This window comes from Schistocerca serialis, chromosome 1, assembly GCF_023864345.2.
Source record: "Schistocerca serialis cubense isolate TAMUIC-IGC-003099 chromosome 1, iqSchSeri2.2, whole genome shotgun sequence".
In the NCBI taxonomy this organism is placed as follows: Eukaryota; Metazoa; Arthropoda; class Insecta; order Orthoptera; family Acrididae; genus Schistocerca; species Schistocerca serialis.
The window spans coordinates 210,221,211-210,458,743 of NC_064638.1; the positions used below are offsets into that span (position 1 = coordinate 210,221,211).

A 237,533-nucleotide genomic window follows, 5' to 3' on the forward strand; every position below is an offset into this window, starting at 1 on the left:
AATCAGTTTGTTTTCCCCTTTTGTCAATAGATGTCATGCAAATGCATCGTGTCAGCAATAATCACTGACAATGAGCATCTTTATGCACCTTCATTGTTAAAGTTAGTGAACACGTGTATTCAGCGAGTGAAATATATCACAACCAGCGAGCATAACAAGAAGGCCAGAAGAAACCAGAGAGAGAATCTCTTCGGATCCATAGTGACACAGTCATTAGTGCCGAGATTAGCCCTAGTGCCGAGATGAGCCGAGAGGCTGCCCTTACTGGCTCAGAAGTACTTTCAGCAGTGGGCAGTACCTCAAACATGTTACGGAGGCGTAAGGGTACAGCCTTGCGGCCAACTCCAACCTCTCAGGAAGACCGGCCACTGCCACAACAGGCGAGGCTGCCCTCCTTGCTGGCTCAGAGGTACTTTCAGCAGCGGGCAGTACCTCAAACCTGTTACGGAGGCTTAAGGGTACAGCTCTATGGGCAACTCCAACCTTTGCCTTCCGTCCAGGAATTCGTGACACCGCCACAGTTCGCCGATCACCGTCAGGCAAGTGACGACCAGCAGGGACGTCTGAATCCGTGGGCGCAGTGGCATCAGAGATCCCAGGCCATGCTACACGTTCCAGAGGCGCCAAAGCGCTCTGCTTGGGTGTCCCAATGTCGCCGTGGCCCAGGGCAACAGCCTGTCGACCACGGCCAACACAGCTTCCAGCTGTTTACAGACGGTGGCCAATTCCCCCTGAATCCGTACACAACAGGCGCAGCCCCTATCCATCCCTAACAATGTTTTTTCCTCTCTTTTATCTCAAAAGCCGTTCAAAACAAACATATGACTGACGACTACGCGAATTTGCACTATACGGGTACTTAAACGCGATGCTACAACTCTCAAATACTTTAATAATACGCCCGAAATTTGTGAATTAAACTGAAGCACGCAAATAAATTTAGAATTAAACTATAATACAAATAAGTGTGACTTGCTGCTGGCTGCTGCTTATCCAAGGGCGGACGGAAAGCATAAAATGCTCTAGTTCCCACCTGCCACAGTATTCTAATTACAAACAAGAGTGATGAAAATTCGTAACTTAAACACAGGATAATTTTTCTGAGTGAGCTGTGTGTGATCCAAAAGTATACTGCAGGGATTTCACCGTACTGTTAATACTGAAGTCACTACAGGTATGAAATACAGTCATCTGGTAATCTCTTAGCTCCTTCCTTATCCGAAACCGAGAAAATACATTTCAGTTCTGGAACTGTATCAGCTATGTTGATAACGAGTTGATCAACAACAAAATCCACAAAGCCAACCAGGTGCCGCATTTTCTTCTTTTCTGTTACGACGTGCCGTTCTATATCCCGGCAGCGTTCGGCAGTGACATATGAAAAAGCTGCGTGTGTCAGTTCCAGTATGTCTGGCAGCTAAACAGTCGTGTTATTTTTCCGGCCAAATCCTTTAAATTGGCTCCAGATCAGTTCTTTTGGGTTCATATTGTAATGGTGCAGTGGAAAATGGAAAAAATTGTATGGTGTACTCGATGCTGTGAAAATGATAAAGGGTATTTGGTTTTTCATTTTTGCCTTAAAAATTAAATTATCATGTTTTCTTAATTTACGATTATCGATATTTCATAAAATTAAAAATATCGATAATTAAGAATTTATATTTGAAATAAAAACAGTAATTTCGCGTGCAATATGTAATTACAAACAAGACGTTTATTATTCATAAAAATGATGATGCATTTTACAATTACGAGATGTTGGTATTTCAAACTGAACGAGAAAAAAAATACAGATGAGAGACTTGAAGCAGTACCGATTCGGCTACGCATTCTGTCTGCTTATTTCTTAACCATATCTAATACATTCCCTCGGAAAACTTCTAAGCCGATTATCTCTGTAGATTTATGAGAAATTTTAAGAAATACCTATTTCTAGGCACTTATTAACCGCGTTCCACACGCGCGTTTGATAACTTAACAGGATCAGCCTCGGCCATTTTCATACTGCGTAGTGCAAAATAGCAGCGCGACAATCAGATTACATCAGCACAACAGTGCAGAGGCTGTGACTGTACGCGATTTTTGAAATAAAAACTACTTAGCTAAAGCGTGATTAAGAGAAACGTTGATGACTGTTAACAGATTTGAAGAACCTAAAGTTTCATTTAAGGTAACTTAGTAATAATATATCTAATACATAAGTAGGACCTACTTCCAAGAGCGTATCAACACAGTGTACGCGTGCTATGGCGTCTGACCAATCATCGCGTTTGTGTTTGTTTACATCAGGTTTGCTGAACGGAGTAGTAATGTTCAAATGTTGGTTACAAACAGTAGCAAACATGCAATGAGTTAGAATTTGGACACCACAGCTTTGAACGTTTAATAGTGCAATGCGTCGTACTGTGGAAACTGTATGAACAGAAGTAGTGTTTAATTAAGAGCGTAATATGGAGCTAAGCGAGGAAGGCATCAATGTAGAAACGCTGAGAAAACATATTCAGTTACACCTGTATGAAGTATGTTACTTAGTATACAAATTATATAGCATCATAGTGAGTCACCGAAGACAGATCGATTTCTCTAAAATACGCCACTAAACACTGTAACAATTCTGCACAAAGAAATAATTACACCCGGGTTTGAAAATGAACACCAAAAGTTAGCATTCACTAAATTATTCATTTAAAGCATTCTTTTCTTAATTCCGCATTTTAGTAGCCGAAATTAGGAAGAATTCATTTTCGTAAACGTTGGAACAGGCAAATATCGAATCATTTATTCCACACGATGTTAAGGGAGCGAAAAAAAAACTGAGAGATTAAGAGCAATATATTTATACACCTGTATACGCTGAGTCATGAGTCGGTCACTGAAGTCTGGTTGACAATTCTTGCAATGTTTAAGAGCAACAGCTTTTATTTGCCAATTCCGAGAGTACAGGAGTTATCACGTTTACAGGTCGGAATCATACTCAGCGGCACTGAGACTTGTGTAAATATGAGCGCATCGTGCAGTCGTTTCATGGCTCTTATGCCTACGTTTTGCCCAGTATTGCTCAGTAGGCAGTACTGAATGGCAAGCTTGGGAATTACAGCAGTCTGTAACAAGCAAATGAGCTTTTGGGCTCGTGATAACCAGTTAATCACAAATAACCAAGACTATCGAATTTAATTTTCCTGCAAAATAAAATACTAATCCACAAAACATGTTTCATTTGAAATGTAGCAATGCTAAGTAGGCGAGAAACAAAATTATTAGGTCTATGGCTCCAAGACGAACCAAAGTGGATTAAGTAGGCCTATATGGTACTGAGTTTAATCATTGGTTATTTCCTAAGAGCTCTGAAGCCTTGCACTAATAAGGAAACCATAATGTGTGCCTACATTTAATCCCATCTCTATTATGATGTAATACTCTGGGGAAACTCACCAGTATCACTCGGTACTTCTAGAGTGGTAAAGCTAACCATTATGTTTATGAATGGAAGAAAAAAAGGAGAACATTTTGCGAACACGATTTCACAGTACAAAATACTTTCTCCCAGTCGTGTATTTCTGTCAGATAATTCATTGATGTGAATTTAGTTTAAAATGGCAAAGAAACTGTCAAGTTCACAAACATAATCCTTGACTGAAGAAAAACCTCGTTGTAAATTACACCAGCACTGTAACAGTGCCTGAAGGGTACACTTCATATGGGTTTGATTTTAACTGATAGATTAATCTGATTTTTATTTGGTACCATTTGATTAAATTATGTACAGATTGTGTACTTGTAATATAGAGGAGGTCAACTTACTTAATATCTTAAAATATTTACTCTACATTTTACAACATAGAACAACATACTAGGAGTTAGTTACATATATCATGCTACAGTATTTTAAAATGATTACAATAAATATGTACAAGTAATAACAGCATTAACCTCATTCTCATCCTATATTGTTTCTACAAACTATGTACTAAATCATGATTTATGGTATGAATAAAGATATACGAATACATACTCCTCTACACTATAAAATTCTTTTTCCATTAGCTAAGTAATACTTTAGAAGTGTCTCACATCTCCTTTCACATGTACTGCCCTGTGCAGTTGGGCATATGTTTTATCAATTTTACACTTGAATATCAAGGTTGTTTTTCAGCAGCTTTCAGTCTGTGAAGTGTGCTTCTCAGCTAGCCTTTATTTCTTGTATCATATGAATGACCATCTACATTTATTCTAGTAATGTGTTGCTTTTCATTAATGAGATTATTATTTTGTACACAAGTTTTTGGTACCTGGATGCAAAAGACAATATTTTTAGATTATGGAAGGCAGTTATGCATGAGTCTGTTTTATTTATTTATTTTTTAAATGGCCCTAAAAGCCTTTTTTCTGCAGTACAAAAATCCATTTTGTTCTATTGCTGTTGAAGTTTTCCCAAATGGAAATTCTTTACAGTAAGTTTGAAACTTTTTCACATACTCTCAAAGAACATAGTTACCAGAAAGGATATAAAGCTCCTTAAAACACTTGTTAGTTATATTTGGGTCATTCCATGGTCACGTGTGTGACTAGACAACAAATACACTTGCAAAAGCATCACAGATAGCACAACTTACTTGCTAAAAATTTGAAGTTCTTATGTTACAGTAGTCTGCATCTTGAGTGTCGGATGAGAAGGCTTTTTCTATATAAGTAGAGATTTTATTAAAAATGTGTTCTCTGGCTGTATAAATTTCTTTGAAATAATTTTTTGTTATAAATTAAATATTCAGTTTTAAAACAACAGAATAGAAATATCACTGGAATGCATAGATCACATTTAAATTTTAGTTTACATGTGTGACTGTTGTGTGTGTTTAACACACGGAGACACAGTACGTTGGTGTGAAATGGGAGAAACTAAAGGGAGTTTACTATTGAAATGAGTGTTAAAACGAATCATACATTTCAAAATATGCAGTACAATATATGGGAAAAAATGGATTGCAAATGTGCACAACTCGCCTGTGTTATAAAAACAAATTAGGAGTTTATGCTTTCTTTGCGATTACTGATATATTTCCCCAAGACTTGTTTCATTTAGTGGCCAAATCCAACACTCCACTGAGATCCTTGTAGTTGGGTAAAACTTGATTAGTTTCTTCCTCATAGTCCTTCACTTGTACAGAATAGTCCTCCTTTCTGCAGGTTCATGCTGCAGTTAGAGAAACAAGTACAAAATTCTCTGGCTTGATGTTACTGTTTTCTTTGCTGAATGAGGCTGCTGCTTCTTATACTTACTAATAAATTGGACCTGTCACTCTTTCCTCTTGTTTAGAGTTTACAGATACTATAAACATCCTTTCCTCAGTAGATGTAATTACATATTTAACCTTAGGAAAGGGTGAAATTGGTTGCATATTTTTCCAGTAGCCATCCATAAATGATGATGAAGATTTAACTTCTGAAGTTTGCAAAAAGCAGCGTTACATCTTTTAAATTCTGTTTTGCACATTTACAGAATTCATATGGTGAGTTTGCAATCTCTTGACATGATTTCATCATGCACCAAACATCTCAATTTTTTTCCAACACCATCAACTTTCCATTTGCTATGAGAAGTGACAGAAAAATTCTGTCAGGAGAAATATTTAGAGTCAAACTTAAAATATGAAAAATCAGAGTGTGGAGTGATTTTTAACTGAATCTTCTGTTGGTTCTTGGTAGAACAACATTAAATGAAAAGCACTAGTTTGCTTTTGTTCTACAATATTACTTTTATTGTGTTAACCGGTTTTTGGCTTACAAGGCCATCCTCAGACATTTACTGAGTATTGTCACCAAAGAAGTTACAGTGTTTGCAAACCACATTGGAAGAGAAGTAACATGTCTAGACTGAAGCAGAAACATATGGCAATTAACATCTTAGACAGTGTGGTGGTAATGCAATGGAAAAAGTAAATAAAATGAACAGTAAATAATTAACAGTGGAGTAGGCAGGAAAAACTTTACCACAAAATAGGAACAGCATGCCTAAATAACAGTTTCCATTAATAAACAAAACTAATAAAATAAAATAAAATTAGTTATTGACAAGGCTACATCAGGAGGTATAAAACATGGAGAGTGATACACAAATCAATTAAAAGAAGAAACAGGTATTAATGTAACTGCAGAATATATAAGGAACTTAAGCATAAGATAAAAAGAAATAAATAAATGCAGGAAAATGGAGTCGTTTGAGGGAACATACAGTAAATGTAATCTTTAAAATGCAGTACCATCGCACTCTCAAAGATTGCATTTACTGTATGTTCCTTCAAATGCCTCCATTTTCCCGCATTTATTTTTTTCTGTTTATCTGATTGTTATTGCTTAAGTTCCTTATGTATTCTGTAGTTTCACTGATAGCTGTGTCTTCTTTTAATTGGTTTGTGTATCACTCTCCATGTTTTATACCTCCTGATGTAGCCTTGTCAAGTATTAATTTTATTTTATTTTATTAGTTTTGTTTATTAATGGAAACTGTTACATAGGCATGCTGTTCCTATTTTGTGTTAAAGTTTTTCCCGTCTACTCCATTGTTATTTATTTACTGTTCAATTTTTTACTTTTTCGTTGCATTACCACTACACTGTCTAAAATGTTACTTACTGTATGTTTCTGCTTCAGTCTAGATGTGTTACTTCTCTTCCAATGTTGTTTGCTAACATTGTAACTTCTTTGGTGACTATACTCAGTAAATGTCTGAGGATGGCCTTGTAAACTGAAAACCGGTTATCATTGTGAAATGATTCTTGAACTGTGCAGAAAAGCCAGTTCCTTCATGTCTTGAGGAATGATTTTATGGAGTGTCCTGAGTGAATATTTGCTATGCAACAAACTTCACTTATAAAGGCATAATTGTGGATAATACCACAACTAACCAAACAACAGCATTGAAAATAGTAGTCTATTACTGATGCCAGTGAGCACTTTGAATTTCATCTTTGCCCACAGTGATGTAGTTTTCCACAAAATCCACCTGAACAACTGCATCATGATTTACAGATGTCTTCTTTGTATCTTCAAAGTGTTGAGACTGTTTTCTTTTCGCATAACAATGAAGTTTGAATGCTGACAACGGCGCCTGTATTTTTACACAGTCAGATAGAAATCCAGTTTCTATTACAGTTGGGGGATGTCCATCAGTGTCTTTCCATTGAGGCCATTGCATTTGATTATGAATTGTTTCTTCCTCACTGATTTTGTACAAAGTTACATTTGCATCTTTCACCCCTTTCTCATATGTACTCCAAGTTAACAGGGTCACATACAAGGAGTCTCATATTCTGCATGGGAATACTCCTGTTTCTTTTCCTATATTTTCCACCAAAAGCTGGATATTAGCATGGTATCTACATACACATGTGTTATGGATCATGGAGGAAACAGGAAATACAAATGGTGGATGAACTCATAATGCTTGAATTTTTTGATCACAGGGTCAGGATATTCCTTCACAAACATTGCACGGGCTTCAGCTGAAGCCATCATCATTGTGCATTTCTGCACCACTTCTTTCTTCCACTTTGACTAGCCTTTGTCCATTTTACCTGATTCTGCTCTGTTAATGTCATTAAGAAGATAAATCTGTATGACATTAGCTTTTATTTCTTCATTCTGAATTTTACCTCCCTTTTTGAATTAATGAGCTAGATTCAGCTTTGTTGCAAGTTCTGGCACCTCACCAACAAACAGTTTGCCTATGACTGTTTTACGTTTCCTGGTGCTCTTTGGGAAACCTCACTTCACCTTAGCAACTGCTTTCCCTACTGATTTGCTACTGCTATGATGGCACTTTTGTGAAGATGAAGATGCTTTGCTGTCTTGTTGAATGATTTTATCTTTTCTCTGGGCCACTTCTGTTTAACTTTATCCTGTTCAAGCTTGAGTTTTAATTTGTTTCTATCAGTTAGAAGTGCTTGTTTTTCTTTTGTCTTTAGTAATTTAAACCTTTCACATTCTTTTGATCAATGTTCTGCATGCTTCACAGGGATCCTAAGTTTTTGTATAAACTCATACTTCACAAGATCCTGTTGAAGTTTTTCTGTAAACATGTGATCTCTCAGCAGAGGACATTTTTAAACCGAGGAATACTTTAGACATGTAGGAAGCAATGTGAGGCATTTTGGAAAACCCTGACACTTCTGTGGGGCTAAGCTGTTTGGAGGAAAGGTTCGTGACTGTATTTCAAATCTGTCTAGATTCTGGACTCTGTATGGAGGTGGGGGGGGGGGGGGGGGGGAGATTTGAGCTAAATGCAGTAGTTCCATGAGGCATGGTTTGTCAGCTATGGGGGGGGGGGGCAGGTTTGGATGTTGTTATAGAGATGGTGGATAATGGTACTCCATGGTGGGAGTAGGATGCGAACAGGGTGGAGAGTCGTCTGAGGTGCTCCTCCCATGTTCAATTCCTACTCCCGACTCGGACTACCACCTTTTGCCCCATTCCCCAATTCAGTCATGCAGGACTTGTTCAAAACCTTCTCTCCTTCTCCCAGTCCATACAGTGGAAAAACTTTATCACTACTGACCGTACCAATTAGACTCAACCAAAGACCAATGTTGAACCCTGCCTGACTTAATTCACACCTCCATCCAACTGTGATCCACCCCCATTGTCCCCACATCACCCTTGCTAATTTTCCAGAATTTCTTAACCTCAAACCTTGCCTCACTATCATTCCCTAAATCCCTCCACATGCAAACTAACCATACATCTATGGAAAGAATGACAATCCACCACTGAAAAACTGATGCCAACCTTATAACTCTACTTGCTGACAAACATTCCACCACTATTGTTTTGAACCACAATGATTATCTGGTGGAAGGACTCCGCCAACTGTCAGATTGATCCACCTACAAATCCTGCCACAGCGACCCCATGCCAGAAATCCAACAGGATCTTCAGTTGCTCCTAAAATCCTTAGGCCCATCCCAGAACCACTCCCCATAGTCTATGTCTCTCCTTACCTCAACCTCTCCCCACACTCCTTCATCCAACATGCTTCCAAAAGTTCATAACCTGACCACCCAGGACACCCCATTGTGGCTGGTTGCTGTGCCCCCACTGAGAGAATATCCTCTGTTGTAGTCCCAACACCTTCAACCTATTACCCGCAACCTTTTTTTTGAGCAATGTTTTCTGTGTGGTTTGTTGCGTGGCCCACCACAAATTCCTCTCCAGTGCCAACCTCTTCATCTCAGAGTAGCACTTGCAGCCTATGTTCTCAATTATTTGCTGGATGTATTCCAATCTCTGTCTTCCTCTATAGTTTTTGCCCTCTTCAGACCCCACTAGTAGCATGGAAGTCATTCTCTGATGTAATAACAGATATCTCATCATCCTGTCCCTTCTTCTTGTCAGTGTTTTCTACGTATTACTTTCCTTCCTGATTCTGCGTAGAATCTCCTCATTGCTAACCCTATCAGTCCACCTAATTTTCAACATTCGTCTGTAGCACCACATCTCAAATGCTTTGATTCTCTTCTGTTTCTGTTTTCCCACAGTCCATGTTTCATTACTGTACAATGCTGTGCTCCAAATGTACATTCTCAGAAATATCGTCCTCAAATCAAGGCCTATGTTTGATACTAGTAGACTTCTCTTGGCCAGGAAAGCCCTTTTCGTCAGTGCTGGTTGGCTTTTGATGTCCTCCTTGCTCCATCGTCATTTGTTATTTTGCTGTCTAGGTTGTAGAATTCCTTAACTTCATCTACTTCATCATTATCAATCCCGGTGTCAAGTTTCTCTCTGTTCTCATTTCTGCTGCTTCTCATTGCTTTTGTCTTTCTTCAATTTACTGTCAGTCCATATTATGTACTCATTAGACTGTTCATTCTGTTCAGCAGATTGTGTAATTCTTCTTCACTTTCACTCAGGATAGCGATGTCATCAGCGAATCGTATCATTGTTATTCTTTCACTGTGAATTTTAATTCCACTCTCGAATCCTTAATTATTTCCATCAATGCTTCTTCGGTGTACAGAATGAACAATGGGGCGTAAGACTACATCCATGTCATACACCATTTTTAATCCAAGCACTTTGTTCTTGGTCATCCACTCTTATTATTATTCCCTCTTGGCTGTTTTACATATTGTATATTACCCATCTCTCTCTGTAGCTTATCCCTATTTTTCTCACAATTTCCAACATCTTTCACCATTTTACATTGTCGAACACTTTTTCCAGTTTGGGAAATCCTATGAATTTGTCTTGATTTTACTTTAGTCTTGCTTCCATTATCAACTGCAATATCAGAATTACCTCTATGGTACCTTTACCTTTTCTAAAGCCAAACTGATCGTCATCTAAAACATCCTCAATTTTCTTTTCCATTCTTCTGTATATTATTCTTGTCAGCAACTTGGATTCATGAGCTGTTATGCTGATTGTGTGATTTGTCACACTTGTCAGCTCTTGTAGTCCTCAGAATTGTGTGGATGATATTTTTCTGGAAGTCAGATGGTATTTCCCCCGACACACAAATTCTGCACACCAACGTGAATAGTCATTTTGTTGCTACTTCCCTCAATGATTTTAGAAATTATGATGGAATGTTACCTATTCCTTCTGCCTTATTTTATTTCATGTCCTCTGAAGCTCTCTTAAATTCTGATTCCTGTCTCTTCTAAATCAACACCTCTTTCTTCTTCTTCTATCATATCAGTCAAACCTGCCTCATAGAGGTCTTCAATGCATTCATTCCACCTCTCCGTCCTCGTCTCTGCATTTAACAGGTAGAATTCCTGTTACACTCTTAATGTTACCACCCTGGCTTTTAATTTCACCGAACATTATTTTGACTTTCCTATATGTTGAGTTGGCAAACTGAGGAGTTACTTGATTGAGACTTGGAAGCTGACATATGGCTGGAAGAGCAGTATGTTGGCCACGTGCCCCTCCTTATCCACATCCAGTGATGCCTATGGGCTGTGGATGACACAGAAGCTGGTTGGTACCATTGGGCCTTCATGACCTGTTCCAGAGGAGTTTAGTTTAGTATATGCTGAGTCAGTCTTTCTGACAATCTCTTCCTTTTTGATTTCTTCACATTTTTCATGTAGCCATTTCATCTTAGCTTCCGTGCACTTCCTGTTATTTCATTTCTCAGCGACTTGTACTTCTGTATTCCTGAATTTCCCTGACCATTTTTGTATTTCCTTCTTCCATCGATCGACTTAAGTATTTCTTCTATTACCCATGGTTTCTTTGCAGTTACATTCTTTGTACCTATGTTTTTCTTTCCAGCTTCTATGATTGTACTTTTCAGAGATTTCCATTCCTCTTCAACTGTACTGCCTACTGAACTATTTCTCATTGCTGTATCTATAGCCTTAGAGAATTTCAAAAGTATCTCGTCATTCCTTAGCACTTCCGTATCTCACATCTTTGCATATTGATTCTTCCTGACTAATCTCTTATACTTCAGCCTACTCTTCATCACTATTGCATTGTGATCAGAGTCTATATCTGCTCCTGGGTACGCCTTACAATCTAGTATCTGATTTCGGAAGTAATGTCTGACGATGATGTAATATAACTGAAATCTGTCCATATTATGTGGCCTTTTCTAAATATGTGTTCTCCTCTTGTAATTCTTGAACAGAGGATTCACTATCACTAACTGAAATTTATTACTGAACTCAATTAGACCTTCTCTCTCATTACTTGTTCCAAGCCCATCTTGTCCTGTAACCTTTTCTTCTATTCCTTCCCCTACAATTGAATCCCAGTCCTCCATGACTATTAGATTTTCATCTCCGTTTATGTACTGTTTTACCCTTTCAGTATCCTCATATACTTCATCTTCGACTTGCGAAGTCGACATGTATACCCCAACTATCATTGTCAATTTTGGTTTGGTGTTGATTCTGATAAGAACAACTCTACCATGGAACTGTTCACATAACACACTCTGCACTACTTTCCTACTGATAATGAATCCTCCTCCAGTTATACCATTTTCTGCTGCTGTTGGTGTTACCCTGTACTCATCTGACCAGAAATACTTCTTCTTTCCTTTCCTTTCCTTTTCACTTCACTGACCTCTACTATCTCTAGACTGAGCCTTCGTATTCCCCTTTTCAGATTTTTTTAGCTTCCCTACAACATTCAAGCTTCTGACATTCCATGCCCCAATTCATAGATCATTATCCTTTTGTTGGGTATTCAGTCTTTTTTTTTTTTTTTTTTTTTTTTTTTTTCAGTCACCTTCTCTTTCGCAGTCTCCTCCCGGCGATCTGAATGGGGGATTATTTCAGCATTTCAGCATCTTTTGCCAATGGAGAGTTCATCATGATTTTTTTCCAATTATAGGTGACATGTCCCCCCCCATGAACCAAGGACCTTGCCGTTGGTGTGGAGGCTTGCGTGCCTCAGCGATACAGATAGCCGTACTGTAGGTGCAACCACAACAGAGGGGTATCTGTTGAGAGGCCAAACAAATGTGTGGTTCCTGAAGAGGGGCAGCAGCCCTTTCAGTAGTTGCAGGGGCAACAGTCTGGATGATTGACTGATCTGACCATGTAACACTAACCAAAACGGCCTTGCTGTTGTGGTACTGCGAACGGCTGAAAGCAAGGGGAAACTACAGCCATAATTTTTCCCGAGGGCATGCAGTTTGCTGTATGATTAAATGATGATGGCACCATCTTGGGTAATATATTCCGGAGGTAAAATAGTCCCCCATTCGGATCTCCGGGCTGGGACTACTCAAGAGGACGTCGTTTTCAGGAGAAAGAAAACTGCCATTCTACGGATCGGAGTGTGGAATGTCAGATCCCTTAATCAGGCAGGTAGGTTAGAAAATTTAAAAAGGGATATGGATAGGTTAAAGTTGGATATAGTGGGAATTAGTGAAGTTCGGTGGCAGGAGGAACGAGACTTCTGGTCAGGTGAATACAGGGTTATAAATACAAAATCAAATAGGGGTAATGCAGGAGTAGGTTTAATAATGAATAAAAAAAATAGGAGTGTGGGCAAACTACTACAAACAGCATTGTGAACACATTATTGTGGCCAAGATAGACACGAAGCCCACACCTACTATATGCCAACTAGCTCTGCAGATGACTAAGAAATTGATGAAATATATGATGAGATAAAAGAAATTATTCAGATAGTGAAGGGAGACGAAAATTTAATAGTCATGGGTGACTGGAATTCGATAGTAGGAAAAGGGATAGAAGGAAACATAGTAGGTGAATATGGATTGGTGGTAAGAAATTAAAGAGGAAGCCGCCTTGTAGAATTTTGCACAGAGCATAACTTAATCATAGCTAACACTTGGTTTAAGAATCATGAAAGAAGGTTGTATACATGGAAAGAAGCCTGGAGACACTAGAAGGTATCAGATATAGTGTATAATGGTAAGACAGAGATTTAGGGAGCAGGTTTTAAATTGTAAGACATTTCCAGGGTCAGATGCGGACTCTGACCACAATCTATTGGTTATAAACTGTAGATTAAAACTGAAGAAACTGCAAAAAGGTGGGAATTTAAGGAGATGGGACCTGGATAAACTGATTAAAGCAGAGGTTGTACAGGGTTTCAGGGATAGCATAAGGGAACAATTGACAGGAGTGGGGGAAAGAAATACAGTAGAAGAAGAATGGGTAGCTTTGAGGGATGAAGTTGTGAAGGCAGCAGAGGATCAAATGGGTAAAAAGACGAGGGCTAGTAGAAATCCTTGGGTAACAGAAGAAATATTGAATTTAATTGATGAAAGGGGAAAATGTAAAAATGTAGTAAATGAAGCAGGCAAAAAGGAATACAAACGTCTCAAAAATGAGATCGACAGGAAGTGCAAAATGACTAAGCAGGGATGGATAGAGGACAAATGTAAGGATGTAGAGGCTTATTTCACTTGGGGTAAGATAGATACTGCCTACAGGAAAATTAAAGAGACCTTTAGAGAAAAGAGAACCACTTGTATGAATATCAAGAGCTCAGATGGAAACCCAGTCCTACGCAAAGAAGGGAAAGCAGAAAGTTGGAAGGAGTATATAGAGGGTCTATACAAGGGCAATGTACTTGAGAACAATATTATGGAAATGGAAGAGGATGTAGATGAAGATGAAATGGGAGATATGATACTGCGTGAAGAGTTTGACAGAGCACTGAAAGACCTGAGTCGAAACAAGGCCCCCGGAGTAGACAACATTTCATTAGAACTACTGACAGCCTTGGGAGAGCCAGTCCTGACAAAACTCTACCATCTGGTGAGCAAGATGTATGAGACAGGCGAAATACCCTCAGACTTCAAGAAGAATGTAATAATTCCAATCCCAAAGAGAGCAGTTGTTGACAGATGTGAAAATTACTGAACTATCAGTTTAATAAGTCACAGCTGCAAAATACTAACACGAATTCTTTACAGACGAATGGAAAACTGGTAGAAGCTGACCTCGAGGAAGAGCAGTTTGGATTCCGTAGAAATATTGGAACACATGAGGCAATACTGGCCCAACGACTTATCTTAGAAGAAAGATTAAGGAAAGACAAACTTATATTTCTAGCGTTTGTAGACTTAGAGAAAGCTTTTGACAATGTTGACTGGAATATTCTCAAATTCTAAAGGTGGCAGGGGTAAAATACAGGGAGCGAAAGGCTATTTACAATTTGTACAGAAACCAGATGGCACTAATAAAGAGTTGAGGGGCATGGAAGCATGGAAGGGAAGCAGTGGTTGGGAAGGAAGTGAGACAGTGTTGTAGCCTCTCCCCGATGTTATTCAATCTGAATATTGAGCAAGCATTAAAGGAAACAAAAGAAAAATTCGGAGTAGGTATTAAAATCCATGGAGAAGAAATAAAAACTTTGAGGTTCGCCGATGACATCGTAATCCTGTCACAGACAGCAAAGGACTTGGAAGAGCAGTTGAACAGAATGGACAGTGTCTTGAAAGGAGGATATAAGATGAACATCAACAAAAACAAAACGAGGATAATGGAATGTAGTCGAATTAAGTCAGGTGATGCTGAGGGAGTTAGATTAGGAAATGAGACACTTAAAGTAGTAAAGGAGTTTTGCTATTTGGGAAGCAAAATAAATGATGATGGTCCAAGTAGAGAGGATATAAAATGTAGACTGTCAATGGCAAGGAAAGCATTTCTGAAGAAGAGAAATTTGTTAACATTGAGTATAGATTTAAGTGTCAGGAAGTCGTTTCTGAAAGTATTTGTATGGAGTGTAGCCATGTATGTAAGTGAAACATGGCCGATAAATAGTTCGGACAAGAAGAGAATAGAAGCTTTTGAAATGTGGTGCTACAGAAGAATGCTGAAAATTAGATGGGTAGATCACATAACTAATGAGGAGGTACTGAATAGAATTGGGGAGAAGAGGAGTTTGTGGCACAATGTGACTAGAAGGAGGGATTGGTTGGTAGGACATGTTCTGAGGCATCAAGGGATCACTAATTTAGTATTGGAGGACAGTGTGGAGGGTAAAAATCATAGAGGGAGACCGAGAGATGAATACACTAAGCAGATTCAGAAGGATGTAGATTGCACTAGGTACTGGGAGATCAAGAATCTTGCACAGGATAGAGTAGCATGGAGAGCTGCATCAAACCAGTCTCAGGACTGAAGACCACAACAACAACAATAATAACAGGTGACATGTCCTGTGGATACACATTATGTCTCATTAATGTAGTGGTTTCCATTGCTTCTTCATCCTCTTGCTGGTGACCATTGCTGATTATTACACAATCTACCATCCTATATAAAAGGTACCATCCATTTCCTCCATTGACTCTCCACAGGTGCTGTTCCTTTAATACGTGATACCCTGTTTGTTACTGCTGATGCAACCTCCCTTTGCACTCACATCCCTAATGGCCATGGCCTTATAGCTATTGAACACTACCTGTCCCAACACCTGACAGATTCCAAACCTACAACCTTCTTCCTAATCATCACCTACAATTATTTCTCCTTTGAAGGCATTACCTACAAACAAATCCAGGGCACAGCTATGGGCACTTGCGTGCCACCATCCTGTGCCAACCTAATGTTGAGCCATCTAGAGGAATCCTTCCTAAATGCTCAGAATCCAAACCCCTCACCTGGTTCAGATTCATTGATGCCCATCTTCGTGGTCTGTATTGAGTGTGTGGACACCCTATCCACATTCCTCCAGAACTTCAACACCTCCCCCATTCGCTTCACCTGGCCCTACTCAACCTAGCAAGCCACCTCCCTCGATCTTGACCTCCACCCCAAAGATGGGTGCATCAGTATGTCCATCCATATCAAACCTACCATCCACCAGCAGTACCTCCACTTCAACAGCTGCCACTCACTCCATACCAAGAAGTCCCTTCCATACTGCCTAGCCACCCATGGCCGTCACATCTGTAGTGATGAGTGTTCCCTCTCGAAATATGCCGAGGGCCTCACTGATGCCTCCACAGACCATAATTAAACTCCCAACCTTGAACAAATACAGACCTCCTGTTTCTTATTTCTCCAGTCAATCACCACCTCCATAAGTCCCACCGTCTGACTACAGAAGAGCATTCCCCTCATGACTCTGTACCATCCAGGACTGGAGCAACTGAATAATGTTCTCTGCCAGGGTATTGATTCCTCTCATCGTGCCCTGAAATGAGGAATGTCCTTCCCAGTATCATTCCCACCTCTCCCGCAGTGGTATTCCACCACCCACTGAACCTGCACAATACCCTCATCCATTCCTACACAACTCCTGCTCCCGACCCCTTGCCTCGTGGATCACACCCCTGTAACAGTCCTAGATGCAAGACCTGTCCCATACATCCTCTAACTGCCACCTACCCCAGTCCGGTCACAGGCATCACCTATCCCATCAAAGGCAGGGCTACCTGCGAAACCAGCAGTGTGATCTACAAGCTAAGCTACAATGACTCTGCTGTATTCTACATGGGCATGACAACCAACAAGCTTTCTATCTGCATGAATGACAAACGACAACTGTGGCCAAGAAACAGCTGGAGCACCCCATTGCTTAGCATGCTGCCAAACACTACATTCTTCCTTTCAGTGACTGCTTCACAGCCTGTGCCACATGGGTCCTTCCCACCAACACCAGATTTTCTGAATTGTGTAGGTGGGAACTCTCCCTACAGTATATCCTATATTCCCGTAAACCACCTGGTGTCAGCCTTTGTTCGTCTTTGTCCCTGCTCTCTAACCCTTTCCTTGTTCACATTACACCAACACACCCACAGTCTTTTTATGCCTCTCCTTTTCCACTAATCCTCCCCCGCCCTCTTTCTGACCTCCCGACTGCACCTAGCTGCCCTATCCTCTCTCCACCTCATCCCTGTATCTCCCACAAGCAGCACTTTACCGTCCCCCATCCGTACCCTGCAGTCCCTCCCCCTCCCTGCCCCAGTCTCCTCCTTACTCCCACCACCCGATTGTATCTCCCATCAAGCGCTGCTGCTTGCAGTGTGGCCTCAGCAGCCAGAGACTGCATTCATGTGTGCGTGAGTTGCATATGTGTGAACATGTATGTGTGTATGTTCTATCTCTGAAGAAGGCCTTGTTGACTGAAAGCTCATTTTCTGACAGTTTTTTTGTTGTACCTATCTGCAAGTCAGCATCTCTGCCATATTGAGTACCAAATATCTTTTCAAAATATTGTTCACTCTGTCCTAGGTTTTCCATTGCTGTGACTTTTAGTTATAATAGATGTTTAGTTCATGTGGCAATAGAAGGAATTATTTATGCAAATGATGGGAACCCTAAATTTTACATGTTCAGTATCTATAGCAATTAGTGCTACTGTAGGTAAAGAGGACTAACAAATAAATATAAAAATACTGTAACTTCGAAATTGCACCACTCTGTGAAGGTAGTCATAGCTAATTGACCATTATGAGAGGCCTCATTACTGTTTGCTTCCTCTTCCAGTCCTTTCCAGCAATGTAATTTATAACTGTTACTGCATAGTATATTGCAGAGGGTACCTGGTACCACTATGTTAATTTTCTTTCCTGTTCCACTTCCAAATATAATGAGGGGAAAAATGACTGTCTAATGCCTCTGTTCAAGCCCTAATTTCTCGTATTATATCTTCATGGCCCGTAAGCGAAATGTACATTGGCAGGAGTAGACTTGTTCTGCAGTCAGCTTAAAATGTCGGTTCTCTTAAATTTTCCCAATAGTGTTTCATGAAAAGAATGTTGTCTTTCTTCCACAGATTCCCATTTGAGTTCGCAAAACACCTCCGTAGTATTTGCGTGTTGACTGAACCTACTGTTAACAAATCTAGCAGGCTGCCTGTGAATTGCTTCAATGTCTTCCTTTAACCCAATCTGCTAGGGATCCCAAACACACAAGCAATACTCAAGAATGGGCCAGGCCGGTATTCTATACACAGTCTTCTTTACAAATGCACTGCACTTCCCAAAAATTCTCCCCGTATAGTGAAGTAGACCATTTGCCTTCCATATTACTGTATTTATGAGAGTGAATTTTATGACTTTGATCACACCTCGTGGTCTAAACCAAATAGACCTTCTGTGTAGAATTAGAAAAATTCACACTGAACATTAGGTCTACATGACTCAAGAGTTTTGTGTTCATTGTCTTTTATATTACTAAACGTTTTCCCAAATATTTGTACCAAGTTGTATATTCCTACGTTTCATGCTGAGAAGTTGTGGTGTCTACTAATTTGAATATGAAACAAGCACTCTCATTAAATAGTAAAGAACATATCAAAATGTGAATTGTGTAAAATTGTGCACAAGGAGGTATGTGAATTTGCTGCATCATTTTCATAAACTGGAATAAATTTTTTAATACTTTATATTGTAAGCTAAGGTCCCATGTTACAACAAAACACACTGGGATACACTGAGAAAACAGGAATGAATACTCCTTCTGCCAACAGAAAGAGTAAAATTCGGATACTGTATTGTTAATCCAAAGCTACCTTCAAAACAAATAAAAAAAGTAAATTGTCGTTAACTGTTGACCGAATGGTTTGAAAAAGAGCAAAGTATTATTCTATGGAAATGTCAAGTTTTATTTAATTTTGCTCTAAGCTCAATGTGCATTTCCGCTAACATTTATTTAGCATATTAGTTAGTAAATTGCCAGCTCAGGAGACCAGCAGTTTGTTTCCAGTAATCGTCACTTTACAACACATTGGGTGTTGTCCAAAGATCCATTCTTAGTTGCTGTTGATATTGTTTCCTGGTAATAGACTAAAGTAAATATTTGGCATAATAAGGGAATTTAATCTCAATCTTAGGTGAAGTTCACTTCTGTCTTCAGTAAGCCATTGTTGTACTTGAGATTTTTATATCTTCTCAAAGAAAAAAGATAGACCATTGTAATGCCTCACAGTTTCATGGATGAATGTGTTGCTAAATTGTGCTGTGCGAATAGCGCCACTTGAGCAGTCTCAGCTGTGGCTGGCTTCACTTGTTGATTTAGTCTGTATTGTTGTCTATGTTCTGAGAGCCTGGTTTTTGGTCTTTTCATCAATAATGTTTCCACAGATCCAATGGAAGTAATATTATATTCAATGTCTGCTACATTTTGTGATACATATCCCATGTGCTACCCTGGCCTGCATGATTGTATGTATTGTTTTTAAATTTTCTGTGGGTTAACTACATCACTTTCTTAAATTTTCTATGGGTTAACTACATCACTTTTGCTTTTATGCCAGGCTGTAATGGTTGTGTGAGTTCCCAGCTTCTGTTTGGCAGCTGTTTCATGTACGAGGGCGGTTCAGAAAGTAACCTCCGATTGGTCACAATGCGGGTTGTGGGGGGAGTAGCGACGCCATCTGTGCGTTCACGCACTCAACAGGTCAGTCGGCATCAAGCCGTGGTCGAGTGAACGTCGTACCTGCGTTAGTTTAGTTTTTGTGGCAGTTTGAAATGTGTGCTGCAATAGAAAACCCCGCCAAATGTGAAGTGCGTGCTGTCATAAGGTTTTTTTACAGCCAAAGGATATTCTGCAGCAGCTATTCATCGTGAGCTTTGTGCCGTGTACGGACCAAGAGTTATGAGTGAAGGAGTTATCCGTGAATGGGTACGTTTATTTAAAAGTGGACGAGAAAACGTTCATGATGAAGAGAGGAGTGGTAGACCATCATTGGTGACTGACGAACTCGTTCAGACAGTTGATGCAAAAGTTCGTGAAAATCGACGTTTCTCAATGTCGGAGTTGTCTACTGGTTTTCCACAGATTTCTAAGACTCTCTTGTACGAGATAGTGACAGCAAGATTGGGTTACCGTAAGTTCTGTGCACGATGGGTGCCCAAAATTCTTACCGACCACCACAAAACTCAAAGAATGGCCTCTGCATTAGACTTTCTGTCACGTTATGAGGACGAAGGAGAACCATTGTTAAACAGAATCGTGACCGGTGACGAAACCTGGATTAAGTACGTGAACCCTGAGACAAAAGAACAATCAAAGATGTGGGCACATTCAAATTCGCCTACCAAACCAAGAAAAGCCTCGCAATATTTTTCTGCCGGGAAACTGATGGCAACGGTGTTTTGGGATGCCAAAGGGGTGTTGTGGTACGACCATTAATCAAGACGTGTACTGTGAAACAATAAAAAAGTTACGACGGGCTATACAGAACAAACGCCGTGGTATGCTGACTTCCGGTATCGTTTTTTTGCATGATAACGCCCGTCCTCACTCTGCTCGCAGAACAACGGCCCTTCTTGAGTCCTTCAAGTGGGACGTTATCAACCATCCACCTTACAGCCCAGACCTGGCGCCATGTGATTATCACCTCTTCATGCATTTGAAGAAATGGCTCGGGTCACAGCGGTTTGATGACGACGAAGAGCTCAAAGATGCGGTCACAGGCTGGCTCCAGGCACAAGCGGGTGATTTTTATGCAGAAGGAATTTCAAAGCTTGTGAAGAGATACGATAAGTGCCTCAATCGCTATGGAGACTATGTAGAAAAATAGTGCAAAGATGTAGTTGTAAGATGTATATATTAAAATATTTTTATTTAACTTGGTGTATTTTTTTAAATCAACCGGAGGTTACTTTCTGAACGGCCCTCGTATATTGTGACCACTAGAGCACACCATATCTCTTCAAACTTCAGCAAGAAGACAAAGCTGTGTGTCCCCAAGATAAATACGATATGTTTTTCTACATTTCATTAGTTTAAGGCACCTCCTGCATTATTTTAAACTGGGACTGTTTTATTTAACATATATAAGATGTCCAAATAAATACACAAAGTGCCAGTTTGATTTTATACATGTTTGTATTTTGAGTAGCATTATCATGTTAGGGACTTTTTCAGTAAACAGTTTCCTTGAGAACTTTTTCAGTATATTTACCTGATTCCACAAGTCGTAATGTATGGAAATTGGTACATTTCAGATAAACAGTTAAGAAATTTTCTCTTATGCTCATGCTTCTAAACCTGATGGAAAATTTTAAAACCATTCTATTTTTGGATGACTAAAGCAGTTATTTGAAAAATATGGAATGAAATAAAATGTAAATGATGCAGCAAATATGTTCGTGAGGCTTATTGCTCAACTGCAGCAAAACATAGCACTTACAGTTTCTGATACAGAATTCTCAGAAAAGCAAATTTCAGTATCACAGTATAATTAAGTAATGAGTGCATTCTAACAATTTGAATTTTTTGGGCTGAAAACAAATTAAAATTTTCTTGGTTACATCACACTCTGATTTGCAGGAAGTGAGTGCTACTGGCTTTACTGTGAGCATATTCTTCTTAGATGTGAGAACATAACGGCTATCAGGTGTGTCTAACATTACTTGAATTTTTCAGACAGAGGTGAGAATATGGCATTCTCAAAGTGCCATCTTTCACACTTCACGGAAGATCAAATTATTGTCATGAGAAATGTGAAAGTATCATACACACAGATCACACATCCAGTTGCCTAAAATGCAGTGACTGCAGTATGAATGCTGATATGATTGACTAAGGTCAACAACACCCAAAAAAGAGTAGGCCTGGGTCCTTCCGGAAGCGCTACATCAAAAGAAGATTGTAAGATGATTTGACTGGCTTTGACAAATAGACAGATATCAATGGTGGGAATCCATTTTTATGGGCCTTTGTGTGGGGAGCTATTGGGTATGACAACAAGACTGGTTTCTTAATTGTTGAAGGGAAACTGAATGCTTACCATTTTGTAGCAAAAATGGTAAACCCTGTTATATCCTTTGTGACTACAGTACCAAATGTCATATTCCAACAGATTAGTGCCAACTCACACTACACTTTACACCTCAAACTCCTTAACCCCCCAGCAGGCGCGTCTAACTTTCATGACGCCACTAGACGTGCTGTATCTCGTGGATACATGCGACGATTTTTGTGTTTTTTTGTTTGTTTACAGGTTCTTTTTCTTTTGTTTTTGTTTTAAATTGCAGTTACCTTTATTGTTACAGATTTTACAAATACGGAAGTGAACATCAGGCTCATTACACTTTCGAATTAACAGAAATATTTGACATTTTGTAATGGAGAAGTACATGAAATTCTTTTAAAAATTGGTTTTATTATAGATACAAATAAATTATTGAACTAATCAAAGCATGTCTCTTTTTACTGATTGCCCTCTACAGAAAGACATTGTTCACAAATTATTTTTGCGTGCTTTTGCAAACAAAGATGTGTACCGCATTTTTCACATGTATACTTGGCTGAGACAAGTCTTTTTTGTCTCCCTGTAGCATGACTGGCACCTTTTTCTTTTCTTGTTTTCTGATTCCAAGGATTGTTCAGCATTTCCTTGCTCTTTTCCTTTAGGTTTGTACTTTACTAGCATTTACTTTATGTCATCAGGTAGAGTCATAATAAGAGCTCTTCTTTTGAGATGATCTTGCAGTAGAGTCAGAGCCAAAGTAGTGAGGTACTCGCACCGATTTGAGTATTTGTTGTTGTTGCCCAAGAAAATTACTCTTGAGTTGATGCCTGCAATGTTCAACAGGTGGAAAAAAATCACCATAGGCCATCTTCTTGTTGACCTAGCTACAGTGTAGGTTGCACAGAGTTTGTCAACTACATCAACTGCAGATTTGGTGTCATTATAGTGTAGAATAATTGCTGGTTTCTTTTCTCTAAACCTTCCGAAACCTTATTTGACGATACATGCATACTCGAAAGGAGGACTAGAGTTTTCCCTTTTTTCGGGACATACGACACGAGGGTTTCATTCTTGCTGTAGCCAAATACACTATCATATTGCTGTCTACTTTTTGGTGCTACGAAATTCGATGGCAGTTCCTTCTTGTTTTTTCTAATTGTGCCAACAAACGACAGTCTCCTTTTATGCAGTTCTCTTACTAACTCCAAACTAGTAAACCAGTTATCTGCTGTAATGTTTCTACGCGTCCCATATATTGGTTCGGCAAGGCTCAGAACTACTTCTTTGGCAGAGTTGTTATTCTGAAAGGGTCCTTCTGGTTGTAATCCACAATATATTTCCATGTTGTAAGTATAATAAAGCTTGGCATCACATAGGCAGAAAATTTTGATGCCATATTTAGATGGTTTGGATGGTATGAACTGGTGAAATCCACACCGGCCTCGAAATGCTGGTAGCTGCTCATCAACTGTGACGTTCTGACCGAGGGAATAATGTGTCTTGCAGTTATTCAAACACATGGTGAACATTTCCCTCACGGCTGCTAATTTGTCTGTCTTGCGCCGTTCTTGTCTTGTGGCTCTGTCATCAAAACGATCACATCTTATTAGGAACAGGAAACGTTTTTCGGACATGGTCATTCTAAAAATATTCAGACCAAGGTCATCTGCTGTCCAGAAGTCGTGAACATTCTGTTGCCCATCACGGAACACACCAGCAAGGTATAACAAGCCAAGAAAGGCTTTTATGTCGATTGCGTCTGTGTCCTTGCAGTCACTCTCGCGAGCAAAGTTTCCTTTTAGATCAGCTATATGCCTGTTGGTGTTGACCACAATTAGATCTGGGATATCATTACTGATGAATAGGCTCCAGCAGTCAATTTCAGTTATCATTTTCTTTGCGTCTCCAACTGCCCCAGGCAGTTTGGTTAGTATATTATGAGGCCATGTCTGTGTTGCTTTCCAAGCCACTTTCCTCCATTTAGTTCCATCCTTACCTAAATTAAAAAAAAATAAGTACATTACACCATTATTAGCTATTGTTATTATTACATCTGAAAGCATATTTATTGTCTTTTCTACTCACCAAAACAGTAATGTTCATGAGTTTCCTGCACTTCATTATTTTCCTCTTCATCAAATTCATGATCTGTGTCTGAGTCTACAGATCGTGTTTCGAGTATATCTTCGGTTTCTGAATCAGTTTCTGCAAGATCATCTTCATCTTCAATGGAAACCTCTTCGTCGCGAAGAAGGCGATGTATTCTTCCAAATCCTTAGGATTTTCTAGATCATATCGTTTACTCATTTTGAAAGAGAGTACACGTAGCTATAATGAAACGTTGCTTCATTTAAAAGACAACAACACAACTGCCGACTTGCGTACGCTGCAAACAATGCAACAGCTGCAGTCATTAGTGACGACAAAGCGTTACCCGAGTAGGCGTGCTGTATCTGAGAGATACAGGCAGTACACGTTCCCACACCTGACTCATTTATGACCTTGTCAGGATCGGGATAAGACTGAAATTCCTGTGAAGCAATAAGAAAGGTATGACACAAGATGTCGTGGGCCAGCAAACCATTACCACTGTTCATTGCGGTAATATTAGAGAAAAAGTAGGTCATGTATCTCACAGATATATGCGCGACTGTCAGAGGGTTAAGGAATGTTCTGTTCATGACTGGCCTGTCTGGATCTCTGATTTGTCACACATAGATGATACCTGGGATGTGATGGGGAGCTGTGTACTTCCATACCAACCTTCAGCCAACAGTCTTCATTGACTGACACTGCATGTGTTTCAGACAGTGCACGAGATTTCTGAAGATGTCATTTGGAGGATGTTTACTTCCATGCCATAACAAATACAAGTGTGTTTTCATGTCCATTGGGTTACAGCTCATACTGATTGTTTGGACGGACTTCTGTTGCAAAAATAGAATGAATTCTTATTAATTTAATACCTCTTATGTAATGAACATCTTCATGTAGTATGATAAATATTGGACTGGTACTTCATGGTGTAATACTTTTCATTTCATCTACATACATGTACACATACATGCACACACACATACATACATACTTCACAAGCCACCATACAGTGCTTGTATCACTACTAGTAATTTCTTTTCCTGTTACGTTCACAAATAGTGTGAGGGAAAAACAATCATCTGTAGGCCTTTGTACAAGCCCTAATTTCTCGTATCTTTACAATCCTTATGTGGAATGTATGTTGGCATCACTGGATCATTCTGCAATCATCTTCAAATGCTAGTTCTCTAAATTTTCTCAGTAGTGTTTTGCGAAAAGAACGCCACCTTCCTGCCAGGGATTCCCATTTGAGTTCACAAACATCTTTGTAATACTTGCATGTTAATCAAACCTACCAGTAACAAATTTAGTAGCATGCACCTTAATTGCTTTGATGTCTTCCTTTAATCCGACCTGATAGGGATCCCAAAGACTTGAGCAGTACTCAAAAATGGGTTGTACTAGTGTTTATGTGTGTTCTCCTGTACAGATGGGCTACATCTCCTGTACAGATGAGCTACACACTCCTAAAATTCTCCCAATAAACTGAAATTTTCCAGTGTTCTTCTATACAACTGACCATACATACTTACAGCTGTTTGCAAACTGCAGCTAAATCCTTCTGCATCCACTTACAGCACACACAAATTCTATCCGTATCAGTACTACTAATTTAGGAATTAAGCTATAAAAACACACAAAGGAAGCCAGATACGTAACTTACTACTAGTCTGATATGTCACCAAAGGAGACTGACACCTTACTGAGCTGTGAAGTTAGCCATTCAAAAGAAATGACAGCTATGTTACAGACTGTGCAGATCCACATTTTTCAGCAACTAAAACGCAAGACGACTACTCTTAAATACAAAAACATGTAAGGAATATAAAAATTAAACTAAGAAAGCTCACCAGAAAAGCTAAATATTAAACTTGCTACTCTCCTGGTGTGTCACCAATGGAGGCTGGATCCTCCTGCCATGTATGTTGATAAACAACAGATTATTCGAATCTGGACTGAAAGGCTTCCTTGTGAAACATTCCTTTTCCTACTTCAGGAGTTCCACGCAGTAGGTAGTGTCTCACTATATAGTGTTGTATGTTAAATATCTTGTTGTAGATCTTATTTTTGTTTTTTGTGAGTCCGTAATCAGTGGATGTTGGAATGTTCAGTTACTCAATTATTATCGTGGTCTTCAGTTCTGCTCTGGTTGATTCTGCGCAGTACAATTTTTATGCCCCCCTCCCCCTAACATTGGGATGTCATTGGTCATGAAATCAAAAGATTACTTCCTCATAGCTACAGCAAACATTGCGTCTACTAAAAGCCAAATCCTTATGCATTAGATTAACTTTGGCAGACACTGCAGGGCTCCCAACAGACATTGGTCTCAAAAATACAATCCTTAAAGAAAACTTTCCTGACAGAATAAAAATGTTTACCAGACCGGGACCTGAACATGGGACTTTTGTCTTCACTGCCAAGTGCTCTACTGGCTGAGTACACAGGGATGACGCAGACAACCTCTGCAATTTTGTGTTCATGACTGAAGGGTCATAATACTCAACTTTGTATGTGATGTCCAATGAGTGAAGAATGTGCCATGGCCCAAAGTGGTGGTATAGTAACTTTTCCAATACTCTTACTTCTGCACAGGTGCAAAAATCCACACCAAGTCTTCCAGAATGTATCTCACTGACTGGTGCTTTTATTAGAGTGTTCTCGGTCCTTTTCATTGTCATCCAGCCAGTTGTCTTGCTTCTTCGGTCTTGGTGATGAGGTGTTTTATGTAATTATTTTGAGTATCATCCAGTTGATACAGGGAACGGTGTATCTGTTTTTATTTCACCCTTGTGATCATGAAATAGAAACGACAGTGTGAAGCCTGTAGTGTCTTACTTTGCAGTGTTATATGTGAGTGTCACAGTGGGTCGTATTGCATCCCCATCTCTTGTTTGACCTCAACATACATCTAAAGCATGCCTGCCAACATCTTATTAAAGCATTCTGTGACACCGTTGTACTGTGGGTGATATAGTAATTGGAAGTTACCTCTGAGACTCTTCTTGGCTGGAAAACATTTTCAAAATCAGATATCATCACATTGTGTGCCCTGAGCTTCAGGAATGATGCATTCTACAAGGAAGTGGCAATTTCTGGAGCTTCAGCAGTTGGCACAACTTAAGTGCAGCGTAGCAGGTAAGGTAGTTAGTGCAGACTGTTATCCATCAATTTCTGTTTGTCAACATTGGGAACCTCTCCAAGAAGTTGATTCTGATCTGGTGGAATGGCGCTTCTACAAGCTGAATTGGTATGAGATATCTTGGAGGTAATTACGACTGGTGCTTCAGTCACTGGCATTCTGTACAGTGGCTTGTATGGTGTGTAACAGGTTGGTGGATACCTGACCAGTGACACCTGAGTTGGAATCTGATTCTGTGAAGTCTTCACAAACCCCAGATGATCAGATGATGCATCATTCTGGAAATACTTCAAGATAGCTGGCCGTAGGTGAGCTGGGATGATGAACAACTGTTTTGGCTCCAGTGGATTGTAGTTACTCTTATACAATGTTCAATTTATTAATTCAGACTCTCCTATGGTCAGTTACTCCTCTTTCAAGGCTTATGTGGTTTTCAGCAGTGACGAATTTTGCCTCTGTTCAGCCACAAATTTATTTAATGCACCAATGATTGAGAGTTCATCCATGCTACTGTATTCCACCAGAGGATTCCTTGAAAGGCATTCGGTGTCCTTGTGTTCGCATCCCCTTTTAAAAAAACTGTGATGTCGAACTCCTTGAGCCTCAGTGTCCATCTCGCCAGCTGACTTGATAGTTAGCCAGCATGGAGAATGGTGGTCCATCACAATTGTGCATGGTTTGCTAAATAAATAGATCCAGAACTTCTTAATGGCCCAAACAATTGCAAGCCACTCTGTCGTGGTTGTTGAGTATTTCATCTTGGACTTGGAGAGTACATTAGAAGCATAAACCAACACCTTTTCAGCAACTTCTCAGTCTGCTCCAGAATTGCACCTATCCCATTTTAGCCTTGATGTGATGTTCTGTATCAGCACTTTTGTAATACAGTGTACAACTGGAGATGAATATAGTGCACCTTAAGGACAAGGGAAGATATTTCTTGCATGTCATTCAAGAAAAATTTGGCATCTTCCTACAGTAGTTCCTGCAAAGGAGTTGTGTTGGTACAGAAGTCCTTTATAAATTGCCAGTAATGTGAGCACACTTCAAGAAAATTCATAACATCATGAATGCGTCAAGAAGTCAGAAACTCTATGACTGCTCTCATTTTCTGTGGATTGTAATAGATTCCAGTGCCATTAATTGGGTGCCCAAAGAATTTTATTTCTTGGGTTACAAAGAGGCACTTCTTAAGATTAAGGTAGAAGCCTGAGGTCTAAACATGCTTTATCAATGTTGTCAGGTTGCTTGGATGTACTTCAAATGCCTTCCAAAAATGATAGTGTCATCCAGATAGCAAAAACACATTGTCCATTTAGTGTCCAAGCAGGTTGTTTGTCGTATGCCCAAAAGTGTTTGGAGAATTAAACACTCAAAATTACATAACTTTGAATTCATAGAGGCCATTAGGTGCTACGAAGGCAGTCTTTACCAGTCAACAATGATTTGCCAGTTAAGAAATAGTTTGCCCTTTAGTCTAGAGTGTCATCAATGCATGATACTGGTTGGACATATTTTTTGTGGTTTTTTCCCTGTCATTGTAAGTCTACCCAGAAATGCTATTTGCCATTCTCTTCCTTTACATGGTCCACAGGAAAAAACCAAGGACTCTCTGAAGGTTCAGTGATGTCATCTTGCAGCATCATCTCCTCTTCCTGCCAAATTATGCATCATTCAGTTGGTGACACTCTGGCTTAATTGGTGGATGGTCCCTATTGCTGATACAAAGTTTTACTGTGGGTCAGTTGGTCAGTCATTTCTTCACTGTGAATTTGAAAGCATTTGAAAATTGTCACAGAATGACTAACTCTCACCAATGTTGTTCTCAGTCAGGCCAGATTCTATTGGCCTTGTCCAATCCAAGCTTGTACTTCTTCTCAAATGACCCCATCGTTGTTGAGAAGTTCAAACTTAATCTTCCTTCCTTCAGAAGCTATGTCTGTTTGTGTTTGCTTTGTGTTGTGCAGCTCTTCAGCATCCTATTTCTGACTGTCCACCATTTCTTCGTGGCCTCCTTAGTGCCAGTTACTATTCTGCTTATATTTCTTTTCTTGCTTTCAGTCACTCTGTGTCTAGGTTTCTTTGGCATAAATTTGTACTTTCCATGTTTTTATAGTTTCTCTATTCCTTATCATAATTCCCATCCACTTTCTTTTTCTTTTGTCTCTTTCCCTCCTAAGTTTATTGTGTTGCCTCTTTCCTTGATGTCAGATATTCACCAGAGATAAGGGTATCATCAGGATTGCCCCGGGATGTGTGATAGGACTGCTCTTATTATCTGTATACATAAATGATCTGACAGACGGGGTGTGCAGAAATCTACAGCTGTTTGCTGATGATGTTGTGATGTATAAGAAGGTGTCATTATTGAGTGACTGTAGTGGACACAAGAGGACTTCGACAAAATTTCTCTTTGGAATGATAAGTGTCAGCTTGCTCTAAATGTAGAAAAATGTAAGTTAATGCAGTTGTGTAGGAAAAACAATCCCATAATGTTTGAACACAGCATAAGTAGTGTGCTGCTTGACAAAGTTGCATCAGTTATAAACCCAGGTGTAATGTTGCAAAGCAGTAGGAAATGGAACAAGGACATAAGGGTGGTGATAGGGAAGGCGAATAGTCAATTTCAGTTTATTGAGAGAATTTTGGGAAAGTTGCTCATTTATAAAGTGAACAATGTATAAAACACTAGTGTGACCTACTCTTGAGTACTGCTCAAGTGTTTTGGATCCACACCAGGTCAAACTGAAGGAAGACATCAAAGTAGTTCAAAGGTATGCTGCTAGATTTATTACTGGTAGGTTCAATCAGCATGCAAGTATTCTGGAGATGCTTTGTTTACTCGAATGGGAATCCATGGAGGGAAGATGGCAGTCTTATTGAGTAAGTTAAGAGAACTGCCATTTGAGGCTGATGGCGGAACAATTCTACTGCTACCAGCGTTTATTTTGCACAAGGACCATAAGGATAAGATAAGGAAAATTAGGGTGTGTACAGAGGCACATAGAGAGTCGTTTTTAGTTCACTCCATTTGTGAGTGGAAAGGGTAAGAAAATCGCAGGTAGTGGTACAAGGTACTCTTCACCGTGCACCATATGGTGGCTTGAGAAATGTAGATGTATATGTTCTTCTTGCTATTCCATTTCTCTCACTATCATATTATGATCTTGAATAAATGATTTTTGAATTCTGTAGCCAACTTGAAGTGCGACATTAGTTTGTGACAACTTTTATTCAATAATTGTATTTCTTATAACTATGGAAGTGTTTTTGCAAAAGTTAATTAAACACCGTAGTTTCTCCCCTATTCTCCCATTATTGATTCATACATTTTGAATAACTCCCTACTACTTTTTGAACAACACAGGAAAAGAGAGATTGCTATTTGCCGTAAAGAAGACACGTTAAGCTGCAGACAAGCACACTTTAAAAGATACATAAACCTTTTGACCACACCAAAAGAGAAACTCACACAAGCAAGCACACCTCGTGTGCACATGACTGCCAACTCCAGCATCTTGGGCTAGAATGGTGGTGGTGGTGGTGGTGGTGGTGGAGGTGGTGGTGGTGATGTTTGGTTTCTGGGGTGCTCAACTGCGTGGTTATCAGTGCCCATACAAAGTCCAAATCCTTACACAGTCCAGTCTACCCACTTTCATGAATGATAATGAAATGGTGAGAACAACACAAACACCCAGTCCCCAGGCAGCCGGTAGTTGAATCCGGTACACCATATCCAAAGGCAACAATGCTAGCCACTGGACCATGAACTGCAGACTCATGCCTGAATGCCAAACTACTTTTTGGATTTTCTAATTTTTCCTACTTGTAGCAATGTTAAGTCATTTCATGTTATAAGTCTTATTTTGTTGTCCTACCTCTTTTCTTAAAGTTTTCTTTCTTGCTTGATGAGAATTGTGGTTTGTATATTGTGTTTCTGGAGAGCCAACAGAGGAGATGGTCAAGATTGTTTTACAAGCAATTCTATCATTATATAGGGGATAATAGTGTGGTATCTTTCTGTTGCTTTGCCCATAGGCAGAAGGTGACCAACTTCTATTAGTTATCTAGCATCTGTTGGAGTACAGATGAAGGAGTGAGTAAAAGGGGTGGGGGTACAGGGGGGGGGGGGGTGGGTGGAAATTCTCTTCCTCCTTTCCCTTTAGAGCCATTGATCATCTATGCATCCAGGCTATCAGGTGGGTCAACTGAAACTTTTCTCTGTCTCATAAAATTGAGGTTGCTACTTTTCCCTTTTCTCATCTAGGCCTTGGCGTGTAGGTTGGAATTATGAATTTTGTGATAAGGTTTCCTAATTAGTCATGATTCAAGGTAGAGTGGAAGTGGATATTACTGTATCATTTTATGAAGTCTGGATCATATTATTTGTGTTGTATGTGGAGTGAAGCCCTGATGGTACTGGTTAACTGCAGGTAACATTTCTCTGCAGTTATATATTAATAATGATGCTCACATTGAATCTGTCTTGGTTCAGGTTGTGGCAATTGAGTATTTGTGAAACTGAAAGTTGTGGTGTATCTAAAAAAAAGAAAAAGTTGTACTGCCAGTCTCTAGTGCAGAATATCTTCTGTAGACAGCAATTGTGAAATTGTAGAACAGTTCAGATTCAACATTCAACTGTGCCTGTCCATAGTAGCTTGACTAACCCAATCCAATGGTCGGCAGAAGGCAACCAAATGAAACATTCTTTGTAAACTGCTGCCATGTCCAAACCTACATTTGGATTAAAAATTTTAAGGAGTGAGAATAATAATATGAATATTTAGAGAGCAGAAGGTTGGTCAATATCAAACAGAATATATTAACAGTCTGGTGCATGCCTGCAGTGTATACAGGGTGGTCAGAAAATGTGTGAAATACTTGTAGAGATGTTACAGGGCAGATTGTATTGATAAATAAATGTTAAGAAAGAAATTCAATATGTTGCGCCGTTTCCGAGTTATTTAGCATTGAAGTTAGCCAATCAGATCGTCGCACGCGTAAATTCAAGTTTCAGCTAACAAGACAAAGCACTCGTTGGGCAACACCGCCCCTGGCAGGCCGCTTGAATGCGAGCATGCAATGCCCCAATTGGCTAAATTCTATGCTAAATAACTCGGAAATGGAGCAACGTATCGAATTTCTTTCTTAACATTTATGTCTCAGTACAACCTGCCCTATAACATCCCTACAAGCATTTCACACATTTTCTGATCACCCTGTATAAGGGGATGCAAGACTAGTAGATCTTCTCTTGTTTTTGCACCAGGGACATTTATTCCCACAGCCAAGCAGTTTTGCTGCTTAGCATGGACATTTTAAGTGCATCTTACATTGCCGTGAGTTGAGGAAGGAACAGCCTCCTGCTGGACAGTTATCAAAAAATGTCATAGTGAACACTGTGTTAAAAGAGAGTGTGTAAGGTCTGAAACTGTGTTTGTATGATCAACATAGTGTGAAAAACTGTAGCATGACTTGCTTTGAATATGTCTCTTATAGACAAAATCACTGTTTGAGAACACACAATCCAGCTGCTTGTTGAGAATAATTGCAAATCATTTGGTGATACGAATGTTGACAGTTATTGCTGAGCATGCTGCTTCTCCATAAACAATATCTCATCAGGCAAATCTTGATAGATGTTAAATAGTTTGCTGTTATTTTTCATGAAATCTGTTGAATAGTGTCACAAATCACCTGCTTCTGTTATGTAAACTACAATTTCTGAAGAGATGAAACACTTTAATAATTTGGCCAGAGACGTGGCAGTGTTTATGGACCATCCAGTGGAAACTAGAAGAAAATAGTATTTGTAATTTTCCTTTTACTGGTGCGATGTGATATCATAATTTTTTTTTAACCTTTTTACATAAAAGCTTTCAGTGTAAAAATTCTTTCTTCCTGCCTCACAAAAAGTCTTTCATTTTCATTTATACTCTTTATATTCTTCTGAATGTTGTCTACTTTCCTGCTATTTGAGAACAAACAAATAATTTTAAATGATCTAACTGTAGAATTTATCTTTTTTGCGTAGGCTGGCATAAAAACTCATGTTCGAGAACTTATCAATAAATTAGGTGAGCAGAGTGTGGACTCAAACAGAGAATTAGTTGCTCAAAAAATTTTGAATGCTTTACAAGGGAAAGGTATTCTGGATGATGTCATCAAAACATTCAGTAGTAAGAAACCTGAAAATTTTGCAGGTGGATCAAGGAAGAAGGAAACCAGAGAACATGATGTTAACGGTAAAATAACACCACAAGACAATAGAAATCTAAGTTAAAAAAGGGAAAATACAAACTTACATATATTTGTCCATTTCTAGGCACATTCGTCCTGGGTGTGAAACAGTATGCACTGCCAACAACAAAATTTCATGAATCATCATCAAACAGGGAAGTCACAAGCAGCCCTGCAGACAATCCATCTGACAGACTGGGTCAGTTCAGAACACAGTTAGAAATTGAAGTTAGAAGTGGAAAAGCATTCATTGACTTCTTGTTGGAGGAACAGCTGTCTTTAAATAGCAGTGATTCTTGGCTCAACATTTTCTTTTATTTCCGGGGTCAGAGACGTTGGGTTAAGCCCACAATATGTGCTTGTGAACCCCAGTTCAGTGGAAATTTCACATTTGAACTTAATGTGCCACACATAGGACAACTCTTGGCAATTTCCGATCCAATCCATATGGTTCTTCTGAAGGTATCATCATCTGGTGAGAGACGTCTTCTGTCTTCTCACTTCATGGATTGGAGAGAGATCCTTGTTTGTTCTCAGTCACAGAAATGTTTCATGGTGGAGTTTCTGGGAGTTGGTGAGTTTTAAAAATTAATTTGTCATTCTATTTTATATAATTGTAGTTTTGAAAATGCTATTGGTGTGATACTTTGGTTTAGTTGTTTTTCTGTGTTGCACATAGACTTCACACAGTATGAAATTGTTAGCTTGCTTGTAGTTATTACTGATGTTCATTATTAAAGGTTACTGTGATTTCCATAGATATTTTTCAAGAATGAGTGTCCATTTGAGGAGTTCCTGTTGTTTTCTTGTTAGTTAGAAACAATAGCAGAAAAAATTAACCTATTGGATTGTAATCAATAATATCTTAATTTATTAGTAGTGAAACTAAACAGTATTGCAAATCCTCCTAGCTAGTTAATTGTTTATTGTTAATTATTTATTCTTACTATAATCTTCTGTGATGTTGTTAGACATGTCAGATTCATCTAAAACGAATTAAACATTAATTAATTCATGCATACAGGCATGTTTACTTACAGGCCTAATTTTACTTGGATTTGTATATTGTGTACAATACTCATTTTTAAAACAAGTAAACTGATTATCCTGAAAGTAATACTATGCCATATATTCTTACTTATTTATTAGCCATTACTAAAACTACACATTTTGCATACATTCATTTGGCTGACATCAGGAATATGGTAAAACTTCTGCCTTTCTATTACACCATTGGTTTTTTTTTTTTTTTGGAAAACTGAACCAGCATCCTTCATAATTAGGAAAATATTGAGGTCAGGAAGCTGGAAAGCAGGTATTTTTAAAGAATATAGTTGGATAACAGAGGTGTTTTGCTACAAGAGTTATTCAGTAAAAAAACAAATTTTTTAAAAGTATTTATTATGAGAATGTAATACAACCGTATTTATTTTTCAATATAATACCCCTCATTTTGTAAGCAATTATGTCAGTGCTGGACAAGCTTCTCAGTTCCACATGCAAAGAACAACTGGGACATGAGCGTAACTAGTTACGCACTGCTGCCTACGCTTCCTCATTAGTAGCATCTCTTGAGCCCCTGAGAGCTTCTTTCTTTTGATTGAAAATGCACCCAACTGTCATCTACCACTACAATATGATAAAGAAATGTTGTCCCTTCAGCCTCATGCTGTTGCAGAAACTCCCTGCATACATACAGGCAACTTTCTTTAATTTCTGGTGTCAAATGTTTTGGAGTCCACCTCACACACCCACTTTCTTGACCATCAGTAGTTCATGAACCACATAATGAGCTGATCTGACACTAATGTTCATTGTTTCTGCAATGTCACTCACCATAATACGCCTGTTTATATGTATCAGCTCGTCAACTCTCACAATGTCATTCACTGTGACTACACAGACAGAGTGTCTTGATTGTGGTGAATCTTCAACAATTGTTGCACCCAGTTTGAAGTTATCTGTCAATCCATACACTTGTGATTGTCTGAAACAACTTTCACCGTATTGCACTACCATCCGATAGGAAATTTTGATTGGTTTTAACCCTTCAGCTAACAGAAACCTAATGATGCTCTGCTGTTCCACATTCCTGCAAACCTGCATATGTGCCACCATCTTGTTTCATTGATTCCCAGCATCCAGTTCTTGAGGCAGGTGTGCCGAGCCCATAGTTCTAGGACACCACTGAAAAATAACAAAGGAAAACAAACTTTATTAAAGTTTTGTATTTTTTATACAACTTTTCCAGTTATTTATTGAATGGGCCTTGTATAAGTTGCATTTTTATTAACCCCTGTTATGTGTAAGCAAGTAATCCTTAACTATATACTATGTTTTATTTAATACACATGTTTTAATGACCTTTTCAAATATGTTAATTTCAGATTGTTTTTCTAATATTTAATTTATTGTAAAATTTTATATTTTGGAATTCATTATCTTCTTGTAATACAGGTTCACAGGCCCAATAAATTGTTAAAATTATGTGATATTCACTTTTAGCTCAAACCGTTTTGTTATGCTGTTACAGTTATTTCTTTAGTACCACTTCCAAGTATAAGGTTTGACATCATATTGAGGATTAGAAATAGATAAAAAATATGTTATTTTCAGGTTGGGGTTTCACTTCCATCAAGAATGACACAACCCTTAAATATTTTTAACATATTTGTATGCCATAATATGACCTTAAATCTTATTCTAAAAATGACACGAAAACCAAAATTGTAATAGTGCAATAAAATGGCTGCAGCTAATTTTCAGGAACTGGTGCCCCACAGCTCATGTTGTTGTGGTCTTCAGTCCAAAGAATGGTATGTTGGATCTCTCCGTGCTACTCTATCCTGTGCAAGCCTCTTCCTTTCTGAGTAACTACTGCAATCTAATTCATTTTGAACCTGCTTAGTGTATTCATCTCTCGGTCTCCCTCTATGATTTTTACCCTCCATGCTTCCCTCCAATACTAAATTTGTGATCCCTTGATGCCTCAGAATGTGTCTTACCAACTGATCTCTTCTTCTAGTCAAGTTGTGACACAAATTCCTTTTCTCCCCAATTCTATCCAGTACCTCCTCATTAGATACATGATCTACCCCTCTAATCTTCAGCATTCTTCTGTAGCACCAAATTTCAAAAAGCTTTTGTTCTCTTCTTGTCTAAACCATTTAGCATCCATGTTTCACTTCCATACATGGCTACACTCCATACAAATACTTTCAGAAAAGATTACCTGACACTTAAATCTACACTCGATGTTAACAAATTTCTCTCCTTCAGAAATGCTTTCCTTGCCATAGCTGGACTGCATTTTATATTCTCTCTATTTTGGCCATCATCAGTTATTTTACTGCCCAAATACCAGAAATCGTCTACCACTTTAAGAATCTCATTTCCTAATCAAATTCCCTCAGCATCACCCGATTTAGTTTGACTACATTTTTTAATCTAATTTCCTGAGCATCACCTAATTTAAGTTGATTACATTCCAGTATCCTCATTTTGCTTTTGTTGATGTGCATTTTATATCCTTCCTTCAAGACACTGTCCATTCTGTTCAACTGCTCTTCCAAGTCCTTTGCTGTCTCTGACAGAATTACATTGTCATCGGCAAACCTCAAGGTTTTTATTTCTTCTCCACAGATTTTAATTCCTACCCCAAATTTTTCTTTTGGTTCCTTTACTGCTTGCCGAATATACAGTTTGAATAACATCAGGGATAGGCTACAACCCTGTCTCTCTCCCTTCTCAATCGCTGTTTCTGGTTCATACCCCTTGCCTCTTATAACTGCCATTTTGGAACTGGAATTATTATATTCTTCTTGAAGCCTTGAGGGTATTTAGCTTGTCACCTACATCTTGCTCACCATATGGAGGAGTTTTATCGTGGCTGGCTCTCCCAACGCTATCAGTAGCTCTAACGACATGTTGCCTACTCCTGGGGCATTGTTTCAACTTAGGTCTTTCAGTGCTCTGTCAAATTGTTCACGCAGTATCATATCTCCCATCTCATATTCATCTACATCATCTTCCATTTACATAATATTGCTCTCAAGTACATCGCCCATGTATAGACCCTCTGTATACTCATTCCAACTTTCTGCTTTCCCTTCTTGGCTTAGAACTGGTTTCTCAGCTGAGCAATTGATATTCATACAGGCAATTCTCTTTTCTTCAAAGATCTCTGTAATTTTCCTGTAGTCTTACCCCTAGTGATATACACTTCTACATCCTAACATTTGTTGTCAAGCCATTCCTGCTTAGCCATTTTGCACATCCTGTCGGTCTCATTTTTGAGACATTTGTATTTCTTTTTGCCTGCTTAATTTACTGCATTTTATGTTTTCTCCTTTCGTCAATTAAATTCAATTTCTCTTGCGTTACCCAAGGATTCCTTGTCTTTTTACCTGCTTGATCCTCTGCTTCCTTCACTATTTCATCTCTCTGACCTACCCATTCTTCTTCTACTGTGTTCCTTTCCCCTGTTCTTGTTAGTCATTCTGTAATGCTCCCACTGAAACTCTACAGCCAGCTGGTGTGGCCAAGCGGTTCTAGGTGCTTCAGTCTGGAACCACGCGACCACTATGGTTGCAGGTTCGAATCCTGCCTCAGGCAAGGATGTGTGTGATGTCCTTAGGTTTAACTAGTTTTAAGTTCTAGGGGACTGATGACCTGAGATGTTAAGTCCCATAGTGCTCAGAGCCATTTGAACCATTGGAACTCTCTACAACCTCTGGTTCTTTCACTTTATCCAGGTCCCATTTCCTTAAATTTCTATCTTTCTGCAGTTTCTTCATGCAATAGATTGTGGTCAGAGTTCACATCTGTCCCTGGAAATGCCTTACAATTTAAAATTGTTTCCTAAATCTCTGTCTCACCATTATATAATCTATCTGAAACATTCTGGTGCCCTCAGGACTCTTCCATCTATACTACCTTTTATGATTCTTAAATCAAGTGTTAGCTATGATTAAGTTATGCTCTTTGCAAAATTCTCCCAGGCAGATTGCTCTTTCATTTCTTACCGCCATTCCACTTTCACCTACTACTTTTCTCTCTTCCTTTGCCTAGGGTTAAATTCCAGTCCCCCATGACTATTACATTTTCGTTTCCCTTCACTATCTGAATAAGTTATTTTATCGCATCATACATTTCTTCAATCTCTTCATCATCTGTGGAGCTAGTTGGTATATAAACTTGTACTATTGTGGTGGGCCTGGGCTACAATATTGCATTCACTATGCTGTTCATAGTAGCTTATTTGCATTTCTATTTTTTATTCATTGTTAAACCTACTCCTGCATTACCCATATTTGATTTTGTATTTATAATCTTCTATTCACCTGACCTCCTGCCTGTTCCTCCTGCCTCCAAACTTCACTAATGCCAACTACATCTAACTTAAACCTATCCATTTCCCTTTTTAAATTTTCTAACCTACCTGGCCAATTAAGGGATCTGATATTCCATGCTCTGATCCGTAGAATGCCAGTTTTGTTTCTCCTGATAACAATGTCCTCCTGAGGAGTCCCTGCCTGGGGATCCAAATGGGGGCTATTTTACATCTTGAATATTTTACCCAAGAGGACACCATGATCATTTAACCATGCAGTAAAGCTGCATGCCCTCAGGAAAAATTACAGCTGTAGTTCCCTCTTGCTCTCAGCCATTCACAGTATCAGTTCAGCAATGCTGTTTTGGTTGATGTGTTCCAAGGCCACTTCAGTCAGTCATCCAGATTGTTGCCCTTTCAACTACTAGATTGTTGCCCTTGCAACTACTGAAAAGGCTGCTGATCCTCTTCAGAAACTACATGTTTGTCTGGTCTCTCAACAGATACCGATCCATTGTGGTTGCATGTACGGTACGGCTCTCTGTATAGCTGAGGCATGCAAGCCTCCCCACCAGTGACAAGGTCCAAGGTTAATAAAATCTTATTCTAAAAAATGTCACAAAAACCAAAATTATAACAGTGCAATAAAACAGCTACAGTTAATTTTCAGGATGTGGTGCCCTACAGCTCATATATATTTGAAAAATGTCATATTACTGTACTCAGTTGCTCATAAAATTCTTTATTGTCACAACCAAGATCACAGAAGTACTCACAGTTTGATTTGAGGTGAAATATAAAATCATTGTTGTCATACGACAAAACCGTGAATTAGACACTGTTATCATATCATAACATAAACTACATCGTCAGTCTGTAAAAAATGTACTAGATAGTGTAGTCATTCATGTTATAACTGTAATCGGTGTTAACATTATGAACAGATCCGCACCATATCTGAATGTGATCACATCATTAATGCCGATTATAGGTATAACATGAATGAGTACGCTGCCTAGCACAGTTTTTTACAGATTGATGATGTAATTTATATTACATTATAATAACAGAGTTTAATTCATGATTTTATCATTTGACAATAATGTTTTTCTATTTCTCCTAACATGAGGCTATGAATACTTTTATGAACCTGATGGTGCTCAGTTGACCTAAATTGGTTGTGTAAATGAAGTATTTTACCAGCAGCTCAAGGTGGTAATATGACATTTTTCAGGCTATAACTTGTGTGAAAATGATGTGATTTATAAAGTATTTTTGAATTGCTATGCATAAGTACCATGACAAGATTTTCATAATTCTGTGCTTATGAAATGAGATTAGTTCTTTTATTTGTGAGGCATCTTTTAAATAAAAATTCTTATGAATGTTGTGCGTAAGCTGACGGAAGGCTTTATATAGATTTTACTTTATTTAAGATGAATGATGATTATTTAACTGCCAGAAGATGAAAATAATAATAATAATTTTATTTAGTGGATGACTATGTTATTACTGTGTTATAACTATCATTACAATGAGAGCTTATAGCAAAATTTAATAAATGTTCAGTATATCATGAAATGATCATATTTCAACAAACAAACATACTAATCTTATAGTAGTAGATGACCATAGTGCAAAGTAAAACAATGACAGTACATTTAAATAAACCTGCTTGTTAGTCTTAATATGCATAGGCATTGTACTGTACCAGGAGTTGCTAGTATGGAATCATATTATGGTCCAACAGACACTCATGAACAAATTTTTACTCAGGTGCTGCTCATTCACATTATGTCATTGTCATTCACTTATGACACAGATATCTGCTGCTTTCAGGGTCTGGTTTAATTTTATTAAACTGGTTTCAAAATTTTCTGTGAAGATCCATTCCTTGAAAAATCCAGTAGAATTGGTCTTGGGTGCTGATATATCCTGCAACTACCGGTAATGTGTGTGCGCTGAGCGTGGTGCCTCTGCACCCCGGTGTGTTTGAGTCTGCAGTTCATGGTTTAGTGGCTAGCATTGCTGCCTTTGGATACGGGGTCCCGGGTCCAGTTCATGGCTGGGTTGGGAATTTTCTCTGCTCTGATATTGTCCTCATCATTATCATCATTCATGACACTGGATGGATTGGATTGTGTAAAAAATCGGAATGTGTAATAAATTGAGACTTTGTACGGGTGCTGATGACCATGCCATTCAGCTCCTCACAAACCAACATCATCATCATATATATGTGTTTGAATCAGCTGCCAGTCTTATCAGTGCAGGCCAGCTGCTGAAGGCTGCCTGTGAGAAATGTATGTGTGGCAAGGTCTCCGCCATGCTATCTACTGACGACTCACACATACATATGGGCAGAACAACACTAACGGGCTCTTCTTGTGTGTCTTTCCAGTTTGCCTTTCACATCAGTGTACTGTGTCTTGTTACGTGGGTATTCACAGGAGTTTGTTTTCTGTTGTAGTTGAGTGCTTCATGAATAAAGCCATATATGAGTTACTTTGAACCAGTCTCATGTACTGTATAGTTACAACACAATTGGTGACGAGGATTGAATGGTTTCTGCATGTGCAATCTTTATTTGTGGTTTCATCAGATTTATTCATTATGGATGCTGTGACCACATTGTCGGCTTCTATTAACAGAGGTGATACTGTTCCCTTGGTCCATCCATCCATGTTCCCCCCATGTGATGATTCAGCTGAGAACTGGGATGCTTATGAAAAAGACTCAGATAGCAGTTTTTGGCTTTCAGTGTGACAGACTCGAATTTGTGCAAAGCCTTTTTTCTCTCATGGTTTCCACCTAAGCTGTATTACTTTTGCGTCAACTTTCCCCTTTACAAAAATTGGCAGCTCTTAGTTTTGATCACATGTGCAGTTTATTGCCCAACTACTATCGCAAATGGAAGCATGTCATAGCAGTGTGAGTTGAATTCTACAATGCCACATGAAACCAACCCAGTCATTAAAGGCCTGGGCAGCCAAATTTCACACCTTTAGCCATAAGTTTCCATTCATTAATGATGCCCATAATGACTCTCATGCAGACTATATAGTGCACTATGCAATTATCTACTTGGCTCCAGACAAAGAAGTGCACCAGAAGGCTTTACTCAGTGAAAACCCCCCACTGACTGTAGATTTGCAAATAGCACAATCTGTGGAAGTTTCTTGGGCAGTGGGTGACCAAATTAAAGCATGGGGTAATGGGTCAGTAGCGTCACAAAATATGCCCACTAGGATGACAGATAGCTTGCACGAGGAAACAGCAGTGGTGGAGGTATATACGCAGGCCCAGTGCCGAGGTGAGCAAGGCAGGGCAAAGCAGCCACAATCCCAGTCGCCACAGCACCAGCATCAGTGTTCTCTGTTTCTGTCTTGTCCTTTCTGTTTTGTCCAGCACGAATATTTGGCATGCCCTAAATGCTGGGCCAGAAGAAAGACCACTTCGCCTCCATGTGTCATACACTGACAGATGCTCAGGATATGGAGTGACTCCAATGCTTGTGACTTCTCCCAAGTTGTGTATTGAGTTAAGTGTTTTTTGCCAAGTGATCTGGCTACAGGTCAACACAGGTATGCAGTGATGTTATTGACTTCTCAAACGTGGTGAATTTAGGCTCTCCGCCATTGGCACCGGTCATGCGCAAGCTGGTCAGTTATAACGAACAGAATACTGCACTGCTGGGATTTACAGCATCTGCCTCTTACAAGTCAATTGTTTGCTTGATTACACTTTTGGTGGTTGCTGATGCTGGTGGTGAGAACTTGTTTGGGATGGATGCATTTCAGGTATTTGGATTTTCTATTCTGAAGCAGTTCATTTTTTGTCCAATCATATAGCGTATTCTTGGTTGGATACACTGTGCAAGGAATTTTTGGACCTGTTTTTGGAAGGTATAGTGTGTGTGGTGTGCGTACTGTAAGACCTTCGGTACACACACCATCAGATTATTTGACTTGTCGCTCTAACGAAGTAGGCAAGTGTCAGCAATATGTCTCGTGGTCTTATTGTGGCATGTTTATCTTCTGCCGTTAGGTCAGACGATAGAAATGCCACTTGCACGCTTAGAGTAGCAGATTGACGATGACCAACGTTAAACAGAACTTGATTAATTTTCACACACATTTATTAAAATGGTAACAAGCATAAACATTATGTAACTTGATTCTGGATGCTATTTACAATTGACAATCTGAAGTTCCTTTGGTCTTGGTACGTTAATCTTATTCTCACTTATCTCTAATACTTGACAAAGTGTCTATACATTTATCTTCATGGCTATGTACAGGAATATGATAATCTTCTTGGGTGCAGACTGAAACTTGACTATAGACTGGTACAGACTAATGTAGACTGGTGCAGACAAATGCAGACTGACTAATCGGAGGTCTGTATACTCTTTATAATACCTCACGCGTTCAGGTATCACTGTGCGAGTGTGATCCGGGAGGAGAAAAGGTTCTACGTTAGCAGCAATCTCATTGGCTGCGTTACATATTAATACGCGGATTGGCAGAAGCAGAATTTGGTCCATCTCTAAGGCAGCGCCATCTCGTAGTGCAGAGATGGACGAGCGCTGCGCCTGCGCTGTTGTGCATAGCGGGGCACGCTCTAGTGGGAAAGTTGTGTACGCACTGACTACGCGGAACTATGTACACAACAGTGTGTGATATGAATTTTACTACTCATATTTCTTTGAAATCCACAGCTCGGTCTCATTTTTGTCATGCATCTCCTATTCCTGTCACCTCGAAAGATCAAGTGAATGCAGAATTGTACAGACTTCTATCTCTAGGGGTGGTGCAACCTGTTATGCCTTGTGAATGGTCATCACTGCTGGATGTAATTTGGAAACCACTGCAGAAACTTCACCTTTGTGGTGACTTCAGTACTACTGTCAACATGCAGTCGATTGTGGATATGTATCTCTCCTACACCAGGAGGAACTGTTGGCAAAATTATGTGGTGGCCAGTACTTTTTAAAAATTGATTTGTCTGAAGCATATCTGCAGGTTCCTGTGGACAAAGTGTCTCAGTGTGTTCTGGTTTTGAATACTCGTTTTGGTCTCTATCAATATTTGCACCTTCCTTTTGGTGTGGCTACTGCCCCTGTTATTTTCCAATGATTTTTAGAGTAATTGACAATGCCTGTCCCAGGTTGCATTAATTATCTGCATGATATTGTTGTCATAGGCTCCTCCACAGCTGACCACTTGCAAAATTTGTGCACTTTGTTTTCTGTCTTACAGTCTGACAGCTTACGGTGTAACTCCGCAAAATCTCAGTTTCTTTGGCCTTCTGTTGTTTATTTGGTGTTTGAGGTCTCGCAGGATGGGGTTCACCTCCTGCTAGACCACATCTCTGCTGTGATGTCTCTGCCTCACTCCTTGTCCATGAAGGAGCTTCAGGCCTTCCTAGGGAAGATAGCCTACTAGCATAAATTCATTGGCCCACCCATCGCATGCCTTGTTATGCAAGACTGCACCTTTTTGCTGGAGCCTGGATTGTGAATGTGCTTTTCAAACATTAAAACCCAACTACTCTTGGCCCCTTGTTTAGCTACATTCTCCCTGGACCAGCACATAGTTTTGCCAACTGACGCCTCACAGTATGGCCTCAGTGTGGTCCTCGCACACTGGTATCCCAATGACTCTGTATGACCTCTTACTTTCATCTCTCTCAGATGGAAAAAGAGGCTTGTGCCATTGTTCATGCTCTCAAGGAATTTCACATTTTTTTTTGTATGGCTCCAAGTTTCACCTTGTTACTGACATTAAATCCTTGCTTTCCTTGTTTAATCCTCGCACTTCCTTACCTGACAAGGCAGCACATTGCGTCCAGTGCTAGGCCCTATTCTTGTCTTGCTACAGTTATGAAATTCATTTTTGACCCATGTCTAAACATGTTAATGTGGACACCTTGTCCCTTCTTTGATCATGAAGAATTGCTTTGCTTCCATCTCGATAGTGAAATGTAGACTACAGTCACAGGTTTCCAAATTACGAGCTCACACATAACTGCTGCCACTGCCGCCAACCCAGTTCTCAACCAGGTGATTCAATTTGTTCAATGGGGCTGGCTAGATAAACTTTTGGGTTGGGCTTTCTTTTTTTGACGGTGTTTTGCTGTTGTCCATGGAAGACGTCTCTCTCAGAGTAGTTATACCTGGCATGGTATGGTGCTAGGCTCTGTGCCTTCTCCACCAGGGCCATTGGGGCATTTCATACACTCATCTGTTAGCTAGTAGACATGGTATTTGGCCAGGGATTGATGGCGATATCATCTGTTTTGTCATAGTTTCTGAACAGTGTGTCTGACAGCAAGCAGCTCCGAGGGCATCTCTGTCACCCTGGCCCGCTCTACACCAGTCATGGGAACACATTCATGCCGACTTTGTGGGTTCTTCTTAGAGGTGTGAAGTGATAGAAGCTTAAAAAATGGAGAAGGAGTCATCCATGAAGAATCTAGAGCAAACTTTTTATTTGGGACTTGAATGTATGCGCTATTTGTTAAAAAGTGTACAATTTGTGACTTCAGTCGACATTGATACACATCAAAAAATGTAAGGAAACCAGGAAAATGTATACACAACGAAGAGTCGAGAGGAGCCCACCTGGATGAGTTGCTGCATGTCGGCAGCTGTGCATGCTCCTTCACCTTCTGCAACATGCACCCCACCTGCTGCAAGTCGGGTTGGTCCGGCTGCTTCGTGCTGGGATTGCTGGTGTGGGCATGAGGGTTTCAGTCACTATCTGAAATGGTTACTGGCTTTTGTTGTCCTCTGCCAGGGGTGCCATCTCGCCGGAAGCTACTAGTTTCTGAAAGCCTTCCCCATCGTCGCAGCCCACCCCATTGCCCTCTATCTTGAGCCCATCATTCCTTGCTGTGGAGGTGCCCCTGTCCCATTGGCTGCCTCCTCCACATGGGGCATTCTGTGGTTCCAGCTCAGAAAGTGAGTGCTGGTCCATTTCCAGTCTCAAGCACATTGCTGCAGCCTTCTGTTCCAGTTGAGCCCCTCCACTGGCCCCTCAACATTATCACAGCTATCATCGCTGGTGGGTCCAGCCCTGCGCCCCTGTACTGGGACCTGTCTGCTGATGACGATATCGAGATGGCAATGGCTTCATCCTCTCTAATGTAAGTGCTGAGTGCTGCGTGGGCCCACCACACTCAAGCAACCCCGTGCATCTGTGCATTCCTCCCTTATGCCCCAGTGGCCTATCCAGCACATCATTCTGCTCCCTCCATTGACATCAGCTGGTGCCACTCCCACTCCAATTGTTGTATCTCTTGTCAGGCTGCCAGCATCTCCTCCATTGCTTAGGCACCCATTTTGCATAATATGAGGGAGAGGTGTATTATTCCTGTGACTAGTGCATGAGTGGCAAGTGTAGTATCACCAAGCATGCATGTTTGAATCGGTCCCCAACTGTATCAGCATGGGCTGCCCACTGGAAGTCACCTGCAGGAGGTGTACACACAGCGATGTCTCCAACAAGCTGTCTACCAGCGACTCACACGCGCACACACACACACACACATGAATAAAACCATCTTTGGATTACTTTGGAGTGGTCAGTTACAACAGCTGCTAATTGATTTTTTTGGCAGATCTCTCTAATTTTTCTCTCTTCCTGCATGTAGAAACGTAACTGAATCGAACATGTACTTTCGTACCCAGTATATTGTCGTTGATTCTCAGTAGCATATTTTTTCAATAACTGTGGTATCTTATTGTCTATTTAGAGTGCTGTTTAGTATTTAAGGACTTCCTACTGTACTACAGGTGGCCATTGGATCAATGGATGCATAGAATTGTGCAGCCCTTCTTAGACATCTTTTTTGGTAAATGAAGTAAGTGTCAACACATCACTTGCTGTATCTTTTTTTTCTTTGAAAGCTTGCTTTTGTGGCATTGCAAATCTACTGAGAGGGGAAGGTTAACGAGAGGGGCTCAGACCCCAGAGTAAGGGGGGATCCGCCTGCAGCAAGGGTGATGGTAGGCAAAGGTCACTGTGTCACTTTTATTCTTCACAAATACCTGAACTCGTCTATTACTTTTAGTGTCTGATTTCCTCGTCTAATTCCTGTAGCATCACCTTATTTAATTCATCTGCATTCCATTACCCTTGTTTTACTTTCATCATTGTTCATTTTGTAACCCATTTTCAAGAGAGTATCCATTATGTTCAGCTGCTCTTCCATACCCTTTGCTGTCTTTGACAGAATTATGGTGGCATCAGCAAACCTCAAAGCTTTTATTTCTTCTCTCTCAACTTTAATTTCCTTTTCAGATTTCTCCTTGCTTTCCTTTACTGCTTGCTCAATGTACAGTTTGAGTAGCATTGAGGTTAGGCTACAACCCTGTCTCACTCCCTTCCCTTTTGTGTCTTTTGAATTTTATAACTGCAGTCTGATTTTGCACAAGAGGTAAATAACTTTTTGTAGTGAGCCACGAGTTACTACACCTATTGCCGACAGTGGACGTAAGACGAGCCACTACAGCAAGCTTAGTGTTCACTGACATCCATTGTGTCCGCAGCTACCCAAAGTGGTAGCCAGGGGCAGCCCTGTGACAGACTGCCATCAGCAGGTTCTCCGTGCACACACAACACAACACCAGTGACACCTGATGTGAATGCCCCAATTTGTAGGGGCATGGACAGGCCTCCGGACCCTCAATTGTTAAATGTGTTCAAGATATGTAAACTACTTTTATTGTTTTCCTGTTGATGACACTCCATGACCCAATAAATTTGTGTCTCTTGTATGGCAATGTGTTTACTTGTGTTCGCAGTTAGAACACAAGTCGCGATATCACTGGTGGAATTTTCATGTGTTCTGGATCCTGTTGTTTTTCTGCCATTTGGCTCTTCCATGGAGCCTTTACTCCGGTGACTTTTGCAACAACAGCAGTCATGTATGGCTGTGTTGGAACAGTTGTTGGTTACACTGAACAGGCTCAGCTGCTGGTTGTTCACCTGCCACCATTCCCTCCCTATGGTGAATTGTGGAAGACTGGGACACATATACAAGAAATGGATTTGTGAACATTTTACGGCATTCTGGGTGGTTGGTATGGAAATCAGTAAGGCTTTTTCTTATCAGGGATACCCTCCTATATGTATCACTTAGTGTATCTATCAGCTCGTCTACGAGAACAGTGTTGGTCTTTTTGATGATATGTGTTGTTTTCTCTCCTATCAACACAAGCATACACACGTGGTCACCATGCACGTTGAATTCTTTCAGTGTTGCAAAACAGCCGCAGCAGTCATATTGGGATAGGGTAGCTGAACTTCATGGCCTCAGTTGTAAGTGTCAGTTCATTGTGGCTAAGTCTCAGGAATCTTATGCAGACACCATGGTCAGAGATGCAATCTTTCATTCGGTCCCAGATAAGGGCATGTATTAATTTGTTTTTTAGTTTCAGGACTCTACATTAGAAGAAGTTTTGAATATTGCACAATTGTTCGAGGTTTCCCACAGCAAAGGCCTCAATTAGAGGCTTGGAGGGATGTCACCTTTGTTGAGGGGAAGCAATCCCAGCACATGGAGTCTAGCACAGTTGGGGAAGAGGATGTAGCCACATTACAAACAAGCTAATTGAACTGATGTGCACAAACACGTCATTGGCAGCAGGAACAGTGAAGGCCACTTCCTTCATGCATCTTTTGTTTTTTACCGAGCGAGGTGGCGCAGTGGCTAGACACTGGACTCACATTCGGGAGGACGATGGTTCAATCCCGCGTCTGGCCATCCTGATTTAGGTTTTCCGTGATTTCCCTAAATCGCTCCAGCCAAATGCCGGGATGGTTCCTTTCAAAGGGCACGGCCGACTTCCTTCCCTAATCCGATGAGACCAATGACCTCTCTGTCTGGTCTCCTTCCCCCAACAAACCAACCAACCATATTTTGTTTTGTACAGCACAATCGGACAACCTGCTCCAAGTGTTGGGCCTTTTGCCATGTATGTAATAATAAAATAAAAATTAAAAAAAATAGTCACATAGCAGTGATAAGTTGATATCTACAATCCCCTCCTCCACTAGTCATTGCAAGACTCAATGGTTGTCAATACTTGTACTGTTCCATTGTTGTGTTTCCTGTTGTCTGCATGCCAGAACAAACTTTTCATTGAAGTGCAAGTAATGGGTAAGCCATTAATCCTACAGGTCAACACGTGGGCTGCCGTGTCCCAACTCAACTCACAGACTTGTGCCAGGCTAGGGTCCCCCCATTGGCATGCATTAAGCATCAGTTGGAAGTTGTAACAAGCTGCAGAGTCCTGTTCTTGGCCACTTAGTATCTAACATAAAAAAGGTCACTGTTAATGCACAGGCGATCATAGACACTTGCTCCCTTCCTCACCTGGAGGATTTCAAAAATTGAATTGTCTGAAGCCTACCTACAGATTCAATTGGATGAGGCATCAAAACAATTGCTTTTGGTTAAAATGCCTTTTGGCCTCTATTAGTAGCAGCAGCTAATGTTTGTGGTTGCTAGTCCGCCTGCAATCTTCCAACATCTTTTAGAACATGTTATGATGGTTGTCCCTCATTGCCTGAACTATGTGATATTTTCATGATAGGTGCTACTGCAGAGGATCACCTACGTGACCTCTTACTGTTCTATAGGCTGCGGGTCTCTAATGATGTCTCACTAAGTTTCACTTTCTCCAGCCTTTCATGATTTATTTGGGTCATGAAATTTTCTGGCAGGACATGTACCCCTGGAACAACATGTGCCACCATTATGACTTTGCCCTGTACATCTAATCTATGAGAACTTTAGGCATTCCTTGTTACGTGGCATACTATCCCAAGTTTATTCCCAGAGTAGCTACTATTGCCCACCCCTTTCATCTGTTGCTTTGGAAAAGTGCTCCTTTTGTTTCATATGCAGCCTGTCAACATGTTCCTGTGCAGCTTAAGGATAGTCTTCAATCCACGCTGTGTCTTTCAACATTTCAACCTGGTAAGCATCTAGTCCTGGCTGGTCCTGCCCACAGATGCATCCTAGTACAAGTAGGGCGTGGTCCGGGCCCATCGCCATTCAGATGGCTCCAAACAGCCTGTCACCTTTGCATCAAAAACACTCAACTCTGCTCAACAGCATTATTCTCAGGTGGAAGAAGAAGCTGTTGGTATTGCTCATGCCTAAAAGAAAATTCATGTGTTCTTGTGTGATGCAAAATTTTTTTTAATTACTGACCATACGCTCCTGTTTTCCCTGTTTAGCCTGTTGGCATCATTACCAGACAAAGCCCCTCATCACTTTCAGTACTGGGCTCTGTTCTTGTCCTGGTACAATTACAAGATCTATTTTCATCCCACTTTGTAACATGCAAATGGAGGTACTCTGTCCTGGCTCCCCATGGGCCCTGACTCCTCATTCAGCCAGGAGGAACTGCTTTGCTTTCAACTATATATGGTGGCAAAGCACACAGCGGATGTCTTCCTCATCACCAGTTCATGTATTGCCACTGCTGTGGTAGTGGATCTGGTGCTCTGGCAAGTCGTACACTTAGTACAATGTGGATAGCCCCTCTGACCATTGGGCCGGTCATGGGACCCATTTTGGAATTCTTCTGCATTGTGCCATCACCTCTTCTGCTTGAATGCCATTATTCCCTTGTGAATGGAAGAGATTACTCTCCATGTTGTGGTTGTAGTGGCTCTGTGGTGGGAGGTCCTCTGGTTATTACATCAGGGTCACAGGGAGTCTTTCACATAAAACTGTTGGTGTGCCACCATGTGTTTCTGACAATGATTCTCAGTTTGTTGATGTTCATGCCTGGCACCCCAGTCTGGACCAGGAAGGCACCCTCATGGGATTCTGGCCATCATTCACTACCAGCATGGTTGTCATGTCTAAATGATATACATCAAAAATCACCTTGGGGCACACCACCAGAATCAGTTGTGTCCCAAGATGGGAGCAATGTCCCCACCTCGGGAGTTGGGCCTGACACTTCATTCTTTATCAGTTCCGGCTGCTCTGGGGGTAGAGCAGGCCTTGTCATGCCTGCATTCCCTGGCAGTCGGCACTTTGTCAGCACTGACAGCTGGTTTGGTTTTTGTGACCAGTGCCAGACTCTCCAATTATGCTGAGCTGGTGCCACCATCTGTTGCAAAGCCTCTCCTTTCCAGTCAGCCATCGCCACTGCCTGTGCTGGCACCACTCATCATGGACTTTTCCATCCAGATTGCTCTCACCTCCCTGTCACTGGTCCTGTTGTCACTGCCTCTGGATCATAGGGTCCCCAGGTTCGATTCCTGGTCAGGTTGGGGATTTTCTCTGCCTGAGGAATGGGCGTTTGCATTGTCATCATCATTTCGTCATCATCACCATTGGTGACAGTGGCTAGATTGGACTGTGTAAAAATTGGACTGTGTAAAATTGGGACTTTGTATGGGTGCTGATGACAGTGCAGTTGAGCACTCTCCACAAACCAAACATCACAAACCTAACATCACTGGTCCTGTTCAATGGGAACCTCAGGGTCCTCGGGTGCCATCACCGCCATTGGTCTGTACGTGCCAGTCTGGGCGGATTGGGCAACTTGGTTGCTGTCACCAACACTGACACAGTTGCTGTGGATATCTCTTTTAGTCACACCATCATGGACATCAGGACCTGGTCTTTCACCCTGCAAGGATGGAGCAGTATAGTAACCTTCAGGTCACTATGCATGTTGCCCACAGCAGACATAAGTTGTGCTACTATAGCACTGACATTCAGATGGCATGCCCACTAGTGGAGTCTGTGCAAAATACCATGGCCGGTAGATGTGCTGTTGGCAGGGCATGCGTGGGGAGAGCAGTAGCAGTGAGTGTTATGGGCAGCTGCTGTAGCAGAAATGCTGAGTGCTGGAGGGGAAGTACCATTCTAAACTGATGCTATTGTTTTTTGTAAATATTAATTGGAGTCTCTTCACACTCACACTTGTATAGTGACCATTCAAAAAGATCTGTCACCTCTGCTTTGGTCAGTATCCGAAAAGAATTCCGCTGAAAATGCAGCAATTTATTTTCGCTTGCTTTGTTAATCATTTGTAACTTTCACAGAGGTGCCTTGAGTCACGAATTTTGAGTAAAGCCTACATATTTCTCTTGCTACCATGTTAAAATTTGCTTCTTTTGCCAAAATGTCACATCATTAATATGTTGTGCAGACACAATTGTGAGAGAATTATGGAACAGGAAAAGTATGGCCGGTAGCTTATGGAAAAGCTCATCCTCAGAACAAAGTAAATGTGTAATGTCTTCAGTTATGTTGTCCCCAAAGCCATAGTATTTCTCATTTCACCTGTTATTGATGCCCTTAAAAATTAAATTCTTTCATTAAAATAACACAGTAGATAATGAAGTTTTGCATAATAAACATATGGAAAAATACTGTCCTCTTTAGTGTGCTATCATTTCCCAAAATCTCTTTGTGATTACTCAAATCATTTATGAAATATGAGGAATATTGTAAATATTTTGCTCTGGTTTTATTGCTAGTGTGGTGCAATCACAAGTGAATGTGGTACATTAGATCAATTTTCTCGAGATTAGTGACAGACTGAGACCTCCACCCACATCTAAAGAAAAACTGAATGTTAGTTAAATTTCATAAGCAGCAACGTATCATGTAATATACACCAAACACAAAATCATAGTGACCACTACTTTTCATTGCAAACTTTTTGATTTTTTTGCATGGATAGTGCCATTATAAGGGTGGCTCCTTAGTTGTTAAAAGCGTATGAAAAGTATAAACTACTTTTATTGTATTCTTGTTGATGTCACTCCATTACCCAATAAATTGTATCTGTTTTACAGCCGTGTGTGTCCCTGTGGTCCTGTTTAGAACACCTTTCACTCTCTATTTTTTATTCTGCTACCTTCAATATTTCAAAGAATGTGTTCCAGGTAATACTGTCAAAAGCTATCTTTAAATCTATAAATGCTAAAAACATATGTTTGCCTATCCTTAGTCTATCTTCTAAGATAATACATAGCGTCAGTTTGGCCCCATAGGTTCAAACAATTTTCTGGAACATAAACTGATCTTCCCCAAGGTCAGTTTCTACCAGTTTCTCCACTTTTATGTAAATAATTAGTGTCAATATTTTGCAAACATTACTCTTGAAACTGATAGTTTGGTAATGCATGTACCAGAATCTGCTTTATTTGAGATTTAAATTATTGGATTCTTCTTGTAGTCTGAGTGTATTTCATCTCTCATATATCTGCCACACCAGGAGGAATCTGAGGGAATGTTGTATACTCAAGTGGCCTTATTTCAACTTTGGTCTTTCAGTGTTCTGTCAAATTCTCCTCATAGTATTGTATCTCCAATCTCATGCTCATCCTCATCCTCATCCACTTTGCCTTCCCCTTCCCTTTCCCTTACCCTTTCTGTAACATTGTCTTCAATAAAATTCATCTGGGCTGTTGACCACACTGTCAGTATATAAAATTGCCTGATGTTTCGGCCACTATTGCAAGTGGCCTTCCTCATGGCTTTGTGCTGATCTGACTGCTAAATGAAAGAGACATCAGATCTTATATAATAGTGGAGGAAGCTGTTTCTGTAACTTGATAAGGTACTTGAGGATAGGAGGAGGGGTATTAGGTGTTCTCTATTGGTCTTAATATTATTTCTTGTCATTGATGGATACAGACATGCTTAATTGATATTTACATTATATCTTGCTGTTGGTGGAAACAGGCGAATTAGAAATGGGTAGTAGCTGTGATGTAGTGCTGTTTACGTGTTGTCGGGTGTGGGCTGTGGCATGCCTGCATTGTGTGTATGAATGCCTGTGTGAGTTGCATTGTGCGTGCTGTCCACCCTTAGCATTGTCACTTCTGGCAGCCAGGACACCAGAAGTCTATACTGTTCTCTCTATTCATGTTGGTGAGTCACTTGTCTATTTCTATCACCCCTCTAATCTTCCTCCTCAATGCAAATGAGTATTTTGCCAGTATGTGGCTATGCAGAATATTCTCTCTTTATTGCACTCATCCTGGTGTTCCACTACCACTGACCTGATGCATTGACCCAAACATATATATCTTTTATGCTCTACAATTTGTGTGTTGATTGGCCGCCACATCTCGTCTACATACGCCAGTCCACATTTGCAACCAGTTTCGTAGACTCCTGTTGTGTTTAGCTTGTCGACTACATCTTTCATTGAATCTAGAATATATTTTACTTTGTTATTCCTCTGAAAGATTGGCTTGAGGCCAGCTTAGTGGAGAATTTTGCCCACACATTCAGTGACCCATTGTACATAAGGTATTAGAGCAGTGTTCTGTGTGTTCTGCTGCTCTCCCCTATTGCCTCCATCCTTTGTCATCATAGTTTTACCTGTCATATTCTTGCCATAACCACTGGCTCCAAAAATGGATCTAAGATTTCATAGTTGTCATCACTATTCTGTGGGCACTTCTGGTTAAGGTGTGAAAGACAGACTACTTCTGCTAAGGATGATGGTGGGAGAAGGCGTGGAGGTACCTGCAATGCTGGTGGCCTTTCTGTATACTCTCTGTCCCAGTTTACCGTCAGGCTTTTGGTTAATGTCCACGTTAAGGAAAGGCAACAACCCATTCTTTTCAATATCCATAGTAATTTCTATCTTACTATGCTGTTGATTGAGATGTTGGTGGAACATCTGTAGTTATTCCTTTTTATGTGACCAGATGATGAAGGTATCACCGGAGCCAGCAGTCAGGGCATAATGGATTGGACTGGAGAGCTGTTTCTTGGAAAGCCTCCATAAGATGTTTGCTGCAATAGGGGAGAGAGGGGAAATCGTAGCTGCACTGTCCATCTATTCATAAAATTCCCCTATTCAACTAAAACAGGTGGTCATTGAACAGTGACGCACTAGTTTGCAGATGTCTGGTGCCATGTCTGACACTGGTACAATTGTGAACAGAGACTTCACATCAAAACTACCCATCAGATCTGTAGCTAGGACATATTTTCCTTTTAAAAGTGTCACAAAATGGGTGGAGTCCTTGACATACGAATCAATGTAGCTCACTAGATGATGAAGCTTCAGTGCCAGTTCTTTTGTTGGTTTGTAGGTTCATGAATTATTACTATCCACTATGGATCTTAAAGGAAAATGCTCTTTGTGGACCTTTGGTACCCCATACTTCCTTGGTGCCTGTAGAGCTTGCAAGATGAGTATTTTGGCCATGTTGAAGTTCATTTGAGTTTGCTTCAACAGTGCTTGTGTTGATTTGATTATCTTGGCTGTCAGATCATCCTTAAGTTTCCTATAAATCAGTTCTCTAAGAAGATCTTCCATTTGTTTGTTGTAGTGTATTGTGTCCAGTACCACAGTGATGTTGCCCTTGTCTGCGTGTATCACTACTAAGTGCGGGTTCTTCTTCACATACATGACACCATGGCATTCCTCCCTGCTGATGTTTTGTTTGGGTGGCTTTGCATGAGTCAGTACTTGTACCTTTTCTTGTTGGATGTTCTCCACTTCATCTTGTGATGGTTGATGTACCTAAGTCTCAATAGATTCTATGATATCCTCTTTTGGAACTCATTATGGTGTGATTGCAAAATTCATCTCCTTAGCTGGAATTTGTGTGGCTGCGTCAATTAAGGTGTGGCTGGAGATGTTGACCACTGTCCTTTGCGTGTCCGACATTGATTCTTCTTCTGTCAGTGTTGACTGCAGTTTGGTGAACTTCCTCTTCTGACGGTCAGAGATATTGTCGCTTGATGTTGTGGGCTGTTGAAAGGTTATCCTGTTGACCTTCTCCCAGTCTTCCATCTGCAGCTTCCTTGTCAGGAAGAGATGCTGTTCACACAATTTCCTGTTGGTGTTGTCAAGGCTGATATGAATGTATCGGATCTTTTCCCACACTCACTTGTAAACAGTTATTCTTAGCCTTGTTTGGTTTTATACTTGGCATCAGCTGTAAGAATTTTGGCACTATGCTGGTGTTTCTACATCTCTTCAAGAAGGCAAGATCATTCAGCAATTTACCTCTTTTTAGCTGCAGCAGTTCAATCTGCCTAATGTTTATGTATAATTCCTTCCCATACAGGTTGATTAAATGTAAGCAAAGGCTTGCGCAGCCTTTGTCACTGTCAATAAAATTCATCTGGGCTGTTGACCACATTATCAGTATGTGAAATTGTCCAACATTTTGGCAACTATTACAAGTGGCATTTCACAGGGCTTTGTACTGAGCTGACTGCTGAAAGAGAGAGAGATTTTAAATCTTATATAATAGTGGAGAAGCTGTTTACATAATTTGATAGGGTACTTGAGAGTAGGAGGAGGAGTGTCATGTGTTCTCTATTGGTCTTTATATTATTTGTTAGTATTGATGGGTAAAGATTTGCTTCATTGGTATTTACATTATTTCTTGCAGTTGGTGGAAACAGGCAAATTAGAAACAGCACTGCATCACAGCTAACACCCATTTCTAATTCACCTTTTCCACCAGTGGCAAGAAATAATGTAAACACGAGTCAAGCACATATTTACCATTAGAAAACAGCATTACATCACTGCTAACATCTGTTTCTAATTTGTCTGTTTCTACCAATGGCAATAAATAATGTAAACATCAATCAAGCACATCTTTATCCACCAATGAGAAGGAATAATGTGAAGTCCAATAGAGAACTCCTAACACCCCTCCTCCTGTCCTCAAGTACCCTATCAAATTATGTAAACAGCTTCCTCCAATACTATATATGATCTAAAGTCTCTCTCATTCTGCAGTCAGCTCAACACAAAGCACTGAGAAAAACCACTTGCAGTAGTGACGAAATCATTCGACAATTTTATTTATTGACAATGACGATGGCTGCGCAAGCCAGTGCTTACATTTAATTAACCTATGAAATTGAATTGCTGTGGCTGAAAAGAGGTAAAGTGCTGAACGATCTTGCCTTCTTGAAGAGATGTAGGAACACTAACAGAGTGCCAAAATTCTTACAGCTGATGCCCCATATATACAAGACTAAGAAATTCTGTTTACAAAGGAGTAAGGCTTTGCTGAGGGAAAGGATCTTGCACATTCGTATTAGTCTTGACAACAAAAACAGCAAATTGCATGAATTGAACTTCTTCCTGACAGGGAAGCTGGAAATAGGAGACTGGGAGAAGGTCAACAGGTTAATCTTTCAACAACCCACATCATTAAGCAACAATATCACTGACCATCAGATGAGGAGTTTTCCAGCCACTCCTTAATTGACGCAGCCACACAAATTCTGGCCAAGGGGATGAATTTTGCAGTCACACCATAATGAGTTCCAAAAGAGGATATCATAGAATCTGTTAAGACTTAGGTATATTACCTATCATAAGATGAAGCAGAGAAGATCCAACAAGAAAGGGTGTGAGACCTGACTCATGCAAAGCCACCCAAACGAAACATCAGTGGGGAGGAATGCCATGCTGTCATGGATCTGAGGAAGAACCCTCACTTAGCAGTGATACATGCAGACAAGGGTAATGCTACCGTGGTACTGGACACAATACATGACAACGAACAAAGTGAAGATCTTCTTAGAAAACCTATTTATAGAAAACTTAAGAGTGGTCTGATGGCCAAGGTAATTAAATCGACAGAAGCACTGCTGAAGCAAACTCGAATGAACTGTGACATAGCCAAAAGACTCATCCCACAAGTTCTACAGGCACCAAGGAAGTATGGGGTACCAAAGGTCCACAAAGAGCATTTTCCTTTAAGATCCATAGTGGGCAGTAATAATTCACGGACCTACTAACTAGCAAAAGAACTGGCACTGAACCTTCGACATGTAGTGAGCTACACAGATTCATATGTCAAAGACTCAACCCATTTTGTGACACTTTTAAAAGTAAAGTGTGTCCTAGCTACAGATCTGATGGGTAGTTTTGATGTGAAGTCTCTATTCGCAAATGTACCAGTGTCAGACATGATGATCATCTTACAGGAAAACATGGCACCAGGCATCTGCGAACTAGTGCATCGCTGTTCAACGACCACCTGTTTTAGTTGAATAGGGGAATTTTATGAATAGATGGACAGTGCAGCTACGATTTCCCCTCTCTCCCCTGTTGCAGCAGACATCTTCATGGAGGCATTGCAAGAGACAGCTCTCCAGACCAATCAATCATACCCTGGTTGGTGGCTCTGATATGTTGATGATACCTTCATCATCTGGTCACATGGAAAGGAATAACTACAGAAGATGCGCCAATATCTCAAACGACAGCATAGTAAGATAGAAATTACTATGGATATTGAAAAGAATGGGTTGCTGCCTTTCGTCGTTGTGGACATTTACCAAAAGCCCAATGGTAAACTAGGGCAGAGAGTAAACAGAAAAGCCACCAGCAGGGAGCAGGGAGGTACCTCCATGCCTCCTCCTCCATCATCCTATGCTGAAGAAGTCTGTCCTTCATGCTTTAACCAGGAGGGCCCACAGAATCAGCGATGACAAACATCTGGAGTTGGAACTACAAAACCTCAGATCCATATTTGAAGCTAATGTTTATGGCAAGAATATGGTAGATTACTCAGTGATGACAAATACTTAAGGTAACAGAGAAGAGCAGGAGGAAGCATTCAACATAGCTGTATTATGATACAATGGCCCACTGAATGTCTGGGCAAAATTCTCCGCCAAGCCTGCATCAAGCCAATCTTCCAGAGCAATAACAAAATTAAAGATGTTCTAGGCTCAAGAAAAGATGTGGTCGACAAGTAGACAGGCATCTATGAAATCCGATGCGAATGAGGGTTGATGTATGTTGGCAAGACATTGTGGCCCATCAGCACATAAATTGCAGAGCACAAAAGATGTATCTGTCTGGGACAATGCACCAGGTAAGTGGTGGCAGAACACCGGGATGGGTGTAATAATGAGTTAACATTCTGTAAAGTCCGCTTACCGGCAAACAGCCATTTACATTGAGGAGGAACATTGCAGGGGTGATAGATATAGCCAAGCGACCCGCCAACATGAATAGAATGGAAGAGTATAGGTTTCTGGTATCCTGGCTGCCAGAAGTGACAACACTAAGGGATGACAGAGTGCACAAAAAAAGTCACGGGAGACCACATTGGACATATGTACACATAGTGTAGGCATGCCACAGCTCGCACCTGGCAACAAGTAAACACTGCTGTGTAACAGCTACCACCCATTTCTATTTTGCCTGTTTCCACCAATGACAAGAAATAATGTAAACTCCAATGAAGCACATCTTTATCCACTAATGACAAGGAGTAATTTAAAAACCAATAGAGAATGCCTAGCACTAATCCCCTATCCTTTAGTACCCTATCAAATTATGTAAACAGTTTCCTCCACTATTACAGAGTCCACCACAAAAATGTATACACACTTTGTCAGGATCTATCGAGATTTCGATATTGTTATTCGATTCAAGTTATGAGTGTGTTGTTGTATGGTCTTTGGCTCAACAGATGTTAGTACTTTCATCTCGGTATTGAGAAAACAAGATGGCTGGAGCACACTTGACATTCGAACAACGAAAAGCTATTTTTCACTTTGGTAATGCCGTTGAAGTGCAATGTCAGTGGAGGTGGTACTTTGAAACAGAACCACTAACCTGCCTGACAATTAAATGCATCGTTGACAAGTTTGAGTTGCATGGAATGATTTGTGATATTCACAAAGAAAGATCAAGAAGACAGTGTACAGTTAAAAGTCCTGCTTGCTGTTGTGTTGGAAACGTTTGTTAATTCTCCACAGAAATCTGCTACACAATGTGCACGTGAAGTGGGGGTTAGCAGTACAAGTAAACAAAGAATTCTGAAAGCTGAAAAGTGGAAAGTTTACATTCTGAAATTACTGCACGCGATTAATGATGATGGTGAAACTTCCTGGCAGATTAAAACTGTGTGCCCGACCGAGACTCGAACTCGAGGCCTTTGCCTTTCGTGGGCAAGTGCTCTACCATCTGAGATACCGAAGCACGACTCACGCCCGGTACTCACAGCTTTACTTCTGCCAGTATCCGTCTCCTACCTTCCAAACTTTACAGAAGCTCTCCTGCAAACCTTGCAGAACCAGCACTCCTGAAAGAAAGGATACTGCGGAGACATAGCTTAGCCACAGCCTGGGGGATGTTTCCAGAATGAGATTTTCACTCTGCAGTGGAGTGTGCGCTGATATGAAACTTCCTGGCAGATTAAAACTGTGTGCCCGACCGAGACTCGAACTCGGGACCTTTGCCTTTCGCTGAATGCAATTTTGTGAATGGCATCAGCAAATGGTAACTGATGACAAACAATTTGTGATGAAGGTAGTGTGGAGTGACAAGGCACAATTTAAACTTAATGGAACCATGAATCGGCATAACAGTGCGTACTGGGCGCTGGAATAGCCACATGTTTATATGGATAAAGTGGTCAGTCTGCGAGGGATTCATGTGTGGTGTGGACTATCATCTAGGGGCTTAGTAGGACCCTTTTTCTTTGAAGCTACTGTCACTGGAGAAGTGTACCTGAAATGTTACGCACATCAATTTTTCCAGGTATACGTGCACTTTATGGAGCTGATGATGAGGTCTTCTACCAACAGGATGGGGCGCCAGCACACTGCCACCTAGCTGTACGAGCCTTCCTGGATGACAATTTTCTGCAGCATTGGATTGGACGAAGAGGGACAATTGAGTTCCCTCCGTGGTTGCCAGGTCTAACACCTACGGACTTTTATTTGTGGGGAATTGTGAAAGATAACGTCTATCGACGTAAGCCACGCACGCTGGAGGGGCTTTACCAAGAGATTACAGCGACATATGCAGTGGTCTCCACTGTAACATTGACTGACATAGTTGTGGCAACCCCTCATTGTTTTTTATGTGTATAGTCATCAGGGGTGAACATTTTGAACATTTAAAGTAACCGTGTGTAAGCTAAATGTAAAATAAACACATAAGTAATACTTTTTGTTCCTTAAAGTGTGTATACATTTTTCTGGCAGACTCAGTATATAAGGTCTAACGTCTCTCTCATCCAAAGTCTCTCTCATTCAGTATTCAGTTCAGTGCAATGCACTGAGGAAGGCTGCTTCCAATAGCGGCCAAAACTTCAGAGTATTTTATATATTGACAGTGCAGTCAACAGCCCAGAAGAATTTTATTGACATTGACATTGACAATGGCTGCAGAAGCCTAAGTTTACATTGTCTTCAAGTTCATTTGCTTTTTATAATATTTCTTTATGTTCTGTCCATATTTTAACTTTCTCTTCTTTGCTAGGGGTACTGGCTTTCCATGTGAGTTTCTGATATTCACAGAGCTGCTTCCCATTTTATCCAAAGGTCTGTTTCATTTTCATATTGGCAGCATATATCTTTCTACATGTGCATGTTTCTACAGCCTCCCACTTGTTTGCTAGCAATTCATGTGTAGCAATTTCATACTTTCTGTTAATCACCTATTGATACATCTGTATTTCCTTTTGTCTGCTCCATTTGGTGCCCTTTTCATATCATCATCTATGTTAAATTCAAAATCTCAAAGCTACCTGTTTGTCTTCTTTTGTGTTCATTTCTCATGGTTCCATCAGTTGTTGCTGAATATTCCCTCTGAAACTCCTAACACAACCTCAAGTTCTTTCAGTTTATCTAAGTCCCATCGTCTTAAATTCCTACCTTTTTGCAGTTTTAATCTGAAATCATAACCAATAAATTATGAGCAGAGTGCGTGTATCAGCCCTTGAACATGTTTGACAGTTTAAAATATGGTTTCAAAATCTCTGTCTTAACATTATATAGCCAATCTGAAACGTTCCAGATTCTCCAAGTCTTTTCTATGTATACAGCCAAGTGTTGACACTGATTAAATTATGCTCTGTGCAAAATTCTACCATGCAGCTTCTGATTCCTTCCTTTCTTCCAGTCCATATTCTCCTACTGTTTTTCACTCTCTCCCTATTCCTACTATTGACTTCTAGTTCCCCATAACAATTAAATTTTTGTCTCACTTAACTTGCTCAATAATTTTATTTCTCGCATTATAAATCCCTTTCATCTCTTTGTCATCTGTGGAACTAGTTGGCATATAAACTTGTACTACTGTGGTGAGTGTTGGCTTTGTCTCTATCTTGGCTACAATTATGCACTCACTATGCTGTTCATACTTTGACCATACAGTAGAGCTACAAGCCCTCACAAAAAATAATGGATGTAGTTTCCTCTTGCTTTCAGCTGTTCACAGTAACAGCACAGCAAGGCCATGTTGGCTAATGTTAGAATCATCCAGGCTGTTTCTGCTGCAACTATTGAAAAGCCTGCTGCCTCACTTCCAGAACCATATCTTTTACTGGTATCTCCACAGATATCAATGCATTGTGATTGGCCTTATGGTACGTCCATCACCGTCGTTGATGCATGCAAGCCTCCGTCTTGGTAAGATTCATAAGAATTGCAGGTAACCAAGAGATACCGAATCGAATTACATTGAAAAGGGAGTTATGACACAATTTGACTAAAAGAAGGAATCACTTGATAAGACACATCTTGAGGTTTCAAGGAACTGCCAGATTGGTAATGGAAGGGGAAGTGTGTGGCACAAAAATTGTAGAGGAGGACAAAGGCTTTACTACGGTAAGCAGGTTCAAATGGATTTAGTTTTCTCTAGTTATGGAGAAATGAAGAAGATTGAACATGATAGACTATCATGAAGAGCTGTATCAGACCATTCTTCAGACTGGAAACTACAACAATAACAGTAGGCTGAAGAAAGAGTGAATCAAATATATTAAAGTTTTGCATGCACAGTAATTTTTGTACTTCACCTATTTTACTTATTTGCAGTTACTATCTAATTATAACAACCAAGATAGTGCAGTTGACGGAGAACATTTTGATTTAATTTGAGATTCTATACTGTCCAATCACATTAATGTCACCATCTGTCAAAAGCCTGAATAACCACCTTTTTCAGCAAGGACTGCTGTGAGATGTGTGGGAAGAGTGTCAGTGAGGTTGTGGAAGGCACTGACTCCAGAGCCATGCACAAGCTTCCTCAGTTGAGGATCCATGGCGTGGGCAGCCTGACCAAGATGGTCTTGCTGGTGGAAGCCATCTAGCCAAAGAAAAAACAAACCACATGTAGGAGTGGACATCATTGGCTTGTGCTGATTGATTGTGCCTTCCATAATGACAAATTCACCCAGGGAATGCATAAAATCATTCCCCAGACCATAACACTCCCTCCTAAGGCCTGGACCCTTCCCATAAGTGTTGCAGGGTGTTTTCAGACATTTCATGTTGTACACAACAACAGCCGTCTGTTGATGGAGCACAAAGTGTGATTCATCTGAAAAGGCCACTTGTCACTCAGTGGATGTCCAGTTGTGGTACTCACTTGCAAATTTCAGCCTCCATCACAAATGACAAGCAGTCAGCATGGCTGCATGAACAAGGGGCCTACTGCAGAGGCCCATACACAGCAACATTTGGTGAGCAGTCATTGGGGAGACACTGTTGGTAGCCCCTTGGTTTATCTGGGCAGTCAATTGCTCAACAGTTGTACATTCGTACACATTTCCACAATTCATTCCTGTCATCTATGACCTGTTGTGCACCACATTTGCCTTGGCACCAATTATGGAAAGCGCCATTTAGAGATGCATAGTACACTTAGCCACAGCAGCATGCAAATGGCTTACAAACATAGCAATTTTGGAAATGCTTCCACTGTTGGCCCAAAAGCCAATGTCTGATAAATTGCTCTGTTTCTGCGTTATGATGACTGCATTGTTTTTTGCATCCCCTCAACAAGATTCATATACCCTCCACTACTAGTGCTGTGACTTACTGTCTGTGAGATGTTACTGCACGTTGAACATTGGTGGTGAATACATTAATTTGAATGGACCATGTATTTTGATACATACTTGATATTGTTCTAGATCTCGTGCAGAGCAAAATTACAAACTTAATTTTCCTTTTAGGAGCTGAAAATACTATACCAGTTGGAACAGTGGAAGTTAAAGTGTCACTGGTGCCTGCTTTAAGCCAGCCACTATCACAGAATGTAATTACTGCCCAAAAGAATTTGGAGAAGTCAGTGAGAACAGAAAGGTGCAAAATATTTTTGCTGTATGCTAAAACGTGGTGGAAGGATTATTTATCAGTTAGGTCAGAGCATTCCACAAGAACTGTCAAAATATATGCTCAAGATGAAAATTTGGAAACAAAGTAAGAATGGATATGTACTATATTTTGAAGATATTACTGTTAATTAATATATCCTCATTGTTCCTAATTTCTTTTGTTGTGCTAGAACTTTATACTATTTAGTTTTGAACAGTCCCCCAGCACCATACAAGAATACCCCTTTATGAAATGATTCATCAAATGAAGTGTTCAGCAGTGAAAGTGCTAACACATGATAGTGTATTTTGAATTATAACATTCTAATACATAGCATGCTAGCTAATACATATGGTTAAATTAAAAAACAAGATCATAAATACAATAAGACAAAACTGTTTATATTGTAAACAGTACATCCTAGCAGCACATATGGAACTACTTGTTACAAGCAAGCAGTGCATTTGCAAACTCAACAGATAACATGATCTAACTAATCCATTATGAATTGAGCGTTAGCACTTTCTTCTTTCATTTGTATGTTGATATTTTTCTTTGAGTTTGAGACTTCTTAGTAATATAACAGAACAGCAGCCTTACTCATGTCAGCTGGCAAGTTATAGTTTGACTTAATACTAATTGATGCCTTTTTTGATTTGGGCTTGGGGTGAGAATGCTCTACACAGTTCCTTCCAGTACCTCAGTACTTTCTCCCATGTTCATTTCATTTGACCCAGCAAGGCACTGTCCTGAACATCAACCTCCATTTAACTGGTGACTTAGTAAAAGCTTGGTTCACACCAAGCATACTACTAATCAACAAAGACTGCCCTCAGCCGGTGCCACCTGTTCACATAAAAAGATGTCTCCCCCATTCAGTCTGCTCACCTGTGGACACATCATTTGCAGAGAGAAGCAGTTTCTCTACCAGTATGCTGTGCCATATCTCCACATACACACAACTCTGGTATCTGACTGTGCAGAAGTCGAAAGCCTGCTGGAAGAAATGGACCTAGTTAGCCATTAGAGGGCATAGTATTGCCACAGTTCTGCATTTGCAGTGTGAGCTCACCACTTGCCATCCCATGTGAATATGCATGCCAATACAAATGCAACCACCCAGTGAACCATCAGTCAGTTCTATAATCACATCTGATATTTTCAGTTGTCATCATTGCTGTACTATGGACCATTCAATAACAACTGCAGTTGGCACTTGATCTTTCTCTCTGGTCACAATTCACATTGTATTTCTCTTTGCTGTTGATCAGTTGACACCATTGTGGTGAGGATTTCAGCTTTGCATTTCATTTGTTACGTATCTTGCTTTAATTTGTCCTTGTCTGTGTCCTGATTGCTGTCAGTCTCCTGTGTTTAGCTTGGCTACTGCTTGGTGTCATGTTCTCTTCTGCAGTTAGCACTTTCATGTTGAAGCTTCAGATGTTTCTCTTCTGGCTTCTGATGCATGTGCTGATATGTGGTTACTTGCGGATATAGCACTGGGAAAAAGGAAGTTATTCGATAGCATGGACATTAAATTGGTTTGTCTGTTGGAGCAACAGCAGCTAATGCAACAGCAGCAACTTCAGATGTAGGGTTCCTACAAAAGTTGCTACAGCTTCAGACGGAAAAACTCCGAGTGCACGAGGTCACTTTGCTCCAGGCCTCAGTGACCCCCTGCAGGCAATGGCCCCCATTTGTGCACCATCATTTTCACCTTTCAGTGACACTATGGAGACTGGGACACACATGTGTATTGACTGAAACAACATTTCACAGCATTTCAAGTCGTGAATGATTTGTTGCAGTGATTCTTATTTTTGTCTTGGATGTCACTGGACATGTTTTTTCTACTCCACAGATTCGCACCTCTGTCTGATGCCATCATGCTCTTCTTTCAGGAGATCAGCACTTTGTTGACTAATTATTATTCTTGGAGATAACACGTGGTTGCCTCCATGCTTGAGTTTCACCAATACCATAAGCAACCCAGACAATCATACCACTCTTGGATCATTGACTTGCGAAGTCTCAGCTGCAAATGTGACTACACTTGTGTTCATCAAGGCTGCAAGGCTTTGTACACAGACTCCATGATTCATGATATCATGGTTGAGATGACATCCAATTCTGAGGTCCACGCAGTGGCATTGAAACTTGATAACCCATCCTTCGAGGACATCTTGCTCATCACACACTCATTCAAGATTGCGAAGGCTGCTAATGAATGACTCATTGTGATGCCACAAGTTGTGGTGGTCAACATGCCACAGCACAGCATTGCAGGTGTAGGACAGTAGGATAACCCTCTGGTTACAGCAGTGTTGTGGTTCATAGTTGGCCAACATCTCTGTAGTGTTTGAGACTCCCATCACATGTCATTGATGGGTAACAGCATTACTCCCTTCATGCCTGCCATGTTTTTCTGCTCTCTCCAGAGCACAATGTCAGGATTTCTGGGGGTCTGCATACACTGTGGCGAAGAGGGGCATCTCTGCTCATTGTGTCAAATAGGTGCATCTCTGCTCAGTGTGTCAAATTTGTGCAACCCACCCCATGAGTGCACCAGAACTTTTTACATGTGCTGCAGTCAGTGGTCCAAACCCCTCTCTGCTCAGGCAACCCATTCACGCAGAAATTGTTTCTCACACTTTGCGTTTCTCACCAGGATGTCTGTTTCTAGGTGAACACATGGGCCACTACTGCTTAGATAAATCAGGCAACATGTTCCCAACTGTGTTCACCCATGTTCTCCCTACTGTCACTGCATTTGATGATCTACGGACATGGTTCTGTTCCTCCTTGTGGGTATTTATTTATTCTCATTTATTTATAACATTAACAGTACAGAGTAACTACCACCTTGAAATGTAAGGTGGGTTGGATGCTTCTAAATCTAACAGCAAAGACTTCTCATTGTTACAATATTATTGGTATACAGTTATTAATGATTTTTTAAATAATATAAAGAACGTAATATTGAAACTTTGTCTAAAGTTACAGCAAATTGAATGCTTAACAATTGTTAAAATGGTTCTATATAATTTGTTTCTGTCTGGTTGATGAGAATATAATTTATATAATGCAAATGTCAAAGACAAATTTTAAAAAGTAATACAATGAGTATGGTGAAAATAAGTTGCAATATGTAGATATACTGTATTTGGATGTGTAATATAATCTAAGTAGCATGTTGGTTGATAACGGCCCATTTCAGATGAGAAGGTCTTGGTGGAACCTCAAGCTATTCTCATCTGAAATGGTTTGTGCTTATGTATGTTTGAACCAGAGGTTGTGCAGAGATTCAGGGAGAGCATAAGGGAGCAATTGACAGGAATGGGGGAAATAAATACAGTAGAAGAAAAATGGATAGCTTTGAGGGATGAAGTAGTGAAGGCAGCAGAGGATCAAGTAGGTAAAAAGACGAGGGCTAGTAGAAATCCTTGGGTAACAGAAGAAATATTGAATTTAATTGATGAAAGGAGAAAATATAAAAATGCAGTAAGTGAAACAGGCAAAAAGGAATACAAACGTCTCAAAAATGAGATCGACAGGAAGTGCAAAATGGCTAAGCAGGGATGGCTAGAGGACAAATGTAAGGATGTAGAGGCCTATCTCACTAGGGGTAAGATAGATACCGCCTACAGGAAAATTAAAGAGACCTTTGGAGATAAGAGAACGACTTGTATGAATATCAAGAGCTCAGATGGAAACCCAATTCTAAGCAAAGAAGGGAAAGCAGAAAGGTGGAAGGAGTATATAGAGGGTCTATACAAGGGCGATGTACTTGAGGACAATATTATGGAAATGGAAGAGGATGTAGATGAAGATGAAATGGGAGATATGATACTGCGTGAAGAGTTTGACAGAGCACTGAAAGACCTGAGTCGAAACAAGGCCCCCGGAATAGACAATATTCCATTGGAACTACTGACGGCCGTGGGAGAGCCAGTCCTGACAAAACTCTACCATCTGGTGAGCAAGATGTATGAAACAGGCGAAATACCCTCAGACTTCAAGAAGAATATAATAATTCCAATCCCAAAGAAAGCAGGTGTTGACAGATGTGAAAATTACCGAACTATCAGCTTAATAAGTCACAGCTGCAAAATACTAACACGAATTCTTTACAGACGAATGGAAAAACTAGTAGAAGCCAACCTCGGGGAAGATCAGTTTGGATTCCGTAGAAACACTGGAACACGTGAGGCAATACTGACCTTATGACTTATCTTAGAAGAAAGATTAAGGAAAGGCAAACCTACGTTTCTAGCATTTGTAGACTTAGAGAAAGCTTTTGACAATGTTGACTGGAATACTCTCTTTCAAATTCTAAAGGTGGCAGGGGTAAAATACAGGGAGCGAAAGGCTATTTACAATTTGTACAGAAACCAGATGGCAGTTATAAGAGTCGAGGGACATGAAAGGGAAGCAGTGGTTGGGAAGGGAGTAAGACAGGGTTGTAGCCTCTCCCCGATGTTGTTCAATCTGTATATTGAGCAAGCAGTAAAGGAAAGAAAAGAAAAATTCGGAGTAGGTATTAAAATTCATGGAGAAGAAATAAAAACTTTGAGGTTTGCCGACGACATTGTAATTCTGTCAGAGACAGCAAAGGACTTGGAAGAGCAGTTGAATGGAATGGACAGTGTCTTGAAAGGAGGATATAAGATGAACATCAACAAAAGCAAAACAAGGATAATGGAATGTAGTCTAATTAAGTCGGGTGATGCTGAGGGAATTAGATTAGGAAATGAGGCACTTAAAGTAGTAAAGGAGTTTTGCTATTTGGGGAGCAAAATAACTGAGGATGGTCGAAGTAGAGAGGATATAAAATGTAGGCTGGCAATGGCAAGGAAAGTGTTTCTGAAGAAGAGAAATTTGTTAACATCCAGTATTGATTTAAGTGTCAGGAAGTCATTTCTGAAAGTATTCGTATGGAGTGTAGCCATGTATGGAAGTGAAACATGGACGATAAATAGTTTGGACAAGAAGAGAATAGAAGCTTTCGAAATGTGGTGCTACAGAAGAATGCTGAAGATTAGATGGGTAGATCACATAACTAATGAGGAAGTATTGAATAGGATTGGGGAGAAGAGAAGTTTGTGGCACAACTTGACCAGAAGAAGGGATCGGTTGGTAGGACATGTTCTGAGGCATCAAGGGATCACCAATTTAGTATTGGAGGGCAGCGTGGAGGGTAAAAATCGTAGAGGGAGACCGAGAGATGAATACACTAAGCAGATTCAGAAGGATGTAGGTTGCAGTAGGTACTGGGAGATGAAAAAGCTTGCACAGGATAGAGTAGCATGGAGAGCTGCATCAAACCAGTCTCAGGACTGAAGACCACAACAACAACAACATGTTTATTGTGTTTGTGTATATTGATATATCACTGGGAGTGTTGCAACTCAGGACTCTACGTGATATTCAGCAGCTGTTTGTTTATCCTATTGATAGTTTTGGTATATTAGGTAGGGTGTAGTTCCCGAAAATTGAAGCCTGTGAAAGCTTGTGTGGCTCGTCAGATTATTTCTCGCTGACTACCCACCTTCTACCAACATTGTTGGCTACCAACCACAGTTCCTTTCCAGGAACTGGATGATCTCAGATCTTAAGTTTTCATCTGCCAGATTTGATGTGTGCCTCAGACTTTCACATGCACACTACCCCATGGCTGGATGCCGCACCTAGTTTTTGCCAGACCAATTCCAGTACTTTACAACCTGATATGAAGCAGAAGCTAGATCATTTCCAGGCTGCAGGGGTTATCAAGCCAGTGAAATCTAGCACATGGACCACTTCTCTAGTCATCACCAACAAGCCCAGGGGTTCATAAATTGTGCTAGGATTTTGAGGCTGCAATCAGTGCCCAGTTGCTGGTGGAAACATATTCTACCCCTGCCTGGAAAACTGTCTCACTGAGGTTGCTGGAGGGAAATACTACTCCAAAACTCACCTCACTAATGGTGACCTCCAGTTACCCTTAGATGAGAAAATGCAGTATATCATTATTATTAATATACCTTTTGGTTTGTGTAAGTGCAAGCAGGTCCTATTTGGCATTGAACTTGTCCCCACAATTTTCCAAAGATTTCTGGACCAGCTGACACAGCATATAGTTGCTTGTGTGAATTACTTTGGTGATCTCATTGCCAAGGAACCCTCTCACCAGGAGCATTTGCAGAATCTCTGTATCTTTTATACAACCATGCAGGACACAGGCCAGCATTGTCGTTGAGAGAAGTGCAGGTTTTTTTCAGTCGGAAGTGTACTATTTGGGACTCTGGCTCAGCAAAGAAGGTATTAGGCCAACTAATTGGAGTTTTGATGCAATAGAATCCTTACCTTGCATCACAAACTTAGCTGAATTACTGGTGTTTTTGGGCAAAATCAACTATTATTCCAAGTTCTTACCATGTGCGGGCCACACTGTGCAACCCCTCAATGAGTTACAGGAACAGGATATGCACTACATGTGGACCACTGTTTGCAACTGTGCTTTTACCCAATTGAAAATCATGCTGAAATCCGCCCCTTGCCTCATGGCAGTCTCCCCTTCACGGTGCAGCTATTCCCAGATCAAAAAGGAGGCAATGATGATAGTGGTTTGCCATTTAAAAAATTCATGTCTACCTTTGTGGGACACAGTTTGCCATAATTACTGATCACAAGTTGTTGATGGCATTATTATAGCTCCATGGACTCAACAGCCTAACACCTCCAGCGCTGGGCATTGTTCCTGAGTGCATACTATTAGAGTATCCAAAACAAGCCCATGGCATAGAATACCAGTGGCGATGCATTGCTGCATCTACCCACTGGCTCAGACCCTGATTTCAGTCAACAGTAGGTCCTCCAATTCCACATCAGAATTAAGCAGTGGCAAACACTGGATGGTTTTCTCATTATGGCTGCTCATGTCACTGCCACCATACACCAGGATCCCACCTTGCGGCAGGTCTTGTGTTACCTGATCCATGGCTGGCCATCTTACCTCACCTTCTGGTTGGCAGGTGAGTTCAGCTCCTGGAAACATATTTCTCGCAGATTCCCAGTTGTCAATGATGCCATCCTTTTGGACACTTGAGATGGGTGTGAATCATGTGGTCATCTTGGCTAAATGTGCACCAATGGATGTTGAACTTGCTGCTCTGGGTATATTGAGGGATGTCCAACATGAAGGCCCTATTAATGAACGAACTGTGACAGAAGCCTGAACGATAGGGGATTGACATACTAGGACATGCGCTGATACTATGAAATAGTGCATTGATAATGGCTAGGCACTAGCCGAAATCTAGATTTGCCTAATAAAACCTGAAAGAAAAGGATGGCTGATTGTTGTACTCTATGATTTGAAAGTCATCACAGTCATTGTGTGCACCCACATTCCTAATGGAAGGTAACTTGATGAAGGCACTAGCTCGCTGACATGTGTACAGGCCAGGGATTAATGGCTGCATCAAAGCAATGGTCCATGGCTGCATGGCTTGTGCATGGCATGAGACAATGCCCTCTCAGTCTTTAACCCCGTGGCCTACATTCTCCCCCTCCCACCTCTCCACTCTGCCTCCCTTGGGATTGAATCCATCTCAATTTTGTGCAGGCCCACTTTCAGGATCAATGTTGTTGCTCATTGTGCACACTTATTCAAAGTACCCATAGTGTTGTAAGCATGGTGTCCACTATGACCAACTGCACCCTTACTGCCTTGGCTCAGGTTTTGACCATTAAAGGGTTGTGGTGCACACTGTTCTCTGATAATGATCTAGATTTCATGGCGTCTGCCTCCACTGATTTCTGTGTATTTGCAGCTCGCCATTCGATTCTTCCTAGAATGGTGAAGGGGAATGTCACATATGGACTATTAGGCAGCAAATAAAAAATGTTTGCAATTCCTCTGCCACTACTTTGGCCCTCACCCTGTTTTCGAACACGTATTGAACCACACCGATTAATAATTGTAGCACACCGTGCTCCTCCAAGGGTGGCAACTGTGGACCCTGCTTCATCTTCTGATTCTGCTACCCTCAGAGCTCCACTTGTGTCCCTCCCAGTGTTACCCTCGTGACATGGCTGTGTGAGCCTGAACCTACAGGAGTACTGATGCTTGTATATTGGCAAAGCCCACAGGTGGCAGGTTACATTTGTTGAAACACAGAGGGGGCTCAAGTGCTGCCATCACAATTACCAGCTCCAGTCTCAAGTGCAGACATTGCATCTGCTGCCACCCCCTCCACTCCCTTCTGGTCACAGTGCAGCTCCAAGGCTGGTGCCCCTGGCAGCAGCCTACGAGTCTGCACTATTGCACCAGTGATCCCTTCCACATCCACAAGGTGTCTTAGTTCCCCAAGCACAGTGACGCCGAACACTCTCCCATTCCACAGCCAGTGGCTGAAGGCACTAGGGGTTTGCCCATGCCTGCATTCCATGCTCCATGGCACCATCTGGGGCGTTTTGGCCTGGATGTGGCTGTTTCAAAGGGAAGGGACCTGATATTTGGCTCTGCAGATGCCCACCAGAGAAATGGATCTAGATGGCTCTTAGAGGGCACAGTCTCATCGCAGTGCTACATTCGCAGATTGAGCATGCCACTTATCTTGCCATGTGAGTACATTGATTGGCCAATAGTGTTCATCGTGGCTGAAATAAATATGGCTGACCAGTGAAAAGTCAGTCAGTTCTGCACTCGCATCTGATATTGTCAATTATTATCATCGCTGTACTTCAAATTATACAATAACAACTTCACTTGGGACTTGGTCTTTCAACACTTGCTCACCAGCTACAAAGGTTCACTTTATCACTCAGTGCCAGCCCTGAGGAAAATAACTGGACCATATTCTTTGGCTTCTTCCCATAATACCCTAAAATGAGGGATGTTCCCCCTCAGTATTCTTTCCACAACTTCCAAAAGTGGTATACTTCTTCCATCTAATTTGTGCAATATCCTTGTTCATTTCTATGCTCCTATTGCTCCCAACACACTAACCTCTTGAGTCACTTTTTTGTTTTGATCCAACTGCAAGATCGGCTCCATACATCAGCTCACTACCTCCTGTTCTTGTCCTGACACAGACATTTCATACTTCTTCACATGGAGGGCCATCATATACCAGCTTTGTTGTAGCAGTTTCACAGCATTCTACATTTTTTGCAATGATTGTTATCAAACTATCTACCCAGGTAAAAGGCCACTACCAGATATCCAAGTAGACAATTAGATCACCCTGTTACAGAACATCTTAGTCAACAAAGTGTGGTATATTTTAAGTAAGGATTCAAAATCCATAGATTTTGAACACCCCAACTGCCTTCCCTTCACCTCCAAACAGCAGCAACTTTTCTGAATTGCACAAATGGAACAGCAACTTACCCTTGTTATGAAAGCCCCCTGGTCTCAATCTCCACTAGCATCTAAGAGTATGTATCCAGTGTGACATAAATTAGAATGACTGCCACAAATGTGGTAACTTATACAGTCCTAATTCTTCTGATTCTTGAATATTTTTTGACAGTCTGGAACCGTTACAGGAGATAGAGGGAAGTGAAATAAGATTGGAATGTTTTGTCACAAGTTCATACAGAAAATGTAAGAATGTGATGAGGATGGTCATAAAACTCCAGTGCTACAAGAAATGTATTACACATCATAGAGGGGTCCACTACTAAAATTCTGACAGAGAAAAATTTCAGGAGGCGTTAGGCAACATTTGATATCTCCTGTATATGTATCAGAAATGAAGATGATGGGACAATAATAGAAATTAGAGCTTATACAGAGCCTTACAGACAGTTGTGCTTAACATGTACCATTAGTGAATGGAATAGAAGGGAACTTGGGGAAAATTAAAGTGATGCCAAAAGTAGCTGACACAAACATTAAGGTGGCTTGCTGGTGTAGTTGTTTATGTAGTTCCTGTTCTTCACCTGCTGCCACCCACTCTCCTGTTCCCATTCATTTTGTCCACAAACCGGCCTCACATATTATCTATTACTTTCCTACTTAACTGCAGCTTACTCATTTTAAACTGCCTGTATCTATACTTTTGGTCCTTTGTATTCTCTGCTTTTCCCTTCTACTATTTTCATAATATTTCTACAAGTCTCTAAGCTGTGTTTTGCTTGTCACTGAAAAGAGACTTTGTGTCTTTAGATCAGGATTTAGATCAAAAGAGACTTTATTGTCCTTTCTTTGTCTGTTCACTGCTCAAAGATTCTTCTATTTGGTAGGCGGGATTAATCTGTACATATATGTTGAACTGTACTTGGAGTTACAGAAGAAACATGTTAATTCCCACTTCAGAGACTTCTGTTTGTTGATATTGGGATTAAAGTATCCACAATGAGATACAAGTAGATGATATGAGAGATAAATAAGGGATCATGAGGAGCAATTAAGGGATCATAAGGCGGTAATGAGAGAAGTATATTGATAATTCTCCTTAGGAGAAACACACACAGCCTATGTCGTAGCTGCAAACTGTTGTTGTACCATTGAAGTAGAATTGGTGATAATTCCATGTTTTGCAACACAAAGAAATAAATTCTTGTGTGTTGTAGCAAAAAGAAAATTGCTTTTGCTGAAAATAAAAACTGTCTATTGCAGGAAACAGCAAGAAAGCTTGCAACAAAGTTCTAAATCTGCTGTTAATAAAAATATGGTAATGTGGCTGTACCTTAGGTGATCATCCTCACCTACATCTATATCCTGTCAACCACTGTAAAGTGCACTGTAGAAGGTGCAGCTCATTGTACAAGTTATTAGCGTTTTTTACTATTTCGTTCATGCATGGAGGACGGGAAGAATGGTTGTTTAAATGTACTGTGCATGCTGTAATCAATCTTGTCTTGTCATCATGATATCTGTGGGAATGATACATGTTTCTGTATGTCATGCATTGATCTGCTCTAGATGAGCGATTGCCTTTTCTTATTTTCATTTATAACACTGAAAGAAAATGACTTCATGGTGGGAATTGTGGTTATTCCATTATACCTTTCAATTGATAAAAAACTTTATTTTGCAAAACAGTTTTTTACTTTCAGGCCAGTATTTACATTCTTGAAGGCCATGGAAGTGGGAAGACCATTTTTGGAAACACCAAGACAAGCAGCATGGTTTGTTTCACTGATACCTTTAGAAAATCCAGACGCATCAAACACTTTACCCTTCAATGGCCATTGGAATAATCTTCATACGTTTTTATGCTGCAGGAAGGGTGTAAGGAAGTATAATTAATTATATCCACTTGTCTCACACTGATGTTTTTATTTAGTTAGTATTTCCCTGGAATCTTGACTAATGGCACCATCTTCGAAAGCACCAATAGTAACCTCTCCTACAGTTCTTGCAGTATTATTTGGAAACATTCTTACATATATCTCGATCAGTTGTTATATTTCAATATTTGTGTCACATGATTGTCCAAAAAATTGTCATGGTCATAGTTTGAATTAGGTACAAACATTTTTTTGTTCCTTAAAAGGTCTGAGATGTATGTGGTTCAAATAATTGCTAATTAGTTGGTTACGTGTTCCTTTGTTCATATTTAAGTATTCATCTATGGAATAGAAGAAGTTGTCAATGAGATATGATATTGATTTATTTTTGAAACAGCTATTGCTGTCTGCCAGACATTTTATTTAACCTAATAATTTATCGAAAAGTTTTACAGCAGCATATTTTACCCCTTTCTGTGCCAAAGATAGGTTGAGTAGAGGATAGTGTAAGTCTTTCTTTATCCTGGTGTCCTAATCGTGAATGTCACTGTTGTTTTTAAATTGGCTCGTCTTGTTGAGAACAAATTTAATTATTGAGTAAATGTACTGTGAGGCTGTTGTATGATTCCTAACCTTTTAAATAGATGCCTACAAGATGTGTGACTATTATTCTAACCACTTTCTTTCAAGCAGTGAATACTTTTTGCCTAAGTGGTGAATTCCCCAAAAATATTATTCTGTATGACATCAGAGAGTGAAAGTATGCAAAGTATTTTACCTTACTAATTTCAATATCCTCAAAATAGACAATTATTCTGATTGCAAAAGTTGCTGAATCTAGTCATTTTAGCAGATCCAAAATATGAATTTTCCAAGTAAGATTCTCATCTACATGTACACCCAAAAACTTAGTATGCTCTACCCTGGCTACTGACTTCCGTTGATGTGTTATTTATATGAAGTCAGGCAGCCGCAGCCAGCCGAGACAGATGCAGCGACAGAGAAGTAACCGATTTTGTGACTTTTATGAGTTCTTAACCGGGAGAGAATTTTATAATATCATCTGTTATAACGTCAAGTTGAACAAATATATTTCTAGGATGACACAATACATGTAAGTCACAGATCAAGTAAACAAGGTAAGACGTGTGTACACCGTAACAGTCAAATCAGCACTGAGTCCAAGTCTAGCCGCTGGCTGATTGGCCACTTAGGTGGCGCGGCTGCTGCATGGCTGGCAGACAGCGCCGCAAGTAGAGGACGCGCGTAACTGCGCGGCGACACTTTGAAAGATCGGTGAGTCACAACACTTTTCCCCCCTTTGAATTTTTTGCACTGGCCTTGATGGAGGTGGCCTGGATTGCTAATGTCCATAGGTGTTGTTTGACTTGCCGTAAAGTCTCGAGGAGGAGGCTTCCCGTACGGACAGAAGTGTCCCCGATGATAACGGGTCAAGATGACAGGAGACGTGGGGGTCAAATCTGTTGGGGCCCCGTGCTCCAATCTGCCCATTTCGGCAAGTCTGGTTGTTATAACAGGAGACATGGGCGATGTGTTGGCATCCGTAGGAGAAGGAGGCGAGTATAGTTGCTCCAACAAATGATGGTCATCTGGTTCCTGCATGGGCAAGTCTCCTGGTGGCGTCAGTTCTTGTGCAGGCACTGAGATGATGGTGAGAGGGCTGCATTGTGAGAAATGAGAGATTCCAAGATCCCAAGCATCAGGTAGAACCGAAGGTGGTGTAGCGGCATTCGGAACAGGCGTTGCTGGCACACGAGGCCGAAGCTGGTCCGAACGATGCACTGCAACACCCGTGTCCATCTGGATTTTATACAGGCGTCGGCCACGGTGTCATAAGATGCGGCCAGGACTCCATTTCGGCCACCTGCCATATCCCCGTACCCATACAAGGTCGCCGGCTGTGACCGGCAAAGCGAAGGCACCTGCGGCAGTGGGGTTGAAGGCCGCAGAAGATGAAGTAGTGTGTGGGACTGGCGGCCATGTAAGAGGTCAGCCGGGCTGTGGTTGGCCATGGGGGTGAAACGGTAAGAAGCCATAAATTGGAGAAGCGCATCATCAGCAGCAGAAGAAGTCAGGAGTTCCCTCATCTCAGCCTTAAATGTGCGGACCAGTCGTTCAGCCTCACCGTTTGACTGTGGATGGAACGGAGGGGCCGTGACATGCATGACGCCATGACGGGCACAAAAATTCGCAAAATCGGAAGAGGCAAATTGCGGACCATTATCAGTAACAAGAGTAGAGGGAACGCCTTCCAAAGAGAAAATGTGAGCTAGAACATTGGTGGTTGCCGCGGTGGTAGGCGATGTGCAACAAACAATGAAAGGAAAGTTAGAGTAGGCATCAATAACGAGAGGCCAATATGTACCTAAAAAAGGTCCCGCAAAGTCAGCATGAATACGCTCCCAGGCCTTCTCAGGCCAAAGCCACGGTGACAAAGGTGACTTTGGGGCGGCGGCCTGTGACGCACAAGGGCCACAGGCAGTGACCATGTGTGCGATTTCAGAGTCGATGCCGGGCCAGTACACATGACGGTGCACTAGAGATTTTGTGCGAGAGACACCTCAGTGCCCTTGGTGAAGGAGGTGCAAGACCGAAGCACGCAAAGACGCAGGTACCACAACAGGCGGCGAAGCATTGTCGGTGGAAAGGAGGATAACACCATCCCTAGCCGTGAGGCAGTAATGCAAAGCTTAGTAGTTCCGCAACAGATCAGAAGTCTTAGCGGACGGACGATCTGGCCATCCCTTCTGAATACAGCGTAAAACCTGGGAGAGGGTAGGATCAGAACCCGTAGCGGCTGCCAGCCGGTCCTCGGTGATGGGGAACCCGTCCACAACCCTCTGCTCAGCAACATCCAGGTGGAAACACAAAAGTTCGTCCCTATCGAATGCCAGATGAGGACCCATGGGAAGGCAAGACAGTGCATCAGCATTCGCATGTTGAGCTGTTGGCTGGAAATGAATCTCATAATTGAAACGAGACAAGTAAAGACCCCAATGCTGGAGGCTGTGTGCACCCTTGTCGGGAAGCGATGTTGATGGATGAAACAAGGAAACAAGTGGTTTGTGGTCCGTAACAAGATGAAATTTGGATCCATAGAGAAAAACACCAAACTTATGAAGAGCATAATTAATGACCAAAGCTTCTTTTTCAATTTAAGAATATTTTCATTGGGCATCCGTGAGCGCTTTTGGAGGCATAAGCCGTGGGTTGTTCAGAACCATCAGAAAAATGGTGCGCAAGGACTGCAACAACACCGTATTGAGAGGCGTCCGTGTCAAGAACAAGATGTTGGCCAGGTCAATAAGCAGCCAGGCACAGGGCCTGTTTCAGCACAGTCTTCAATTTCTGGAAAGCCGCATCGCATGACGCGGACCCGTGAAAGGGCACGTTTTTCTGCAACAGGCAATGCAATGGCTGAGCCACCGAAGCCGCAGATGGTAAAAATTTGTGATAGTATGCTATTTTCCCCAAGAAGGCCTGCAGTTCCTTAACAGATGTAGGGCGAGGAAGGGCATCGATCGCAGCGACAGTTTGCTGAAGCAGACGAATACCATCCCGAGAGAGTTGAAGCCCCAAGTACGTGACAGATGCCTGAAAAAATTTTGATTTCTGAAGATTACACTTAAGACCGGCAGTCTGTAAGACATGAAAAAGTGTGCAGAGATTCTGAAGATGTTCTTCAGTGGTGGAGCCAGTGACAACAATGTTGTCCATGTAATTTATACACCCAGGGACAGGGAGCAGTAATTGTTCCAAGAATGGCTGAAAGAGAGCAGGGGCGCTGGCAGCCCTGAATGACTTCCTGTCAGAGAGGGCATCGATCGCAGCGACAGTTTGCTGAAGCAGACGAATACCATCCCGAGAGAGTTGAAGCCCCAAGTACGTGACAGATGCCTGAAAAAATTTTGATTTCTGAAGATTACACTTAAGACCGGCAGTCTGTAAGACATGAAAAAGTGTGCAGAGATTCTGAAGATGTTCTTCAGTGGTGGAGCCAGTGACAACAATGTTGTCCATGTAATTTATACACCCAGGGACAGGGAGCAGTAATTGTTCCAAGAATGGCTGAAAGAGAGCAGGGGCGCTGGCAGCCCTGAATGACTTCCTGTCAGAGAGGTCACATTTTGTAATAATTGACAGAAACTCATGGAGTAAAACATAAGTGATTTCTGGTGTTCCCCAACGTAGTCTTATAGGTTCTTTGCTGTTCCTTATCTATATAAATGATTTGGGAGACAATCTGAGAAGTCCTTGTAGCTTGTTTGCAGATGACGCTGTTGCTTATCGACTAATAAAGTCATCAGAAGGTCAAAACAAATTGCAAAATGATTTAGAAAAGATATCTGTGTGGAGTGAAAATTGGCAGTTGACCCTGAACAGCGAAGAGTGTAAGTTAATCCACATGAGTGTGAAAAGAAATCTGTTAAACTTCACTTACACAATAAATCCATCAAGTCTAAAGGCTGTAAATTCAACTAAATACGTAGGAATTACGATTACGAATTACTTTATTTAGAAGGAACACAGAAAATGTTGTGGGGAAGGCTAATCAAAGACTCCGTTTTATTGGCAGGAGAAATGGGGAGAGAGTGCCACTGAAATGATACAGGATTTGGAGTGGACATCATTAAAACAAAGGTGGTTTTCGTTGTGGCAGAATCTTCTCACGAAATTCCAATCTCCAACTATCTTCTCTGAATGCAAAAATATTTTGTTGACACTGACCTAAGAAGCAAGAAAGATCACCATGATAAAATAAGGGAAATCAGACCTTGTACGAAAAGATACAGGCGTTCCTGCTTTCTGTGTGCTGTACAAGATTGAAATGATAGAGAATTGTGGAGATGGTTCGATGAACGCTCTGCTTAAATGTGATTTGCAGAGTATTCATGTAGATGTAGATGTACAGGGTGTTTCAAAAATGACCGGTATATTTGAAACGGCAATAAAAACTAAACGAGCAGCGATAGAAATACACCGTTTGTTGCAATATGCCTGGGACAACAGTACATTTTCAGGCGGCCAAACTTTCGAAATTACAGTAGTTACAATTTTCAACAACAGATGGCGCTGCGGTCTGGGAAACTCTATAGTACGATATTTTCCACATATCCACCATGCGTAGCAATAATATGGCCCGATCATCGAAATATTCATTCAGGAAATTAAAGATGTTGGCCGTGCGATGTGGCCGGGCACCATCTTGCATAAACCACGAGGTGTTCGCAGTGTCGTCTAAGGCAGTTTGTACCGCCACAAATTCACGAAGAATGTCCAGATAGCGTGATCCGAAACGTCGGATCTGAAAAATGGGCCAATGATTCCTTTGGAAGAAATGGCGGCCCAGACCAGTACTTTTTGAGGATGCAGGGACGATGGGACTGCAACATGGGGCTTTTCGGTTCCCCATATGCGCCAGTTCTGTTTATTGACGAAGCCGTCCAGGTAAAAATAAGCTTCGTCAGTAAACCAAATGCTGCCCACATGCATATCGCCGTCATCAATCCTGTGCACTATATCGTTAGCGAATGTCTCTCGTGCAGCAATGGTAGCGGCGCTGAGGGGTTGCCGCGTTTGAATTTTGTATGGATAGAGGTGTAAACTCTGGCGCATGAGACGATACGTGGACGTTGGCGTCATTTGGACCGCAGCTGCAACACGGCGAACGGAAGCCCGAGGCCGCTGTTGGATCACCTGCTGCACTAGCTGCACGTTGCCCTCTGTGGTTGCCGTACGCGGTCGCCCTACCTTTCCAGCACGTTCATCCGTCACGTTCCCAGTCCGTTGAAATTTTTCAAACAGATCCTTTATTGTATCGCTTTTCGGTCCTTTGGTTACATTAAACCTCCGTTGAAAACTTCGTCTTGTTGCAACAACACTGTGTTCTAGGCGGTGGAATTCCAACACCAGAAATATCCTCTGTTCTAAGGAATAAACCATGTTGTCTACAGCACACTTGCACGTTGTGAACAGCACAAGCTTACAGCAGAAAGACGACGTACAGAATGGCGCACCCACAGACTGCGTTGTCTTCTATATCTTTCACATCACATGCAGCGCCATCTGTTGTTGAAAATTGTAACTACTGTAATTTCGAAAGTTTGTCCGCCTGAAAATATACTGTTGTCCCAAAAATATTGCAACAAACGGTGTATTTCTATCGCTGCTCGTTCAGTTTTTATTGCCGTTTCAAATATACCGGTCATTTTTGAAACACCCTGTAAATGTACTCCTTGCAGCAGAAGTTTGGATGTACTGTGTTTTTTCAAAGTTCAGAGCATGTCCATTCACAGAAAATCAATCAATAACTTTTCCAAAGACATTATTTGTATCATTTTCTATTGGATTTTCTTTAACTGGATTAATAATGATTCTTGTATCAACAGTAAACAGTGTCAGTTTAGCTTCTTGTTTCAGATAAGAAGGGAGGTCATTCACATATATCAAGAACAGACGGGGCCCCATGATCACACCCTGTGGAGCACCTATTGTAATTTCACCCCATTTAGATGGAGTGGCAAACTTCCTTAAATCACTGAAACCATGTAAAGAAACTTTTTGCTCCCTGTTCTGTAGATATGACTTAAACCACTCATATGCTGTACCATTTATACATATAATTGTAATTTCTGAAACATAATGTCATGGTTCACACATCAGATGCTTTGGATAAGTCGCAGAAAATTCCTGTTGGTGACATTTACTATTTAAAGACTCTATTATGTGGACAATGAAATTGTATATTGCTGTCATAGTGGAATGGCATTTTTAAAATCCAAACTGTAATTTACTAAGTATGCCATTGCTGTTGAGATGGCTAATGACTCCTGAGTACATTATTGTCTTGACAATTTTTGAAAATGCTGTAAGCAAGGATACTGGCTGTCAGTTATTTACATCTGTGGTGTACCATTTCTGTGGAGAGGCTTGACAGTGGCATATTTTAACCTGTCTGGGAAAATACCTTGAGTTAGTGATGCTTTACGTATGTGACTCAGAACATCAGCTGTAATTGCGTCACATTGTTTTAATATCTTGTTACAGATGTAATCTACTCTGACAGAATGTTTATTTTTCAAATATTTAATGATTTTTCTTGTTTCATAAGGGATTGTTAGGTGAAAACTAATCTGACTAAGATTTCTCAAAACTGACTCTTCCATGTACTACTTGGCTTTTTCTTTTGAGCTATTGTCACCAATTTTTTCACCTACACTTAAGAAATGGTTGTTAAATACATTAGCTATTTGTGTACTGTTGATCAAGATGGTCTCGCTCTCTTTAATAGTAATGCTACCTCCCCCAGTGGTTATTTTTCCTGTCTACCTTCTAACAACATTCCATATTGGTTCAATTTTATTGCCCAAGTTGTTACATACATACATACAAACATACATATTTCTTGATTTTATGACAGCTTTTCTCAGTATGCTACAATAATTTTTATAGTGTAAAGTTACTTCTTGGTCTTTACTAATTCTTGCTGCCTTGTACAGTTTTCTTTTTTTTTCTGAAGACAACTTAATACCTGTAGTAACCCAAGACTTCTTTGGAAATTTTTTGGTGTTACATTTAGTAATTTTTTTGGGCAACAATATAAATTTATCAAGAAATATGTTATCATTAGCATTTGGCTCATTATATACATCTCCCCAATTAACATTTCTTAAATTTTCTCTGAAGTGCTCTATAGATACCATCTTGGAGCAACCTTACACTTGTACTTAATGGCTTCTGAGCTGTGCATCATGGTCTGATAATCCATTTGTCACAGGGAAACCGTGTGTTAGTTTTACATCCTGTTGCTACACAAATAAATTTTCTAATAGAGTGCTATTGTCTTGAGCTATATGGTAGGGAAATTGACCACTGACTATGTTATATGTCATTAATAACACTTCTAGTTCACTTTTCCTATCAGAATTACTTAGAAAGTTTCCTTGAAATCACCACAGATTCATAACTTGTTCTTTTTGTCTGACAGACTGCAAAATAGAGTGTCAAACATTTTTATGGATAGCTCCAAATCTCGTAATGGGAAGCTGTACACTGTTGCTAATATCAACACTACATTATTTAGCTGTAGTTCACATGCACAACTGCTGGTTCTGGTCAACGTAAAATTGCTTACTTCTACAGTTTTGAATTTATACCCTTGTTTTGTGTAAATGGCGACTCCTCCTTTATCCATGCTAGATCTGTAAGTGTAAGATGCTAAATTATACCCATTTATACTGACACTGTCCATCCCCACAGTTACATGGTGTTCAGACAGACAAAGTGTATTAATCTCATTCTTATTTTTGAGATCATCTTAACACACTAACAGCTCATGTACTTTATTTTTCATTCTCATCATATTTTGACGAATTAAGTTGATACTATTTTTATCTTATCCCTATTTACTGTACATGAAGCTTCTTTTATTCTATTTTTCTTGATTGTTGTCTGTCTGGATTTTTACTTTAATGTAAAAAGCCTGTCTGCCAGGTCCCTTTAACCAGATAGGTCATCCCTTGTGTGACTGTGATCACCCTTAAAGTATCTGCTAATAGAGAAGCTAACTTATCTTCCCCCTTCCTATTTAGGTGCAAGCCATGTGTAGTGCATCCCCACCTAACAATAGCATCAACTGGATTTTGCTGGTGCCTGGAGCATCCTGTTCAGCTCAGTGTTACCATGCCTTACAGCAGTGTTTACTCATGACCAATCATGGCACTGGAAGACTTCCGCAAACCCCAGCATTTGTGTGCCCAGTTTCTGCTCCTATTTTGTCCAGGTCACTCCTAATACTATATCTTGGATTCATAGCCAGGGTGTTTCCCACTTCCGCAACTATAACTATCTGATGTTCCCTCTCAAAGTCCTTGCATAGCTGACGTAAGTTTTCTGTCCCTGGTTAGGGCTAGCACTTGGTTTCACAAAACTTGTGACCTAGTACCCTGCACCTAATTTCTCCTGAAGGTGCTGGCCTACACCCCTCTCATGACTGCTACCTAGGAGCAGAATTCTTCTTTTCCTATTCTGACTTGTCTTAGCTAATGTTTTGTTCCAACCTACATTCAACTGCATCTTGATGTTATAGACTATTAAATGAAGATGGTGCCACACATTAAAATATTTCAAAAAGAGAGAAAAACTATATTTGCTGATTGATTAATTAACATTTGTTGGGCAGGTATGCTGAAAATCCGCTTCTTCAACAAAACAGATGTTATTAAGCACAAATCATTTAAAAATGCTTAACATAACATAATAGTTCCTGACTCTTCTGAAAATATACAAAGAGAAAAACTTCTGGCTTTGGTTATCTCTTGAACAATACAGTACTCTGGATGTTTGTTGAATAACTCACTGGTAAGAGCAAAAGAACAGTGTTTGTAGATTTGACTGGAAACCACTGTGTACGAACTATGCTCTCTGTCTGCACATATTCAATCGGTTCTTTGACTGAACTCCTAACAGTCAGTTGAGCAGTGGCCAAAATCAGTATCACACTAGACAGACAGTAAGTCCTTGTGTTATCCAGATGTCGACAGTAGGTGACAACAAAGTTAAAATCACAGTTCATATTGGAAAAAAAAAAAAAAAAAAAAAAAAAAAAAAAAAAAAAAAAAACATGTAGTGCAGGGCTGTCATCATTAGGTACCCCAGAAAACTTGATGTAGACATCAGCTTGTTACAACAAGTGAGGCTGTGGCAGTCTGCGACAGACATTAAACCTGCCATGAGTGTTCTGTCATGTGGCCTGGTGTTGGCAGATGTAGAGGTGTCCTTTCACACCTCACCTAGTGACGTCATCGGATGTTTGCATAATTATATTGATTGATCCACATAAAAGGCCATTGGGAATACGAGATCTCTTCCCTCTTGAATCAATCAGTAGGCCAAGTACCATCCTGGTTCATGTGCTACAGTTAATAGAGGAGCTGCTCCTGAGTCCAGTGCTGGAGGTAGGAGGTGAAGGTGGTTTCAACTCATGGCTTGCTACGAGTGACAGTGACTGTGAAAGATGCTTCAGGTTGTGGGCACCGGTACCAGCTGGCAGCCTTGCTGAGCAATGATATAGCCACATATCCAGCTAAGTGTGTATCGGAATGTGCACACCCAGGCAGGTATGCCCACTTTAAATGATGTGCCTGCTGCTTCTTCTTCTCCTAGTACTGACAGAGACTTCAACAGAAGTAACAAGGAACAGTGACAGCAGCCATGCAAGAGTTCCATCAGGGTTTGCTACATGTTGGTGTCACCCACTAAGAGGATAAAAAGATAAACAAATAAAAATAGGTATGCGTGGATGTCAATAGTTTTTTCCATCTATGTTTTAAACATTCGCACAAAACATTTGACCATGCTGTTAGAGGCAAAGTGAAATATAGGTGTGGTAATATACTTGATTCCATTCCGGGTGCAAAACCATTAAAAACCAGTGGATACAAGCTGCAGTGCACTATTGGTGACGAGATCATGGGGGCACCTTCAACAGAAAAAACATTCACCAGGGCCATAGTGGTATTCTCCATCATGGTCTGTTGCATTTTGGTGACATGTGGGAAATGAGACTATGCATTTATTAAATCAGCCAAGTGGCCTCATGGAATAGGCCTGCAAAATCGACATGCTCTTGATACTATGGCTGGGTGGGCATAGGCCATTGCTGGTAGGCTTTGGGTAGTGCTGTTTGTTGTGCCTATTATGCTTGATGGTGTTGAACCATGTGTGAAATATCCTCTTTCACCCATGTCCAATACACCTGTCACAAGGGCAGGTCCGTCATTCAGAAATGCCTCAGTGGGACTGCTGCATGAGTCACAATATACAGCAGTGTGAAATTTCTGGGATCACCATTCAACACTGATGGTCATATTGATTCACAATGGAACACCTTTGGAAAGATGAAAGACACCATTATGAAAAGAAACACCAAACTTTCTGTGGAAGCTGTCAAAGGAAGGGCCTGTGGCCAGCCGGTTGATATGAATTACCCAGCCTGTCTCAAGAGTAGGTGTAGTTGTGGCTGCTGCCATCTCTGGAAGTGCTGACAAAGTCTTCCAAAAACTGTACCATTTGTGACTCAATGTGAAAGCAAACAGTTTCTTGTGTATCAAATTCCTCATTGGGATCCATGATGATAGTACATCTGCATTCATGTGCTGGCTGATGTATGATAATAAATTGAATAGCGGTAATTGGATAACAAAAGAATCCAGCATTGCAACGTCTGAGATGTCCGTCCATACAGGCAACTTTGACTTGGGGCCAAATACAGGCAGCAGCAGCTTATGGTCTATGACCAGATGAAATTGATTACCATACAGAAGTATGTGAACCTTCTGTACAGCAAAGATAAGTGCCAATGCCCCCTCCTCTATCTGGGAATGATTTTCTTGTGCCATTCTGAACCATTTGGTACTTATGCAATAGAATGACCCTAATCTGTATAGTGAGGCATCTGTGGCCAACACTGGAGATAAAAGAGACTGACTAAAGGTCAGGCAAAGAGCAATTTGAAACACTGCTTCAACATAAGAAATGCATGGCAAAGTCCGTGGACCACTGGAAAGAGACCTGGGACCCTTTTTCTATGCAGTTGATTTCAGTGGCTGGGCCATTGTTGCAATTTGATGGATAAATTGGGCATAATATGCAACCTTGCCAATAAAAAGTTACAGGTTGTTTATATTCTTTGGTGTAGCAATATGGGAAACCACTGTTACAGTCTCTGACTTCAGTTTAAGGCCACTCTGGTTAAGGATATATCCTAGAAACTTAAAGGAATGCTAAATAAAAGAAGGAGCATTTGGATGGAAAATACTCACCAGAGACTTGACATGTGCTCCTCTTGAGTCCATCCAGTGAGCACTGTATCATCCAGCTGCTTAATGTGTTGTGCAATATTGGCCAAAATGTAACCTGTTACATCGTTGGCAGCCATAAGGAGTATTTCATACCAGAATGGCTTTGGAAGCTTTGTCTAAAGAAACTTGAAAATAAGCTTCCAAAAGATCAGTCTGCCGATTCTGAAAATAATTCTTTGGTATGCAGAAGGGTGTATGAGTCCACAATCGACCGACAGTTTAGCATATTTCCGAAGTCTCCATGAAGGTGTAACGAACCACATGGTTTGTGAAAGAGTTCAGGTGATGTCCATATATTATAAGGAATCAGGGACAGCACTTTTTACTCCTCTAAGCAGTCCAGTTCTACTTTTACTTCAGTGAGCAAGGGTGAGGCTCTGAAAAATCTGCAAACTTTTTTAATGTAATGTGGAAAAAAAGCCTCTCTCAAGCCTGGAGAAATTTAGTGAACATACTGCAGACACACAGAATCCCTTCTGCATGTGGAATGATATTCTGAATTTCTTCGACAGAAAGGTGTATAGAAAATCCAAAGACTATATATACATCCAGGCCAAAAAATATTTTTCACTGAGGGTTTTGTTGCAACAAAGGCCTAGAGTCAGAATTTCATAATGGCCATTACCCACAGCTTAGCTGGTACTGATTTTAAGGGTGGAGACCCCAATTGGAGATATTTAGGCTGATTAGAATTGAAATCAGCGCCCCTGTATTAAAAAAGGAATAAAATAAGAATAGGTTGGTTGGTTGATTTTGGGGAGGGGCCCAAACAGTGAGTTCATTGATCCCATCAGATTAGGGAAGGATAGGGAAGAAGGCTGGCATGCTCTTTTGAAAGAACCATCCTGCCATTTGCCTGAAGTAATTTAGGGAAATCATGGAAAACTTAAATCAGGATGGCCAGATGCGGTTTCCAACCATCATCCTCCGGAATGCGAGTCCAGTGTGCTAACCACTGTGCCACCTCGCTTGGTAAAATATGGACCTCAAAACACTGCTTGCAGTGTAAGATAATGTTTTGCTACCTTTGAATCTGTGGTTTCATTTATTTGGATCAGCTCACTCAACTGCTGATAGTGTGGCCATGTCCGACAAATATCTGTTGTATGACCATGGCATAAACACTGTTGACAGATATAACTATAATGTGGAAACTATGTCTAACACTTACAGAAATACAATGAAGACAACTGGGTAGTCTGCAAAACTTTCACACATGTCCGCCCTATTCTGGAGTACTGCTGTGCAGTGTGGGATCTGCATCAGGTGGGACTGACGGATGACATCGAAAAAGTACAAAGAAGGGCAGCTCATTTTGTATTATCGTGAAATAGGAGAGATAGTGTCACAGACATGATACATGAATTGGAGTGACAATCATAAAAACAAAGGCGTTTTTCGTTGCGATGGTATCTTCTCATGAAACTTCAATCACCAGTTTTCTCCTCCAATTGCAGAAACATTCTGTTGGCACCCTCCTTCATAGGGAAAAGTGATCATCACAATAAAATAAGAGAAATCAGGGCTCGCACAGAAAAATTTAAGTGCTCATTTTTCCCGTGTGCCGTTCGATAGTGGAACAGTAGAGAGACAGCTTGAAGGTGGCTCATTGAACCCTCTGCCAGGCACTTTATTGTGAATAGTAGAGTAATCACGTAGATGTAGATGAGAGATGAAGAGTTATACAAATAGAGCAACAGGGTTAAGCAGAAGATAGGTTTTAGACTAACGAAGTAACTGTAGCAGCAATGATAACTTCATTTCAAACAAACAAAGGCCTATGTGAATGAATTAATGTTTATGCATAGCACTTGCTTTCAAAGTTAACATATTAGACTGTCAAAACGAAAATGGCTTAAATACTTTCAGCTCTTTGAGACATGACTTACTCCAGGTAAAGTTGAAAAATATTAGAGAAGTATTCAGTGTAAAAAGCCTGTCATTTGCGTCTTCATCTTGGTAACCTGTAAAACTTGGAGACATGTAGTAAAGACTACAGTCATTAGATTTCTGAGTAATACAATAAAGTTCTTTAAGAAACAGTGACAGCTTTTTGTGTAAATAATGTGCACAGTGGAACATTTAGGAATTTTTGACCAGAGAACAATAGTATTTTATGATTTGCAGTAAGTGTGCCTCTGAGTGTAAAAGAAACGTGTTTTTAAAATGTATTTCCTTGTATTCCTTCTTTAGGGCCCTGCAGATCATGCTCTTCTCTTATGCAGCCTACTGCTTGGGTTTGGCCTAAATGCTTTTGTCTGTATTGGCACAAAAGCTAATGGCAGTCCATGGGCATGGGTTCTTACACAAGGAAACAAGAAATATGTCACATTTTGGGAAAGTACGACTGGTATGTTTATCATTTTTAAGTTTTTTGTGCATTCCTGGGAAACAATGAAAAAAACCTGTTTCACATGGTTGTCTATCAATGATGCTTGTATAATACTTAAAACAAACAAAAATAAAAGTAGCAGTTTGAATCTTTGATGTTTCATGTCAATAAATCTTTTACTGAAGACTAGCTTCAGGAAAAGAATTTCTGTTTGAAGCTAATGTTAGGGGTGGTAACATTATGTATTAATGTTGGATCATGTCACTGAAAACATTTTTTACATTCTTGTTTTGTGTAACATAAATTTGCACAGGTCTAAGCATGTGATAATTGATTCACTATGAAATGGGCTGTATTGGTAGGCGATACTTTGTGGCATAATGTGAAGTTTAAACACTTATTACATAACAAATTTTAATTCGCTCTGTTGCCTGTTACCACCTTGCAGTGCACATGCACATATGGACATCTATCAAGACTACACACAACACTAGTCTCTCAAACTCTTTTCTCATTTCCTTCAGTGTAACGTTACACTGCAGAATTCTCCTCATGTTCTTCACTCAGTTGTCTTTAGTTGTTATGATCAGTTTTGTTGATTGTATAGTGTTACTTCACTGACTTGTGTTGATTCCTGTTCTGGCCTTCTGTCTTTTTGTCATTCTTTTTCCAGAATGAATTTTCCACTCCCACCAGAGTGTACATTGTAGTAGAACTACGTGAACTTAAAGATGGATCTGTTCCTTTTTGTGTGGAACTCTGTTAGTGACTGAGCTATCCAAGCATTCTTTGAGTCCTGACCCAAAATTCAATCAGATAGTACATCTCTCCTATTCTTGGCACTTCATGAGGCTTTTGCATATACTTTGTTATATAGGATTCCTAGGAGAATATACAGGGTGGTCCATCTGAAGTTTCAGATGAGATTATCTCAAAAACTATACATTGGGTGAAAATATTGGGTAAGACAAGTTCGTAAGCTCAAAGAGGGACATCAAATAATACCACACATGACCCCGAGCCCCCGCCCACTTGGGTGGGGTGGGGGGCAACTTTTAAATCTTAAATGGAAACCCCCATTTTTTATTGCAGATTCGGATTCTCCATAAAAAAGTAATCAAGTTTTGTGTGAAACATTTTTTTAAACCATTGACAGATGACGCGGAAATCGATAAAAATTTTAATTTGGGAAAGAACTCCAATTTATTTAGAATGATCTGAGAAGGAAACATCAAATCAATACAAAATGTGCACCAGTTCTTTCATTATGCCAAATTACGCTATATTTTATCAAAATGTATCCTACCTGCCACAGTTTTTGTTGGAGGGAGGCAGAACGGTATTAAAATCTCACTAGGGAACTCTTCACAATTGCATTACTCACCAGACTGTGGCACTACTGTGGCCAAACTGCAAACTATGGCTCAGTATAAAGGTCAGTGCAACGTGATTAGACATCACTTCACTTTCAGATTGTGAACCATAAACATCGGCTGACAAAAGTAAATTATTCTTTAGCAAAACATGGCTCACTATCCTCCTACAGAGAGTGTTGATATGATGTTAATTTTAGGTAAATGCCATAACAATTACACTACAGCTGTGCAGTCATATGCGGATCATTTCCCAAACAGACGACATCCAAGTGAAAACATGTGAAATTGCACTCAACGAGCTCGAAATTGATACATGCACCATCCACCTCATCATCGCAAATACAATGAAAATGGTGTCTATAACCTTACCATTCTCTCCTGTGTTCAACTGGATCCCAAAATTAGTAGTCATGCTATTCAGAGACAACTGGAATAGCGAAATCAACTGTTTTGAGAATTTTGAAGTCACATAATTATCATGCATATCATATCACACTGTCACAGGCATTAACACTGAAAGATATGCAAATATGTGTGCATTTCTGCCAATGGGCCTTGAAAATGATAAGAGGTGACAATGATTTTAGATATGTTATGTTCACCGATGAAGCCACATTAAAAAACAATGGCGAATTAAATCGTCATGATTGTCATTATTGGTTTCCTGTCAATCCACACTGGAACAGATCCGTTGACAATCAACACAAATGACCATTAATGGTCTGGTGTGGAATTTTAAATGGTTACTTGATAGGACCGTATTTTTTTGACCGAAATGTTACTGGGGAATCTTATTTACAACTTCTCTGCGATTTGTTGGAGCTAATGGAAGATGCTGATTTAGAAACTAGGCAACGAAAGTAGGTAGGTTGGGGCATAATGAAGTGCTGCTGGGGAACACACAGGGAAAAGGTGGAGAAAGGGCAGGGCAGCTATGTGCAGTCTGGAGGTTAGACGGTGGGCAAGGGTGAAGTGGGGGGGGGGGGGGGGGTAGTGGAAAAGGAGAGAAGTAAAAAGACTGGATGCGATGGTGGAATGAGGGCTGTGTAGTGCTGGAATGAGAACAAGAAGGGGTGGATGAGTGAGGACAATGACTAACAAAGATGCCAGGAGGGTTATGGGAATGTAGGGTATACAGGCTGTGTAGCAGTCACTGAAATGAAGGATGTCATGTTGAGCAGCTTGCTCTGCAACAGGGTGGTCCACTTGTTTCTTGGCTCCAGTTTGTCGATGGCTATTCATGAGGACAGACAGCTTGTTGGTTGTCATGCCCACATAGAATGCAGCACAGTGGTTGCAGCTTAGCTTGTAGATCGCATGATTGATTTCACAGGTAGTCCTGCCTTTGATGGGATAGGTGCTGCTTGTAACTGGACTGGAGTAGGTGGTGGTGGGAGGATGCATTGGCCAGGTCTTGCATCTAGGTCTATTACAGGGATATGAGCCATGTGGTAGGGGGTTGCAAGCAGGGGTTGTGTAGGGATGGACAAGTATATTGTGTAGGATAGTTGGACAGTGGAATACCATTGTGGGATGGGTGTGAAGGATAGAGGGGAGAACATTTCTCATATGTATAGCCTCCTATTCCCCTTCATCTTTTTGCAGCTGTTTCATGCATTGTGTTGTGTGATATGCTGTCTGTGTTCCCCTAAATAGAGAAACAAAGCTTCTGCTCTGTTCTTCCCTCTTTCAAGGGTCTGATAAAAGAATACACAATCCAGAATATATTCTGTGATCATTGGCATGACCATAAAGTTATAGAAAAGTGTATGTCATTGTCAACTGTATGAAATGGAAAAATCTCTCAGGAAAACTACAAAATTATACAGAATTTCTGGCCCTTATGTACCTTCAGAGATGAAATATCGATATGCGACAAGTAGGTCCCCTACATCTTGTGGTCTAAGAACCTGTCCTTCCTTTATAATCTTTCCGAACCCATCTGCCTCTCCTCCTCAAGGAACGAATTGATAGTTCTGGACGCTAGAATAATGTGTGTACTTTTGTATGTGTCAGTCGACAGTACTGAAATTTCACCTCTCATAAAGGTGCAAGAAAAAAGAGAAGTAGAAAATATGCTCCAAATTATAATGTGGTAACCCTATCACTGTACGAGAAATATTAAATTACAGTTTCTGACACTGAAAAATGAATACTTTAATTGAGTGAAGAAAGAAGTCAGGAGTAAATAAAGATTCCATTCTAGTGAAACCTTATCCATTCAAGTAGAAGGCTGAGTTGCCACCTGTTTTCATTTCTCAGGATCTTCTCCAGATTGCATCAGCATAGTATCCACAACAAAGTTCAACATGGACAACTTGACTGTGATATATGAAACTGGTCTCAGAAATGAACAAAGCCAATCTGAAAAACTACTGTCTTTACTAGTCATATCATATCTGGTTTGCAGAAGAAACTGTAAATATTAAGAGGAATATATTGCCACTACACCTACATATTAGGAACCAAATAAACAACAATTGAGGAACTTACACTTTTATTAACTAAATACAAGATCTGTCAAAGATTCAATATCAGTTTGTAGTATTTCTGTTAACTTTCGACGTAAATTGCTGGTTGATGCTCATCTTTGACAAGGGTTTTACTGTAGCTGGCATTGAACTTTGCTTCGTATGTTCTAAGTTTTAGATATGATGGAGGCAATGTAGACAGTAATACTGACCATGCAAGAAAACTTTCTGTAGCTCACTTCATGATTTAGGTGAAAATGATCAGACTTCAGGTTCACAGTCCAGTCTTTCAAGGACCTTTTGGGACATAATGAATTCTGATTCATAACTGATGGTCATATTGAGAATTTTATTTTATCCTCTGTTTCTTTTAAATTTATGTACACATTTTACTTCGTTGCTTGTGCCATTCCATTTTTATATTCCTCTGTTCCATTTGTTGTTTTTTGAGCCATGCTACAAAATAAATAATATTGTAAGTAAAATAAATAATATTGAAATTAGACTAAATAAATGCCAGCAGCTGTCAACAATTGTATTCATTTCTATGCGATAGTTTTACAGTCAGCAAGTACCTTGAATATATTATCTGTCCTTTTGAATGTTCATGAAATAATTATGGTTCCACATTGCTACAAAACTTTGTATATTTAATGAAAATTTGTGTGGAAAAATGACCATTCATTTTATTCTATATGTGGTGCTCACCCATGAGTGTCGTGTAGACAGTTGTTTCAGGATTATGTATTTTACATAGAGGATGACAGTAGATAGTGTGTTTCATAATTTTTTGTTGTAAATAATTCATTAGAGAGATCTCCATAATTGCAATACCAGATATACAAATGACCTCCATTAAAACTGAGTTTAGCTGAGAAAGTTGTGAATAATGCTGCTACCAAAATGTTTGAACTTACCCAACATTATTAAGTGGCTGATAAATAGCACAGCTAAATTGAAAAATAAGATGAAACAGTTTCTTCTGGGCTACTTCTTTAATTCCAAAGAAGTATTTTTATTTAGAATCTTGCAGGTTATTTTTTGTAATTATTAAAGTGAATATTCTTTCCTGTAATGTGAGCACCTCTGTAAATGGTCAGCATGCAGCAACAATATTCAAATACACTTGAAGTTGATAACCTGTAAATTAACTTCTTGGTTTATATTCTAAAGTTTCCATTGGAACATGTAACTAATTTTTCTTTTTTTAGGAACTCGCTATAGACATGAAAATCCTTGTGGTGGCAAAGTACAACCCAATAAAAAAGCTGATCATAACTACAAGACAATTGGAAGTGTCTTCAACAACAGGCAATTTTATGCATCAGTACAGGTAACAAAAAAACACAACAAATTGAAATTGTAAAGTTTGTTTAATAGATTGACCACTTGTAAATGGAATGAGAAGATTTCCATTGCTGTATTAATTGCATTTTTTACTGATTTTGAATTTTAACCCCAACACAATTTTTGGCTAAAATTATACAAGTGTATATTATTTTTATGTACAGTTGATTGTCATTGTACTCAAAACAGCCTTAAAGAAATGTGCTCACTGGCAACTGCTGGGTATCATGTTAGCTAAGAGCAAGAAGACCAGGTATTTTGAAGTAAAATAGTTCATTGTTGGCAAGAGGATGATTAGATTTGAATAAATTTCCTGCTACCCCACCAGCAATTTCAGAATAACCTGTAGGTATCTTCAATCGTGTTTACTCTACTTGCACTCATTGTATGTTTATTTTCTCTGGGTTGTATTATCATAGCCTTCAACAATCTCCTCTTCCTCCTCCTCATGTTATACAAAGGCCTTTGAGGACAATGTTGGCAGTCCTTTTCTTTCTCTACCACAATGCTCAATTTGCCTTTGTGTGAGCTGGGAGGCGTTAGTGCATCTGGCCATTGTAGTTAAGTGGTTCGAGACTATTTGTAATGTTGTATAGTATTATAAGAGTATTGTTACCATAGTTGTATAAGTGTATTGTAATTAATGTAAGAATGATTGCCTTTGTATGTGCTGAACAAGTAAATAAATCTATCACAATGGAAGTAGCTTAATAAATTTCCTATAAATGTTGATGAAGTTTTTGAGTTACGTATTTTCCCGATGCTTTAAAGATTTGCTCACAAGTTTTCCCCATGCATGATGTGTACGTTATCAGAACAAATCACAGAAATATTAGAAATTTTATGATGATTATTGACAGTTTTTTCTACTTATTGCAGGAGTTTCTGACTTTATAAACACAGAAAACATTATATCTGTACATCTGCATTTTAAATAGTGTAGTTTTCTTTATTTGTTTTTATGTTCAGAGTAATCTCTCTACATCCATATAACAAGGTTGGAAAGATATGTTATTTAAGATGTTTGATTCTTAATGTGAAGTTTACAATATTGAGGCAGACAGTCTTCACTTTGTTTTATGTTTTTGTTTTTCTTTCTCCTGTTACATCTAAGTTTTCTCTTTGATTGTATCTAGTTTATATATCTTTATCCTCTTAAGTTTTCTGATGATATGCTGCTTGCTGTAGCATCTTGTGGTCTGATTATTTGTATTAATGGCTGCTGTTTCTCTTGTACGTGATTTGTGCCAAATGGCAACACTTTAAGGAGCTCAGCCAATCATGGTCGGTTTTGGGGAACCCAGGTTCCTGATATGTGACTGTTAAGCATTGTCAGTTCTCTGTTTCTATTAACCTTGGGCATACTTTCATGAATACTGATTGGAGTGACAGTGAAATATTGTGTGGAATGAGAATCTTGGTTTAACTGTGTAGACTGAAGGAATGGAGGAAGCCTGTATAAAAAACCCCTTATCTTTTAAGGGGGCTAAGTATCAAAGGAATGAGTGAATACTGCTGTGAAGTGCTGCAAGAAGAACTACACGAGAGGCATATGCTGCACTCTGTTTATATTAAATTTGGTCAGGCATTCAAGGTTCTGTCTCGGTTGACTCCACTCTCATATCTTTTTATAGGACCTGTGAATGTTTGCTGGAGATACATATAGTAAGTAAAGCTGTCATCAATCCAGATGTTGTTTTGGACACCACATTGGTTTTACTAGGCATGGCTCTCCTGAAGGCAATACACTGTTGTCTTCCTCCTTCCTTCGAACTGATTTACCCAGCTAGTTTTAGGGGACCTACAGCTGAACATGGTTTTTGGACTATGGTGTAACTCAATATTTTTCACATCACCAAACACTGCCAAAGGTGAAAGAAATGATAAATGACAGACAGAAATGATAATAATGGACAGGAATTCTTTGAATATGCAGTCTCACACTTTACCACTAAGCCTTGTAATCTTTCCCTCCAATACATCACCATTAAATTTTTCAGTTTCTTCAAAAAGGTTAATTACATTGTTTTAAATGCTTCTAGAGGAGTAAGATGTACAAAATACATTTTTTTACTTACCTTCATTTTCTCGTTTGGTGCAGTATGTCAAGGGGTAGATTCTTGAGGCTGAAATTTTTTAACTTCGTGGGTTCCAGGTGGCTAGATAATGTTCACCTATACAAGATTCAAAAATATTAGGTCTTGGCTATATAGATAAAAAAAAGTTAGAGAAGGGTGTCCCATTACAAAATCCCCCTCTCAAATTTTGGAAACAGTGTGTTTACAATGTTTTGTGACAGACTACAAGGTTTGCCAAAAGGTGTACAAAATGAAGCCAAAATAGAGAATATAGAGATGTATATAAGTATCTGATACATAATATATTACAGAAAACATAAGAAAAATATCTGCTATACAAATCATAATCTGTACATATATCAGGATATGGCATTCACATTTTCATATATGTGGAATATACTATCGCAAGACAAAAAATGCAAAGTGAAAACACTAAACAATAGAAATAAATACAGAGACAATGTAAAATACTAGAGTTACAGATTGTAAGTTTACATCCATGAAATCACTCATTCAGAATCTTGAAAAGAGTAGAGAAAATTTTCAGAGCCTAATTGTACGATGAGTGAGCTGACTCGAAAAACTCACGATGATGGGCACAGATCAGTAGAATATACTCAATCATGAGTAGGAATTAATCAGCCACATAAACCATAGTATTTAAGGGTATGTTGATTCATTAAAGGACAAAATAATGAAAAAATATTACAGCCTAAGTTTACTATGTGGGGACTGACCCATGAATCCAGACCACACTGGGTACAAACCAGCAAAAAAATGTTTTGACACAACAAAATGAATAAAGCTCATAATCACATCATTAAGTTCAATTATATGCAAAGGGTAATTATAAGAAGAATCTACCCTCAATCAATAGTTGTACGCACTCCTTGAGTACACACACACAGTTGTGAAAGCCAGGGGTACCCAAAACAGAGCTAAGCATGAGTATGTCCACAACTCAAGTTCCAATCAGATACAATATTGCAATACTCAGGATAAATACAGGTAAACAGAATTAGCTTTGAATGATGACACAGTCGAGTAGGTTGAGGACCAAAATCAGTGTATGAAAGCAAACATGTATGCATCCTGTTATGACTATACTAGTAAATGCCTTCCATACTATTTGCTGACTGTCCACATAAACTAACCGAGAAACATAAAGACCTAGAAGATACATCAAAGTTGATAAAAAAAATACATACTGACTTAAAGTTACATCCATAATGTGTTGGGAAGTCTATTCCCTACTTGAAAAAAAATGCATTTATGCAGAATGACACTGTCTTTAGCAGTCTTGGCTAACAATTCACAAATATCAGTCACAACACTAATGTAGTTGACAGATGCTCGAGTACATTACCCAGCACCTATGATCTCTTGTAAGTTGACTGGTGCAGCAGGATACAGCCATACAGCAGTGTAGGGAGAGGATCTGCACACATCTTTCAGTTTACTCCCTAGAGTTCTCATCAAATGCTTCAGTGGGTAGCTAACTTCCTGTCTAGCATTCACATCAAATCCTGAAACACTGTTTTGTGTATGAAATATGCTGTTCAATACCTTCTTCACAACATACAAGATATGTTCTCCTTATTCATTTGCAAAGTCAATAACGTGGGATTTATGTCAGTTGAAATTAAAAAGTGTTCACATATGAAACATTAATGAACAGAGTTAAATGCAATAATAAAAATGAACTAATAAAGTGTTACACACAGATATGCTAAGATACTAACCCTAACTTTTACAGTACATATTATGAACATTGTCCCATATAAAAATTGCAAAAGGATATACTAATTTAGTGCAGTAATGTGTTCATTGTAAATAAGTATTACAGTAGTTGTATTACATGTTTCTTACCTTATAAATAAATATAAAACTTTTTTATTTTAAATTCAGTGCAATAGTATTTGTAAAATGACTCTTAGTGTTCATTAAAAAATGACGATCATTCCACTTGGGACCTGTGGAATGGTACATTAGCTTATTTGTTTTAGTTTAAATATTTGTCATGTATTGTTGTTTTTCTGACATGTTCCACATCCTGGAGGACCTCCTCACTACGGATCAATTGGAATGAAAGTAAATCTAATCTAATCTAATCTCATGACACAAAATTAGCAAATTCTAATGCACATGTCTATCGCAGAACATAAGTATATAGTGTATCATAGATTTTAACTCAATCAATAGATAAGACACAACTCTAGAAATCACGTCATCTTACATACTAAATTCCAGACAAAGAAAACAAAATTATATAGTTTTCTGAATATACAAACAGATTTAAACTCAGGCAATAGAGAAGACAGAATGTTAAAAATCACATCATCTTACACACTAAATTCATGAAAAACAAAACACAATTACATAGTCTTGTAAATCTGCAGACATAGTGTATATTTTTTTCTAGACTAGGGATGATTATGCATTCACCTTCAAAGGTTTTCTCCTCTACATCGAATATTAACAGTACTTGTCATTTTACAAACTTGACTTTAATACAGATTTTCTAATGCAATCTTCCAGTAAACATTTACTGCAGTTAGTAATGTTGTCTTTCAATCTAACTCACACTGTAAACTTTCCAACTAGGATCACCAAAACCTCAAGGACAGCCATTGATAACATTTTTATAGACAAATCGAAGGAACAAAATTATATCATAAATGGACTATCAGATCATGACATGCAGCTCCTTGTTTTAGATGTAAATTCTAAGCAGATTATTAAGACTGCTAAATCTGAGTACAGGAGAGTAGTCAATCAATCAAAAATTGAATGTTTTAGAAAACTGCTCAAAGATGTGAACTGGAAAGATGTTTATAGTGCTCATGACATGAATGAAAAATATAACACATTCGTGAACAATGTCAGTACCATGTATGAAAATTGTTTTCCTCTAAAAGTTACTCAAATTAAACAGAAGTCTATAATAAAACCATGGATTACACAAGGAATAAATATTTCCTGTAAGACAAAAAGGAAAATGTATCTGTCAACCAAGAATAGCTCCAATGCTGATGATTTAGCTAAATACAAGGAATACTGTAAAATATTTAAAAAAGTAATTCAGACATCTAAACAAATGCACTACGAAAAGAAGATAGCAATGTCAGGGAACAAAATAAAAACAATATGGGATATAGTGAGAGAGGAGACTGGTAGAACCAGAACAGGAGCAAATAGCACTAAGGGTATATAACACATTAGTAATTGATGGGCATAGTGTGACAAATCTATTTAACAAGTACTTTATATCTGTTACTGATAGAATGGGATTGCCAGGATCAGTAAATAATGCCTTTGAATATCTGAAACTAGCCTTTACAAATAGCTTCAGGTACATGAATATGTCACTCACTTCACCAAAAGAAATAACTTCCATAATAAAATCTTTAAAAACAAAGCATTCTAGTGGTTACAATGAAATATCAGCAAAGTTAATTAAGGTAGGTTCTTGTGAGTTTAGTAAAATTCTAATTTACTTGTGTAACCAGTCAATTATAACTGGGACATTTCCTGACTGGCTAAAATATGCAGATGTTAAGCCTCTATTCAAGAAAGGGGATAAAGAGAGACCATCAAACTACAGACCGATTTCACTTTTATCAGCATTCTCAAAAAGTTTAGAAAAAGTAATGTACAGGCAGATCTTCAACCATCTGACCACAAATAACATATTATCAAGAACACAGTATGGATTTCTGAATGGTTCTGATATCGAGAAGGCTATTTACACCTACATTGAAAATGTACTTAATTCATTAAATAACAAGTTACAAGCAGCAGGTATTTTCTGTGATTTGTCAAAGGCATTCAATTGTGTGAACCACAACATCCTTTTAAATAAATTAGAATTCTAGGGTGTCACGGGCAGTGCTGCAAAATGGTTCAAGTCACTGAATTGAAGAACACAGTATGGATTTCTGAAGGGTTCTGATATCGAGAAGGCTATTTACACCTACATTGAAAATGTACTTAATTCATTAAATAACAAGTTACAAGCAGCAGGTATTTTCTGTGATCTGTCAAAGGCATTCAATTGTGTGAACTACAACATCCTTTTAAATAAATTAGAATTCTAGGGTGTCACGGGCATTGCTGCAAAATGGTTCAAGTCACTGAATTGAATTGAATTGAATTTTATTTGATCCTGTAAGATTACATTGTGTACAGTAAATGTAAGTGTAATATAGGACATGTCAAAGTATTAACATTCTTTATCACTTATTTTTCTGCACCTTTAGCTTACATTTTTACGTCACTGATAATGAGTAAGAATATATACAAATTTGATGGCATAAGTATTCTGCAACACTGTAAAACTCTTTTTCAATGAGATAGTCTTTAAGATTCTTTGGAAAGTCATTGTGAAGTATACTATCTTGCAGGTTTTTGGTGAGACTTCTTAGTAGTCTGATACCAGAGTACTGGGGTCCTTTTTCTAGCATTGCCAGTCGGTGGGGTATGCTCCGTACTTCATTCTTCCTTCTTGTATTGTGGGTGTGTACACTAGCATTTGTAATCCAGTCCTCACTACCTTTTGTGATGTACATTATTATTTTGTATATATACAACGATGAAAAAGTTAAGATACCTAAATTCTTGAAACAGTTTCTGCACGTTTCAGAGGTCTTTGTTCTTAAAATGGTTCTAATTGCTTTTTTTTGTAATGTGAACACTCGGTTTGTCTCTTGTTTGTTTGAGTTTCCCCACACAGTCACTCCATAGTGTAAGTATGGTTCAAAAAGTCCATGATACACTGTACACAGAAGGTTCTTGTCTGAATACTGTGATAGCTGCATCATTAAGAATATGACAGAGCTCAGTTTCTTACAGACATTATTAATATGTTTTTTCCATTTCAGTTCATTATCCACAAGAATACCTAAGAATCTAGCAGATTCTACTTCTTCCATCCATCAACCTCTAAATCCATGTCTACAGCCTTTTCCTTGTTTTTAAACACTGCATACATAGTCTTTTTTGGATTTATAGCCAGTTCATTTTCCAACAGCCATTGAGCTGTGACATTTCCAGATATGTATGCTCTTCTCTCAAGCTGTTCCATATTTTGGTCACTATTTAGTATTGTCATGTCATCAGCATACAATATTTTCTTTTCTTTCTCCTCAACATCTATATCATTAACAAACACATTAAATAACAATGGTCCCATTACTGAACCCTGCGGCACTCCATATTTGATGGATTTGGTTTCTGATTGGTATGAGTTTCCTAATGATACATACTGCTTGCGGTTGCACAAGTATGATTTTATCCATTCACTTCGTTGCCTCCGAATGGCATAGTTGCTTAATTTTTGTATCAGCATTTCATGGTCAATGGTGTCAAATGCCTTTGAAAGATCCAGAAACATTGCAGAGACAACCTTTTTCTCATCTAAGTACTGTAAAATGTATTCTGTTAGACTGGCAATTGCTGATTCTGTAGATTTACCCTTTCTGAAACCATGTTGTGAGGGTATGAGAATGTTATGTTTGTCCAAATAGTTAACTAATCTTATGAATATAATAGAGGGAAACATTCCACTTGGGAAAAATATATCTTGTCTGCTTGTGTCTGTGTATGTGCGGACGGATATGTGTGTGTGTGTGTGTGTGTGTGTGTGTGTGTGTGTGTGTGTGTGTGTGCGAGTGTATACCTGTCCTTTTTTCCCCCTAAGGTAAGTCTTTCCGCTCCCGGGATTGGAATGACTCCTTACCCTCTCCCTTAAAACCCACTTCCTTTCGTCTTTCCCTCTCCTTCCCCCTTTCCTGATGAAGCAACCATTTGTTGCAAAAGCTTGAATTTTGTGTGTATGTTGGTGCTTGTTTGTGTGTCTATCGACCTGCCAGCACTTTCGTTTGGTAAGTCACATCATCTTTGTTTTTAGATATAGTTAACTAATCTGGTATACATAAGCATTTCTAGGATTTTTGAGAAACCTGATATCAGTGAAACTGGTCTGTAGTTGTTGGGATCATCCTTACACCCTTTCTTGTACACTGGCACTACCTTCGTTATCTTCAGTTTTTCTGGAAAAATTGCATCTCTGAAAGAACAGTTTGCTATGTTCAGCAGTGGTGTTATTATCTCCTCACATACCAGCTTTATTACATGATTTGATATTTCATCATCACCAGCTGATTTCTTGGACTTCAGTTTCTGTATAGTTTTCCGCAATTCATTTTCCGTGACTGGTTTTAAGAACATAGTACTGCATGATCTTTTTGGTACCCTTCTATTTTTGACTATTTCTTTCCAATTTTAAGTTTTCTACTACACTGATATAGTTATTATTCAGTATGTTTGCTATTTCCATACCATCTGTGACCACTGTGTTGTCTATTTTAATTGACCTAATACCTTCTTCTTAGTTTGAACCATCTTTTTCCTTTCTTTCAGCATTGATTGCATTCCAAGCTGCCTTTGCCTTGTTTTTTGAGTTCGCTATAGTGGTGTCAATTGCTCTTGCTTTGGCTTCTCTTATTGTTTTTCTGTACTTCTTTTTTAACATTTTATGGTTTTCAGTTTCACCCATCCATCTCACATCCTGAAGCTTCCTTCACTGTTCTAGTATTTCACTGGTAATCCACTGTGTTTGATCTTGCTGCCTTTCTTGTCTCTTTACTTTGGGAAATGCTACATTAAAATGGTACTTAATTGTTGAAATAAATGCATCATATTTTTTCATTTACACTCTGGGCCTGTAGGGTTTCATTCCAGGTTTCCTTACTTAACATTGTTCTAAAGATGTTGATATTTTGTTCACTGTTGATCCTAATTTCTTTGGTTGTTTGTTTTGGTTCTGATACTGTGTCATTACTTCTGAAAAGCTGATTAGTTGTCCATGATGATCAGATATTTCTGTCTGAACTACATGTGGCTCATAGTTACACACATTAGTAATTATGTTGTCCATAATTGTCTCACTTTGTGAAGTCACTCTTGTTGGTGCAGTTATTGTCACTTTCATGTTATGCTGTATTAACAATTCTTCAAAATCCTGTCTTATGTTTGTGTCTTTTCCCATGTCAATGTTGAAGTCTCCACATATAATAAGATTTCTCTTCATATTCATTCTCAATAAGCTAGCATTTTTTTTTTTTTTTAGAAAGATGCTAATATTGCCACATGGTGACCTGTACACACAAAACACTCTAAAATCCTCTGTCACTATACCAGTAACTTCAAAGTCTTTTTCTCTAGCTATAGGAAATGTAGCAGTTTCACTGTTTACATTCTTTGATAGAGTACCTGTTTTAATATATATACAAACGCCACCACCCTTATATTTAGATCTGCAGAAGTAACTAGCTAGTTTGTAGTCCTTTATTGCAACATTATGTATTTTACTTTCAGTTAGTCCATGTTCACTTATGCATTATATGTCTGGTCTTACTTCACTCAGGAGTACTTCTGCTTCTAATTTTTTGTTACCAAAGTATTGAATATTTTGATGAAGTACTTTTATGTAATTTTTCTTTTGTTGGTTTACATGTCATGAGCTGTATTTGGGGCAAATTCTTTAGTATCGTCTTTTTTTGTATGGTGCTTATATTTTTCTTTTCCAGATGGAGTGTATGATTTTTCACCCCCTTCAGGCCATATTAGTTTCCCTTGCATCTAATGATTTTGCAGACATCTGCTAACATTCTGCTGAACGTTACAGACCCAAGTCTATTTCAATCCAAGCCATCCTTCGCTAGTGAGTTCCTCGCTAACAGGAAACAAAGGGTGTCAGTGCAAGGGACTAGTGAATTAAGTCACCAGTCATCATCAGAATGGGAAGAAATTACATGTGGTGTCCCACAAGGATCCATCTGAGGACCATTGCTTTTTCTTGTGTACATTAATGATCTCTCATCAGTTACACTGCCAGAAGCAGAGTTCGTTTTGTTTGCAGATGACACAAGTATTGCAATAAGTAGTATGTCGAGTGTAGTTCTAGAAAGATCTGCTAATGATATTTTCATGGATATTAATAAATGGTTTAAAGCCAACTCACTGGAAAAGACTCACTATATGCAATTCAGAGCCTGTAAGAGGTTTCCACCCAGCATATGCATAAAGTATGAAGAAGAGCAGATAGAAGAGGTTAACAGTCTTAAATTCCTGGGATTACAACTTGATAATAAATTCAGTTGGGAGGAGCACACCACAGAACTGCAGAAACGCCTTAACGAATCTGTATTTGCAATTCGAGTGTTAGCAGACATAGGCAACAAAAAAATGAAAAAGCTTGCATACTTTGCCTACTTTCATTCCATAATGTCGTATGGTATAATATTTTGGGGTAACTCTTCAAGTCAAACAAAAGTTTTCAGTGTCCAAAAGCGTGTAATACGTATTATTTGTGGAGTAAATTCACGGACGTCCTGTAGAAACCTCTTCAAAGAACTGGGTATACTAACTACTGCCTCTCAGTATATTTACTCCTTAATTAAATTTGTCCTAAATAATATATCTCTTTTTCCAACAAACAGCTCAGTTCATACATATAACACCAGGAACAAAAATGATCTGCACAAGGACTTAAAAGCACTTACTTTAGTTCAAAAAGGGGTCCACTACTCAGGAACACTAATCTTCAATAATTTGCCAGCAAACATAAAAAATTTAGTTACAAATAAAGATCAGTTTAAAAGGGGCCTGAAAGACTTACTAGTGGCCAACTCCTTCTACTTCATTGATGAATCTCTTAATAGAAACAAATGATGTATTTTATATATTCATACTATCAGTATTGTTATTTCAGCTTAAAAAAAAAAGTGACGTGTTCCACATCCACGAGGATCTCCTTAGCGCAGATCTATGGAACAAAAAACTAATCTACCATATTTACTCGAATCTAAGCCGCGCTTTTTTCCAGTTTTTGTAATCCAAAAAACCGCCTGCGGCTTAGAATCGAGTGCAAAGTAAGCGCCTAAGCGGAAGTTCTGAAATATGTTGGTAGGTGCCGCCACAACTAACTTCTGTCGTCGAATACATGTAGCGCTACACAGGCATGCTTTGCAGGCACAAAGATAAATACTGGCGCCAAAACCTCTGCGTCAGTAAATAAATTTTAAAAAAGGCGGAAGACGAGCTTTTTTTCTCCGCCCCGAATTTCGACCACTGCATTTTCATACATTATCCAACGAAGTAAATACAAATTCCGTATTGTTCATCTTCGAATGTAGCAGCTTTTCAATGTACTATGAAAGTCCGACTGGCAACACTGTTTGCGATGTTTGTCAGTATGGCCAATTCTACGTTCTGAATGTTTTCCTACCTGTGAGAAGAGATGGTTGCTAATGGGAACTTTTGTGAATCACATGCAGTATTGTCTTCACCATAACAATAATATGAATATAAACAATTTGCCATGTATTCTTTTGTGTTTGCTGCTATCTCATTTAAATCCTGTCTGGCTAATAAACTACGAAACTAGAGTGAGACAACAGCAAACGCGGAAGTATACACATATCAAATCATGTTTATATTCGTATTATTCTTATGCCTAATAGGGATACCGTCAGAAATGAAGCATGGCAATTGACTAGATTTTTTAATCTAAGATGACTAATTTCTGTGCAGAAAGTAATGTACTAAAGAGGCGTCTGCAAAGATTTTCAAACGGAGAAAAATTTTCGCTAAACTCTCGTTCAGAACATATTCTATCATACGCAGTTTATTACTTGGTTCTTGCTGATCATTAACAAAGAAAGCAGCAATGTAAATAACAACAAATAGCAGTCTCTTGCCATTGTTTCGCTACTGAGACAATTCCTCTTTTTTTTTTATTGTAAGCGGCGGCAGCACGCACAAAAGCAAACCATGCTGCGAGCGGCGACAGGTCGTAAACATTCATTATGAGAATGCGACAAACAATGCATGACACAGTACAGTAATGCATTTTCAGCTCAGAGTGACGTAAACTCCTATAACAAAGAGAACAGCACTTATCAGATCAAAGAAAAATAAGCAATCAATTCAAACCAGACGAAGCACGTGAAAAACGAAGGGTACCCGTATAAATACGGACGGAGCGCCTGACGCATAGCAATGGTTACCTGGTAAAGCTTAACTGCTAAGCTTACGGCTCGAACCAAACTACTGTAGCTGTATCGTCATTCATTCGACCTAAATTGTGTCTCATATTACAATGGACCAACTTTGTTCCGCTTTGGAGGTGCGGCCTAAAAATTCTCTCCTCTTGAATTTCGAGTCTCGAATTTCAGGTGCGGCTTAGATTCGGGAAATTTTTTTTTCCTTAATTTTGAGTCTCATTTTCCAGGTACGGCTTAGATTCGAGTGCGGCTTAAATTCGAGTAAATACGGTAATCTAATCTATCTAATCTTTGCTTACCAGTAACTCCACTTACCTTTACAAGTGCAATGGACATTTCCACAAAATTCTTACTATACTTAATCTTGTCTCTAAATTGTCCAGATATACGACAAATTGGACTACCTGTATCAATCAAACAGTTCCCTTTCCACTGATCAATCTTAATCTTAGTGTAAGGACATACAGAATCTGAATCATCATCTCTGTTATTAGACACTTCATGTATAAGATCACTTTCTATTTCATCAAATGCTACATCCACACTGTTTTTGCAGGGTTTTATTAACTTTGAAGATTGAACACAATGAATGGATTCCATAGCATGAGTAACATCACTTATTACAGAAGGAACACAAAATATATTACTGTCAAAACTACACTTCCTACTTAGATCCTCTTTCACTTCATTCCACCAATTTGGATACAAATTTTGACTAACCACAGCTAACTATTTGGTATTCCATACCTTCACTTACATCATCACATACATCACTCATCGTATCTGTATTCGCAAATAACTCTGAAACTTCATTATTCTTAAACTCGACAAATACTTGATATTCATCACCATCATTATCATCATCATATTCTTCCAAAATTACTTCATCAAAAACATCATTAACAACACAAGTCTCATCACCATCAAAGTCACACACCTCACCTACATTCATTTGCAATAAGCTACCAGTCTCATACTTCCCAACTTAAGTTACTACACAGCTCTCATTCACATCGACATCAAAAATACCACTTACTTCAGATCCACTACAGTCATCACCTGTTTTAAATACACCAATAACAATGTTTTCTGACCAAGAGAAGAAATCATTAGTGCACACAACATCAAAATTCTCATTAGTCTCACATTCTGGTTTGTGATTATTACCTACATCATTATAATTAAAAATAGTATTCCAAAACTTTTGATCGAAACATAAAAGAGAAATCTGATGTTGCTTCTGTTGAACTTCAGATACCTGTATCACATTATTAATGCTGTTATTATTCTCTAATTGTAAGTGTAAATTGGGAGGGTCCTGCACTTATTGTGTTTCCTCGCCCAAAAACTGTGGATCTTGGTTGAGGTGGACTACCGTTTTCTGAATAGTTGCCTCTATGATTGTTTTTCCTATTATATTGCCCATAGTTATACCCATTGTTCCTATTCTGCTGATGTTCAAAATTTCTGTCTCTGTTACCATTTTGACTGTGATTGAAGTTACCCCCATCTCTGTTTCTGTAGTTGTTTCCATTGTAATCTATATCATTATGATTGGTATGGTACATGTTTCTTTCTGCAGCCCTATTCAGCCTGTCAACATATTGTAAAAATTGTTCAAGACAATCATCAGGTCCGTGTACTAAATCCCACTGCAGCCCTCTGGTAATCTCTATTTGAGTGTATCAATCAAAGTCATTTTGTCATGGCCTGTCAAGATGTGCTAATTTCTTAAGTTGATTCTTACAGAAGTCTTTCAGGGTACCGTCCCTATTCCCATGGCTTGGATCATTCAGAATTTCACTTTTAATTCTCCCTTGTTCAGCTCCTGACCAAAAGTTGTTTTAAAAACTTTTTTCGTAACTTTGATATGTCTCCCACTGACTTAAATTTAGATTTACTCAAGACAGAGCTTTGCCTTCAAGACATATTTTAAGAAATCTAATTTTTTAATTGTCACTCATGCCTGACACAAAACCATCCTTACAATGGTGTAGAAAATCCACTGGATGTAAATTATCTGATGGGAAACTTTTGATTGGAATGCTGGGCCACACAATACCATTGTTTGAATAGATTGTTGTGAATGCAATTTTCCTGAACTACTGAGATTTTTTGATCTAAAACATTTACATTAATTGGCATACTGTTTTCAACATTTAAAATTTTTTGATCTAAACTACTAAAGTTATGTTCCATTTTTTCTGATACAACCTTCTGTTCAACTCTGATGTCATCACCATTCTTTGTTTGTTTTGCAGATTGGGCAACTAACTCATTTTCCAAAACAATCAATTTATATTTTAAGACATTGATTTTTTCATTTACACTTCTTAACCCTCTGGCAACCCATTTTTTAGCTCCAAAATGTGATTACTAAGTTTTTCTATTTGGTATTGTACCCTGTCCATTTTTCTGTTGTTTTCAGTTTTTAGGTCCTTTAATTGCCCTTGTAATGAAGTAAATTTGCTATCATTGTCCATTCTTCCAGTTAACTGCTCATTAACTTTACTAATTTTTCCAAAATCAACTGCAAAAAATCAGTTTTTACTGTTTCTTTGCTGACTACAGTTTCAATTGGTTCAAGCATGGCATGGCTGTGTCCTACAGCTTTCACATCTACATCGCTACTACCCTCATCTCTATTAATTTTCCTTGCAATCACATGAGTCCACAAAAAAAATAATAATAATTTCACAAATAGTTTGTACTTATATTTTCTTTTTGAAGTCCCTCATTGTAGTTGTAAAGTCCTCTTTCATTTCATCCAGTAGGTCATTGTTGATTGTATCTCGCCACTGTTGATATGACTTTGTTGAGCAGCTCTCTGTCTTCTTTCTTCACGTGGTCGGGAATCCATATATACAGGGTGGAGAAAAATTGTATCATGAAATTTTAACCCTGGATAGCTGATGCCAGTAGGAACCAAAATTAATCTGTTAAGGACCCTGGTGGATTCGCCCCTAGGCCCCCAGAGTGGAAGGCTGGTGTGCTACCACTGAGCATGTGGGCTGCCTTGGATACATCGCAATCCCCAGCAGGCAAAGCATTCACAGTCATACGTTGTCCAGAGCATATGGCATGGCGCCATGTTTCCATAGTTTCAAAATTCTGTCTTGCTGACGTACACAACATTAGTAATTTTGGTTCCTACTAGCATCAGCTATCCAGGGCTAAAATTTCACGATAAATTTTTTCTCCACCCTGTATATAAATACTGCAAATGAAACAGATCACTGTCCTTTCTTCTTCTGCAACAGACAAAACTTCATTATCAGTCAACTGATCCCAGATGATGCCCACAATTGTAATCGTACCCTCCCACATATCACCATTAAATTTTTCAGTCTCTTCAAAAAGCTTAATTACTTTGTTTCAAACGCTTTGAGAGGAGAAAGATGTACAAAATACATTTTTTTACTTATCTTCATTTTCTCATTGTTGGCTGCAGTATGTGCAGGGGTAAATTCGTGAGGCTGTTTTTTAACTTCGTGGGTTCCAGATGACTAGATAAAGATTAAGAATGCCTATTGCATGATTTTTGATTGCACTGTTTTTCTTTTAATACGTCACATTCTTCTGTATCACAATGACTTTACAGTCTCCATTTACATAAAACCTGCAGTTATGTTGTTATTGCCAAAATTAAAAAGATGTCCAATTCCATCAGAGGCATGCCCACTACTCTACACATTCTGCGGTGCTAACAATGTTCCAGAGAGTTTACAAAACAAAAGAGTGTACAAACTTTCTTGAGAAAAGAAGAATCATCACCAAGTTATATCATTATTTTGTAAATGAATCGAGAAATAAATTTAATAAATATCATCAGACTGTGCAAATTAATAATAGAAATTTTAAGTATGCCAGATATTTTGTAATTTCAAATATTTCTAAAAGAAGAGCAATTACAACTGCACATACAGAGCCAACACATATCGATTTTAACTAATGAATTTTTTTTATACATTTTAGCCTGAAATATAAATCGTATACAAAATCAAATGAAATTTATTTAGTTTAACAGCTGAGATAATGTTCACCTATACAGGATTCAAAAATATTCCTAGTATCAGCTATTTCTCCAAACCACACATGATACATATTAACAGCACATGTGTAACATTAATTACTGTGAAAATCTCATTTGTGATGACTATCTGTATTCAGTCCATCTTTGTCAACGTTTCTTTCCACAGTTCTTAACAAAATGTAAATTATGTGTATTTCTACCTGTTGTATCTCTTGGCTGGCATTTCTGTTTGCTATTTGCACAGTGCTCTATGTGGGGAAAAATAGAAATCGGTCTCCAGTTTTTCCATGGTTACTGGCAAATTAAATAATTAAATAGACCACCAAATAGTCAAGCACAATTCCCAGTATAAACTGAGTGACTTCAATAACTATTTGTGGTCTCCCTTCCTCTCTCCACATTTTTCATGTTGCCAATCTCTGCTCATTTCTGTTGTTCATCTACTTCTACTCTCTCTTCTCCTATATACACTCTTCCACTCTACAGGTCCCAAAACCAGCAGTACACGTCCCCGAGCACTTTTCTGCTAAATGCTAGGTCACTCAAATATTCATTTTCACATCGTATTCTCCTATGCCCCTTCTCCATGAAGGCAGAAGGTTTGAGTTGTTGATGGACACATACAGAAGAAAGAGAACTTGCTAGCTTTCAGTGTAATCCTTCCCAAACACACACACACACACACACACACACACACACACACACACACACACATACCTTTGCCGGTACATGGTGCCTGCTGGACGAACAGTTTCAGTGCTGCATTTCAGAAGCTGGAACAGGTTGTTTTGGGGTTTGTGATGGGTGGGGTCATTATGGTTTTCTAAATGTTTCATCTAGCTGTTGCTTACTGGCTCCTTTACCTCACTGTTTCTTTGTCAGTTAAATGCTCAACTGTTCCTAATCAACTCTGCTGCTATACTCCTCACTATCCTCTCAATGTCTCTTCCATGTTTTACCACCCACCTCAGCCAAGATTGTTATTTTTTCCAGTCAGACTTCCGCACCAGAAGAGAACAGTCTTTAAAACAATTCTTTACGCATAACAGACCCACAACAAATGTAAATGAAAGTGTGTACTCTAAGGTGGTATATTATAATTTAAATTAGTTTTTCTATTTTGTAGAATGAAATGAATAAAGAAATGTCCATAGCATTGGTTGTGGCTAGTTATGCTAATAAAATGTGATATATGATGATTTTGTTCCATTATGAAGAAGTTTTTTATGTTCTAACTTAAATACTGCTTCAAAGCAATGAGAAATTTCAGTATTCTGTTTATGTACATGGTCTGATAAAATACAAACATAGTCTGCTTGCACAAGTATGTAGAAGAGAGATGCAGGTCTTCTGTTAGATTACTTAAAATATAAATTGGGTATTGAAACAGTTCTGCACCATAAGTTTATAGCTTCTCCAAACAAACAAGTTTTGTTTATTTTTTTCAGGAATCTGATGCAGTAGAACATTGTAACTTCAACTTTAAAAATGAATCTGAATGGAAGAGCATGTCAGAAGCAGCAATAAATTCTGTACTTGAAAAAGAACCACATGTTCCTTTAGTTGGAGGATATCTAGATGCATTACAAATAAGCAGGAACACACAAAATGAACTGAAGAAAAATATAACAGAAAAGAGAATGGTAGTTACGTACTTTGGTATATGTTTCTTAGCTTTAATCATGGCTGTTGTCAGAATACTGATAGTAATACCTAAGCTGTATTTTGACATGCACTGAAAACTTACTCAAGCATTATCCTACCAACAGTTACTGTTTCCACATGCCAGGACTATAATTTCTATTGGCACCAGTTTCTATCACCAACTCTTTTCAGACTTGCCCTTCTTTTTTATGTCTAGAGCCCTATTCAAAATGTAGTTCAACTGTGAAGTAGTATATAAGCTACATTATTATATTGATCTATACATGGTCCACCTATGTTTGACGTCAGTGCAAAATAACCACTCACAAATGGCAGGCAGCAGCACTAGCAGTGGTGGCTTGTAATATGTGTCGGTGAGGAGAAGGGGGGGGGGGGGGGGAGGGAGGTGGAGCATGGAAAACAATGCTGTCATCATAATGCAGAAATGAAGTGATTTACCTGGGGAGCTTGGAAAACAGTGCAGTTGTTGTAATGCAGAAATGAAGCAATTTATATGATGTCCAAAAGGACAAGGTCATTGGCTTTAGAACCAAAGCTAGAAGGATTTCTGAAATTGCTATGTTTGTAAACTGTTCACATGCTGCCATAGTCAAGGTACAGTGTGCATGAATGGTGCTATCCAAAACCAATGCTGTTGTGCATCATGTGTCATAAATGACAGGGGTGAAAAATGACTGTGGAAACACGTACAGATGGATAGATTTGCAGCTGTTACACAACTGACAGTCCAGATAAACCAAGGAGCTACCAGCTGTGTCACCTCAATAATAGTTCATCGAATGTTGCAGTTTATGGGTGTCCACAACAGGCATCTGGTTCATGCAACCATGCTATCTGCTGTTCGTTGGTGACGAAGGCTGGGATTTGTGCACCAGTATCACAACCGGATATCCACTGAGTGGTGACAGTTGGACTTCTCAGATGATACACATTTTATGCTCTATCTGACTGGTGGATATTGGCATGTAAGGTGTGAATTGTCTGGAAGCAAACATTCTGCGACAGTCGATGAAGTGTTATGGTCTGGGGAATATTTTAATGGCATTCCCTTGATAATTTCAACATTCTGGAAGGCACAATGGATCAATGTAATTATGCACCTTTACTTGGGGCTGTGTTCTCCCTTACATGCAGTTTATTTTTTCTCATCATGATGGCATCTACCAGCCCTTCCAGCGGATACCACCGTATCTTAGGCACCTTTAGTAGCATAGCTAATGGCAGGGTCACCCAAGCTAGAGTGGTCTCAACTGAGATGCCAAACAAAATGTGTCTCACACCATAGGGTAGGGGGGACTCTAAAGGCTAGGTCATTGACGACTCTAGGGGAGTTAACCCCGACATGAAAGCGTAGTCCTCCAGATCAGGGGTTAAGTGCAGAGTTGATACCCCTGCCTTGTAAAAAATCTATTATTGTGAATAACTCATCAAGGAATGCTGGACTCCTCTATGAAGATAAACTGTGCTAAGACAGGAATATAGATTTATTGATGCTTAAATTAGGAACATGGAATGTGCCTACGTCATTGCAAACAGGACCAATGAATAGTGTTGCAGAGAAGGTGCTGAAGTATGGAGTGGTTATGCATTACCTGCAGGAAATCAGGTGGAACAGAAGAGGAGAGATTTGTAAGCAGAAATTCTCCTTATACTTCTCGGGAAAAGACGAAAGACAAGTGGAGTATGGAGTCAGGTTTATAGTCTCCAAGGATGTGTGTAGATCTGTTATTGCTTTCATCCCACATAATGCAAGAATATGTACTCTGCATATGAAAGGCAAATTTCACAATGTGACCTTGTGAATGTACATGCACCTATGGAAGAATTAGATGAAGATACTGCGGACAACCTCTATGATTAACGACAGGAGGTTTGTGACAGAATACCCAGATACGATTTGAAAATAGTTATTGGTGACTATAATGCAAAACTGAGAAAGGAAGAGGCATTCAGAAGTGTGTTTGGTAAAGAAAGCCTGCATGATGAAACTAATAATAGTGGTATGAGGGTTGCACAGTTTGCTTCTGCAAACAAGTTGAAAGCAGTAAGTACTTGTTTTCCAACAAAAAGTATCTACAAATGGACATGGAAAATATGAGGAACAAATGAAGCAAACCAAGTAGACCATATATTGACATCAAAGAGGTGGGCATCCAATATGGAAAATTTGTGCAGTTTCTGAGGAGCTGTTCTGATTCTGATCATTACCTAGTAGGAGCCAAAATGAGACAGAAACTTGCCATGCCTGCCAAAAGAAGTAGTACTCAAGTAAAGAAATGGAATATTTTGGTGGGAGTACACCCTGCCATTTTCAAGGCACAAACTGCAATGAACAGGCAATGTACTAGCAAATTTAAAACCTCAGTTATTGGCGTAATTCAAGAAAGATAACACACACACACACACACACACACACACACACACACACACTGAGCACTAGCACCGCCAAAGATGACCAAAGTCAGAAGTATTGATAGTGAAACAAACAGGATTATGTACAAAAGATGCAATGTTTATTATCTGACTCAGTGTATCGCAAGATCGATGCTGACCCCACTAAAAGTGTTGAGAGAAAGACCAACAGCCTCCTGAAGAAAAGTGGTTTGTCGCAGGACACTAACAAGAGTCTTAACACATGTAGTGCTGTCCCCCCTATGGTATATGGTCTTCTGAAAGTACACAAGGAATGGGTTCCTTTCTGCCTTATAATGAACAATATCGGCGATCCGCCATATCGTGTAGCCAAGCATCTTGTATCTCTGTTAAGAATACAGGGTACTTATAAATGGTGAAAAAATCAAAATTTTTATGACTTTATTAAATTCTATAATCTTTCCTGATTATATTGATATATATACACTATAGGGTTTCAAATGAAAAATGACCTATATATACCAAATTTTAAAGTTACAATTATGTTTGCTGCCACACCCCCTTTATTCTGTTACAGAAACCAGTTTTATTTCAAAAAGAACTCTGAACTTTCTGTTTCCAGCGATTATACATATGATACATTGTATATGCTGTTAACAGTGCACGCTTCTAGTGTCTGTAAATGATTATCTTTGCTAGTGTTTACTTTTATTTCACTGAAGCAGTTTGTTCACATATTACTGAATGTTTGTTGCCCAAGTGCTACACATATTTGTGGAAGTACATATCCTTTAGTGTGCAATAAAAATGAATTATGCCATGCATCAAGAAATTCAATAAAAGGAAATTCCGTGGTAACCAGTTCAAAAACAAAGCAAGCCACACTGTTGATAGTAACATATGTATCAGTTCTTCAGGGAAGAAACTCCTACAAAGCACGCTTCCTGGTGATTCAAATTTTTGTCTTAATAATGACACTGTTTGTATGAACAACAAAGTAGCAGGACGGATTTAGCGTAAAAATTAGTTGTTCTGTGTAGGTGCTGCAATAACGCTCCAACAAAAACACTGTTACACAAATGACTACTTTAGCAGAATATTGTCAAATGATCTTTTACAGAACCCAAAGAAATTCTGGTCATATGTAAAGGCTGTTAGTGTCACCAAATTTAGTGGTCAATCCCTTGCGAATGAGACAGGAACTGAAACTGAGGATAGCAAAGCAAAAGCTGTAATGCTTAACTCTGTTTTCAGATGTTCCTTTACAAATGAAAGCACAGGAGAATTATCCCAATTTAACCGTCATACCACTGAAAAGATTAACGAAGGAAATCCAGGGTGATTATAATTAAAGTTAAACTTTCAAACTGCTGTAGAAATAACACCACTGATCAGTGTTGTGACAGTGCCACGACATTTAACAGTGCCGCCATGACAGTACGCGCAAACGGCGATAGAGGCGCTCCGCAACTCGGCTGAGCGCGGGAGTGCCACCTAGCTACGAACGGCGCCAGCCGCATGTCACGGCACGGCAGTCGAATAAGAGATACTGAGTTGTTATCATGTAACGAGCTATTGTTTCTAAGTGAGTGTGTTTGAATATCCACGCAATTATTGGTGATTAAAGGTTATAACACTTTTTGGCGACGAGGATGGGATATTTTCACTGCGTTGTGGATTTGTGTGTTCGTGATGGGGCAGACATGGAACAGCTTATGCAAGCGCTCATTGAACAACAAACACAGCTGACGGCTGCTATTCAGGCATTGTCGACATCACTTACTCATCATCTGTCTTCCTCTTCTCCGTCTCCATTCCCTCCTTACGACGAGGCTGCTGAAGATTGGGAGGATTATGAGAAGCGTTTGCGGCAACACTTCTTCGCTTTCGGCGTTGTTGACGCTCCTATGTGTAAGTCGTTATTTCTATCTTGGATTTCCCCACGGATCTATCAGCTGCATTCTCATTTAGCCCCTCTGCGGGAACCTGCCTTCTGTCCTTCCAAGAAATGTGTGACTTATTGTCTAACTATTACCGAAAAAACACCCACGTCATTGCCGCCCGCGTGGCGTTCTACCAGTGTTGTAAACAGCCCCATCAATCTTACCGGGCTTGGGCGGCGGAACTACACGGTCTGAGTAGGAAATGTCAGTTTGTCACGGACACTCATCATGAGTCTTATGCTGATTCAGAGGTTAGGGATGCTATTCTACGGCTTACTCCTGATAAAGAAGTTCAGCAACATGCCCTACAACTGCCAAACCCATCGTTGTCGGAAGTTCTAAGCATCGCTCAATCCTTTGAAGTGTCTCTCGCTGCTGGCGCGCAAATAGACACGTGGTGTGATGTAGGCGCTGTACAGTTAACTTTCGACACGGACAATTTGCCTGTTTCACAGGAGAATGAAGATGTGGTGGTGGTTCAGTCGCGTAAACAACGTCGCGTTGGGCCGCAATGCTCGCAGTGAAAACAGCAACCACAGAAGCAGGTTCGTTCCGCACTTCCTTCTTGTCCACGTTGTTTCGTACAGCATGACAGGGCCGCGTGTCCTAAATGTTGGGCCACATGTAATCCATGTAGGAAAAAAGGCCACATTGCTTCTGTGTGTCAGTCCCCTAAAGTTCCTGTCGACGAGGACGAGGCTTTGGACATGGATGTTAACTGTGTGCTTTCTCAAACAAATAAGTTGTTTGTTACTGTTCGTGTTCTGGATAAAGACATTTGCATGCAAGTGTACACTGGCTCTGCAGTAACTCTCATTAATTCTCACATGTATTTGGAGTTGGGCTCCCCTCCCTTGTCTCCAGTTACGCGAAATCTGAGAACTTATAATAAACAGAAAATTCCTATCATTGGCCAGTTTGATGCTTCCACTGCCTACAAGTCTGTTGTTAGGCCCCTCACGTTTTATGTGGTGGATCATGCGGGCACTGAAAACCTGTTCGGTTACAATGCTTTCCAGTTGTTCGGGTTCTCCATTGATGATGATGTGCACCTCATATCTTAGGATATTCCGTATCAACAGCTGGATGGATTGTGTTCTGAATTTTCGTCCATGTTCTCTGCTGGTCTGGGTCGTGCCAAGGATTTTGAAGCCCACATTACTCTTAAACCTACACCTCGCCCTAAGTTTTTCCGGGCACGCCCTATTCCGGTGGCGTTGCGTGCACCTGTCAAGGCTGAGATAGACAGGTTAACAGCTTCAGGGATTCTCCTTCCTGTTACCTCCTGCGAATGGGCATCGCCAATCGTGGTGGTTTCTAAACCAAACGGTAGTCTGCGATTGTGTGGTGATTTTAAAGCCACTGTCAACGCTCAGAGCCTCATTGACACTTATCCTCTTCCCCGTCCTGAGAAGTTATTTACCAAGCTCGCTGGGGGCCAGTTCTTTTCCAAACTTGACTTATCGGAGGCATACCATCAGTTGCTGTTGGATGCTTCTTCCAAGGAATTTCTCGTCATCAACACTCCTTGTGGGTTGTATCAGTACCAACGGTTACCGTTTGACGTCGCTAGCACGCCAGCCATTTTTCAGCGGTTTTTGGAACAGCTCACGGCTTCTGTTCCTGGCTGCATAAACTATCTGGATGACATTGTTGTCATGGGGGCCTCCACTGAGGAGCACCTTCGAAATTTGCGTTCACTGTTTCGGGTTTTGCATTCGGCTGGGTTGAGGTGCAATCTGGACAAGTCACAGTTCTTCCAACCCTCCATTGTGTATCTTGGTTTCCACTTGTCCCGTGAGGGTATACGTCCTCTACGTCAGCACGTTGCGGCCATTAATGCTCTACCCCGGCCGTCTACGGTCAAAGAACTTCAGGCGTTTCTAGGCAAGATTGCTTAGTATCACAAATTCATTCCATCTGCGGCGGTGGTAGCTCATCCTCTGCATCAACTGTTACGCAAAAACGTCCCTTTCTGTTGGTCCGACGAGTGTGAGCAGGCTTTTGTCCGCCTGAAGGCTCATTTGCAGTCGGCGCTTCGTCTTGCCACATTCCGTCCGGGTCAGCACTTGTTTCTGGCGACTGACGCGTCACAGTATGGCCTAGGGGCTGTTCTCGCCCATCGGTATGAGGATGGGTCGGAACGACCCATCGCCTATGCTTCCAAGACCCTCAACGATGCGCAACGGCATTACTCTCAAATCAAAAAGGAGGCGCTCGCTATCATTTGTTTTTGTATGGTTCTAAGTGTCACCTCTTCACTAACCACAAGCCGCTGGTCTCTCTGTTCAGCCCATCGGCGTTGCTTCTGGATAAGGCAGCTCACCGCCTGCAACGTTAGGCCTTATACTTGTCTCATTTTCACTATGAGATTCACTATCGCCCCACGGCCCAGCATGCCAACGCTGATGCATTGTCGCGATTGCCGATGGGCCCCGACACGGTTTTCGATCGTGATGAACTACTCTGTTTCCACATAGATGAGGAAGAACGTCGTGCGGTCAAGGGTTTTCCACTTACAGGTTCGCAGGTCGCGTCGGCTACTGCGCGGGACCCGGTCCTGCATCAGGTGATCGGTTTTGTTCAACGGGTTTGGCCGGACAGGACCAAGGGCCGGGCATCGGATCCCCTTCGCAACTACCATGCCTTGCGCCTTCGTCTGTCTGTTCGTGATGGTGTTGTTCTTCTGGCCACGGATGGCGCATCTCCATGGGTCGTGGTGCCAGCCTCTCTTCGCAAAGATGTTCTCAAACTGTTGCATAAAGGCCTTTGGGGTATTTCTCAGACTAAGTCCCTGGCCCGCAGGCATGTTTATTGACCCGGTATTGATTCGGACATCGCCCACATGGTTGCTGCGTGTGGTCAGTGTGCTCAACAACTGGCTGCACCTCGTACTATGCCCTCTCCGTGGCCTGGCTGCACCTCGTACTATGCCCTCTCCATGGCCTGATCCGATGCAGCCATGGGAACGGGTGCATGCTGACTTTGCCGGCCGCTTCCTCGGTACTTATTGGCTACTGTTGATTGACGCCTTCTTGAAGTTTCCATTTGTTGTTCGATGTCCGTTGCCCACCACTGTGGCGACGACGCTGGCTTTGTCCAAAATCTTTGCGCTAGAAGGTCTTCCATCCACGATCGTCACGGACAGTGGCCCTCAGTTCTCTTCGCAGGCCTTCCGTGATTTTAATACTGGACAAGGGATTCATCATGTTACAGCAGTGCCCTTCCATCCGCAATCGAATGGGGAGGTCGAGTGCCTTGTCCGCACTTTCAAAAGCCAGATGAAAAAATTCCTTAGTGATTTTTCCACAGATGACACTCTGCTGCAATTTCTGAGTTCTTATCTCTTCACGCCTCTGGGTGATTGCAGCCCTGCTGAACTCTTGCATGGCCGCCAACCGTGCATTCTACTGCACCTGCTTCACCCTGTCAGGCCTTGTGCTGTCCCCCCTAGTGTGGGAAAATACTCGGTGGGCGCCGATGTGTGGGCACGAGGGTATGGATCTTGCCCTAAATGGATTCCAGGGGTGGTCAAGGCTCTTCGCAGCCGCCGGCTTTGTGAAATACGTACGGACAACGGCATGGTTGTTCGCCATTACGACCAGATGCGAGCACGAGTGATGGCCACGCCGGTGCCACCGCCCCTTCCTTCACCTCCACCAGCCCGAGAAGCCAGTCCTGTTGCTGCTGCCAATCTACCGTACATGTTGATGCAGCCGACGTCGCTACCACTTCCGAGTACGCCGGAACTGGCCCCAGTCGCGACGCCGCCTTCTCCGGGACCCCTCTCGCTGGAGTACACCCCCAGGTCCACGACACCTATGGATGCTGCTCCGGAGTTTTCACCCATCATCTCGTCCAGGAGGCATGTTCCACGCACGAGCTTCTGTCCTGGACATTTTCGACCATACTCTTGTGTCTCTCCACGGGACCTTCTCGGGGCCTCACAAGAGGCCATGGATGTCTCCGCACTGTCCATGTCTCCAAGGAAGTGAGTGTTTTTTTTTTTTTTTTTTTTTTTTTTTCCAAGGGGGGAAAAGTGTTGTGACACGACATTTAACAGTGCCGCCACAACAGTACGCGCAAATGGTGATAGAGGCGCTCCGCAACTCGGCTGAGCGCGGGAACGCCACCTAGCTATGAACGGCGCCGGCCGCATGTCACAGCATGGCAGTCGAATAAGAGCTACCGAGTTGTTATCATGTAACGAGCTATTGTTTCTAAGTGAATGTGTTTGAATATCCACGCAATTATTGGTGATTAAAGGTTATAACAATCAGAATGATATCAAACTGCAATGGAATATTATCAGAGAAGGGGGAAAAAGTATGGCAGAAGAAAATATATAGTTACAAAATGTATAAATAGATGGTGCTGTAAGCATAATAATTTAATAGTAGTCAACTACAAATGACAAATTAATCGTACAAAAATGCCTAAGGCGTACATTTGATGTTAAACAAACTGTACTACTCAGTGTGCATGGATGTACAGGTGTGATACTATTAGTTATGTAAGCCCATCCACCACGGCAAAGTCATATCACATTGGATGGGAAAAATCAGTTTTTAATCATTCTGAGCCAAAAACAGCACAAAAAGCATCAGTTACATTGGTTTTTAATTGGTCTGAGGCAAAAAACCGCATAAAAAGCATAAATCACATTGGTTTTCAATTGTCCTGAGGCCAAAAACTGCATAAAAGCATCAATCAAAATCAAATCAAACTATTAATTACCATGTGACTGCCACAAAACATGTTCAGTATGCTGTCCACTATTTTCTGCAACAAGTTGAAATCAAGAAACAGCATGTTCCACAACTGATCGAAGTGTTTCTGGGGTCACGTTCAGAAATTGGTGCACAATGCATGCCTTCAATACAGCTAAGTTTGCAGTATGGACACTGAACACAACATCTTTCAGATAGCCCCACAGCCAGTAGTCACATGGTTAAGATCAGGTGGTCAGGACAGCCAGGCTGTAGGGAAATGGTGGCTGATAATCCTGGTATTTCCAAAATGGCTCTTTAGCAGCTGCTTAACTGGATTTGCAATGTGCGGAGGTGTGCCATATTGCATAAAAAAGATCCCATCCACACATCCACGCTGTTGGAGGTGGTTGCACAAAAGACACTCATAGCACTTACCAGTGACGGTACAGGCAACAGGATCATAATCACCTGCCTTTTCAAAAAAAATATGGCTCTATGATAAATTATGCCATAAACCCACACAACACAGTGACCTTTTCAGGGTGAAGTGGTACTGGTTGATTTGCGTATGGATCTTCCATTGCCCCTATTCGACAATTCTGTGTATTGATATATCCTGTCAGATGGAAGTGGGCTTTGTCTATCCACAAAATTTTCCACATCCAGTCATTGTCCAATTCCACGTGAGCAAGAAATCCTAAAGCACAGGTCTCACTTGCTGGCAGGTCAACGGGAAACAACTTGTGCACATGGCTAATTTTGAATGTATAGCAGAGAAGAATGTTTCATAGGATTTTACGCACCATGCTCAGGGGTATGTCCAATGTTCAAGCAGTTGTCCATGCACTAGACGTTTTCACACCACCACTCATCTCCTCCTGCATTGCTGTGGCCACTGCTTCCACTGATGTCAAATCAGTTCGTTTCATCCCTCTTCCAGGTTGCACACCAAAAGAACTTGTCTTTTCAAATTTTCGAGTCATTTTCTTTATACCCACAGCAATCATCAGACGAACGCCTTTTTTCAGACACTTCTGTGTCTGGAACTCCTGCAGAGTGACATGTGTACAGTCATCATTCTTGTACAACAGTTGTACAAGCAGAGCATGGTCCTACATTGAGACAGTTATGAAAAACATCGCAGATGGGAAAGGAGGAAAAGCCGTGTACTTGGCGTGTTTATACCAACTTCAGTGGGTCATGCACATGACAGGTGTTTTCATTTACATATTCTGACATATAAAGCACTATCTATTGGTCAAATTTCACACTATTTTTTTCTTCTGTCATACATTTTCCCCCTTCTCCAATAATATTCCATTGCAATTGATGTTATTCTGACCAGTGATGTTATTTCTACAGTGTTTTAAAAGTTTAACTTTAATTGTAATCAACCTGTATTAGTCTCAGTGGTGTTGAGAAACAGCTGAAATCATTAAAACTGAACAAAGTTCCAGGGCCCAAACCAATCCCTGTCAGATTCTTTACAGAATTTGTGGTTTAGTTAGCCCCTCTTCTAACTACAACTTATTGTAGATCCCTTGGACAAAAAGCCATGCCCAGTTCTTGGAAACAAGCACAGATCATGCCAGTCTACAAGAAGGGTAGTAGAAATGATCCACAAAACTGCTGTCCAATATCCTTGACATCAATTTGTTGTAGAATCTTAGAACATATTCTGAGCTCAAATGTAATGAGATATCTTGAACAGAATGACCTCCTCAATGTCAACCAGCAAGGATTCTGAAAACATTGATCATGCGAAACCCAACTGACACTTTCCTCACATGATGCACTGAAAGCTTTGGATCAAGTTTGTCAGGTAGCTGCATTATTTCTCAATTTCCGAAAAGCATTTGACTAGGTACCACACCTATGCATATTGTCAAAAGTTCAATAATATGAGGTATCAAGTGAAATCTGTGACTGGGCTTAGGATCTTTTGTTAGGGAGGACACAGTGTTATCTTGGATGGAGAGTCATCATCAGATGTACAAGTAACTTCAAGTGTACAGAAAGGAAATGTGCTGGGACCCTTGCTGTTCATGTTGTGCATTAATGATCTTACAGACAATATTAATAGTGACATCAGGCTTTTTGCAGATAATGCAGTTATCTATAATGAGTAACGAGTACAATATGAAAGAAGCTCGATAACTGTTCAATCAGATCTTGGAAACATTTCAAAGCAGTGGAAAGATTGGCAACTTGCTTTAAGTATTCAGAAATGTAAATTTGTGCAAAACACATGCGTCACTGTCAGAATCGGCCAATTCATACAAGTGCCTGGGCGCAACATTCATTAGGGATATGAAGTGGAATGATCATGTACGTTCAACTGTGGGTAAAGGAGGTGGTAGACTTTGTTTCATTGGTAGAATACTGGGGAAGTGCAATCAGTCTACAAAGGAGATTGCTTACAGATCACATGTGTCCCATCCTAGAATGTTGCTCAAGTGTGTGGGACCTGTACCACATAGGACTAACAGAGGAAATACAGAGAAAGGCAGAATAAATGGTCACATGTTGATTTAATTGGTGGGAGAATTTCACAGAGATACAGTAGGAACTGAACTGGAAGCCTCTTGAAGATGGACGTAAACTATCCCTACAAAGTCTATTAACAAAGTTTGAAGAGCTGGCTTTAAATGATGACTCCAGGAATGTACTAAAATCCCCTACATATCACTCACAGAGGGATCATGAGAACAAGATTAGAATAATTTCTGCACGCACAGAGGCATTCAAACAATCATTCTTCCCCTGCTCAATGTGTGAATGTAAGAGGAAGAAACCTTAATAACTGGTACAATGGGACGCGCCATGTGCCATGCACCTTACACTGGTTTGCACTGTATAGAGGTAGATGTGGATAGGACAGAGGGGGGCAGAAACTGTTGAGTAGAGGGTGTGGGGGACAGTAAGTTACCATGAATTAAGGCTGAGACAATTTTGGGAGGGGAGAATGTGTTGTAAGAATAACTCCCATTTGTGCAATTTAGCTAGGCTGGGGGTGTAGGGGAGGATCCAGATAGCCCTATGTTTTGAAGCAGCCATTGGAATGAAGCATGTTATGTTCAGCGGCATGTTCTGCTACAGTTTGGCAGTGGCTCTTCATTGAGGGGACAGCTCGTTGGTAGTCATACCAATATAAAAAGCTGTCCAATGATTGCAGCAGAGTTTGTATATGACATGGCTGCTGTCACAGGTAGGCATCTGACAGCACTGAAATAAGAAGTACTGGGTGGGTGGATTGGGCAGGTCTTACATGTGTGTCTTCCACAGGGTATGATTCCTCTGGCAAGGGGTTGGGAAAAGGAGTGGCATAGGAATGGACTAGGATGTTGTGAACATTGGATTGATGATGGAATGCCACTTTAAGAGGGCTGGGAAGGATCTTGGATAGGAGATCCCACATTTCAGGACATGGTGATTACCTGTCAAAGCCCTTATTAAGGATGTGGTTCAGTTGTTTCAGTCTGAGGTGGTACTGGGTGGCAAAAGGGGCACACATTTTTAGCTGGTTCTTGGGAGTGGTGGGAGGATTGACAGTGTGTGGGAATATGGCATGGGACATCTGTTAGAGGACTAGGTTTGGGGGTTAGTGCCTGTCTGTGAGGGCCTTTGTAAGACCCTCAGCATATTGGGCAAGAGAGTTCTTGTCACTGCAGATATGCTATCCTCGAGTGGACAGGCTGTGTGGGAGGGATTTTTTGACATAGAAGGGATGTTAGCTGTTGAAATGCCAGTACTGTTGGTGGTTGATGGGTTTAAATGTGGACTGAAATGTTGATGGAGCCATCAGAGAGGAGGTGGTCAACATCCAGGTATGTGGCACACTGGGTTGAGGAGGACCAGGTAAAGTGGATGAGGGAGGAGGTATTGAGATTGTGAGGGAATGTGGAAAGGGAGGTTTGACCCTGAGTCAAGATCGTGAAGATATCATCAGTGAACCTGACCAGACCAGGGGTTTGGGGTTTTTGGAGTCTGGGAAGGTTTCCTCTAGATGGTCCATAAATAGGTTGGCATAGGAGAGTGTCATGCTCGCATAGGAGAGTGCCATGCTGGTGTAGGTTTGTTTGTATACCTTACCTTCAAAGGAAAAGTAGCTGTACATTGGGATAAAGTTAGCAGAGTGTTTGAGGAAGGAGCCTTAAGGACACTGGGAAAGGTATTGTTAAATAGCAGCCAGACTATGGGCATGAGGAATGGTGGTGTTTATGGAAGTGATGTCAACAGTGGTGAGAAGGGATACAGAAGGTAATTGGTTGAGGATGGTGAAGAGTCGGTGGAGGAAATTGTTGATATGTTTGGCCTGGGAGGCTAGATTTTCAGCAATTGGTTGGAGTGAAGGCAAAGTAATCAGCTACAAAGGGGCATCCAATATTAGTGGGTTTATGGATTTTGGGGAGCACATAGAAGGTGGGTGTGCAGGTTTTCATTGGGATGAGGAGGGAAATGGATTCAGGAAGAGATTCTGGGAAGGGCCGAATGCTTTCAACAGGGGCTGGAGATTATGTTGGACTTCTGGGAGGGAATCACTCTGGCAGAGTTTACAGATTGAAGAGCCAGATAAATAGCAAAGGCCTTCCAGTAGATAGTCGCTGTGATTCAGAATGGCAGTGGTGGAGCCTTTGTCTACTGATAGGGTTATTAAATTAGGATTTGTCCTGAGATTGTGTATGCCTGTCCTCTCTTTTACTGAAGGCTAGTGGTCTTAGGAATGGACCTGGGGAAGGATAGTGAGGCCAAGTTTGAGCTAAGGATTTCCTGGAAGGTGACCAGGAGATGGTCAGTGGGAGAGGGGAGGGGGGGGGGGTCATGGGTTGATGACAGTGTGAACTGGGAAAGGAAGGGTTCAATGTTGGGATTAGGTTGGTTTTGGATGGAGGGATTGGTGGCAAAGAAGTGTTTCTAGTTCAAAGATTGGGTGAAGGAGAGTAGGCCTTTAATACACTCCTGGAAATGGAAAAAAGAACACATTGACACCGGTGTGTCAGACCCACCATACTTGCTCCGGACACTGCGAGAGGGCTGTACAAGCAATGATCACACGCACGGCACAGCGGACACACCAGGAACCGCGGTGTTGGCCGTCGAATGGCGCTAGCTGCGCAGCATTTGTGCACCGCCGCCGTCAGTGTCAGCCAGTTTGCCGTGGTATACGGAGCTCCATCGCAGTCTTTAACACTGGTAGGATGCCGCGACAGCGTGGACGTGAACCGTATGTGCAGTTGACGGACTTTGAGCGAGGGCGTATAGTGGGCATGCGGGAGGCCGGGTGGACGTACCGCCGAATTGCTCAACACGTGGAGCGTGAGGTCTCCACAGTACATCGATGTTGTCGCCAGTGGTCGGCGGAAGGTGCACGTGCCCGTCGACCTGGGACCGGACCGCAGCGACGCACGGATGCACGCCAAGACCGTAGGATCCTACGCAGTGCCGTAGGGGACCGCACCGCCATTTCCCAGCAAATTAGGGACACTGTTGTTCCTGGGGTATCGGCGAGGACCATTCGCAACCGTCTCCATGAAGCTGGGCTACGGTCCCGCACACCGTTAGGCCGTCTTCCGCTCACGCCCCAACATCGTGCAGCCCGCCTCCAGTGGTGTCGCGACAGGCGTGAATGGAGGGACGAATGGAGACGTGTCTTCTTCAGCGATGAGAGTCGCTTCTGCCTTGGTGCCAATGATGGTCGTATGCGTGTTTGGCGCCGTGCAGGTGAGCGCCACAATCAGGACTGCATACGACCGAGGCACACAGGGCCAACACCCGGCATCATGGTGTGGGGAGCGATCTCCTACACTGGCCGTACACCACTGGTGATCGTCGAGGGGACACTGAATAGTGCACGGTACATCCAAACCGTCATCGAACCCATCGTTCTACCATTCCTAGACCGGCAAGGGAACTTGCTGTTCCAACAGGACAATGCACGTCCGCATGTATCCCGTGCCACCCAACGTGCTCTAGAAGGTGTAAGTCAACTACCCTGGCCAGCAAGATCTCCGGATCTGTCCCCCATTGAGCATGTTTGGGACTGGACGAAGCGTCGTCTCACGCGGTATGCACGTCCAGCACGAACGCTGGTCCAACTGAGGCGTCAGGTGGAAATGGCATGGCAAGCCGTTCCACAGGACTACATCCAGCATCTCTACGATCGTCTCCATGGGAGAATAGCAGCCTGCATTGCTGCGAAAGGTGGATATACACTGTACTAGTGCCGACATTGTGCATGCTCTGTTGCCTGTGTCTATGTGCCTGTGGTTCTGTTAGTGTGATCATGTGATGTATCTGACCCCAGGAATGTGTCAATAAAGTTTCCCCTTCCTGGGACAATGAATTCACGGTGTTCTTATTTCAATTTCCAGGAGTGTAAGTCCAACATCACTACATTTGGGTTTAGGGCTACAGGTGAATCCCTTGGATGGGATTGGAACTTCTGTGTGGCAGAGTATTTTGGTGGAAATGTAACAACAGTGCCCCAGGTATGTTTTGTGTATGGATTTAATGGTGTGTTGGCAGGGAGTTTTTGGGCTGTAGCACGTTGGAAAGGTCAACTAGGCAGGGTCTGGTTGCTATGGGGTGGAAAGGGGCGGGGGGGGGGGGGGGGGGGTTTGACAAGATGGAGGAATACGATAGAGGTTGGATGGCGGTGCCTCAAGGTGGCACTGGGATATCAGCGGGTTGGATAACTTTTATGGAATTGGTGTCTGGAATGCTCCTCCAGGTTTTGAAGAGCAAGGGTCTCATTGAATTGCCCAGTATGCTGAGGGTCTCATCAAGGCCTAGGTCTCCCAGACCTAGTCCATAAACAGAGGTCCTGTGCCATATCTCCACCCATCTGCAATCCTCCCACCACCCCCAGAACCAGCTACAAATGAGTACCCCTTTCGTCACCCAATACCACCCCAGACTGGCACAATGGAACTACATCCTTCATCAGGACTTTGACTATCATCATGTCCTGGAATGTGGGACCTCGTATCTAAGATCCTTCCCCCCCCGTCTTAAAGTGATACTCCATTACCCATCCAATCTCCACATCATCATAGTCCATTCCTATGACACTTCTAATCCCAGCCCCTTGCCACAGGGCTCATGCCCCTGTGGGGTACCCCAGGTGCAAGACATGCCCAACCACCCACCCAGCACTTCCTGTTCCAGTCCTGTCACAGGCTTATCCTACCCCATCAGAGGCCGGGCTATCTGTGAGAGCATGTCATATACCAGCTTTTCTGCAAGCATTCGACAGCCTTTTCATATTGATATGATTACCAACCAGCTGTCCACCTGGATGAACGACCACTGCCAGACTGTGGTCAAGAGCATTGTAGACCATCCTGTGGCATAACATGCTGCTGAACATGACATGCTTGATTCCAGTGGCTGCTTCACAACCTGGACCATCTGGATCCTCCCCTCCACCAGCTTATCTGAATCGTGCAGATGGAAGTTATCCTTACAATGCGTTCTCCCCTTCCAAAATTATCCCGGCCTCAACCTGTGGTAACTTATTGCCCCTACATCTTCTACCCAACAGTTTCTAACCCCTATGTCCTATAACACTCTTCTCTCCCCTCACCCATACCCTGATAAACTGCTATCCCCCTCCCTCCCCCCCCCCCCCCTCCCCCAAGTCGCCAGAATGAGCCATGTGTGCATGAGGTGTGCTTGCTCAAGTGAAGGTGTGGTTTTCTTTCCTTAAGAAGGCTTTGACAGAAAACTAAATGTGCAACAGTCTTTTTGTTCTGCCTTAACATTACTTGATTACCATTTATTTCCTCTTACCAACTTCTTGTGATCATCCACATCTGTAGTCTCATACTTAATGACTGCTGCACTGGTGGGTGCTCAAAAACAAGCAACTGCAAAATTCATAGTTGAGCCCAGAGATGCTTAACCGCATATTGTCATATCTCTTGTAGGTTATATTTATTCTTGTATTGACTGAAATGTAGCAACAGTGATCTCACATGGTTCAGTGTTTGTCTTTTTTTTTTCTACTCTGAGAGCTACGCCACACTTAAGACTTCGGTCACATGTTTTAAGCAGATACGAGGTATGTTACTGAAACTACAAAATAATGTCAATGACTGTGTAATTATATCTGTTCTCACAACAACTGCCACACAGTTGCCATGTAGTTTACATAGTAGAAACATGAAGCCTACAGATAAATGCATTTATAGCTTCAAGGATACTACCCCAGATTACGTGATCTGGGATACTACTCATGGCATTAATCAGTTCATTCATCCATTCATTCATTCATTGTGTTCTGCAGATTTCATTATAAAGCAAAAAATTCATGAATATGGAATGAATAAAAATATTTGTTGACGAAAAAGAGGCAGGTGTCAGAAACCAAATTTGTGCACTGTATTGTCGATACACTATCATTACATTGTATGCAACTTGTGATTATGCAAACTAAATTTAAGGTGGAATTATAACTTTAAAATGTTACAAATTGAATGAAAACTACTACTTTGAGGAATACTGCCACTTCCCCAGATGTATTAAGGAGCTGCTGTTTATCTCTTGTTAGCTTAATACCTTCAGGACCATATTGATGTGTCTGTATTGTGGAAATAATGAATCAACGAGTGCAGAGTCTAAACACAATTTTCAAAAAATGAAAAAAAGAGTTATTTAAAAACAATACTAATTTTGACAATATGCTCTGCTATTCTGATGGTAACGAGATCGTACTAATGTAACATGTCATTGTGACAATTTTTGAATTATGTATTTGTGGTGCTTTGAAAGGAAAAAAGGTATACCAAATGGTATTGGTATATCCACTAATGAAAACCCAGTAAAACTTATTGTACAACCTGCTTCTGATATTTCTCAAAAATATTTATGTAGAATCATAGGTATTACTTTGAGTGAAGTAGCATAAACTCAGTGATATACAGTGAAAAATTGAAAACAGTATTTTAAAAATCCAAAAGAAAACTATTAATACTTCTTCAGGATGAGCCACAATGCCCAGGAGGGATCTGCGGGTTGTGCGACATGGCCACAGGCTGGTGCCACTGCATCTGCAGGTCGCCTCCATGCCTGACTCTCGGACACTGATCTGCCAGTAGTTGGCTGGGCACACGCTTCCTCTAAGCACAAACAACATTGCCGCCTGATTAACTTGAGCTTACCTTTATTTGCAGTAGCTGATCAAAATGATGTCCCTCTGTGGTAAGATCAGCCTGACATCTGAACATCTTAGCAAACACACTACGAATTTCAGCTTCCGAAATCTGGGAAATGGCTAGCCAAATCCTGTCTTCCAACTCTTTGAGCATGATTGGTTGCTTTCACCTTGTATTTTAACATTCCCCAGAGATAAAAATCACACAGATTTAGATCTGGAGAACGAGGAGGCCAGGCAACTATCATATCAAAAATATTTTGTACTGCTGTCGTAAGAACATTGGTGATGTGTGGTCTTGCATTGTCCTGCATGAAATAAGTGTACATCTTTTTGTTAGGTGTTAGTTCTCATAAAAAAAGGATGCAGTATGTTGTTTACATGCCTGTTAGAACGTATTGTTTTGTGGAAATAGATTGGTTCAATAATTGTCTTTCACTAATTGCACACCACACTCCTGTTTTCACATCTCGAAGAGGTTGTTGATATAATTCATGAGGATTTCTGCAGCCTCAACATCAATTGTTCTCAGAATTTACATGCTCTGACAAATGCAGCCACACTTCATCAGAAAAAAAGCATCACAGGATCAACTTTCCCATCCTGCACAGACTGTAAAGGCCAGTTGCAATAAAGACATCATGCAACAGTATCTGAGTTTCTCCATTGATGCACTATCTGTATTTTGTATGGTTTCAATTTCAGTTGTGCACAGGTCTGTGAGCAAATATTCTTGACACAATCGTCTGAAGTGTCAAATGGTGCAGAGATTTTCTCAGACTTCTTTCCAGAGCCTCCCCTATCTTGCTAATTTATTTTCAGTTAAAACACTAGGTTCTTTAGACCTTCGTTTGTGTAACACAGATCCAGTCTCCTGAAATTTCTTAGCTAATCTGCATTTCATCGAATCACTGTGAACATGCACATTGGGAAATTTTTCTATGAATTCAAGTTGACATTCCACATATGATTCTGTCTTCACATAGTTCAACACAAAAAACGCTCATTGATCCTTTGTGTATACCATGCTGAATGAAAACTTTACAGGAAACTCAAAAGAAAATACCCAAACACTTAGTCGTACAGCATAAAAGACATGCACACAGTGTTTCTGTCTGAGGACTGGCCCAGTGACGTACAGGCAGGTAAAGCCCGGGGCTTGACACAGTTGCAATAATGACATCTAGCAACAATATTTGAAACAATTAAACTTGACAAAAAAACTAAAAAGAAAACACCAGCACACTTGTAGCACAGTGTAGGGTGTATGTGAAAAGTATTGGCATCCGAGAATTACGATTAGTGACAACTGGCAGACATAGTGGCAACAGCCGTCAAACGTGCCTTGCGACAGGCGGACCACTCACAGGTGTCTTTCGTAAGACACCTTACATGTCAATGGAAAATCCTTGGCAGAATATAAATAATGGATGGAGCAGAAGTTACAACTCAACATATAACTGAGGCGTTGTGTTGCTGACAGACTCGTAAACAACAATAATAATGTTACTAGCTTTTGGATGACTGCTTCTTCAGAGCTAATTGATACTCATATGCACACATGCACATGCATACCTGAATTCTGTTGGCTGATTACATTGTGCCATTACCAAAGCTCAGACAGGGTGAGGGGTTGTCTCGGGTGGAATAGGTGAAGGGATAAATGAGGTGGAAGCAGGATGGAAGGTTGCAGATGGGTCATTGACAGCTGGAAGGGGGGGCAGCAGGCAAATTGGGTAGAAATGCGACAACGGTGTGTTCATTCTTGTCATAGGCAAGGGGGATTGTGTTCCATGCACAATGCCGTGTGGGTGCATGATGAGTGAAGTAAGGGACATGGGTCATGGATCATACACCTTTGGAAGGTCCAGATTTGTGGACTGTTCAATGTACTCATCTAGCACATCCTACTCCAGTCCCGTCATGCAAGGACACGTGTAGAAGCAGTCATTCATGGGCTAGCTTTGATGTAACTTCAGCACAGCATTTTATGTGGGCATGACCACCAACCAACTTTTTCACCTGAATGAATGATCACCACCAAACTGTGGCCAATATCAGAGTTGCCCACCAAGTGGCAGAACACACTGCTAAGCAGAACATGCTTGAGTTCAGTGGTCACTTCATATCCTGTGCCATCTAAGACCTTTGCCCCAACACCAGTTTTTCTGAATTATGTTGATATGAATTGTCCTTGCAACACATCTTTCAATCTTATAATCCTGCTGGCCTCAATGACTGCTAGCCCCTGTTTTACACTCAACTCCATCCCTGCCCGATGTCCTGAACTTCACTTTTCTGGTCTTCAGACTCTCCTCTCTGCAGTCTCCATCTTCTCTGTAACTATATTCTCCTCCCAATCCACTCCTCCACGTCACAGTATGATTCCCGCTGCCTGTGACCAAAACAAACTCACTGGTGTCACTTTCCTACTCCATGCACCAGCTACCTCTCATTTCCAACCATCTTTGCCCTTCTCCCAACCCTCTCTGGCACACCCCTCACCCACTCTACACCTACTCCTTCCCTTATTTATCATTAAAATCTCTGTATGGCAAGCAACCTAAAACTTTTACACATCTTAAACTTTTTTCGGCATACTATGTCAGAGCAAATCCTTTCTAAGTTTTCACCTTGCTCCTTGAACTCTCAGATTTAATTGCATAGTCACCCTTTACAGTAATTATTTACAACAGAAAAATTTCCTTAGTATGAAGTGCCAGTTCCGTATTCATGTTCAGTTTCAGTCCATTGTCATCTATCTTTCCACCAGTCAACAACAACAACAACAACAACAACAACAACACTTAGTTATATGGAAATACAAACTATATCATTGAAGTGTACCACAGAAATTATTATTAATAGGGAGGAAGCTAAAGACTGATACATTATGGACAATAGAATTGCAAGAATTATTCTCCTCAGGACTGAAATGAACCCAACTTTACAATCCTGTGTGGAAACCAATGAAGGTGTATGCGAAATTTTGTTGGGAAAATAATGGAAATTACAGAGCATCATCAGTATTAGGATTCTCCACAGCATTTTTAAGTCATAGGTGCTGTTAAATAATGCTTATAGTTCTTATTTACAGGATTTTAATCTACTGACACGCTGGGACCGAAATCTGGAGCAATATTTGCTGCAGCTCTTAGCATCATATGAAACAGCACGCCAGACTGGTACAGCTCTGGTTACAGAAGATTTTGAAGAAATTATTGATAGTAATATCCCAGAAGATTTTACATTTAGAGCACTGCCTTTGCATGTTAGTGACATTCCAGTGAGGCGAATTTTTGGACATTGCATGAGGTAAAAAACAAAAGATTGTTATGTTCTGTCTGTTTATAGTTTATGTTTTGTCTAGTATGAAAGATTTCCCTTTACAAACACATTTGCTGTTATGCATGAGTAAATATTATAAAATAAATCTGAATTTAAATGTTAGCATTATAGCTTAATGTTATATATTTTGTTCTTCCTTTGGAAGTTTCACATGTGTGGTAACACAAGAAGAGACTAAAATTTGTTACCGTTCTCAATTTTCACAGCTGATACAATAAATTTTATTTTACACACCTTAGTAAATCACACACTCAAAATAAGATAGAAATTGTAAGTCCAGGACCAAAACCATATGTTTTATTTATCTCTGTTCAAATTGTTACAGATCTTCCTCCAATTCTATGCTCACAAATGACATTAGATCTTTATTTCGCTGCAGCACTTAATTTTTTCAAGAAAGTTTTACAACACATCGTAGCTTCTCTGTGTTCTGTGTACTCAGCAACTGCTGAACAAATAGCTGGAGGTGAGCTTATAGATGCACAAATTTGGAAAAACAAAAAATTGTTTGGAATGGTAGTTTCAGAACTATTAAACAACACCTCTGTCATATGAAAGAAAGAGACAGAAAGTAGGAAACAAACAGTTGCTGAATAGACATTTCTTTTCCCAAACATTGTTAACTATTATTTTTGACAATTTTCAATTGGGATCATAAAGATATATTTTTGTAGTGGCTGATTATTTACACAACCTGTTTGTGTTGATTTATCTTTAGTTTCCTGAAGAAATTTTATTTTGTTTCAGGCATCCTCTAATACGGGATATAATTCTCTGCAAGGAGCCAGATGTGAAATTAGCATTAGGCGTCTCTGCATATGTTTATCCAGAAAATATTCTTTCAGTGTGGCTAATAGTTGCCTGTAAATACAGAATAATTAAAGATAAAAATTTGATTTAGTCGAGACCTTTGTTTACATAGAATCTCTGATTTTATGGAGCACAATTACACCTGTGTGTTATTAGGACTTGATGATACAAATGTATTTGAGTGTGAAGATTTTCTAGCATTTCCAGTCTTCCTTTGTAGAGGACTGATTTGACTCTCTTTGTAGAGAAATGATGTGAGTCAATTTGTGCAGCAATGCATGTCCACATCATGTTACTGAAGTTGTACTATTGTATACTGAATACTGAAAGAATGAAAATAAAGGTAAAGTTTTACGGTATTTATAAGCTGCGACGATTGACACCAGCTAAACTACAAAACATGGAAACATTTTTATGTAGAGTAAATTTCTTTCATAATCAATAGATGCTGATCTTTAACCTCTTGCGATATTTGTGGAAGTAATATATATCTACATTTACAGCTACATCCATACTCTAAAAACAACTGTGAAGTGTATGTCATAGAATGCTTCCCACAGTACCAAATATTAGGGTATCTTCTCATCCCACTCACATATAGAGGGTATACTCTCCCTCCACTGTTAAATATCTGTCTTGTTTTACTGTTTAAAATAAATCTTGAAGTGTTGCATAGATGCATATACATGAGAGAGAGAAGTATAAGCAATAGCAAAAAATGGAACAATTATTTAATTATTCCTTAAATTAACTGAGATCATCATCTCTAAATTTAAATTGTTGCTGTCCTGTTTCTAATGCTTTATGGTCTTGAATAAGTTTAATAAGGTTAATGGATAAAATTCTTATTGGAAATATTTCTATCATTATGTATTATGCATTGACATGCATCCTTCAGCTCTCCTCACAGCTCTCCTCTATATGTAGGCAGCCCAAAGATCAGTTTCTATTCAAAGAGTACATTACTCTCCTCCTCAAGAATAATGAAAGAAGGTTGCATATATGCATGAGACCTGGAGACAACAATAAATTTCAGACAGGTTATTCAGTGGTGAGACGTATTTTTAACCAGTTTCTAAACAGCAAATATTCCAAGTTTAGGTGTGGACACTGACCATAATTTATTGCTTATGAACTGAAGATTAAAATTAAAGAATTTGCTGAAAGGTAGGAAATTAGTAGTAGTAGTAGTAGTAGTAGTAGTAGTAGCAGCAGCAGCAGCAGCTTTATTCATCCGTAGATAATTTTTTTATGAGGGTATAGGACATGTCAAAGTCCAAGTTTAGACCAATTTAAAATAAGCTAATTCATACACGCATACATTTACAGATTTCTAGTTTGTCTACAATCATTAGATTTACTCCTGATATACAATAGTTTTTTACAAATAAATTATAAAATAATGTAATACTACACTGTTCACTCATATCTCACTATCAGTCACTGCACACGCTATACACACATTGTTTTATAGCACTTCACTCACTACACACACACACACACACACATACACACTGGTGATCTCTGGGCCATTTTCTGTATCAAAACTTCCCATTTGCTATCCTGAAAAGCTGAGTCAGCATCACTCTATAATGAGTGCGATGTTGAGCTCAGAAAGAGGAAGAGGTGTTAGTATTGTGCTATGCATAGCTTTGGAGTAAGTTTTTCTAGAAAAAGAAAAAAGAAGGAAAAAAAGATAGTATGAAGGTGTTATATGTAATGTTGGATGTTTTATAATCATTATTATTATTTATTTGTATAACTTTTTTTTTACCAAACGCCTACTCTGTTTATCCAAGTAGTCCTTCAATGTATAAAATGTATTCCATAACAGGTACTTTTTAGCTGCCTTTTTAAGTAAGTGTGTTTTTGCAGTTTCTTTAATCTCTTTTGGTACTGCCTTGTACAGTTCTATTCCTTGGTAGAAATGGCTGTTTTGAGTTTTATGTTTATTTTCTCTTGGTAAATGTAAGTTGAGTCTAGCTCTTGCTCCGTGGTCATGGACCGAGCTGTTTGTGCAGTAATTGCCAATGTTATTTTTGATATGTACAACTGACTGGTAAATGTATTCACATGGAGCAGTTAAAATCCCCAACGTTTTGAACAGATGTTTACAATGAGTTCGACTACTATTTTCGCTTATTATTCGTAATGCTTTTTTCTGGAGTTTGAAAATTGTGTTCATATTTTGTGCATTTGTTCCCCAAAAAAGAATTCCATAGCTAAGAATTGAGTGTACAAGTGAATAGTATGTAACTAAAAGACGCTGCATGTTACACACCGATGATAGGATTCTAAGAGCATAACATGCTGATGACATTCTGTTTGCAAGTGTCTTTGTGTGTTCACACCACTTCAACTGAGAATCAATATTCATTCCTAGAAATTTTGCATTTGTTACACAGTCTATAGAGATGCCATCTACATTTAATTTAACATTGTTATTTGCCCTCTTCAAACTGAAATTCATGGCATTAGTTTTCTTTATGTTCAATGTCACTTTATTGCTTATTGACCAATCATAAACTTCCTTGAGAATTTCATTTGCTTTCTCTGCAAGGAGTTCTCTTGTTTTCTCAGTGACTATAAAATATTGCTGTCATCAGCAAAGAGAATTTTTTCGCCATGAGTTACAGTACTGGGAAAGTCATTGATGTATATCAGGAATAGTATTGATCCTAATATACTACCTTGCAGAACCCCTATTTTTGTTCTGATAACTGTTTTAGTAAATGTTAGATCTATTTGAAGTATGTGTTCTCTCTACTCTTTGTACCCTACATGCGAGGTATGATCGATACCAGTCATTAGCTACCCCTCTTATTCCTAACGCTTCTAATTTATTTAATAGTATCTTGTGGTTGACTGTATTAAAGGCCTTAGAAAGATCCAAAAATATGCCTGTGACACACTCATCTTTGTCAAGAGCATCAAGTACAACTTTTGTGAATTCTACTATGGCTGACTCTGTATTTTTGCCACTTTGGAAACCAAACTGTGATTCACTTAAAAGATTGTATTTATTTGCGTAATTCATTAATCTGTCTTTCATAATTGTTTCTATTATTTTTGAGAATGTTGGCAGCAGGAAAATGGGACACTAATTTTCTATGTCTTCTGCATTACCTTTCTTAAGCAAAGGTCCAACTCTTGCCTGTTTTAACAGCTCTGGAAATGTCCCTGATGTGAAGGGTTCATTTATTATATTTGTTAAGGGATCTTGTATAATATCTATGCATTGTTTCAGTTCACACATTGGTATTTCATCTAAGCTTACTGACTTTTTATTTTTTGGTTGTTGAACAGTTGTATTGATTTCATTCTCTGTTATTGGAAGTAACACCATTATATTTAGTGCAACATTATTTAGAGGTGTTATATTTGTTTTGAGGGATTCTTGCTGTTAACTTCTCTGCAATATTTAAAAAATGCTCATTTACATAGCTTGCTAAGTGTTGTGGATCATTTATTATCTTACCCTCTCCCTTAGCAGTATGTTATTCTGCATTTGTTTGTCTCTCCCAGACTGCTTTGCTTTTATTCTCTGTGTTATATATTATTTTGTCATTAAATGACTTTTTTGCAGCAATCTGCACCTTCCTATAGATCTTTCTGTATCTATGATAGAAATTCAAGAATTCTGGATCATTGTGACTCTTTTTCATGGAACAGAGGTATTTAAGTGTTTGGGAGGACTTCTTAGTACATGTCGTTATCCATCTATTTTTGTGAGATGTTGATACAGACATGCATACTTTTGGAAATGCCTTTTCAAAGTTCAATTTAAATAATGTGGAGAATTTAGAGAATTGCAGCTACATCACATTTTTCCCTGTCCACATTTGTGGCCACATGGTCAATTACTGATGCAGTCATTGTTGTAACCCTTGTTGCACTATTGACCGATAGGTACATGCCAAAACTTTGAAGGATATTTATGAGGGTGCTACTGGATTCATTTATGATATTAGTGTTGATGTTAATCTACCCACACAGAATGATGTTGACCTTTGTACTTGAGGCTTTATGTAGACCTTCTGTTAATTTATCGAAAAAAGTGTCCACACTACCACATGGAGATCTATAGACATACAAAATTGTTAATTTCTTGGTGATATCAAGCCCTGTTAATTCAATAGCTCATATTTCAAAGTGTTTGTCTTCACTTACTGTACTGAGGTCATGTCTTGATTTGAACTGTGTTCCTTTTCTGATATAAATGCATGATCCTCCACCCCTTGAAGCAGTTCTGCAGTAAGACTTTGCCCTTTCATACAGTGACAATACTACATGTTGGATTTATTTGTCTCTACACCTGTGCTCAGTAACACAAACTACTTTGCAGTTCAAAGATTGGAGCTCAACTTCTAATAATTGTATTTTATTTTTTATTGATTGCATGTCTTAATGGAGGATTGTTAAGTCTGTGAAATGCCCCATGTTACTCTTTCCAATGGTCTGTTTTTCTTTGTGACATTTGGTATGTGTGATATTTGGAGTGTTAAAATGTCTTTTGAGTGATTGTTTCAGTATTTTTTAAACTGCTGGAGATACTCTTTAGGCAGGGGAACCTGTTGTCTGGATGGAGATGGGACTCAGATAAATTGAAAGAAACGTGGTTTCTTGAGAGTTTCAAAGAGAATATTAGGCAGTCACTGACTAAAGCAGAGGAATGGAATACAACATAAGATGAATGCATAGTTTTGAGAAATGAATAAGTGAAACCTGAAGAGGATCAAGTAGACAGAAAAACAAGGCCTACGAGAAATCCTTGGATAACATTCTGAAATTAATTGATGAAAGGAGAAAATACAAAAAAAGCTGCAAAAGAATCAGACAAAAAGAAGTACAGAAGTTTAAAAAATGAGATCACCAGAAAGGGGAAAACGCTGAATCTTATGTGGATCAAAGACAAATTCAGTGCTCTAAAAGCATGCATTAAAATGGCAAAACTAAGTCCTGACTAGAGGAAAATTAGAGAGACCTTTGGAAAAAAGACAAACAATTGCATAAATATCAAGAGCTCAGAAAGCAAGCCAGTGATAAGTATAAGAGAGAAAGCTGAAAGTTGGAAGGAATATGTCCAGTGTCTTTAGAAGGAAAATGAACCTGAAGACAGTATTATAGAAAGAGGAATGGCAGTTAACGAAGGGATGAGAGAGATGAAACCATGAGAAAAATTTGACATATTGTTGAAAGACCATAGTTGAGTTAGACAAAATTCCCTCAATATTATTTAGAACCTTGAGAGAGCCACCCATAACAAAGCCAATGTAACTGTTTTGCACTACACAGAGTGTTATGGATATAAGTGCAGATATTTTTATTGGTGTCTGAGGACAGTATACTGAACAAAACCCTATTGATTCAATCAAGAAAGAAAATCAGGATCCACAATCGAAGCCAACACCAAGTGAAGTGATGCAAATCATAAGTAGTAAATCATCTGAGTGGGAAAAGTGTTGTATAAAGAGAGTTTTCCAACAGCAAAAAGAACAACAAACTCTGCTAAAACTGTTATATTTTCCGATAAAAACATATATGATGTTTTGCAAACAAGCGACTGTGATAATGTCTCTCCAAATGATTGTGAACTTGTAAAAGTCAGAGCTGAAAATGAACAGTGTTTTTGCAAAAAAATGTCACAACAGACACAGATCATCAGAGTAAAAGAGTAATGTACTATTACTAACAGACAGTGACGGCAGAAATCTATCCAACATGTTCTGTGAGAAAAATCACGACATACCAGTGACTAGTGTTGTGAAACCAGAGGTGGGATGTCAAAATGTTGTAGACACTAACTCTCTGACGAAATTAATGCAGGAAAATGATGTTATCATCTGAATAATGGGATGATATGATGATACAAAAAATTAAGCAAAGGTTTGTGTGAAAATGCTACAGAATTTTTTACAGGTTAACAAATGCAGAAACACATAGTTGCCACACTGTGTCATAAGCGTGATCTAATTTATAGTTTGTGTTTAAACAAAGAAATTCGGAAAACAAACATTAAAATGAGGAAACTGTGTTCACAATATGCTAAGTGAGATATGATGATTATAAGAAAGCTACATCAAAATCTGCACACAAAGCATGGAATGTGTTGGAACTATGAAGGAAAAGATTTGTTTGTGATTGTGTTAGTGAAATAATTTAAAAAAAGACTTTTAAGGAATGAACAATCTATCAGCTTCTTGTACGTCCTTCCAACAACAGCAAGGAAAACAAAATGAATAAGAAAGAAGAACGAAAATACAATACTACTGAGCATCCTAATTTAAACTAAAGGTATGTGATGCTGTAAATACGACTCCCAATTGTCAATACATAAATATGTTTGCTCTAACAATTTATCAATGTAATGTGCAGTCCCTGCATAATAAGATCAATGAAATTAATGTACTGTTAACAGATAAACTTGAAGATATCTGAGTGTTACACATTTCTGAGCACTTGCTTAACCCAGAATTAATCCAGAATATGAAAATAAACAAATTCATTTTGGCTTCTTACTACTTCGGGGAAAATAGCAAGCAGGCTGGGGTAGCAATCTACACTAAAGGAAAATGTATATTTTATTACCCTACCTTGCTTAACTGGAACAAATGTCAAATTCAACCTGGTTATTTATACAGTTCACTGATCACCATCTAGAAATTTTGAACTGTTCTTAATCAAAATTGAATCATTGCTAAATAAAGTAAATAAAATGGATTGCTAGTTGATAACCTGTGGGGACGTTAATATTGATTTTCTCACAATAGTGGAAATAGGGAGATCCTTTTGAACCTTGCAACATTCTGTACTTTAGAGGCTGAAGAGTGTACACAACACTTCACGAAAAATTTTCAGTGCATGTTTTAGTGACCATCTTGCTCAAATATTAACTATAAAAGTAAAAGGTAGTATCATTATCAACATGTCTTTAGGAACCTCATGTAGAAGATATAATCAGCATCATGTAAACTATTTCAGCAGCTTATTACAGAAAGAAAAATGCTCAGAAGTATACAAAAGTAATGATACAAATGAAAAATTCTACATTTTCATTGATGCATTAACCCATATTCCCATGCATAACTGTACAGTATAACCAAGTTAAACACCATATGACTAAAAGCAGTTTTGTTATATGACTGTGATTGCTCCTTAAACCTTAAATTAAAAGAGCCATTTGGCGTCTATAATATAAAATGAAATTTACTGATGTTCATGGCAATGAGGTTCTAAAAACTATATACAATCATATTAATATGAGGTATCCATGCAAACAGAAGTTTAATGTAGGTTATTTGGTACGTATCTCAAAGTATAATATGGTATTTGAGAAATGTTACTTTCTGAACTACTCAACAGAAATATTTGCAGTTTCCACAGTGCAGAGAACAAACCATGGAACTCACATTTGAAAAGGTGGTGAAGAGGAAGGAATTACTGAGAGTTTACACACAGAATAATTACAGATAATCTCTGGACCAAATGTATTTCTTATAGAGTGTATCATAAGACATCGAGGGATCAGGGCTTCAGTTATATAGTTTGGTTTCTCATCACTGCACAACCGTTAGGTGAACACACATGATTTGATACATAACGGGGTGCACGAACCTCACACCATGCAGCAGAGCGGTAGGAGGCACATTAGAGGCGGTAGTGGTATTTTCGATATGCTGCCAGTGCTATTGCATATGGCTTCATAATTACAACTACTGTGGACTGGGAGCAAAGCTTGAACTTGAAAAATGAACAGTGCATAGTGATCAGAGGATTAATCTATTGGATGAGGTGTACAAGCAACACAATATTGCATATGCTGGAAATAAGGCTTGGCAGAACATCACATTGCCATTGAATTTTAGCTGATGAAGTTAGACAAATAGGCAGAAAAAGAAACATCAGTGTAGGGCATCAGACTGCATCATTTGCAATCAGTAAAACAATGAGACCAGGCTTGGATTAGATTTGGGAGTAATATCCAAGAAGATGTGAATGCTGCTTGTCATATGCTGAAGATGACAAAGAAAAAACTTATAGAATGTTTAAAAATTGCATCCAATCAGTGCTGTCAGCAGCTAAAAGTGAACTGAAACAGAAAGGAGGTGGAAACAGAAGGATAAGGAGAAGAAGAAACAAAAGATGAAGTGGATCAATTGAAATGGCTATGGCTCTACCTATACCTAGGAAATTTGGTGGAATCATCCCATTTGTAATTCCTGTGCTTGTGGATATTTCAGCAATTGGATCTTTAGCTGAAGGGATGGTAGCTTTTGCCAGGACAGTGAAAAATGCCGGGAAACTGGAAGATGTGGCAAAAATATGTAATCAGTTTATGGTATCAGTAGTTATTCGTAAATATAGCTACTCAAACTGGTGGTACTAATGTGTATTTAGTGCAACTGTTTCAATGTCATGATTGGCCTCATCTTAATGCATCTGTTGGTGCATTATCAAGGGGCTGGAGAGGGTGCTGATGGCAGAGGGCATGGGTCAAAGTTTAGTGGTGCCAGTTGGGTCTCTCAGTGGACCAGGTTACACTAGGTGTGAGAATTAGTCTACTTTGCTTATTTTCATTCACTTATGTCATATGGAATTATATTTTGGGGTATCTCTTCCCATTCTAAAAGGATATTTTTGGCTCAGAAATGGGTGGTTTGGGCAATAAGTGGTGTAAGTTCATGAACCTCTTGTCGACCCCTGTTCATGAGTCTGGGTATTTTGAGATTGACCTCTTAATATATATATTCCTTACTGTCATTTCTTATTAACAGTACTAGCTTAGTCCCAAGAATAAGCAGCTTTCACTCAGTTAATACCCGGCAGAAATCAAACCTGCATTTGGATCAGACTTCTTTAAATCTTGTGCAGAAAAGTGTGTAGTATTTCAATAAACTACTGCTCGAATTCAGAAATCTTAACAATAATCCACATGCTTTCAAATCAAAACTGAAGAGTTTCCTCATGCGTCACTCCTTCTATTCTGTCAAGGAATTCCTTGAAATATTAAGCTGATTCTTGTTGTATTGTTGATTGCGTTTGTTTATGGACTGACTTTTTTTGGGTTCATAAATATATTATTTTTATCTGTTATTATTTTTATGTTGTAATTTCATGTACTGTCATGTTCCATGACCTTGGAGTTTTGCTCCTCAATTTTATCCTGCAGAACACAAAGTGTAACTAAAAAATAAAATAAATAAATCTAAAACTGCACAGGAAATGGCTTGGACTATTCATAAAAAAAAAAACTCATAGCCATACTGCCCAATAGGCCACTCAAAAATACCAGCCTGCTTAAATTCTTCAAACAATTCAAAATTACATGATTTTAAAGAGTGTTTATGTGGAATAAGTTACCCAAGACCATGTGGAAATACAAAGAATGCAAGATTGTAAATTTAGGCATTGCAGGAGTTGGACCTGAAACTTACTAGGTTGCATACGTTAAAAAAAAAAAAACAGAATAACATATATAATTTTGACTCGTTTTTTGGCTTGCAGTCACTTGAAGAAATGCGCCTTCACTTCATGAACCATTGTGTTTTCTACAATTCTCATCTTGTGTCATGTCCTTCCTGACAAATGCATAAAAACAGGCACCGAGCACATCACTGCAGCAGCTGCAGTTCAGATGCGATGTCGTATACTCTGACTCTCAAAGAACTATCAACAGCTCTGTACTCGGGCTACTTTCCACCAGTCGATTTAATCAAAGACCAATGGAGTATTCATTTGTAGGACTGGAGATGTGTAGCAGCTTTGCTATTATCACTGAGGCAAATAATGAACTACATCTAGAAGCTAATGGTAAAAATAACATTGTGGATATACCACCTGGTGCATATGTTGTTGGTGATTTAAAGGAGATTTTTTAACAGAAAGTAACAGAGGTTTTGCTATATGCAAACATCAATATGCTTAAAGTGGAAATAAAGACAACACAGTCAACAATACATTTAGCCTGGAAGGGTCAATAGGACAACTACTGGGTTTCTCAAAAAGTCAAGATTTGAGGAAGAGTCCCAGTAAATTTTACAAGTCAGCTCAGCAAGTAGGTACATTACCAGTCAGTACAATTCTCATTGAGTGCAACATTGCAACAAATGCATATCTCAACAATGAAATGATTCATATAGTTTGTGGGTTCTTCCTACCAGTCAGTACAGGGCATGTGACTGTCAAGATGCCAATCAAACTTATATATCTTCCAGTGACTGTCCAGACGTTACACAATCTCTAGCTGCATATAGTGGATCCAGACAGGTACCTGGTCAACATTCATGATGAGGAAATGGTAATAAGCCTTCACCTAAGGCATGAGCATAGGTGTAAAGCATAAAATAGGTGCTCACCGTCATCAGTACACAATTTCTAATTGAAGATACTGGACCTGAAACCTCATGATGTCCTAATTCAGTACAACAGCCCCTGTAGAATATCACAAGTGAACTGTACATCCACAATACTTCTAACATAAACCATATCTGATAGCATTTTTTTTCTTTTTAAATTAAAGAAATTCTTGCCAGTTAACTGTTAGTTGTTCAATATTTTAGAAAATCATGATTTCGGCTATAAAGCCAATCTCAAGTACATGTTGAAATTTCAAAATATGTTTGACCTGTCTGTGACGTATCATCATTGAGAAAACATATTCCTGGTCTTATAGACTAGAAGCCATATTGCAGGATACAAGTACATATCAAAGATACATCATATAGCTTACATTGCACACAACAAAAAAAGCAGTAACACAGTATTGTGTATTTACCAGCTAATATAGTCCTGTCACCTGCATTCATCACTTCCTTTCATCAACTACTGGTCTATAAGACCAGAAATATGTTTTGTTGTTGATGACACATCACAGTCAGTTCAGAAATATTTTAACATTTAAACATGCACTTGAGGATGGACATAAAGCCAAAATTGTGGTTGTCTAAAATAAATGAACAATTAACAGTGAAACAATGGAAATTTCTTTAAAAAAATTTATATGACTGTAGTCCCCTTTGAAGGAAAGGTCTTTAATAAAAATGATGAAATGAGAATTGTTGTCCAGAACGGAACACATTAACCATTCCATGTAAGAGTTTCCTACATCTGGATGGAAGGTTTCAAAAAAAGGATGGTAGCACTAGAGGGACATAAATGCTTACAAATAAGGCTTTAGTGTTCTTGTTTCAGGGGATAAGATACAAAGCGAATGGAGTTCAGACTGAATGTACACACAATGTGCGGATTACATCAAACCTCCAAACACGCATTTCTGCATCAGCCTTGGACATGAACAGTTTAGAAAATGCAGGATGGTTCATAGACAAACCATGGTCAGGACAGCAGTTGAGTGTAGGTGTTTTAGTTCATGCATACCTCTTTGACATTTGATGAGATGTTTCAAAGACATGAAACACATTACTATGAATGCTAAAAAAGAACTTACTCTAGTAAGAAGTGCCACTGGTAACAACTCCCATAACCAAGGAGGTACTGAAGAGTATGAGATTATCATTGATAATACCTTTCAAAAAATGTGTCATGTCACTGTGTCAGAGGAGGAGCTCCAGAGGCTTCTGAAGGTTCTGCACGCAAGGATTCATCTACCCTTAGCTTTCCATTCATGGGAGCTCTTTGAATATTGTAAGATACTGACCACATCCAAGGTAATTTGGGCTAAAATGAGTGACATGCCTTACTGGAGCAGAGAGATGAAGGGGACCAATGGAAAAATGCTCCTAACACAGTCCAAGAAAGGCAAATATGATCCTGTTTAAATGACTGAATTGTGGGGTACCAGCTGCCTCATTCTACATGCCTCAGCACTTTTTTAAGCTGAAAGAGAAGGAGACAGTGGCAGTGTGAAAGAGATGGAAAAGTGGCTGTGGTATAGTAAGAGCAAAGGAGTCAATGGTGGTGAGAGAGAAAGAGAGGGACATAGTGGCAGTGGTACATAGTTGACAGTGACAGAACAGTGCTAGGAAAAGTGTGAAGGAGACAGTGCCTCTTCAGTACCTCCTTGGTTATGGAAGTTGTTACCAGTGGCACTTCTTTCTAGAGTAAGTTCTTTTTTAGCATTCATAGTAATGTGTTTCATGTCTTTGAAACATCTCATCAAATGTCAAAGAGGTATGCATGAACTAAAACACCTCCACTCAACTGCTGTCCTGCCCATGGTTTGTCTATGAACCATCCTGCATTTTCTAAACTGTTCATGTCCAAGGCTGATGCAGAAATGCGTGTTTGGAGGTTTGATGTAATCCGCACATTGTGTGTACATTCAGTCTGAACTCCATTCGCTTTGTATCTTATCCCCTGAAACAAGAACACTAAAGCCTTATTTGTAAGCATTCATGTCCCTCTAGTGCTACCATCCTTTTTTTGAAACCTTCCATCCAGATGTAGGAAACTCTTACATGGAATGGTTAATGTGTTCCGTTCTGGACAACAATTCTCATTTCATCATTTTTATTAAAGACCTTTCCTTCAAAGGGGACTACAGTCATATAAATTTTTTTAAAGAAATTTCCATTGTTTCACTGTTAATTGTTCATTTATTTTAGACAACCACAATTTTGGCTTTATGTCCATCCTCAAGTGCATGTTTAAATGTTAAAATATTTCTGAACTGACTGTGATGTGTCATCAACAACAAAACATATTTCTGGTCTTATAGACCAGTAGTTGATGAAAGGAAGTGATGAATGCAGGTGACAGGACTATATTAGCTGGTAAATACACAATACTGTGTTACTGCTTTTTTTGTTGTGTGCAATGTAAGCTATATGATGTATCTTTGATATGTACTTGTATCCTGCAATATGGCTTCTAGTCTATAAGACCAGGAATATGTTTTCTCAATGATGATACGTCACAGACAGGTCAAACATATTTTGAAATTTCAACATGTACTTGAGATTGGCTTTATAGCCGAAATCATGATTTTCTAAAATATTGAACAACTAACAGTTAACTGGCAAGAATTTCTTTAATTTAAAAAGAAAAAAAAATGCTATCAGATATGGTTTATGTTAGAAGTATTGTGGATGTACAGTTCACTTGTGATATTCTACAGGGGCTGTTGTACTGAATTAGGACATCATGAGGTTTCAGGTCCAGTATCTTCAATTAGAAATTGTGTACTGATGACGGTGAGCACCTATTTTATGCTTTACACCTATGCTCATGCCTTAGGTGAAGGCTTATTACCATTTCCTCATCATGAATGTTGACAAGGTACCTGTGTGGATCCACTATATGCAGCTAGAGATTGTGTAACGTCTGGACAGTCACTGGAAGATATATAAGTTTGATTGGCATCTTGACAGTCACATGCCCTGTACTGACTGGTAGGAAGAACCCACAAACTATATGAATCATTTCATTGTTGAGATATACATTTGTTGTTCTTATTGTTCATTGTTATTATTTATTTGTGTCTCTCTGTTGGTGTCTCCTGTCTTACTGCCACAGTCTCTTTTAGAGTCAGAGTATTTGACATCGCGTCTGATCTGCAGCTGATGCGGTGATGTGCTTGGTGCCTGTTTTTATGCACTTGTCAGGTGGGACTTGAGGCAAGATGAGAATTGTAGAAAACACAATGGTTCATGCAGTGAAGGCGCATTTCTTCAGGTGACTGCAAGCCAAAAAACGAGTCAAAATTATATATATTATTCTGTTTTTTTAACATATGCAACCTAGTAAGTTTCGGATCCAACTCCTGCAATGCCTAAATTTACAATCTTGCATTCTTTGTATTTCCACATGGTCTTGGGCAACTTGTTCCACATAAACACTCTTCAAAATCATGTAATTTTGAATCATTTGAAGAATTTAAACAGGCTGGTATTTGTGAGTAGCCTATTGGGCAGTATGGCTACGAGGCTTTTTTTTTTGTGAATAGTCCAAGCCATTTCCTGTGCAGTTTTAGATTTATTTATTTTATTTTTTAGTTACACTTTGTGTTCTGCAGGAAAAAATTGAGGAGCAAAACTCCAAGGTCATGGAACATGACAGAACATGAAATTACAACATAAAAGTAATAACAGATAAACATAAAATATTTATGAACCCAAAAAAAGTCAGTCCATAAACAAACGCAATCAACAATATAACAAGAATCAACTTAATATTTCAAGGAATTCCTTGACAGAATCAAAGGAGTGACACATGAGAAAACTCTTCAGTTTTGATTTCAAAGCATGTGGATTATTGCTAAGATTTCTGAATTCGAGTGGTAGATTATTGAAATACTGCACACTTTTCTGCACAGGAATTAAGGAAGTCTGATCCAAATGCAGGTTTGATTTCTGCCAGGTATTAACTGAATGAAAGCTGCTTATTCTTGGGACTAAGCTAGTGCTGTTAATAAGAAATGACAGGAAGGAATATATATATATATATTGAGAGGCCAATGTCAAAATAACCCAGACTCCTGAACAGTTGTCGACAAGAGGTTCGTGAAGTTACACCATATATTGCCCAAACCACCCATTTCTGAGCCAAAAACATCCTTTTAGAATGGGAAGAGTAACCCCAAAATATAATTCCATATAACATAAGTGAATGAAAATAAGCAAAGTAGACTAATTTTCGCGCCTAGTGAAACCCAATCTACTGAGAGACCCAACTGGCACCACTGAAATGTGACCCATGCCCTGTGCCATCAGCGCCCTCTCCAGCCCCTTGTTAATGCACCTAACAGATGCATTAAGATGAGGCCAATCATGGCATTGAAACAGTTGCACTAAATGCACATTAGTGCCACCAGTTTGAGTAGCTATCTTTACAAATAACTACTGGTACCATAACCTGGTTACATATTTTTGCCACATCTTTCAGTTGCCAGGTATTTTTCACTGTCCTGGAAATAGCTACCATCTCTCCAGCGAAAGATCCAATTGCTGAAATATCCACAAGTGCAGGAATTACAAATGTGATAATTCCACCAAATGTCTTAGGTATAGGTAGAGCCCTAGCCATTTTAGCCCTACAAGCCGATAGTTTCCGGGCGTGTGTCTAGCCTACTGGTGTTAGTATATATGGCTGGCTGGCCCCAGAATGCAGCGTTTCAGTGAAATTGCTCTAGGATGGGAATTACTTGTCCAAATACCAGTGGTGTAGCGTGGTTGTAAAGGTTGGGGAGACTCCAGAGTTATTATAGGGAGACAAAATAGTACAATAAACAATAATTTAAACAAATGAAACAAAATGCATCAAAGAAAACAACAACAACTACTACTACTGCCACTACCACCGCCATTAATAATAATAATATTAATAATAATAATAGCTAACTTGTTCAAGATAGGATGACAAATTTGTAGAACTCCAGCTGCAAGAGAAGAAGCGCTTATATTTTCTTGTACACAAGTGCAGTGCGCCTGTCTTTTCTTTACACGAATAAGTCTATAACTCAGTCTACAAAGATCTGATCACTGGATAGCTCTCGAAGTAGTGTCTTTTCTATTGCTAACGTGCTGAAACACGACAGCCGGCTGTTGGACATTGAATTACTTAAATAATTCTTCACTCGTTTAAGAGTACTCATGCTTCGTTCTATGCTTGCTATAATTGTGGGTATGGTCAAAACCAAAAGCAGGTACTTCGTTGTTTCTTCATAAACAGAGTTTAAATCTTTGTTGACAATGTACTTTAAGAAGATTCTTGCAGATAAGTGTTTTTTATTATCAGCGTATATGTTACACAGTTCATGCTCAAGTTGTTCTTGTTCGTAAAAAGGATACTGTTCTAATAACTGAAGCAGTTTCAACTTTGGGAATTCTTTTTGATAGTTTGGGAAACACTTTTCGTTCAGAAGTTCAACAAACTGAATTTGGGATAAAGTCTTTGAATCTTCTTTCCATCTGAACAATTTGCAAATCCATTATCTCGAAAGTTAATCCCCTGAGAGGTGTCTTTTGACTGTCACAGGATGATAAGTTGCCATTCAAACACAAGCTGCATTTAATGCATTCATCAATGAATGTTTCCGTTCTTAATTGTCATAAGTTTCTCAAAACAGTTCTTATTTCGTCGTGGCAAGCAATTATACTGACAGATTTTGACTTAAGAACATTAAAGAGATGATCGACATAAACAAAGCACCCTTGGTAGAAGCAAAGCAAGTAGACAAACGTAGTATCATCCATTCGTAGGTTCATTCCCGCAGCACAGCTCAAAGATTTTAGGTCCCATTGAGAGTCTGTATCATCAATTATACAATTAAAAGCGCCATATAACTCTGAGAAATGACTAGATATTATTGAAACTGTCCTGGAACGAAAGTTTCAGCGAGTGTTGCTCGCGTATGGCAGTTTAAATCCTTTCTCAGTTAGCAATACAGTTCGTTTTGATGATTTGCTGAAAAATGAATGGAATGTAGTACTACCACTTTCAAACATGCGTAGTTCTCATATGATTTTGGAGGCATGTAACAGTACCAAATTCAGGTGGTGTGCGTAACAACGAATAAACAGCGCATGGAGACAGAACTGCTTCACAAATTGTTGTAGTCCTCTTTCTCTGCCCTCCATTACTGAAGCGCCATCATCTGTTTGACTAACCACTTTTCCTTCCACATTCCATTCTTTCAATACTGCATGGATAATGTTTGACAAACCTTCAGCAGTTTTACCTCCAGAAACATCGTAAAATCCAACGAATCTTTCCTCAATTTTGTCTGCAAAACAGTACCTTAATATTATAATCATTTGACTCTTGCAAGGCGTGTCTAATGTTTCATCAGCCTGAATCGAAATGAAATTGCAGTTCTGAATTTCAGATTTTATTTTCTCATCAACTGCCAAAGTTATCATTTCTATTACATCATTCTCCATATCTAGAGAAGTTCCTTTAAAGGTTGAAGATAATGACAGATGGTCTCGGATTAACTGCTCTCCTTGAGCTAGTAAATCCAACAATTCCAGATAGTTACCGTAGTTGCTAGAGGAGTAGTCTTCTCGATGGCCGCAAAAGGCTAGTTCTTGTTTACAAATAAATACAATTGCCTGAATAAGACGAGCCAATACTCTCCCGTTGGATGCAACTTGTTCATTTTATTTCGTTGGCGTCAGACGAGCGGCTTCAGAAAAGGTGTGCTCAGTTCTACATATGCCCAATAACTGAAATGATTCTTTGTTCTGTAGGTGACGTTTTGATATCTGATGCCTTTGTGCTTTCCTGTCAAATTTCTGTATTGTACAAATGCCCTCACTGCACCTTCCTTTTCACCAGCGAACAGAAGACATATATAATAACATAATCTGTTATTAACTTCATTCGCAGTCAGCCAAGTATACTTTTCGTACCAGGCTGTTTGAAAAGTGCGTTTGTGTATGGCTTCACTTAAAACTACACTGAGTATAGGAATAGGTCGTTTGTCCTTCAATTCGCACTTTTTTCGTTCGGTAATGTAGAAAAAGGAGTTTTCAATAAAAAAAAACTCTATAAGGTGTTCAGTTGCTGGCTCACTCATGTTGGCGACGCAACGAAAATTGCGCTAAAATCACACAAGAATGACTATGAACACAAACCGCGCGACTGTTCACTTCCGTGTTAAAAGCCGTCATAGAAGCGGCAGAGACTAGTCTCGATACCTGCTAGCAGGTGCAGCGCACCAGCCTTCGTGAAAGAGGGAAAGTGTAGGGGAGCAGAGAATGCCACTCAAGCGCGCAGGTGCACTCAGTCAGGTAAGGGAAGGGAGGCAGAGACTGGGAGCAGTCGTGTCTCAAGCAGGCAAATACACCAATACTCAGGGTGCGGCGCGGGCTACAAAACTGATGTCTTCGCACATAGAGCTGTTAGTAGAAAGTTATTTATATTTTTGTTATGAATTACTATTGCATCTTTTTTAAGCAGGAATACAGGGGAGACTAAGTCGTCTCCCCTCACGCTACGCCACTGTCAAATGTTACAAAAATTTCAGTAATTGGTATCAATACATATTTATTACGATTAAAACAAACAATGTCACTTAAAATGAATTTTGAGTGTGGTAAATTTTGAAACAATCTTTGAAACAAAGTCCTACACCACAGTCCTTGCACTACACAATGTTTCCTTAAGTTTCCCCGTCTTCTTGCAGCAGACTCCACATCTCTTTGTAGGCTTACTCTTCTCTGTGGGTCGGATCTTCTCAATAAAATGCCTTGCTGTGAGCTATTCAGGGACAGGAGCTTTTGAAGGTCGCCCACATTGAGTTGAAGTTATTCTTCCCGTGAATTTCCAGCAATTGTGTTACGAGCAGAAGCCTGAAATTTATATGCGTTTCTTCTCTTTTATGTGGGGACTGATGACCTCAGATGTTAAGTCCCATAGTGCTCAGAGCCATTGAACTCTTTTATGCACTTAGGCTTTCTTACCTCGTTGCCCCTTTTGGTTGCCGTAACAACATCATCATTATGAAATGTAGAAATAAAGGTAACCTGCTTTTTATCCATCCGTTTCAGTACCATTACGCTGTGTGAATGATATGCTACGAGTTCACCTTTTTTTAGTTTTGCACGTCTCAAGGCATCAGGTACATTCTTCCTATTCAGTTGAAGCTACATTCATACCTCTTTCCTTCGAAAAGTGGCACAAAAGGACGCTGTTACAATAATTGTCCATCCAGAGTGTATGGCCTAAGTTGGAAAGAGGCTCGACAAGCTTCACAACAATCTGACTGGTTTTCAGGGTATCTGCAGAAGGAAATTTCGTTTCTATTTCAGTGGAACTTCCTGCATAAATAATAAAGTGCCATAAATAACCTGTGGATGATTCGCAGATCTCATAGTACTTTATACCAAACTTTCCTGATTTTAGAGGTAGATAGGTTTTTATTGCAGCCGCCCTTTCCATAACGTGAGAGATTCATCAACAGAAAAGTTTTCTCCCATGTTGTATGTATTTCTAAACGTATCATTCAAGTGCTGAATGACGAACCCAACTTTAACAATTTCTTATTGCTTTCAAATGTATTCAGTTCTTCATTGTTTACAAAATGAAGGAATCTGCAAAGTAGTGCAAACCTGTCTTGTTGTTGATAATTCTTCCGGGTTATATGGCCATGGTCCATGGAATTCTTTTATTCCTAACGTTTCGCCCAATACTACGTAGGACATCCTCAGAGGTAAGGCTGGTCCTGTTGAGTCCTGCCGACTGACGAGTCGGGCAACAAAGGATGGGGCCCCTCCACGCCCACACGAACGTGGTGACCAAACCAAAAGTTCTACTGTCACCTCCGTATAACATATTAGTCTTTGAATCAGGAGTCACAGGATGCGGGCTGTGATGTTGTCCATGCGTCTGGGTAAGATTACTCATTAACATGGTCCATCAGGAGATAGAAAGTGGACGAAAGCGATCGAAGGGTAGCGGTTGTAAGAGCAGAGGAAAAAAAGTGCCAAGGCAAGCGCCAAGGGAAAAAAAACCTCCGCGACAGTAGGACCGGTAGTAAGGGCAGTAGCGGCTTGCTATCTGCGACAGTGCATGCAAGGTGTGGTTATGTTAGTTCGAGGTATCGTGCATCGTTACCTTTGTCGTTGTTGGAGCTCGTTGCGGTGCTCGCTGTAGTTGCTGCGTCCCTGCAACAGTTCAAGGTCGTTGTACATTAGTGGGCGATCGGTCATAGATCGGCTCACAGATGGTGTAGGTGGTGTGTGTGGTTGGTTTGCGTGCTGTGTACAGTACAGTTTCCCTGCGGTTGCCTGTTTTTCGGCTGGTCAAACATCTGGGGTTGCCAATAATAAATGTGTTGCAGGGGCTCGCCAGTACTGTCGTGTTAGCGTTCTATGGGCCATAGATGTTTAGTTCCTAGCCAGTAGTGTTTTTGGTCTGTTATGCTTCCATCTATGGTTGTGGTCGTAGTTACCCATCGAAAGGATAAACAGGTTGCACTAGTGTCTCGTGTTATTGTACAGTCGTGTGGAGAGTTTTTGGAATACCTGCAAGATAGTATCTAGCCGGTATTCCCGGTCAAGGTCCGCGATGCGTGTGTAGCGCGGAGCGCTGCTTATGATTTTGAGTACTTTGTTCTGTATGAGCTGCAGACGGCGCAGGCGAGTTGGCGCAGCGTATCCCCAGACAGGGGCTGCGTACGTCATCAGAGGTCGAATAAGTGTCATGTACATGGACCTAGACACCCTCCTGTTCAGTATGCTACGCCTGTTAAGCATGGGGTAGAACTGTGTGAGCCTCGCGTTAGCTTTGTTGGTCACGTGTTGAATGTGGTCCCCCCAGAGTAGTTTCCTGTCCAGCCAGACACCGAGGTATTTGACCTTCTCGCGGAAACGTATTGGGCGTGTGTGTAGTGTTATTGGGTTGCAGTACTGATGTTTGCGCAACGAGTCGGGTGTCGGAGAGCAGCCTAAATACCAAGGAAAGTGGGCGTGGTCTAGCTTGCACATAGTAGCAGAGAGAAAACTTGTCAAAGATAAAATGTAACTATCGATAATAGTCCGTCATAGATAAAAATCACTTATCGATTCTGTAACACCACTGTCCATTCATGTTTATGAACAGTGGCGTTACAGAATCGATAAGTGATTTTTTATCTGTGACGGACTATTATCGATAGTTACATTTTATCTTTGACTAGTTTTCTCTCTGCTACTATGTGCAAGCTAGACCACGCCCACTTTCCTCGGTATTTAGGCCGCTCTCCGACGCCCGACTCGTCAGTTTGCAGGACTCAACAGGACCAGCCATACCTCTGAGAATGTCCAACGTGGTATTGGACGAAACGTTAGGAATAGAAGAGTTCCATGAACCACGGCCATATAACCCGGAAGAATTACAGGGTATCCAGAAAAGGGCTCCCTGATTTCAAAATTAAATATCTCGAAAACAAAGATCGATAGAGGAATGCAGTAAACGGTATGTTTATTGTGAAAGCTGTAAGAAGTTCATACAGCAGTTTGAAATAATAGTTACAAAAGCTCCTAACAGATGGTGCTGTACGCTGTACAGCTCATATCAGCATACACAAGTGAAATAATCGTATGAAAACAATTTTTGCAAACAATCACATCACAATGTTTTGAAAATGTTCACCATTGGCACTACAAAGGTGGCGCAAACGAAGAATGAAATTCGCCATCACATTTCGTAGTGTCTCAACCGAAATGGATTCACATGCCACAGAGATCGCCGATTCAACCTCGTCCAGTGTGGCGGGATGCTTTGGGTAGACCATGTCTTTCACTGTGCCCCACAAAAAAAAAAAAGTCACAGGGAGTCAAATCCGGCGAATATGGAGGCCAATCCATGCCTGCACCAGTAAATTTGGGATATTCCAAAGCAATGACTCGATTCCCGAAGTATTCCTCAAGAAAGCGGAACACTTGTTCGGTCCGATGAGGTCGGGCTCCATCTTGCATAAACCATTCAGTACCTGGTCGATCCTCTAACGCTTGCTGTGTGGCGACAAATTGTTCCAAAATTGCAACGTAACGTGCACCAGTGACCGTTTCTCGAATGAAAAAAGGGCCAATAATGCCTCTGCTGCATACTGCAGCCCACACAGCAACTTTAGGAGAATATAGAGGTTTCGCTTCACACCAATATGGCTTTTCGGAACACCAAAATCGCCAGTTCTGCTTATTCACGTATCAATTCAGGTGGAAGTGTGCTTCATCTTTAAACCAGATGCAGCCAACTTCAAATCATTCACTATCAATCATTGTGAGCATCTGATTAGCAACCCTTTGTTGCACAGCTCGTACGGGTATGGCCAGGTGCGTTTGAATTTTGAATGGAAACATGTGTAGGCTCTTTCTCAGTATTTTCTGCGTGCTGGAACGCTTCAAACCAGTCTCAGATGCAATTATACGGACAGATGACATTGGATTTCGCTGAATAATTCCAGAAACTGTGGCGATATTTTCAGGCGTAACTGCAGTTTGCTTGCGGCCAACATGCCCCACTAGATCATCAGTTACACCGCCTGTTGTTGAAATTTTGCGAAGAGCGTATGAATGGTTTTCGCATCGGGTCCTTTTGGAACATTAAATCGTGCTTGAAAACTTCGCCTTGTTGCCGTGGGACTCTCTTCTAACCTGTGGTACTCTAGCACCAGAAAAACGCGTTGTTCAACGGAGTACATGGTTTTAATCTCTTCCTTTGGCACGCTAACCTCATTTCATGTTTCAATATTGGAACTGATCGCTCTGGGCTTCGGATCACTATTTATACTAAAGTGCGCGTCATTTATGTTGGCAGCCGAGTTTAGGTTCGTTCTGCACATCTGACGTCGCAAAACACAGTCAGCCAATGAACAGAGAACGACGTTGCCAGATCTCGACTGCAGTGCAGAGCATGGACGAGTGTCTTCAGTTTTACAAACGTTCAGTCCTAAATAAAGTAATAGAACAAAAGCAATGTCTTGATAGCAGACTTTTTTTATAGAAAGTTTGGAAAAAGCATTCTTTATACCAATTGCTTCATATTCTATTAATTAATTAATTAATTCAAACATGCAATAAGACTCCTAATTCAGGCGATAGCAAGGAAAGGTGTTTGTATCAATCTCACAAACCGCTTTTTCGCAATGAAGAATAGCGGTAATTGTTTATTTCCTATTGTACTTCGACGAAACGTGAGTAATTCATAGTCATACCAACAGTGTTTTTCAATATTTTGCGTGACGTGTTAGAGTCCTAATGGTGCTCTGTAGTAAGACGAGCTGCGTTAGCGTAACGGTTAAAGGTTATGAGTTCAAATCTTGTGAGATGCTTCATGTTTTCATTATTTAAAAACAGTATCGAAGTGCCTTACTTAACGAATTATATTCGTTTGAATGCAATTTTTTGAAATTTCTAGTGCTTTGTCTCTTCATTAACCCTTTCGCTGCTGCAGACACGTGCTCCCCACATTCCGCGCTGTGCGCGATTTTGTCATCACTGCACTGCTCGCCTGTGCAGACACATGGTGTTCCCACTGCTTTGACACACTTATCATTCGATTTCACAAAAACTTTTTGGCCCAAAAATTTGATTTTTACACGTCTTCTTGACTGATACCTTCCCCCCATATATGACTTAATTTTGTTTCGATGTTCAAAAAGTGATTCAAATGGCTCTGAGCACTATGGGACTTAACTTCTGAGGTCATTAGTCCCCTAGAACGTAGAACTACTTAAACCTAACTAACCTAAGGACATCACACACATCCATGCCCGAGGCAGGATTCGAACCTGCGACCGTAACGGTCGCGCGGTTCCAGACTGTAGCGCCTAGAAACGCTCGGCCACTTTCGATATTCAACGCAGTTATTATGCAGCATTAAATGTAGTAAACCATTGCACGAAATTTTGAAGAGTTTGCAGAGGTAGAAGTCCATAGCGTATACTTTCCATATGGTCGATTTTAGTTGCCACAATGTTGAGAATGAAATGTGGACAAGATACCTAAATTTCATATAAAATTAACTGTATAACAATATCTCATTTAATTTAAGTACCACAAAGGTGTCGCATGTAATATTGAGAAATATTCCGTCTTTCGCGACTGTAATAAAAGTTTTATTTACACCGGACGCGTTTGGCTTTATTTTAAAGCACATCAATCAATGAAAGGTATGGCACATACACAATGGTACTCATGTTCTCTTTCATGTTTTTGTTTCACAGTCGCAATTTTACCAATGGTTGTTGTTGTTGTTGTTGTTGTTGTTGTTGTCGTCGTCGTCGTCTTCAGTCCTGAGACTGGTTTGATGCAGCTCTCCATGCTACTCTATCCTGTGCAAGCTTCTTCATCTCCGAGTACCTACTGCAACCTACATACTTCTGAATCTGCTTAGTGTATTCATCTCTTGGTCTCCCTCTACGATTTTTACCCTCCACGCTGCCCTCCAATGCTAAATTTGTGATCCCTTGATGCCTCAAAACGTGTCCTACCAACCGATCCCTTCTTCTAGTCAAGCTGTGCCACAAACTTCTCTTCTCCCCAATCCTATTCAATACCTCCTCATTAGTTACGTGATCTACCCACCTTATCTTCAGCATTCTTCTATAGCACCACATTTCGAAGGCTTCTATTCTCTTCTTGTCCAAACTAGTTATCGTCCATGTTTCACTTCCATACATGGCTACACTCCATACAAATACTTTCAGAAACGACTTCCTGACACTTAAATCTGTACTCGATGTTTAATGTTACCAATGGTACTGAAATATATTCCTCTTCTGCAACTGTAATAAGCGACTTATTTAGACCAGACGCATTTCTCTCTTTTGAAGCATCTTCAGTGGACAGTATTTTGTCTCCTCCATTGCCAAGTCACCTTTGGTAGTTTTGTGCTGCAGTAACACAATATTCAACGTTTGTGTTGGCTGATCAGTGTTTTAGCAAATAAATGATTTTTTTTTGTGTGCCCCACACAAAAATTATATTTGACATAGCTCAGAGCACTTCACTGGTAGACGGTATATTCAAGTCCTAATGTTTTTGTAAGTCCACAGTTTTGTTTAATGTATTTTGTCTACTTCCTTTTGATTGACTGAAGTGCTTTAAAATAAAGCCAAACGTCCTCAGTGTAAATAAAACTTTTGTTACAGTCGCGAAAGACGGAATATTTCTCAATATTACATACGACACCTATGTGGTACTTAAATGAGATATTGTTGTACAGTAAATTTTATATGAAATTTAAGTATCTTGTCCACATTTCATTCTCAACATTGTGGCAACTAAAATCGACCATACGGAAAGTATACTCTATGGACTTCTACCTCTGCAAACTCTTCAAAATTTAGTGCAATGGTTTACTACATTTAATGCTGCATAATAACTGCGTTGAACATCGAAACAAAATTAACTCATTTATGGTGGGAAGGTATCAGTCAAGAAGATGTGTAAAAATCTAATTTTTGGGCCAAATAGTTTTTGTGGAATCGAATGATAAGAGTGTCAAAGCAGTCGGAATACGATGTGCTACACAGGCGAGATGTGCAGTGACAAAATCGCGCACAGCGCGGAATGCAGGGAGCATGTCTTTGTAGCAGCGAAAGGGTTAATGCGGCCGTGGTGGCTTTACTTCATGAAATGTGCGCTCCCCCCTAAACGTAAGCTTGCGAACTATGCCATACTATGGCGCTGCTTCTATTGGCGCGTGCGTCGTGTGGAACTGGCAACGCAGCAATCTCCCGCGTCTGGGCGGGCATGCGCGAGCCGCCAAGATAACAGAATTGAACTGTAGGCATTACGTATGGCGATTACAGCGCCATCTGTTAGCAGCTTTTCTAACTATTACTTCAAACTGCTGTATAAACTTCTTACAGCTTTCACAATAAACATACCGCTTACTGCATTCCTCTATCGATCTTTGTTTTCGAGACATTTAATTTTGAAATCGGGGAGTCCTTTTCTGGACACCCTGTATCAACAGCAGTACCATCCAGTCGTGAAAGCCTTCATTGTATGATCAAACCTGTCTTGTTGTATACTCTGGTAAAAAATCGGCGTGTTTAAAAGCGGATGCTTGCTGAAATACAACTTTATGAATGGCTTCTGAATAATTCCCATCAACATCTACAGTGCGAAAAACATATAAAGCTCATCTTTGTCAGTATCTACCCAGTTACATAGCTTAGAACAAGGTTGTAGAACAGTCTGTTTTTGTATACAATCTGCAGCATAACGATTAGTTTCACACACGATTGTTTCTACAATGGTTTACCGAAATACAGCTTGAAAGCTTCAGCTGCAGAATTTACCTGTATCACAGGTACACATTTACCAATGAATGGTGTTTTCAAAGAGACATAAGAGCGTCAACTTCTTGCTATTTCCAGTCTTCTTCATTCCGTGTGCATTTCGCTGGTGCACCTTGTTCGATGTCATCATCACTGTCCGCCAGTTCTTCTTCACTTCTTTCGGGTGTTTCTTCCAAACAGTCAAAATCACTTTCATCGTCAACATCTAGATCACTCCCGCTGTCGTTTATACTATCTAACCCATTCGTCAGTTCATTGAGAATTGCGAGAATTTGCTCTGAAGTTGGACCACGCAAAGTGTTTGGCTGCATCGTTTTGTGTTCGAGAGTGTCGCTTGGACCAGGGGGGCGCAGAAAGCTATGCGCAGAAAGCAACGTGTTTTCTCAGTTGTGCATATGGCGTCACGGTGGAAGCAGCTGTGCCAAACAGTACACAGTTCGAATTGTGTGTGATTGTTTTTCTTGTGTTGTTTTGTGTTTGAAGGAGTATTTTGATTGAGTTCTTCCTTCTGAGGTACTCAGTCAACAGCGGAAACATTCGGAATTCGGGAGTGTTAACGGTTTTTGCTGTAATTGATGTTTGATTCGGAACTGAAATAGTTAGCGATAGTGGACAGCGGAATCAACATTGTGTTCGCCAGCTCTATAGTTTATGGTTCGACCTGTGAAATTCTTATTGGAGAATCTACAAGTGAGTGAGAAAATTAATTTTTACAATGCCAGGCTGTGCTGTAACGGGCTGTTTTTCCTACAACTGGAGTACAAAGGGAACTGACGTAATGTATCACAGTTTCCCTCGCAATGAAACATTACAAAAACTATGGTTGTCGAAATGTTGTAGGAAAGACAGTGTAAATGTTTCGCATGCAAGAATATGTTCTCGCCATTTCGCAGAAACAGATTACTTAAGGGATTTACAGTATGAATTACTTAATTTGTCCCGAAAAAGAATGCTCAAGCCAGATGCAGTTCCTTCGTGCAATTTGCCGTGCAGTAGTGCGACTGTCAATGTGTCACCCGCAACAGAAGACAGAACCAAACGGTATAAGAAACGAGAACTACATAAGAAATCTCTGGAAACTCTGGAAAAGCTGTCACCAAATAAGAAACATCATAATAAGAGCACATGTAGAGATGACAGTTTTTTTTCAGACACAGATAAAGTTACTTTGATGAATACTATAGCGGCTTTAGAAAGAAGGAATGCTGTTCTTACAAACAAGTGTGTGCAACTTCGAGCTCTTAAGTAAATTCATTTCAATGCAATTAAATGAATAGTTTCTGATTTATTTGAACCGAGGTTTCGAATTTCAAGTGTGTGTCAGTGTGGTTGTGATCTGACATTTTACCGATGTGTGAGGCATAAGCTGCGAAAGAATATAACTCATCAGTTTTAACTGTAATATTTTAGCAGCAGAAAAGCAGTTTAGATATCTCATTTCTGGTATAAACAAAATCTTCTGCCAAAAACTTGACGTAAACGCGCATGCCGTGTCATCTGCTTGTGAGCGCTTGCTTCCACGCTGACATCACTAGGCCAGCCAATGGCAAAGCAGAGCGCTTACTGCCCAACCTTATTATTTAGTAACCTTGGCTTGGACTGTAAGACACAACACGTTATTTCTCCCGACTGCCTCAATTTGTGACAAAGATCTTCGAAGCAGACCAGCACAGATATGTCTGTAGTTAGCTGACGAAGTAGTATTGACTGTCGTCAACAGATGGCAGAGCAATACAGTTTTACCTCCAACACTGCAACTGGTGAGTACGTGGTCGGGATGCCGCCAGTGCGGACATTCACAGCGTGTGAGTACGTACTCGGGCTCCCGGTTTGAGGGGTTAATTGATCTACTTCATCTTTTGTTTCTTCTTCTCCTTCACCCTCTGTTTCCTCCTCCTATCGTGCCCTTTTGGCTGCTGACAGCACTGATTGAATGCAACTTTTAAACATTCTATAGGTTTTTTCTTTGTCATCTTCAGCATATGGCAAGCAGCATTCATATACTCCTGGATATTACTCCCAAATCAAATCTAAGCCTCGTCTCATTGTTTTACTGATTGCAAATGATGCAGTGTGATGCCCTACTCTTATGTCTCTTTTTCTGCCTATTTGTCTAACTTCATCAGCTAAAATTCAACGGCAATGTGATGTTCTGCCAAGCCTTATTTCCAGCATATGCAATATTGTGTTGCTTGTACACCTCATCCAATAGATTAATCCTCTGATCGCTATGCACTGTTCATTTTTCAAGTTCAAGCTTTGCTCTCAGTCCACAGTAGTTGTAATTATGAAGCCATATGCAATAGCACTGGCAGCGTATCGAAAATACCACTACCGCCTCTAATGTGCCTCCTACCGCTCTTCTGCATGGTGTGAGGTTCGTGTAACCCATTACGTATCAAATCATGTGTGTTCACCTAATGGTTGTGCAGTGATGAGAAACCAAACTATATAACTGAAGCCCTGCTCCCTCGATGTCTTATGATACACTCTATAAGAAATACATTTGGTCCAGAGATTATCTGTAATTATTCTGTGTGTAAACTCTCAGTAATTCCTTCCTCTTCACCACCTTTTCAAATGTGAGTTCCATGGTTTGTTCTCTGCACTGTGGAAACTGCAAATATTTCTGTTGAGTAGTTCAGAAAGTAACATTTCTCAAACACCATATTATACTTTGAGATACCTACCAAATAACCTACATTAAACTTCTGTTTGCATGGATACCTCATATTAATATGATTGTACAGCGTGGTGCAAGAAATGTGTTACCATTTTGTTTTTGAATATAAACTTTATTGTCAATACAATCTGAAAGGAACATATACTACAATGAAGAGCCGTCCATGGAGGTTTGTTGGAACTCAGCATATGCTCAATATGTCCACCATTTAGTTTCCTAACTTCCTTCAAACGAACACTAAAGTTAGAGATTACCCTACAGCATATGTCTTCCGTAATTTCACTGCAAGCTTTAAGAATACGTCTTCTGAGCTCCATTAAATCATGTGGACGTTTCGGGAAAATTTTTTCCTTCAGGTACCTCCAAAGAAAAAAGTCACATGGACTGAGGTCTGGACTATTTGGGGGCCAATTTTGTCCAGCATTGAAGCGACCTGGAAACCTGAGTGAAATAATCTGCATGTCGAAATGGTCGTGTAAAAACTCCAACACAGTGTTTGCAGTATGTGACCTTGCTCCATCTTGCATGAACCACTGCATGTTGAAGGGCAAGAAGCTGTGGAATGAAGCTATTGCGAAGCATCCTCAAATAACGCTCGCTGTTCACAGTTTCTTCAAAGAAAAAGGGTCCAGTAAGTCCGTGACTGGAAATTGCTGCCCATGCTGTAATCCTCGGAGCATAATGTTGTCGTTCATGAAGCACTTGTGGGTTTTCAGTGGCCCAAAAGCGTACATTTTGTTTGTTATCCACACTGTCTAATTGAAAATGCGCCTCGACTGAAAACCAAACGTTGTTGAGAGTTTCTTCTCTATCCTCCGCCCAGTGAGCAAACAGTCTCTGCTGCTTGTGTTCTTCAGTGAGCTTCTGTGCACAAGTCATCTTGTATGGGTACATACGGAGGTCACTTTTAAGAATGCGTTGAACGGAGCGACTGGATATTCCCAGTTGCACTGCTGCCTTTCTACACGATTTCCCGGGACTTCTCTGTACAGCAACTCGTACCGCTTCAATATTCTCTGGCGAACAAACGGGCTTAGGCAGAGGTTGCTTCGCTTCCAATACTGTTCCTTCCTGTACAAATTTATCGTACAACCTGTGGATGGTCTTCTTGCAAGGGACCCATCGTATATTAAACTTTTGTCGAAAACGCTTCTGAGTCACAACAAGGCTTATAGTTTCATGAAAAAGTAACACAATTGCCGATCGTTGCTGTGTCATCAGTCTTCCATTGTCAGCCATTGCTGTTTACTAGTCTCCTAGCGTCAGAATCGTGAATCACACGTCATTTCCTTACTTTTTTGTTTTTCTAAGCTCTGCTGGTACTGCTGTAGAGATCCCAGTGGGATATTTAATGCACGTCGTAAATTGTGAAAGAAACAATTGGTAACACATTTCGTGCGCCACCCTGTATATAGTTTTTAGAACCTCATTTCCGTGAACATCAGTACATTTCATTTTATGTTATAAATGACGAACTGTTCTTTTAATTAAAGGCTTCAGGAGCAATCACAGCCTCGTAACAAAACTGCTTTTAGTCATATGGTGTTTACTTTGGTTATACTGAGCAGTTATTCGTGGGAAAATATATAGTTGTTTGTATGAATCAGGAGGATTCATATATGGCTTTTTATCACTCTGTTTAAATGTTCCATGATACTTGCATTCATGTGGGTTGTAACGTCCCCTTAGAACAATTCTACATGACTGTGCTTTAACTGACACACAATATTTTGTTAGCGCAACGCAATCTGACTTTCAAAATTCCCTACAAAAGAATGGCCCTGACTAACATTAAACTATACCTTTCACAAATCACTTACCTCACAAAAATCTTCGCTGCTCAAGCTACTGCAATACAGCGAGCGCCACTACTGCCAGCTAAATAAAAGATTCAAACTATTGAAGGCACTAACTACTGATAGGGACAGTTAGCAAATGAAAGATATTAATAGAGAACAAACAATGTATTTACCTTGATATCATCATATATAAATATAGCAGTTCATGACAAATTTCAAAACTCCGCCATCTCTCTCCCCACATCCAACACTGCTGGCGGCTCACCTCCAACTGCGCAATGCTACGCGCTGTTCACATCCAGCTGCCGCTGCCCAACACTACAATGGCAGACAACAATGCAAACTAGCCACAGACTGCACACAGCACAGCCAGTGATTTTCATACAGAGGTGGCGTTACCAATAAAAAAACCTAAACAGCCTACTTACATAGCCCCCATGCTCCCCACAAAAATTTTTACAAATTGGATTGGGCAGTGGCCAATACAGATTTGAAAAAAAATTTTCATAATTACAATAACAAAGAAATCAAATGCACACACTTATTGATACAATGTTGGTCAAAAGCTAAAAATTTCTCACAGTCCATAAAGACAGTCCACATTGTTCATCACAGTAAAAATGCAGAGTTTTTCTCAAAGTCTGAGCAGTAAAAGAAAATGCACACAGACGTAGTGGATTTCCATGCAGTCTTGAAGAAGTAGTGTTGTCCTTCCAACGGAAAGACAGTGCTGACTCTCGACATGCAGACAAGTAATGGGTCACAACAGAGCAAACCCACAGCAGAGTCATTCGAAGTTTTGAAGAATATTGGTAGGTAGGTCATCACAGAGCAGACCCACTGCAGTCCTGGTAGAGATTACGGTATTGGTGGGCCACCAGAGGTGCAGACCCACTGCAGTCCTTGTAGAAATAATGGTATTGATGGATCATCAAAGATGTAGACCCACTGTAGTCCTTGAAGAGATGGCCAGCAGCCATCTGTCGTGACTGTGCAGGTGCACAATCACCACTGAAGAGTCTTGCGGACAATATAGCAAGTCCATAAACCACCACTTGTGCACTCACAAAGTTTTTGAAATTGTCCTTAGAACCAGCAATGCTGTTATCCAGTCCCTTGCTGAATTATTAACACACGTGCAAACACTATCAGTCCCTACTTCTCACATATTGTCCATATACTATGACCAACAGAAACGTGTGCAGTGAAATGTAACTTAATTTGAAGAACTGGTGTCTATACAATTTTATAACATAAGAATACAATAACAAAGGTACAAAACACATCATTAAAAACATAATAATACAGATAACGTTTGTAGTAATAGGGGCTTTACAAAAGAATAGAAATAGACATATACATCAATGTTACAGGAATTATGACATAAGTAAATATATAAAAGATCAGAATAACTTTTGAAACATCAACCTCAAACATGAGCATTAAAACAAAACAGAATTAATAATGTCTAACATCTTTACAAAGTAAATAACATATTATTAATGCAAATTATATTTGAGGATAACAGTATTCCTCATCATAGTTCATGTAGCTGAGTATGAGAAAAATTCTACAACATAAGTCTGATGAGGTAAACATATAAAGACAGGAAGAACATATATACACAAGGGTACCCAAACACATAGTGGGATAACACAAAAGGAAAGGACAGGGTTTGTTTCATTGCAGTATTTTGCAAACAAAACTTTCTTTGCTTCTTGGAGATCTCCCTTCATTCATCATTATTCCCAAAAGTCCTATCTAAGCCTGCCTTCTGTATTTTGTTCACATCCTCTGTCAAAAATAGTTCTTCTCTCTTCTTTCTGTATTCTGTTCACATCCTCTGTCAATAATAGTTTTTCTCCACTGTACAGTATCCTTTTTATTTTGCCAGACCATTTTCTGATAGCTTCTCAATGCATTTCTTATAAATTTATAATAGTTAGTTTTCTATATAGTCTCCTCTTAAGCTAACTTAAATCTACTGAGCTCAGGTGCTAAACTAAGGGACGAGGCAATGCAGCAGCACAAAATAAGTAACACAAACAGCAATGACCAAAAAATTGGAAAATTGCAAAGCAAGCTACAGTAAATCTAAATTACCAAGCAATGCAACATTACAACTAATATGAGCCAATGTGCAGCAACAAAAAAATAAATCTGGCTTAGCAGAGTAACACAAATTAAAGTTCAGTAGCACTATGCCTGGCAAACAGCAGCTTATATCTAAACATGACATAGCTCAAGCAGAAAAAATAGTACACTAAAGATAACAATGCAGATAAGGGAAATGTATAATCACATCTCAATGTCTAAGTAATTAAAGTGGTGCACCACAAATTATTCTACAAAAGAAATTACCAAGTACTTGAAAAGAAAATTATGAATGCAGTTCCTGTGAAGGTAAATGTCGCTTTGTGCTCCCTCATTTTTTTGAAAAAAATTATTATATACTCGATCTGTAGACAGAAAATATTTATATTAGTACATCTACAAAATTTTATTTTAACCAATGCTGCAGTGCAGCTAGAAACTAGATATCAAATGAAATAAGCAACTATGTACAAAGCAAAGTGTAAGAACATCGTTCAATAGTCATGTGGCATTTCATAAGTAGTAAAAAAATCTCTCATCTAGAAAGACAGTAGTCATAGTCAGGTGTGTAGACAAACTATTTCTTGTCATTTCATTAGGCATTTCAGTAAATATCAGAAAGTACGATATGTTTCCAAGTAATTAGCGTGTCGGATTTGCGATGCTTTCTCTAAAGGAATGACAATGGCCAGGATAATGGCCTTTCCTTTTTTTTTCCTTCCTGTGCTCTGAAAGGCATGCGCCAATGGCCCTCTCTCCAGGCGTCCGACACAGCTGGGTGCCCACGACGCATTACGTGCAGGTGGTCACTTAACTTTCTTACGGAAATATTTACGACAGCAGTTTCTGCTACAGTGACAGTCTCACATAAAAATATTTCACAGGTCAAGACTTAGCGTTGCAAATCTGTAGAAAGAAAATCCTATAAATATAAGTGTCCAAAAAAATTTTCGCCGGCATTGTGATACATTCACGCATTTACACACATTTCATAACTCTTAAAGTACGATTCTTGGTTTCCAACATCCTGTTTCACAAGTCAAGAGTCCCTACCCACTATTCATTACTCCTTACCTTATTACACATATACGTATCCATCGACACTCGTCAATATTTCGTCATTATAAATATGAAGCATAATCAAATAACTCATATAGCCTCAGCCTATTAATCATAAACATACCTCAGCAGCATAATACACATCGTCGTCGTAAAAATAACATCATAACACCTCAGTCAAATCTCAAAATCGTCGTAGCTTCCTCCAATAATTTCAAAACCTAAAAAAATTCTCTGCTCATTTCAATAGTGTCATCTACCTCAAACGTACTTTAAAATCATGCTCCCTTACCAAATACGTCATTCAAAGCTCTCATAGTATCACAATGATTCCGAAAAAAAAAATATGAACAGTTTACAAAGTACAGACAAAATACAGTTTCATAAGTGTGAAGTTACCCAACTGTGTATTGCGTAAACATGTGTCACTGATGTAGTAAAAAAATGTTTATCTCTCAGTTAATTGATCAGATAGCTGTGTAATTTGTGTGTTAGAGAAATATGGTACCGATGTGTAAAGTTGTATAAGCAAATACCATATTAGCTAGGGTTCCTTGTGGTTGCCACACACATGGTACACAAAGTAAGCGTGTACCCCCCTGAGGATTAATGTAATTATACCCTCAGGTGTTACAGATTACAGCAATGAAATGAAATGTATCACTGAAAACCTTTGTATCATTTTACTTCAAATATCTTTAAAAATAAATGTTTTAAGTACAAAATTAATCACTCAAATGCGTGTCCTGTAGCGCTAAATGCGCGTCTTGCTGTAAGATAATTCTGTGGAACTGTCATAGTTATCGTCCTCTGTAAGCAAAGTTCTGCTAAAGTCAATGTACTTACCTCATGATACACAAAAGTGAAATGCTTTGCGTATAGATATCTTAGTTATTAAGCTTATTGCCGTGATGAGGAAAGTACTGTACTGTAACGTATTGTTGTGCTACGAAAAAGGCTGTCTCATTGTTGCTATGCCAGAAAAGTTACTACTAAAACATGTTTTAATTTCTTGAATAATGCCGAAAAACTGTGCAGATATAAAACAGATACACCGCAAAAGCAACATTGTAAATTGTCACTCATTAGTAGCGTCGTGATATAGTCGTGTAGCTGTCAAATAAACAAACCACTGTGTCACCTGGTATCTCTCAGAAAGCACCTTGAATCCATAATGTATTTGCAAGTAAACCAAAATGTTGCATTAAAATCTCATTAGCAGTACCAGTATGTGTCCTAAGTATGTAAGCCTGATAGTCGTTACGTAATCGTGCAACTAACAAGCAAGAATGTACAAATGCAACGCTGTGTTGTCTGTTCACTATAACTATGCATTCGTAATTTCTATTTAAATAAGTTCTCTTGGTTCTAGACTGGATATTTAACTTCAAACATTGTTGCATGTTAACAGTTTCTTAAGTCTTTCAAAGCATACTAGTAATGTAAAGTGAAAAGTTTTATGGCAAAGACAAAGTTAAAAAGCAGATTATCTCTCAGTAAGCGGTTTTACATGTGAAGTGTGGTGCAATCCTTTACTCTTCCTAGTACGCAGACTTTCAACTTCAAAGCAATTATCATGTTGTTTACATCGGTAAAGAATGCTAAATCTTTTCTCAAGGCTAGCGTCTTTGTTATTTTTCCCTGAGCCAGCGGCCGCACGCAGCTGCCTGCTGTGCGAGTCATTGTCTGTCTCTTTGTTGGCGCGCGTCGTTATTGGGATTAGGAGATCTAACTTCTACAAATTCACTCTGACGAGAAGGCCCTGCTCTGTTCGAATCCCGCCAGTTCTGATGCAATTCAGATCTGTCGTTACGATCATATCGTCTGTCGTCGTGTCGGTAGTTCCTGTAGATTCTTTCTTGTTGGTCATGTGGTGGAGAATTTCTCCCGGAATCGTAACTGCGCGCTGAACTGTTGCGTCTGAAGTTATTTTGTCTCCCTTGATAATAATTGTTTTGGTTTCCATATTGTCTGTTTCTATGGTTATCTCTGTCATATTCATAATTACGGAAGTACGATCTTTCTCTGTAACTATTACTCTGCCAGTGGTTGTCATACGGGTGGTGTCTGTTTTGGTCACGATTTACGTTGTAAGAATAGCCTTTTCGTGTCCAGTTATTGTTTCTGTCATCACGGAATTGTGACGTATGTGACCTGAAGTGATTGTTTTCCTGTTTTCGCATCCGGCGACTGTCTGTGTCAATTTCTAATTCTTGTAAAAGTCCCTGAAATGCTTCAATGTCGTCTTTGCAACGTCCTGCTAAAATAATATGCCGTAAATGTTCAGGTAATTTGATTAAGCAAATGCGGATGAGTTCTGAGGGGCTGTATGGGTTTGACAGGTACTGATTCTTCTGCAACATGTCTTCAAAATATTTCACAAGACTGGAGAATTCAGATTGTTCGAAATGTTTCATCATTATGATACCATGTTTTACTCGGTCTTGTGTGGCTTGAGACCAATATGCTGAGAGGAAGGCATGGTAAAATTCTCCTTCACTGTGGCAATCGTGAATGACCGATCGCATTCTTACAGCTGGTTCATTCTCTAAGTAGCCACACATAAATTCTAATCTGTGCTCCAATGACCAGTTGGGAGGAAAACAATGAGAGAATTGATGGAGCCATGCTTGTGGATGAATGTCGTTGCCAGAATTCTTAAATGTTTTGAATTTACGTGTAGTAATGAACAGCTTATAGTCAAAATCATCATGTCGGCGAGTCGCATATCGGTCATTGTTAGGTCGTGTCGGCCGTTCCATCTCAAAATTCGGTGCACATTGCCAATTTCTTTCATAACTTCCGAAATGCCCTGTGTTATTATTTTGCGGCTTTTCCGTATTTCTAAGTCCCTCTTCCCGTGTTGGAGTGCCAGTGTCCTCTGAAATACGTAATTCTTGTATTACCTGTGTCAGCTGGTCTTGTACTTCCCGGATTTCTCTTTGGTGTTGTGTATTAATTTGATTCTGATTTTGTTTGAATTTTCTTATTTGTTCATACTCTTCTGTGTCAGTGAAGGCTACGGGTCTTGTGTCATTCAGATCATCATCTACCTTTGTAGATAAGTTAGTGACCTGATCCGAAAGTTCGGCTACTTTCTCCGATAGTGAACACATTTCCTCAGTGTGTTTTTCTGAACCAAGTTTCAGAGTGTCCATTTGTGTTGAAATCGAATCTACTGTGTTCTTTAAGTTTTCCTGAGTTTTTGCCAGTTGCGTAACCGAATCGGTAGATGCAACTGAGTCAATTTTAGCCCACAAAGTCTCATGATTTTCATGAACAATGGTTTGCAGCTCTTTTATGGCTGCTTCGTGATTCTGTAATGCATTTTCATGCCGCGAAAAAATAGGTTGAAAATGCTCACAAATTTGTGTTTTTACGTCATTACAGACTTTTTGACATTTCGATTCAATGTTATGTAACTCAGTAGTTAAATCTTCACGTGTTTGTTCAAGTGTGGTGTCTAACTTTTGAAGCTGTTGCTGTGTTTGTCTCTAATTTTGTTCCGTTGTGTCTAACTTTTTGAGATTTTGTTCCACTGTGTCTAACTGTTGCTGTGTTTGTCTCTGGTGTTGTCCCATTGTGTCTAACTTTTCAAGCTTTTGTCCTATTTGTTGCATTAATTGTAATAACAATGCACTGGTGTCTGAAACATGTTCCTCAGTGCTTTTCGGCAGTGAAGTTGCACCGGCAACATTCACATTTTGACAAGCGGAAAATGTGTCTTGACTCACTTGAGAAAACGGTGAGAACCCAAAACCTGAGTCTGCAGTATTTGCAATATTGTGTTCTGTCATTCCCGATTCCTGAGGCGAGCTGTTGTCGACCAATCGATCGATAACGCTTCCCTGTTCACTACCTGTTTCACTGTCTACACCATTGTTTGCCGCCCGCTCCATTTCCCTATGCGCAATTACCAAATTACTACTTTGAACATTAGTTAATTCATTACTCTGCGGGGCTAACACACTGCCTTCGTCTTCACTGTCATTTCTCAGTTTACTTTGGAGCCTAGTATTACGTTTTTCACACGCCATAATTGTCACAATATTTCACACGATAACACAGAAAGGCACAATTTGAAGAGCAAAATAAAATAACATAGCAATGGAAATAATGTCTACTTAATTGCCAGCGCAGCTGCGAAATACTTGGTGCAAATCTACATGCATGCCACAACTGTTTTACTGTACAACAATGAAAAACTACAACTACAATGGAGATTCTCTCTACAATTACGCCCTAGCAATAAACAAAATCTACACTAATTACACAAACTACAACAAAAAATCAGAAGATTCCAGTGAGGTATCCTCGGCTAAGGGTCGACATATGTAACGTCCCCTTAGAACAATTCTACATGACTGTGCTTTAACTGACACACAATATTTTGTTAGCGCAACGCAATCTGACTTTCAAAATTCCCTACAAAAGAATGGCCCTGACTAACATTAAACTATACCTTTCACAAATCACTTACCTCACAAAAATCTTCGCTGCTCAAGCTACTGCAATACAGCGAGCGCCACTACTGCCAGCTAAATAAAAGATTCAAACTACTGAAGGCACTAACTACTGATAGGGATAGTTAGCAAATGAAAGATATTAATAGAGAACAAACAATGTATTTACCTTGATATCATCATATATAAATATAGCAGTTCATGACAAATTTCAAAACTCCGCCATCTCTCTCCCCACATCCACCACTGCTGGCAGCTCACCTCCAACTGCGCAACGCTACGCGCTGTTCACATCCAGCTGCCGCTGCCCAACACTACAATGGCAGACAACAATGCAAACTAGCCACAGACTGCACACAGCACAGCCAGTGATTTTCATACAGAGGTGGCGTTACCAATAAAAAAACCTAAACAGCCTACTTACAGGGTGTATGTTGAGCAGTTGTTTGTGCCGTGTCACTGCATTACAACTTTGAAATACGTATTATAAAATTCGCTATAGTGATCATTTTGAAGGTTATCAGGGCACCAGTTCACCCCCATCTGCAGCAATTGTTCAGTTGGTCATGGCTGCAGGAAGCCAGATAGGGCACAGTTATGTGCACACAGGCAGACAAACCGATGTGCGCCCAGGCAGAACAAAATCGTACACACCTGTCTGGTATTAAGCTATAAGTGTTGTGTCCAACTTCTTGGACACTGAGGTGGCTAGTAATAATACAGTTAAGCAGAACACTATGAATAAGTAATATCTTATTAATCACAACGAAACGTATCTTTGCTTGCCATCCTTGGCTGTAGCTATGAAACTGCACATGTGGACTTGCGGTTCAGAACACATAAATAAGGCACAATTACTGAGTGACAAATTGATACAAATTCAGAATGACCACCCTGTGGCTTCACTACCATCACTAAAAAACACAAATTCATAGACACTTGTTGACAAAGTTCTGGTCTTAAACGAGGAGACGCTTAGGCACGAAACCAGATACAGTCCCATCAAGCAAGACAATAATTCTTGCGCCCTTTTCCACCGGGACAGCAGAGCTTCCACATATGCTTTCATCTGTCCAGGTTTCATCGAGCCACACAATGTCTTAAAATGGCACTTCAACGATATTTCTTAAAAATCGACAAAGCGATGCTACGATGTCAACTATCTCCATTACAATTTTCCTCCCATTGACTTTTTTCTACCCAAAAACAAAGACGTCTTGCTGCCACTAAGTAACTCCACCTCACACGGTTTGTATATGGTTGGATGTTCTTTTTCTCGCAATATCCGTGTATGTGGTGGCGCAAGCATATTGATGAGAAAAGTCCAAATTTGTTACGCCTGGTTCTGTCCTCTTTTCACAGGGTGACCGCAGTTAAGATGAACCAGGTCCTTTCCCATGTGCAAATATTACTCCTTACAAACTCTGACGACAGTATTTTTATGTATCTTTATTAGAGGCAATAGAGTTGCACCATTGTCTCTCATCAAAGTATTCCGTACCAAGCACACAAACTCAAATGTCTGACGACATAAAACGTGAACAGATCGCTGAACTTTCTGCTTAGCAGCCACATTTTTTGCACACTTCTACAAGCTTCAGAAATTCTGTGGCGCAAGATAAACTCACCACACAGAGAAATAAAGAACACAACAAAGCGATCAACAACTGTTTGCGCTACCGCCCACGATCGTCGTCTGCAAGTCGCTACAGTAGACGCCATCTGCAGTAGCAGAGAGATTTGACAACGGTGAATGGAACAGAAGGTGAAACCAAGCACGTTCTCTGAGTGGCTGTTACCATGGTAGCAGCCCTGTAAACAGCTAGACGGCTAGAGGTCAATCACTTTGTTAATCTGATTCAGGTACAGTAGCTTCTGCTGTCAATTATTTCGATGTCCGATTGCGGCTGGCGTCGGTATTTGCATCGAAATTTGATATTTACGCCTGCTGTATGAGCCAACAGTGTGGTATCTGTTCTGTTAGGCATATCTGACAGAACAGACTTTTCTGTCCTACGTGGTGTATGTAGAATCTCTATTGTTTCTTGCTCCGGTGGGTACACCAAACCGCAGGGAAAGAAACACATGTTCCTGTAAGTCAGCAAGTGACTGAGTTCATGAAATGAACTAAGCACTCACAAGTCTGGAATGTAGCAAAGTCAGTGTAACAATCGGTAGCCACTCGAGACTGGAAAGAAACTACCATCTAACTAAGTCAATTTGGCTACGCAGTGGAACAAAGTGAACAGTTAAACACAGCAACGGGCGAGCCGCTCCAGAAGCTAGGGCCACAGACTCAGCAGCGAAGAGCCACCACTGGGTGGCACCACATGATGCGTGCGTCTTGAATCACTTTTGGATACAAAACTCCTCCCTTTAATCGGCACATTGGGCTAGAAATGGCTAGACCTATGCTGACTGTGTTGAAGATGGGGAATGGCGAAACTGGCATCCCCACCAACGGCTTGAGCAGCACATTCAGAGTGGAAAGTGATATTTTCTGCATGAACTGAGATCCAGTAATAACCTCTGGGGCGCAACTTCGATTAGCCAGCGTGGAAGTGGCTATCACATGTGATGGAGTGGGCACAAACAGGTCAATCTCCATTGACACCTGACCTGGAAGCACGTGTGGTCCCATGATCATTCGAAGTGGGCAGCACTGGTGGTAGGGATAAGAGCTGTGCACTGTGCTATTACGACTTCTGCACCACTTGTTAGCCGCAGACACAGTGGCTGCGCCAAAGACTGAGACGGCATGGAGTTTTACAATTATTTATTGAACTTTCTTTACAATTTCTCCCTCGTCGTCGCTGCCCAGCCCTGCGGATCCCTCCGCCTGGCTGCTGCTGAGTAGATTCTCCGACAATGCGCGCAACGCGCGTCACTGATCGCACTCAGGAGCCTCAGGCCACCAGTGCTCCGCTGAAGCCAGGATGCCCTGTGGTTGCGATGAACTCGTCGCCGCTTGGCGCCTCAGTACGGGCACGCCCACGGAGCCTCGTCACCCTGATGTCAGCTGCTGACAATTGCTGCACCGGCAGCTTGGAAGCCTTCAGTTGCAATGCCTGTGAGGTCCTGTCAAGAATGGACCATGCACCATGAGGCCAGCTGCCGACGCCTGCTGCACCGGTGGCTGGGAAGCTGTCAGTCGCAATGTCCGAGAGGTCCTGTCATGGATGGACCACGCACCGTGGGGCTGAGTTGCCATGAAGTCTGGACGTCAGTCCCTGGCGGCGCCTGTGACCAAGACCGCGCTGCAGCCAGTCCTGCTGGAAGTTCTTGCTGTAGTTAGTCAGCCATGATGCCTACCGAACTCGGGCCGACCTCCAGAGCTGAAGTTGACATCTGGCGGCGAATGAATGACTCCTGCGAGCTGGAACAGATTTCCGGAATCGTCACTTACAAAGATCGAACATTCGGACATGGACCACATCCGTCCTCAGATCCGAATTGCTTCCTAATGGTTTCTGTCTGTTGCTGCCTGCGCTCCACTATTTATATCCGCCAGGAGGACTTATTCTCGGTTGTAGCTTTTTGTTATTACTCCTGTTGTATATTGCAGTGTAACTTAGCATACTGGCCTCACTTCCCCTTACTCAGCTTTCTCCAGGCTTCGCTTGGCGCTCGGTCTGTGTGAGTTCTTGTGTCAGCCTGTTGGTAGACTGCTGCTGCCAGCAAGGTTATCTGTGCCTGCCTACTCTGCAATGTCTCGGTCACTGGCGTGCCTCTGTTTTGCCATTCTCCACTGCGTGAAGCAACGTTTACTACATGTGGCCACAACACTGTCTCCTTCTAAAAATGAAATTCGTCCCCAAATTTACCCTATACGTTAACTCTAGTTCTATCCTATATTCTACTTCTTCCCTATACAGGGTGTTACAAAAAGGTATGGCCAAACTTTCAGGAAACACTCCTCACATACAAATAAAGAAAAGATGTTATGTGGACATGTGTCCGGAAATGCTTAATTTCCATGTTAGAGCTCGTTTTAGTTTCATCAGTATGTACTGTACTTCCTCGATTCACTGCCAGTTGGCCCAATTGAAGGAAGGTAATGTTGACTTCGGTGCTTGTGTTGACATGCAACTCATTGCTCTACAGTACTAGCACCAAGCACATCAGTACGTAGCATTAACAGGTTAGTGTTCATCACAAACGTGGTTTTGCAGTCAGTGCAATGTTTGCAAATGCGGAGTTGGCAGATCCCCATTTGATGCATGGATTAGCACGGGGCAATAGCCGTGGAGCGGTACGTTTGTATCGAGACAGATTTCCAGAACGAAGGTGTTCCGACAGGAAGACGTTCGAAGCAATTGATCGGCGTCTTAGGGAGCACGGAACATTCCAGCCTATGACTCGCGACTGGGGAAGACCTAGAACGACGAGGACACCTGCAATGGACGAGGCAATTCTTCGTGCAGTTGACGATAACCCTAATGTCAGCGTCAGAGAAGTTGCTGCTGTAGAATGTAGAAGGTAACGTTGACTACGTCACTGTATGGAGAGTGCTACGGGAGAACTGGTTGTTTCCGTACCATGTACAGCGTGTGCAGGCACTATCAGCAGCTGATTGGCCTCCACGGGTACACTTCTGCGAATGGTTCATCCAACAATGTGTCAATCCTCATTTCAGTGCAAATGTTCTGTTGCTGTGTGTGTCCATTCCATGATTAATGTGATTTGAAGAGAAGTAATAAAATGAGCTCTAACATGGAAAGTAAACGTTTCCAGACACATGTCCACATAACATATTTTCTTTCTTTGTGTGTGAGGAATGTTTCCTGAAAGTTTGGCCGTACCTTTTTGTAACACCCTGTATACATCCAGGTTGTCCTGGCTGGTAATTCATTCTACAGGAATCTCATGGAGCGGTCTTGCATTAACATGCTGAATCCTCCGTTTTAGTAAGATATATACCACACTGATAAATACAATCAACATGGTAATAGTACTGGTTGAAGTACCAATGGTCACTAAGCTACGTTTCTGCCTGGTATCGTACTCCTCCACATGTCTTAATAATTGCTGCATTGAAATTTGACCTTTCTCCAAATCTACTAGTTTATCTATCGTTTGCAATAGTGTAGCATCCAAGGTGTTGTTAATATACGTCAAATTTTCTCCTGGAGCGATGCTGAATGACGCATCTGGCCAGTCAACATGACTGTCGCTGGTAAGCTGAAAAGATCCCCTACAAACCACTGTCCCATAATTCCATCTCTGTGGTTGCTGTTCAATTTCCATTGTCATGACACTTGGCTGATATCCTCTCCGTAGCGAATACTGAATGTAACAATTGCCTCCCAACTTGCTGAAGATGTGGTGTAGGCTTCACTATTATTGTCCGACACTCCGAAGCTTCTGCTTCTGCCCCAAATAACTGGATCTCACACGACCCCTTGCCTGTGAAAAAAACCTGTGATGGACAAATGTAAACTGACTCTGTTAGACATCTACTCAACTCTAAACTCGACATAGTAGCATGAGTATCCCCCCCCCCCCTTCGAAACTAATAAAACCTCCTGTGTCCTGAACTGTACGCCCTTCCCCATGCGCTCCCATCTGACCAGATATGGATACACTGTGTAACAGTGATACTGTCTCCCCACACTAGTTAAAGAAAATCTAATCTCTATATACATCTTAACTAGATCCGTTGCTACCTTAATCCTAGACATATGATAAAAAAGTGACACACTCGCTTCAGTTATCGGCACTACGTGCTCTACCCCCTCTGGAAACTCTCCGTCTGCCTGCTTCAGACTCCGTCTGAATTTTTCTGGTGTACCTGGCCAGTTTGTGTCAGCTGACAGAGAACTACGCTCATACTGTCAACTTGTACCCCATCCTGCGTCACCTACAGAATGGAGAGAGAAGGAAAAAACTCCCATCACTACCCCTTAATACCAATAAAATAACCCTAGTCCGTGCACAAAAATAATACACACATGATAATTACTGCTAACTACACATCCCTCGAACTTATACTTAATACCCGGTTTACTGTCTGCTTCTGGCGCTTCTTTTCTCTTTCTGCCAGAAGGAGAAGTACATATACACGGATCTACTACCCCCTGGAATGGCTCAACTCTACTAACGTGAACTACCGTTGTCTTGATAGGCAATTGTAATTTTACATTGACAGGTGATGTCATTTCCACTACCTGGTACAGTCAATGGAACTTGTTTGTAAACTTCTGGGTTCTCCCTTTTGGAACATACGGATTAGCTAGTAGCACCCATTGGCCTACTCTGTGCTGTGGCAACTTCCTCGTTGTACCTCCCATCTGTTCTTGTCGTTCCAACGCTTTCGTGTTAGCTCGTTTAACTCTCTGCCATACTTCCTTAATGGTTTTCACAAATTGCCTTACATGCTCGCCCTCCGCTCCCAGCCTTGGACGAAACATGTCAAAAAGTGATGGCATCTTCCGCCCATACACCACTTCATATGGTGACAATCCTGTCAACGTATGTACCTTACTATTATATGCCCTAGTTACGAATTGCAAGTACACATCCCAGTCGGTGTGTTGACTATTTACACAGTGACTCAACATCTTAGCGATCGTACGATGCACTCTCTCTGTTCATTCGCTTGCTTAGGGATGAAATGGACTAGTCCGTAGTTTCTTTATCTTCAGTAACTAACACAGTTGCTTCATCAGATCAGACGTGAAATTAGTACCTTGATCCGAGATTAAGGACTGAGGTATCCCATACCTGAGTAACCAATTATTAACTAAAGGTTGTGCCACCATACTTGCTTTCTGATCTGGTAATGCGACCATGACTAAATACCTAGAAAAGTGGTCAATCACTGTTAACACATACTTATTCCCTGCTGCAATCTTATTAAATTGGCCTAATACATCAATTCCGATTTGCTGGAAAGGTCTGTCTGCCTCTGGTAATCTTTGAAGCTGAATCTTTTGATCGCTCAAGTCCACACGCTGTGCGCATGGCACAGAATTCCTGACGTACTCGTCCATGTCTTGACGTCGTGTCCTCCACCAAAACTTCTCCACTATCCGCCTATCCGTAGCTCTTCTCCCGCAATGTCCTGAAAGAAAATGGTCATGCGCCTGCTGCAAAACTTCAGATCTTAACGCTGCTTGTACGACGATGCGTGGGCCGCATTTCGTCGACCTGCAAAGTACCCCGTCCTGTTCTAGGAACTGTGGTTGCTTTCTGTACAATTGGCAGTCACTATCCATGGCTTGTGCCCTTTTCCACTCATCTTCAGTCAACCCTGTTACTTGTAATACTGCCACTTTCCTGCTCAATGCGTCAGCATTGACATGTTTCACACCTGGCTTGTGTATCACCTCATAATCGAACTCACTGAGCTTCAGCGCCCATCTCACTAGTCTAATCGCTGGGTCTTTCAGACCTAATAACCATTTCAGAGCTGAATGATCCGTCACATCCTTAAACCTTCTACCGTACAGATAACATCGAAAGTACGAAATCCTGCATATTACCGCTAACAACTCCTTCTCCGTCGTGGAGTAATTTTGTTCCACTTTGTTAAAGTGACGAGACACGAATGCTATCGGATGTTCTTTGCTATCAATTTCTTGCCGAATTACAACCCCAAGAGCGTGATTAGACACGTCACATTGTAGTATAAACTCCTTCGAAAAGTCTGGAAACTTCAAAACTGGATCTGATGTCAGTATCCATTTCAACTCTTGAAATGCTTTCCCGCACTCTGACGTCCACTGGAAGGTAACACCTTTTCTTAGCAACTCAGTAAGTGGCCTTGCTATTTCTGCAAACCCCTGTACGAATTTTCGATAATAGCTCGCAAGACCAATATACGATTGCAGTTGTTTTACCGTTTGCGGAACCGGAAAATCTCGTACTGCAGAAGTGAGACGAGGATCTGTCCATACCCTGTCCTGACTGATAACATGCCTGTGATAATTTACTTGTGCGTGCGCAAAATGGCATTTGTCCAAACTGAATGTTAGCCGTGCTGCCTCTAATCTTATAAACGCCTCCTCTAACCGTTCCACATGCTGCTCTATTTCTCTTGAAAAAACTATGTATGTCATCCAGATACACCATGCATTTTTTCGGTTTCATCCCGCGAAGGACTCCATCCAACAACCTCTTAAATGTTGCTGGAGCGTTTTTTAGTCCAAACGGCATTCTTTTATACTCGAAGTGACCACAATGCGTCGTAAATGCTGTTTTTGGCCTGTCCTCCAGACATACTTCAATCTGGTGATAACCGCTTCGCAAATCCATAGTGGAGAAAAATTTACACTGCCCTAGGTTGTCCAACGTTTCTATAATATTCGGAATCGGATATACATCCGCCACTGTCCGTTCATTCAAATGTCTGTAATCGCAACAAAAGCGAAATTTTTTCGACCCCTCTGGTGTCTTTTTCGGAACTAGGACCACGCTACTAGACCAAGGACTATTACTGTGCTGGATTACCCATCTTCCAGTTGTTGCTCTATTAATTGTTCTACTACTGGTTGTAATTGATTCTGTAGTCTGTATGGCTTACGATACATCGGAGCGTGATTCCCTGTTGGAATACGAAGCTGTGTTATTGGTGTAGCAGGTGACGTACCCTGTGCTTCAACCAATGCTTTATACTTTAGTAATAATGCTTCCATACCCGAACGATCATTTCCTCTCAAATGATTTACCTTGTCACGAAGTGCAGACGCGCTGACGGTTTGATTTATATCATAGTCTAGCCTCGAACTATCGATGTCCTCTTCATCCATTAACTCTACTTTGGCTATTACTAATCCCTTCGGCAGATCGACATCATCCCGTCCGAAGTTATCTAAACTCACCGGAACCATAAACTGTCCGCTTATGTACGTTACCCATGTACACTCCTACGAATAAAGCAGTGCTTTTCGTCTAAAACCTCATTACTCGGTAGTGGCTCTACCAAGAATAACCCCTGCTGTGGCACATCGACGTCCACCGGTACCCAGATCAACTTCCCTGTACCTGTTTGTACTTTGTCACACGAAATCTTCTTTCATACACTTGTACGCAGTTTAGTTGGTATCACCTTAGTTATCGGTGCACCTTGCGACTCTGAAATATTTGCAACGGCTGTACCCATTGAGAACAAGTTCCCATCGATGTGAATTTTAAAATTTTCCCGGCGAATTGACTGTTCAAACAAATTTCGGGCTTGCAGACGGTTGTCGTTCAATACTTCGCACGATATTTCAACTGGGCACCTGCCAGTCATCTTCAGGTGAGCCGTCGCAGACTGCTGCTGAACAATCTGCCACACTGGAAAAGGCAGTACCCTTCCATTCTACACTATCACTTCCCGAGCCTGATTGCGTATTTTGCAACAATTGTTGCTCCATCCTCTACATGTGCTGCTTTTGCAACTTATTTTCTTCAATCAGTTTCTTAATTTGCTCCGTCAATGCGACTACGGGGTCACTTTTCCTGGTTGCAGGTGTCTCTGGCATTTTCTGTGTGGTATACCTCACCTCAAAAAAATAAAATTGTATTACCCAGAAGCAAGTTAATTCCTAGCACGTCTAATGGCAGGCCATCTAGACTTACCACATTGCCCTGTTACATGACCATAGAAGCCACACACATCACAAGTGCCAGGTACAAATTTATTGCAAGGAGCGACGTGACCTGTTAATCCACACACTACACATTTAGATAGTACTAAGTTAACGTGACTATCATTCCAACGAAACTGTGATAAGTCTACAGGGCTGCTAGGCCTTTCAAATGACACTCTCACATCCCTTAACATTACCCTCGACATGTCTAGCTACACAGAAATCATAGAGAGAAGGCAGTTGCTGGACTCACCCTATTTGCACCGTGCTAGTCAAAGTCGTGGCGTGGGTGCACTTGACACCACTTGTTACGACTTCTGCACCACTTGTTAGCAGCAGACACTGTGGCTGCGCCAAAGACTGAGACGGCGTGGAGTTTTACAATTATTTATTGAACTTTCTTTACAATTTCTCCCTCGTCGTCGCTGCCCAGCCCTGCAGATCCCTCCACTTGGCTGCTGCTGTGTAGATTCTTCGACAATGCACGCCACACGTGCCGCTGATCGCACTCGGGAGCCTCAGGCCACCAGTGCTCCGCTGAAACCAGGATGCCCTGTGGTTGAGATGAACTCGTCGCCGCTCGGCGCCCCAGTACGGGAACGACCATGGAGCAGCGTCGATGTGAGGTCAGCTGCGGATGCCTGCTGCACCGGCGACTAGGAAGCCGTCAGTTGCGATGTCCGCGAGGTCCCGTCATGAACGGACCACGCGCCGTGGGGCCAGCTTCCGACGCCTGTTGCACCAGCGGCTGGGAAGCTGTCAGTCGCGATGTCCGCGAGGTACCGTCATGGACGGACCACGCGCCGTGGGGCGGGGTTGCCGTGAAGTCCCGGCGTAAGCCCCTGGCGGCGCCTGTGACCAAGACCGCGCTGCGGCCAGTCCTGCTGGAAGTTCTCGCTGTAGTTAGTCAGCCATAGTACCGACTGAACTCGCGCTGACCTCCAGAGCTGAAGTTGACATCTGGCAGCGAATGGATGACTCCTGCGAGCTGGAACAGACTTCCGGCATCGTCACCTACGAAGATTGAACATTCGGACACGGACCACGTCCGTCCTCAGATCCGAACTGCTTCCTAATGGCTTCTATCTGTTGCTGCTGCGCTCCACTATTTATATCCGGCAGGAGGACGTTTTTTACCCTCTGTGGTAGCTTTTTGTTATTACTCCCGCAGTATTTTGCAGCGTAACTTAGCGTGCTGGCCTCACTTCCCCTTACTTAGCACTCTCCAGGCTTCGCTCATCGCTTGGTCTGTGTGCGTCCTTGTGTCAGCCTGTTGGTAGACTGCTGCTGTCAGCAAGGCTATCTGTGCCTGCTTACTTCACAATGCCTCGGTCGCCGGTGTGCCTCTGTTTTGTCATTCTCCACTGCGTGAAGCAACGCTTACTACATGTGGGCGCAACAGTGCTGTAGGAGCAAGTGTATCCACCACCTCTGGCTCATATCTCTTGTCAGTGCCTACTTCCCGTCGATGCCTTGAACTATAACAGAGGGTGGAGGGGAAAAAGCAAGCTCACAGGGTAGTACGGTTTTGTGATGAGCACAACGGTGCTGCACCATCAGTGCCCAAGGAGGATTTATGAGTGGCACAAATGCTGTGGGAGCAGTTGATAGTGGTGATGGACCGGCTACTCCTGTCTGACCGCCACCTCGAGCATTTGTTGCCACCTGTTGCCAACCCATGATTTTGGCAGAATGTGCGGCCCTACAAATGAGAGCCGACGCGATAATGTAGCGGGTTGTGGGGGTGTGGAGCCCACGTCACTGGATGCAGGAGATCAAACGGGGTACACAGTCGACGTCTGTGCAAAATACCGGCCAGGCTACGTCCATTGGCAGGGGTATAATGGTAAATGGCCAGGAAGTTGGTGAGTGCATCCATTCAGTTGGTTGGTTCACATCAAGAATTCTTTTACCTGCAACTCAAACGTCATGACCAACTGCTCGTCTTTCGAACTGGATGCCAGGTGAAACAGGGTGGCAGTCAGGTGTTTGATACCATTATGTCTACAAAAATCCTGAAACGCCGAAGTCGTAAATTGTGGGCCATTGTCGGAAATCAGTGTAGCTGGGGCTCCTCCTAAAGCAAAGATAATTGATAAGGCTTAGACACATATGGGAAAATTGAATGGGTATCAATTACCAACAACCACACTGCTCCCTGGAAAAGGCCGGTGAAATCTACATGTACTTTACGCCATGAGTGGTGAGGGCAGGGCCATGAGATAAAACGCTGTGCTTTGAATGACTCGTTGTGTGCACAGGCATAGCAGATGTGGACGGTATGTTGAATGGCGCCGTCTGTGCCCGAACAATACAGATAATGCCGCGCCACTGCTTTCATTCGGCACATACCCCAGTGTGCAACATTAAGTCTGTGCTTGAGGAGAAAGCAACTGCGTCACTCTGAATCTGCGTCTTTTAGTAACATGTGCAGGTCAGTCTCTCCGCACCGTGGACCACATCCAGCAAAGGATTGGGTCCTGGTTCATCTCGGCCACTCTGTCGCCCATCATAATACGAAACTCGTTATGGGTGTGCTACCGAGTTTGTGTCCAAGGCAAAACGGAGCCTTTCATATCCTTCAAAATCGGCATCAGAGCTACATGGCAAACAAGACAGGGCACTGGCTTTAGAGTGCTGGGTGGCAGTTCTGTAACAGATATCATAAGTATAGTTAATAAGAAACAACGCCCTCCGCTGCAGCCATTGTGTCGCTTTGGCGGGAAGTTTTGCATGAGGACCAAAGAGCAACAGCAGGGCTTGTAGTCCATAATCAGATGAATCTTGGTACCATAGAAGTGCACACGGAACTTCTGGACACCACACATGCTGGCCAAAGCCTCTTTTTCAATCTGTGAATGCCGGCCGGAGTGGCCGAGCGGTTCTAGGCACTACAGCCTAGGACCGCGAGACCGCTACGGTCGCAGGTTCGAATCCTGCCTCGGGCGTGGATGTGCGTGATGTCCTTAGGTTATTTAGGTTTAAGTAGTTCTAAGTTCTAGGGGACTGATGACCTCAGAAGTTAAGTCCCACAATGCTCAGTGCCATTTGAACCATCAATCTGTGAATGTTTTCGCTTTGCTGAGTTTAACGTCGTAGATGCAAACCCGCTAGGCTGTTCCATATCATTGGCAAATTTATGCGACAGGATAGTACCGGCACCAAAATCTGTGGCCATCTGTGGCCAGGGTTAACAGCTGGCACGGCTGGAATGTCACCAGACAAGGGACCAACCTAAGAGGCTTTTTAAATTGCACAAACGCCTATTGACACGCCGCTGACCACACAAATTAAGCACCCTTTTTACGTAACTGGTTAAGGGGATGGGAAATATGAGCAGCATTTGGAATGAACATGGCATAATAATTGACTCTGCCCAGAAAACGTTGCATTTATTTAATTAATAAAGTCGGTCACACAGTCTTGTGAGCGTGTAAGCCCATCTCTACTTAAAACGTGGCCCAAATAGTTGACTTTACTGGAACAATCAACACTTGGTGAGACGATACCAGAGACCATTGGCTTGCAGCAGCTTAAATGACAGTCGTGGACTGCGCAAGTGCTACTTCCGCATGGCCGCCGTAACTAAAAATCATCTAAATAATAGGCAATTTGATAGCCCTGGATGAGCTGATCTAGGTACATCTGAAAAACTGCAGGAACACTAGCGATCTCAGATGGCAATCTGTTATACCTGTACATGCCGAATGGCGTATTAATCACTAAAAACTGATTTATGGGCTAATCAAGAGAGAACTGAAAATATGTATCAGTGAGATCAGCTTCTGAAAAATACTGATCTCCAGCCAATTTAGCTAACAGTTTCTCTTGCCTAGGAATTGGGTGCAAGTCAACATTTCTTGGGCATTAATGGTAATGAAGTGTACTGCGGTCAGCAGAAAAGAATAGACGATCAAGTTTGAACACACTTCATTATAACTAAAGCGCCTTCTTCGCGTGCACTAATTTCCAAAACGCAAAAACATCAAGAAGCACAACAATTCTTGTGGTGGAAAAACCAGATAAGAGTACAAGACAATGAAAAGAAAATAATAACCAAAATACTACTCTACACAATTATAAAGATTCAACTTTCTACTGAAGGCTACGATTAGTAGCTAGAGCTGGTGCAGGTATTGGCCGGAGCTGCCGGATGACTCTGCTGGCATGCTTATAACGCCAGTTTGGCGGAGTGCTACACGTAGTCCCATTAGCATCGTGGTTCCAATTGATGGATCTCTCTCACACGGATTTTCACAAAGTAGTTCCTTCCGTGTTTATGCGGAGAGTCTGTTGTTAACATCCACAGGTGATGTTTCGAACTGAGCTCTTGAAGGGAGATTGGCAGACCACCTCACTTGTCTGTTGTGCGGGCTCTCTAACTGATAAGGGGCCGCTATGACATTTCTCCCCCGGAAAAAAGAATGCACAGCTCTACAAACATCCATAGGAACGGGGGCATCCTGGTTGGCATCCATAGGTTCGTGGCTGGCACAGGCTGGAAGTGCCGATGCAGCAGGGGCAGCTGGTGGCAGAGACATCAACTGAGATGCAGTTGGAAGGGAGGGTCCGCCACAGGGCGGCTGGCAGCAGGCACTGCCATCTCCCTGCGGCATCATGGTCTACCAGACAGGGGCAGAGCGGGTTGAGGTGCCAGCAGGCAGTGGAACCATCCTCCCACCAGAGAGACGCCATCACCCGGCCACAGAGCTTGGTGATGATGGCAGGTGCGCAGTGCACTCATGGATGAGAGAAGATCCGCGCCCAGACCTCCTGCCCAATGCAGGAGTGCACCAGAGTGTGGACTGGAGGGTGAGAAGTCTCAGGAACAAGGACAGATAAGTGAGAGTGGAATGGTCGACCATGAAGGATCTCCACTGGAGATATACCGTCATGGGTGGCAGTGTGGTATGTAGTCAAAAAAAGAAGAATGGCCTCCTCCAGCAGCTAATAAGATCAGCAGCTTATCGAGCTTGGTCTTGAACATCTGCACAAACCATTCTGCCCATCCGTTTGATGTAGAGTGAAATGGGGAAGTATGGACAAAGGAAATCCTATTGGCAGAACAGAATTGTGTAATATCAGGTGAAGTAAACTGTGGCCCATTATCCATAACGATCGTTTTCGGGAGTCCCTCCATGGTAAATAGGCGCCTGAGAATTCTGATAGTCTCAGCAGAAGTGGTGTTCATCATTCGGGATATGTAAAGTTTTTTCGACCTGGAGTTGATCATGGTGAGCCACTGGGAACCATGAAAAGACCCAGCGAAATGTAAGTGGAGACGTTCCCACTGGCACAGAGGTGCTGCCTGACATGTTTGGAATGTGGTGCAGGCCGACACGACGGGCCACGCGGGGTAGCCACGCAGTTTGAGGCGCCTTGTCACAGCCCGTATGGCGCCCCCCGTCGGAGGTTCGAGTGTTCCCTCGGGCCTGGGTGTGTATTGTCCTTGCGTAAGTTAGTTTAAGTTAAATTAAGTAGTGCGTAAGCTTAGGGACTGATGACCTCAGCAATTTGGTCCTATAAGACCTTACCACAAATTTACAATTTTTTCCAACATGAGGGAGGCAATGTCTTTATCTAAACCGCGCCAGTAAACGTGTCGGTGTGCCAGCTGTCTGGTGAGGACGAGCCCCAATGGCCACTGGGGAGGAGGTCGAGGATACAGCAGCACAATGCATGTGGTATGACCACCCGGGGAACATCCGAATCACTATGCAAAAGGATGACGCCATTGCGGAAAAAGGGACTGTGCTGATGATCCCCAGAACGCTGCACCTCCGCATCACGGATGTTACGGTGGCTGGTCGGCCAACCTGCAGCGATTTGGTGGCGGAGAGCTTGCAGTGTCTGATCCTGAGCAGTGGTCCTCCGGCCTGCATCGGCATCCAACGGAAGCGCGTTCAGAGCTGCGCCCACGTCCAGTTCCACATGGAAACAAACCAAGAGGGAGGCGTCAAACTCACGGTCTGCTCTGGCAGGCAGCCAGGACAGAAAATCGGCGTTTGCGTGCCATTTAGAGGTGCAGTAGACAATATCAAAGTAGAACGTGGCCAGAAAGAGCACCCAACGCTGGAGGCGCATGCTGTCCAGGTGGGCACTACGGCAACCAGGTGAAACAAAGAAACCAAAGGTTTGTGGTCAGTCTGCAGAGTGAAATGACGACCATGCACATAATGATAGAATATCGTCAGGGCGAAAACCAACGCCAAAGCTTCCTTTTCAATTTGACTATATTTGGTTTGAGGATCAGTCAATTTTTTGAATGTGAAAGGCACCGGCGTCCCAACGCCGTCGACCACTTGGCGAAAGGACTGCACCCAGGGCACAGTCCGATGCGTCGGCGGTGACGATTTGGGGCAGGGAAGGATCGTAAGCGGCCAGACAAGATGGGTGGGAGAGAGACGACTTGAGATGTGTGAAAGCCTGCTCACATGCCGTGTTCCAAACCCAACGCACACCCTCGCGCAATAATCCGGTCAGGGGCGCCGAAATCTCAGTGGCGTGGAGTATAAAACGCCAATAATAGTTGATTTGACCGAGGACGGATTGCAGTTGCTTCACAGTGGTGGAAGGAGGCAGGTTTTGAATCACCTCGAAATACTCCTTAGAGGTGTGTGGGCCATGGGCGTCAATCGTGAACCAGAGATAACTGATCTCACGCGCAAAAAAGTTACACTTTTCTTTTCGGCAACGCAATCTGAAACAGCCTATCCAGCTTGTCCGCGAGGTCCACCGTGGACGAGCCACCGACGATGACATCGTCCAGATAATTTGCCGCATCGGACACCTGACTTGTGAGGTGTTCCAGATAACTTTGGAAAATGGCGAAAGACTTTCTGTCACGGGATGTACCAATGGACCGACGAGACTCCCGCTCGGCACTAGGCAACTGGCGAACCGCGAAAACAGCCGGATCAAGATGCGGTTGTAGCCGGTGAGACTGTTCAAACGCACGAATGATCGGCAGACAGGTGTCGAGGGACGGGGCCTGTAACTTCAAAATATCAGCCTGAAGACCCTCGCCTGGTGCATGAAACACCACACGTCGCGAATCGACGAACAGGCATAAGACTGCTTGCAGGCAACGTTGGATCACCGGAATTTTCAATTGCGGGAGATACCGTGGAGCGTCGTAATCCATTCCCATATGTCTGACCTGAAGACTTTCCACAAGAAAAGAAAGTCTGACGGACGGAGGTGACTTGTATTTGTGCGTCAAAGTACTCACGAAGGCATCCCTTAATGTGGGTAAACGAGAAATTGCGAGCAGACTGCTCAGGGTTCAATTGTCGAATTAAACGACTGTGGACCGACTGTCGCTAAAAAAAAAAGCCCGACTTAGATTTTCGTCGTGGATCCCATGTGTCTGTAAATGTTGTTCCGTTCGATAAAATTTGACCGTGGTTCGACAGACATATCAAAAGCCGGAAACGTCGGTGGAGCCATGTGCAAAGTGTTCAATTTACCCGCGATGGAATTAATTCTTTGAGCTTCCTCTTGCAACGCTGAGGAGTGAGAGCGATGTTGTGACCTTGTGAGCACCGCCTGAACCTACTGTAGAGTTTCCATCAGGGACTCGAAGAGTTACTCGGAGGAGGTCATTCAGTTCGAAAATGAAATTTTTATCCTCGTCGCCAATAACTGCAGTGTCCTGCGGTAGTCAGAAGAGAACAAACGATCAAGTTTGAACACACTTTGTTAGAACTAAACCGCCTTCTTGGCGTGCACTAATTTCCAAACGCAAAAACAAGAAGCACAACAATTCTTGTGATGGCAGAACCAGATAAAAGTACAAGAGAGTGAAAAGAAAATAATAAACCAAAATACTTCTCTAGCACAATTACATAGATACAACTTTCTACTGAAGACTACGACGAATGTCTACTGTGCTAAAGCCGCCGTAGGTATTGGCCGGAGCAGTCCTAGCTGTAGCTACACACTGCCGGTCTGACTCTGCTGGCGTGCTTATAACGCCGATTCAGCGAAGTGCTACACATAGTCACATTAGTTCCAATTGGTGGATCTCTGTTATATGGCTTTCCACGAAGTAATTCCTCCTTTATGCGGAGAGTCTGTTGTTGTTTACATCCATTGGGTATGTTTGGATCTGAGCTTTTGAAGGAACGTCGGCAGCCCATCTTGCCTGTCTGTTATGCGGCCCTATAACTGATAAGGGGCCGCTACGTCAGGTAGACTGAAAATCACCACAGATCTGAAGCTACCCATTAGACTTCTGTACAATGAATATAGGGGTCCTCCAGTGACTAGGTAAGACTGGGGAGATAACACCCAGATTCCACGATCTGTCTAGTTCTGCCTTAACTTGTTCGTGCATGGCGAACAGTATCTACATCTACATCTACATTTATACTCCGCAAGCCACCGAATGGTGTTTGGCGGAGGGCACTTTACTTGCCACTGTCATTACCTCCCTTTCCCGTTCCAGTCGCGTATGGTTCGCGGGAAGAACGACTGCCGGAAAGCATCCGTGCGCGCTCGAATCTCTCTAATTTTACATTCGTGATCTCCTCGGGAGGTATAAGTAGGAGGAAGCAATATATTCGATGCCTCATCCAGAAATGCACCCTCTCGAAACCTGGACAGCAAGCTACACCGCGATGCAGAGCGCCTCTCTTGCAGAGTCTGCCACTTGAGTTTGCTCCGTAACGCTATCACGCTTACCAAATAACGAAACGCGCCGCTCTTCTTTGGATCTTCTCTACCTCCTCTGTCAACCCGACCTGGTACGGATCCCACACTGATGAGCAATACTCAAGTATAGGTCGAACGAGTGTTTTGTAAGCCACCTCCTTTGTTGATGGACTACGTTTTCTAAGGACTCTCCCAATAAATCTCAACCTGGTACCCGCCTTACCAACAATTAATTTTATATGATCATTCCACTTCAAATCGTTCCGTACGCATACTCCCAGATATTTTACAGAAGTAACTGCTACCAGTGTTTGTTCCGCTATCACATAATCATACAATAAAGGATACTTTTTTCTATGTATTCGCAATACATTACATTTGTTTATGTTAAGGGTCAGTTGCCACTCCCTGCACCAATTGCCTATCCGCTGCAGATCTTCCTGCATTTCGCTGCAATTTTCTAATGCTGCAACTTCTCTGTATACTACAGCATCATCCGCGAAAAGCCGCATGGAACTTCCGACACTATCTACTAGGTCATTTATACAGTATATATTGTGAAAAGCAATGGTCCCATAACACTCCCCTGTGGCACGCTAGAGGTTACTTTAACGTCTGTAGACGTCTCTCCATTGAGAACAACATGCTGTGTTCTGTTTGCTAAAAACTCTTCAATCCAACCACACAGCTGGTCTGATATTCCGTAGATTCTTACTTTGCTTATCAGGCTACAGTGCGGAACTGAATCGAACGCCTTCCGGAAGTCAAGGAAAATAGCATCTACCTGGGAGCCGGTATCTAATATTTTCTGGGTCTCATGAACAAATAAAGCGAGTTGGGTCTCACACGATCGCTGTTTCCGGAATCCATGTTGATTCTTACAGAGTAGATTCTGGGTTGCCAGAAATGACATGATACGCGAGCAAAAAACATGTTCTAAAATTCTACAACAGATCGATGTCAGAGATACAGGCGTATAGTTTTGCGCATCTGCCCGACGACCCTTCTTGAAAACTGCGACTACCTGTGCTCTTTTCCGATCATTTGGAACCTTTTCGTTCCTCTAGAGACTTGCGGTACACGGCTATTAGAAGGGGGGCAAGTTCTTTCACGTACTCTGTGTAGAATCGAATTGGTATCCCGTCACGTCCAGTGGATTTTCCTCTGTTGCTTTTCTGTTGCTTGGACACTTATTTCGATGTCAGCCATTTTTTCGTTCGTGTGGTCTTCCTCTGTGAAACAGCTTTGGAAATAGGTTTTTAGTATTTCAGCTTTACGCGTGTCATCCTCTGTTTCAATGCCATCATCATCCCAGAATGTCTGGATATGCTGTTTCGATCCACTTACTGATTTAACGTAAGACCAGAACTTCCTACGATTTTCTGTCAAGTCGGTACATGGAATTTTACTTTCGAATTTATTGAACGCTTCACGCATAGCCCTCCTTACGCTAACTTTGACATCGTTTAGCTTCTGTTTGTCTGAGAGGTTTTGGCTGCGTTTAAAATTGCAGTGAAGCTCTCTTTGCTTTCGCAGTAGTTTCCTAATTTTGTTGTTGAACCACGGTGGGTTTTTCCCGTCCCTCACAGTTTTACTCGGCAAGTACCTGTCTAAAATGCATTCCACGACTGCCTGGAACTTTTTCCATAAACACTCAACATTGTCAGTGTCGGAACAGAAATTTTCAGATTTTACAATCTGCCTCCTATTACTCTTGCTAAACAGATAAACCTTCCTCCCTTTTTTTATAACCCTATTTACTTCCATATTCAGGGATGCTGCAACGGCCTTATGATAACTGATTCCCTGTGTAAGAGGTCCATGATTAAGAAATTTGTTGCTAGCGCACTCGAGCAGATGTAATTTCGATGGATTGCTCACGCGCTACCTGCGATATGTAAGCTATAAGAAAATCTGAGACCAAAGAGCAGTGTTGACTGCAGTAGGAACTGTGTGTTAGTAGGAGTAAGTTGTTGCTAGCGAGCAGTCTGGTGTATCGTGTTGGCTGGGCCGGTCGTGGTGCAGCGATGGCGGAGTCTCAAGCGTTGTAGTATAAGGTAAAAGCAGCCTCGCGCATATGTAGTATTGTTATCTCAAGTCCCATGTAAATGTTTATCTCTTAATAATAATCTTTCTCATAAAAAGTAACTTTCGACGATCATTCATTTCAATTTAAAGAATTTACAAATATCTCCAATCCTTGGTCATCCCGATTATTGAAAAAAAAAATCAGTTGTTTCCTTTTATAAATGAGAAATCTATCGGCCAGCATTGCACTTAGCTGTGCGAGAAAAATTTCTTATAGGAGCAGATATATACGCGTTATCCGGCGGCCTAATTGAGGTAAGAATTTTCTATTTATTCAGAATGATCTTTCAGGGCCATGACGCAGCACTGCTGACGTCTAAAATTTACCAGTTTAATTTCACAGTCAATTATTGAAAGGTTATAAGTGAGTCACATTTTTTATTATTGAGGGATGAGTCACATTTTATTATTGATAGGTTACGCAATTTTCCTGTTGGTAGTTTATACTGAATGTGAACGACATAATTATATTTTTTGCTGTTGAGAGGTTTAGTAATTTTTCTGTTTTGAAAATACACTAAATGTGAATATTATTTATATTATATTTTTTATTTTGTGGGAAGGCTACACTTGTCGACAACCGGCCAGGATCGTATTTTCTTTGTGAATTTCTGAGTAGTAGTCAGATATATATCTGCTCTTATTTACCTAATATTAGATGTCGTTTACATCTGGCGCAATGCATTTACTAATTTGTCACTCTTTCTTTCACAGATCATCGGCAATTTATTGCTCTTTGTTGTAATAGTATTTGTTCCAATTTTGCTTTGTCTTTGTTTCATTTTGTGCTTAACTTTGATTTATGACAATGCCGCGAAAAACTGCTAACAAAATGGTTCAAATGGCTCTGAGCACTATGGGACTCAACTGCTGAGGTCATTAGTCCCCTAGAACTTAGAACTAGTTGAACCTAACTAACCTAAGGACATCACGAACATCCATGCCCGAGGCAGGATTCGAACCTGCGACCGTAGCGGTCTTGCGGTTCCAGACTGCAGCGCCTGTAACCGCACGGCCACTTCGGCCGGCAACCTGCTAACAGTACATCGCGATGTGCAATGAGTGAAAAAGCCGATTCGAATAATTTGACCGATAATACTAGCGACACTCAGTGTCTTAATGATAATCCTCCATTTACAGACAATCAGTGCGTACCAACCACTAGTAATGATTGTAATCCTAATGATGAGCGAACAAATTCAATTATGTCCACAGTAAATTTAACAATTGATGACGCGGCACGTTCCGTTACAATGAACGCTGCCCAGCTTGACACACCCGATTTGCAAAATTTACGTAGCGAACAGATAATTGTTTCTGACGAAGGTGAACAATGTACTCAAAATACGTCAGATTTATTTGATTCCGATGTAGTGACCAACAGTGCACATCCGATTGGCAAACCTTTTAGTAAATCAGACAATGACCAAATGGTTACACAAAACGTGACAAATGCAGATACACCATCACACAGTACAGTGAACAGAGTCGCTAATTTTGGCTGGGATCAAGTTATGGCATTATTGCTGCAACTTAATGAATCGTGCAAACAACTCAATGAAAAATATGACAGGTCGATCAAACAACTTACTGAAAGTTTCAAACAGTCGAATGAAAAACACGACAACCTTAATGAACAGAGCAAACAACTTGGTGAACAGATTACAGCCGTTGCCGTGCAACGCCATGATACTAAAGAACAATTATGTGCGGAAATTAAGGCTTGTGCTAGTAACAGTAGTGAAGAAATTAGATCTGTTGCACAATAATTAAGTAATACACATGCAGCCACAACAGAATCACTTAGAGATGAAAGTAGTGCAGTCGCTAGACAATGTTCTGAAAACGCAACACAGTTACGCGACGAGTTTAAACTAATGTCAGCAGAACTATCACGCACTCTGGATGCGAAAGTTGATAAGAAATTTGAACGACAGAACAGCCAAATTGACGAACGTTTTAAAGTGACAGAAATAAAAAATGTTTCAGCCTTTAACACGTCACAACATACGCCACATTCCGAACATTTGTCACATTCACACAGTCAGTACAACTTAGGTAATTTACAGAGAGTACGTGACTTAGATTCCGAACAGACACAGACAAACGGTTTATCATACAATCCTGAACCACTTGAGACATTCAGAGACGATAATTGTGATTATAAGCACTTTCTATTCGTGAGAAAATTAAAGGTATTTAATAATGACAGAACACAGATTCACCCTTTGGACTGGATACAACAATTTGCTTTCGAATTTTCGCTGGCATTGCCTGTAATGCAGAAATTAAAATTTATTTGCAGCTCGTAAGAGACCTCAGGGGATTCATTGCACTTCGATGAATATGTGCCGTAGCGTGCACAGGGCCCTGAGCCGTAGTAGTGCTGTTTCATCTTTAGTTTTCTGCACTGCTGCCTTCTCTTTTACTATCCTTTATATCTATCAAAACAACTCTTCAACTATCGATCTATCTAGGGTTATGAATGAGTAAAGAAAACCTGATACGACAAGTTTTACCGAAAGTGACAGTTTTCATTAGACACTTCCGAAATGGCAAGAACTAAAACATAATTTTAATAACAGAGAAAATTTTAGTTATCAGTAACCGTATAATTATCAGCAACAGCAAATACATTTTTGCAACAATAGAGGGTTTTCCCCACAACAGCAACAAAACCAGTCGCTTAGCATACCTAACCAACAATGTAGTCTGCAAGGTCAATCAAGCTTTAATGTTTCCCCGCCTACACGCATAGCGTCGGCTCCGACAAATAGTAATGCACAGCATCAAAGAAATCACAACGTACAGAAAACACATCATCTCAATTCCTATCGCAACGCGCCATATAGCAATGATTATTATGACAGACATAAAAGTAAAGAGCACAGTCGGTCTTACCAGCAGCAGAATCATCCGCAACAACAGATTATCATGAATGAACCAGACAGTCGGTATCATCCCGAACGTAATACGTCAGGAAGAAATAACAGAACAGTACAAATAGTTGAAATGCCACAGCATCCTCCCGCAAATAACAGCACGTAAGAAAGAATTTGACTAGATATAGTACAGGTTGCATCGTGCAGCAACGCAAGCAATACTTCTGACACACAGACTCTCGTTCACGAAAATGTTATTACTTTTGACGACATCCGAAACACACTTTTGCATGAAAAACCAGTTATTCAAAAAAACCATTTCCCACCCTGTAATTGAAGTAAAGATTAGATCATCCAAATTTTCAGCAGTAATGGATTCTGGATCACCTATGTCAGTTATAAATGAAGAAACCTTCAACGAATGTAACAAAGAGAATATTTACCCTACGTTACCATTAGGCAGAACTAAAGTAAAAGGAGCAGTATCTGGTAAAGGAGTAGATGTAAAATTACAGACACACTTATCGTTTTGTATTGCAGGTCATACGTTCCACTCAAATTTTTGGATTGTTCCCTTATTGACAACAGACGTTATTTTAAGTACGAATGTTCTGGTACAACACGACGCAATTATTGACTTTCAAAATTCCTATTTAATGTTAAAGTATGAGAATGTACAACTGGCATTAGAATTTCAGCACTCTCTATCTGCAGGAGAACAAACAATTAATTGGACAGAGGTCATTTCTTCATCACGTAACGTAGACTATCATTCCACATTGTTCACAGATACGTACGTACACAATTATAATACACCAGACGAAGCCGACTATGACGTTATGCAAATAATTTTTGATAAAGTAAAACAAAGCAGTGCACATACAGACGACGAACGTACTCAACTACGCAATATTCTTTTACAGCAAGCTCGTTTTTGACAACGTCCCTGGTACTATGTCCGGTTTTATGTATGAATTTCAAGTTAAACAGCACGACACATTTGAAGCAAACATTATCCCATTCCTTATATCCACAGAGAACAAGTTAAGAAAGAATTGCAAGCAATGCTTGACCAAGGAATTATTGAACCAGCAGTTAGTCCGTACATAAACCTGCTCCATTGTTAAGAAAAAGGATGGCTCACTTCGACTCGTACTTGATTCGCGTCACATCAATGACATTATTATTAATGAAACAGATCGCCCACAAACACTAGAAGAACTTTTACAGAAATTTCATGGTACTGCTATTTATTTCACATTAGATTTGAAATCGGGATTTTGGCAAATTCAGCTCCATCCGAACTGCAGAAAGTACACAGCTTTCTCTGTTTTGGTGACTGTTATCAATTTTGCAAATTACCGTTCGGTTTAACAATTTCTTCAGCAGCACTATACTTCCGACAGAATTAAAAGACAGAATCACAACGTATGTAGACGACATTCTTATTGCAGAAGCTAACTGGTCTGAACATAATCTGATTCTGGAACAACTGTTGCAAACTTTTCGTGCACAAGGACTCACAGTTAATCTTAACAAATCGCACTTTGGCAAAACTTCCATAAAATTTCTTGGACATGTAATTTCAGCAGAAGGCATTGCGCCTGACCCGGAAAAACTTCAAGCTTTACGTGACATTACTGTTCCTACGACGAAGAAACAACTACGCAGCTTTTTGGGTTTAATAAACTTTTTCCGTAAATTTATTCATTACTCTGCTTTAGACACCCCTAGATTATGCCAATTGACGGGTAAAAACGCTATTTGGTCCTGGGATAGCCAAGCACAGTCTGAATTTGTCAATGTGAAACAAGCTGTGTTGAACGCACCACTTTTATCACACCCAGATCTTACAAGAAATTTTTCCATTGCCACCGACATTCTAACACCGCTTTAGGCGTACACATTTTTCAGGAAATTGAAGAAGACGGTACTTCAGTAATTAAAAACATCGCCTTTGCAAGTCGCATTCTGTCACCTGCTGAACGCAGTTACTCTGTCACAGAACTTGAAACATTATGTGTTGTAGGGGCATTTACGAGATTTAGGCATTTTCTTTATGGAAGACATACTACCATTTACACAGATCATAGAGCTATACAGTTTTCACTTTCAGCTAAATTTACACACGACAGATTGAGCAGATGAAAACATTATTTACAGGAATTTAATTTTACAATTGTTCACATTCCCGGCACACAAAATATTGTAGCAGACGCACTATCCCGTTCTCTCAGCAACAATCAGCAAGACATCGCAACCAACTTCTGCAAAGCAAATTTCAGCGTCATGTATATTCAACAAGTTACATTTGAAAATTTCATTTCGTCGTCATTACGAGACATAGCACAAGAGCAGAGTAAAGACAACGTATGGAAAGAAATTAAACACCTTTTGCAAGATAGGAATAATGTTACCATTAGAAACCATTACATTGTACGCAATAACATTCTGTTTCGCCCCTCTCACCCTGATAGCAACAATTGGTTACTATGTATTCTTGACGAACTTGTTAACAAATTAATTTGGTATACTCATTTGAGTTACGCACATTATGGAGCCAGAAAATGTTTTCTTATACTGAGACAGAACTGTTATTTTGTGAACATGGAGAAACGTATTTGACGAGTTTTAGCGTCATGTAAAATCTGCCAGAAAGCTAAATCAGACACGACTTCACATATTCCTCCGTTACATCCTATTGTACCCATTAAATTAAGACACATGGCCGCTGTAGCCATTTTTGGTCCGATTCCCAGATCTAATAGAGGTTTTTGTTACATTTTTGTCGCTGTTGAACTCACTTCGAAATTTGTTACCTTCACTCCGTTACGCAAAGCTACTGCTGAATCTATTTCGAATGCATTTGTAAACGATTTTTTATTTCATGTAGGGCGTGTATTGAAAGTAATTTCCGACAATGGACCACAATTTCGATATGCAATATGGACAATATGGACCCGTATGTTACGAGCTAGAAACATTTCTCCGATCTTTATATGCAAGTATCACGCTTCTTCGAACCCTTGTGAACGACTGATGAAAGGAATTGGTAAACTGTGTAGAATATACTGCCATAAAAGACATTGATTGGGATACACACATACTCTCATTCCAGGATGTAATTAACTCCATACCAAATGAATCTACTCTACTCCGACTGTTATATTGAAAAATGATGAACCACCTGACAAAATTAAAGAATTAGTATCCTTTCCTACATCTCGTCGACCACGCCACCATGAAATAATTGACATTGCACTCAACAACATCAAACGTGCCACAGAGCGCCGGAGACGACAGCAAAAACAGGTTTGCACGCGCCGTGACATTCACATAGAACAGAAGATATTAGTATGCACACACTATTTATCCAACAGAGGAAATAGTAGATGCAGTGAATTTGAGCTTCTATACGCAGGTCCATATAGAATTCGCAGTATTCCTCACCCCAAAGTAGTACACGTCGAAACTTTGAGAACCAGAAACAGCAAAGGCAATCACCATGTCTCCAATATTAAACCCTTTATTGAATGAACACACTTAATGATTTATCACTCTGTAATGCCATTTCCTGATATATATATATATGACCACTTAAGCAATTATGTATATGTGACTACTTACCGATGATGATCATATTTTTTCTTGGCAAGTGCCTGGCAAGGTAAGGTTAGCAGGTCGCTTTTCTTGTCGTTAGACATCAGACCGTGCACATTTTCCATTTTTTGTGTATGTATGATTGTTTTCCTATCGAAAGTAAAATTTTTGTCTGCATGCACTATGTAATCTTTAAGATATAACAAACACTAGTTGACTTTGACATTTTGCCTTATGATATCTCAACATCGTGACTATTTTACATTTTTTGCTACTATATTATGATACTGTGTGTACATTTTTTGCACTTGAAAACTGTCGATGTTTTTGACCTAATACGTTTTCCTGTCATGCTATGCTGTACGCTTAGTTATATCACTAGAAACAAGTTTTTATCTTATGGGTATATGATTTAAATGCAAGATATTAATCCATATTCATCATTTTCAGAAAGCAATGACGTGTAAAAGAAATAAATTAAACAAACCACAGTGGCTTGCTATGAAATGGAAGTTTAACCATTGGAATGAACGAAAGAAAATGCAATAACCGTGTCATGAAGAGTAAATGGATGAGAATTAACAAGCATTAACAGGAATATACTATACACATCGTATGATAGCAGTCTTGACTAATTATTTTTCTTTCAGAATGCGAGGCGATTGAGCAAGCTGTCAGAACTAAACATGTTAATTTTAGTGATGAAATATGCTAGAAGTAAGAAATTCTATACTATATGAAGTAATGAATGATAATGAATAGTTGTATGAAGTAAATGGTAATATGAATAATGAATAATGAAGTGTCTATTTTTTGCAGATGATAATAAATGATGATGAATAGTTATATGAAGAAAATGGTAATATGAATAACGAAGTTTTTCTTTGCAGATGATGAATATGGTGAAGTTGTGGTAATATGAATAATGAAGTTTTTCCTTGCAGATGATGATAATGATGAAGTTTATATATTTACTATTAGTTAAGAGATGCTATGTAGTTATTTAAGTAATCGTTGCAGTTCCTTTTGACAATATGTCTTATGTCGCGTAGTATAATGACTGAATGTTTTGGGAAAGACAGCTACAGTACACAGATATTGAGTACACGTTTCCTTACCTGTTAATTCGAAGTTTACTACTTTTCAGCATAATATGAATACATTTCTTCTTTCAGGGCAATAATCCATTTTGTATTTTTTTTCCAGGAGAAGCTTTTCATGATATTAATATGCTATAAGCATTTAGTTATTAAACCTCTTCCAGTACTTGCATTTTCTTTACCCAGTTGTGTATCATTCATGAATGTGATCACATATACTCTACTTGTTTGATAACCTCGGTACAGCTGACTCATGACGAATGACGTTATTAATCCTTATTTCCAGCAATAAGTCAAAAGCATATATTTTCATGCTCCAGCAATTAATTAGCGATCCCAACGCAATGCACTGCTAGCAAAAAAAAAAAAAAAAATTATTACCAGTCCCAACTATTATTAGTATACAACTAAATTATGCTACCAGTTTAAGATATATTTCTAGTCCTAAATATAACGCAAATTTCTCAGATGTATTGAATCCATTATATCTATGTATTATTGGACCACAGACCTTGAGTAATAGTGACACTGTGTTACATTTTAAATATGTCCTATGTCACTTCAATGATGAGTTCTGAGTAATACTGAATGATGTTTTGTAATAATATATAAATGCTATGCCAATAATTTCTGTAAATAATATTTTGTTATACTCTATAAATGCTATGCCAATAATTAACTCTTGTTTTGAATGATGACTTGTGAATAATACTGAATAATGTTTTGTAAAACTATATGAATACTTTGTAACTGGCCAATGAGTGCCAATAATTACTGCAATCAGATGAGTTATGAATAGTGTTTTGTAATACTCAATGCTTGCTACATGTTTAGTAACTGGCCAATGAATGCCACTGTTTACTGTAATATGATGATTTATGCATAAATGCTATGCCATTAATTAACTCTTGCTTTGAATGATGACTTCTGAATAATGCATAAAAATGGTTTGTAACTGGCCAATGAGTGCCAATATTTACTGTAATTAGATGACTTATGAATAATGTTCTGTAATACTTACTGTAATAAGATGACTTATGAATACTGTTCTGTAATACTCCATACATAGTACAGAAATGTTTAGTAACTAACCAATGAGTGCCAATAATTATTCAGATCGGTTGATACACTAATGTAATTCTGAATTATGACTAACATAAGACCTAATGTCCTTCACCTTCTGACCTAATTACCAGAAATTACTGCAATATCCGTATGTCCTGTCCACCCTCATGATCATGGAGCACTATATTTGGTTTTTGCACTAATTCTACGTTGGTGAAAGAGTATGGATTCTACAAGAATGTGGTGTTGACACATCATGCTGTCCATCACCTTGAACGATGGAGATGTTCTTATGGTCCTACTGTTTGGTGTACCTAATGTACTACCAGAATGATAACATACAATATTAACGCAACATTTCAGTGTCTTGGCTACACTGATGAATACTTCAGGGAAGAGAAGTTCAGATTGTCTCACTTGGTGTTGTGCTTCTGTAGAAAGATATAGACTTTCAGTGCAGCTACGTGCAAGCTACTGTGCTACAACCATGATGCAATCCTTCCCATTCCTTTCCCAGTTCTTGTAAAATGGTAAAGACTTATACAGTGCGTTTAAATTCTTGTAAAATGATAAAGACATATACAGTGCGTGTGCACTGCATTTCATTTGTTAATAAGATCAGTTGTCCTAAATATGCTAAAGACTTCTACAGTGCGTGTGCACTTTATTTCACTCCTTGATATGTTTAATTGTTGTAAAAATGCTAAAGAATTTTACAGTGCATGTGCACTTTATGTCATGTGTTAATATATTTTGTACTCAGTGCGTGTGCACTTTATTTCACTCCTTCATATGTCTAATTCATGTACAAATGCTAAAGATTTTTACAGTGCATGTGCACTTTATTTATTTAGTTCTTGTAAACAAATTCTAAAGACTTATACAGTGCATGTGCACTTCATTTCATTTGTTAATATGATTAGTTGTCCCAAATATGCTAAAGACTTTTATAATGTGTGTGCACTTTATGTAATTTGTTAATATCTTTTGTGCTCATTGCATATACACTTTGTCAATCAGTAATGTATATACTCTGTGACTGTAGCCTTAGTAAACTAAATAGATTACAGAAAAATTGGTTGCTCATGGCAAGTCCAATTGACTCACCATCGCTGCCAAATTTTTGCCCCCCCCCCAGCGGAGGGTTATGTAAGAGGTCCATGATTAAGAAATTTGTTGCTAACACACTCGAGCAGATGTAATTTCGATGGATTGCTCACGCGCTACCTGCGATATGTAAGCTATAAGAGAATCTGAGACCAAAGAGCAGTGTTGGCTGCAGTAGGAACTGTGTGTTAGTAGCAGTAAGTTGTTGCTAGCGAGCAGTCTGGTGTATTGTGTTGGCTGGGCCGGTCGTGTGCAGCGATGGCGGAGTCTCAGCGTTGTAGTACAAGGTAAAAGCAGCCTCGCGCATATGTAGGATTGTTATTTCACGTCCCACGTAAATGTTTAAAAAAATCTCTTAATAATAATCTTTCTCATAAAAAGTAACTTTTGACGATCATTCATTTCAATTTAAAGAATTTACTAATTTCTCCAATCCTTGGTCATCCCGATTATTGAAAAGAAAAATCAGTTGTAACCTTTTATAAATGAGAAATCTATCGGCCAGCATTGCACTCAGCTGTGCGAGAAAAATTTCTTATAGGAGCAGATATATACGCGTTATCCGGCGACCTAATTGAGGTAAGAATTTTCTATTTATTCAGAATGATCTTTCAGGGCCATGACGCAGCACTGCTGACGTCTAAAATTTACCAGTTTAATTTCACAGTCAATATTTGAAAGGTTGTAAGTGAGTCACATTTTTTATTATTGAGGGATTAGTCACATTTTATTATTGATAGGTTACGCAATTTTCCTGTTGGTAGGTTATACTGAATGTAAACGACATAATTATATTTTTTGCTGTTGAGAGGTTTAGTAATTTTTCTGTTTTGAAAATACACTAAATGTGAATATTATTTATATTATATTTTTTATTTTGTGGGGAGGTTACACCTGTTCTGCGCTTACAGAGTCGAAAAGTTCGGGTCTGTTTGTTATCAGTAGGTCCAAGATGTTATCTCCACGAGTCGGTTCTCTGTTTAATTGCTCGAGGTAATTTTCTGATAGTGCTCTCAGTATAACGTCACTCGATGCTCTGTCCCTACCACCCGTCCTAAACATCTGAGTGTCCCAGGCTATATCTGGTAAATTGATATCTCCGCCTAAGACTATAACATGCTGAAATGTATTCCAGATTTTCTCTCAGTTGTTCTGCCACTTATACTGCTGAGTCTGGAGGTCGGTAAAAGGAGCCAATTATTAACCTAGCTCGGACGGGCTCTGCAGAACTTAAGCACTGCTGAATGCTTCAAAGAGAAGTGTGCCTGAAAATTCGTAGCACAACCTAAGGTAGATTCAAAGAACTGTTTGAAATTTCCATACAATGCATAATAGTTCCGCGAACAGGACCACGATCACGTTAGAAATTGCATTCATGTGATAATGAATTTGGAACCCAGAAAACGCGGAAGTTTCGAGACCAAAAATGTTATTAGTTGACCAGTAATTAACTACAAGCAAGGTTAGCTGCCGAGTAACCTTTTTTGTACTTAGCTTCCACCATGATCTGACCCTGCAGTAGGATCGACTGGGCGTTGTACGTCACCACTCTGAGCGCCAGTGTTCAACATGAAGTCCGTCGTAACTCCGTCGACGTCAGCTGCAGCGTGATACACATTGCATCCCATCTGCTATTGCCCCTGGCAGCGGCACGATAGGGCGCAGCGTGGTAGCGGTCGAAGTTGCCCCTGCGGGTCGAGGTAGAAACTCACGAGACGTCCTGGCTTGCGGCAAGGAAAACAGATGATGTCATGGTATGGGCAGTGAGGGTAGTGACGATGAGGGCTACACTCTGGACGCGATTTGAGGCAGGACTTATGCTGGCGTTCTCATACAACGACGGAGAGGGAAATTCTTCTAGAGCAGCGGTTCGCTTGGGGAACACGTCGACGGCGAGCTTAGCGCTTTCGTCTTTGAGCGTCTACCAATTCGGAGGATGATTAAGGACTAACTACTGAATCCCATGGAGCCGTATTACTGGACGCACGATAGCTCGCTAAATCTGATGATGACCTTGGCTGGGAAATGAAATGAAATCGTGTGGCACTGATGGCTGGGAGGCCCCGTTCGAGGAAGCTCGGTCGCCGAGTTGCAAGTCTTATTTCAGGTGACGTCACGTTGGGCGGCTTGCGTGTCGGTGATGATGAAATGATAATGAGGACAACGCAACACCCAGTCCACGAGAGGAGAAAATCTCCAATCCGGTCGGGAACGAACCTGGGCCTGCTGCATGGTAGGCAAACACGTTACCACTCAGCTGGCGGACTTGACTGGGAGACATCAGAGTACGAAGAGGACTAATACTACTGACAACGTGGAAACTAGTAGAACCACCGAGCACAGCTTATGCTGAGGCAATCACTTTTTATTCTTTAGTAACTTTTAACATCACACAAACCAGGATCCGAATATTCTAAAGCCTATGCACTAACCTCACGATCTGAAGCCAAGTGGATTATAATGTCCCGAATTAAAGAATCTGCATAAGGAACGCCACACGTTTGACAGACAAAATCACACTTGCGAGTTAAGTATTGTAAATTAGCAGCTCTCGCTGCATAGGGCACTACTGCATCAAATCTCGCATATTTAGCCTCTTTCCTTTACGTTCAGTTGACGCCCTCAAGTTGCACCTTCTTAATGAGTCATGTACTGTGTTGCATTATTGTACTGTGTTACCATTATAACACTGCACACACAGAACGGTTATAGAGGGGTATTGTTTTTGCTCTCAACTGTAGCGCCGTTGTTACGGACGCAGAGTTATTCGAACCTCGATGGCCTAAAAACAAATCTGTGCCGAAGCCCGGGCTCAAGCGAAGAACTTTCACATCTTCAGTATAACGCTCCCCAACCGAGCTATTTCGGCTGACATGAAGAACTGCTCTTTCTGTGTCATCGTTTCTTTTCGTCACGCTGGAAATTTCAGAGTCTACTTCTTCTGACAATACATAGGACACCGAAAATTGTGCATCCGGCAGAGTGAAACACTTCACACATTTCATCTGCTTCCATCGTCGTATCATCGTAATAAGCAACACGTTGAGTCACTTGATGTGGATTTCGCTGACTTTACACTAAGCCACTATGAAGCTACAAAATATTAAGGGCAACTCGTCTACAGAGAACGAGACTCAAGAAAGAATCAACCTGCCAAGAGCATAAGGAGCAGTATCCAGCAGATACACACAGTAATGTGTTCAATTTGTGTTGGCTCCTAGACTGTTGGCTGTCATTGCCTGAACGCCGAAACGGACTCAACTGCAGTGTCTGGTGAGGCCAAGCAACAGCTAGAATGCTGCAGAAAGTTCGTCATTTAAGAAAGAGAAAATTTTCGTCGTCGACAAGATTCGAACATAGGCTCCGAAATAAAAACTGATTTCAAGTCAGATGCTTTAATCACTGCTTTCATTGCTTTTACAGATTTATAGCTATGTAATTCACTGGTGTCGGGTTCTTGCCGTATCCACTGGGCCATTTATGAGCGTAGTCCTTCACACGTGTGTATGTGCCAGCCACCAATTCCACATTTCTATGCAGACCTGCAAACGCGAGTGAACTCCATCTACTCGTACCTAGCTTCTTCACCACTGTCGGAGCTGTTGGACTGTCCGGGATTTATACCTAGAACCTCCTGCACCCAAAGCAGGAACCATAACTCATCTTTTATTTATTTTTTCTATTTTTTCGTATTTTATATAGTGCCTCCTTACCTCCCGTTCAGCTTCTCTTTTCACTCTCCATAAATGCCTTCTTTGACCTGGCTTCTCCTTAATTAAAATAATAACACGAAATATTCACTTACAGATGCAGGAAAAGTCCGTTTCCAATGTGAAATATAATTCTTCCTTCAAATATTAACAAATGGGCAATGTTAGAGTCTTGGTCCGTAGGAAACTCAATATTTATTAGCTTCATAAGCTTAAAAATATCTCCTTTGGAACAAAAACATAACGAGAACATACGATTCTTCAGTGACAGTCAATGAAACTCAAAATTTCCTTCCTCGGTCTGGCGTCCACGTCCTGCTAAAATAACTTAAATAAGCGTCTTGGTACACAGATGCACAAACATACGTACACATGTATCCAATATATGTAGATGATATGTAGGCACCTTCATGATACACGATCTATTATTCTTGTCTTTTTTATGTAACCTCCACGTTGTCTTTCTGCACTAAATGGTATAATCCACCAATTCTGTAACGGAAAGCAATATCAAAATCACTTACGTTGCCTTTCCCGTACTGTTTCATCAGGTCGTCTTAGCTATTTCTTGCTGTTTCTTTCTACGATAGTTTAAAAAATTATCGTTTTATTTAAGAAATTTGTAAAATTGTTCTTATAGTTTGTTTTTCCTCCTTAGTGTTTGATGCTGTATCATTAAGTACACTCTTGCTCATAAATTAAGGATAATTGCAGAATGTGGTGCCACACGACGTGGCACTACACACAACTGGCGCTAATGGCGTAGGCACATAGGGAACGCACACGACACAGATCTGTAAGTCCACAGTATTGGTGATAAGTTGAGAAAACCGTCTGGATACACATGTGCTACAAAACGCCACTGTTTCCTGCGCATGTACCCTGACATCAATATGGGATATGATCACCATGCACACATACACAGGCCGCCCAACGGGTTGGCATACTCTGGATCAGTTGGTCGAGCAGCTGCTGGGGTATAGATTCCCATTCTTGCACCAGTGCCTGTCGGAGCTCCTGAAGTGTCGTAGGGGTTTGAAGACATGCAGCGATACGTCGACCGAGAGCATCCCAGACGTGCTGGATAGGGTTTAAGTCTGGAGAACAGGCAGGCCACTCCATTCACCTGATATCTTCTGTTTCAAGGTACTCCTCCACGATGACAGCTCGATGGGGTCATGCGTTATCATCCATCAGGAGGAAGGTGGAACCCACTGCACCCCTGAAAAGGCGGACATACTGGTGCAAAATGACGGCCAGATGGCCTGACCTGTTACAGTTCCTCTGTCAAGGACATGCAGGGGTGTACGTGCACCAGTCATAATCCCACCCTACACCATCAAACCACGATCTCCATACAGGTCCCTTTGAAGGACATTAAGGGGTTCGTATCTGGTTCCTGGTTCGCGCCAGATGAAAACCCGGCGAGAATCACTGTTCAGATTATACCTGGACTCGACCGTGAACGTAACCTGGTACCACTGTTCCAATGACCATGTGCTGTTTTCTTTACACCAGGCTTTACGGGCTCTCCTGCGACCAGGTGTCAGTGGAATGCATCTTGCAGGTCTCTGGGCGAATAAACCATGTCTTTTCAGTCGTCTGTAGACTGTGTGTCTGGAGACAACTAACTGTTCCAGTGGCTACGGTAAGGTCACGAGCAAGGCTACCTGCGGTACTCCGTGGCCGTCTGCGGGCACTGATGGTGAAATATCGGTCTCCTTGTGGTGTTGTACACTGTGGACGTCCCATACTGTAGTGCCTGGACACGTTTCCTGTCTGCTGGAATCGTTGCCATAATCTTTACATCACATTTTGTGGCACACAGAGGTCCCGTGCTACGACTTGCAGTGTTTGACCAGCCTCCAGTCGCCCTAGTATTCTACCCTTCATAACGTCATCAATATGTGTTCTTTGAGCCATTTTCAACATACAGTCCGCATTAGCACGTATGAAAACGTGTGCACACTTATTCGCTGCACCGTACTCTGACATGCACCAACACACCTGTGCGAATGTGGAGTGCTGCCAGCGCCACCGTGCGATGACCGCAGGTCAAATGCACTGTATGGTCATACCCCGAGGTGATTTAAACCCGCAAACCGCCCACCAGAACATTGTTTCACCATGTATCAGCATTATCCTTAATTTATGAGCAAGAGTGTACATAAGAAAGTCTTCTTGACTGTTTTCTTTGTCATTGAATATATAGTAAACTCTGCGTGCCTTTAACCAATTTCTTTTGGACTCGGGGTATGGTCAACATCCGGGATAAGGAAGTCTGCTGGTGTTATGGTAGTTGGGAATTTCCTGATAATGCTTGTCAGCAACTGTCTCATGGCCCTTCAAGTATCTCTGACTGTCACTATCTTGTAGATTGCGTGTGTTGCACTGGGGTCAATCGCTTAAATGAGTGCGATGGACTCTGCCACTGGTTGACACGTTTTTTACTCGAGATAGTGCTCCAAGATGCCGCCATGTTACATGGCAATTTTCTCAACTTACACGACAGTTACGATCTTTATATTTTTCTTCTATACTATTCCTGACCTTGGTTTCGATCTAGGTTTTACGAATTCGCTTTTCCACCGTTATTTCTTTTGGTGGAACCCTGTTAGGACTTAAGAGAAACAAAAAGTGCTTCATATGGTTGACGTCATGCATAATATGATGGACATCAGTTGGATTTATGTCTGACAGGGAGACTTCGTTAAGCAGGTTGAGCAATTACGCTATGCAGAGAGTTTTTCCATAACTTGCACGTACTGCTCAGGTAGAGACCTTGTGCCTTTTTATAAACGTCCGTGAGGTTTAACCCACCGTTCCGTCTGGAGAGCGTCAACATATCATATTTAACTTTGAAGACATAGCCTCTGCTCACAAATTGCCTGAGCTGTGACTACACCCACTGTGCAATGCCGCTGGGAATGCTGGTCATTTTTGGAACACAACCTACGACCAGCTTAGGGACAGGAGGGATGACACTTTCAGCAGGATCCGACCTTCATTTTGCAGGACAGTGCTCAAGCACGTACAGTGCAAGCTGTTACTCATTTGTCTGACTGATGGGGCTGCTAAGTGCTATACCATCTACTGCACTCCCCTGACTTAAGCCCTAGTGAGTTCGATTTCCAAACTGAAGGAAACACTTCACGGCATCCGCTTCAGAACTGCTAGAAATTCGTCGGGCAATAGACCGCGCCGCATGAACTTTCAACACAACTGGCACTGCTAAGAGTATGCTACGACTTCCACATCGCTGGCAACGGGTTATACACAATGCTGGTGACTACTTTGAAGGTCAATAGTAATTTAACTTTCAGGCTTTGGAGAGTTAGAAGAAGTATTCGAATAACACGACGGCTTGTCTGAAAGTAATTTCAGAAATTTTTATTTGAGAACTCCTACAGCTGTTTAAATAAAACCAACTTCATTAATATTCTACATCTTTATTCTTCATGTCTGCATATTTATTTCTCAACATGGTCGCCCTACGTACACATTTCTTCGAGAGGGCAGTTTTTTAATACCTTCACTGTAGAATGTTTGACCTGTGCTTTCACCGCTTCATTACTAGCAATGTGGGGTTCTCGTTGGTGTTCTTTAAGTTCTGTAAATACAGGGTTATTACAAATGATTGAAGCGATTTCGCAGCTCTACAACAACTTTATTATTTGAGATATTTTCACAATGCATTGCACACACATACAAAAACTCAAAAAGTTTCTTTCGGCATTCACAAATGTTCGATATGTGCCCCTTTAGTGATTCGGCAGACATCAAGCCGATAATCAAGTTTCTCCCACACCCGGCGCAGCATGTCCCCATCAATGAGTTCGAAAGCATCGTTGATGCGAGCTCGCAGTTCTGGCACGTTTCTTGGTAGAGGAGGTTTAAACACTGAATCTTTCACATAATCCCACAGAAAGAAATCGCATGGGGTTAAGTCGGGAGAGCGTGGAGCCCATGATATGAATTGCTGATCATGATCTCCACCACGACCGATCCATCGGTTTTCCAATATCCTGTTTAAGAAATGCCGAACATCATGATGGAAGTGCGGTGGAGCACCATCCTGTTGAAAGATGAAGTCGACGCTTTCGATCTCCAGTTGTGGCATGAGCCAATTTCCGCGGGCTACGCGTGAAACTTGCCCGCACGCGTTCAACCGTTTCTTCGCTCACTTCAGGCCGACCCGTTGATTTCCCCTTACAGAGGCATCCAGAAGCTTTAAACTGCGCATACCATCGCCGAATGGAGTTAGCAGTTGGTGGATCTTTGTTGAACTTCGTCCTGAAGTGTCGTTGCACTGTCATGACTGACTGATGTGAGTGCATTTGAAGCACGACATACGCTTTCTCGGCTCCTGTCGCCATTTTGTCTCACTGCGCTCTCGAGCGCTCTGGCCGCAGAAACCTGAAGTGCGGCTTCAGCCGAACAAAACTTTATGAGTTTTTCTACGTATCTGTAGTGTGTCGTGACGATATGTCAATGAATGGAGCTACAGTGAATTTATGAAATCGCTTCAATCATTTGTAATAGCCCTGTAGATGAGACTCGGAAGAGGCCATGTTGGAACTGTATGGAGGATGATCGATGACAGCGAAACCAAGGAGTCGGATTGTAGCAGATGTCACAGCGCTCATGTGTGGCCTGGTATTGTCACCCTGAAGTAGAGGAGATTCCATATGTGGACGAACTCTTCAAATTATTGTATTACAGCACGCCGTTTTTCACAAACCAACATAGGTACATTACACACCGCTATGTTACACGTGACAATTCGGAGCCCTCTACCGGAAGAGAGCTGCAAATATATAGGAGGAAGGAAGACTGAATTGAACGTCCCCATCGACATCAAGGTCATTAGAGATGGAGCATAAGCTCGGATTGTATCAAGGATGTGAAAGGAAATCGACTGTACCATTTCGAAGGAACCATCCCAGCATTTGCCTGCAGAAATGTAGGGACATCACGGAAAACCTAAATCTGGATGGTTAGACGCGGTTTGAACGTCGTCCTTCCGAATGCGAGTCCAGTGTGCCAAGCACTGCGCTACCTCGCTCGGTTGCAAATATGTAGACATTAAGAATAAAGATGCAGAATGTTACTAACTTTTGTTTTATTTAGCTTTAAGAGTTTTTCCACAAACATTTCGGAGGCATTACTTTTCAGCACGCCCTCTTATAATACAACAAGCTGAAAACATATTTGTACTTAACTGATTAGGCGTGACCCATTACATCACTTGTTTTACCGTTATACTCATTAATAGCCAAAAAAATTGGTCGTGTACTCGTTGTCGATTTCTCTTCAACGTGACACAGTACGACGCCTTCCAATTCGGCTGTGCGGCATCTCCTTGGCGTACAAGGGTCACGCCTGTTGACGGTGAAAGTACCCATTATCGAAGCTGTTGCATTATTGTTGCGAGATAGATATGCCATGGAGCCGGACGTTGTGGAAAACGATCTTGATAAATGCGACGACCAGCACTTCCATTACCGCGAGCTCCGCCATTCAGAAGGATTATGTCCATGTATTCTGCGAACCTGTATTCAACCGTGTTATTCTAACACTCAGCCACGTGAATAAGCGCAAACTACGTCAGAGAAGATAGCCGTCAAATATTAGCCGATCCAATGTGACCACTCCCCCCCCCCCCGTCCCTCCCACCATGACTACTCTTTTCCACACCTACCTAAGAAACATATTTTCAAACGTCTGTAGCACGGAAACGGTGCGTTTCCCGACATGGGCTCATGCTCAAGATATGATGCACTCACTCCTCTCTAACATCCCTAGGAGTTCGCAATGGGAACTGTTAAACACCCTGTGTAGACGTTAAGCTGGTGTGTTTCTGGCGCCAGTTTCCATCGAGAGTCATTTTGACCTTTGAGTCGATTTCGATGCTTATTTGTCTTCTTCACATCTTTGATTTAACGGCAGCGCGTGCGCTCTGTCACAGCCGGGTGCGGGTATCCGCGGAGTGAGGTGCAGTGACGTGACACGGTGTATGTATGTAGCACACCGATACGCCGAGTCGGCATCACGAAGGAGCGTGTCCAGCCGCCACGACGTGTTTAATCGTGCAAGGCAGATCCATTGCCCATGGTGATGGGGTTTTCCTAGAGGTTGGAAGTACAAGTTCCTTCGAGTCTGTTACAACCTACATAGGCCGAATGAATTGGAGTCGTCGAGTTGCTTCGGTGGGTTGTGTGTATCTTAGCTGAATATTCCAGTGCACTAAAACCATTTGGGACTGTTCTAGTTGCTTATCACTCAATTTGGCGTCGTGACTTGATACCTAGACGGCAGTTAAGGAAGTGTAGCTACGCCCAAAAAACAGACACCAAGTATGGCTAAATACGTAGCTAGAAGTGCAACAAGTGGCGGATAAGTCGGTGTCTGGCGTTCCAAGCCACGCTGGGATATTTCTCCCATTCTACCTTGTTATTCATTAATGTAGCCTGGCGTTTAAATGTGCGCCGATATAATTGTGTGTCTTTTTAACTTCTAGGCCATTATTTTAAGCAGTTGGTTCATTAAATTTTATGGTCTGTGACTGGCCAAGAAACTCATGGAGGTTAATTGTGCTTGCATTTAGTTGTGACGTATGTCATTGAAAGTTACTGATAACCTGTTCTCTAGATAAGACTGTGTATCTCACGCCTCAGAATGTTGTCTGCCGCTGATGTGTTTTATGTTGCAGATCATTGGCAGTGGTCGGCACGAGCAAACTGGGAGCCGAGTACCACGGTGACAGAGTGATATTTAAGGCCCTGCCCCCCCTCGCCCCCCTTGCATATCGGGTTATGTTGTTAGTGTTTTGTGATTCCATCCTTCCGGTGAATGGTTATGTTGTCTGAAGTTTAAATTGCATTTCGTTTTCTGTCCTGTGGATCTCTTGCATTGGTTAAAATCCTTTGCTGTGGTCGTGTCTATCTGATTCATAGGCAGAACTGAAGCGGCCTCATTTTAGGGGCTATTTGTCATATTGTTATGTTCTAGTAGCAATGGTTTTATGTATATTTTTCATTAATCAACTTGGTTAACCAAATTTTAAAAAATTGTTTGGTGAAATTAAGGCACGTCCTTAGTCATGGAAGTGGTTCTTGCTTTTACTAATAAAGCTTTTATGAATATTATTTTATTTAAGGAAAGTTGGCTAGCCAAATGTTGCAAGATCTGTGTTTTGGACAATGTATTTTCTTTACGGTTGGAAGTAATTAGAGTTCCGATAGGAATCGTGTGGACATTAGTTCCATCTAAGTAATGAAATTAATCTGAGTAAGTTCACATAGTCACATTCAATTTTTCAGGTTTAATGGGCATTGTTCTAATTAAAGAAATTTGTTTATGTCATTTGTTAAAGTTATGTGGCTTTATAAGGCAATCGCCTTTGTATTATTGTTATGACTGGGATTTGATAAAAGCTTTATGATTGTAATAAAGAAATATGTGGCAACTACAATGGATTACTCCTGTGATTTTGGTGTGTCCTTCAGAGCCACATCCCAGACGCTGCTATTGTGAGTCTCAGAAACTATATTTAAAATATCATAATTCACGTACTAGTCACAGAATCTATCTGGTGTTTATCCTGCGGCCCCACTTGTAGGACAATGAAAGTTTTCGGACGTAGCCAGACGAGTAGAGACACTCGACTGAATGCATGCTCTACGTCATACCACACATCCGCTGAATTAATACTGTGAATCGTAGTTGTGATGTACTCTTAAGCGTTCAGAAGTGAAGTGGGGCAAGAAGGTAGGGAGACAACGGCAACAGAGAGAAATTAATTAATCTGTAAAAACTACACAAAACCCTCTCCAAAACTGCCAACGCAGTCAACAGAAGGAAAACTATGGTCTTCTCCATCATCCAGCGCTTCAAACGCACTAATAGGGTTGTGAATAAGCCGATACTTGCCATTCGAAACTTGCTACTAGAGACAGCATGTAAATAATAAAACTAGAGAAAAAATTCCAAGGGTGACTGCAGTGGAGATTAGAGGAACCCTTGGACAGTGTTCTGGCACTGTGATTCAGACTAGCACAGTTGAACGGTTATAAATAGTGCCAGTTACAATGCCGTTGTTCCCAAGAGGGAACCGTAATTCAGTCTTGTGAATCAGAAAAAGTGTCGATAATCTGCTAGCCAGTATATGGTGATACCAACACGATTCTGGGATCACGTTTTCTGGTCGGACGAGACCAAATTCTTCTTACACAAGGGTGATGGATGCGTTTATTGTGGAGGCTACCAAATACAGAATGGGAACCTAAGAACGTGGTAGAGTCAGTGAAACATGGAAGCAGCACTGTGATGGTGTGGGGCTGCATGGTTTCATCTGGCATTTGGGAACTGGTGTTCATAGATTGGATCATGGACAAGTTTGAATACAAGAAGACTCTTGAAAAGAACCTTAAGAAGAGTGCATAGAGGCCGGGATCAGCAAATGGGTATTACTTCCAGCAGACCATTGATGCAAAGACTACTGCTGAAACTGTCAAGCTTAGGAAAGTGTAGAGCACTCGCCACACTTTGAAGACACCGCGTAATCGCTAGATTTAAATTCTGTAGAGAACATCTGGAATCAACTCGATGACTGTGTCAGTAAACATCACATCAGAAGTAAGGGCCATCTGAAATATCTTTTTCAAATAGAGTGGAGAAATATGGACTCTGCCGTCACCAAATAACACCTACAGTCAAGGTGCAAAAGACTAACGCCAGTAATTCATAGACAGAAGATGATAACTAGATACTACTTGTTCTCTGTTCGTATAATTTTCTCCAGATGTAAACAGACTATTTTCTTTCTTTCTGGTAGTGGAAACTTGTTGCAGTTGCTTTACTTTAGTTTATGTGTTTAGTTAAAGACTCAGCTTTATTGTTTACTAGTTGTATTTATGTCTACTGTCTTTGTGTAACTATAAAGATGATACATCTAGAAAATAAGTTTATGGTCGAATACTTGTGACGGCCTCCGTACATGCAAAACCGTTTGTTAATAATGAACTGTCTCGACAATAGAACTACCGTAATGAACATGCGCCTCTCGCATTGCATCACTGGTGCCTGATATCACGATACGTGCTTTTTTGTGGCCGTTATTGAAAGACTTCATCTATGGCCTCCCCTTTCAAAAACTTCGGGTGAACTGTGGCCTACGGCGCTGTAATCATGGACTGTGCGGCTGGTCCCGGCGGAGGTTCGAGTCCTCCCTCGGGCATGGGTGTGTGTGTTTGTCCTTACAATACTTCAGGTTAAGTAGTGTGTAAGCATAGGGACTGATGACCTTAGCAGTTCAGTCCCGTAAGATTTCACACAAATTGGAACATTTTTTTGAACTGGGGCGCCGCATGGAAACACCAGAGGGGGAAGCAACTCCAGATATGCTCACGTAATTCATGAGATAAATTTGAATATCGACTGGCTGTATGTTATTCCTTCTGTGAATGGCACATTGAACGTTTGTGATGGTACATGTAAACGATGATTCTAAACGAAAAAAAGTACTCAAAGGAAATCAAATGGTTGTTCTGTATCTACAACTACACATAAGTGGCGATCAGAAAGTTTCCGTTAGAAGGCCGTACAGCCTAGAATCGGTATGCCAATCTGACCAAATCGCTGTGAGCTTTCAGGCAATTATCCCACCCACACATCAGGTTGAAGATACCCGTTTAGTAAAAAACCCGGTCCTGCTGCATGAAGAAGTCCGTAATTACCTTCTGCACATCCTCGTGTGATAGGAATCGTCGACCATTCAAGGCCTTTTTTAAGAGACCAAAGGGACGATGATCACGTGGGCAGACATCAGGATTATAGGGCAGGTGCTAAAATGTCTCCCACTTGAGCTGGTGTAACTTCTGCGTTACGACATTTGCAATACCGGGATGTGGGTTATCATGAATCAGCAGTACCCTTTGGCGCCCTACTCTACAAAGTGGTATCTGACGGACACGCTGCCCCATACACTTTCTTCATTCTCCAATGGATATCTACCGGTGTTTGTCCTTCGCCAACCAAGAAAAGGGTGACAGCACTTTCTTCCTGTTTGGACACATTTGCTTATGATTTCTCCATAGTTCACGTTTCCGTATTTACTGCACGCACGTCAGACAGACACGAATGCCACACTAACGCCTTGCATTTCGATGCGTTTATACCCGCAACCGAGTGGCCCTACGTTGCATATACTCTGCAGCATAGCCATCAAACCGAAACTTTTTGATCGCCCCTTATATACACTTTGCCTGCCTCCATACGGTACATAGCGGAGGGTATCCTGTACCACTGTTAAGGGGCCCTAATACACTCAGTATTCATTGTACATTAATACTGTTACTATAAAACGCGCGAGAGTGCGAGCCCAAGAATGGCACAATATTATTGCGCAATATTTATTCCCAGGACGCGTCAGTTAGAACTTTGCCTGCGCACAACACATATCAACGCTCGGTGACGCGAAACTCGATTGTATTACTATTACACAGTACGTCCTGCAAAAAGAGACGCAAGAGGAAGCGGCGATGAGCCAAAAAGTGGCTTGGAAGGCGTTCTACACACAGCTATACTAACATGCTAATAGAACTTACAGCAGAGCCAGACGACAATCAGAAATTTTTTAAAGATGAACAACGACTATTTCAATGGACTGTTGAACGTCGTTGTGCCTTACGTAAACAGAAAAAAATATTGGTCATATGCTCGCCGAATTTCACTTTTCGCAACGCTGGAAACGATCTGTAAATCTGAGAAGAGTAAGATACATTATTGCACAGAATCGATAGTTAGTTTTGTTATGTATTCACGCAATAATAATTGAAGTTTCTGAAAGCAATAATTACAGTGTTATTTCCCTGCATTTAAACACTTTCTTCGACTGATTCTACAGCTAATTACTGAATAAGTATAAAATGTGCAGCCAAACTACTCCTCTGAATGAACTTCAACAAATGATACGTTTCGTCTGTCACTCGTGATATATTTGTATTCGTTTGGTGTTGCTGTATCAGTTGTTTGCTCATCCACAAATTATGAAGTCTCGGCAGGAACTGCTGTGTATTGCCCAATATCAGCCTTGCACTGTACAATATATTGAGCAGTACATTCAAAAGAGTGTCAAAAATTTTAAAGCTCTGAAGATTTTGTATCCCGCCTGGTAGGTGGCACGTGGTTCTGCTCCTGTAAACTGAAGGGTAGGTCGAATGTAGGAAGGGAGCAGGAGCCAGTGAGGTAAAAATTCTCAGTACTGCTCTTAGGAATGGTTTTACTATCTCACTACACAATAACTTGAATTCATAAACTCTAACTTAACTTTGGCTGAGACGAGCACATAGGTGTGAAGCTGTACATAAAATCTAACATTGGCTAGAAGTTACAAAGGCGAAATCTGTAGTGGCTCGCCCACTATGAAATAGAAACAATTTTGTTTGGTCGTCTACTCGGAATCAAATAGGCTGAATCCGGAGCGGCGCAGCGCTGACTAGAGGGCGCTGTCGTCTGTGTCGGTGTCGTAGTGCCAACCTACGAACTTGCACCTACGTTGTGGCATCCTAGCTATCGATACCACATTCCTCACCTCTAAAACGGCGCACCGTCATTGAATAGGTCTTCCGATGGTGGGTGGATGGACCCAGGGGCGATGCAACTGAGGGGGCAGACAGTGGAACTACTGGGTCGCGCTGTCCACCCACGTCCCTGATTTGCTTGCGAGGAGGGAAGGAAAATGCCCCATGGAAAACCTGCCCAGGCCGCGCACCACCACTGGGTGTGCTCGGATGAGTAGGTGGAGCAACGTCCTCCATGAGCGATGGTGGCGGCGGCGGCGTGACTGCATTCTAAGCGTCCATCGGTTCCAGCACCGCGGAGGAACCACAGCGGCGGCGGCCGGAGGTGAGGCCATGGCGGCGGCGAGAGGAACCTGTCTGGTGAAGGTGACCAGACCGGCAGCGGCGGCGACGGCAGGAGCGCCCGCGGAGCCTTGGAGGTGCCGGTGGTGGAGTCATTGGTTGAGGCGGCGGAAGACGTGAAGCCTCCTATTCTGCCGGAAAACAACCAGCGGCAGAAAACCGAGGACGGCACAAACGGATCTGGTTCCGGTGTCACTTGACAGTGCCAGAGGGATCAGAAATAAATAAGGCGCGGCCAAGCTGGTGAAGAATGCGCCCATGCTCCCAGCGCTGCCTGCCATAGAGAACATGATAGAACACCAAATCATGCGCCGCCAAGAGACGAAGCAACGGGGGCGCGTGGCGGCAGGTGTAATGGATGCAAGAGTGACCGATGGGTGCGGCCATGTAGCAATTCCGCTGGGGAACGCGTGTAGCGCTGCTGGGAGCGATATGAAGCAAGGCAAGTCCAGAGAGCAAGCTCACGAGAGTGCGTGGCGCCCAACTTGCTCATCTGCGATTTAAACGTACACACCAGACGTTCAGCCTCACCATTTGACTGGGTGTGGAACGGAGCTGAGGTCAGATGGCGAATGTCGATAGCAGCACAGAACGCTTCAAACTCTGAGGACACGAATTGGGGGCCATTGTCGGAGACAATAACTTCAGGAAGGCCCTCAATACAAAAAATAGACGTGAAAGCCTGAATAGTAGTGGCCGATGTAGTAGAAGACATAGGCACAACAAAAGGAAAGTTGCTGTACATATCAATAACTATCAATCAGCGGGTGTCCCAGAAAAGACCCGCAAAATAAATATGAACGCGCTGCCAAGGAGCAGTAGGAATCGGCCATGCAAAGAAGCGCTGGCAGGGAGCAGATGGTTGCGCCGCGCGAGAGCGACAATTAGCAAGCAAATTCTCAATTTGTTTATTAATGCCGACCCAAGTGCATTGATGACACACTAATTGCTTCGTCCCCACTATACCCCAATGACCAGCATGCAGCAATCGGAGGATTTCCGACGGCAACGAACGAGGTACAACCACACGAGACTGATCATTGTCAGTTCGTAACAAGATAACACCGTGGTGTACAGACAAGTTGTGACGTTGCGCAAAGTAACGCTGTACAAGGGGATCAATAATTTGGGTAGCAGATGGAGGCCATTGAGTACCATTATACCGCAAAAGAGTCTGCAAAGAAGCATCGGCAGCTGTCGCGGCAGCAAAGCTACGAAAATCCACCGGAAAACCATCAGCTAATTCCTTATCTTGCGAATCAATAAATATGCATGACAATTCGGAATAATCAAACACTGCATCAGGACCGATAAGTAGACGACACAAAGCATCAGCATTGCCATGCTCGTCCGTAGTTGTAGTTAGACAAAAACAAAGACCAACGTTGCAACTTTTGTGCAGTATGGGCTGGAACTGGCTTTGACGAGTGAAACAACGACGGCAAAGGCTTATGGTCGGTGACCAAATATAGCTTGCGGCTGTACAAAAAATCGTGAAACTTTGTCACTCCATATATAATAGCTAAAGCATCTTTCTCGATTTGAGAATAGTTTTGCTGGGCAGAACTGAGAAACTTAGACGCAAAAGCGATTGGGCGATCGACAGAATTAATGCTGTGTGAGAGAACCGCTCCGATGCCGTGAGAAGATGCATCAACAGCCAAAACAACTGGTTTGGAGGGATCGAAAGGAATCCATCAGCAATCACTCAACAAAGCAGATTTGAGCTTGTGGAAAGCAGCGTCACATTCCGAAGACCACACAAAGGGAACGCTCTTACGCCTAAGGCGATGCAAAGGCGCTGCAATCTGCGTTGCATTGGGTATAAACCGAATGTAATATGTAATTTTGCCCAACACGGACTGAAGTTCTTTCAAGTTCCTGGGTGCTGGCAAGTCTCTTATCACACTGAGATCTGACGGCGAGGGGTGGATACCCTGTCCGTTAATCAAATGTCCTAAATACTGAATCTCAGTTTGAAAAACTTTGCACTTCTGTCTGTTACACTTGAGTCCTGCCTGCAAAAGTACAGTAAACAAGGTACGCAGATTCTGCAAATGTTCGTCAGGGGTGCGACCTGATACGACAATATCGCCCAGATAATTGGGACAACCAGGGACAGTGGCACACAACTCCTGCAAGTAAGACTGAACAATAGCAGGAGCCATAGCAGAACCGAACGGAAGGTGAAGAAACTTGAACAATCCAAGGTGGGTGTTGATCACAGAATAGCACTGCGACTGTTCATCGAGCGGAATTTGAAAGTATGGGTCCTGCAAATCAACCATGGAAGAGAATTTTCCCACACTGAGCTCATCAAAAAGGTCTTCGGGACGTGGTAAGGGAAATGTAGCTACCACTGTCTGGGGATTTACTGTAGATTTAAAGTCAGCACAAATACGTAGATGACCGTTTGGTTTCTTCACGCACACTACAGGCGAAGCCCATGACGAAACAGAAATTGGCTCAATGACACCACTGTCTTGCAAATGCTTAAGTTCAGCAGCTACAGAGTTGTGCAGTGCATGTGGTACCAGGCGTGCACGCCGGAAAACGGGTATGGCATTGTCTTTAAATACAACAGTCGCTGCAAAGTCTGCGGCGCAACCAAGGCCATCAGAAAAGAGGTCAGCAAAACCATCGCATAGGGTGGCTGTGGTGTCACCGCCATACACCACACTTGCTAGGTGGTAGCTTAAATCGGCCGCGGTCCATTTAGTACATGTCGGACCCGCGTGTCGCCACTGTGTGATCGCAGACCGAGCGCCACCACAAGGCAGGTCTCGAGATACGATATTGCACTCGCCCCAGTTGTACGACGACATTGCTAGCGACAATACGGACGAAGCCTTCCTCTCATTTGCCGAGAGACAGTTAGAATAGCCTTCTGCTAAGTCCATGGCTACGACCTAGCAAGGCGCCATTAGCCTTATCTAGTTTGAGAGTTATCGTATAAATGTCTCAAGAAGAACGCTGTATTCATCAAAGAATAAAAGTTAAGTATAAAGCAGCTACGTACATTTCTTGCTACCATTCAATAGTTATCCTGTTCCAGACTTGACGCCAGTCGGCGTGTGTGTACGCGTGCCTTTCTTTCGGCTCCCTTCCAGTGTGGCGTAGCAAGCTTGTTACGCCACAACAGTGGCAACACTGTCTGCATGGTCACTGGTTTTGATGCCAAGTACAGTGTCCTGAATTGCGAAGCCAAAAAGTTCAAATGCGTCTATGCCAAAAATGTTCGTAGCATCACTTGACTGGAGCACATGGAAAGACACTGTATGGGTCGTTGCGCCATATGTGGCTAGCAAACTACACACGCTGAGCACTGAGATTTCCTGTTCAGTAAATGCAATCAGTGTGGAATTTGAACGACGATTTGTTCAGTAAAGAAACTAACGCACCAGTGTCCAGCTGCATGCGAACAGAAATTCCACAAAAGTGAAAAGTCACAAAAAGTTTCCTCGCATTGCGCTGAATGCGAGAGGAAGTGTCTGGCAAAACTTGATTCACACGACGAGCTGTAGAAGCACGTGAAGCAGAAGAGTTTGGATAAATGGCATTAACGTCCATAGGCTGATGTGGATCATGATCACGGTGGTTCCCATAGCGGTGACACCCACGCGAGTCATGCGAAAAGGAGACAAGTTGTGAGTTAGAGGTTCTCTTACTGCACACAGCTTGCACATGTCCTTTCTTATTGCAAAACTAACATTGTGCTTGACGGGATGGGCAACTGTCCTGTGGGTGGGCATGAAAGCAGTTCGGACATGATTTCAGTTTCTGACTAGGTGCCGGGCTTGAAACTACGTGGGCGCAAGCGGCGCGACGTGGCTGGCTGTGCTGGGGCTGGGTGGGAGGGCACATGTCGTGCCGCGCGAACAGTACACACACCCGGGGTCACATCGAAAGCAGAAGTAGCCATGTCTAATGTATCTTGTCTGCCTAGCAAGTCCACTACTTCCTGCAAAGACGGGTTTTTAAATTTTAGGATTTGCTCGCAGATGCGGTGATCAGCCACATTCTGCGCAGTAGCGTTCCTAATCATTATATCTGCATATGAGCGTCCACATGAGCAATTAAAGTCACAATCAGATGTTAGTTCCTAAAGGTCCGCTAACCAAGATTTATTGGACTGAATAGGGCCACGCCGGAGGCGAAAGAATTTGTAGCGTGCAGCTACCACATTTACACTGTCACAGAAGTGGGAGTTCAAAGCGTCAATCTGTTCGTCGTAAGCTTTAGTTTCTAGGCGAGTGGTGGGGAACAATTTGATGAGCATACGGTATAACACAACACCCGCGTTGGCAGTGAAAAAGACAAGCCACTCTGTACCTGGTATGTTGTATGTTGTGAAGTGTGCGTCGAGCTGGGCGATGTATTCTGGCCAGCGTTCAACGTCAGGATTGAAGCCACATTATGGCGGCGCTGGAGGCGTCGTCGGCGTCGGTACAGGCGATGGTGTCGGAGGCGCCCTAGTAGCTGCAGTTTTTAGTGTGCAGCAAGCAGCTGCGTCATTTGCTGAGCCAGAAAACGTCCAAGATAATTTTTTTAGTCCCTGCTCGTCTCCAGCTTTTGTATCCCGCCTGGTAGGCGGCGCGTGGTTCTGCTCCTATAAATTGAAGGGTAGGCCGAATGTAGGAAGGGAGTAGGAGCCGGTGAGGTAAAAATCTCTCGGTACCGCTCTTAGAAATGGTTTTACTATCTCACTACACAATAACTTGAATTCGTAAACTCTAACTTAACTTTGGCTGAGACGAGCACGTAGGTGCGAAGCTGTACATCAAATCTAACATCGGGTAGAAATAACTAAGTCGAAATCTGTAGTGGCTCGCCCACTACGAAATAGAAACAATGTTGTCTGGTCGTCTACTCGAAATTAAATGGGCTGAATCCGGAGCGGCGCTCGTAGAGCTGCATAGCGCTGGCTAGAGGGCGCTGTCGTCTGTGTCGGTGTCGTAGTGCCAACCTACGAACCTGCACCTACATTGTGGCATCGTAGCTATCGATACCACAGAAGTCATCTTCAGCGTGTCGCACATACTGTCGTACTGTTGTCATACGGCCAATATCACTGTGCAGTGCTCAGTGTGCAAGAGGGCTGCTTCTGTGTTGGCAGCGCTGTGTAACGCTTTATATTGGATCTCTGACTGCGCTTTGTTTGTAAGAGGCTCTGTGGCTGGTCGGACTCGTTGTTGGAAGTTAATCGCCAGTAGTGTTGGGCAGTGGGTGCCTACTGGGTTCTTCACCGACTAACAGAACACCATGAAGAACAACAAAGGACCATCTGTGCGGAATTACTTTCGCGTTACCAGCCTTATCGTGACAATTTTTTGTCAAATGATGAAACATTGGTTCATGACTTCGAACTGTATACAAAACGACAATCGAAGAAGTGGCGCCACACCACCTCACCTCCGATACAAAAGTTCACATCCGCACCCTCAGGCAGTAAATTCATGGCGACGGTCTTAAGGCACTCTGAATGGCTTCTTCTGCTCATGGTGGAACGATCAAGACTGAAGTGTCTTTTGCTACCCTCAGAAAATTGAAGAAACAGCTTCATCACCTTCTTGGTAACAAAAATGCAAATGAACTTCTACAAGACAATGCAAGACCTTACAAAAGTCTGTGCATCGAAGTGGGACTCACAGAACATCATTGGACTGTTATTCTCATCCATCCTACTGCCTGATTTTCGCAGCTTTCGACTTCCGTCTGTTTGGACCACTGAGGGATGCACTCCGCAGGATAAGTGATGGACGTTATTGATGCAGCATGACGTTGGCTCCAACGTCGACTAAGTGGTACTATGCAGCCATACACGCAGTCCCAATAAGTGGCAGAAGGGTGTCGCGTTGAACGGAAATTATGTTGAAAAGTCCGCCTCCGTAGCGTAGCAGTAGCGTTACCTCCTGCCTCACAGGGGACCCGGGTTCGATTCCCGGCAGGCGACTGGGTGTTATGTGTCCATCATCATCATTGACTCGCAAGTCGCTGAAGTGGCGTCAACTTTAGACTTGCAACACGGCGGCCGAACTCCCCCGAATGGGGCCTCCCGGCCAACAATACCATACGCTCATTTCATTTTTTCATGTTGAAAAATTTGACATCGTAGCCAGAAGAATGGGGAACAATATGGTGTAATCCTGAATAAAACCAATCTGCATTGTTGCATTACGTATTGAACGTGTCTCGTATCTTGTTCTACAAGACAATGCAAGACCTTACAAAAGTCTGTGCATCGAAGTGGGACTCACAGAACATCATTGGACTGTTATTCTCATCCATCCTACTGCCTGATTTTCGCGGCAGTTGACAAGTTGTGAGATCTATTGTAAATGCCGATTCTCTAAATTTTCTCAATAGCGTATGGCAAAAAGAACATCTTATTCCTTCTAAGATGTACAATGGCGGCAGTTGACAAGTTGTGAGATCTATTGCAAATGCCGATTCTCTAAATTTTCTCAATAGCGTATGGCAAAAAGAACATCTTGTTCCTTCTAAGGTCTCAAATTCGCTTTCATGAGGCATTTCCGTAATACTCGCATGTTGATCGCACCTTCCGGTATCAACTGTACGAGTAGCAGTACACTTCTAAGCCACTGAATGACATCGGTGTTGTCCTCTAAGTCGACCTTGTGGGGATACCAAATACTCGAGCAATACTCAAGACCAGGTCGAGAAGTGTCTATATGCGGTCTGCTTTATAGGTGAGTTACACTTCCCTAGAATTTTCCCAATATATGGAAGTTCAGCGTTCACCTTCCTACGATCTACCATACGTGCTCATTCCACTTCATGTCGCTAAGCCAACACTACATCTAGATATTTAATCTATGAGACTGTCAAGCAGACACCATTAATGCTCTATTCGAACATTGCACGATTGTTTGTCATTCTTATCTTCAATAACTTATATTTTCTCCTGTTTACAGTAAGCTGCTATTCATCACGCGAAATACCGATTCAGCCCTTTATCGTCCAACGAGCAATCAAAAACCGTGTTTTCCAATACACTATAGCATCATCATCAAATAGTTGCAGATTGCTACTCACCCTGTTCTTTAGATAATTAATTTTATGTATATAGAGGACAAGAGTGGTCCAGTCAGACTTCCCTGAACACTTCTGACGATAGATAATTAATTTTACGTATATAGAGGACAAGAGTGGTTCAGTCAGACTTCCCTGAACACTTCTGACGATACTTTTATCTCCGACGAATATTCGTCGCCCAGGTCAACGTTATGGGTTCTGTGACTTCAGACGTCCTGAAGGTACTCACATACCTGAGAACTTATTCCACATGCTCGGACCTTTGTCAACAGTCTGCACTGTAGCACTATGTCAAACACTGTCCGGAAATGTAGAAATTCGGTATCTGCGTATTGCATTTCAGAAATGGTTCGCAGGAAATTGTGTGATAAAGGGGGAAACCGAGTTTCACACAAGCGATTCTTCCTAGATCCTTGTTGTTTGTTGACATTCACTTTGTCAGGAAAGTGAGAGGACAGGTTTTTCCAGAAATAGAAAATTTCACTTACGAAGTAATGATCTAGTTCCTATCGAAGTAGTCTCCTTTGTTGTTTCTGATTTCTGGGACACTGACGTGGCTCGTAATAATATAGTTAATTAGAACACTCTGAGTACGTAACACTTCAGTAAGTAGAGCAAAACTTACCTTAAATCGCCAGGCTCAGCTGTAGCTATGAAACTGTACACTTGGATATGGGGTTCAGACCACGCTAAATAAGCTACGATTACTGAGTGTGAGTTGCTACGAGATCAGAATGGCCGTACTGTGGCTTCACTACAATCACTAGAAAAAACAAGTTCGTCGTCACTTGACGACACAGTTCTGATAGCGTTGGTGTGTAGGCACAGTTCATAGGTGACAGTCGACACGGGCTGTGTCATGGCGAGTACGCAGCACAATGATCTTACTCCGACAGGGACTTGGGCAGGATGCAACCTCGACCAGAACTACCGTCCCGGTCTCTGACGATGCGCAGCGGTGGCGCCTTGGAACTACGGGAGCAAGGCTTCTTCCAAGCATCTCCTTGGCGCCTTGTGATACCGCTTTTCCGTGCGGTATGTCTGTGGTGGTCCATACACCCTGTGCCGCTCTCGATTCTCGACAACACCGCACCCTTACCTATCTACATATAGTTGCCAAACAAATAGCCAATTTTTCAACTGCGGTGCTTGTAAGCTCACTTGTCACAGCCCATTAGCTGTCTGCGATGTCTTGATGATGATGCTTTCCTTTCACTCGCAGAAACAAGAAAAAATGGCAAGGCGAGAGGTCGGGCGAATGTGGTGGATGTGGGATGACAATAACAGAATGTTTGGCCAGATACTCAATAACAGATAAAGTAGTACTGCATTGTCATGTAGTAAGAATCAATCCTGAGAATGCCATAAATCATGGCAGCGACATCCAATTGCTTGTCGCAAATGTTCAAGACTTCAATGTACAATGTCTGGTTCACTGGCTGATCTGGAGGAACACACTCATCGTGAACTAATCCTTTACTGTCAAAGAATGCGATCAACATTCTCTTTCTTCTCTAAAGTAGTCGTTTGAAGACTTCAGTGTACAATGTCTGGTTCACTGGCTGACCTGGAGGAACACACTCATCGTGAACTAATCCTTTACTGTCAAAGAATGCGATCAACATTGTCTTTCTTCTCTAAAGTAGTCGTTTGACTCTTTTTGAGGCTGGTGATCCAGGACTCCGCCATTCAGCACTGACGCTTCGTGTGGGGGTCATACTGGTCTTCGACAGAAATGTGGGATCGCTGGCTCCATCCAGTAGTTCATCAGAATTTCTTAGTCTTTCCTCTTCCTGTTTGTTTGTTGGTCTGTGAGGGATGAGTTTTGGATTAAGTTCCAGCTTCCCTAAATCTTCGCATAAAATCTTGTGGCACACATCACGACTCAAATTAAGTTCTTTTGATATCGCACGCACAGTTACGTGACGGTCTTCTTGCAATAACTGCCTTACACACTCCACGTTTGCAGCGGTATGTGCTGTAGACGGTATGGGGCAACGGCTTGAATATAATAATATAGAATATTTATTCGCCGTCTTTTTTACAAGAGCCTGAAAACTATTTTTGCGGTCAGCCAGAAAGCGATGGAGAACATACTGACCATAGTTTCCGGTCTGCAAGTCCACACTGTTCTTGTGTTCACTGAAAGAAATGTTTCTACTAGCTATTTATTCAGCGGGATCAGAAACTATGACTATAAATAGAAGTTTTGAGTTCTAACTGATTCATGTATTCATTATATGTTCACACGCGTGAAAACAGTAATAGTCCTGATTATAAAGATAATAATAATGTCCCTATAAAGATAATAATAATGTCCCTATCATAAACAGCGCTATGAGCAGTTCAGAAGCGACCTCTACGGTAAGTTTCAATTAAATGGTCCTTCGCCCTGACTTCTAATCACCAAAATGGTTTGCTCGCCACAAAACTGGAAAATAATCTGACCACTTCCCACGCGGTTTTGTTAACATTACGAGCGGCGCAGAAACAGTTACTTCTGTGAAATATAAGCGAGCCAGGACGGTGTACAGTCCTCGCGAGCTCACTTCCTGTTTGTACCCAAAACATGCGTTAAGCAGCAGATTGGCAGCGCGTAAGCCGGCGTTTGGTTGACGCGGACTGATTGAAAACTGGGTGCTAAGTGTGTCTCTCACTGCCTCTCAGGCCGTATTTGTATATGGGCACGGCGGACGGGCAAACGAACATCTGCCGTCATCCGCTCTATGCCCCCTAGTAGCATTTAAATGGCTGATTTCTCAGACACATTTTATAATATTGTTATGTATCAATTTACAATATTTGTAATTTTTATATTAATGTAGGTAAATTGACTTTAATAACAGAAAAAGTTTTAGCTCGACTGCATTTAAACTTTGCCGGCTAGAATTTTTAGAACGGAACCGACAGTAGAACATGATCTCTGAACTACTTCTTTAAGGGCCCTTGTACTGATTGTTATTTACTTTAAGGTCTTGAAACTTGTTATATATTTACTAATTAATGGATGTAATCAAGTGTTGTAATCAAAACTTTCTATAATTAATATATATGATACTTAATCGATACGACTAAGGAAGTTTTTGTTCGAAATTTAGTTTTTAGTAAATTACTTGAAAACAATTAGAAGTTACTGAGGTGCTTATCACACGGCTGGTCTCAGCGGAGGTTCGATTCCTCCCTCGGGCATGGGTGTGTGTGTGTTTGTCCTTCGGTTCAAATGGTTCAAATGGTTCTGAGCACTATGGAACTCAACTGCTGTGGTCATAAGTCCCCTAGAACTTAGAACTACTTAAACCTAACTAACCTAAGAACATCACACACATCCATGCCCGAGGCAGGATTCGAACGTGCGACCGTAGCGGTCGTGCGGTTCCAGACTGTAGCGCCTTTAACCGCTCGGCTACTCCGGCCGGCCTGTCCTTAGGACAATTTAGGTTAAGTAGTGTGTAAGCTTAGGGACTGATGACCTTAGCAGTTGAGTCCCATAAGTTTTCACCCATTAGCAGCAGCTTATCACAGTCTTGGCAGTTGATCCTATAAACACCAGATTCCAAATATTTGTTCATGTTGTTGCCAACTTTACGTCGTAGCCTGCAACTAATCGTAATTTTCGTTTGAAATCCAATTTTTACTTTCGTTTTTCTCAAAGCCTGTGCAATTCTATCTGAAAATGCACCATTGTACGACATAGCAAAAAACTCCTTGCCCTCTGGTTCTATTGTCTCCTTCTTGTCGCATCTCAGTACAACTATATGGGGTTACATAGTTAATGTTTTTATATCATGCTGAAGCTTCAATACCAATTTCCATGTTTCTGAGTCAAATATTTAGCTCTTCAGTTTTTCATAAAAGCGCCAATTTTAAGCAAACTATTGCTCCGATCAAGTTGAGACTTGTAACAGTTAATTGAGACATACATATGCACATTCTGAACAGTTTTTGGCTTTCTAGCTTAATCATTTAGCGCCACCTTTTTTTCTTAAAACGATATATTTAGGGAAACATATTCATTTGATCACTCTGAGATTTAACAATTCAAACATTTATATACTGAAACATATGTTGACAAAGTTTGGAGAAGCTACTTTAATTTTTAATTTCATTCTTAGATTATGGCACGGTACACTATATGCTACGCCCAGGCGCGTTATGATGACGTGGCGCTAGTAGCAGTGAACTGGGGTAAGTCAGCGTTCACTCGCTCGCCTCTGTATGTCTCAAATGATTACAGCACTCGTTTCGCCACAACGGGCGACCAGCTTTGGGATCGTCTTGCATTGAATCCCTGCCTTCATGAAACCTTTTGTGGCACTCTAAAACACGACTTCTGGAAGTTCCTCAATTGCGAATACTTGCTTAAACGCCCGCAGCTCGTGGTCGTGCGGTAGTGTTCTCGCTTCCCACGCCCCGGTTTCCGGGTTCGATTCCCGGCGGGGTCAGGGATTTTCTCTGCTTCGTGATGGCTGGGTGTTGTGTGGTGTCCTTAGGTTAGTTAGGTTTAAGTAGTTCTAAGTTCTAGGGGACTGATGACCATAGATGTTAAGTCCCATAGTGCTCAGAGCCATTTGAACCAACTGGCTTAAACATTGCCCATGTTTCACTAGGGGTTTTCCCTAGCTTAACGCAGAACTTAATGTTCACACTTTGATCACAAGCATCAGCCGTTGTGTCACCGTAACTAATGCGCCAAGAACCCAAACAGTGTGTTGCTAAGCACAGTCCTGCCACCTAGTGAGTTAGTGGGGAAACATGGAGAGTGTTATTTCAAGGAAGCACAACGCCAGGCAATACAAAAACGTTTGCTCCTTTTTAGTATTGCAAACTCAGAAAAAACATGTTCTGGAACTTTTCTGACAAAGGGTGTATAAGCTTTGTTCTCCCTAGGAAATTTATTGTTCTGGAATTTAGAACACGTTGAAGAGTTACGGAGCGAAACGATGTTAAAGGTATCTGCCTCTAATTTTACGCGTCCTCTTCTTCTTCTTTTTGCATTGTTGTACATGGGAATCACCTAACCAGTCGCTTGGAACTTTTCCGCTGGGCAAGAGATTCACGACAAATTTAAGCTAAGTTTGGGGAAATTCTGAAGAGTTCTTTCTGTAAAATGAATGAGGGATTACATCTATATTCGGCGACTTTTTGATCTCTGCGCCATGGATGCCTGTTTCTGCGTCCTCCACACAGTAGGTAAAGCGCCTGTTACGTAGCGCGATAACCGTGGTCAGCACCTGTGTGCGAAAGCAACGAAGCGTCCCTTCAATTTTGTGAATTAGTAAACCAGTTTACCACCATCTGGAAAAATACGGAAAAAGTAAACTCATATTACATAACGCCAATTACAAGTATCTGCTAAAATGTCTTAAATAAAAATTATAATAGAATAAATATTTTACTTTTCGTGCATTAATTGCGCTTGCCTTTCTAGCCATAATGTTTCACGACATTGCTTATTTACTTCTCTCAACTGCTTTTTAACAGAAAACAATAAAAAAGTTATGTTCTTATGTGTAGATAGCAAAATGTTTCTTGCTATTTTTCTTGCGTTATTGCTCCTGTGGGACGTCGCCATGTAACTAGATTTAAATACTTAACGCATGTGAAAAATATTGGTACTTTAGCTGAACTAGTCCTAAATGATTTTTTGAACAAAATCCTGATGTCTACAAAAAAATTTATCTATTACAGACGTTATGTAGACGACATCATCCTACAGTACAAAGGTGACGAAAATGAAATAGGCGAGGTAGCAGAAGGAATGGGTGGGATGCACTGGAAGAAGAAGGAAGTATGTGTTTTAGATCTTAGATTAACTGAAAGGGATGGAAGGTATAAGATTAGCATATTTAAGAAGACGACGGCTACTGACACGATTATAAATATGAGATATTGCCACCCTAAGAAGCATAAACGGACATACTTCAGAACCATGATCAACAAGATGCTGAAACTACCATTCACCCCTAATGACGAGTTGGAAGAATTAAAAGTGATAAGACAAATAGCCGAGCAAACGGATATGAGGACTGTGATGTTCAAAAATGGTTCAAATGGCTCTGAGCACTATGGGACTTAACATCTGTGGTCATCAGTCCCCTAGAACTTAGAACTACTTAAACCTAACTAACCTAAGGACATCACACACATCCATGCCCGAGGCAGGATTCGAACCTGCAACCGTAGCAGTCGCGCGGTCCCGGACTGAGCGCCTAGAACCGCTAGACCACCGCGGCCGGCGACTGTGATGTAATGAACCTTTATAATAAACTAAAGTCAAAAACATGCGACAAGAAGGAGACAATAGAATCAGAGGACAAGAAGTTTGTTGCTATATCGTACAATGATGCATTTTTAGATAGAATTGCACAGGCTTTCAGAAAAACGAAAGTAAAAATTGGATTTCAAACGAAAAGTACAATTAGTTGCAGGCTACGACATAAAGTTGGCAACAACAGGAACAAATATTTGGAATCTGGTGTTTATAGGATCAACTGCCAAGACTGTGATAAGTTTTGTGTCTGTCAGACGGGAAGGAATTTCAAGACTCGTTTTGGGGAGAACACGTATAACCATAGTAGGAGCGCTTTCGGTGCATATTTGGACAGAGAGAAACATTCACCAGGGAACATAGAGAATAATATGAAAGTGTTGCATAGGGCGCCAAAGGAGCAGTTACTGAACCTACTCGAGGTAATGGAGATTTATGTCCACAGGAAACGGCAATCGGAATTATTTCTGAATGAACAGAATGAGTTTAACCTGAATGCTTATTCTGATGTATTCAGAAACCTACTGATTTGAACAGCGTCAAGCGCCACAGTTCGCGGTGCGGTCGTGTGCGCCGACCGCCAGCGACGTGGAGACTGGACCTTCTTCCGGATGTTTCGACGCAGGTAAACAGGAGCGTTGTACAGACAAGCCATGACGGGCAGCCAAGGACACCCCGCTACGGATGTATTATCGAACATCGATTTTTATGTTATGTTTTAATTAATAGTCACTGTTTCATTAATTACCTTACACTTTCGGTTCAGTAATTGTCTTGTCATGCTGGAAGATTTCGCTTTATAGATGTGATTTTATTCTTAAACTTTTTATACTGGCTTTTACACAATTGTATGATTTACTTTGGCAGGCAAGGAGCTTCACATTATTAGTATTTGCCCTTTTTATGTGGATTTTAATTATGGATCTAATTACACGTATGTTTTATTGTCAGATGCTCGTTTGCCATGGAAAGTAATTTTAACTAACGACTAAAAGTAATTTTAATTAACGACTACGCAAAGCCGCGCGGGATTAGCCGAGCGGTCTCAGGCGCTGCAGCCATGGACTGTGCGGCTAATCCTGACGGAGGTTCGAGTCCTCCCCCGGCATGGGTGTGCCCGCATCTCGTGGTCGTGCGGTAGCGTTCTCGCTTCCCACGCCCGGGTTCCCGGGTTCGATTCCCGGCGGGGTCAGGGATTTTCTCTACCTAGTGATGGCTGGGTGTTGTGTGCTGTCCTTAGGTTAGTTAGGTTTAAGTAGTTCTAAGTTCTAGGGGACTTATGACCACAGCAGTTGAGTCCCATAGTGCTCAGAGCCATTTGAACCATTTGAACCCGGCATGGGTGTGTGTGTTTGTCCTTAGGATAATTTAGGTTAAGTAGTATGTAAGCTTAGGGACTGATGACCTTAGCAGTTAAGTCCCATAAGATTTCACACACATTTGAACATTTTTTGACTACGCAAACTGTATTTTCACCATTACATCTGCTACACTGAGTATTGTGCCCTCTGCTGACCTCAGTTTTTTTTTGTATAAAAACCAGGCGCATTCTGATCACCACCAGCACTTTACAAGTTAAGTCTGGCGTTGATGCGACATCAGAATATTTTATGGTATGTATGACTGGGCTGATATACACGGCTTTTAATCACATAAACACTTTTTATCTTTCTTATTTAGCACCAGGCCTTTTATAGATTTAGCGTCAGCTAACTGAACTTAGTTGGTTACACTCTGTTTTTGCTTGTAACAGATCTGAAGATGGCAGTAGGGAAAACGGTAATAGTGAAATGTTTGATCAAGACGGATCTGTAAAATAACTAACATACTGTAAGCTCGGGAAAAGTCGGCAGACTACACAAGGCAGAGGCATGACGCATAAGTACAGTAGCCAAGGGGGGGGGGGGGGGGGTGGAGGAACGTAGGAGCACAAATGATTAGGTGTTTCTTGCTGACCAATGCCAACTAAAAGCGAGTTACAGATCAACTGTGATGGCATCAATTTCAAATGTACGTAGATTTGTAAATTACCATTGTGGAGCCAATCACATTAAAGTATGATTGTCTGTTGTACCGAAGAATATTAAATTAATTTAACCTTTCACCTATCATCGGTTCTCAGAGGCCCGTCTTTTATATTTAGTATCTTCTCTATTAGTAACTATACATTTTACTTTAATGAAATTTTATGACTTTTTCTAATTTGTCAAGTTAGTCATAATTTTGGAAAAAAAAATTATAAAAATTTCCCTATGGCTTTGCGTTACAGTGTTGGTGACGTTTCCTCCGGTACAGGCGTCGCAGATCCGTGTGGTTAAAAGCAATTTTTCAACAACCAGATATCTGTCTGCGTAGTGTGTGTTACGTCATTTGCCATTGTTGACTAGTGCTGTTATTCCTGTAGTGTTTCACAGTCCTCCTTGTGACATGCGCATATTTATTTTGGTGGATCACTTCATAACAGTTGCCTGTTCAACAAACAGAAAATGTTAAGCAGAAGAGGAGTAATCATGACATGTAAGCTTTTACGGCCGGCGTCTTCATTAATTAAAACTTCCGGGCTGAATTGCCGTAGTCCATATATAAAACTTCTCAAATGTTAAGCAGAAGAGGAGTAATCATGACATGTAAGCTTTTACGGCCGGCGTCTTCATTAATTAAAACTTCCGGGCTGAATTGCCGTAGTCCATATATAAAACTTCTCCTTCCTGACGTTTCGTTGCCAACTGCGGGCAAGATCTTCTGAGGTAAGTCGGCGACTGGCTGCTAGGCTTTTTTTTTTTTTTTTTTTTTAAATGGACTTGTAGTCCGGGGTGATATGTTACAATACAGCATCACCGGTCTATTGCGGTCTAACTGTGTTGGTGAGGCAGTAAATTGCCACAGGGCAGTGACTGCGTCACTGCAATTCACTTTGGAGGTGTGGCGGTGGGACTTCAGCGCTGGTGGTCCCGCTTATATAGAGCGCTTAGATGGCGCCACCACTCGTCACGTGCTTTCGACTTTAAAACTATCTCTGGCTAGTGCCATCTCTATCGATTACAGGTAATCGACTGTCACTTCGTTGGTACAGAGTCGACCGCCATATCTTGTCTAGTTTGGCCAAAACTTTACCAATGCGGTCCGTATGTTATGAGTAAATGGAAGAAAAACTTTTCCAGCCGACGGTTGTTGCTGTCGTGTATTTTCGGACACTTTTCTTCTAGGGTGGAGTGCTCTATCTATTTCCTTGTCAGTGTACCCATTTCTCTTGGAAGCTGTTCGCAAATGGCTTAATTCATCTTGCAAGTAAATTGGCTCACAGATGTTATTAGCTCTGTCCACTAAAGTTTTTATGACTCCTCTCTTCTGCCTAGGATGATGATTCGAATTCTTATGTAGGTAACGATCGGTGTGTGTCTTTCCTATATACCTTGTGTCCTAAAGTCCCATCTGCCCGTTTAATAACCAATACAGCCAAAAAATTTAGTTGTCCATTACTCTCTTTCTCCATGGTGAATTGTATCTTTGGATTGAAACTGTTTATGTGCACCAAAAAATCACTCAGTTCCTCTTCAGCATGATTCCATATCACAAAGGCGTCATCCACGTATCGATACCATTTCAAAGGGCTTTTTTTTGTGCGACTGCAGCACCTGTTGTTCGAAAAATTCCATAAATAGATTAGGAATAGCAGGGCTTAGAGGGCTACCCATGGCCACCCCATCAATTTGTTCTTAAAACTCGTTGTTATATTGAAAATAAGTCGAGGATAAACAATGTCGAAACAAAGCTACTATATCTGTAGGAAACATATCAGCTATGTAAGAAAGAGCTTCGTCAACAGGGACTATGATGAACAGGGATACTACATCGAAACTGACAAGGATGGCACTTGTACTAACAGTGATCTCCCTCAGTTTTCCGATAAAATGCATGGAATTTTTAATATGAGTGTCAGTTTTACCTATATACGGTCGCAACAAAGAAGCAAAATATCTAGCCAGCTCTTGAGTAGGAGCCCCAATGGCACTTAAAATCGGTCTCAATGGGAAATTGGGCTTGTGTATCTTAGGTAACCCATACAGTCTAGAAGGGTAAGCTTCAGTTTTGCAAAGGTGTCTTTTATCTTCTGTAGGAGTGGAAGAGTTTTTATTAATCGCTGGGCAGCACTTAACACTTTCGTTGTAGGGTCCTTTTTCAGGACTGAAACCTTTGTTATTTTGAAGAAGATAGTCAAAACGATATATATCGATCGCGGTATAGCGAGTTACGTTTCCGCGATTTTCACATAGGTTGGGAAATTTTTGGTTTAAAATGAAAAACCTGATAGCTGAACTACTGTTCACACCTAACTTCCTATAATCCAGGTACATTTTTTTAATATAAAATCAAAACACTACTTAACCTAAGTGAAACTCGTTTATACGAAACTCGCCATATTGCTTTGATCGCCTTCTTGAAAATTACGAAAAACAATAAAGGACAAGTAAAAATATAATCCCTTAACGTTACAAGAACACTACGAAACTAGTCTTCACATTGTGCTCGTACTTGCACTTGGTTGGTTGAGAGAGTTGGAGACAGATCCCACCAAATTTTTGTGACTGTGATTCAAGCTAAACATTACTGCCAGATAAACTTCCTGGCAGATTAAAACTGTGTGCCTGACCGAGACTCGAACTCGGGACCTTTGCCTTTCTCGGGCAAGTGCTCTACCATCTGAGCTACCGAAGCACGACTCACCCCCGGTCCTCACAGCTTTACTTCTGCCAGTATCTCGTCTCCTACCTTCCAAACTTTACAAAAGCTCTCCTGCGAACCTTTCAGAACTAGAACTCCTCAAAGAAAGGATGCTGCGGAGACATGGCTTAGCCACAGCCTGGGGGATGTTTTGAGAATGAGATTTTTTGGAAGGTAGGAGACGAGATACTGGCAGAAGTAAAGCTGTGAGGACCGGGCGTGAGTCGTGCTTCGGTAGCTCAGATGACAGCCGGCACGTAGCTCAGCGTGGTCGGTCAGAGAGCCGGTTGGCCTCTGTAATAAAAAAACTGAGCCGAAGGATCAACAAACGAACTTGAGCGGATGTCATGTGACGTCCGCAACGACCAAACGATCAAATGGTAGAGCACTTGCCATCGAAAGGCAAAGGTCCCAACTTCTAGTCTCGGTCGGGCACACAGTTTTAATCTGCCAGGAAGTTTCATATCAGCGCACACTCCGCTGAAGAGTGAAAATCTCATTCTGGATTACCGCAAGATTTTCATGAAACGGACGAACATTTACCACTGGTTTATTATTCCAAAAAGGTCCAGAATATTATTTGAAAATATATGGTAAAGTTTTTAATAATTACTAATTTTTATTGAACTCCTATTTCGTTCTACTCGCTATTTTCCTGTTCCTTATACGATTTTGATGGCCTTCTATTTTCTTTTTGTTATCTTCATCAGACATTTTCAGTGATCAATAACAAAGCACAATTCAGTTACACTTAATTCAGGTCTAGTCAATCCGGCGGTGACTATTTACACAGAGGCTGTCTGGTGCAACTTCACCATCTACTTTTCACTGAATAATACCATCTGATTGTTATTACTGGCTGTCAAAGCAGTATTTATAGTAAACAAGCAAAAGAGGTGACCAGCGACTCCAGTATCGGAACCATTCAGAAGCCTTCGAGTCGACTGCTCTATAACTCACGATAGTGTCAGTTTTTATTCTACTCATTGCATTAGGGCCTACATTACAACAGCTTTCATTTAATTTCATATTCTTTGTTACAAAGAAACTCACTTGTGGGTGACTGTCTCAATTCATCTTTCATCCACAGAACATGTAGCTCATTGGGT

The 237,533-nt window shown here is 40.9% G+C and overlaps 1 protein-coding gene across 3 annotated transcripts; it reads left to right on the top strand.

The window, feature by feature from the left end:
* The first annotated feature begins 2,021 nt into the window (after window positions 1–2,021).
* Window positions 2,022–135,214, top strand: LOC126466050 (centrosomal protein of 76 kDa-like). 3 transcript variants are annotated; one of them, XR_007585980.1, is made up of 11 exons: window positions 2,262–2,519; window positions 33,417–33,627; window positions 33,708–34,196; window positions 63,926–64,172; window positions 75,117–75,291; window positions 89,366–89,522; window positions 94,563–94,684; window positions 112,325–112,519; window positions 133,821–134,038; window positions 134,397–134,537; window positions 134,819–134,971. XR_007585980.1 is itself a non-coding variant. In XM_050096355.1 (10 exons), the coding sequence occupies exons 1-10, from the start codon at window positions 2,129–2,131 to the stop codon at window positions 134,970–134,972; spliced, it is 2,010 nt and encodes a 669-aa protein (XP_049952312.1). In that variant the 5' UTR covers window positions 2,022–2,128; the 3' UTR covers window positions 134,973–135,214. The 3 variants fall into 3 exon arrangements, 2 of the variants coding, with proteins under 2 accessions (XP_049952312.1, XP_049952311.1); XM_050096355.1 differs by lacking the exons at window positions 2,262–2,519; window positions 134,397–134,537 and adding an exon at window positions 2,022–2,170 and having other exon boundaries at window positions 134,819–135,214; XM_050096354.1 differs by lacking the exon at window positions 134,397–134,537 and having other exon boundaries at window positions 134,819–135,212.
* The last annotated feature ends 102,319 nt before the right edge of the window (window positions 135,215–237,533 follow it).

Coding starts and splice junctions, on each gene's coding strand:
- LOC126466050 (XM_050096354.1), top strand. CDS start 2,451: ATGGAGCTAAGCGAGGAAGGCATCAATGTAGAAACGCTGAGAAAACAT. Junction 34,197..63,925: donor GGTGGAGTTTCTGGGAGTTG/GTGAGTTTTAAA, acceptor TTTTCCTTTTAG/GAGCTGAAAATACTATACCA. Junction 75,292..89,365: donor TTTTATGCTGCAGGAAGGGT/GTAAGGAAGTAT, acceptor TTCCTTCTTTAG/GGCCCTGCAGATCATGCTCT.